Genomic DNA, 288,358 nt, shown 5'->3' on the forward strand with positions numbered 1-288,358 from the left:
AACCTAGAGGGGTAGGATGGAGAGGGAAGTGGGAGGGAGGTTTAAGACAGAGGGGACAGAAGTATACCTATAGTTGATTCATGGTGATGTTTGGCGAAACCAACAAAATAGTGTAGAATTATCCTTCAGTTAAAAATAAATAAAATAAAAAACTTGGGTTACAAAAAACCGTAGGTGGGATGGAAGCTCAATATTGGCAGAGATCATGAATTGAAGTATCCCAAGCACTTAGAGAGCTTCCCTGGTGGCTCAGTGGTAAAGAATCCACCTGCCAATGCAGGAGTCATGGGTTCAATCCCTGAGTTGGGAAGATTCTCTGGAGAAGGAAATGGCAGCCCTCTCCAGTATTCTCGCCTGGGAAATCCCATGGACAGAGAGCCTGGCGGGCTACAGTTGATGGGGTCGCAAGAGTCGGACATGACTTAGTGAATAAACAACAACAACAAGTACTTAGAAAAGTGTCAGGCACAGGATGAGTGTGCAAAATATTTGTTGAATAATATCAAAATGAATGAATAAAGATGCAAGTGCGTTGATCATTAAGCAAGTCCAGAGAGTACGAGGTGCTATTGGAAGTATGTAATTTCCTCTGTTCTTCCCCCTTGGGCTTAGAAGTTTGAAGCATGAAATGGGAGTGGAAGAATGGATCAGGAGAAGTTTGAGAAAACTTGGAACTTTTAGAGAACAAGGTGAAAGGAGAAGAAAAGGCTTAAAAATGAACAAACAGTAAATACCCTAAGGAATTGAAAGCAGGGACTTAAACAGATATTTGATCACCAATGTACATAGTAGCATTTTTACAATAGCCAAAAGATAGAAGCAACTCAAATGCCCATCAGTAGATGAGTGGATAAACAAAATGTGGTATGTACATAGAGTGGAAATGGAAAATTATTCAACCTTTAAAAATGAAATTCTGATACATGCCATAACATAGATGAAACTTAAAAACATTATGCTAAGTGAAATAAACTATAAACAAAAGAACTTAGTGTATGATTCCATTTATTTAAGATAGAGTCAACAAATTCATAGAGAAATAAAACAAAATTAGAGGCTACCAGAGGCTGGGGAAGGGGAAATGGGGAGTCATCATTTAATGAGTGCAAAATTTCTATTCAGGATGATAAAAGTTTCCAGAAATAGTGATAATGGTTGTACAACATTGTGAATGTACTTATTGCCACTTAGTTGTACACATATAATGGTGAAAATGGCAGATTTTATATTAGTATGTTTTCACAATTAAAAAATAAACTGACAGTTTTTAAAAATTATTTACTTATTGAAGTATACTTGATCTTTAGTATTATACTACTTTTTTGTTTTAATTTTTATTTTATATTGAAGTATAGTTGATGAACAATGTTGTGTTAGTTCCAGGTATACAGCAAAGTGATTCAGTTATACATATATATGTATCAATTTCAAATTCTTTTCCCAATTAGTAGTATTTAGTAGTATTGAGCCAAATTGTTATACAGTAAGTCCTTGTTCATTATATATTTTAAATGTAGGAGTATGTATATGTCAGTTCCAAACTCCTGATCTATCCCTCCCCTCCTGGTAACCATAAGCTCACTCTATAAGTATGTGAATCTGAAAAACTTGACAGTCTGATATACACAGGAAGCAAAGGAAACTCCATCTTTTTTTCTCTGACTCTTCCTCTGATGTGGTACAGAGGACTTTAGCATCAGACAGAATTAGCTCAAATTCAAGCCCCACCACTCACTAATGGTGTGACCTTGGTCAAATTAGATAACCTCTCAGATTTCCAGCTTTCTTACTGGTAAAGTGGAGATAACAGAAATATTGCACTATGATGATGTGAGAATAAATGTTATCATGTATATAAAATGTTTTGTGAATGTTAGTCACTCAGTCATAGCTGACTCTTTTGCGACCTCATGGACTGTAGCCTGCCAGGGTTCTGTGGGGGCTTTTCCCAGGCAAGGATACTGGAGTGGGTTGCCATTTCCTTCTCCAGGGAATCTTCTTGACCCAGGGATCAAACCCATGTCTCCTGCATTGCAGGCAGATTCTTTTCCGCTTAAGATTTCGGCATCCAGTCCTGTCACTTCATGGCATATAGAAGGGGAAACAGTGACAGACTATTTTCTTGGGCTCCAAAATCACTGCAGTTGGTGACTGCAGAAATGAAATTAAAAGACCCTTGCTCCTTGGAAGAAAAGCTATGACAAACCTAGACAGCTTATTAAAAAGCAGAGATATTGCTTTGCCGACAAAGATCCGTCAAAGCTATGATTTTTCCAGTAGTTAAGTATGGATGTGAGAATTGGACCACAAAGAAGGCTGAGTGCTGAAGAATTGATGCTTTTGAACTGTGGTGTTGGAGAAGACTCATGAGAGTCCCTTAGACTGCAAGGAGCTCAAACCAGTCAATCCTAAAGGAAATCAATCCTGAATATTCACTGGGAGGACTGACGCTGAAGCTCAAGCTCAAGCTCTAGTACTTTGGCCACCTGATGCAAAGAGCTGACTTATTGGAAAAGACTCTGATCCTGGGGAAGATAGAAGGTAGGAGGAGAAGGGGATGACAGAGGACGAGATGTTTGGATGGCATCACTGACTCAAGGGACATGAGTTTGAGCAAGCTCTCGGAATGGTGAAGGACAGGGAAGCCTGGCATGCTGCAGCCGCAGAGTCAGACATGACTGAGTGACTGAACAACAGTAACCAGGAAAGCTATAGCACAGGCAATAAATGGTCAGTTCATATCTCTCTCACTTTCTCTCCACATGTGTATGCTCACTAACCTTCCCAGCATCCTCTTTTATGGCTTCCATTGTGCAAAATGTGGTTCTCTAATCCAGGGCCTAGATCTCTAACCCTGGCTGGGTTCAGGGAAGAGTTCCCATAGAGAAAGCAGTTCCTGATCCTGGTGTGTGTTTTGAAAACTTTCTGTGTAGCTATTTCAACTTGAGCTCCTGTTCCTTTTGTTGTGCCTCTGGCATTGCTGACTCAACCTGTACATCATTCCTCATTGCATCAGGGAATTCAGAGTCCAACCTGTTTCTTGGAACATCATCTTATCTTCCTTATACCAAAGCATAAAGGAACTTCCTCAATCCTGTGGGTTGATGCCATTGGAGCCCTTGCTTCATTCTCTCTTTTATAGTGATTTTTATTTATAAATTCTGTAGGTGTCGTTTTAAAAGTCAAAAAGTTCTGTAATGATTATGATGAAAAATAGTCGTCTCCCTCACCCCTGAGCCCAGCCACTCAGAAGCAGGTGTTGTTGTTACTGCTGTTATTGTTAATCTTTCACTCTGCTTTCTAAATGATAAGACTTTATTGCTATACCCTGTTTTTCCCCCCTTGAGTTATATATTATCAATTGACTTAGAATAAACCATGAAGATTTTACTCACTTTCCCAATTTTCTACCTCCACATTCTGTCTCCTTACATCTTTCCATTATACAACTTTGCCTTGTATTAACAATTAAAGTTTAGATTTTTAGAATGTAAATCTTATTCCCAGCAGTAGTATTTTTATTATTTTTCTTGTACAACTTACAGTATTTTTATTATTCTTGTGAAACTACTTTTTATTTCCTTGGAAATAATAATCACTTAACTTTTTATTTATTTGATAGATCTTTTTAAGACTTTGCATATCTGAAAATATGTTAACTTCACACCCACATTTGACTAGTAGCTTGCATATAGAATTCTAGATTAACGTTTCTTCAGCATATTAAAGCCTTTACTACATTTTCTTTTAGTGTTAGCATTGTTGTTGAGAGGTTCAATGATACTGTGATGTCTGATCTTTTATATGTGACCTATTTTATTTTTCTGGAAATATTTATAAACTTCACTTCATCCTTGGTTTTCTGAAGTGTCGTGGTGCTGTCATGGTGTGTGTGTGTGTGTGTGTGTGTGTGTGTGTGTGTGTGTGTGTGTACACTGGCTGGACCTTTAAGTGAGCCCTTTCAACCTGGTACCTCATGTCTTTTTCTTAGTACTTATATATTATTTTTTTGATGATATTCTTTAGTTCATTTTTCCAAATCTTCTATCTGAAACTCTCTCTGAGTGTTGGATCTCCTAAACTCATCCTCTAGTTCTCATATATTTTGTCTCCTATTTTCTCCTTTGTCTTTTGTTCTACTTTTTGGAATTTTTTCTTCAACTTTGAGTCCTCTTTGAGCCGTTTAATTTTGGCTACAGTGTTTAACTTCCAAGAGCTTTTTCATATTCTCTCAAAATTGTTTTTTTTTTTTTATATAGCATCCTGCCTTTGGTTTATGCCTGCAGTATCTTTTGTCTTAAAGCTATTAATTATAGAAATACTTTTGGACAGTTTCATCTGTTTTCTCCATTGAAACTCTTTCTCCTGAAGTTCCTTTTTTCCCCCTCTTTATAAGTTTTTTATTGTGGGAGATTTTTCTAAAATTTTTGTGACCCTTGGCTGTTTATTTAAACGTAAGAGTATGGGGATAAAATGCTGAAAAATGCTGATTAAAGCACTAGGTGAGCTGGCTGACTGGTGGCTTTCCCCATCCATCATCCATGACTCAGTCCAGGACCTGGCCATTTTTAGAGGGAATTCTAACCATTAGCAACTAAAGATCCTTTTCTTGGTCAAATTAAAACCACCACATTTCTATGATGCCTGTGTGTGTGCGTGCCCATGTGTGTGCATGGATACAGGTGTATAAATATGGCTGAGTCATTTTGGGAACAAACACCATTGGGATTCTTAAAAAGGACAATGTTGACTCTCACCTTGATTACCCTGTTTTCATCCAAAGTCTTTCTGGTTTATTCGTTCCAGAGTGTAAACTTGTAGATTTCTATCAGGATTAGTCATCTGGGCTATGAGAAAAATCAAAGAGGTTTCTTGTTTACTATATGGGTGGGAAGAAATGGAAGTACTCTTTAAAATGCCAAATTTAGAAAAAATTTGATGCAAAATGCCGATCAAGAGGGAAAAAGTTAAATAAATTGTGGCACAGTTGTATAACCTATAAAATTAAGTTTTAGACAAAACAGATGACACAGGAAAGTTATCATTATTTATAGCTAAATGAAAAAAATGCAGGTTGTAAGAGATGTGTAATGTGATTATGTTTTTATTAAAACAAAACTAAAAACTTTCTTACTGTATGCTTTCTCTCTCTCTAAATATTTCAGTAGTAAGACAAGGGACGTGTTCATAAAATAATCCAGAGGATAGAGCCCTTTCAAAATAAGACCAGAAAGCTGCTTTTCCAAAAAACAATTTGTCCCATCTGATAAATACTCTCAGGAAATAGTTTTTATATTATTCTGGCTATTTGTTTTCTACTTCTAATCTTTTCATCTCTGTGGCTCCCAGATGCTTCTGCATGACTATATGGCCAAATTAGGAAGAGGGCTGCAAACTCTTTGACATAAGTTACTGAAGCACTCATCTCTGGCATGAACTTAGGAAACTAAAAAAACAAAAAACACCCTGAGGTCAGGAGACATATGAAATGAAGAAAGTGAGTAAGTTGCAAACATCTTTGGGAGCAGCATTTAGGGGGAAAACATTGTTTTTTATTATTAAAATGTTAGCTACTGTAAGCATTTCGGCAATGCTGTTTGTGAGGTTGAGGAGGTTTTACTCCTAGTTTGCTTAAAGTCTTTTTAAATTAGGAGTTGATGTTATATTTTGTCAAATCATATTTTTGCATCTATTGAGACAACTATATTTTAGAAAAAAATCTGTGAAAATTATAAAGTAAATTGATTTATTTTCAAATTATAAAGCAGCTCTGCATCCTTGAATATGAAAAAATCCCATTTGGTTATGCTATATTAACCTTTTCATTTTATTGTTGGTGTGATTTGCTAATATTTTGCCAAGAATTTTTACATCAGTGTGAAATCATGCAACTCAGATGGGATTCAAACCCAGGACTCAAACCTACGAGCTGGACTCGAACCCAAAATAAACCCAGACTGGGACTTGAACCTACATCTTTGAATGTCTTTTATCTGAGCTCACACACCTGGTCTCAGGCCTTAATGAAGCTCAGGTTCATGATGTCTTGTGGCAAAAAGAATTTAGCGAGAGACTAAGTGATAGGTGAGAAGTGGATTTATTTAGAGATACACATTCCATAGACAGAATGCAGCTGGTCTCAAAAGACAAGAATGGCCTTGGGAGAACCATATTCCATAGACAGTGTGTGGGCCATCTCAGAAGGCAAGAGGCCTTGAAACATGATGTGGTTAGATTTTATGGGCTGGGCAATTTCATAGGCTAATAAGTGGTAGGATTATTCTAGCTATTTTGGGGGAAGGAGTGGGGATTTCTAGGAATTGGGCCATCACTCAAACTGGGCCATCACCCAAATGGATTTCCAGGAATTGGGCCATCACCTCGCTGGTAGGTGTGTCATTTAGAATATGAAAGCATTACAATGAGCATACAATGAGGCTCAAGGTCTACTGGAATCTTCCCCCATCAGGACCTAGTTGGTTCTAACCAGTTTTTGTCATGTCCTATGACTATGTCATTCTTTTAAAGATTGTGCCCTGCCCCCTTCCCTTCTGTTTAGAATGTTCATGAGGGTTATTGATGTTTTCTCGTAATATTTGCCTGGTTTTGGTATCGGAATCTTTTGAAATGGCTTGGGAAATACATCTTCCTCTTTAATTTTCTGGAAGAGATTGGGCAAAAATAGTACTATTTCCTTCTTGAACATTTGGTTGAATTTAGTAGAAAAGCCATTTAGAGAACCTTAAATACTAGGCTCAAGGGCTTGGCCTTCACTCTGAAACCTTCAGTGGTTCCCATGGTAAAAAGGATGATGTCTGAAAAGTGTGTTTTGGGAAGATGAATCTGGCAGCTGTGGGCAGGAGATACATTGGCAGTGAAAGCCTAGAGAAAAGCAGCAGGAAAAACATTTTAATTTCCAAAATTCCTGCAGATAAAGCTTTGCTCGATTTTTCACAGGCTTGAGGGAATTCCTCACATAAAAATGGAAGTGACTCCATTTGATGGAAACTGTGCATAGACTAGCAGGTGCCTTTCCTTACAGAGAGGCTCTGTGCATGGGTGCTCAGCTGGAATCCGTGGACTATAGCCTGTCAAGCTCCTCCGTCTATGGGATTTCCCAGGCAAGAATGCTGGAGTGGGTTGCCATTTCCTTCTCCAGGGGATCTTCTCGACCCAGGGATCGAACCCACGTCTCCTGCATTGCAGGTAGATTCTTTACCACTGAGCCACTTGGAAAGCCTGGAGATGCTCTGAAGTGAAATGAAGTCACTTAGTTGTGTCCAACTCTTTGCAACCTGGTGGACTGGGGTGGTACAAATACAATCACTGAAAAATTACTCTTGGTGTCCAAGGTTTCTCATTCAACTAAATAAGTCCAGTCTGGCTTTAAAAAATGCCCAAACCAGAGTTACAGTGCAACATTTTAAAAATTACTGGAGTTGTTTTTTTTAAGTGATTATTTCAGATTTTATTTATGGTTTAAGGGCTCATAAAAGAAATACACATCTTAAGGACTTGTTCATAACACAGCTCCATAAATTTGCTGTAAATTTGTTGTCATTTTGAACAAGCACCATCTTCTGGGCATGATATTCTACTTATTTCCTTCTACACTGTTAACTAATTTTTTTTTAAGAACAGTATTGCAACTTGATCATCTGATTGCAGCAGCCACTCTCAATGAATTTCACTTTATTGCATCAGCTCTTGGGATAGGAGAGGCCAGTGCCAACCAAGGAGCTTAGTAACACAAACTGCAAAAATAACAAGAGGAATTTGTTTTGAGATTGAAGCAATATTTTATAAGCTATTTTCAATTCATGAGTGAAAAATACTTCCTCAAATATAAGTTTATGAGAAAATCATTCAGCATGTTCTTCTACATTGCAACTCAAACAATGCCTATGAATTAGTAAAGCAGGTACACCTTTCTAATATAATACAATGCTTTTGGGAGGGAGACACAACTGACATCAATGGAAGATTCAGTGAATTAGGGAATGCCTTTCATTTGTCATCAGTGAATGACTTGGCATTGTCAATATGGGTGGTGTTATTTTAAACACCAAACATCGTGTATAGTGATTTTCATTGTAAATTAAAAGTCTGTGATGTCAAGCTTCAATAAAATTTCCTTCTGGCAAGTGAATCTACGAAATGTACATAAGGCAATTTTTTTTTTTCCAAACAGCCCTGGGGAAAACAAAACAAAACAACTCACATTGAGATAGTACCCATTTGTTATCTCTTCTGATCCTTAAGACAATTATGTGAAGTGACTTAGTCAAATTTTATCATTGACTCATTTTACAGGTAAAAAAAAAAAAAAAATGGAGGCTTGGAGATGAAAGGGAATTTACTAGGATTACAAAGCAAGTGAGTGGCAAAACTAAAATCAGAACTGAAATCTCTTAACTTTGGCTCCCCACTTTTACTATTAATGGCACACTTCCTCTCTTGAGTGAAACACAGATATGGTGACAAAGCAATTCCTCGTTTGCAGAACTCAAAATACACACACCTGATATGTAACACAGGGCAAGCTAACATTATATTCCTGGTGATGAGTATTTTGTAAATCAACTCCCTAATATTATAGCTCCACAGATAGAAAAATCTGTTAGGTTTTGTTATTAAATAAGGTATTAATTACTTCTATCCATTAATACACTATTTTTCAGAAATCTATTTTTAATTGAAGGATAATTGCTTTACACAATTGTGTTGGTTTCTGCCATATATCCACATGAATCAGCTATAGGTATGCATATGTCCCTCTCTCTTGAACCTCCCTCCCACCTCCCACCCCATCACATCCCACCCCATCACATCCCATCCCATCCCATCCCATCCCATCCCATCCCATCCCAGAAGACCTAATAGACATTTCACCAAAGAAGACATGCCGATGGTTAATAAACACATGAAAAGATGCTCAACACCGCTCATTATTAGATAAATGCAAAGCAAAACTACAGTGAAGTATCACCTCACACTACTGGGCATATACCCTGAGAAAGTCATAATTGATGATATCTCAGAGTACATATGTGTAGAATCTTAGGGAAAAGGAGATAGTCATGGAAAATGTGCATTTATTTAAATGTATAAACCAGAGACTCATGCCCTGGGGTATGGACATTTTTAGAATCCATAGATAGGCACAAGGAGATACAAGGATCCCTGAAATGAAATGTAGGTTTTCTTTCTTTTTATTCTGGGCAGATCCTTTGGTTTTATCAGACTTAACAAGGGGTGTGATTCTTAAAAAAACTGTACCCTAATGCAGCGGTCCCCTATCATTTTGGCACCAGGGACCAGTTTTGTGGAAGACAGTGTTTTCAAGGACTGGGGATGGGTGGGGGGCGTTCAGGATGATTCAAGCATATTACATTTATTGTGCACTTTATTCTAAACTAATGCCGCCACTGATCTGACAGGAGGTATTGGTCCATGTTCCAGAGATTGGAGAGGTTGGCCCTGCTCTAATGGACACAAAAACAATCCCTCCTTTTTCACATCAAGGCAGCCCCCCAAATTTCTCCATCTGCTAGCAATCAGAGAGCTTATTGTCTGTTTGCAACATCTGAGCACAGTTTTGCCTTGTTACTTAACTATAAGTGAGAAAGGCTTCATTCCAATCATCTGTGTTTCAGAGTACCCAGAATCCTCTGTGTGTGCGGTAGTGCTTAGTAAGTCACAGGCTTTGTGAGTGTTGACTTTCAACTCTCTGATAATTAAGTCGGATTTTATCATTGACTCATTTTACAGATGAAGAAATGGAGTCTTGGAGCTGGAAGAGAAGTTACCAAGGTTGTGAAGCAAGTAAGTGGCAACACTAAGATTGGAACTCCAATTTCATAACACTTTCCCAAGAATACATGCAGGCTTGTGGGACTGAGCTTTTTTGTAGACATGCTATTTAAGTTGTGTGTTGGCAAATTAATTCTAAATGCTAAAATGAAGTAACAGTTGTGATTGTCAAGTTACAGAATAACTTTTAAAATAGTTTCAGCAGTATATAGTAACCTAGATGTAATTCCCTGGGCTGGTTATGTGTTTATTTCAAAGATGGTGCTGTTGGCTTGAAGTATGTTCTGTATGAGTTCCTTGCTAGGATGGCCGGGAGGGGGTCTCAAAATGTTTTTAACCAACATGACAAATTGCTGTGGTCCCTAGCAGAACACTCAATGATTTTGTTTATTTACTTGGCTGCTCCGGGTCTTAGTTGTGGCACACGGGACCGTCAATCTTTGCCGTGGCATGCAGAATCTAAAGTTGCAGCATGTGAACTCTTGGTCGTAGCATATGGGATCTGATTCCCTGACCAGGGATCAATTCCAGGCCTCCTGCATTGAGAGTGAGGAGTCCTAGCCACTGGACCTGCAGCAAAGTCCCTTCTCAATGATTTTTGCTGTTTCAAAATATTCAGTCTACACTCAAAGATGTAAGATTTATTATGTGAGCAAAATACGTGACTAAAAGCCTTGTACTCCCTGAACTTAAGTTCATAAAAGGACCTCCAATTTGTGTGCAGTGTATATGTTGGCAAAGGTAAATGACCTCTAAAGGGTATTTCTTTGAGATTATGCTCACCTGAAGGCTGGTATGCTATTTTACAAAATCTTGCCTGCATTTGTGGGATTAAGTTTAATGAATGGTATTCGTGTTAAAAAGTGCCCCACTCCATGCTATACACCCTGGTGTGGATGAGGGTAGGGGGACAAAGATTACCAAGACTAAATTCTTACATTAGAGAAGATTTTATTTCATTCAATCAGGAAGTTATACACATAAAAGTAGATAATCTCTACATAAGAATTGTACATGCTCTTGTGGAATTATATGTGGGTTGATAAGAGACACGTGAGCCAAATTGGGGCAGCAGGAAAGGTTTCCTGGAGAAGGTGATGTGTGAACTAAGTCTTAGAAGAGGAAGAAGAGCCAAGTGAGGAGAGATAAGAGAACACAAAGCAGAGGGAAGAGCTTGAGCGAGACTCAGCTTTGCTTGGGAAGCAGCCATTTGTGGAGCAGGGCAGGGGTCACAAACAGTTCAGTGCTACTGGGGCATGAAGTTTAGCCTGGGGGATCACAGGATAGAGGAGAACTGAGTAGCAGAGGTCAGGTCATGGTGGTCTCGAGCCTGAGCCAGAGGACTCCAGCTTTCATTCTGTCGACAGCAAGTGGTCATCTGAGATAGGGAGTGCCAGTCATATCAGCAGTTTGAAAAAGTGACTCCATGATTTAAAACACTCCAAGCCTCTTACGGCTTGTTGCTATGATAAGTTCTGTACACTGACTAGCAAGTGCTGAGCTCACATCATCTAAAATCCACCAGACCCCACCTATTACATGGTATCATTTGTAGCATCACTTGGAGTGACTCTGCCCCTTAAGCTCCAGATACTATGGGCTTGAACTTCCATCCCACATTGTGTAGAAAGTCCGTGGTTCCCACTAAAGAGTTCTAAGGGTCCCAGGGGGCTTCTCCTTTCTAAATTCTGGCAGCTACTGAGTTCAGTTCGGTTACTGGATTGTTCTGTAGGTCCCTGTTCTGCTGTCAAGTCAATCTGCATCTGAGACTGACTTTCCAAGACTTTCATCAAAAGCCACTCACACAAGGTGTGAAGCATGTGCCACACACTTTCCTGAAGCGCTGGAGAGACTGAAGGGTTCACAGGACAGAAACTGTCAGCTGTCTCCAATTGCCTGTTAGGTGTTCCTGGTGTCCGGCAACGGAGCCCCATAGGTCCGTGCACGCACCCGGTAGCCCCCCCTTCTTCTCCGCCTCCCTGATTCCCAGCACTTCCCCACCCCCTCCTGAGGCCTCTATTTCTAGAAGGCAGAGCAATTCATCGATCTATCCCTCACTCCCCAAACCCAGCCCAGGACCTCCTTCGGCCTCTCCAAAGATTTCCCTTCTCTCACAGCAGTATAAAAATTTCATTTCCCAAGACATTTCCAGCCCTCCTGCCAAGGCAAAGGAAACAACAGTTACTTCGGGTTTTAACTTGTCCTTTTTTTGCACCTTCATGTCACTGATTTCTGAGAGAACTAGAGAGTCCATGCCAACCGGCATGCCACGTTTGGCGAGTTGGCACGATTCATTAGGCCCGTGGAAATCTTATCTGCCTCCTAATGGAGACAGTGCACAGAGAGCTGGGAACACAGTGCCCGCTGCAGAGGAGGGAGAAGCCAGGGAGAATGGCACGTAGCCTCTAGCCCAGCCTCATCCTGTCCTGAGGTGACTGGATCCTCAGATGGGAAAGGTTGGTTCTCTTTCTGAATGAAAACAGGTGCTGGTGCTGACGTCTGCCAAGAGCTTGTTTTCTGTTTCTAAGCTGTTTGTTAATATTTGGCTTCTATTCTGTGACATGCGTGGGTGCCCTTCAGAGAATCACCTTACTTAAAAAAAAACAAAACAACTTTTCCTCTGAAAGAGGAAAGATCTTACACTATTAAAAAAAAATATATATACTTTTTCTCAGATTTGGGGTCTTAGGGGGCTCTTGTCTTCCAAAACAGAATATCCTTCTTACTCTTTATTATTATTTTTTTAATATTAAGACTCAAACTCTTGTTGAATTTCTAGGCTTATTAGGTGAGTAACTGTGACTCTGTGGGTGACTTACATAGGACATTGTCTGAAGAATGGGTTCTCCTTGCTGGGTAAATATAGGCAGACATTTGAGACATGGGTTCAGTCCCTGGGTGGGGAAGATCCCCTCGAGGAGGAAATGGCTACCCACTCCATTATTTTTGCCTGGAGAATCCCAGTTAGAAAGGAGCCTGGAGGGCTGCAGTCTCTGGGGTCGCAAAGAGTCCAATGTGACTGAGACACACACACACTTTTCCCCTATGCGGACTTGTTACCAATTGTATCAGGCAAGTATCCAACTCAGTGACACTGGGATCCCTCTCAACTGACAAATACCTGGATCCTGAAATTTCCTGGGGGAAGGAAGTAGTTTTGATAATCCAATGCCTTTAGAGACCAGATGGGTAACAGGGAACATACATGGTGGTTGGATAGATGGGAAATGCTGGATCCTATCTAGACCCTTTACATTGAAAAATTGTGTCACTATAGAACACATATCTGTACAGGAAGTTGCTCAAGAGCCAGCACAGAACTCTGTACAGAAAAGGACCCTAGCAGATAGGAGAACTCCCTTTGAATGGGTGAATCATGTGTATTGGTACAGACTGGAATTTATGCTCCAGGCTCTCCTGTTCTTCTCGCTTGTCAGGGAGGAGAGGCATGGCATTCCCCTTAGCTTCCATGCAGCCTCGTTGAGTGTTTCCACTGATGCTGTGGTCATGCCTGTCATCCCTGCCCAGTCAGGGTGCAGCCAGGCTGATACCCAGCAGGCAAGAGAGTGCGGTTGAGATAGCAACCAGTGAGCTTTTCCTGAAAGTGGGGACCAAATATAACACATTCTCCCCTCCAGGGAGGCGGCCTGTGCACATACCCTTCCCCCTTCCCTGCCTTGACCGGCTGCAATGTGGACTAGAGCTTTCTTCCATCCCCACCAGACTTGCCCAAGCCATGGCCATCTACCGGTCTACTGCCATAGTCTCCTAACTTATCTCCCTTCTTCCACCCCTGCCTCCCTGACGCCTGTTCTCAGCAAAGCAGCCAGAATGATCCTTTTAAAATGGGATGTACCTCCACTACCCCCAAACCCTCTCAGGTTGTCCCATCACTTGAAATCCCAAATCTCCACCGCAGCCTGTGAAGTGTATATCACTTGGCTTTTGCTGCTCCCTTCTGCCCTCCCTGTCTGTCTTGGTCACCTCTACCTCCACGGCCATCTGGCTTGTTCATAGATGAAACAAGAAGGCTCCTGCCTCAGGACTTCTGCAGTGTCCTCAGTGGACTACTCCCTTGCTTCCACCAGGTTCTCTCCCCAAGTGACCTTCTTGGAGGGCTTCTTTGACTGCTGTCTCTAAAACAGCTCATTCTTTCATTCTCTAATACCCTGCTCTGTTTTGTTTTTCTCTGGCGTTCACTACCTGACTTTTTAATGTCTGTCCTATTCCTGGCTTCTAGTTAGAATGCACCATGAACAACGGGGCTTTTGCTTGTCTTATTCTCCACTGGTTCCCCAGAATCCAGAACAAAGCTTGGCACATAGGCAGCATTGAACAAATAAATGAAATAAGGACAAATGAAGTGTGTGTGTGTGTGTGTATGTATGTGTGTGTGTGTATGTAGAGGTATCTTTTAAAAAATTTGGTTCACATACATCCTTCCTCATTTTCATTAAAAGTTCAAGAACTTGTATTTCCCCCAAACTGATGATCAATTTATTTTTGTTCAGTCATTCAGTCACATCCAACTCTTTGCGACCCCATGAACTGCAGCATGCCAAGTTTCCCTGTCCTTCACTATCTCCTGGAGTTTGCTCAAATTCATGTCCAATGAGTCAGTGATGGTATCTAACCATCTCATCCTCTGACACCCCCTTCTCCCTTTGCCTTTGGTCTTTCTGAGTGTGAGGGTCTTTTCCAGTGAGTTGGATGTTCACATTAGATGCCAAAGTATGAAAGCTTCAGCATCAGTCCTTCTAATGAACATTCAGGGTTGATTTTCTTCAAGAATGACTGGTTTGATCTTGGTGTCCAAGGAACTTTCAAGAGTCTTCTATAGCACCACAGTTCAAAAGTATCAGTTCTTTGGTTTCAGCCTTCTCTCTGGTCCAGCTCTAATATCTGTACATGACTACTGGAAAAACCATAGCTTTGACTAAACAGACCTTTGTTGGTCAAGTGATGGCTCTCCTTTTTTATATGCTGTCTAGGTTTGTCATAGCTTTTTTTTTTTAATTTTTATTTTTACTTTATTTTACCTTACAATACTGTATTGGTTTTGCCATACATTGACATGAATCTGCCATGGGTGTACATGAGTTCCCAATCCTGAACCCCCCTCCCACCCCATATCATCTCTCCAGATCATCCCCATGTACCAGCCCCAAGCATCCTGTATCCTGTATCGAACATAGACTGGTGATTCGTTTCTTACATGATAGTATACATGTTTCAGTGCCATTCTCCCAAATCATCCCCCCCTCTCCCTCTCCCTCAGAGTCCAAAAGTCCGTTCTATACATCTGTGTCTCTTTTGCTATCTCGCATACAGGGTTATCATTACCATCTTTCTAAATTCCATATATATGTGTTAGTATACTGTATTGGTGTTTTTCTTTCTGGCTTACTTCACTCTGTATAATAGGCTCCAGTTTCATCCATCTCATTAGAACTGATTCAAATGTATTCTTTTTAATGCCTGAGTAATACTCCATTGTGTATATGTACCACAGCTTTCTTATCCATTCATCTGCTGATGGACATCTAGGTTGTTTCCATGTCCTGGCTATTATAAACAGTGCTGCAATGAACATTGGGGTATTTGTGTTTCTTTCAATTCTGGTTTCCTCAGTGTGTATGCCCAGCAGTGGGATTGCTGGGTCATAAGGCAGTTCTAGTTGCAATTTTTTGAGGAATCTCCACACTGTTCTCCATAGTGGCTGTAGTAGTTTGCATTCCCAGCAACAGTGTAAGAGGGCTCCCTTTGCTCCACACCCTCTCCAGCATTTATTGCTTGTAGACTTTTGGATCGCAGCCATTCTGACTGGTGTGAAATGGTACCTCATTGTGGTTTTGATTTGCATTTCTCTGATAATGAGTGATGTTGAGCATCTTTTCATGTGTTTGTTAGTCATCTGTATGTCTTCTTTGGAGAAATGTCTATTTAGTTCTTTGGCCCATTTTTTTATTGGATCATTTATTTTTCTGGAATTGAGCTGCAGGAGTTGCTTGTATATTTTTGAGATTAGTTGTTTGTCAGTTGCTTCATTTGCTATTATTTTCTCCCATTCAGAAGGCTGTCTTTTCACCTTGCTTATAGCTTCCTTTGTTGTGCAGAAGCTTTTAATTTTAATTAGATCCCATTTGTTTATTTTTGCTTTTATTTCCAGTATTCTGGGAGGTGGATCGTAGAGGATCCTGCTGTGATTTATGTTGGAGAGTGTTTTGCCTATGTTCTCCTCTAGGAGTTTTATAGTTTCTGGTCTTACGTTTAGATCTTTAATCCATTTTGAGTTTATTTTTGTGTGTGGTGTTAGAAAGTGTTATAGTTTCCTTCTTTTACAAGTGGTTGACCAGTTTTGCCAGCACCACTTGTTAAAGAGGTTGTCTTTACTCCATTGTATAGTCTTGCCTCCTTTGTCAAAGATAAGGTGTCCATATGTGTGTGGATTTATCTCTGGGCTTTCTGTTTTGTTCCATTGATCTATATTTCTATCTTTGTGCCGGTACCATACTGTCTTGATGACTGTGGCTTTGTAGTAGAGCCTGAAGTCAGGCAAGTTGATTCCTCCAGTTCCATTCTTCTTTCTCAAGATTGCTTTGGCTATTCGAGGTTTTTTGTATTTCCATACAAATCTTGAAATTATTTGTTCTAGTTCTGTGAAAAATATCGCTGGTAGCTTGATAGGGATTGCATTGAATCTGTAGAATGCTTTGGGTAGTATACTCCTTTTCACTATATTGATTCTTCCAATCCATGAACATGGAATATTTCTCCATCTATTAGTGTCCTCTTTGATTTCTTTCACCAGTGTTTTATAGTTTTCTATATATAGGTCTTTAGTTTCTTTAGGTAGAAATATTCCTAAGTATTTTATTCTTTTCGTTGCAATGGTGAATGGAATTGTTTCCTTAATTTCTTTTTCTACTTTCTCATTATTAGTGTATAGGAATGCAAGGGATTTCTGTGTGTTGATTTTATATCCTGCAACTTTACTATATTCATTGATTAGCTCTAGTAATTTTCTGGTGGAGTCTTTAGGGTTTTCTATGTAGAGGATCATGTCATCTGCAAACAGTGAGAGTTTTACTTCTTCTTTTCCAATTTGGATTCCTTTTATTTCTTTTTCTGCTCTGATAGCTGTGGCCCAAACTTCCAGAACTATGATGAATAGTAGTGGTGAAAGTGGGCACCCTTGTCTTGTTCCTGACTTTAGGGGAAATGCTTTCAATTTTTCACCATTGAGGATAATGTTTGCTGTGGGTTTGTCATATATAGCTTTTATTATGTTGAGGTACGTTCCTTCTATTCCTGCTTTCTGGAGAGTTTTTATCATAAATGGATGTTGAATTTTGTCAAAGGCCTTCTCTGCATCTATTGAGATAATCATATGGCTTTTATTTTTCAATTTGTTAATGTGGTGAATTACATTGATTGATTTGTGGATATTGAAGAATCCTTGCATCCCTGGGATAAAGCCCACTTGGTCATGGTGTATGATCTTTTTAATGTGTTGTTGGATTCTGATTGCTAGAATTTTGTTAAGGATTTTTGCATCTATGTTCATTAGTGATATTGACCTGTAGTTTTCTTTTTTTGTGGCATCTTTGTCAGGTTTTGGTATTAGGGTGATGGTGGCCTCATAGAATGAGTTTGGAAGTTTACCTTCCTCTGCAAAATTCTGGAAGAGTTTGAGTAGGATACTGGTGTTAGCTCTTCTCTAAATTTTTGGTAGAATTCAGTTGTGAAGCCATCTCAATGTCACACCTTTTCTTCCAAGGATCAAGTGTCTTTCAATTTTGTGGCTGCAATATGTCATGATCAATTTAGGATATGCCAATTATAAAGTTCTAGAACCTTTCTGAAACTGTCCTGTAGGTCCCCTGAAGCCAGTGAAGGAATGTCTGTTCTTATCTAATTATCTAAAATCATCCTCCAGCATTTATAAGCCCTTTTTGGGAAATCACAGTACTCATTGTTTGGGATCAGGTAAAAAGGCAAATTTGCTTTTAGTTTTAAAGAATTATTCTCAGCCTAACTTTCACTTGTAAATGGGTGAATTTAAGAAAACATAAATGACAATGGGTTTAAACCATACTCTGCCCTCAATCAACCAGAAGGCAAGAAATTCCTCTAAATAAGAGCCTAGAGCATTAATTAAATATTCAAACCTGCAATTTAGTGTTCTTCCACATTTCTCAGATTATTGGCCCATCACATTAGCTTAGCATGATAAATCCAAAGATCAAGCTAATCTCACCTTCTGGAGAGGTGCAAAGTTTAATATCTTCTTCCCCCACTGGTTAAACAGACTTCTGTGTATAACCAGTGAACTTGAATTAGTCATTCTGGCTCTTTAATCAGCAGAAGGTCACACATATGAGGGTTTCTGCAGAGCTCATAGGTACAGCACCATTAATCTTGATTTCCTGGAATGAAAAAGATTTCCAAAGGCTAGAATTTCAAGGGGAGACCTCAGAGGGAACACTTGCATATAGGATTAGTATGAGTGCTGACCAAAATCACATCTCCAAAACAGACACAAGTGAAGAATTTTAACTTTACTTTTTTAAAAACTGAATTATGATAGTTTTTGGAGAAATAAATTACATTTTTTTGGCACTGGAAAGGAAATAGCAGCTGTTATTTGAGTATAGCATTTTATAAATGTTGCCTTTTTGCCTTAGGAAGACTCTATGCAAGTAGAGGTTAGGATTTTAAGAGAAGGACAAAAGTTTGGGTGGTAAGCAGCTTACACATGACTGTAGCTAGTCTAGTAGAGTAGGAAACACACAAATTTACATTTCTCTCACTGCAAAGCTGGTACTCACTCAACACTTTATTCATTAAGTGAATCTTAATTTCATTAAGGACTCTCTGTTGAGCTTTAAAAAAAAATTTTTTTTTTTTTTTTTCTGGCTGTACTGCACAGCATGTGGGGCTTGCCTGGTGGCTCAGATGGTAAAGCATCTCCCTGCAATGCAGGAGACCTGGGTTCAATCCATGGGTCAGGAAAATACCCTGGAGAAGGGAATGGCTACCCATTCCAGTACTCTTGCCTGGAAAATTCCATGGACAGAGAAGCCTGGTAGTCTACAGTCCATGGGATCACAAAGAGTTGGACACGACTGCGCAACTTCACTGCACTTACAGCATGTGGGATCTTAGTTTCCTAACCAGAGATCACCCCCCTGCATTGCATTGCCTGCACCAGGGAAGTCCCTTAGAGACTTTTTTTTTTTTTAACAGTTTCCCTTCCCCTCAATTTCCTCATTTTCTTCTCACTATTCCCCATCCCAGTTTCAAGGTATAGCACCCAAACATTTAGGAGCCATTGCTTGGAAAGTTTCAGGTGGATTATTTATCTCTAAGGCTCACAAAAATTTAGCCTTATCATAAATGAGTTTCAATACAGACTTCTTAACAGCTGATGAGCAGAAAGTATCAAAATGATTTTTCTTGCTTGTCAAGGCCTGCCTTGTCCTGTCACCCTGGGGCTTCCTCCCTTCAGGGCCTGTTCTCTGTCATCCTCAGGGATGAAGCTCTGGCCCAACATTCCTTGGTAATAGTGGCTTTTTCCTTTCTCTCATGAGAGGTGGAGAGGCAAGGTTTGAGAGGGTGAAATATTGGCTGCCTGTGGTGAGATACTAAATTGACCTCTAAAAATGGCAGAAATGGGGCGTCTCTTATTCTTTCAACTTGATGTATCCATATCTGTTTCCCAGAAAGCGGTAACTGAGCCATCTTCAGTTGAGGAAAGGAGAAAGATTTGGGTGAAAACTTTTGGAAAAGTTCTTTAGAAAAAGGAAAGGCTATTATTAACAATTTGGGCTTCCCTTGTGGCTCAGTGGGAAAGAATCCACCTGCCAATGCAGGAGATGTGGGCTCCATCCCTGATCCAGGATGATCCCTTGGAGAAGGAAATAACAACCCAACCCAGTATTTCAGCCTGAGAAATCTCATGGACAGAGGAGCCTGGTGGGCTATAGTCCAGGGGTTCACAAAGACTTGGATATGACTTAGTGACTAAAAAACAATGACACAATAATCCTCTCAAAAATAAACTTTATTTAAGTTACATGTACAGTTTATTAATAAAAGAAATATTTATCTACAGGTCAGCAGGATGGGATGTGTTCCAACATGTGCCTCTAGAATTCTGAAGATCCTGAGCATGATAACTGGTTGTACGCTCTGGACTTCTGAGGCCTTATATACTCTTAAGTCATATTTTGGTATCAAGTGACATTTTTAAAAAACAAGAGTTTTGTCAAAGCCAGTCATTTCATTCCAAGAGTTCTTTCCCCTCTGTGCATGTGTGAAATGTGAGCAATGCCCAGGTCTCATGGGTAGATTCCAGAATACCTAAGACCCAGGGTTAGGTATTGCATCATCAACCCATGGACTCAAGTCACAGTTCTTTCTGTCGTCTTGGGCAGGTATGTCCTTATGAGAACCTTAATATTTAAGATATGTTGTGTTATAGTTTGTTTTCCCCAATGTCTTCATACACAGGAATGATGTTGCATGTTTATAAATTCCTTTGGGGACTCTCTATCTTTCACCTTGTAATCCAGTGATCTACTCTACTTCCCATGGCCAAGGAAAATAATTCTGGAACTTTTAGCATCTTGTAGGCCTGGCACTGAACAAACATTTATTCTGTGCCAACCTGACATGGAGGTGCTAGCGTTATACCCTCCTCGTGCTGCCATATTGGAAGCCAGTTACTATGGGTGTCTGAGAAACTGCAGAAACATCCAAGGTCATTAGTAAAGGAAACTCAGCAAACACATAATGTGACATTCAACTTAACCTTTACACAGCACTGCCTCTTTGTCTGAGAGGAGTGCCAGTATGCACACAGGGTTTGGAATCACCCATTATTTGCTGCCTCAGTTTTCATATCTACGAATTGGAGATAATACTTACCTATTCAGATTGTTGTGAAGATCAACTTTTATGTTTCCCAGAACTTCCACACTTTAGGTCCATTTAAGCTGAGGACCCCAAATGAGTGATAAAGACCAACAGGTTGTATTCCTCATTCTTGGATGTAAGTTGTTACAGCAAAAGTGTAGATGTTTTAGGAGCTTCCCCACCATTAAAAGCAAGAATTCCAACTTCTGTTGGGTTCAAAATAATAAACTGCTTCCCAAGGTAAGAATTCTAGGAAATTACTCCAGTTAGACTGCATGATACAGGCACATACCCCCTCAGAATCTTCTGCTTGGGCGTGAGCATAGGTAAAAGGTAGTCTTCAATTTAGGTCTTCTGTTTCTAAGTGTTAACTGAAGAGGCAGTTCTTCCAATGCCCTATATCTTTGCTATTTAAAGCCTGTCTTCTCATTTTTTGAGAAGGGTTATCAGATTTCCAAAGATATAAGGAACAGAAGCAAGTGTCCGAGTTGAAGTCTCCAGTTTTTTGCCTTGTGTTCATCAAGAATAGAACACCAGAGGCTTGGAAATGATACCAAGGCTTTAAAATAGCTGTAAGAATGTTTTAAGAGCTGACTGAACAACTAGGAATATTTCTTACCAAACAGATAGCTTGCAAAGGCCATTTAAAAATTTGGACTCAAAACCTTGACTGAATTTCTTTACCGGAGGCCACAGATCTGTTTATCATCAGTCTTCATAGCAGTTGGTAAAGTCTCTAGAGGGCTTCCTTTCTGTGACTTGCATGACAGGCTCATTTAACTTCAAACATCCTTCTTTAGTGTCTGCCAAGCTTCATACTTTACCTCTTAATTAATTCTCATTTCCCATATTAAACTCTAGAGACATAGCAAACTTATGCCAATAGGTTTTACATTGGAGTCTTAAAGTTCTCTTGTAGCTCCCCATGCACAAGGCTCTAGTCTCCCATGAACTATTACTTCATGCTGAATTGACTAGCCATGCAACTGTTCTAATTTCCATAGAAATATCTAGTTACCACATTTCTTCAAATGAGTATGCACCTCTTAAGGTAGTGTTTCTGTCCTTGGTTACTTCTGTAGAGAGCAAGGTGAAAGAATGAGATGCTGTAGACTCTTTGAAAGGTTGGAAATTGGGACCTAAAGCCTGGAAGTCCTACCAGGGACTGGGATCCAGGAGATGATGGAGGATCTGCTTGGGTTTATTCTTAAAATCTATGGCTTTGGGCTTTATAGTGGACTAACATTGTATAATCCTTATATTGGGAAACACTGGTGTCTTTAAGCTTCCAAGGAAGGCATTCTGTTTTGCTCTAAATGAATAAACCTATCAATGGGTTTTATACAAGAACAAGGTCAAAGTCCCAGTCAACCAAATGGCCTTTAGAATTTATATAGGATGAATGCTCACCTACTTATAGAACAGACGCTCCAGACACCTCACAGGAGCAGGCCGCATCCTGTTTAGTGTAATGACTATTTGCAGATGAAGCAACAGGTGGCAGGCACAGATGCCTACCTTTACAACTTCATCCTTTTCCTCTGTGTGCTTGACCTTCACACCCCCACAAAAAAGGTCCACACCAGAATTCACTCTCATCCATTTGACTGGAATCAAAAGAGGGTATCTATTAAACAAGATGACAGAAGCACCTTCTCATCTAGGATTATTGATCTCTGCACCTAAGCCACAAGCCAAAGGACAACTGTCTTATTTACATTCCATATGCAAGTAGACTCTGACTCATCCACTGATCCATTTAGCTGTTCAAAAATATCTTCTCTTCTCCTTTGGCTACTGCACTGATCAATCTGCAAAGATTGCAGCTCCTTCTGCAGTGGACCGTCACCTTGCTTTGGGCTTGGAGCATCTTTCCAGGGTTAAAGCTTTGTTTCTTCCCTTGCTTGCTGGCTTCCTGAGGTTTAAGAGAAAGAAATGGCCCATCTGATGGAAATCTTACACAAGTTGTCTGCTACTTTTTCTTCTACCCAGTGTCCTTTTCTACTCTTCATATTAAACATTTGGAAAATTGTCCATGGAAGGTATTCATTCTATGCCAGCAAGCCCGACAGATTAGATCACCTTATAGATTCTCCATGAAGTCACTTTAAAATAGTGGTTTTCAAATATTAGCTTACATCAGAATCACCTGAAGGGCTTCTGAAAACACATATTCCTGGACCTTGCTCTCAGAGCTTTTGATGCAGGTCCAGAGTAGGGCCTAAGAATGTGCGTGTTTAACAAGTTCCTAGATGATGCGGATGCTGACCTTAACCCCACTGAGAACCACTGCTTTAGACTGTTCAAGAATGGCATTGACCTCCCTAGCTGTCTTCAGGGTCGATGGTGTAGATGTGTAAAAGAAGAAAGTTCTTACCCATGCATTGGAAGGCACTTTTCCTTGAATGATACATAATTTTAGGACATGGAAATCTGAGACAAGTACAGAAAGAATGGATAGAAATCTTTAGCATATGTTACTGAATCAGGAAACTAATTGGAGTAGAAAATTTCCTCAAAGGGTTCTAGGTACCAGCTAAACTAGCTGTTTTTTTTACCAAACAAATATTTGGGGAGGCAAGTATTAAGTGGTACCTCATTCTTTTAGTACCTAATTGTAAGAGAAGCCATATTATAGGCTTCATTATACAACATCAAGATCTAGAGCTCATATATTTAGTTAGAACACCTGATACTACTCAGGCTGTTTACAGAAGTTCATCCTAGAGGAATAGGCACAAACCATGGTTAAGCTGCTTGGTTTAATTGTTTTTTAGCACTTGGAAAAAAAAATGTACAGTAGTTTGAACACTTAGTCTTTGCAAACCTCCACTGAGGTCAAAGATTTCATTCATACGTACAAAATTAGTTTACAAATTTTTTTTTTGGCAATTTCACCTTAGTAACCCGTTTTATCCTATTGCCATTGTCCCAACCATTGAAAAAGTTTACAATAATTTACATAGAAATATTTTCAAAGTGCTTAAGAATAGTGATTGTTCTCTGGGATATTTACAGATGGCCTATACAACGTATGTACAGGTGGTATACACTATAGCACAAGTTTCATTGCTGGAATATGGCTTTCGAGGGAAAGTGCATATTTGGCCAGAGGTGGCAATACTGTCTAGAGATTCAGGGGTTACAGATGCTTTTGGTAACCACATCCAAAACTGAAGGAGCATGTGGATGGGAGTATTTACAAAAGTAATATAAAAATGATTAAGTATACAAGCTTGATCCACGCCGGTATCTTGATGTTCTTCCAGATGGGAGGAAGAAAGAGGCTTCAGCTGCTGGCTTGGTTACCATTCCAAAGTGGGGGGTTTCACTGGTTCAGACCTCAAAGGTCATGACTTGTCTCAGAAGTCAGGCTAGATCATCGTCTGTGCTTACAACTGATATCTGTGGAACAGAAAAAGCATGGCATGAGTTTGGTGATTCCTTTATTGGTAGCAACTTCATTTTCTAAAGCAAACCTTGTTTTTGAGTTGTTCATTCAGAGACCAAAGGTGCCCAGAAGGGAAGCCAGACCCCAAACTGTACTGAGTTGCATCACTAATGCATTTTAACTTGAATTCAACTATATTTACTGGGTAGAGAGAGAAAATAGTGTGACTGATTCTGCCTATTCTCCTGAATGATCTTAGATTGTGGATAAAAATGTGAAGACACACATGTGGCATGAACTGACCACCACTCTTGCTTCACCAGAGCTCTGCACTTGTTTTGTTCAGACTGTTCCAAAAGTGAAGGCTAAACAATCCATGTTGGTTTCAGTTGAAGATCAAGTGACTGACTCCAGTGCTGAAAGGAAGAATAGCTCTATGAAGTGGGATAGGTGATTTTCAAGCATTTGGTCATCTTGGCTAAATGAACCTTGCTCAATACACTGACTTTAAGTCATCCACCCTATAGGCACCTGCTTTAAGTTCCAAAAGGAGATCTTTGGTTCATGCTAATATTTACACGTAGCTTCCATAACCCAAAATATCTTAAATTGTACAATGACGTCCTTAAGTTGATTTGTCATTCTGTTCAGGGTAGACAGTTGTCAATTGACTTAAATTCTAACAGGCTAGACAGTCTAATCTTCATGGAGTAGATGAAGTACCAGCTTGACCAAAAAGTTTGTTTGAGTTTTTTCATAATAGCTTAGGAAAAACCCAAACAAACTTTTTGACCAACCCAATATTTGGTGACTCCATGGTCCTAATGGCTCTTTCCAGCCCAGGCAATCACAGCTTGTGTTGTAGCCTCCTTTCTAAAATGTCTGACTGCAAGTCATGTACATAAAGACACAGAGCTGACTTACTGCTGGGTACGTGTGTCCAACAGAAGCACTGTGTCTACCAATGTCTATTGATAGGTCCTCTTCAGTGGTCTTCAAGTACACAGGATTGTCAAAGTTCATGCTTTTCATGTTCTTATGTTGCCAATTCCGCCACATCAAGTAGCCACCTACTGCTGCCATTGCTAAGAGCACTGAAAAAAAGTTAGAAGGTGACTAACCAAGGTCTAGTCTCAAAACATACAAAAAAAAAAAGGAGGATGCTAAAGAATCCATGATTGTTAACTAATAAACTCTTCATGTTTTAGGAAGCTGAGATGACTAGAAATTAGAATATAAATGGGGTAGGAGCTTAAAAGAAGTTCAGACCAGAGGTTGTATTGTTCTATAGCCTCTGATGCATAGCTAGACACCTCTGTCCTGGGCAGTTGTGGAGTCCTTGGCTCCTCCCCAGGCTGATCGAGTTCAAATTTCAGAAGCTTCTGGAGAGTTCGTCAGATGGTCCTCCTGATGAGTTAGCTAAGCTTGGAATCCCATAATTTAGGATAAAGAGACCACTGTAGCATAGTGCCTCACACTTCACATGCCCTAGTACAGTGTTAGAGGTTCTTCTCGCTGGGCTTGGAAAGGCTTAACTATTTTTAATGTACCTTCTATAACTCCTCAACAAATCATTTAAGAACTCATGTATCTCCTCTGTATGAAGCATTATACATATTTCGAAGGGGAAGAGGAAAGTGCTCTTCACTGGAAGGGACTTATTATGAAACGGGATAAAGCCAGACAAACAACTCTGAAGTAGAAAGCAATGAGAACCTTGTACATAACAACTGAACCTTCATGACTACCAGTTGCCGTGCTAAGGACACCACTGTAGAGAAGGTTATGGACTCTTAAATGAGCAGGCCAGCTTGGGGAGGGGGTAAAGGTGATTCAGTGTCCAGAGTGCTGTGACAATACAAGGAGCTACGGGAAGGGCCTCTCTAGATGGACTAGAAACAGCCATCCAGTATCTATGAAGTTCCTTGGATCCAGATGTGTGGGGAATGTACTTACAGAGGGGAAGGATGGCCCAGGCAGCAGAAGTCCCTTTAGGGGGAACATTGACCTCCGATACTGCTGTGGTCAAATTGATCCCTACAGGGGAATAAAGGGAATCCATTTAGGAGGATCTGAATTCAGACTTAGACATTCACCCACCTGGTAGAGAGCCTCATGCCCTTTTGCATCCACCACTGCTGCTCAGTATCTACTCCAACTGTATACCAAGAACAACTGGTCTAGAAGTATTTGAGAGTCTCATGTTATAATAGCCATTTCACGAATAGCTCCCTCACAGATGTCTTACTAAGTCAGGTCAGGCTAAGAGCTGCAGGTTCTAAGTCTTTGGAGTTTAAATACAGGTTACCAATTAGGGGCAGAACAAGGAGGGAAAGGCTGCACTAATGATGTAAGGGACAGGTACAAAGAGTGTGGCTGTTAGTTGAGATTAACCGTTTGCAGTACTGAACCCAATACCTCCAGGAGAAATTGGAGAAGTTGGAGAAATTTCTGCTGTGTTGGTATCTTTTGTCTCATTGTAATTCACAGTAGTTGCAGTACCTGAATTATAAAACCAAGAACCTGGTTAATGACAAGGTTCCAGAGTGGCTAGCTCTTTAGTCCAGACAAGCCATGTGGTGGGTTATTTTAACATTGGGAAATTGACAAACCACTGCTGAACCAAGTTGCATGGTGGATGTGTCAAAACTAAGGGAAACCTCAGCAAAACCACAGATACACATGTCTTTGGGCAGAACTGTAAGCACTGGGAATTTGACAATTTGAAAAGATATACAGCCACACTTAATGACCTCTCTAGGCAAAGTCCCAGGTTCCTGGAAGTTGCAAGAAATGCTCTCAAAACCATATTACCAGGCATACTAGTTTCATTGTCAAATTGTTTTGTAATTGCTTTCTCAGTAAACTGAGCTTGTCCCTGCAGGGACTCAGTATCATGCTAATAAAAACCTCACATTATGAGATCCTAATTCACAACATGTAAGTTTTAATTTGCCACTTAGTCAAAAGCTAAGGACAGGAGACCAAGATGCAAGCTTCATTTAAGTATGCGTTTAAGATAATGTCACCCACTGGGGCCAGAAGTTTTCTTGGAACCCTGGCATTCTTTAAGCCTCATTTCAGACCCTTTCTCTGGAGGACAATGTTAAGACTTTAAGAATCTGCAAGTTGGCTGGGTCAGTGCTGTTATGGGACTAATTGGTACAAATCAGTATGTGAAGTCACGTCGCTCAGTCATGTCCGACTCTTTGTAGCCCCATGGACTGTAGCCTATCAGGCTCCTCCGTCCACGGGATTTTCCAGGCAAGAGTGCTGGAGTGAATAGTGACCTATAAACTCATCTTATGTGAGTTAGAAGTCAGTCCTCAAGGAATGACACGAACTCTTGGTAGAGTTGGTAGCAGATATGTTCTCTAATTTATTCCAAGAGTGAGTTAAAACAGAATTCTTAAAGTCCAGGCTAGTTTTTATAGCTAGTGTTTTATCCTATTGCCTGTTGTAGGTCCTGCTTATGGTTGAAAAGGAAAAAAGCCTTACTTTGGCACTCTCGGCCATTCTCCTCTAGATTGTATCCATTGGGACAGGAACAGGTATATTTTGGAGAGTGGTCATTAATCTGTGGGGCTGGCAGGCAGAGGTATTCACATCCTCCATTCTCCACATCTTCTTCACACCAGTTTTTACCTATTCAGAAAGAAAAGTCTTTTCCAAATGGGCCTTCCAGTGCCTGCTACACATAAAGCTTGGTTCTAGATGCTGAAGACATGAGTCCTTGTCTTTAAGGATTGCTCTGTCAACCCCTAAAGTTAAGCCAATACTCATGAAGGATAAATAGTAGGAGTACAGGCAGCATGCTCTAAGGACACACAGAGCCAGAAAACTTCTTGGAAGTAGGAAAAGAGTTATGCTGTACACAGATGCATGGAGGGAGGAGGTGGGAAAAGAGGTGAGTGAGCAGACCTAGCTTCACTATCGGTCCAAAGCTTACAGCCAAGGCTCAGAGGAAGGAGAGAAGCATGCTCTTCTGGCTTTGTCTCACTCCCACAGAATGGGAGGAACCCAGCTACGGGGAGGCGTAGAGGTTTCATTTAGCTAGAACCAGTCATGTATTCTGAGCAGGAGACCACATGCCCAGATGTGCTTGAGCATCTATACAGTTCCATACAAGAGGTGTCATGGTGGAGAGAGAGGGAAAGGTGATGGCATAAAAGCTACTTTGGAGGCTTAGTGCAACAGTTGTAGCAAGAAGGAATGAATGCCAAGGGGGATGGAAGGGATTGATATAAAAGTCAGGAGGCTGACAGTGGGAGGGAAGCTAAAAGCTGAAGTTCTGAAGCTCTTTGACCTGTAAGTTAGACTATACTGAACACCAGGTCTGAAGGGTTGGAGGGAGGGTCCAGTGGGGGGAAATTTCCATCGTGGAGCAAGTTGAGTTGCTAGGGAGCTGCTGATACCCAGAGGGCTCTGTGTCAGGCTGCTGCCCTGAAAGTAGCCAGAGGGGCTCTGCTTCCCCACGATACCTGATGGTTGTACAAGTTCGTGATAGACAATGATGTCCTGGGCATCATTAAGGTTGTTAACTAGAGTGGCCAGCTCCGAGCCAGTGAATTTATTGGCACCATAGACTGCTTCATTTTCCCCATCTATCCAGTAGACACGATCCTAAAACAGAACCCCCAAATTAGTATGTACATGTAGGATCAACATGAGTCAGTCTCTAAGGTCATTATTATTTACTGCCAATTTAATGGATCAAGTTTATTTAAGGCTGGGTTGGGACGTCAGATGTAAAACTCTAAGAGAAGCAAGTTCAGGTTCTTAAAATGCTATGAGGGATCAGTATGTCAACTGGCCCAGGTTTCAGGTGATGGCCCAGGTTTAGCTTTAGGTTTCTCAAGTCATGCCCCTCCATCCTTCCCTCCTTCCCCTATTCTTTCTCTCCAATCTGCTACAGTAACTCAGAGGTATACGCTTAAATGTGAGACACACATCTTACCTCAAATATTGTGAGTGCCAGGGGATGAGCTAGGAATTCCAGAGACTTCAGGACTATCCTGCGATCTTGGCCGTTCAAGTCCACACTGGATAACATGTGCAATTTGGAATCCAGCCAATAGAGGCGGCCCTTTATAAGGTCTGGTAGGAAAAGAATGGTCAGAAGTCAGAACTGGTCTGCTTCCATTTAAAATATCTAAGGAATCCAGCACTCTGCTTTCACTGTTCCTCCTCTAGCTGGGGTTCTTAACAGGGTCCCCCAAATCTTGTGAAGCACCATGCAGAATCTGAACCCACATACACCTGGGGGAACTCAAGGGGTACCTGAGACTGTCAAAGTAACTGACTCAAGTATTAGTGACATCATAGACGTATTAAAAGAGGCCAGCATTTTGTTGTTCTCCCCTTAAGGAGCCAGAAGTACCCTGAAATTCAGGAAATGTAAGGCACCTAGGTCAGGAGTGTTTATGATGAGAGTTCACCTAATTCATGTCACAGATTAGCCCCAGATGGGTAGAAAAGCTAGTAATTATGGAGCAAGTGATTTGTTAAGTCCACCATTCCACTTGCACTGTTTGGTTCTTCTCATCACAAATCCCTGCTTAAGAAGGAACCTTAGAGTTGTCTGCTATAGTCCAGCATTCACTATAGAGATTAGTAACACTGTGCAGACAGTTGAACCGTGGTTGAGGAAGGAAGAAAGCACATACCAAGTGTTATTCCGTTAGGCCACTGGATGTCTGCTGTCACCAGCGCCCGTCTGTCAAACCCATTCATTCCTGCTTTTTCAATTTTAGCTGGTTCACCCCAGTCTGACCAGTAAACAAACCTGGGAAGAGTTAAATTAGAAATCAGCTTCAGTGGTTTAGAAGGAATAAAGTTGCAGCTTGAGATATACATGTTCAAAGAGTAAATGGGAAACTCTAGAGTATAAATTGTACCACTTAAGGGTCAAAGTTATGTTCTGGGTAAACAAAAGTTAACACTCTGGATCAACAAGCTCATTATTAACTATATTAAACTATGTAACTCTGACATTAAACTTCAGCCCAAAGTCACAGGTTATATATTTCCTTTTTGAAAGGCCAATGCTTTCAAGAGAGTAAAAGAGGAGTACCTGGTAAGTTTTACAGACACCCAGGGCTGGGCTGTGTTCTAGGGAGGCTTCATGGGAGTCAATTGTGATTACTACCGCCTTGGTCAAATTGCTAATAGCTGCTTTCCTGTATTATTTAGGGGCAGTTTGGAGGAAGTCCTCAGTGAAATGTTTCTAGAGAGGTTTATTTATTTTCATTGGACTTTCAGACAACTTGCACACTTAGATGAAAGCCTAGAGATAACGTGGTTACCAAAATCCTCACAACTCATGTGACTACTTAGGTTGGATCATTCAGAGCTAACCTGATAAAAGCGTTCAGACAAAAATTAAATCACTTGCATTTAGAAATGAGCCTATCTGTGAAGCAGAAACAGACTCACAGACAGACTATGGCTGCCAAGAGGGATGTGGGGGAGAGGGGAGGGGTGGACTGGGAGTTTGGGATTAGCAGATACAAACTATTATATATAGAATGGATAAACAACAAGGTCCCACTGTATAGCACAGGGAACTATATTTAATATCTTGTGATAAACCATAAGGGAAAAGAATATGAAAAAGAATGTGTGTATATATGTGTGTGTGTATATATATATCTCCATATATATATATATCCATATTTCCAGGCAAGAATACTGCAGTGGGTTGCCATTACTTCAGTGTAAAAAATGCACAGAAGCTGGGTGGGCATAAGGGTTAAATACAGCTTTTGATGTATCTCAAATCAGAATTGTTGTTTCATTCATGTGAACTAGCAGTCATCTGCTCAGGGAGGGCCTGTCATAGAGATGAGTCCATTCCCAGCTTGCTCAACTATGGCACCACTGACATCTTGTACTAGATAATTCTTTGTTGTAGGGAGCTGTTAAATCCTGGGATTTCAGTACTATTTTAGGCACAAGGAAAGCTCCTGACCTACACAGATAGCATCTGAAAGTCTATGTGATGAAAAACACAGAATACAAACCCAGACAACGGGTCCACAGCTATGGAGGCAGGCTCTCGCAAGTCAGAGTTAAACAGGAACTTCCTCTTGGTTCCGTCTAGGGTAGCTACTGAAATAGTCTTAGAAGCCGCGTCAGTCCAGTAGATGGTCTTGTACACCCAATCAACAGCAATGGCTGCAGGATTATAGACATTGTCGATCATTTTAACATGTCTACCAACTTTGTCATCAATTGAGGCACTGAAACAGAATAGGTCACAAGAAATTTAAGAGTTTGACACCATCGGAGCCTGGAGAATGGACTTTCTGCTCACAAAATGGTCAACTACTTTGTTCAGAATGAACTCTAGTAACCCCATAGTTCAACACTCAAATTATGTAACCACGCTGCTTACCGATTCCAAATTACTAACACTTTAGGTGATCTTGTTGTTGGTCTGCATTCTACTTGCAAGAACACCATACTCTTAAGTGAAGCTATCTGCTTCAGTAACTATCATCTGAGTTTCTACAGTTCCTAATAAGAAAAGCTACCACTACCATTCTAGTTGTAGCAACTATGAACTAACTCAACTGGAAAAAAAAGGGGAGAACATCAGAGAAACTAAGATGTTACCTGTTATAATCTTATAATTGTAGCCATCTTTTATTTTGCAGGTGATTGTTAGTTTCAAATGAGGAACGGATAATAATTTAATAATTAAAGAATCAGTGTTTAGATTTAATGTGTATGTGTGCTAAGTTGCTCCAGTCGTGTCTGACTCTTTGTGACCCTATGGACTGTAGCCCACCAGGTTCCTCTGTCCATGGGATTCTCCAGGCAAGAATACTGGAGTGGGTTGCCATGCCCTTCTCCAGGGGATCTTCCCAACTTAGGAACTGAACTCGCATCTCAAGTCTCCTGCATTGGCAGGTGGGTTCTTTACCACTAGCGTCACCTGGGAAGCCCCTTAGATTTAACATTTCTGACATTCAATGCTAGACTGGAACTAGAGATGAGGGAAATTCTCCAAAGCTTCAAAAGGCCAGTGACAATGACTTAGACCAAGACACCAAGAATGGAACTGTAAGTTACCTGAAGATGGCCTTTTGGCTTAGATCAGCCCAGAATAGTTTCTGAGCAGCGATGTCAGCATCGAGAGCCACAGTGTTTCGCAGCTGTTCAACTAGTTGGATATATTCTTTCCTCTCCAAGCCAATCTTCCTGATGTCTCGTCTATTGGTGAAGATCAGACTTGGCTCTTTGCCTGCAAGACAGGAGTCAGGTTAATTTAGTTTTGCTGAAAGAAGACAAAGTCCTTCCAAGTTACTTCCTCCCAACAGAGGAGCACTTAAAAAGTGAGGGCACTGCTGAACACTTCAGGAGTACTCTTGCTGAAGTCTATGCCCTTGGGCCTGCGAGCGCTTCCTACTGTTTAAGAAGGCCATCCTTGGGTCACAGCATTCAACAAAACAGGGCAGCTGATGAATAAGTTACTTATTTGAATTGCACTCAAGTTTTGGAAGCAGAGAATAAGCAGGTATTCATGATACATATGCAAAAGGAATTGACCAAGGCAGGCATCTGGGGCAATGGTTTGCTATCTAACATATGCAATTGCACTGTGAATTTACTAGCATTGCTCTCAAGTACTATTTTATTTTCATATTTCCTTTGGCTGTTGTAGTCACTGGCTGAGCACTTGCTCATAAAGGTACTAGAGCAACACCAGTCTAAGTCCATTTACCTACTGCCTTGCACACGCCTGTGGCAAGATCCATTTGATAGCCACGACTACATTCACACTTGTAACCGCCTTTTAAGTTGATACAAATTTGACTGCAGATTCCCGGATTTTGGCATTCATCAATATCTAGGAGGGAAATTAGAATTAGTCTTGCTATTCCTAGATGACCTCCAGAGATCTTCTGACCTTTCCCATCACCCCCTGTTCTCAGGCTCTGTTTTTCAACTCACCTCCACAGGTTTTCCTATCTATGAGTTCAAACCCAGCTGCACAGTCACATTCATAGCCTATAACTAGGTCTTTGCAGATATGGGAGCATCCGCCATTATTAACCAAGCACTCATTTACATCTGAAATAAAAAGGTAGTAGAGTTACTCAATACTCAAATTGATATTTGATCTATTAACATTTAAAATCCAGGCTATTCCTGATAACTGGTCTAGATAGTCTAGTCAAACCCATGATTTTTCAAGATCTAATAATGTGTCTTGCAGATATACATCTCAGCCTGTATTGGGGGAATAGTAAACCCAATCTCTTGGCAAGTTAACAGTTGGTTAAGCAGTATTTAGTCAAGGTTCTCTATTGCTGATTGGTTATCATTAAGGGGGTAAAACTATGAACTACTTTGTCAGCACTTTTAAGTCATAACATTTCACTTTTAAGCCCAGCAACTGAACCTAACTCATTAAAGTAGTTTACCCAGGCATTAGGCAGGCTCCAAACCGCATTAGCTCTGCTGGGTCTACTTAACCTGTCCAACTCTGTCCTCACGCAACCCCTTTACTTACGGCATTCTTTCAGGGGCTCGTCACTCCAGTCCCTGCAGTCCTGCTTCTGGTTGCACACTTGACTGATATCAATGCATTCCCCACTTCTGCACTTGAATTTCCCGGGACCCAAGCACTGATTGACTGCAAACCGAAACACGGAAGAGAGATTCCATCAGTGGGTCTGATCAGAGCAATCAGTGGACTAACAACCCACAACCAGGAGACACCTACCGTTCTTGCAGTTGACTTCATCAGAACCGTCCACGCAGTCTCGGATGCCATTACACTGCCTGCTGCCGTGGATGCAGCTGCCATCCTCACACTCAAACTGGTCAGGTCGGCAGGTTCGGGAAGCTACAGGCGGAGAGAATGGGATGGGGTGAAGTCAGCCGAAGTGTCCTTGGTGGATACCTGGGTGAGAGCTGAGCATGCCACACTGATAGGAAAGTGACTTACGACAGTTGACCTCATCGCTGCCATCCTTGCAGTCGGGATCCCCGTCACATCGCCACTTCTTGTGGATGCACTCGCCAGAGCCACACTGGATCTCGCTGGCCGGGCACCTGGTGTGGATCACTGGCTGGCGGCCGCACTGCTCCAGGGACTCATCCGACTGGTCCAAGCAGTCTGCGTCATTGTCACACACCCAGCTGATGGGGATGCAGGAGGAGGTGCTGCACTGGAACTCGTGGGGCCCGCAGGTTGGTGGGGCGCAGTCCAGCTCGTCGCTGCCATCACTGCAGTCATCCTGGCCATTGCACATGAAATTCCTGGAGATGCAGCGGCCACTGGAGCAGGTGAACTCATCAGAGCTACACGTTATGTTGCCTATTGAGAGAGAAGATGTCCCACTGAAGACTCATCAGGACTTGTCCTTTCAAGCCTCTTGTCCCCAAATCTAACATGCAGGTCATGGATCATGAACCCCCGCTTTTTCACCTAACTTAACAGTGAAAGTTGGATTACATCAATATTTCCCAGAACACTGGGAAACAGCCTTAACATGTAAAACAGGCAAGGACATTTGAAGAAGAACAGAAATGGAAGGAATGAGAAAATAGATGAAGACTAGAAATTCATTTGGGATGAGAAGCATTTTAAAGGGACAGCAATTAATAACTTAAACTGTCACAAGATACCTCATTGGGAAAGGTGGACATGAGTTCTCTTTAAATGGTTACACTGCTCATCAGGCCAGGCCATATCCTGAGCTGAGATGATCAGGCATCAGGTACATGAGCAAACATTCACTCCTAACAAGCATTGTGACACCATCACCAAAAAGAAGCCTCTGTGTATTATGCTACCATACACGGTTCCTTCTCTTTTGGTCCTTCCAATCAGGATCAGGAGTAACAGGTCTTAAATATTTTCAAGTTTTAGAAAGTAAATTTGGGGGCTAGAACTGCAATCCAGCAGCCAGGTGTGCTAATAATGATAAGCTAGTCAGTTCATACTTTGACTCAGATTCCTGCCAAATTAATTAAGGTCAAAATTTGGTGGTAATTGGGGTGGAGACCACGACTCTCTTGGGAAGCAAAGTCTAGATTGAAGAGGGAAACACTTGGCAGCTCCATGGCTTACCAGTACATAAAGCTCAGTTCTAGGATTCAGTGCCAAAACTCATTGGACTAGGTGCAGTGGTAATGACCTTGGGATGTGACTTCTACACACAAGACTGGTGTTTCAACCACAGGTGCCCTCAACTCATTGTACACTTACTGCATCAGGAGGCCTATGCATGCCAGGCTTGGCAGCTGTGGTTTTAAAGGCCCTATAAAAAGGTAGACACTTGAAAGAACATTCAACACAATGTCTGTTCAACCCTAAAGACTTTCCCAGGGCCTCGCCTTTAACATGGAGCATTTTATTACACGTTTTCCAAGAGCAGAAACATGAAAGGCTAGAAAACAGAGTTAGTTTTTACAGGTAGGAACTGTGATAGGAGACAAAGATACCAACGGTTGGCTAGAAATTTCTTTGGGTATCACCAGCAAGACGTTAATTTGTCCTTCTGTTTCAGTTTAGCTTTTGGAAAGGTTAAAAGAGAATCTAGTCTGGGGGCTGAGGAATGCTTGCGTGAGACTCAAGTAATTTATGCCACTAGGCAGATCCAGTTTCGACCTGGGGATGTGTTTGCTGGCTTTAGTCTCCTCGTTTGATGGAGCCCAAGTGAGGAAGGCCCACGAGCTGCTGTCCTAACCAAGACAAGAGTTCACACAATTGCTGCTTCACTGAGCCATCTAGACGTGGAAGTGCCTTGGAGGACTTACCTTCTTATTTCTATTTGCCTAGAAGAACCAGCCAAGCAAGCAATGGTCAGTTACCATGCACACTTCTCTGAGTTTGAGGGCAGTTAGGAAACACAAGGAGTTGAGCAGGTAGTGAAGTCACTAGAAAGCAAGTCAAGTCAACTGCACCTTCACGCCCACCCTTCTTGGAGCAAGAGGGTCTTTGGGTTAAGCCACTCAACACTGGTCTTCTTACCACAGTTTTCTTCATCTTCTCCACTGTCACAATCATTCTCACCATCACACCGCCAGGACACTGGGATGCACTGAGTGGAGCGGGCGCCACAGCTGATTTCATTTATGCGGCATGTTCTCATATCTGTTGATGACATACAGTCTCAAAAGAGCCTCCAAACTCATCAGCACAAAGCTGCTGCTCCTGTGCTGCCTGGAAGTGGTGACATCTGTGACTCAGTGGCTGGGCACACAGCTGAAATTCGACTGACTAGCTGGAGCCTGGACAGATCTTCTGTGGCCTCCATGGCTGGGGAGCCAGGCCAGCCTAGGCTACCTGGCAGTCCACCGAGAGCCTTGAGCGTGCTACACTGTCAAGGTTCTGTGGCGTGTGCACTCCTGGCGTTTGTTTTGTTTGACATGGTTGGGTTCCTTGGCTGGCCTGCTCCGTGACTATTATGTATTTGCTGGGTATCAAGTGACACCCCCAGATATTGGCAACGAATGCCAACTTCATTAAAAGCCAGATGGTCTAATACCTATGAAGTCTTCACAGGCCTCCTTCAGATTATCATCTTGTGAAGTAGGGGCACCTCTCTAATTCTTGACTTTACAGGGTTGTCCCCCACTAGAACTTGGAGCTGGATCTTTGTGGAACCCCTCTTCACCTATGCTAACTTACCTCCTTTGGCCAGTGCTCTTATTATTCACCTTACTTCTTGCCTGGAGAACTGCAATGAACACATGTCTCTTCCTTTTTGCTTAATTTTCCTTTGTAATCTTGTATTCCAGACCTAAACTTTGTTCATATTTGACTTCCACTTTCAGTGCTTTAGCAGGCCTCTACTGCCTTAGAAGGAACATGAGAACTTTCTTCACCAGGATACGCAAATGATTCTAATTTATCTATCCCACATCATCTTCCTCTATGATGTCATAGACCTTCTCCTGAATGTCAAGCCTAAGGACACGTGTATTTGCATACCTATGAAGTTTCTCTTATATAAGAACAAGCTGTAAGCTCCCTACTTAAATCACTTTAGGTTACATGTTTCTTAAAATCACTCTTATCACCCTGTTTCTAGTCACCTTACCCCTTCAGCAGTAGATTTTTTTTCTCATAATATGAGAAACTCTGTATCTAAAAGCTCATACCTGGTGTACAGGGGACCCTCACATCTTGACTTAGCTTCCAGGACCAGAGTACCATCTGCTCAGTGTCATTATCATTGAATATTTGAAATCTATGCACCTAGTCAAGGAGTTCTTAAATCTTCTGGCTTCAGTCTTAAATGTTCAATAGTGAAGCTACCCAAGAGAATGTCAGTCTTGTTAAGATTAGGGAGAACATTCTTTAATATTATTCAAGATTGACTGATAATGATCTGACTGACCTTGGAGTCAACTGGCCTAACTTTAAAGAAGGACAAGGAACACTAAGCAAGTTTTAGAGTATACAATACTTAGAGCTATGAGACATGGAACAGCTTGGGAAAGTTCAAGTCCAAAGCGAGTCACACTCACGGCACTGTTCTGGGCTTTCATCAGAACCATCTTCACAGTCAGGATCCCCGTCACACTGCCATCGATTAGGAACACACTGGCCATTGTTGCATACAAAGTCAGACTCAGCGCATGTCTTCTTCACTACAGAAGTGGATTTGCAGGGTTAAAGTTGAAGTCACTTACCCAAGAACCCTACATTCCCATTAGGGGTACAACTGCATTTGAGATACTTTATTCTAAAAATAAAGCTAAGTCAATTAGCAGTCAACTGCCAGTATCCAGCAGGACCTTAGAAAAATCTTTTTTTCCCTCCCTTTCCCCTGGTGGAGGAAGGTGATCATTTGAGAGGCTTGGAGGACACTGAAGTTAAGGGATCCCTTCCAATGAACTTCTTGCCCATTTTATAACATTGAGATTGAGTAATAAGTTCATTCTTTTCGTGCATTTCTTCCAAGTCATTTAAGTGCTTCAAAAGTTTAACAGTCAAACATTTCATCTTACGACTGGCTCACAGTTTAACTGTTTTAGGGGCACCTTGTAATAACACATGGGTTTAGCATAGAGACGGAAGGCCAAGCTCCAGTACCAAATACTATCACCCCTACAGGCCTATTGGGGCAGAGGAACCAATATTTCTTATTGGATAAGAAATATAGGAAGCTCAAATCTGAGTGGAAGAGAAATTGTATTTAGCAACCGAAGGGTGGGCTCACATCAACCAGCTAAAAGTCACTGAACTTACTATGGAAGCTGCCAGTCCTCATAACTGACTACTAGAGTTAAACAGCCTGAGACAAAGTATCAGTTCTGCTACTAATTCTTACCATGGCAGACTTTTCTCTTAATTAGGGTGACTATGTAATTTGTCCAAATTGACACAGTCTCCGTAGAAAGAGGGTACTCTTATTTTTACCAAGAAGATAAACATCCCAGGACTGTGCTAAGCAAAGCTGTGTAGGCAGCTTGGTCATCCTACCCATGAGGAACTCCCTACCCAGGGAGTAAGATGAATCTTGACAAGGAACCACATAGGGCATTCCAAGAGCATCCTTCTTAGGTTATATTCTTCTTTGCCCCTGTGCCTATACTTTCTACTTGAATTTCCAGTTTGTCATTCTTTAACAAATATTCTGAATGGAAAATCAGCTAAAAGTCAACAATTTATTGAAAATGCCACTTCAAGTCAGGGGTTTAAGCCAGGTACAACTCTCAATTCAGAGTGCACGAAACCAGAGGGCTGCTCTGGGTTGGCCTCAGATATTGTTAATGGGGTGACTTCCTAGATGGTGCAGTGGTAAAGGATCCGCCTGCTAGTGCAGGAGACACAGGAAATGCAGGTTTAATCCCTGGGTCAGGAAGATCCCCTGGAGAAGCCAATGGCAACCCACTTCAGTATTCTTGCCTGGAAAATTCCACACACAGAGAACTTGGCAGGCTACAGTCCACAGGGTGGCAAAGTTGGACACAATGAGCAATGAGCACTGTTAGTGGAGAGACAGGATTATAGTCAACTTCTAGAACTCAACATGGGATGATCAATTATGATGATCTGAAAAGGATTATTTATATCCTAAAACTGTGTAACCAAGGAAACAAGAAAGGCCATATTACTTTTCAGATTTACACCTGCTTCTAAAATCACTGAAATGCTCAAACCCCAGTGTTCATGGTTTAAGTGATATCCAAGGCCCATCTTCTCCTGAGCCTGTAGAAAGATGCCAGAGGATCTCGGTTATTGTAATTCACCCTGTGATACTCTTCAGAAGTTGTGAAAGAGAGAGTAGGGAATGGTTATAAAGAGACTTCATGAATTTACAAAGTATAAGATGTTACAGGGATAGAAAAGATTGGTTGTATTACAAAATGAAAAAAAGACAAATAGGGTCAGTAGGTTGCTAGGGTTTCTCTCTCTCCATTCTGAACACAGACTGGGAGGGTAAAGATGGGCTATTTGAACTGGGCCTTAAGAGATGGATAGAAATTTAGATGTGTCATGGGGAAACAGAACTACTAGTTCCATACTGAGGGTATCTGAGTTACTGATTTATCAGTTCAGCCTAACCCCTGTAGAAGAATGAGTTACTGGGACTCATAGAACATGGCTTGTAGAATCCAAGTTGAAGTTGACTAAATATGCTAGTTGACATGCTTGAAAGAAAAAGCCCTGCTGAAGTTGTAACCAAGTTCAACATCAAGAGGTTGGACAGGAAAAATAGGAAGTAGCTTTAGAAATGTTAAGTAATTGTGTAGCCTTTCATGGCAGAACATCTCCAAATAAGCATTCACAGCTTCCTGAGCAAAGCTCCCACTTTCCTTCTCTACTCTCATACCTGGAAGGCAGAGACAAATTATGGCCAAGTATATATTTCCTTTCTCCCATTTTGTGTGATCTAGATTGTATGTACATCTACCTCCTTATCTCTTCCAAGTCTTCTGTGATGTAGCTAGAACTGATTGATGTGGAGACTATTTTAGGAAAAGCCAGTGATGACCCCTACAATGACTCAAGTTAGTTTCTACTGAGGTAGTCAGATGGTAAAGTAAGACTTCAGAACTTCCAAACATGGAGATAATAATTACTCTCTAAGAACATAAAAGGGGTTTTGCCAAATACATAGTTTAGCATAGAAGAAGAATTACTACTTACAGCAAGAGCACGGTTGACAAGAGTGAGGTCCTTTAGTGAGAAAACTTTTAGTGAGAAAACTAGTGTTATCCAGGTAACACAGAAAGAGCATGGAGCTCAATATCTTGTAGAGTAGATTAAGATCTTAGCATTGGAATGCAAAGATGTAAACATGTCACATAGAACTATTCTTGGTCCTGAGACTGGAGATAAGCTTCTTGCCTGAGATTGCAGAATGGACTTACTCTGCTTCCAAATGAGCTACTAATTTACATATTGGCATGCAGGCATCCAAGATACTGCTCTGAGAGCTCAAGCACAGGACAGCCTGCCAGGATGTTTATACTACAGAATTTTAGTAATGATGCATGAAGAAGTAGGCAAGGGCCTAACAAGATAGCGGTTGATGAGAACTACACTTAGCTTCTATTTTTCTTCCGTATTTTTAATTTGTATAGCAGATATCTTTATGTAACGCCTTTTAAAAGGTAAAAGACGTTATCACCGACATTCATGAACAACCTTGTTTCAGCAATTTAATGACATGGAACAAAGGGATCATAAAGCAAACTTCAGCTTGTATCCAAGGTCCCTAAATGCCATCATGGCATGTAGTTCACAGCTGTCCTGGCTTAATGAGAGGTCACACCAATTGCAAAAGCAGTCATTTCTCACAATAATCTGTTAATAAATGCTGATCGATCAGTATAATGGTATATCCCTGTTTTCTTGGGGAAGAGAATGTCTCCCATCCTGTCTAGTGGTTTAAAGTTAGCATCTCTGGAGAAAAGAAATTGTAAAAGAATCTTGATTTGATCTTTGATCTAGGCTGGCTTATGAGTTACTGGGACTCACAGAACATGGCTTGTAGAATCCAAATTGAAGTTGACTAAATAGGCTAGTTGACTACACTTAGCAACTAAATATGCTAGATGAAGTTGACTAAATATGACAGGAATTAATTAATCTCTGAAGCTACAAGGGATTTCTTACTGTCCATGGCTTGCTTTTTGGGGGTCAAAACCATTTGAGAATTTAAAAAAAAGTCTTTTCTAAGCAGTCTTCTGTCTCTATTCCTGGTCCTCCCCTCCCTTTCCCTAGCTTCCTACAGCAGAAGTTTGCCTGATCTAAGATCAACCAGGTCCTTTCATTTGAAAGGAACTCCACTTTATCTTCACAATTTCATACTCAGGTCAATAACCTCACACACTCAGTTGTATTCCTCCCAGACCAGAAAGTATAGCATCTTTGGACTCTGGTTCAAAGCAGTTCTTAGGAGTGGATTCAGAATCTTGACACATCTGTAGAAGCAAAGATAACATCATCCTTTTTCAGTAAAATGCCCAAGTCCTAGTGAGGAGACAGGTGAGACTGTGCAGCTCTTTACTTACCACAGTTCTTCTCATCACTGCCATCCGTGCAGTCTTCGTCCCCATCGCATTTCCACAGCAGTGTGATACATCGGCCATTTGTGCACTGGAACTGGGAGGCTTCACATTTGGCTTTTCTTCCTAAAAGCAGGAGGGAACACTTAGCTAAGCTGGGACACCCGGATGGTAAGTTAGAGATGCTAGTAAACTGAAACCCACAGATAGGCGTCCTCTCAGAGGGACAGGTGCAGCCTCAGAGGCTGTAACACTGTAGGGGCTGGAGCTGCATGGGCCTTGGGGCAGTGGCTGACAGTAATGAGTTCTTAGCTGAGCACACACTATCTACATAAAACTAGATCTCCCAGTCTCTCTTGCAGGAGGCATAGCCATCGGATGTTCTGGCTGATGGATGTAAGGAGAAATGGTATATACAATTTCTGGGAAATATCCCTCAAAGGGACAGGGGATCCAGTTTCCTCAATTTTGTTCCTTTCTGGTTCCTGAAAACTAGGCGTGGAGGCTGGAATAGTGATCTTGGGTCAATGAAGCCAGACCAAGATATAAGGAACATAGATTGCCTATAAACTGCAGGTGGTGGGGCAGGGGTTCACCTGTGGACTCATTTCTCTCATTTGTTTAAGTCATTTTGTGTCACTATAATCATGCTGCCAAATCCTAATCCTTTAATGGCATTTCTTGCCCACATTCTATACTGTTACTCATCAATGATGTTTCTATTATGAGCAAAGTAAAGGAGATTTACAAGAGGTGGCAAGGATAGAGGTGAGGTTAATACATGGTTCCTTGTCTTAGAATTTGAGTCTAATTGGAAAAAGATATGTTTACAAAATGACTCCAAGATAAGATAAAAAGCATGAAGAAGATATAGTTAAGAGGTGAAGGGAGATAATTTTTTGGAATCTAATTTTTATATGAGAGTTGATTTACAATGCATTAGTTTCAGGTGTACAGCAAAGTGATTCAGTTACGCATATATCCATTCTTCTTCAGATTCTTTTCCCACATAGGTTATTACAGAATATTGAGTAGAGTTCCCTATGCTATACATTAGGTCCATGTTGATTATCTACTTTATATATAGTAGTGTATACATATTAATCCGATATTCCTAATTTATCCCTCCCCCATTTCCCCTGTGGTAACCATAAGTTTGTTTTTAAAGTCTGTGACTCAATTCTGTAAACAAGTTCATTTGTATCAGCTTTTTAGATTCCACATATAAGTGATATCATATGGTATTTGTTTTGTCTGACTTCACTTAGTATGATAATCTTAAGTTCTATCCGTGTTGCTGCAAATGGCATTATTTCATTTCTTTTTAATAGCTGAGTAATATTCCATTGTATTGGGCTGGCCAAAAAGTTCATTTGGGTTTTTAAAATGAACTTTTTGGCCAACCAAATATACACATATCACATCTTCTTTATACATTCCTCTGTCCAAGGACATTTAGATTGCTTCCATGTCTTGGCTGTTGTAAACAGCACTGCAATGAACACAGGGGTGCATGTAGTTTTTTGAATTATGACTTTCGCCATATATATGCCCAGGAGTGGGATTGCAGGATCATATGGTGGTTCTATTTTTCGTTTTTTAAGGCACCTCCATACTGTTTTCCATAGTGGCTGTACCAACTTACATTCCCAAGAACAGTGTAGGAGGGTTCCCTTTTCTGCACACCTAAATAAAGGGAAATCATTTTTAACTTAGTGATGCGAGAACAGCAAAACAGGGTGAAGCCACACACCTGTATTCTGTTTCTCTGAGCCTGTTTTCCTGTGCTCAGTGGACGAATATAGTTCGCATAACAGCAAGAATGAACACTTGGAAGTAGGGCACTTAGTTTTTTGCCGGGCGTGGGGCAGCTAACATTCAGGTGTTTCCTATCATTAGCAGGTTTGTCCTCCTGGCGGATGTAATTTCTTCGAGACAAAAGGCAAAGATCTGGTTGCTAAATGCTGATATACTGCAACTATTTGAGAAAACCAGCCAGTGGAGGCATGCAGTTCATGTAGAATCCTTAGGGAGGCCTTCCAAGCAGAAAGCCTTGAGCCTCCCTGCACCTTTCAGCATCTGCAGCTGTGGCATGCAGGAGTGAGAACAGACACCACAGTGACAAGCACAGACTGGGACTCTTGTGTTATGTACACAGTGCTCTAGCTGGCCTCCCTATTATCAGCTACTCCCTACTGTCTGGGAGCATTCTAGGCTTTGTGGCTAGTTCCCAGGAAGATTAAAAGTTGGTCCTAGTTTACTAGATGGGTGTGTGATTACTTAGGTACTGAATGTGCTCATTTCAAAACTATATGTATCATTCTGCCCTCAAGAGTCTAGTTAAGCTAGGACCCAGATTCAAAAGGGTGTGACTAAATGGCACTTCCTACCTATATTTCATTTTTCACTTTTTAAAACATTTTAATTTTTTGGCCCCACCACATGGCTTGCAAGATCTTAATTTCCTGACCAAGGACTGAATCCAGACCCCAACAGTAAAAGCACTAAGTCCTAACCATTGCACCACCAGGGAATTCTGCCCAGCCCCAGTTTTTTGGGTTTTTTAAAATTTACAATCTTAACCATTTTTTATTATTTATTCATTTGGATGTTCCCCGACCAGGGACTGAAGCCAAACGCGGGGGGGTATCTGAACCAGGGCCCACTGGCTATAGTGCTTTATCCGTACTACCTCCGAAGGCTGTGGGAGTGGTAAGAATCTACTTTGAGTACTTTATTTGAAAAGTTAAAAAAAAAAAAGAACAATTTATAGTCAGAGAACAGAAATATACATATATGACAGAAAAGTCAGGTTGCACTTAGAATACCTTTTCAAAAGGTTTTTGTTACCAAAAGCTGTTTGGTCAAAATGAGACGCAAAAAACATGGAAAAGATAACCATATAATCTGACTTGGACAGGACTTTAAAGTAGACAACAGATAATAGTTTTCCACTTCGGGGTTAGGTACCTGGCAGATCTCTTTAAAAATGAGTCTTGAAGCTACAGATTTTATAGACTCTCAAGCTGCTCTGAGATTAAAGATGGGCACACAATAGTCTAAGGCTGGTGTTTAGTCCACTGACACCTTAAGGAGGCTCTCTGAATTTAACTGTAACATACAAGTCATCAACAGTAACAAATACTGGGCTAAAACCCCAGCAATGCTGCCTCAAGAGTGGCTCTTGAGTGGACTTAGGACACATGCAGGCATTTTCTTAGTGTTTATTCCAATATCTTTAGACAAAAAAGGATTTTAATTTCTACCTTTTTTTTTAATCTCAGATGTTTCCACTTCGCCCAAGCTTCTGCCCAATGGTCGGTCATAAAGCTATGTTTCACCATAGCACACACAACTCTCCATCAAGAACAGTAAATAAGGGGGTTGGAGTGGAGTATGCTACTAACCAGACATCCCTGCTTGTTTAAAAGAGGAGCAGGGTTGGGGTGGCGCTGGGAAAAGCTAGCTGACTTTATAAGGGGTCCTTTCTTTAAAGAGAGGAGAAGAAAGATGCTAAGCTCCATGGCCATGCCTCAGTTTCTTATTTCCTAAGCACTTCATTTCGGGAGATTGCTCCTGGGCAGACAGGGTTCCCTGTGTTTGTGTTAGTGTGTTAGTTGCTCAGTGTCCAATGCTTCGTGACCCCATGGACTGTAGCCCATCAGGCTCCTCTGTCCATGGGATTTTCCAGGCAAGAATCCTGGAGTGGGTAGCCATTTCCTTCTCCAGGAGATCTTCCTGATCCAGAGATCAAACCCAGGTATCCTGCATTGCAGGCAGATTCTTTACTGTTTGAGCCACAGGGCTCCCTGCCGCTGCTGCTGCTGCTGCTAAGTCGCTTCAGTTGTGTCCGACTCTGAGCAACCCCATAGACGGCCTCCCACCAGGCTCCCCCGTCCCTGGGATTCTCCAGGCAAGAATACTGGAATGGGTTGCCATTTCCTTCTCCAATGTATGAAAGTGAAAAGTGAAAGTGAAGTCGCTCAGTTGTGTCCGACTCTTAGCGACCTCATGGACGGTAGCCTACCAGGCTCCTCCATCCATGGGATTTTCCAGGCAAGAGTACTGGAGTGGAGTGCCATTGCCTTCTCCAACAGGGCTTCCTAGTTCTGTTTAATTCCCTGTGTTGTGCAGGGATGGGGTGGTGTGGGGGGACAGTTCAGCCACCTGGTTGTAGCACAGTGGGTTTTCTGTCCAGGTTTCAAGAAGATTCTCCCTTTACACCTGTGGTGCCTACCTAGGAATGCTGCCATGCAGAGCTCCAGGAAGCACCAAATGAGTTAAGAAGCTTTTGGTTTGCAAAGCTCTGGGGGATTACAGGATTGTGGCCTTGTAGTCTATTTCCAGCCATGACAGTTAAGTCTCCAGTTCAGTATTATACTTTCATAAAGGGAACAGGGTGAGCTCAAAATCGTTGACACCCAAGGTCCTTTTAATGCTTAGGGAAGCTAAAGCCAATGATGCCTCAAAAAAAATAAGTTGTAAGTACAAGCGCGAGGCATTCTCTATTTCAGGGTCTATTGGCTCAGAAAGGTGAAAAGTCAGAGTAATGGGATTTTTAGTGGGTTCCTCAAAGTCATGGGGTTCACAGGAATGCTTCTGCAGCACTGAGGTGGTTGAAGTGAGGGGAAAGGCTATGACAGCAGGGAACCTGGGTGTTCTGTCTCTGTTTCAACCAGTATTTCTTTTCAACATTGAAATTTTGTGTAAGAATTTGGAAAGGGTCCTATAGCTTTAAGAGATCAAACAGTCGGACTAGATCTGGGTCTCCTTTCAGCTCTAATACTTAGGATGAATACCCCTGCCTCTGGGCCAGGGGGTTGGAAGTCACTTGGACCTAGTCCTCCACATGGTTGTTTACACTTGTAATGACTGAATGCCCAGAAACACTGAAGATTCCTTGCTTATTGTCACACAATTGAAACCAGACTCAACAAATGGAAGCCTTGCTTATTACCTAAATAGGTAACGTTGTTACCCAGATATGCTGGCATTTCACTGGTTCCAAGAAACTCAGGGGTTTTCATGTATTTAACAGGCAGCCTGCTGTTGTTGTCTAATTGTCCCTGTAAGGGTTAATATGGAAGAACAGTACGTAAGCTTTGGGGAAAAAAAACTGTATAGATCTTACAGTAAATGCCAAGCCTTCCAAATGGGCCAGAGTTTTCTGTAGGGCTCCGAGTGGCACCTTTGCAGGAGTGGTCCAAAAGAAACGCCCACAACAAAGAGATGTTCCTGTGTCAAGCTCAGACATGAACTTCACTCTGTACAGAGGGGCTGTGGCTGCCGCACTGCTGGAACTAGCAAGGCCACATGTTCCCATCTCTCACAGGCCTCCTGTTGCTGAGCACATGGGTATTATCATCTCCTGGGGTTTCTTCAGTCCATTTGTTTTGGCACTTCTGGGGCCGCCAAGGGCATTTATTTTTAGTTGAGCTCACTTCTACTGCTTGCCACTTGAACGCCAATCTTTCTATTCTTAGGCTAAAACTCGTTTTAGGACAAGCAGCTTTCCAAGTCAGCACAGAAGTTTTCCTCCAAGGGAAGGGGGTTAGTAAGAGGAAATGGGAAAGAGGGTCTGAGCTGTGTTCTGGCCTTTAAGTCAGTCTCTGAGAATCAGGAGGGGTCAACTAAACACTGTGAAATAATTAGGTTAATCCTTCTGATTCACTCAGTCCTACAGTTCAATTGTCAGTTTCCCTATTTACAGTGGATTGAGATTATCTTGAGAATCATGGATAAATAACTTAATTTTTTTTTTTTTTTTTTTTACTGTTAGCCAAACACTACTCTTACTGTTAGCCAAACCTCACTCTTTCAGTTGATATAGCTCTCCAATACTACACTGTCAAAACTACCATTCCGCTTTTACACATCAGGGAAGCTGTTTGGAAAAGGGAAGGACAGCACTTGCCAAGATCACGTTGGGCAGAACTAGAATTTGAACCTGGGTAGTCTGGCTCCAGACACCATGTGACTGAGCATGCATACCAAAGAGCGCACCTGACCGGGACCACTTCCTTCCAGAATATTCTGCTGACTTGTGATCTGGGTAGTAGCGTCAGTTTAAATTAATCCAGAATGAGGTAGTATCACTTGTCAGGCTGACCCTATCCTAACACAGCCTTATAGTTGAGACAGAGCCCTCGCTTCCTTCCCTATCCCTATTTTGATTTTTAAAAGAATGCTGCCTCAGTATCTCCTGCAGGTCTTTTCCTAGAGAACCACAGTGCTTGGATTTCTGGTCTAGAGTGAGCAAAGGCCCTCCTGATACATTTGGGAGGTTATTCATTTTGTGGGTGGGAAAAGTCAGTGTTTCTCAAGGTCAAGTTGGTATCAGAAGCCCACAAGTTCAGTTCAGTTCAGTCGCTCAGTCGTGTCCAACTCTTTGCGACCCCATGAATCACAGCACAGCAGGCCTCCCTGTCCATCACCAGCTCCCGGAGTTCACCCAAACTCGTGTCCATCGAGTCGGTGATGCCATCCAGCCATCTCATCCTCTGTCGTCCCCTTCTCCTCTTGCCCCCAGTCCCTCCCAGCATCAGAGTCTTTTCCAATGAGTCAACTCTTCGCATGAGGTGGCCAAAGTACTGGAGTTTCAGCTTCAGCATTATTCCCTCCAAAGAAATCCCAGGGTTAATCTCCTTCAGAATGGACTGTTGGATCTCCCTGCTGTCTGAGGGACTCTCAAGAGTCTTCTCTAACACCACAGTTCAAAAGCATCAATTCTTCGGCGCTCAGCCTTCACAGTCCAACTCTCACATCCATACATGACCACAGGAAAAACCATAGCCTTGACTAGACCGCAAAATACTTGTTAAAACACCATGTGCCCCCACACCAGAGATTCTGGTTTAGGAGGTCTAGTGTGGGGCCTGAGTTTGCATTTCTGTTGAGTTCCCAGAGGATGTCGACGCTGCTGATTCCTGACCATACTTTGAAACCACCGTGGGAAGGTTAGGAGGCTAAGATTCTGCCGACGAGCCAGTGACTACTTTGACCACTTCATTCTCAGTGTTGCTCTCTGCAGTACCCGCCCCATAAGCCCTTACGCACATCACTCGGTGGACATAGGTGACAGCAGTCAGTCTAACAGCAGATATTATGATGACATCCCTGGCGTAAAGCCTTTATGCTATTAGATAAAATCTACCTCGATACCATGAAGGCATGTGCAGTGAAGAGGTTCTTCTAAAAATCTGTCTTCCCCTCCCCGTGCCTCATCTTTGATTGACCCACTGCTTACTCTAAATCAGTAGTTCAATAACGAGCCTAGATCCTTCTCCCCTATTTTGCCATCAAGCCCTGGGTGTGTCCAAACTCTCACCTAATCTAAATTGAGCTCCTGTTCCTCTGCCTCCAGGCTGCCACACTCTCTCTTCACATCAAAATGGTGGATCAGGCAGCCAAGGAAGGCCCGGAATGCCAGGGATGGGATCACTGGGAGGCTTCTCCATGGCTCTATGATTGAGTCTGGTTCCCTATCCATTTTCCCCAGCTTTTCCGTCTTGCTTACCCCCCCCCCCCAAATGTCATCCTTGAAAGATATCTTCAAGTCCTTTCTTGACCAACTTGGGGGTGGTTTGGCTGCTTTCTCATCATCTCCTGTGCCTGTCACATAGCTCTCACATACTGGGATGTACTCACCTACCTGTTTCCGTCTCTACAGATGGAGATCCCTCAAGGCAGGGCCTGCAAGGTGTCTTTCTTTCTTGGGACCTGGTGCCTGACATCGAAAGATTCTTTAGGCACTAGTGGGTATTCTCTGACACATCTGCTGATTTATTAGTTCACTAATGAAACTGGTCTACAGACTTCTCCCCTGACCCCCACAGCATTCTTTCCAGGTTTTCTGAGCTTGAAACCAAGTGTGAGCAGTTGTTTTACTAGTTAGAATACTCTGAAAGACTTTTAGGTTTCAAAGGCCACAGTTCCCTATGCCTACAAGAACACTTTCACCTCATCTTCATGATGCTTTATCATGCAGCGTCAGCAGAATGAATGTGTCAGGGTAGGTACACCAGCCTCATTTCCACGTGAGCAGAGAGGTTCCAACACAGCGTGCAGGGAAAGTTAGCAGCGGCACACTGTTAGAAGTTTCAGGGACTTTTATCTCTGACAGATTTTAGCATTCTTTGGTAATGCTGGCAGGCATACATTGTCATCGGAGTCCTAGCACCTTTGTAGGATCATCTGCAGGGATGAATGAGAGTCTAAGTTTTTGGTAGTTTCTGAGAAACTTCATAAGCTGTGGCCCACGTGACGTGTGGGACCTCCAGCAATTCTCAGCTGTTACCTGCCTCTTTTTTTTTTTTTACCTGCCTCTTTTATGAGTAAGTCTTAACCACTGGGTCTGCTTGCTCCCATCCAGAGCTTCTATCTAGGCTGTCTTTGGATCATAGATTTCCTGGTTTGACTTCCCCACTAGACTAATGAAAGAGGAGCCCAGCTCCCTGGTCATTGTGTCCCCTATGTCTGGTGCTATATGGCATATAGTGGGCACTCAGTAAATGGAGGGCACACGGTTTTGAGCAACTGGACAAAGAAGGCTGGCATCAATCTACGCCCTACTTAGTGAATCTACAGATCAGTTAATAACTCAGACCTAGGGAAGGTGTCTTAAGAAAACTAAAGATGAGAGGTGGTCTATAAAACAGAAACCTTATTTACTCATGGTATCTAGGGGAAGAATTATAACATGAAGTATTTAATTTCCAAATGTCTGTCACCAAGGTTTTTATCATCTCCCTTGCTTGGCAAATTGCAGGCCCCACCAGACAACCCACCCCACTCCCTACCACAGTCACCACATCGAAATATATAAAGGCAACCAGGTAGTAATGCCAACTCAGATGACCCAAGGTAGGGTGGCAAGGTCAACAACTCTAGCCAGTGGTCCTGTCTTACAGTTCTGTCCCCAAAGTTATCTCTTTAAATACAGGGCCATGAATACCCTTTCCCTGCTCCACCTACAGCATTATTAAAGTACAAAGTGGGGGCTCTCTAAGCAAAGAGTACGCCATTTCTAGCCACATCTCTGTATTCACTCTCACAGCATCCAGCAGGCATTCTCTTATTAATTTAGAGTCCACAAATAGCCAACGGGCGCAGACTTTTTCAGGAAGCTTCACATGGAGAGGAAGTGTGCTAACTTTATGGTGTCACCTGCCATTTCATTTAGCCCCTGCAGTGCGTGTCATCCATCCAAGCATTATAATGTGTCTAATGGTATCTAAGACCATCAGTGAAAGTGAAGTCACTGGTCATGTCCAACTCTTGAAACCCCATGTCCATGGGATTCTCTTGGCAAGAATACTGAAGTGGGTTGCCATTGCCTTCTCCAGAGGATCTTCCCGACACAGGGATCGAACCCAGGTCTCCTGCACTGTAGGCAGACTCTTTACTGTCTGATCCACCAGGGGCTCAATACCATCATTAAGTGGTATTAATGACGTTTAGAATTTCTTTTGCAAACCAACAGAACTTAGCAAAGAGACACCAATTTAGGCTGAAATAATGCACAGAGTGAAACTGAGATAATTTTCAGTTACAAAGCCAGATTTTCCCAGAACTAAGTCATTCTCTGCCTTTTGTTGTTTGTTTAGTGACTAAGTCATGTCTGACTCTGCAACCCCGTGGACTGTAGCCTGCCAGGCTCTTCTGTCCATGGGATTTCCCAGATAAGAATATGGGAGTGGATTGCAGTTTCCTTCTCCAGGGGTTCTCTGCCTTTAAGCCTTATGAAAAGCTATCAATTTCCAGATTTCCTAGCCAGACAACTCTTTAGATGGGCCACACAACTACCCTGGACCACTTACTTCTGCTCATCATGTACATCTCATCCATCACCTCTGCCCAACATATTCCTGGACTCTTTGTCATGAAAGCAGTCTCTGTGCTGTGACCTAAGCACAGACAGGAACAAACTAAGCAATACAGAGTCTAACCACTTGGACAGCAGCTGTATTAGCCCATGCTGAGAAATGTTTCTAAGGCAGGAAGTTTGATCATAAGCTTATGGTCCTTCTCATAGTCCTTTAAGGGATTTAATTTGCACAGGCTAGTATGTGAAGGTGGTTTTCCAAAGAAAGGTCAGTATCCAAAGTAAATTTAATTATGACTTGAAATTGTACAGGTGACTGCCTAAATTTGATCATTATTCCCTCTACTGAGAGGGACGACTTTATCCACATTCTGTAAGCACTAGAAAATGGTCTAAATAGTTAATCTCCATTATTTCTAGGCTGTGCTCCACGTCTTCTGGTGTCAAGATCAAAACCTGAAGCTATACAGCTGGAGGGCTATGTGTTCCCTTAATCTTATGGCCGTGTTCTGCTCTAAGAGTTCTTGCTCTTGATGAGTTTGACACTCCTCCTGGAACAGAAGGGGCTTGTGACTATTTTTCACCTCTTCTAGAATTGTAACAAAAGTACTCAAGTGAAATGGAGTTTATGGTTATCTGATTTTTAAAAAGGCAGAAGCACTTCTTTTGAGCATGTAGGTGGCTATAATTAAAATATGCAGGATGGTTATACTGATGTCCTGATATTTGGCAGCTGTACTGAACTTGGCCTTTTATATACACGCTTTAGGAACCTAGGGACTCAAACAGTTTGAGCAAAGAATCAGAATGACTCGGGGCAGGTAGGCAGGTACATAGCTAGATGTCACGTGAAGTGGGCAGTGGGATGATGTGGGGTTCAATGCTGCTCCAGACCGCTGGTAGCTGTCACTGCCAAGGAAAGCTTGACTGATGACACTCCTTCAAAGAGTCCCTGCTCACATGCTTACTCTAATCTAGCTGAGGACTGTGGTCATCGTCACATCTTCTCTTGGTGCTATCTGGGTAAGTCAGATTTATTTTCCCCCAGCCCTCTGTTCTCCTATCTTTTCAGGCACTACCAATTTCACCAACCCACTCCCCACAACAGAAGTTCTGTCTACTCTTTTGTTGGTAGCTAGCCATATCTGAATAGCTCTCACGAAATCTTGGTTCTCCTAGGCACTGGCCTTAATGAATATATGGTACTCCAGACCCTAATCTTGATTATCTAAGCTGTAGAAAAATGTCCTACAGCTCCCAGGGTTGGTTGGTTGGTTGGTTTTTTCCCCATATCAGGAATACTCCATTATTTAGCCTAACTTAAGTTTTTTTGCCAAAGTCTTTGAGCACACCTCCCCTGTCCTAGAGTATTTTAAACCAGCATCATGAGTATGTTTGGGGCAGATTGTATAAGACCAGGGTCAAAAAGTCAGCCCACTTGCCTTGGGGCTTTGAACTTCAGACAGGAGCCAATCTGGGTTAGTTCAGGTCAATATCTACCTCAGCCAACCCTAAATTTCCTCCAGTTCACAAAAGATGTGTCTCCTTTCCTTTGAAGAATTTAAGTTTTGCATGGGCTTCTATTCTCCACTGTTCATGGCTTGTCACGTAATTCACACGTGACCTAGGGGAGCAAAAGGGATGCTCACCTACCTGATACAAGGTGAATATATGGCTTCAACTAACTTACTTTGACAATTTAGGTGAATTCCTAGCATTCTGTAAGATAAAGTTAAACTCCAATGAAAACTTATTGTATCTTAAAAGAATATGAACAGAACATACAGCAAAAATGAATCATCTCCCCCACCTTCCTGGAGCACCATCAGTAGATTCTGGTGTATCTTAATCTTTTGAAAGGATATGAAAGGTGTAATGCAAGTCATGGCACTACTCTGAGAAATCATTTAGTAAGTTAGTATTGCTCATCCATTAATGATTAATGTTAGAGTCTGAAAACTTTCATAAGCAGTGCTTTTCCAAGCTCCGTCTGGTTACACATCAGAGGCCATCTTCACTACACACATGCCTTTTTCAAGGAGTCCAGGCAAGGGAAAGAGTTTGAGAGGGCAGTCCATTGAAACTTGTCCATTTTTCACGTTCCCTTAAAGATAACATTTCTCAAGCTGCTAAATTACCAGTCCGTGGAGTCACGTGACCAATCTAAACGTGATCGGGCTGCCAGCCAATCGCAGAGTGCAGAAAAGCCCGTCCCAGCTTCTCACGCTCGGGACAGTCAGAACCTAAGGGCAGGGGGGCATTTGGAGACTCAGCCTACCCACCCTCCTCCAACCCCCGCCCCAAGTACTGCTTGAGGGGCTGCTTGACCACACACTTTAAAGTTCGCTCTCACTTTAGGAGACTCGTGACTGCAGGCTGGCAGGCCTCCCCAGCCACCGGGCGACAGGAGCTAGGGACTCTGGAGTGGGTACTTAGGGCGCGGGCCGTTTTCCGTCCCGACGCCCCAGAGCTGGCGAGCCAGCCCGTTGGTGTCAGGCCGAGATCACTTCGGGGACCCGCCAGGATTTTCACCGAATCCTCTCAGAAGGGCTTGCTGTCGCCTGCCTGGGAAAGTTGCGCGGCCCCAAGTGGGAGCGTGGTTGAGGACAGGGCTCCAGGCCCAGTGAGGTAGACCCTGGGGACCCGAGAGCAGTACCCCCACCCCCTTCAAACCACAGTCGTACACCAGCTCTCCCAGCTCCCGCGCTACTCCCTCTGATCTATTGTTTAGAATGAGGACTAATTACAGTCACCAGATTAGGACTCGATTCCTCTCGAGGAAATCTCACCGGGAACGAGGCTCAGCAAACTAACCTGATTAAGTCTCCGTTTCACTCCCCTCCCCCGTTCAGCTCTCCTGGAGACCCAAGAGGTTTACGATCGCGGCCCGAAGAGTGGAAAGGGGAAGAGGGGAAAAATCTCTAGAGGGGAGTCCTATGTCAAGCCTCACTCGTCCTCTAACCCTCACTCCAGAGGCGGCCGGGTTGCCCGGGGAGTCGCAGTCCGGGTGCGCAAGCTGTGCACTTCTCGCCGCTCGCCGGAGACTCTCGGCCGCAGCCCACCGAACGTACGCCCCCTCACCGCCGCTGGGGACTCCAGCGCGGGTCGGCACCCGGCGCCCCGCATCCCCAGAGGCGCCCTCCCTCATCCGCCGCCCACTCCCAACCTCCCTGGAAGTCGGAGGACCGTTCCCGGGGCTGCAGAGCACGTCTCGGCCCACCCGGCCCTCTGCCTCCTTCCTAACACTCCGCCTGGCAGAGGAGATACAACCATTGTTCAATGGCTTAGAAGCCCACATCACCCATCCCCGGCCCAGCAGAGTGAAAAACGAGACAGAGCAGAGGCTTGAGCAGAAGGAGCGGAAGGGAATGAAGACTAGTTCGGGAAAGGCGTTAGGACACCCCAAACCCCACTGTCCGCCCCCCCACCCCGACCAGCCCGGCACCAAAGAGCCGCGGTGCTGACAGCTCAGAGGCGCCACCAGGGTGGGGAGGGAGAGAGAGGCGACAAGAGCGGAGAGGCGCCTCCTAGGAGGGGGTGGGGGGGAGGTGGGCAAAAGGAGACCCGCGCCTTGGGGCCCCCTGGCGCCCCGGCTGGGTCCCGGCAGCCCGCTGAGGGGCGCGTCCTCACTCACCGGCTCCGGTGGCGCCGCTCTCCCGGGGCGCCCAGCACAGCGCGAGCAGCAGCCAGAGCGCCCAGCGCGCGGACGTGCCCATGGTGCCCGCCTGGATGGTGCCGCCGCCGCCGCCGCCGCCCGCTCCGCACAACAAGTTACCAGCCCTTCGGAAAGGAGGAAGGAGGTGGGGGCAGGGAGGGAGGAGGGGAAGGGGGAGGAGGGGAAGGAGTTCGAAAGGGGGGGAAAGGGAGCAGGGAAGAAGAGGGCACCCCCTCCTCTACAACTTGCACGATCTCCGCCCCCCCTCACCAGCTAACCCACCCGCCTACCCACCTCCCCGGGCTGCAGCGGCAGTGCGAGCCGAGCCCGCGGGCAGAAAATAATGCAGGCGCTGCAGAAGAGCCGAGGGAAGAGGAGGGGAGAAAGGGGGAGGGGGTGGGGAGCCGAGAGCGGAGAAGACAGAAGAGAACGGAGAGGGTCGCGGAGAACCCACACTGGCGGCGGCTGGAGCGCGGGGTGAGGAGCGAGGAGGGGGCAGGAGGGGGAGTGGTCAGCGGGAGCGGGGGGCGGGCGCGGCGGCTTCAGCCCTCCTACCCCTCGACGCGCTCCTCTTATAACCTCCCGGCCGGCAGGTGCCTGCGCCGAGGGTGTGTGTGAGTTTGCGTGCGGGTGTGAGCGTAAGTGGCCGTGGCCGTGGCCGCCGCTGCCACCCGGACTGCTCCCGGGGCCCGGCTGCTCCGCGCGTCCGCCGGGAGCTCACGGGGGCCCGGGGCGGCCGCTGGTTGGCTCGCGCACCGCCCTCGCCTCCAATCCCCGGTGCCTGCCCTAATTTCCTGATCCAGGGAACCTGCCGCCGCAGCTGTGCGCTCCCTACAGTCGTTACTGTACCTTCCCGGCAGCCGCCAACAGTAAATGCAGCAGCAGCAGTTAGCACTGATGCAACTACTGAGGCTGTTGCACCGCCTTCTCACTAACGGGGCTTACAGTCCGGGGAAGGGGACTTGCAGCTTCCAGGGGCAACAAGCATCTCTCTATACCACCCTCTCCTGTTCCCCAAAGAGAGGCTGGTATTAGGAGGCTGGTAGGTAGCTTCTTCTTGGGTCTCCTCTCCATTTCAAAGTGATGAAGAGGAGTGGATCTAAACGTTTGGGTTACTCTGATGTGGGGTTGGGGCTGCTTGTCTCAGTTGAACGCTGAGATGCCATTTTTTGCTTGGAAAAAAAAAATTCAATGTGTCTTTAAGTGGGAGCGTGTGTGTAAGGAGAGTGCTTGTGGTTGTGGTTTGTCCTCTGTAATAGAGTGGGACTAAAATAACCCAGCCTGGGATGAGGAGGAGAGCTGCACGCCAGTACAGCTCTCCATTCTCCCATCAACGACTATAGTTAATTGCTAATTGCACAAATGATAGTTGGAGGGCCTGTAATTAAACGCTTAACCTTTTCTTGTTTGGGGGAGGGGAAACCCGTAGGTTTATTCCTCTTGATATAGTTTGCAACATTCAATTACAAGGCTTACGGAAAGAAAAAAGGAAGCAAAGGCAAGACTTCTGTAAAGGATTGAATCCTGTTTTGTGTCTGGCAATACTGGCTTTTTTTGTGTACTTTGGTTTTCTTACTCAGTTTCCCCTGCTTGTCCCTATCTAACCAGACCGGGAGGACACACGGAGCTATTTCACCTTCTTAAATAAAGGGTATGTATACATACATATATGTGTGAGTGTGTGTGTGTGTGTACATGTATACATACATACATATATATATATATTCAAATTTATTTGGGGCTGTGCTGGGTCGTCTTTGCTGCACAGTGGTTTCTTCTCTAGTTGTGGTCATGTGCTTCTCGTTGCGCTGCCTTCTGTTGTGGAGCACAGACTCTACGGCACACAGGCGTCAGTAGTTGTGGCACACCAGTTTAGTTGTCCCCCACCCCGCCCTGCCCCGACCAAGTGGAATCTTCCCAGACCAGGGATTCAACTGGTGTCTTCTGCATTGGCAGGTGGATTCTTTACCTCTGGACCACCAGGAAAGCCCTGAGTTTATATACATTTTAAAAAGTTTTGATCTCCAGTGACTCAAACTCTGCCCATTTCAATAGGACCAGCTCTGACTATTCTATTGATGATATGAGAAGTAGAGGGGTCCTGCCTAGCTGCAATCCTCTTGTCTTGGTGTTCCAGGGCATTTGTCAAGGTTAACATTAGATGAGATGTTTATTAGAAACTTACTGTATCCTGGAGATGGAGAGGAAAATTCCAGGTCAGAGTACACTTTGCTGGGACTAGAGGATACCCAGATTGTGACTGGTCAGCATGAAGGGGTTTAACTCTATGTATTAGAAGAGACTTACACACAGTTCATTTTGAACTCTATTTTGCTCACCCTTGGTTATACATTTGATACAAACTGCAGCAGCCACACTTGTGTTGCCTGTGAAATTGAGCTGAACTCTGCTTTATGCCATTAGTAGTAAAGATGCATGCAAGGCATTAAGGGATGATGGTAAAAGAGGCGTGTGGCAATTTCAATGATCTCAGGGTTCTGAAAGACCATGTGATAGTGAGCTATGTCACTGACAGGAGAGAAAAGGTGGTAGAGGGGATGCATGGAAGAAATATGAAAAGGTACGTTAACATAGTTATGCAGCTTTTAATATTTTATTAATACTCAGAGCTAAATATATATACTATAAGATGAACACTTTTATGGTATAATAAGATTTACCTTTGACAAACACATTATACTTTCTATATCTCCAAAGGATATAAACAAACTGTTGGTGAACTTAGCTGCAGCTCTATGTGCAATCCTGCAGCTCTCTTGTTGAATCCAAAGGAAGCATAACTTTCACTGGCTGTGTCACTTCAGCAAATCTCAGTACCTCTCTGTGCCTGCCTTCTGACCTACAAACAGAACACAAAACCAGCTCACATAAAGTCAGAGTGCTCTGTGGCCTCAAGGGCCAGCTCTCTGCAAAGTGCTAATTACTGGAAGGAAGAGTGAATTTGATGAACATAGAAAGTAACCAATGAATTTATCATGAGTGGAGACAGGTAGAGTTGAGCTAGATAGGCTCAAGGAGGTTAATGCTGCTGGATTCAGAGCCTTCAGGCAAATGCTCAGGCAACCCCATTCCCACAATCCACCACATTCATTCATTTGTTGAAGCAACAAATGTTGAAGCAACACACACTGAGCATCCCTGGGTAGCAGGTACTGTGCTAGGCAGTGGGTATGCAGAGATGCTTCTTGGGTGAAGCTCGGGATATGGTGGGGAGGCAAAGAAACTGCCATGCTTGTAATACCCTATGCATAGCACATGCTTAGGCTTCAAGGTGTTGTAAGGTTAAAAGGAAAGAGTAGCTAGTATGACTGGCATAGAAGGGAATCAGAAAAGGCTTTCCAGAGCACTTGTTTCTGAGCTGAGATCATATTTTTACCAAACAATTCCAGTTCTCTTTACTGCTGGTCACATGATAGGACTGCACTTTCTGGCTCCCATAGAGTTAGGTGGGGCTGAAAGACCAATTTTGGCCAGTTATTTGGGAGCAGAAGTTTTAAGACTCCACTTCTGGCCTGGAGCATTTGATGGGACTTGCATGAGACCTTCTCTTTTGATCTGCATGCTGGCCAGAAGTGCTCAAGAAGTGGCTGCTCTGTGAGCCTGGTCTCTGAATGACTAGAATGACGAGTTCTCTGCTGTCTGCATGTCTCTGCCATGGTCATATAGAGTAGAGGTCAGTAGATGGCCAGGGACCTGTTTTTGGATGACCTTTGAATAAGGATGGTTTTTATATTTTAAAAAAGAGTTATACAAAAAAATGTAGAAGAAAATGCAACAGAGATTGTTAAATATTTACCATCTGAGTCTTTTGAGAAAAAACTGGCTACCTCCTGACACTGAGTGAGAAGTAAACCTTTGTTGTCTTTATTTAGTGAGCTTTTCTTACCTCAGCATGACCTCTTGTTAGCTTGAGTGATACTCTGGGTGAAGGAAGACCCTGGTGCATGGAGGGAACAAAGGCAAAGAACATGAGTGCTGAAGGAAATTCAGGGGCTTCTGAATAGTTCCATGTTGGGGTTCCAGTCGGCTAACAGAGGGAAGTAAGGCTAAGGAAGAGAGGCAAAGACTGGATTATGAAAATGTGTATGTAATGCCAACACTTTTTTTTTTGTATTAAAAGTATCTTTTATTTTTAAAAATGTGTTTGTGTAGGCTGTACCGGGTCTTAGTTGTGGTGTGTGGAATCTTTAGTATGTGGCATGTAGGATCTAGTTCCCTGACCAGGGATTGAACCCTGATCTCTACATTGGGAGCACAGAGTCTTAACCACTGGACCACCAGGGTAGTTCCCCCAAAATCTTTTTTTTTCTTTCAGTTAAAGTGTAGTTGATTTTGGAGAAGGAAATGGCAGCCCAATCCAGTATTCTTGCCTAGGAAATCCTATGGACAGAGGAGTGTGGTGGGCTACAGTCCGTGGGGTCACAAAGAGTTGGACACAACTGAGTGACTGAGCATCCACACATAGGTGATTTGTAACGCTGCTTTAGCTTTAGGTGTGCAGCAAAGTGATTCAGTTATACATGAGAATACATGGATATTCTTCTTCAGATTCTTTGCCATTATAAGTTGTTATAAGATATTAATTAAATATAGTTCTCTGTGCTGTATTGTAGGTCCTTGCACATCTATTTTTTTATATAGCAGTGCATAGCTATTCATTCCACACTCCTGATTTATTTATGCCCTGCCCAACCCCTTTCACGCCAATATTTTTGACTTGACTCTGTAGGCCATGGTGAGGACTTGCGATGGATTTTTTTTCCCCCATTAAAAAAAATTTTTTTTAAGTTATACAATTTACTGTGGAGCAATTATAAACTGCAGAGAAAAACTACTTTTAAAATATACTTTCAGTACCCAGAGATACTGTTAACATGTCTATTTCTTTTCTTTTAAGAACATTTTTAGTTATATCCTCAGGTCACAAGATTGTATTGACATTATTATAACTGGTTCAGTTATGCCTGTTTTTACTTGTTGATTTTACTTTTGCAAAACCAAAGACCAGTATTCATGAGCCCAGTACTGCCTCCAAGAAATAGAATATTGACAGTAACAGACCTCTATCCAGGCATGTCCCCATCTCATAAGCCTTCTCCCTGGAGGGAAACCACTACCGTGATAGATTGTGATGAGATTCTGGGCATTCATTGTGTTTTAGAAAGTTCACTCTGGTGTGAAGTGGTCTGTTGAGTGACTCCTTTGGGAAACAGTGTAGAATAAGACTAGAGGAAGAACAGTTAGAGGTCCTGGTAGTAAGGGAAGACACTGAGAAAAGACAAGAAGCTATTACTTGCAGTCAGAAATACTTGCATAATTCTTTCATGCGATTCCCACCCCCCTGCCCCCAGTTCTCTGAATGTAGCTTTTAGAACAGTATTTTCCAGCCGTGATCAATCCATAAGAATCCCTGGCAATGTGTGTTAAATGTGTGGATTATTAGGCCCCTCTCTTGGAGACCCTGACTCCATAGATCCAGCGTGGAGCCCAAGAAGCTGTAGGTGTAACCTTTGCTCCAGGCGACTCAGGATCAGCAATGATTAAGAAACCTTCCTAGAGAGTGTCTTCTTCAATGCAAGTCTTAACTGCCAAGCAGTTTTACCTCTCTCATACCTGCATGTATAGATTTGACCAATTTTCCCATGGAGGGTGAGTTAGGGCCCACAGGCAATGGGAAGGTTAGTGTTGGGTTTTTCTTTTACTTCAAACACTGGAAACTAATAAATACAGGAGTCATCTTCAAGCCCTCTTGCTAGACTGAAGCCCTGATTACTGTTTTCTACTTCATAGCCTCACCATAGGAAGTAAGAAGAGAAATGAACTGTCCCTTGTGGAGCATTCTCCTTCTAAAGTATTCTGATGGTAACTTTGCAGACCTCCACCTCACCATTTTCCAACTGTGTGGAGGCCAGTGAATTAAATGGGACTCATCCCTCTTTAGGCTTCCAGGTAGGATCTGCTGGTTTTAAACCCGTGGCTTATAAATTTTAGCTTTCATGAGAGTCACCTGGAGGACTGGTTAAAACATGAATTGCTAGGCTCCATCCCAGAATTTGTGATTCAGCCTGTCTGGGGTAGAGCCAGAGCATTAGCCTTTCTAACAAGTTCCCTAGTACTATGGCACTGGTCAGAACCATCACTCTAAATCCATCAGCATAACTGCCCTCTTCAGCTGCTGCTAAGTCACTTCAGTTGTGTCCAACTCTGTGCGACCCCATAGACGGCAGCCCACCAGGCTCCCCCGTCCCTGGGATTCTCCAGGCAAGAACACTGGAGTGGGTTGCCATTGCCTTCTCAGCCCTCTTCAGCTACTGTTATCCATTCAAGGGCCTCAGGGAGTCATCCTCTAGCCTTCTGGCCACTCTGATTGGATGCTTCAGCCCTAAGCACATTACTCTAGGCAATCCAGTTATAATGAAGCTTAGGATTTTTGCTTGATTAGAGAGGCACTCTTTTTTTTTCCTTTTCACCAACTTATTTTCTTAAACCTTTCCCCAATATTGTTATTTCTGTTATTTTTAAGTTTTATTTTATATTACAACATAGTTTATTATCAATGTTGTGTTAGTTTCAGGTATATAGCAAAGTGATTTAGTTATTCATGTACATGTATCTATTCTCTTTCAAATTCTTTTCCCATTTAGGTTATTACAGAATATTAAGCAGAGTTCCTTGTGCTGTGCAGTAGGTTCTTGTTGGTTATCTATTCTAAATATAGCAATGTGTACATGTCAATCCTAAACTCCCAATCTATCCATTCCCCTCACCCTTCCCTCTAGTAACCACAAGTTCATTCTCTAAGTCTGTGAGTCTGTTTCTGTCTTGTAAATAAGTTCATTTGTATCATTTTTTAAAGATTCTCTGTGTAAGTGATATCATATTATATTTGTCTTTTTCTGTCTACTTATTTCACTTAGTACGATAATCTCTAGGTCTGTCCCTGTTGCTGCAAATGGAAGTATTTCATTTTTAATGGCTGGGTAATATTCCATTGGATATACATGTTCCATGTTTTCTTCATCCATTTATTTGTTGATGCACATTTAAGTTGCTTCCATGTCTCAGCTATTGTAAATACTGCTGTAATGAACACTAGGGTGCATGTAATCTTTTTCAGATATATGCCCAGGAAGTAGGATTGCAGGGTCATACAGTAGCTCTGCTGCTGCTGCTGCTAAGTCGCTTCAGTCGTGTCCAAGTCTGTGTGACCTCGTAGATGGCAGCCCACCAGGCTCCTCTGTCCCTGGGATTCTCCAGGCAAGAATAAAGGAGTGGGTTACCATTTCCTTCTCATGGTAGCTCTATTGTTAGTTTTTTAAGGATCCTCTACACTGTTCCATATTGGGTGTACCAATTTACATTCCCACCAACAGTGTAGGATGGTTCCCTTTTCTCCACACACTCTCCAGTACTTACTGTTTGTAGAGTTTTTGATGATGGTCATTCTATTGGTGTGCAGAGATATTTCACTGTAGTTTTGATTTGCACTTGTCTGATAATTAGTGATATTGAGAATCTTTTCATGTGCCTCTTGGCCACCTATGTGTCTTCTTTGGAGAAATGTGTTTGTAGGCCTTCTGCACATTTTTTAATTGGGTTATTTGGTTTTTTTTGACACAGCCACATGAACTGTTTGTAAATTTAGGGTACTAATCCCTTGTTGATTGCATCTTTGCAAATATTTTCTCCCATTCTGTGGGTTGTCTTTTCATTTTTTTTTTATGGTTTCCTTTGCTGTACCAAAGCTTCTGTGTGTAATTAAGTCCCACTGGTTTATTTTTGTTTCTATTTCCATTACTCTAGAAATGGCTCAAAAAAATGTTGCTATGATTTATGTCAGAGTGTCCTGCCTATGTTTTCCTCTAGGAGTTTTATAGTATTCGATCTAACATTAATGTCTTTAACCCATTTTGAGTTTATTTTTGTGTATGGTGTTAAAGAATTTTTAATCTCATTTTTTACATGTAGCTTTCTAGTTTTTCCAGCACCATTTATTGAAGAGACTGTCTTTTCTCCATTGTTGTATAGTTTTGCCTCATTGTTGTAGATAAATTGACCATAGGTGTGTGGGTTTATTTCTGGGCTTTCTATCCTATTCCATTGATCTATATTTCTGTTTTTGTGTCAGTACCTTACTGTTTTGATAACTGTAACTTTGTAGTATAGTCTGAAGTCAGTGAACCTGATTCCTCCACCTCCATTTTTCTTTCTTAAGACTGCTTTGGATATTTGGGCTCTTTTCTGTTTTTCATACAAATTTTAAGATTTTTTTCTTTTTTTTTGTTCTAGATCTGCAAAAATGCCATTGGTAACTTGATAGGGGTTGCATTTAATCTGTAGATTGCGTTGGGTAGTATAGTCATTTTGACATTATTGACTCTTTCAGTTAAGAACATGGTGTATCTTTCCATCTGTTTTTGTCATCTTCGATTTCTTTCATAACCATCTTATTGTTTTCAGAGTACTGATCTTTTGCTTCCTTAGGTAGGTTTATTCCTAGACATTTTATTCTTTTTGATGCAACAGTAAATGGGGTTTTTCCTTAATTTTTCTTTCTGATACCTAATTTTTAGTGTATAGAAATGCGACAGAGTTCTGTGTGTTAATTTTGTATTCTGCAGCTTTACCAAATTCATTGATGAACTTCAGTAGGTTTCTAGAAGCATCTTTAAGATTTTGATGTGAGAGTTGGACCATAAAGAAGGCTGAGTGCCAAAGAACTGATGCTTTAAAATTGTGGAGCTGAAGATGATGTTTGAGAGTCCCTTGGACTGCAAGGAGATCAAACCAGTCAATCCTAAAGGAAATTAACCCTGAGTACTCTTTGGAAGGATTGATGCTAAAACTGAAGCTCCAATACTTTGGCCATCTGATGCAAACAGCTGACTCATTGGAAAAGACCTTGATGCTGGGAAAGACTGAAGGCAAAAGGAGAAGGGGGCAGCAGAGGATGAGATAGTTAGATGGCATCACTGACTCAGTGGACATGAATTTGAGCTACTCTGGAAGACAGCAAAGGCCAGGGAGGCCTGGCATGCTCAATCCATGGCATTGCCAAAAGTTGGTCATGATTTGGCAACTAAACAACAACAGCAGCAATATATAGTATCATGTCATCTGCAAACAGTGACAGTTTTACTTCTTTTCCAATTTGGATAACTTTTATATTTTTTCTTCTCTGATTGCTGAGGCTGGGGCTTCCAAAACTATGTTGAATAAAAGTGGCAAGAGTGGACATCCTTGTCTTGTTCTTGATCTTAGAGGAAATGCTTTCAACTTTTCACCATTGACTATGATGTTAGCTGTAGGTTTGTTATGTATTGTCTTTGTTAAGGTACGGTAAGGTGTATGTTAAGGCATGTTTCCTCTATCGAAAGGCACTCTCTTATAAGCAATGGACATTAAACCAGAACTTCTGTAGCCATTGTGCCACTGTGAAGAAGCCAGTTTGAAGAACAACTGACTCATGGAGAAGAGGAAGCTGAGAGCATCAGGGGAACAGCACCCAAGCTGGAGCTGGAGCCCAGGTGTGATTCTCTTGAAAGCTTTCGTTCTGTAGGGCTTTCACTTACCTTAGCCCATAAATTCCTTTTGTTGCCTAAGCCAGTTTGGATTGAGTTTTGTGTTGTTAACAAGTAACTAGTTGATAGAGGTGCCTTCTTGAAGGAAGTAGCATGCATATGATGTACATACTGGGCAAAACTATGCCTGTGGACATATTTCCAGTGGAAATAACATGTTCATCTCTCTTGATGGGTTTTGGGAGAGGAATGCAGGTGTCAGTAAGGACTAATCTTAAACAACTGCTCTCTTGGACATCCTGACCAAGTCACCTCCCACCCCACCTCAGCCTGAAATAAAGCACTCGATGTCAGTTAATCACAAATGACTCTTTATTGAGGGTTACAATCTCATAAGAACCTTTTTTTTTTTTTTACATTCCAAAGTCAAAGACTTTTGCAGATAGTTTTTGAAGAATTTTTGAAAGTAAAAATGTGGCCAAATGTGGTAAAAACAGTTATGGTTTGAGAGAAACTCCAAAATGGATTGAGTATGATGATAGGCCAGTGGTTCTCACTTGGGAATAGTTTTGCCCCCGGTGAACATTTTTAAGTTGTTCTGCCTCAAGGAGAGGTACTACTGTAGTGGTTTATGGGGCTGAGCCCAGGGCTGCTGCTGCTCACCCTACAGTGCACAGGACAGCCCTCACAACAAAGAATTATCTGATCCAAGATGTCAATGGTGCCACAGTTGAGACATCCTGGGCTAGACGTAGGTACAGTCTGGTGATTCTGAAATGTATGAGATTATTTTTTGCCTCAAACAGGGTAGGGGAACATTATTTGGAACTTGGATGACCCACAAAAAACATGTTCTCTCTTTGAACAACAAAAACAAAACTGGGTTTTGACCAGTTGATAGCGACAGTGAATGCAGGATCAGAGGGCACTGTGTAGATTTACAGACCTAGGAAAAAAGCAAACAACAGTAGAGTGCATTCAAATTGAGATAGATAGTTCAGGCCATCCGCATTCTGGCAGTGTTGTGAGCTCATAGCTTCCTCCTTATAAGGAAAGTTAGGACCAACCTAGACAGCATATTAAGAAGCAGAGACATTACTTTGTCAACAAAGGTCCATCTAGTCAAGGCTGCGGTTTTTCCAGTGGTCATGTATGGATGTGAGAGTTGGACTATAAAGAAAGCTGAGCACCAAAGAATCGATGCTTTTGAACTGTGGTGTTGGAGAAGACTCTTGAGAGTCCCTTGGACTGCAAGGAGATCCAGCTAGTCCATCCTAAAGGAGATTGGTCCTGGGTATTCATTGGAAGGGCTGATGTTGAAGCTGAAGCTCCAATATTTTGGCCACCTGATGCAAAGAGCTGACTCATTTGAAAAGACCCTGATGCTGGGAAAGATTGAGGGCAGGAGGAGAAGGGGATGACAGAGGATAAGATGGTTGGATGGCATCACCGACTCAATGGACATGGGTTTGGGTGGACTCTGGAAGTTGATGATGGACAGGGAGGCCTGGCGTGCTGTGATTCATGGGGTCGCAAAGAGTTGGACATGACTGAGCAACTGAACTGAACTGAACTGAGGTGCGCTTTACTTTGAAAAGTTTTTATTTTGCTTGGGTTTTCATTTCAGGAATGATATACTTGACCATTTCTTCAGTGATAATTAATTCCTGTGATCTTGGTCCCAGATTTGATTGTTTTTATTTGTCATCAGTGCGATTTACAAGAGGTTTTAGAATGTATGGTTGTAGTTTAACACTCTTACAGTTGGAGTGTTTTGGAAAACAGGCACTATGTGGTCCCTACTGTGCTAGTTAAGTAGAGATGCTTATTAGAACATAAGAATTTTAACCTGCAAGTTACAACTAATCAGTGAGTTGTAAAGTATGTACCGTTTCACCATGATTAATTCCATTTTCAAACTTTTAGGGGTTTTGTGGAAGTGGATAGTTGATATATCTGATGTTTTTTACTTGGCTATGTGCGTAGTTTAAATTTGTATTATATTGCTGCTTGCATTTCTTGAAGGACTGAGTTTCTAAATGGGTATGCAACCTGGCTCTTTGAGAAGGTTTTGTCCCAGTGTCTCTAAATCGTTTTAGAAAGATGTTTGTGAGGAGTTTGAATGCTGACGGCTGCATCTGGAGTATGGAGGGAATCCTTGGTTTTCAAGCCCACTTTTAGGGTTCTGTGGTGGTTTGGAGGAGGTACAAGTAATTCTGGACTCTTGAAGGATGAGGTGGCTTAAGGTGGGAGTAGATACCAGAGGGGTAGCCAGGCACAATTGAAGAAGGTATTTGTGTATCATTTGAATTTGTATCCCATAAGCAGTTAGGGATACTAACCCAAACCATTTAGGGCTTTGGATTAAGAAATGATTAGATCAGATATTTGCCTTCAGAAATATGATTATTTGAGATGGTGACCATGTCTGTATAGTATCTAGAGATCACCTATGTGGTCCCTGTAAGCCTTTGCGCATTGAATGGGTGCAGGGAGCCAGTGTAGGTTAACAGTCATGAGAGAAGATGCTGGAGCCAGTCCTCCTGGATTCAAATCCCGGCTCAGGCACTTACTAGCTGTGAAATTTTGGGTAAGTCATTTAACCTCTCTCTGTGCCCCAGTTTTTTTCACCTGAAAAATGGGGATAACAAGTACACTCATAAGAATTCAGTGCACTCATACAAGTAAAACAGAAATGTGCCTGGCATATAATAAATGCTCAGGAATTATTAGCCATCATTGTTAATAGTAATAACATTTATTGCTGTTGTTATCAGTAGCTCCTGTGTAAAAGAGAGCAAAGGGATTAAGGGTGCAGGCCCAGGATTGGGACATTGGAAGGCAGTGGTTCTGGACCCTGTCTGCACACTAAAAATCCCCTGGAGAACTTTTAAGAATATCAACCCTGGAGTTCTACTTGAGATCAATTCAACAACAGTGTCTGGAAACAGGGCCTGGGCGTGAGCATTTTTAAAGCTTCCCAAGTGATTTGCATTCTAATTATAACTCACTTGGTGTCCTGCCCATGGGAGACAGAGGGAAAGCTGGGTGGGGAAGTCTGAGGGGAATGCACTGCGAGGGAGACAGGGATGTCCTGGTGGCTGCTGCAGAGGAAACGCAAGCAAATCCCCTGCCAGCACTCCAGAACAGCCTCCCTGTCCTCATGCTGTGTGTGCTGCCCCTGGCCTGGCCTCCCACGTTCAGCCAGATTTGTCCGCTGTAAGAGAGCCAAGGACTATGGAGGTCAGAAGCACTGTGCAGCCAGACTGCTAGGACCCCAGCTGGCATCTACCTATCAGTGATGGATTATGGATTATCTCCAGCCTTGTGCCTTTACGCATCAGCCTCCCAACAAGGACTTGCTGAGCACCTTCTGGAGCCCAGTTTGCATGCCAGGTGACTGGAGGGCAGCAACCAGATAGTGATGTGGCTGCCACTGGGGAGTGAGTTGCTATTGTGTTGTTTGCCTTTTCTACAGGAGCCAAAATTCAGGCTTGTTAAGTGGTAATTGACAGTCCTTTCTTCTAAGGAAGTTTCTCTTGGGTTTGCTGCCAATAGGAAGTGTATTATTCCTCTGAGCACTACAGCATTCATTTATTGAGTGCCCACTCAATTATGAGGCACGACAGAGTTTGCCATCTAAGAGAGGAAAGACCACTTAATGATTCCTAGAGTCAGAAGTCTGGAATAAATGAATAGACAGATCAAAGAGTTAAGGGGAATCCATTGTAATTGGGCAGGCACTTTAAGCAAGAGCTGGGTCTTCCATGAAATCTTAAAGGAGCCTTTGAATAAGTTGTGTGGCAGAGAAGGTATCTTTTTGAATATTAAGCTACAGTGATTTCAACTGACCATCTCATAGGATAAAATGTGAGGGTCGTGGTTGTTTTGCTAAACCATGGTGGGAACACACACAAGCTCTAGTAGAAACTGGAATTCCATTTTGAGATCTTAAGCATTATTTCCCCCACCCCAAGAGAAATGGAATTCTCTCAGGAAGTATGTTTACCATAATCATTTTCTGGGGGCTGATTGTTTTACTGGATGGACAGTTCTTACTTGTGAGGGGAACAGAAAATCTTTACCCTTTGGGAGAGGTTTCCTTCTAGAGTTGAAGAAAAGTTCATGGTTACTGATCCAAACTGAAGGACGAGTAATGGTTAATGACCCAAATCAGACCTTGTTCCTGGGATTTGTTTTGGGAAGAAGAAAACGGAAGGCCGCTTGGAAGCACAGATCAGCGGTCTGCTGGGGATGAAGTTGGGAAGGATACCAGCACTGGATGAGGGAGCTTGGGAAATGAGACCTGACTAAGAGCTCTGTTGACTCTAATACTTCCCTTTCATCATTTTTTTCTTCTGCTTTTTTGCTACACAGGTGGCATGTGGTATCTTGGTTCCCTGACCAGGGGTCAAACCCATGCGCCCTGCAGGGGAAACACTGAGTCAACTGCTGGACCTCCAGGGAAGTCCTTGCCTTTCACCTTCTTAACCATAACATCCCGATGTCACCCATATCCTTCTTTGCAATAAAAACTTATTCCTTTCCTGATATAAATACTAAACAAAAATTACTGTGTAAACAGTTGCCATGTTTGTGAAATGAAATTGAAATGTAGGAACAGGTGTTTTAATCAGGTTCTTTCGGTGAAGTCCAGAAAGGTATCTGTGAATAAGTGACAGAAAGGTCGATGAGTCATTGTTGAGGTTTCTGTCTTGAGTTTCCTTCACTCCCCTATTCTGTTAGTCAGAGATTCCCACAAAGAACAAAGAGATGAGGGGAGAAAGGGCAGGCTGACTGAGCATAAAGACTGTGCAAAACACTCCATAGAAAATCACGAACTCCTGGAAGATCTTCTCTTCCTTTTATAGTGATTCCATAGCACTTGCCTGGCTAGTGGAACAGTTTTCTGAACATGAGACAATAACAAATAATGATGGTTATGTCTTACATAGCATGAGAAGAGTGTCTTGAAATTGTGCACTGTCTTTCTCCTGAGAAGTTTCAAAGTACTCTACAAATACAACATCCGTTCTCCCTGGGAGGAGACTGTGGACAGACTTTCAGGAGAATAACCTCTCTGCATCAGTTTGGACAGAGCTCAAGCAGAGCTCAGTGTCCTGACTCAGCTTAAGCAAGTGTCCCAGCCTGGTTGAGTTCTAAATCTCACACAGAGAAAGATTGGTATTAATACTAAACATGGCCAGTTGAAGTCTACCTTGTGGTCCCTTGGTGAGCTCTGTGTCTCATGCTTTAAGAAGGCACACTGTAAGTTTTTCCTGTTTCTTATTCTTTTTTTTTTGCAAGTCAGTCAGTACAGTTGCTGAGTTGTGTCTGACTCTTTACGACCGCATGGACTGGAGCACTCCAGGCCTCCCTGTCCATCACCAACCCCCAGAGTTTACTCAAACTCATGTCTATTGAGTCAGTGATGCCATCCAACCATCTCATCCTCTGTCGTCCCCTTCTCTTCCCATCTTCAGTCTTTCCCAGCGTCAGGGTCTTTTCCAATGAGTCAGCTCTTCACATCAGGTGACCAAAGTATTAGAGTTTCAGCTTCAGCATCAGTCCTTCCAATGAATATTCATGACTGATCTCCTTTAGGATGGACTGGTTGGATTTCCTCGCAGTCCAAGGGACTTTCAGGAGTCTTCCCCAACACCACAGTTCAAAAGCATCAATTCTTTGGTGCTCAGCTTTCTTTATAATCCAAATCTCACATCCATACATGACCACTGGTAAAACCACAGCCTTGACTAGATGGACCTTTGTTGGCAAAGTAATGTTTCTGCTTCACTTCAGTTGTGTCTGACTCTATGCGACCCCATAGATGGCAGCCCACCAGGCTCCCCTGTCCTTGGGATTCTCCAGGCAAGAATACTGGAGTGGGTTGCCATTTCCTTCTCCAATGCATGAAAGTGAAAAGTGAAAGCGAAGTCACTCAGTCGTGTCCAGCTCTTAGCGACCCCATGGACTACAACCTACCAGACTCTTCTGTCCATGGGATTTTCCAGGCAAGAGTACTGGAGTGGGGTGCCATTGCTTTCTCCAATATGCTGTCTAGGTTGGTCATAACTTTTCTTCCAAGGAGCAAGCATCTTTTAATTTCATGGCTGCAGTCACCATCTGCAGTGATTTTGGAGCCCCCCAAAATAAAATCTGTCACTGTTTCTATTGTTTCCCCATCTATTTGCCATGAAGTGATGGGACCAGATGTCATGATCTTCGTTTTCTAAATGCTGAATTTTAAGCCAACTTTTTCACTCTCCTCTTTCACATCAAGAGGCCCTTTAGTTTTTCTTCGCTTTCTGCCATAAAGGTGGTGTCATCTGCATAGCTGAGGTTATTGATATTTCTCCTGGTAATCTTGATTCCAGCTTGTGCTTCCTCCAGCCCAGCGTTTCTCATGATGTACTCTGCATATAAATTAAATAAGCAGGGTGATGATATACAGCCTTGACGTACTCCTTTTCCTATTTGGAACCAATCTGTTGTTCCATGTCCAGTTCCAACTGTTGCTTCCTGAAATACATACAGATTTCTCAAGAGGCAGGTCAAGTGGTCTGGTATTCTCATCTCTTGAAGAATTTTCCACAGTTTGTTGTGATCCACGTAAAGGCTTTGGCATAGTCAATAAACCAGAAGTAGATGTTTTTGTGGAGCTCTCTTGCTTTTTCCATGATCCAGCAGATGTTGGCAATTTGATCTCTGGTTCCTTTGCCTTCTCTAAATCCAACTTGAACATCTGGAAGTTCACGGTTCACGTATTGCTGAAGCCTGGCTTGGAGAATTTTGAGCATTACTTTACTAGCGTGTGAGATGAGTGCAACTGTACAGTAGTTTGAGCATTCTTTGGCATTGCCTTTCTGTGGGATTGGAATGAAAACTGACCTTTTCCAGTCCTGTGGCCACTGCTGAGTTTTCCAAATTTCCTGGCGTATTGAGTGCAGCACTTTCACAGCATCATCTTTCAGGATTTGAAATAGCTCAACTGGAATTCCATCACCTCCACTAGCTTTGTTCATAGTGATGCTTCCTAAGGCCCACTTGACTTCACATTCCAGGATTTCTGGCTCTAGGTGAGCAATCACACCATCATGATTATCTGGATCATGAAGATCTTTTTTGTACAGTTCTTCTGTGTATTCTTGCCACCTCTTCTTAATATCTTCTGCTTCTGTTAGGTCCATACCATTTCTGTCCTTTATTGTGCCCATCTTTGCATGAAATGTTCCCTAGGTATCTCTAATTTTCTTGAAGAGATCTCTAGTCTTTCCCATTCTATTGTTTTCCTCTATTTCTTTGCACTGATCACTGAGGAAGGCTTTCTTATCTCTCCTTGCTATTCTTTGGAACTCCGCATTCAAAAGAGTACATCTTTTGTTTTCTCCTTTGCCTTTAGCTTCTCTTCTTTTCACAGCTATTTGTAAGTCTTCCTCAGACAACCATTTTGCCTTTCTGCATTTCTTTTTCTTGGGGATGGTCTTGATCTCTGCCCCTTGTACAATGTCACGAACCTCCATCCATAGTTCTTCAGGCACTCTGTGAGATCTAATCCCTTGAATCTATTTGTATGTTCCACTGTATAATTTTAAAGGATTTGATTTAGGTCATACTTGAATGATCTAGTGGTTTTCCCTCCTTTGTTCATTTTAAGTCTGAATTTGGCAATTAGGAATTCATGATCTGAGCCACAGTCAGCTCCCAGTCTTGTTTTTGCTGACTGTATAGAGCTTCTCCATCTTTGGGTGCAAAGAATATAATCAATCTGATTTTGGACATCAGCATCTGGTGATGTCCAAGTGTAGAGTCTTCTCTTGTGTTGTTGGAAGAGGGTGTTTGCTATGACCAGTGTGTTCTCTTGGCAAAACTCTATTAATCTTTGCCCTGCTTCATTCTGTACTCCAAGGCCAAATTTGCCTGTTACTCCAGGTATTTTTACATTCCAGTCCCCTATAATGAAAAGGATATCTTTTTTGGGTGTTACTTCTAGAAGATCTCGTAGGTCTTCATAGAATCATTCAACTTCAGCTTCTTCAGTGTTACTGGTCAGGGCATAGACTTGTATTACTGTGATATTGAATGGTTTGCCTTGGAAATGAACAGAGATCATTCTGTCATTTTTGAGACTGCATCCAAGTACTGCATTTTGTACTCTTTTGTTGACTATGATGGCTACTCCATTTCTTCTAAGGGATTCTTGCCCACAGTAATAGATATAATGGTCATCTGAGTTAAAATAACCCATTCCAGTCCATCTTAGTTCGCTGATTCATAAAATGTCAATGTTTACTTTTGCCATCTCCTGTTTGACCACTTTCAATTTTCCTTGATTTGTGGACCTAACATTCTAGGTTCCTATGCAATATTGCTCTTTACAGCATTGGACTTTACTTCCATCACTAGTCACATCTATAATTGGGTGTTGTTTTTGCCTTGGCTCTTTCTCGTCATTCTTTCTGGAGTTATTTCACCACTGATCTCCAGAAGCATATTGGGCACCTACAGACCTGGGCTTCCCTGGTGGCTCAGATGGTAAAGCATCTGCCTGCAATGTGGGAGACCCGGGTTCAATTCCTGGGTTGGGAAGATCCCATGGAGAAGGAAATGGCAATCCACTCCAGCACTCTTGCCTGGAAAATCCCATGGACAGAGGAGCCTGACAGGCTACAGTCTATGGGGTCGCAAAGAGTCGGACACGACTGAGCGACTTCACTTCACAGACCTGGGGAGTTCATCTTTCAGTGTCCTATCTTTTTGCCTTTGTATACTGTTCATGGGGTTCTCTAGGCAAGAATACTGAAGTGGGTTTGCCATTCCTGTCTCCAGTGGACCACATTTTTTCAGAACTCTCCACCACGATCTGTCTGTCTTGGGTGGCCCTACATGGCCTGGCTCTTAGTTCCCCTGAGTTAGATAAGGCTGTGGTCCATGTGATCAAATAGGTTAGTTTTCTGTGATTGTGGTTTTCAGTCTGTCTGCCCTCTGTTGGAGAAGGATAAGAGGCTTATGGAAACTTCCTGATGGGAGAGAGTGACTGAGGGGGAAACTGGGTCTTGTACTGATGGGTGGAGCCATACTCAATAAATCTTTAGTTCAATTTTCTGTCAAGGGTGGGCTGTGTTCCCTCCCTGTTATTTACCTGGGGCCAAACTATGGTGATTTTCCAGTAGTCATGTATGGTTGTGAGAGTTGGACTGTGAGGAAAGCTGAGCGCCAAAGAATTGATGCTTTTGAACTGTGGTGTTGGAGAAGACTCTTGAGAGTCCCTTGGACTCCAAGGAGATCCAACCAATCCATTCTAAAGGAGATCAGTCCTAGGTGTTCTTTGGAAGGAGTGATGCTAAAGCTGAAACTCCAGTACTTTGGCCACCTCATGCAAAGAGTTGACTCATTGGAAAAGACTCTGATGCTGGGAGGGATTGGGGGCAGGAGGAGAGGGAACGACAGAGGATGAGATGGCTGGGTGGCATCACCAACTCAATGGACGTGAGTCTGAGTGAACTCCGGGAGTTGGTGATGGACAGGGAAGCCTGGCGTGCTGCGACTCATGGGGTCGCAAAGAGTCAGACACGACTGAGCGACTGAACTGAAACTATGGTGGAGGTGATGAAAATAACGGCGACCTCCTTCAAAAGGTCCCATGCAGGGACTGCCTCACTCAGTGCCCCTAACCCTACAGCAAGCCACCACTGACCCATGCCTTTCTCAGAGACTCCTGGACACTCATGGGCAAGTCTGGGTGAGTCTCTTGTGGGGTCACTGCTCCTTTCTCCTGGGTCCTGATGCACACAGGGTTCTGTTTGTGCCCTCCAAAGTCTGTTCCCCAGTCCTGTGTAAGTTCTGGGGGCTCTGTGGTGGGGTCAGTGGCCACCTCCTCCAAGAGGGCTTATGCCACGCCCAGGTCTGCTGCCCCCAGAGCCGCTGCCCCCAGGGCAGTCCCCTGCTGACCTGGACCTCCCCAGGAGATACTCAAACACAGTTCTGTCTCAGTCTTTGTGGGGCCCCTGGGTCCTGGTGCACACAAGGTTTGTCTCAGCCCTATGAGCATCTCTGGCAGGTACGGGGTTTGATTCTAAATGTGATTTCACCCCTCCTACCATCCTACCCCAGGAGAAGCCCTTGGATGTGGGGTATCTCCTCAAAGTCACTCTAACACCATGCAGCCACCACTTCAGCACCTACGGTCTTGCTGGGGCTTCTCTGCCCTTGGATGTGGGGTATCTCCTCACAGTCACTCCAGCACTGCACAGCTGCTGCTCCAGCACCTACCATCTTGCTGGGGCTTTTTCCAAGTGGCCATGCTTAAATCTGGCTTCCATCCATTTTGGGGGAGCAAGGCAAAAGTAAAATGATAGAACAAAGCAAGAGACACCAAGAAAAATTTGTGTTATCATGGCAACACCAAATTGTCTCACCTCAGCAAAACCTGGAGTCTTAGAGATTCCTTGGAGAGAGAAATGGAAACATACTTCCCTCTGTTATTCTGATTAGGATCTATAGCAAAGGGTGGTCATTAGAAATTCCATTAACTTGAAGGAAAAAAACCAAACACAGTTGTTACTATTTTTCTTTCTGTCTTTACAAGGGAAATTTAATCCAATAAATTTACTAATTCTTGTTTTCTTCATTCCACTTCTCAGTCCCTGCCCTGCCTTCTGCCTGGCTCTCTTAAGAAACTTGGAAGGTCCTGCGTATGGCAGAAAATTCACAGGATAGAAAGAGGAATGGAAAGGTGCCTTGTAGATCTAATGTTTCCTCAAATCAAGGTCCACTTCAGGGGAAGATTCAGTGGAAGAATTACTAGAAATGTTGCAGCAAGGATTATTTAGAAACTGAAGGTGAAAACAGGAACTGTTTATCAGTAGGTCAAATTCTCTTCCCATTTCCTTTGACTCTGATATGAATTGGCTTCAGTTTGTCTTTTTCCACTGACAGTTGTGATACCTTGTCAGATAAAGTAGCTATTACATTAGAATCTTTATTTTCTTAATCACTGAAATATCTCTGGAAGGAAAAGGTGCTGGCCATTTAAATCATTCTATAAATACCTGTCCTATATCTAGACCTGGCAGTGTACTTAGGTTTACAATCACAGCAGCAAACTCTGTGCCTTTTTGTGTGGTTATCAAGATTTTTGGTGGGCTGTGTTTCTCTTTCCAAATACCTCCTTGTTAATTAAAAAAAAAAAAAAGGAAAACAACTTCCTGGAGGTATTGTGGAAGTGTTTGATTGATTGAATTGGACTGAGTAAGAGACTGTGAAGGTTTGTGGCATGACCCTTGAACAACTCAGGGGTTCAGGGTGCCAATGCTCCAACCCTGTACAGTCAAAAATCTGCATATAACTATTGATTCCATGAAAACTTGGCTACTAATAGCCTGCTGTTGAGTGGAAGACTTACTGATAACTTAAATAGTCAAGTAGCACATACTTTGCATGTTAAGTGTATTATATACTTATTCACAAAATAAAGTAAATCAGGAAAAAGAAAATGTTATTAAGGAAACTGTAAGGGAGAGAAAATACATTTACAGCACTATACTGTTTTTATCCATACTGTATATTTATATTGTCTATTTATAAGATGAATGGTCTATTCATAACCTATGTCAATACTGTCTTATATGATAGAAAACACTGTAGATGTTATACATATTATTAACACTATCGTGACCCCATGGACTGTAGAGTTCATGGAATTCTCCAGGCCAGAATACTGAAATGGGTGACCTTTCCCTTCTCCACGGGATCTTCCCAACCCAGGGATTGAACCCAGGTCTCCTGCATCACAGGCAAATTCTTTACCAGTTAAGCCACAAGGGAAGCCCAAGAATACTGAAGTGGGTAGCCTATTCCTTCTTCAGTGGATCTTCCGGGGTCTCCTATATTGCAGGCAGATTCTTTACCAACTGAGCTATCAGGGAAATGCCTTTCATATGATTGGAAACATTGTAGATGGTATATGTATTACTAACACTAGCATCAAAAGTAAGAAGATAATGTACAAAGAAATATATGTGTATTTATAAGTGTAATAATTCACGCATTGATAATGAAGAAATGGCAGTATGATTGCTCTGTGGTAGCCTAGTATAATCAATGCAATTGCTTCACAGTAGCCCAGTGTATACACTAGTGAATGAATCGTTATAAAACCTTTATGGCATACAGTGTTAGCCATATTCATACTGGATATTGTATTGTATTAGAAACATTGTTACATTTAAAAACAACACTTACCTGTGATGATAGGCTGATATGCAGTTTCTCCAGTTACTAGAGAGAGGGGCATAGCGTATGGTAATGCAATTCTTTGAAAGCAAAGTTATAATAGTAAGGAAACTAACACATGATTGATTTTCTATTAAATATCACCCACTTTTATGCTAGTATACTATAGACTAGTATCTACATATGTTTATACTATAGACCAGTATCTACATATGTGTCATGCATTCATGACATACATTTTTCTTAATTTTTTGTATATCTAGGCTTTGCAGTTTGCCTGCGTGTTTTTCAAGTTGTCACAAGTGTCCAAAACTTTTTCCAATGTATTTATTGAAAAAACCTGTATGTAAGTAGATTTGTGCATTTCCTACCAATATGTTCAAGGATCACACATAGGTGGACTGCCAAATTCCATGTTCTCAGCTTTCTCTGTTGTACACATTACTCTTGTTGAGAAACTTCTGGTATCTTTCCTTCCAAAGGCTAACCCCCTTAGAAGGCACACTTGGGCTTCTTCCCCTACCTGTCCCTGTGAGATCATCACCCCCTCTTCCCCAGAAGCCCCTGCTATGGTCATGGGTTTTCTCAGGGCTTATTTTTGTCTTTGGTTGCTAGTGTCATGGGAGACAGAGTCTATGAAATATTAGCCATTATATGCATGTTGTCATATTCAATAAGGTTGAGGATCACAAAACATTACTCTTTATTTGCTGTATAATTTTTCCCTTCTGTAGTGATTTTAACCTTCTAAGGTTCTGTCTAGTCTGTTCAACCGTGTTGACATTCCGGTAATGTTTGGGATCCCAGCCATGGAGCCCACACTGGGAGGCTTCTATGCATACACACGTGAGAATGATCTGTCCCCAGCCTGTACTGACTGTACCTTCTGTAACCTACTGAAATTCCTACTGGAATTAGAACTGAGATGCCAAACGCTTGAAGCCTTCTATAAGTTCTGTCCTTTGAAGCATGGACCTCTCACAGATGTGAAGCTTTGTACCAGAATCCTTGTATAACTTGGCAATGTAAAGTCTGGGACCAGACACAAACACTTATCTTGTGCTAAAGTTGCTTCGTGGAAAGAAGTTAACAGTGGGGTTCCACTGAGTGTAATTTAACCACTGAAAGTGATCTGTGGTACTTGTTCATTGATAGAAATTATGCAAAACAATCGCCATTCTTAAGGGATGAACCCTGATGGGTGGGTTCTAGGGGTCCACAGCCCTCCCATGCATGCAGCCTGGAGGTGCTCCTGTTGCGGGTAGCAAACACTGGTTTCCGGGTCCCAGGAGCCCATAGCCCTCCTCACTCACAGAACTGCATGCTGCTCACAGGTCTCCGTTAGTACTGAGAAGTGAGTTGCAGGGGCTGTTCCACCAGCATCTTGCATGCTTTCCTGGAGTTCAGGGGTGCCCAGCAACAAGAAATATTGAGGTGCCCATGTTCAGGAAGGGAACAAAGAATAGCCTGTGTTAAGGTGACGTGGAATTTCAGAGCAGGAAGAGACCTTCCTGTCCTGCTGTAATGAGGGACAGACACAAAAAAGTGGCATTCTCAAAAATTCTTGCTCTTTCCCAAGCTCTGCAGGACCTTTGAGTTCAGGAATGCTGGATGTTCGATAATTCCAGTATGAAGCCTGCAGCCCCTCCATAAAATTCTAAATTGCTTGGGTATGTTCCATTAATAAGTAGCTGAGTCAGTAACAGGTGGGAGTCTGTGCATGTGCGTGTATGTGTATGTGTTAGAAGGATTTCTGGCCACTATTGGTGATACTGTCCAAACGCAGGTACTAAAGCAAAATGGCTGTCTGAGGAGGCCTTATAAATAGCCGTGAAAAGAAGAGAAGTGAAAAGCAAAGGAGAAAAGGAAAGATATAAGCATCTGAATTCAGAGTTCCAAAGAATAGCAAGAAGAGATAAGAAAGCCTTCTTCAGTGATCAATGCAAAGAAATAGAGGAAAACAATAGAATGGGAAAGACTAGAGATCTCTTCAAGAAAATTAGAGATACCAAGGGAACATTTCATGCAAAGGTGGGCTCGATAAAGGACAGAAACAGTATGGACCTAACAGAAGCAGAAGATATTAAGAAGAGGTGGCAAGAATACACAGAAGAACTGTACAAAAAAGATCTTTATGACCCAGATAATCACAATGGTGTGATCACTCACCTAGAGCCAGACATCCTGGAATGTGAAGTCAAGTGGGCCTTAGGAAGCACCACTATGAACAGAGCTGGTAGAGGTGATGGAATTCCAGTTGAGCTATTTCAAATCCTAAAAGATATGCTGTGAAAGTGCTGCACTTAATATGCCAGCAAATTTGGAAAACTCAGCAGTGGCCACAGGACTGGAAAAGTTCAGTTTTCATTCCAATCCCAAAGAAAGGCAATGCCAAAGAATGCTCAAACTACCGCACAGTTGCACTCATCTCACACACTAGTAAAGTAATGCTCAAAATTCTCCAAGCCAGGCTTCAGCAATATGTGAACCATGAACTTCCAGATGTTCAAGCTGGATTTAGAAAAGGCAGAGGAACCAGAGATCAAATTGCCAGCATCTGCTGGATCATGGAAAAAGCAAGAGAGTTCCAAAAAAACATCTATTTCTGCTTTACTGACTATGCCAAAGCCTTTGACTGTGTGGATCACAATAAACTGTGGAAAATTCTGAAAGAGATGGGAATACCAGACCACCTGACCTGCCTGTTGAGAAACCTACATGCAGGTCAGGAAGCAACAGTTAGAACTGGACATGGAACAACAGACTGGTTCCAAATCGGAAAAGGAGTATGTCAAGGCTGTATATTGTCACCCTGCTTATTTAACTTCTATGCAGAGTACATCATGAGAAACGCTGGGCTGGAAGAAACACAAGCTGGAATCAAGATTGCCGGGAGAAAGATCAATAACCTCAGATATGCAGATGATACCACCCTTATGGCAGAAAGTGAAGAGGAACTAAAAAGCCTCTTGATGAAAGTGAAAGTGGAGAGTGGAAAATGTTGGCTCAAAGCTCACCATTCAGAAAACAAAGATCATGGTATCTGGTCCCATCACTTCATGGGAAATAGATGGGGAAAAGTGTAAACAGTGTCAGACTTTATTTTTGGGGGCTCCAAAATCACTGCAGATGGTGATTGCAGCCATGAAATTAAAAGACACTTATTCCTTGGAAGAAAAGTTATGACCAACCTAGATAGCATGTTGAAAAACAGAGACATTACTTTGCCAACAAAGGTCCGTCTAGTCAAGGCTATAGTTTTTCCTGTGGTCATGTATGGATGTGAGAGTTGGACTGTGAAGAAAGCTGAGCACCAAAGAATTAATGCTTTTGAACTGTGGTGTTGGAGAAGACTCTTGAGAGTCCCTTGGACTGCAAGGAGATCCAACCAGTCCATTCTGAAGGAGATCAGCCCTGGGATTTCTTTGGAAGGAATGATGCTAAAGCTGAAACTCCAGTACTTTGGTCACCTCATGCAAAGACGTGACTCATTGGAAAGGACTCTGATGCTGGGAGGGATTGGGGGCAGGAGGAGAAGGGGACGACAGAGGATGAGATGGCTGGATGGCATCAGTGACTCGCTGGACCTGAGTTTGAGTGAACTGTGGGAGTTGGTGATGGACAGGGAGGCCTGGTGTGCTGCGATTCGTGGGGTCACAAAGAGTTGGACACGACTGAGTAACTGAACTGAACCTCTTTGCTTATGGAGAGCAGGGAGTGACTCTGGTTACTTTGTTTAAGAAAGAATGAATATATTTTACAGCCTGTTGTAAAAATATATTTTGTTTGGCTTGGGGCTTGTTTGACTCAGGGAAGCTTTGTAACTGTTTCCATTTTCATCGCTTTGATATGACCCGACCTGTGCTGGCATTTGGATTCAAAACCTGGAGTTGGATTCTAGGCTCTGCTGCTCAGGAGCTCTGTGTCCTTGAATAAACTCCTGAACTCCTTCTGGGCTTCACTTATTCAGTTGGGGGAAGGAGACAGTTCCTGCCCTCCCTATCTCTTAGAGCATTTCATCTGGCTCCAAAAACAGAAAGTGCTTATGAAGGAGGGGAAGGGAGAAGTACTAATAAATTTGCCTAAGGACTTTTGGGATTTTCCTTGGAAGGAAGGAACCAAAATCTCAACCCTTTCCTACTCATTTCAGGCTATAGAAACCTTTAGGGTGGGCTGAGTGATCTATAGGAGTATAAAAAGTCCTCTGTAAAAGCACTCAGGGTAGAAAGAGGTGTTGGATGTGAGCCAAGGTGCTGGATGTTGCCTTGTTCCAAAAGCAAAGGGTTTGACCTGGAGCAAATGGCCCAGCTGGGTGAATCTAGAAAGATGGCAGTTGCGAGCCCAAGTCACATTTGGCATGTGGAGCCCTTAGCCAAGAGAACTCTGAGTAGGGAACCCTCCTTTTTATCTGAAGGTCCATATTGCTCTGCTTGGTAGAAGAGGAGTGTTCGTTAAAACTGAGTGCTATCAGTTTTCCTCTCTAATAAGAAATATCTTAAAACATTCCTTCTCTATCTTGCAATGAAAGTCATAGGTGATAGCATCAGTTCAGTTCAGTTCAGTCACTCAGTCATGTCCGGCTCTTTGCGACCCCATGAATCGCAGCACCCCAGGCCTCCCTGTCCATCACCAACTCCCGCAGTTCACTCAGACTCAGGTCCAGCGAGTCAGTGTTGCCATCCAGCCATCTCATCCTCTGTCGTCCCCTTCTTCTCCTGCCCCTAATCCATCCCAGCATCGGAGTCTTTTCCAATGAGTCACGTCTTCGCATGAGGTGGCCAAAGTACTGGAGTTTCAGCTTTAGCATCATTCCTTCCAAAGAAATCCCAGGGCTGATCTCCTTCAGAGTGGACTGGTTGGATCTCCTTGTAGTCCAAGGGATTCTCAAGAGTCTTCTCCAACACCACAGTTCAAAAGCATTAATTCTTTGGTGCTCAGCTTTCTTCACAGTCCAACTCTCACATCCATACATGACCACAGGAAAAACTATAGCCTTGACTAGACAGACCTTAGTTGGCATATACACACTTATAATCTGCAAAAAATAATCATCATAATATCCTAAGTATAATATAAAGAAAAAATGGACACCAATTTGTAATAAGGCAGTATGGCCCAACTATACCAGAAGATGCAATACAAAGTCAGATATTATATGTGTAGAATCTTTGTGAGCAAAGTGGCCACATATACCAACTGGTACAGGTACAGTGGGTTAAAGACTGCTGTATTACAAGTGGCTTTGCTGTCAGTGATATGATTTTCTGAAATAGTGATGCACAACTGGTGATGTTCCAAACACACCCAATAATTTTCTGTTTACTGGACATGATAGCTGCATTCCTGGAGATTTCAGTATAAGTTAAAACCTTTCCAAGACCTTGTGTGCTTATACATAAAACAGAATCTAAGCTCCGATAATTATAAACAAGGGAGAAAACTTTTATGCTTGGTGGAGTATTTTGGGGTGTTTGAGTCATATAGGTCATAGTTCTTGATGAGTAAGAGGTATTACCTGCTTTGCAGGATGTCTAGAATCCCTGGCCCTGCCCACTAAAAGCTGGGAACATACCTTCAGTCATTGTGACAACCAAAATGTGCCCTTCTAATTTTAAGATACCCTCTGGAGGTCATGCCATTCTTATTGAGAAGCACTAGGGTAGAGGTCAAGCTTACCTTCACTGTTCTAGAGACAATTGGAAGTGACCAGGCTTTCCAGTGAAGGCATTGATAGCCAATGGAAGACTTTACTGAACTTCATGGGACCCCAGGTCTATTAGCTTAAGCTGCCATAACAAAATACCCCAAACTGGGTGGCCTAAATACCAGAAATTTGTTTCTCAAAGTTCTAGGAGCTGGGAAAGCCGAGATAAAGGTGCCTGCTGATTTAGTGCCTCTCTTCCTGGCTTACCTTCTCTGTGTCCTCACATGGCAGAGGGAGAGCTCATTTGGCCATGTCAGTCTTAGTTGCAGCACATAGGCTCTCTAGTTGTGCACACAGGCTTAGTTGCTCCATGGCATGTGGGATCTTAGCTCCCTTACCGGGATTGAACCCACATCCCTTGCAAGGTGGGTTCTTAATTACTGGACCACCAGGAAAGTCCTTCCCTTTCTCTTCTTACAAGGACTTTAATGCCATGGTGGCAGCTCCACCCTCATGACCTCATTTAAACTTGATTATCTGCAAAGATCTTACCTCCTGGGCTTCAGTGTATGAAGTTTGAGGTGATGCGAACAATAGGTCCATAGCACCAGGTTTCCAGCCTTTGTTTTATAAAACGACCATCTTCTGTTGGAAGCTGTTATGGTCTTCTGGGGTCAAAGGAGACATTGGAGTTCTGGTTCTAGGGGTTACCTAGGAGCAAGCAGGATGAACAGACCCCTTGTTTATGAGGAAATGCCTGGGAAGTTCTTAGATCCACTGGAGTGGGCAGGTACTGGAAAGAGAAAGTAGACGTTCTGCTCTTCTGGACAACTGGAGTCCCAGTCAACGCATGTTTAAGAGCCTGTACTCAGGAGTTAGATCTGGGTTTAATCCTGCTTCAGTCATCTGGTAACTGTGTGACCCTGGACAAAGTACTTAGCAGCCTGAGTCTCAGCATGAAAATGGGCATAGACCTGTCTTGAAGGTTGGTGGTGAAGAATAATGAGATCTTCTAGTAAAAAGCTTTGCAGGATTGTAGGCACATAGCATCCATTAATCTGTATTGCTGCTTATGGTCATGCAGTCATCCTTTGAGGACTTATTTTTGTGTGGAAAAGCATTCATCACAGCTGAGGTTGCATAGAACAGGATGAGGTAGAGCTCCATTTCTATAGAAAAAGTGATGGGAATCTTTCTAGAAAGTGATTTAGGTGGTAAACAAGGCAACTCTGGTTCATATTGCATGGAATGTTTTAAATATGAAAGCAAGCATCTTCCCTCTTACCCTTAATACATAAGGAAATTTCTGCTTAATTCTTCATGCTGAATCCCAAGGGACTACCCAGAACATTATGTTCATTTATACAATAATCTTTATACAGTTGGAGGTATTTGCAGTGGCTGCCTTGGAATTACAGGTTTGCCGTCTCATGTTGACTTGTCCCTAGCTAAGCAGAGTTAGAACCTATTACTTCTCTGTTTGGAAAAGGCCTAGGACAGAAATTCACGGGATTCTTCCTTATCTATACTATTTCCCTTCAAAGTGAATATTAATGTGTGCTTGTGTTGTTGCAAAACAAACAACCAGGTCCTCTCATGCACACACATTTCCCTGGGACAAATCACTGAGAAAAACTGTTGGGATGTATTTAATGAAAACATTTTGCTAGCTCAGAAATTCTTAAAGAGATCCAGCTTTCTTATGGAAAACAGCCCAGGATTCTTAGAGAAAACACTGAAGGTTGGAGAAGTGTTCTTTTCCTTTATCAGTGTTGTTTCGCCAAAGAAGAGGCTATGACTGTCTTCTTCACTGAAGAGTGAAAGGAAGTTTTGATCGTATTCTTCCATCAGGCCACAAACACTTTTTCAAATTTGCTTTTCTTCATAACATTGTCAAGTCCTTTTCTTATAACTCTCTTGTTTCATAAAGACTTTAAGACAGTTAAAAAATGAGAATAGGTTTTCCCTGGTGGTCCAGTGGTTAAGAGTCTACCTGCCATTGGAGGAGATGTGGGTTTGATCCTTGGTCTGAGAAAGATCCCACGTGCAGCGGAGCAACTGAGCCCACGCACGGCAGCTACTAAGCCCCTGCGCTGCATACTGAAGCCCATGTGCCTAGAGCCTGTGCCCTGCAGCAAGCGAAGCCACCACGATGAGAAGCCCGTGCACTGCAGCAAAGAACAGCCTCCAACTGCTGCAACTAGAGAAAGCCCACACACAGCAACAAAGACCCAGTAGAGCCAAAATAATCTAAAAAAGGCAAGAATATAAAATATAATGAGGACTAAGGACAACGAGAAAGAAAGCAAAGTTGAGTGTAGAACATGTGTGCCTGTGGGGTGAAAATTTGGCTCTGGGCATCCCAGCAACCAGAGCAAAGAGGAAAGTCTATTTGGTTACGTGATTTTTAAAAAAAGTTTCTTAGAAGCTCAATTATCCCTGGCACTGAGAACAGAATTAAGTGTTCTCAGAGGTACAAATAAAGAGGATATTTTGAGCTCCGGTGATCAATTTCCTCAAATGCCCCCAGTGACTGCCACTGAATTATATAGGACTGCTTTATAGAACATCCCTCATGGCTGGCATTTTGCCACAGTATAACTCTAGAAAGGAAAAGAAAGAGTCTTCAGGCAATTCTCCATTTATACTATGTATTTTCAAATGAACTTCTGCAAAATATTGAGCAGCAAAGAGTTGGAGGTCATCTTGGATGAGTAACTGAAAGGCAGTTTTTTGCAGATAGGAAAGTGCAGAAACACAGACTTCAGAGAGTTGGGCCAGAGATGACATTCTTTTATAAATATAAAAAGGGAACCCAAAGGTATGGGAGCTAGAAGAGAAGACTGTCTACTTCTGCCTGTTGAAGGGCAACTACATCAGAGAAGATGTAGATAATTTGGGGGAAGGAAAAAAAAATGAGTGATAATTTTATTACCTTAAGATAACTGCTATTAAGCAGTTCTGCATGGCCCCCTTCCCCATCCACCCCATCCACCATGGTTAATGTTAACAAAATCAGAATTTGCATATAGTTTTATATCATTTTTTTTTTAATTTGAGCAGCATAAAATAAGTGATTGTATTTTATATTACTGGAGCATGTTGGGGGCTCTGATATGATTCCTACCATGGTTCCAGGCCTTCCATAAACTGTCATATACCCACATGCTGTGAGAAAATACCACTTTGGGAAAATTAGGAAAAGAGGCTATTTAAATGGGTTGGTGGTCAGTAAAGAGACCAGAGTGATTCTATTCGGGAGATTTTTTTCCTCTTTTAAAGTAGCTTTCCCGAGAGTCCCGTTTTTCATGGTCAAGAATTTTTCTATATTTTTGAAGAAGGGGCAAAAATTCAGTTTTGATTATAGAGTTAGTGGTGTTTACATTTAAACTAGTCCCCATATACAAACACTTCCCAGTAATGTATTGCTCATTTTGTTCAATTTTGTGTTTCTCCATCCCAGAAACACATCGTTTCTGATGCCTGAAAACAACCGCAAATACCCTGGACTCATGTCTTGAATGACCTCTAGGTTCAGATATTTCTTTGTTGACCTTGTATAGATTTCCTTATCCCTTTATGGTAAGGCTTTGAAATGTGCCACTTTTTTCCTCTGCAACTCTGAATCGCCTTCTGTTCCAGGAAGGGATACATAAGTGCATTTTCTTACATTGAGGTTTTCTGCTAGCCAGATGCTGTGGTTGGATTTTACCTTCTCCCCGAACCAGAGTGTGACTGTCAAGTGAGGAGGCTAAGCTTTTTTCTTCCTATCAAATGTGGCTTATAGAAATCAGACCCAGTGTAGGGTGGTTGCTTTGTTCTCTGACAGCCTTAAAAAGTCAGAGCAGGAATCTATCAGTCGATTGTCTCAGACAATCCCTTTTGTACTAAAAGATGATTTCTTCTGAGGAAATTTAACCAAATGTGACTCGAACCTTCTAAATTCTTCCTTTCCCAATAAATGAATTTAAGTATCTGAAAAGACATAATAAAATTAGAACCTTTCAATTGACATAATTAAGCGGCAGGAGTTAATGAGAGGATGTATTTGGCCGGCAGTTAGTTATGAATTCTCTGCCATTACCAGGATTCAGTTAATGAGAGGAAACAATCAATACGTGTTTGAAATTTTTTCTTCTCTCCAACACTGAAAATTTGATAAGCTGCTAGTTTTGAATATTTAAAGTCTTATGAGAGAAAAAAACCCTCCAGTTTTCTTTCTTAACACAAGAGGGAATGGATTTTTGTGCTTCTAGCATAGGAGGTAGACGGTCCCCAGGTGGTATGTTTACTGCTCATATTTCTGTTTCAGAAATGTAAATGTGGTCCAGGGGCTCCATCATAGAAAAGGTCCATTTCCTGACAGATTGGTTCGGAATTTAACTGCAAAGTGAATTCTGTTTTCTCCTGAGCTTCTGTTCTAAACCAGAAAAACACTGCCTTGCTAGACTTGACAAATGAATTGAAAGCGTTTGATGGGAGGTTCACATTGTTACCAGGTCCCTGGAATTCTGAGAACATTGATGAAATTTACCTGATGACCATAATTCTCTTCTTTCCTTTGGAGCCTCAGGTTATACTGTTTCTGAGAGGACTTCTCTGGGTCCTTCTTTGGATTCTAAGAATGTCTGTGTGTTCATGGCTTCTAAAACTTTCATTCTTCCTTTTGTTTGGATATCTGTAAGGACCTCAGTGGAGCTTGGCTTCAATGTCAGCTGACCCCTCTGTTCACTCAGCTTCACAGAGCCTTTCCACAGGACTGTGTCTTTTTTCCCTCTCACTCCCATCCAGCTCTCCACCTTTCCTCTCCTTCCCCTCCAGCCCTGCCCCTCCCCCGTCTATCCTGCAATCCGCCCTTCCTCTCTCATAATTTTTTGTTTCTTTTTATTTTGATTCATTTAAAAAAATATTGAAAAGCACTGAACATCGTATGACAACTTATTTCCCATGTAAAACTTCTAATTAACATTTCAAACTCCAAATGAAACAAAATTAAAGTCCTTTTTGATGCCTTGGTGTCATATTCTTCCTTGCCCTTCCTAGGGATAACTTATCAAGTGTGTATCTCATGAGGCCACAGGCTCATCTGATGGCCCTGCTTTGTCTGCATGGCCATGTCAACTGGAGCTTCACAGAAGGTCATCCTGTTGGTTTGTGGGTTATTCGTTTATTATATGGAGATGGGGGTGGTGGGTAGCCCAGAAGCAAATTTAAGAAACATCCATTCTCATCCAAAAAGTATGGGAAAGCAAGCAGATTGAGGGGCCCCTGGGGATACATTCATGAGGAAGAATCAACTGTAAGAGACTTGAACAGGTGTAGCAGGTCCTTTGAAGGCATAGGAGACGCTCTTGCTGGAGTTCTGTGTGTCTCTTCTCCCATCTGTACAAGCACCTAGATCCTTGGTGACTGTCCACCTTTTTCCTTTTCTTCCTAGGAAGCCTGACTTGGGTCTTCATCATGCCTGATCTCATTCTTCATTACTCTCTTGGCTTTTTATGGATTCTGATGTCCACGTTTCTAACACTGACCTTGTGGGTGTTTCCTGATTCTGTGGTTGTGTGATGGTTTGGCCTTGATACTCTTAAATCTGTCCCCAAGCTCTGCTTAATTTAGTTGGAGAAACTTAGCAATGGGCTCTGATACAGTTCCTCATCCTAGCCCACCAGAGCATGCTAGGAGACAGGTATTTGCTGGTAAAAAATCACCTAAGACTTGACTTTATCCTGAGATCTTCGCACCTTTCTTCCATTACTGACAACTTTCAAGTCTTTAGGGAAAGTGGGGATCCAGTAAGCAAGGCACCCAAACCCAGCAGTGTCAGGGAGCCTGGAGACCAAGCTAGGGCTTGGCCTAGTGAGATAGATCTTGGATGTTGAAACTGACTAGAGTTTCAAAGTTCCCTTCTGGGTCTCCTCTTCGTGGTGTGTCTGGGGCCTGAAACTTCTGCGGTTGGTAACAGTCATGTGGAGACACACTGACAAGGCTAGGCTGGTGTGGGGTGGATCAGTTCAGTCAGTTCAGCCACTCAGTCATGTCCAATTTTTTGCAGCCCCGTGGACTGCAGCACACCGGCTTCCTTGTCCATCCCCATCTCCCAGAGCCTGCTCAAACTCATGCCCATCGAGTCGGTGATGCCGTCCAACCGTCTCATCCTGTTGCCCCCTTCTCCTCCTGCCCTTAATCTTCCCCCGCATCAGCGTCTTTTCCCATGAGTCAGCCCTTTGCATCAGATGGCCAGAATGCCGGTGCTTCAGCTTCAGCGTCAGGACGGACTCCCTTTAAGGTGCTTTCTCACTCGCTCCGCCACCTTCATTATACGTGTACTGGTCACTTCAGAAGCTATTTTGTGAGCTTGTTGTGTTTCTCTAACCCTCTCTTCTTCCTCCAGCTTCTTTCCATTAATTTTTCCCTTCTCTTTTTGCCTTGACTTATGGGTCTGCTTCGGAGAAGGCGATGGCACCCCACTCCAGTACTCTTGCCTGGAAAATCCCATGGACGGAGGAGCCTGGAAGCCTGCAGTCCATGGGGTCGCTGAGGGTCGGACACGACTGAGCGACTTCACTTCCACTTTTCACTTTCATGCATTGGAGAAGGAAATGGCAACCCACTCCAGTGTTCTTGCCTGGAGAATCCCAGGGATGGGGGAGCCTGGTAGGCTGCCGTCTATGGGGTCACACAGAGTCGGACACGACTGACGTGACTTAGCAGCAGCAGTATGGGTCTGTTTGACCTTTTCTCTCCTGCCATATCCGGTTAACTTGTCCTCTCGCCTGGTGAGTTGTAGGAGCATATAAATGGGGAAATGGAAAATATTGATCAGCCCAGTATAAAGCCTGCCAAAATGTTCATCATCCCTTCTCACTTTCATCAAATACCAGGGAAATAATACAGTGTGTAATAGACTCCAACAGGCATCTGAATTCAGGTCTCACGCTGTAGTTTGTATTTACTGGGAGGAAATTTTTTTTTTATGTAGCATCTATGAAAAAGATAATGGTACTCAAGAACAACTCTCTTTAATTTACATGTACTATTTTTAGTGGTCTTTGGTCTTACATCCCCTGCGTGATTAAACTTGTGGTCCATGAGGAAGAATGATCGATTGACTTTTTCTCTGTGCTGTTCTACCATCTCTATTTAAGGTGGAGTTACAGTGTTGGAAGACCCTCATAACTGTCCCTTTTTCATGCTTTTTAAGAAAAATCAAATAACAGAAAACCTCAGCCAACACAAAATGAAACTTTCCTTATCCTTCTAGAGATTAGAATATGCTCAAGATTCAAATTACCAGCCAGACCTCTCAGTGAGCTTTTCTTCCTGGTAGCTGCAAAAATATTGGGTCCAAAAACACTGGGGAATCTGGCTGTCTGGATTCTAATGCTAGTTCCAGCATTTATTTCTCTGGGAGGACCAGAGAGAGATCATCTAACCCCTTTGAACTTCAGTTTTCTTATGTGTAAGATAGGAGTTGATGAAACAAGCCTATCTTTAAGATGTTGTAATAGCAGAAGTGGGTGAAAGGTGCTTAGCAAAGAGGCTGGCATAGTGTCAGCACTCAGGTGTCGCTGACTCATCTCTGCTACTGCTTCTTTACCTGCCCCCACCCCCACCTCCTACAGTGAGTGGTTCAAATCTCATTCTGTCATGGGGCTGCCTGGGATTAATCTTGGATCCCCATTCTTTCTGTGTCACCAGGGTTAAAACCTTCCACTTTCTATGGTTGTTTCTGTATCTGGGAATCATTGATAGTAGAGACAATGAGGATGACATACTCAACTTCAAGTTTTAATACAGTACCTGGAACATAATAAATGTTCACTCATTGTGATAATAACATGGTTATGAGTATTCTTTCAAGGATTGCAGTCTTAGATCCCTATGAAGTTCTAGGGTTCTGGCAGAGTTGAGATAGGGGTAAAGTATTTATGAAGGTTAAAAGAATCACCAGTGACTTTTCAGAGAAGACATGCTGTCTTGATTTGTTCATTGAAATTTAAGTGAGTCTCATGTGACCTCTAAGGTCCCTTTAGTTCTATTACAGTTTCTGTCTGCATTACCTTCACCCCCTAGAAGATGACAGAGAAATGGAGCTGCCTTAGGTCCCTTCATAGAAGCTGCTGTTGGGGTCTTGGGGATGAAGGATCTGCTTGTCCTGCCAGGCACAACCAGCGTTTTTTCCTGAATTTCCCCATACCCTCTCTCCTCTCCATCCAAAATGTAAGACAGACCCAAGGAGGGTCAACACTTGGGATGTTGTCAGCCAGCCTTGCCTTTACTATTTTGGAGCTAGTAGAAATTAACTCACAATGTGTGTGAAAGCAAAGATAGGACCTGGGTGGGCCCTGAAGAGCAGCTCAGCATGTAGTATACAGCAGGTGAAAAGTATCCATATCCAACCACCTATTTTATTTTATTTTTTTTCCAATCACCTATTTTATAGGTTTTTCTGAGTTCATTTATACTCAACTCCTTTGCTGGGCCTGCCTAGGTTGCAGTCTACAGCCCATTTTCTTTGGCCTTAACAAATGGAGACTGTAACCATACTGGCTTTTAGTTTGTCTCCTTTCGTGCACTATTGGCTGAACCTAATCCCAATAATATTCCTCTGTGTGTCTAGAGGTAACCATCCATGTGTTCCTTCCTCTAGCAAATTCAAGCCTCATTGCCTGAACAGTAGTCACATTGGACTCTCCCAAACTACTGGGAAAGAGCCCTCTTCCTTACCTATGGCTGCTAAACAAATAGCCAGTGGTCCTCACCCCTGAGTGCTAACAGCATGGCTAGATTCTCTTCCTCCCTCCCCAGCCAGTGTGGCAGCAGCCATCTTTCTCTGTAGCTTGGTGACTCAGACTGGACTCTTGTCTATACCCAACAGAGCTTGTGCACATTTTCTGAAGGTTTAAATTAGGGGCTTATGCAAGTCATTACCCTAAGTCATCAAAACAGCAATTAACTCAATAACCATGACATTGAGCCAGCTGTTTTTTTCTGGGGAATGTGAAATTGGAAACCAATGCTGCAGTGTGCTTGGCCCAGCCGTGAGTTTCCATGAAGCAAAACTAAATAAAGGAAGTGTAAATATTGTAAATATTTGAGTTCAGAGGGGCAGGGAACTACCTTTCTTTTCGGAGGAAAGGATCATGGGGACAAAATGAGAAGTACAGAATAAGAAGAGAAAGCGGAGTGTCCAGTTCTGCAGGAAGAAACACCTTTATAAATGAATATCCACAGCTTTCCTGTGTTGCTTAATCTATTATGGATTATCCTGTATATTTAACATATTCAAAAACATTTCTGGTTAAGTTTCTCCTAGGAGAATAACATCTTTGGCAACAATGTTTTAGAAAATTTGGGCTAATTTCATTATACCTACTGACTGCATGTAGTTATAGTCCTTTAAAATTATATTTTTGAAGATTAAATTATACTTTTCATGAAATAGAGCTAATTTTATGAAGAAGCTATGAAAGTTTTCTCTAAAAGGTATTTTGAATATTTCTCTACAGCTTATTTGATCTGATCGTTTAATGATGGAAACCTAAGTTTTACTTCAAACTAAAAGCCCTGTATGCAGTGAATATGGCAGTAATCAGATTTTTCCAGCCAGATGAAGGTCCCACAAATACTAAAACCAAAGACTTTGGAAAGAAATGTTTTTCATTTTTTTCTTGATTTTAAAATTAACATGTGTATATAGATTTGAGAAAATACATAAAACTATTAAAAATGATTATTATTGATATAATCCCATTATGAGACCATTGTTAACACTTTGGAAGTTTTTTCTTTGAAAACATTTTAACAAATGAGTCAGGTAATTCAATTGTATTCATTGTTGGAGACAGTTGATAATAACTAATGTTGCAGTGAACATTTTAGTATATTAATCTTTGATTCTTTGCCCATTTCTTTAGGATATATTCTTATAAAGGGAATCAATTTGTTTAGGCATCTAACTTATTGTTAAATTGCATGTCAGACAGATGATACTAATTTTCACTCATTAGTGTTTTTATATGTTCTGACTGTACCCTCAATGCCATTGAGTATTATTTTTAATCCAATTTTTCTCAACTCTGGCTTTTACTTTGGAATCAATGCAAGAGTTTTAAATAACAAACAAACATAAAACAGGCTGCACCTGAGCTCTACCCTAAGCCAATGAAATCAGAATTTCTGGGGAGTTGGAGGACCAGTGCGAATATAAGTTTAAAACCTCCTCAATGCATCTAGTTGATAGAAAGGGTTCATAACCACTTTGCTAATGAGCAAATGAAAAATGCTTCAAAGCTCTCTGCTATCACAGCACATTAGGATCTAAGTGGTATATGTTTGCCTCATTAGTTTGAAAAACATACTGTGAAATTGGAGTCTGGCCAAAATATTCTGCCCCAAGTGGACCTGCACATACTTGGGGGAAAAAATGAGGTCATCTCTGCACCAAAATAGTTCCCCCTATTCCTTCCATCTTACCAATTAGTTTTTAGAAAACTTTTGCAGGGCTTTTTCTCCTTTTTCCTATTTCATCTCTAAACTTTATCTCTGAGGCTGCTTCAGAAGTAGTGCATGTTAATTGTTCTGCCTTTCTAACCACTATTAATTTGTTTGCCAACTATGTCATTTATTTTGGCATTTTCTGCACCAGGTCACACATTGTCCTTATCTTGGGGTAACCATCATTTCCCCATCTTATTTGTGATTTGGTAGATAAAAATACGGAAGAAGACTATATGTGATAGAAATACTCCAGAAGGCCTGAACTAAAGAAGACTGTACATAACTTGGTAGAATTACTGCAGAAGGCCTGTGCGTAGTTTGACCTGTTAGGTTTTATGATGCTCCAGGCATGTCTGGGCCCTTTCAGTTGTTAGTCTAGGGAAACTATTGACGCTCATCCTGTTAGGGTAAGCTGGTGTGAGAGAGTCTGCTCTTTGGTGAAATGTTTTCCCGTGTGTGAGAAGTACAGAAGGGAATATTTCCTCCTCGCTTCTAATGATGTTACCTGAAAATCTGATGCCAGATGATTACCTTATGTCCTTAAAGGCTTTTATTTCCTCATTTCTGTCTTGCCTCTGGCCCCACAACTTGCTCTTTCTCTGGAAGAAGGAGAAGTCCCTCCCCCACATCCCAATACTTACTTTTTCATACTCTTTCACAGCCAAGAGTGACCGTAGGACATAGTTTTGTCTGATGACACATAAACAAGATTCTGCTGGCAGCTTTGGAGAAGAGTTGCACTTTCCAAATAAAAGTGTAGTGATCCTGAAACCCCTTTCCCTTACTTCTAGCCTTGAATTCAGATATGATGCCTAGATTTTGAAGGCCATTTTGCAACCATGAGGTAAGAGACCCAAGAGAAAGACTAAGAGAATAGCCAACATGGCCCTGCTATCTTTTAGCTGGTGTACTGACACTAACCATTGCCTGCATCCAGACTTTTGCTGAGGGTTAAACATGCTCTTAGTTGAGTCGATGTTAGATGGATTTTCTGTTACTCTCAGATGAGAGCTTTCCTGATTCACCCAAATGATACTTTCCTAGTATCACATTTAGCCATTGATTGTAGCTTGTTATTTCCTATTTTTTTCTCTATAAGAGCTGAATTTTCAAGTCCAAGACCATTCCTAAACAGAGCAAGGCCGAGCTAGCTTGTTATCTCCCTTTTATTCTCTTCTTCCTTGAGCAGTGGTCAGGTTGGGGTCAGTTCTTGGGCCAAGAACTGGGGAAAGTCACTGCTTCTTATTATCTGTCTCTGATTATGTTCCTGCCTGTACTGGTATGTCAGTTTACTTTAGTCTAAAGCTATTTAGGCTGAATTCAAATAGAAAAAAAAAGAGAAGTTATTGTCTATACCAACTTCTCCACACTTTTGCCTTTGATTTTGGGCCCACAGACATATATTAATAATAATGGTTATTTGCTTCCTTTTTTATTTTCTTTCTTGTGAATTTCTGGGGTTTTTGATTTTGGTTTTACAATTCTGGTAAGGTGGGGAGGCTGATCTCTAAGCAGCCTATTGGTACCTCTTGGTCTAAATATCATCTATAATATTCTAATTCAACACAATTTTTCTCATCCTTAACAATGGAAACAGTTTTGGTAATGAATGTAATTTGAGGTTACATCTATTTGTTCTCTGCCGCCAAATGTTATGCCAGTGCCTTAATTGGTTTTGTTAGAGTGAGCTTGAAGCCGTGGATATATAAAGCAATTAAAATGTTTTGGCATTTTTCATCAGTCACTGAAGCATCATAAATTTTTGATTGCCTGTGTGATGAACATATTTACTAAGCGCAAGTAGCTATGATTTATGTGTTCAGCTAGAGGATGGCAAAGAAAATGCAAATATGTTTGAGGTTAAAGAGAAATGTATCAACTGTCCAATCATTGCTACAATAGCTAAGTGTTGAATCAAGAGGGAAAATAAAGGTAAATTTTACCTTTTCCTCTATATAATCATCACTAGCATTACTTATTCAAATTTTTAGCTAAGCAACTTTTAGAATGGTTTTGCATTGTTTTCTAGCGTTCACTATTTGTTTCTATTAAATATGTAGGAATTTATGGAACTGGTCAGTATTTTGCCACTATACTTGTCATCTGCAGTCTGTGGAAGTATCATACAAAAACATGTATCTACAATCCTGTGCTTGAACTAAAATGCTGAAACAGTGACCTGGTTTATTTGTAACCAAGAATCAAGTTCATCTTCTTTTTTCAGATGTGACATGTACCAAAGCGTGAAAACAGCTGTGACAAAGATCTCTCTTTGGAGCCTAAATCATATCACTTGCTCACTGGAGCGTCCTCTTTACATAGACTGTCACTGTGATTCTAGCTCCATCTCACTGGAACAGAGTAGATCATGGGAAGAATCGAGCCTATGTAGGATGTTACTTCCTAGCAGAGTGCCCAGGAAAAGGGTGCCAAGGAAAACCCAGGCAGGTCCTCTGTGGATGGACTCGTGACATCATGTAGTGACCTTTCTCAGACTTTGACCAATAAGAATCTTTACTCTTTACTCATTCACTTTCAGCTTCCTTTGTGGTGCAAACTTCACCCTGACATCTTGATTTTAAGTATAGAAAAGGAATTTCTGTGATATACCCTGTAGCTCAGGCTCATTGGCACATTCTATGCATGTTTCAGGTGAGAGCTAAGTCAGTTTGCCGTGAGACCAGAATGTGAGCAGATGAGAATATGTCCTTTTCTTGATTCTTCACATCCTTCTAGAAATGTGCTGAATCCTTCTTATCCCTCCAACATGGAACCAGAGAAATCAGATTTTATTCTAGGAACCAGCTGCCAAACTTTGAAGTCCTCCAGCCTCAGGCTGGATGGTAGTGAGAGTGAAGGGCAAAGGGGCAACTGACAATACTGAAGTCGTCCCTGACTCTGCGCCATATTCTTAGGAAGTGGACAGACAAGTGCCAGTTACCCTCCTTCTTTTCAGACAGAGGAACTGATAAGAGAATGAAACCCCTCAGCTTCTGGGCCTCTTATTTAGACACCACCTTGTGTTCTCATTCAGGCTCCCGACCTTTGCCCTACTCTTTTGGCTCATCCCGAGGGAAACTGGCCATACTCCATCACCTGGTTGGCCTGTGAGTTGTCCCCTCTGTTTCCCACCTCTTGCCAAGTCTCTCCTTTTTAATTATCAGCACAGACAACCCCCATGTAGTAAGACTCCATACAATCCTCACAGGCCTCAAGCGATGAGGGTGAAAACTAAAAAAATATCTCTGCTGTGGAAGCTAATTGTGTATTTTTAATTAATTGCTCCAATTAGTCCCACTTTTTTCAGTTATGTTAATCTATAACAATGTCAGCTGGGATGCTTCTGGAAGTGCAAATTGCTGTAATGGTCAGGTGCCCGTCAATTAAAACTCTTACTATGTGCAATTAGCTTCTCTTGGCATTTTTATGGCAACCCTGAGGAGTATGAGAGGCAGCATGGATGCAGCTTACCACGCCTAGAGCGAATGGCATCAATATATTTCCATCCTATAATTTTGATGGCTTACATATTTTATTGTAGAGAAAAGTCAGTGATCAAAGATGGCATGATTAATGATGAAATAATTATAAAGACTTAGTCTGGCCCCTTTGTTTATTAAATTCTGGAATGCAAAACTTGACAAATAATAAAAGCAGTGGATGGTGTATGGTTAAGGTTTGGAGGCAAATGGCTTTCAAAGGTTTCCACTAAGCACTTTGAAAGTGTATTTAACATATTATTGATATGACTGTTTGTGATTAGCATATGTATTTGGTCTTTACAGTCAGGCTTCTTCAGGATCACAAACAAGAAAGAAGAGGATAGACTGGTTTCAATTACACACTTTGGCTTCATAGAACTTTTTTATCTCAAATATTTGGGATTCTCCTTCTGTAGCCTAAAATTTTACTGTACAATATAGTTTGCTCTCCAATAGAGCTAAGCACAGCCTGACAGTTATTACATGATTATTTAATAATTAGAGTTCTTTCAACCATAACCTGCTTTTTAAACATATTATGAACTATGATAAACATACAGAAAACTATACTAACCATAAAAATATATAGTTCAGTGATTAATCATGGAGTAAATATCTGTGTAAGCACATCAAAGTCAAGAAGTAAACTATCAACAGCAGCCCTTAGGGCCTCCTCTTGTCTCTTCCCAGTCATTCCTTTTTCCTCTCAAAAGGCGCCTATACTACATGTGTGCTCTGTCATGTCTGACTCTTTGCAACCCCATGGACTGTGGCCCTCCAGGCTCCTCTGCCCATGGGATTTTCCAGACAAGAATCCTGGAGTGGGTTGCCATTTCCTTCTCCAGGGGCTCTTCCTAACCTGGGGATTGAACATGTCTTCTGCATGGTGGATTCTTTACCAAATGCGCCACCTGGGAAGCACCAAAAGGCACCTACCTTGAAGAAATTTCAGTTGGTATTCATTTTCATGTTTGGAGAAGATGGTTGTTGGTCTCACTGCTTCTTTAAAAGCAGTTTTCTTTGTACCCTGAAAGTGGACGTGTTAGTTGCTCAGCCCTGTCCAACTCTTTGCAACCCCATGCACTACAACCGACCAGGCTCCTCTGTTCATAGAATTCTCCAGGCAAGAATACTGGAGTGGGTTGCCATTCCCTTCTCCAGTGGATCTTCCTGATCCATGGATTGAACTGGGTCTCCTACATGAGCCACCTACACTAACTGCATTTAAAATATCTCTTTGTTTTTGGTTTTCAGCAGTTTTACTGTGGTTTGGCTAGTAAAGCCTACGTGAGGACTTCTATACCCTATTTGGAGTTTGTAGGACTTCTTGAATCCTCAATTTATTGTTTTTCATCATTTGGGAAAATTCTTAGCCACTGTTTCTTAATATGTTTTTTTTTGACTCATTTATTGCTTTCCTTTCTCTCTAGGATTCCAGAAGTATATTAGAGAGTCTCAATATTTTCCTACCCTATTTGAAAAATATTTTCCAACTTTTTGCCTCTTTATGTTAAGTATTTTTCTTATGTCACTAGTTTTAGTTCATTAAGTCTGATTTCAGTTATGTATAAATTGCTCTAAACTGAGCCATTGAGGTCTTCACTTTATTGTATTTTTCATTTCTAGAATTTCTACTTAATTGTTCTTCAGTTTGAAATGTCCTTTAAAAGTAAATGCTATTCTCTGCTGAATTCACAATCTGGCCTTTTATTTCCTTGAAAGAGTAAATATAGTTTTGTCTTTCTGCTTTCAGTATTTCATTGCTGTTCATGACTTACCAAACTTTGATGAATGTCAGAAAGATAATGTGATGTTTCCCTTGACAGTGGTGTTCAGTGTGTTCCTGATGTGGTGATGACAAAAGAGCCAACTAGGATTCTCTTTGGATTGATTCATAGACTTTTTTCTTTTCATCATGGAAAAAAAAATCACAATATATACTGTAAAGTGGAGGAAAATATATGAGAACCCACAAAAATCCATCACCCAATTTCAACAGTTATCATCACTTAGCAACTATAGTTATCTTAAAATTCATGCCTGATAAGTCTAATATCTGGATCTACTGTGAGTCTCTTTCCATCATCTGTTGGCTCTATGTTTCTTATTCTTATTTTCTTGCTGTTATTTTATTGGGTTTCAGAAGCTGTATTGAAAAATTATGTGTAGAAATAACTTGATGTGTAAGATAAGTTCTTTCTTTGGGGAAGACTTATGTTTTCTTCTACTACATGCCTGGCAGCTCTTAAATTTGAAATCATCTTAATCCAATTTTGGGGATGAAGATGATTCAAAGCTCAGCTGAAATGGCTGTAAGAGCCAGGCTCCTTCTGGTTTACTCTGTTAGGGTGACTTAGACTCTCTTGGGCTTGCTTGGTGGCTCAGATGGTAAAGAATCCACCTGCAGTGCAGGAGACCTGGGTTCAACCTCTGGGTCAGGAAGATCCCCTGGAATAGGAAATGGCTATCCACGTCAGTATTTTTGCCTGGAGAATTCCATAGACAGAGGAGCCTGGCAGGCTACAGTCTATGAGGTGAAAAGTGTTGGACATGACTGAGCAACTAACACTTTTGTTTTAGACTCTCTTACCAAGCCTAAGACTACAACATTTGTGATTTTATCTCCATGAAGCTGCGGAACAGTACTGCATAGCCCTTTGGCTGCCTCTTCCTGAGTCAGTAAATTCTATCAGAGGGAAAATCCAAACACTGGATCGTTACTATCTTGCTCAGTATCCAGTGCTTTCAAGCAGAATATGTATATGTATTGTGTGTATGTACATTAGTTATCCTCAGAAAGAAGACTGGTCCAAATCTCCTGATCTCCCATTGCTAAAAGCAAGACTACTCTATACACATCTTAACCTTTCATCCTGTAGTCTTTATGCTAATCATTTTAAAAGGGAAACTCAAGTTGTAATAAATGATGATTGCTTATGGATTGATTTCTGTATCTACCATAAGAATTTGTTAATCATTGTTTCTTTAAGCTGTTTGTTTACTCTCTGATTCTTTTCTCATTCTGGTTTGTGTCACAGATACACTCTCTTTTACTCTTTGGCTCCTAAGTAGGTGCACCCAAAGAAGGCATGGTAGAAAATTGGGGGGTGAGAGTAAGACAGAGAAGTCAGTTTTCTTACCTCTCTTTTTGCTTCCTTTGGTGTCTCTGGCAGTAGCTGGGTCTCCTGCATGGTTCCAGCTCTTACTGAAAGGCTCTGGCTTCTGGGCTGTGTAACACCTCCTCCCATCATTTGCACCTCCCCCGCCTCTTCCCCTCTCACCCCCTCCCCCTGGCCCCAACAGTGATAGGACTTCCAACTGTTGCTGACTTGTGGGCTGCCTTACAGTTTTTTGGCTTTTCAACCCTTCTACCACTGTGTAATCAGTGATACCACTAAATTTACCTCTAAATTCCATATAGTAATACCTGCTACTTTTAAGACCTAGTGCTGTTACTTTATCTGTCTATAGGGTTTTGTTACAGTATGAAATATGTAATATGCAGTCCTTATCCTCAGGGAAGGAACAAAAGACAGGGAACAATGACATACATATGAAGAAATGACAGATGAACATGGATTAAATACCAACCTTGATGATTTACACAAGGCCAAAGCAACTCAAGGAAAAGTGAGACCCCTGAAATCTTTCATGGAGGTAAGTCAGATTGACCAGCTCTCCAGGTGGAGCTGAAATAAGAAATCTCTGGGAAACAAAATTCTTGTTCAAAATCTGCATGGAAAAGAAGCATTTGAAATTATTTTCCATTCAAATTAATGACATATATGAGTAGCTTGGTGATTCTTCTTTATGCTTTGAAGAATCTTTAAACTCTGAAAAGCTGATGCGATGGTGTTTTCAATCTCACTTTACACATTTGCTGTAACTTCAAGTTCATAAACTTGAGCTTCACTGAAAATTACCCTGTCATTCATTGCAAACAAGCTCTGTCATTTCAGATGCTACCAACAGACAGCTGATTGAAAACTGAGGGATGAATGACAGTCAAAGAACTTTTGAGTAAATGCTACATAGTTTTCCAGTGAATAAGGGTTCATGATGGGTGCGTGATGAAATGCTCTTTCTAAGCCAGAATGTCATTGTAATTGTGGGTGGATTGAGGCATTGAAAATAAGCTGGGATCTAGACGGTGTAGTGTGAAACCAATTCTTTGGATTTGGATTGTTACTCTGGAGCTAATTTTTATTGTGTTGCCAGGCTGTGGTCAAGCCCAGTGCTGGGGGATGCACATGCCTCTTGTTTGGTTTATATGGTTGCTGTATAGTCTGGGAAAAGAGCTTTGAAGCTTTGAATTTGGAGTCAGATCTAAGTTGGGGACCCATCTTTGATCCTGCTTGACTATTTGATCTTGGGAAAGCATTTAACTTCTTGAGTTCTGCCTTCCTTATCTACAAATTATTAAGAGTAATGAAATCTCACAGGAGACTGCTATAATAATTTAGGTGACACTGCTTAGGAAACTTACAAATGTAGCTGTTTCTTGCACAGACATTTAAGCTGCCCCACTGTGTCTAAGCTACTGTGCTTGGCCAAGTTAGAAAATTTGCTGGAGGAGAGATGGTAGGCACTTAATGGCACTTCCACATAGGGCCCTGTGCTTATAACACAGGCAAGGGAGAATCACCTAATTTTCTTTCTTGCTTTTTCATTTTTAATTTTTCAATTGCCACTCCTAAAATCCTAGCCCCTGGCTTAGAAAATATTTGCATTCATGGTACATAGTACCCACTTGACGCACCTGGCTCTGCATCCAAGGTAGAAGTTGAAATAAGTCAATGTTCTTCTTTATTTACTGTGTAACTAAGCTCTATTTCCTTTCCTCTCTTATATCCAGGAGTCATCATAATATATACACAGCATAAAATGTACATGAAATAACAAGTCATTACTTGCAAAGTACATTTTTTTCTTCTCCAGGGCCTTATTAGCAACTGATAATCTTAAAATCTTATCTCCTAAGAAGGTTCCTCATCAAGTATTCCTTGTCCCCATTGTGTTAAGCATGTTCACCACTCGTTATTAAATTACTAAAAAACAGAAAAAACCAACTCGAGGGAGTCCCAACTCCTACTGCAAACTAGTAGCTTTCCCTACCTAGGACAAATGCTAAAATTGGTCAGAAATTACATTATTTACTCTCAGAATAATAGTCTTTTGCAGTTTATGCTTACCTTGTCACCCAACCACAGTAATAATATGTTTGACGTGAACTGCATACTAATTACTTTTATTATTCCAAAAGTTTCATTGGCAATAGTCCTCCCTTACCCTCAATTCTCCCAAACTCCCAAATGTCTAAAAATACCATCTTAACTATATCCCTAAAGACAATATAAATTCTCCATATACAGTTTCTATTTGCTTCTCCATCTCACTCCCACCCTTGCCAAATCTTTCATCCATTCACACCAAAAATGCTAAAAGTCAGAAAAAAAAAATCATCATGATTTCTCGAAGAGAATGTCTCTGAACTTAGAGGGGCTTTGAGAGTCTTTTCTTAACTCAGATTTGAGACAATTAAACATTTTCCCCCCTTCCTTAAAAAAATAATAAATTACTATCAGTACAGATTTTTAATTTTATTAACCAGTGTTCAGCTATTAGTAGCCTAGAAAAGAAATGTAAACACTGAACTTCTGAATGCCAAAATTTAACTTGGAATTTGAGAGTAGATAATGAAGACAGTTGAGCAGTCAAAACAAATGAAATAGCCTCCATGGATCACATTCAAACTTTTGCTTTAAGCAAACTTTGGTCAAGTGGTTCATAGTAGATCAGAAATGTTGTTGTTATTGTTTTGTTGCTTTGTTATGTTTGACCCTTTTGTGATCCTAGGGACTGTAGGCTGTCAGGCTCCTCTGTCCATGGGATTTCCCAAGCAAGAATACTGGAGTGAGTTGCCATTTCCTTCTCCAGGGGATCTTCCCCACCCAGGGATCAAACCTGCATCTCCTGCACTGGCAGGTGGGTTCTTTGCCACTGCACCACCAAGGAAGTCCAGATTAGAAGTAGTGACTCAGAAGTGGAAATGTGGTTGCATTGTGTTTTAGTCAGTTTGTGCTGCCATAACAAAATACAATAGATGGGGTGACCTAAGCAAGACATTTATTCCTCTCATTTCTGGAAGCTTGGAAGAAAAAGATCAAGGTACAGTCCAGTTTGGTTCCTAGCCCTCTTACTGGCTTGCAGAGAGTTAGCTTTTCAGTGGCCTTTTCTCAGAGCATGCATGCGAGGAGAGAGAGAAAGTAAAGTCTCTGGTGTGTTTTCTTATGGGGCTTCTCTGGTGGATCAGACAGTAAAGAATCCACCTGCAATGCAGGGGACCCAGGTTTGATCCCTGGGTCGGGAGGATCCCCTGGAAAAGGAAATAGCTACCCATTCTTGTATTCTTGCCTGGAGAATTCTTGCCTGAAGAATTCCCCAGGAGCCTAGCAGGTTATAGTCCATGGGGTTGCAGAGAGTCGGACACGACTGAGTGAAGTGTTTTCTTATAAGGACACTAATCCCATTATGAAGGGCCCATCCTTATGACCTCCTCTAAACCTATTATCCTTCCAAAGGCCCCATGTTCAAATGCCATCACACTGGGTGTTAGGATTTCAGAATAACAATTTTAGGGGGACAAAATTCAGTGCATAGCTTTCTGGAAAAGTCAGACATACTGGCAGTAGCCAAAACAGAAAGTAATTCTTTGATACAGAGGGGCCAAAGAAAAACTATTGTAATAGTTCATTTTTCAGAGGGACCATTTAGTTCAAGAATGTGTCACTCTTTGGAGGTCAGTGGTTTCTGAGGCCTTCATGATTGCTCATGTTCATAGTAATGAATCTGATTCATTAAGAAAAGGATGAAATATTTTCAATGTCCTCTATTTAAGAGGGCACTGAACAGAGTGTAATCTATTTTAGAGTTATTTTTTTGTCAACATACTTAAAATATTGGTGGGTCTGTGGGTTGTAATCAATCCTGTGAAATATCCATTTACATGGAATGGTAGAGTTTCCAAAACCTGATAAATCTCATGCAGCAATAAACACTAAGTATTTTTTAGGGTCAATCAGTAGGATACCATTTCCAAAGAACAATTTTCTTTTAAACTGAATTATGCAAGAGCTAACAAAATTTAGTGTTGATATTTTAGCCGTTGAAAATAATCCATCAAGTTCTTCACTACTTAGCACCAAGGGTGAAAAAATTTATCATGGTGCTTTTTTATCCAAGCATGTCTACACATGGCAAATATTACTGCCCTTTAATTTAAAGGTGGTAATACAGATTGGGGGTTCTATAGAAGAGAGAACTTTATGTTTGACCACAATTCTGCACCTGGGCCAAGGAACAGTGATTTTCTGACTTGTCTGCCTTTGTCTTAGAGCCTTCTATCCTGTTAATAGTCATTTTCTGGACTCTATTGTGATTGTGATAGCCAGATTTCCCTTGTTACTGCCTGCCTTCCTTACCAAGCAATCAGCATCCATCTCCGCAATGAGACGTATCTTGCCAAAAGTTGAGGATACTCGAAGTCAGTTGGCTGCAATTCCCTATATCAATCCTGCAATAGAAGTGGCCTTGCCAGTGGGACCATAATAACTGACATCGCTTGGCAAGGCTTCCCATACTCTGGATGGTGTTTGGAAAGGTACAGTCAGCTTCTGCCTCTGTAATTCCCTTTTTATGTATGTTTTCATGTATAAAACCCCCATTTGGCTGATATATCCCTTCTTTAGCTATATTAAAACCTTTGAGGTCTGGTCTTATCTTGCTGGCAGTAGTACTGGGCTGTCTTGTTAAGGTGACACTGTGGATCTCAGTTTTGAGCCATTATGTCCTGATTGTAGAGCTGATGCTTGGATGTAGTCTTACTCTTCTAGATCTGTGTTTTGAGGATGCCTCCACTGTAGCCCCCCCAGATCAAAAGGTTCTGAATAATACTATATACCGGGGGCTTTATCTGCTGTCCACATCTAATCTGGAGAAAGAAATAGCAACCCACTCCAGGTTTCTTGCCTGGAAGATCTCATGGACAGAGGAGCCTGGCAGGCTATAGTCCATGGGGTCACAAAGAGCTGGACATGACTGAGCGAATAAACGACAACAGCAACCAAGCGCTTTATCTGCTATCCACATCTAATCTATTAGCAAAGCCTAGTAGGTCCACCTAAAAAGACACCCCGATATTACTTCTCTTGCTTGCATTGCTGTCAGTCTAGCCCAAGCCTTGATTCTTATTCACCTAGACACTTCCATGGTCTCCTAACCAGTCTGCCTTCTTCCAGCCTTGTCTATTGGGCTTTTTTAACACAGCAGCCACAGTGGTCCTTTAGAACACAGGTAGACTCATATCATTCTTCTGCTCAGATCATCCAGCTGCTTCCTATGAGAGAATACAATCCAAATGTTGATTCACTGGGTACAAGGCTCTACCTGGTACAAGGCAACATTCTTGACCTCATCTTCTACCATCTTGTCCTTGCTCACCCGTTTCACCTATGCTAGCCTCCAGATGCCCCCTTCAACATGTCAAGTGCAGTCCTGCCTCAGGCCTTCTGCTCTTGCTGTATCCTTGGGGAGAGGGGTTGAAGGGAGGCCTGTTCTTTCCCCAAGTGTGTGCGTGTCTCCGTCTCTCACTTCATTCTGAGGGCTGTGCGTATGTCCTCTTTTCAAATGAGAGCCTTTTACTCTATACTGTATTACCCCTTGTCTCTCCTTGTCCTACTCATTTATTTGCTCTTTGATTTTTTTGTCCAGTTCTCTCCGCTAAAAGATAGGCTGCACTAGGGCTGGTTCACAGCTGACCCCTAGTTCCTAGAGCAGTGTCTAGCCACTACAGTGCCTTCAGTAAATATTTGTTGGCTAATTGACAGAATGATTCCTGATCTTATTGAATCCTTACAGCACTTCGTTTAGGGGTTAGGTGCCTATATTCTGATTTGGTAAATAAACTGGAAAGGGAGGCTTAGTAACTTGTTTAGAGAATGTAGATACTGCAGAGCTGAGTTTTCTCTTTCTTTTGAACTTTTTATATTGTATTGAGGTATAGCTGATTAATAATTAATTATTAAGGATTAATTAATACTAGCTGACCTATTAGATGAACCACAAAGGGACTCAGCCATACATATACATGTATCGATTACAGAGCTGAGTTTTGAATTTTGGTCCTCATGATGTGGAATTCAGTGTCAAACCCCATCTAGTGATGTCCTGGAAGTTACACTGCAGTGTCAGAGAGCACTGGAAGGTGGCCTTTCAGGACTTGGCTACTGGTTTTCAGTGGCAGGATAGAATCATTAGGTTATAACTGATTTGACAACTGATGATGAAATTTCTCAAGAAGCTAAATTGTGGCCCATCCATATATCTATCAGTCAGGACTCCTCAACCTCAACATAGAGGATGTGGATTTTATTTTCTGTTTTCTTGATATTCTGTTTTGAATTGACAGGTCAGAAACTTGATGACTGGTCACTGTGTTGTAGTAGTTATTATTTATTTCCTCATCCTTACCGCAACAGATAACCTCATCCTTTTCCCAACAGATAGCCGTAACAGGAACTAGAGTATATGCAGACTTGAAGCCAGGAGACAGGAAGTTAACCAGATCAGAATCATTCATTCAAGGATCAGAGTCAAATAACCAGCTACAGGCCCAAGATACAGAAGGTTAGAAGTGATGTTTCCAAGACTTTCAACAGTAAGGTCTACAGATTGATGGATTTCTTCCCTGTCATATGAATGTCTAGACATTGATATGTGTTAGACAAGGAGGACTCTAGAAATAACCAAGTGCCCATGGTTGCCTCTTGATGCTGCCTTTTAAACCAGGGCAAAGGCAAGGTCAGGAGCCAGACTGACCTGACAGGTGTGTGCCTATTGACCAAACTGCCCCAGCAGTTGGGAGTTGTGTGCTCCATGGCTGGTTGCCGGTCAGTAAATCAGTGGGGCTCATCTATGAATGGACCATACTGTCTCATAAGTTGATGCCATTTGGTTTTTGTTTTTTTGTAAATAAATCCTAAAGTTTTCTAGCCCCTGTTTTACTTTAAACAGCTGCAAACACAAGTCTGCTGAAACTCCAGGAAATAAATGACTCTACATAAGTATGTTTTTAAAAAAGTAAGGTACAATGGACTCAGCATGACTCAGCATGTGGGAATATCGCTTAGGGGGCAAATGTAACTCTGGAACTTGAAAACAGGAACCTAGCAAGAAATCTGTTTTCCTACATACATCATTTTAACCATATATTTTTAGACACCTATTATTAGCCAGGTAATGTGCTATATGCTGTGATACACAGACACAAGGCCAGTCCTCAGGAAGGATCTAGTGACTTCACTGTGGGTCACTTCGAGACTCTTATGAAGTTCCTATTTCTGTCAGATTTCAAGAATTATTAAAGGAGACATGAAAAATTGAGATCAATTAAAAAGAAATTGATTAATCTGAAAGTGATTTAATGAGCAATTAGAGAAAAGACACAGACAATATACCTTGCAGTTCATCTCCCTTCATGCTTAGTGAGGGCTTGATGCAGTGTGAGAGAAGATACTGAGGTAGAATGGATGGAAAGAGCCTCTCTTCCTGACCCTAAAGCAATGAAAATGTTTACATATGTATATATATAACGTATATATTGTGTGTTTGTGTACGTGTGTACACATACATACAGGTATACCTTGCTTTATTGCACTTTGTAGATATTTTTGCAAGTTGAAGGTTTCATTGCAACCCTGTGATGATTAAGTTTGTCAGACACATTTTTTTTTAACATTTGTTCACTTCACATCTCCGTGTCACATTTTGGTAATTCTTGCCATATTTCAAACTGTTTCATTATTGTTATATTTGTTATGATCAGTGATCTTTCATGTTACAATGTTGTACCATGAACCATGTTCGTACAAGACAGGGAATGAAATTGATAAATGTTGTGAGTGTTCTGACTATACCACTGACCAGTGTTCCCCCATCTCTCTCACTCTCCTTGGACCTCCCTAGTCCCTGAGACTCCACAGAATTGAAACTAGGTCAATTAATAACCTTACAATGGCCTATAAGTGTTAAGGAATAGCTTCACATCTCCCACTTTAAATCAAATGCTAAAGATGATTAAACTTAGTGAGAAAAGCATGTGGAAAGCTGAGACAGGTTAGAGGCTAGACCTCTTGTGCCAAGCAGTTAGCCAAGTTGTGAATGGAGAGGAAAAGTTCTTGGGAGAAATTGAAAATGCTATTCCAGTGAAGACATAAATGCTTAAAAAGGTGAAATGGCCGTATTGCTGGAATGGAGGCAATTTCAGTGACCTGGATAGATCAAACCAGCCACAACATTCCCTTAAGCCAGAACCTAATTTGCAGCAAGGACCCAACTCTCTTCTATGAAGGCTGATTCAGGTGAGGAAGCTGTGGAAGAAAAGTTGGAAGCTGGCAGAAGTCAGTTCATAAAGTTTAAGGAAAGGAGTCATCTCTATAATATTAAAGTGCCAGGCAAAGCAGCAAGTACTGATATAGAAGCTGCAGGAAGTTATCAAGAAAATCTAGCTAAGATAATTCACAAAGGTAGCTACAGTAAACAACAGATTTGCTAGATGAAACAGGCGTACACTGGCAGGAGATGCCACCTAGGACTTTCATAGCTAGAGAGGAGAGTCAATTCCTGGCTTCAAAGTTTCAAGGACAGACTGACTCTTGTTAGGGGCTAATGCAGCTGAGGCCTTGAAGTTGAAGCCAGTGCTCATTTATCATTCAAAAAAGCCTATGACCCTTAAAAATTATGCTGAATCTACTGTGCCTTTGCCCTGTAAATGGAACAACAAAGCCTGGTAGATAGCACATCTGTTTACAACATGGTTTAAACCCACTTTTGAGACCTACTACTTAGAAAAAATTATTCCTTTCAAAATATTATTGCTTGTTGATAGCACCACTGCTCACCCAAGAGATCCAGTGGAGATATACAATGAGATTAGTGTTGTCTTCATGCTTGCTAAGACATTCCTTCTGCCCAATAAACAAGGAGTCATTTAGATTTTCAAGTCTTCTTATTTAAGAAATACAGTATTTCATAAGGCTATGACTGCCATAAATACTGATCCCTTTGGTGGATCTGGGCAAAGTCAATTGAAAATCTTCTGGAAAAGATTCACCATTCTAGATGCCATTATGAACATTTATGATTCATGCTGCTGCTGCTGCTAAGTCGCTTCAGTCGAGTCCGACTTTGTGCGACCCCATAGACGGCAGCCCACCAGGCTCCTCCATCCATGGGATTTTCCAGGCAAGAACGCTGGAGTGGGGTGCCAGTGCCTTCTTCTTATGATTCATGGGAAGAAGTCAAAATATCAGCATTAACAGGAGTTTGAGACTTGATTTGAACCTTCATGGATGACTTGGAGAAGTTCTAGACTTTAATGGAGGAAGTAGCTGCAGATAGTGTGGAAACATCAAGAGAACTCAAAGCAGAGCCTGAAGATGTGGCTGAATTGCTGCAATCTCATAGTGCTGCAAACTCATAATAAAACTTTGGGGCTTCCCAGATGGCGCTAGTGGTAAAGAACCCATTTGCCAGTGCAGGAGATGTAAGAGATGCAGGTTCGATCCCCGAATCTGAAAGATCCAATGAAAGAAACAGTGCCCCACTCCAGTATTCTTGCCTAGGAAATCTCATGGATGGGGGAGCCTGGCGGGCTACAGTCCATTGGGTTGCAAAACAGTCAGACAGGACTGAAGCAGTGCGTGCAAGCATAGTAAAACTTTAATGGATGAAGAGCTGCTTCTTAAGGATGAAAGAAAATGTAGTTGCTTGAAACAGAATCTGCTCCTGGTGAAGATGCTGTGAAGATGTTGTAATGATAGCAAAGGATTTTAGAATAGTGCATAACCATAGTTGATTAAGCAGTGGCAAGTTTTGAGAAGATTGTCTCCATTTTGAAAGAAGTTCTACTGTGTGTAAAATGCCATCAGTCTTCCATGCCACAGAGTAACCCTTCATAAAAAGACAAGTCAATCAGTGAGGCAGTCTTCATTGCTGTCCTACTTTGAGAAATTGGCACCATCACAGCAACTTTTTGCAACCTCCACTCTGATCAGTGAGCAACCATTGGCATGGAAGCAAAACCCCCCACTAGCAAAAAGATGAGGGCTCCCTGAAGGCTCATATGATGGTTAGCATTTTTTAGCAATAAAGTATTTTTAAATTAAGGTGTGTACTTTACATTTTTAGACATAATGCTATTATTGCACCCTGAATAGACTATAGTATAGTATCAACATAACTTTTATATGCACTGGGAAACCAAAAAATATCATGTGACTCACTTTGTTGGGATATACGCTTTATAGCTATGGTCTGGAACCAAACCTGCAAGATCTCTGAGCTAAGCCTGTATTTGTGTGTCCCTTCACTACTCAAATTCATATGCTGAAACCCTAACCCCTAGTGCCTCAGAATGTGACTATATTTGGAGATAGGGCCTTTAAAGTAATTAAATTTGGTCATTGGGTTGGGCCCTAAATCATTAAGACTGGTATTCTTATAAGAAGAGACGATTAGGATGCAGATAGGCAGAGAGGAAAAACCACGTGAAGACAAAGAGAGAAGACAGCCATTTCTCTTGTAAGTCTAAGGGAGAGGCCTCAGAAGAAATCAGCCCTATTAATACCTTGATCTCAGACTTAGCCTCTAAGACTGTGAGCAAATACATTTCTGTTGGTGAAGTTATCTGGTCTGTGGTCCTTTGTTATGCCAGCCCCAGAAAAACAACACAATGCACCAATTAAAAGGGCTCCAGCCCTAGAGACTGTAAGAACTCAAAAACTGCATATATGTACTAGGGCAAGCTTAGAAAGACATAGTATCAGGTGCAGGATCATGCCAGGCTTCTAAGAGCATTCATGGAATGGGAAATAATCCTGGCTGGATTCTCTAGCTCTGTGGATGTGAAGTGCTTTATGTCTTTACTAGCTCATTCACTCAGTGAGTCTTTTTTAAGTTCCTGCTATGTACCAGGCATTGAACTAGGCGCAGGAAATACAGGATGGATGGGCACGAGAATCTGTCCGCAAGGAGTAGTTATGGCCAGTGCTACAGTGTGGCAAGTCTTCTGATGAATATTTGAACCTGGCGCCTAACCTTGCAGGGTGGTTGTTCCTGTGACTGTGTCTTCACAGTCACAGGACTACACTTAGTCTTTTCCCTACTGATTCCTCCTATTTTAAAATCCTCTTTAAAAAAAAATTGATCTCTGGTTCTCTTCTTTCTTTTTCTAAATAGGTAAGTCTTAGATATCAGCTCAGGATTTGCAGTAGTTCAGTTAGGCTCCCAGGAAGTCATTCAGAGAACATGATGCAGTAAATCAGACTTGGTATTAACTCTGACCTGGAGTGTTATCATCTGTCTGACTCAGTTCCAGAAGAGAGAACCACCTCCGGTGACTTCCTCCCCTGTATTTCAGGCCATAAATAGGTGCTAGGGCCCTGCCAAGTTGGGTCCCTGTGGCTCATGAGGGACTGTCAGTTCCTCACAAACATTACACAGCTGTGAAATGACTATACCACCCAAGGTGACTCATAAAATCTGCCCCCCTTAAAAAGGGAATATTAGAAATGTCACCTCCTGGCTATCACTGTAATACAATTATGAGCTCTAGTTCTCAGCTAGACTATCCAGAAGAGTCCTCACAGGAACCAAATAATAAATCTGGGAAACCGAACACTTTGATTTGCCCAGGGCAGGTACTAGGAAGCAGTCAGGGTAGAAGTTTTAGAGGCTGACTCTAATCTAGGATTGTAATAAAATATAAATGATGTTTGATATCTGACTGTATTTAGTCTGAGTTCTCCAGAGAAACAGAAGTACAGAGAGAAAGAGAGAAGAGCAGAGCAGATAGAAGAGAAAGAAAAGAGATTAATCAATCAACTGATTCTAAGGAACTGGCTTATATGATTATGGGGCTCACAAATCCACGAGGCAGACCAGCAGGCTGTAAACTCAGGCAGCGTTTTTATGTTACAGTCTTAAGTAGAATTTCTCTTTTATAGGAAGCTTCAGTCTTTGCTCTTAAGGCCCTCCACTGATTAAGTGGGACCCACCCACAGGATGGAGAGTAATCTGCTTATTTAAATATTGCTTATTATGAATGTTAACCACATCTGCAAAATATCTTCTCAGTAACACCTAGGCCAGTGTTTGATCAAGTTGACATATAAAAGTGACTATCTTACTACTTTTAACTGATAGAAGTAATCTGAATTTTTGAGCATGTTACTGAATTAGAACCTTAAGGTAACTAGTAATCACAAAAATTTACTGAACCTCATTTGTTTCTCTTTGAATGCTTTCAGTTTTGAGCCACTGTTTCACAAGGCAGGCAAGTCCATCTTTGGATCACTGTCACTGTTGACGAGCCCTTGCTTGAATTTATTTACTCCCCATCCTGCTCCATGTAGCTGTCGTGCCTTAAGTGCAGTTGTACCTTCTGAAACAACACTGAAACAAGACAAAGACCCATTCATCTTATATCGTATCTGAAGTGTGCTTTATATGGGATATTCATTTTGTGTGATGCTCAGCATGGGGATGGGGGTATAGGGAAAGGTCTGTGGTCAAGTAAGTTTGGGAAACATTGCTTAAAAGCTCTTTCTTTGGAAGATTTGTCATGACTCATTTGAAAGGCTTTGAAATTCTGCAGGAAGGAAACCAGCTAAATGTAACAGCATTTCTCAGAAACCTGACCTTGGAAAACCCCCTTTCTTCTTTTTAGCAACATTCTACAGAATATTCATGGAAAAGTTCTGCAAGATTCTCTGGCACTATCAGTGCCCAGCCTTTAATTTAGATGCTCTGTCCCCCGATTATTCTGCACCACCATTGTGTATCAGGGACAGGTTGTGGAACACACCACTCCAGTCCTTAGTGGCTTAATGTAATAGCCATTTATTATTTCCCCCATGTTTATAGCTCACTGGATGATTTTGCTGACCTGGGCTGCCCATGATTGATCTTAGCTGGACTTATGCATCTGCACTGATGAGTAGAGGGTAATGGCTGGCCTAGCCTAGCCTTGGCTGAAATGACTCAGCTTTATTCCACAGGCCCCTCCTATCCTTCCAGCAGGCTAGCCTAGGATATTCATTGTGGTGACAGTTGAAGAGAAGAAACGTGCAAGCATACGGTTATCCATGCATCAGGTTGCTAAAAACACTTGTTTGCATCAAGTTTGTGAAAATCCTGTTGGTCAAGTGATTTAGGCAAGCTCAAAGTGGCAGTGTGTTGCAGAGTTATAGGGCAAAGACAAGGATGTGTGTGGCCGTTAACTGGGGCTATTGGTTATATTCATTAATGCAGCTCTCAGATGCAAATCTGAGGAATGGTACCAAGACTGCTGAAGCAGAATTGCCAGGGTGAGCGTAGTGAAAATTCATGTCTTCAATCCCTATCCCTCAGAGATGATCAAGATGGGGCTGTTGTTCAGGCACTTAGGTGTGTCTGACTCTTTGTGACCCCATGGACTGCAACATGCCAGGCTTCCCTGTCCTTCACTATCTCCCAGAGTTTGCTCAGATTCATGTTCATTAAGTCGACGATGCCATCCAACCATCTCATTCTCTGTCACCGCCTCTCCTCCTACCCCCAGTCTTTCCCAGTGAGTCAGCTGTTCACATCAGGTGCCTGAAGTATTGGAGCTTCAGCTTTAGCATTATTTCTTCCAGTGAATATTCAGGGTTGAGTTCCTTTAGGATTGACTGGTTTGATTTCCCTCTTGTCCAAGAGACTCTCAAGAGTCTTCTCCAGCACCACAGTTTGAAAGCATCAGTTCTTTGGCACTCAGCCTTCTTTATGGTTCAACTCTCACACCCATACCTGACTATTGGAAAAACCATTGCTTTGATTAGATGGACCTTTTTGGGCAAAGTGATGTCTCTGCTTTTTAATATGCTGTCTAGATTTGTCATAGCTTTTCTTCCAAGGAGCAAGTGCTTTTTAGTTTCATGGCTGCAGTCATGGTCTGCAGTGATTTTGGAGCCCAAGAAAATAAAGTCTGTCACTGTTTCAATCATTCCCCCATCTATTTGCCATGAAGTGATGGGACAAGATGCCATGATCAGTTTTTTGAATGTTGAGTTTTAAGCCACTTTTTAAAAAAATTTTGTTTACTGCATCTTAGTTTATTTATTAGTTTTAACAGATTTTTGGGGGGGGGGGATCTTTAGGGTTTTCTGCATAAAAGATCATGCTATCTGCAAAAATAGATAGTTTACTTCTCCTTTTGCCATTTGGATGCATTTTATTTCCTTCTCTTGCTTAATTGCTCTGACTATAACTTCTAGTACTAGTTTGAATGAATATGAAAAGAATGTGCAGACTTGCTTGCCCTTTCCTGATCTTAGAGGAAAACATTTCATCTTCAACCACTGAGTATGATGTAAGGTGTGAACTTTTCACATATGGACTTTATTATGTTGAAAGGATTTCCTCTGTACCTAGTTTGGTGAACATTTTTTTTTTTTCTTTAATCACAAAAGGGTATTAAATTTTGTTAAGTACGTTATTTTAATCAGTTGAGATGACCATGAGATTTTTATCTTTCATTCCATTTGTGTGGTGTATTACACTGATTGCATCCCATGGAAAAATCCCACATGTTCTGTTGTATAATTCTCTTAATGCGCTATTGAATTTGGTTTGCTAGTGTTTTCTTTAGGACTTTTGCATCACTATTCACCAGAGATATGGGTTTGTAGCTTTTTTTTTTTTCTTGTTGTATCATTGACTTTGATACCAGAGTAATTGTGACCTCATATAATGAGTTTGGAAGTGTTTCCTCCTTTTCTATTTTTCTGAAGAGTTTGAGAAGGATTGTTGTAAATTCTTCTTTCAATATTTGGCAGAATTCTCCAGTGAACCACCTGTTTCTGGGCTTTACTTTTTGAGAGGCTTCTGACTACTGATTCAATCTCTTTACTAGTCTTTTTTTTTTTTTTGAGGTTAATTACTTTACAATATTGTATTGGTTTTGCCATACATCAACATGAGTCAGCCAAAGGTATACACGTGTTCCCCATCCTGAACCCCCCTCCCTCCTCCTTCCCTGTACCATCCCTCTGGGTCGTCCCAGTGTACCAGCCCCAAGCATCCAGTATCATGCATCAAACCTGGACTGGTGATTCATTTCATATATGATATTATACATGTTTCAATGCCATTCTCCCGAATCACTTTTTCACACTCCTCTTTCACCTTCATCAAGAGCCTCTTTAGTTCCTCTTTGCTTTCTGCTATTAGGGTGGTGTCATCTGCATATCTGAGGTTATTGATATTTCTCTCAGCAGTCTTGATTCCAGCTTGTGCTTCATCCAGCCTGGCATTTCACATGATGTATCATGTGAAGTAATAAATTATTATAAGTTAAATAAGCAGGTGACAACATACAGCCTTGACATACTTCCTTCCCAGTTTTGAACCAGTCTGTTGTCGTGTCCCCTTCTAACTGTTGATATGCATATAGGTTTCTCAGGAGGCAGGTAAGGTGGTCTGATAGTCCCATCTATTTCAGAATTTTCTACACTTTGTTGTGATCCACACAGTCAAAAGCTTTAGCGTAGTCCATGAAGCAGAAGTAAATGTTTTTCTGGAATTCCCTTGCTTTTTCTATGATCCCACAGATGCTGGCAATTTGATCTCTGGTTCCTCTGCGTTTTCTAAATCCAACTTGTACGTCTGGCAGTTCTGGGTTCACATACTGTTGAAGCCTAGGTTTTAGAATTTTGAGCATTGCCTTGCTAGCATGTGAAATGAGTGCAATTGTGCCGTAGTTTGAACATTCTTTAGCACTGCTCTTCTTTGGGATTGGGATGAAAACTGACCTCTTCCAGTCCTGTGGCCACTGCTGAGTTTTCCAAATTTGCTGGCATACTGACTTCACACTCCAGAATGTCTGGCTCTAGGTGAGTGACCACACCATCATGGTTATCTGGGTCATTAGATCTTTTTTTGTTTGGTTATTCTGTGTATTCTTGCCACCTCTTCTTAATATCTTCTGCTTCTGTTAGGTCCTTAGTGTTTCTGTCCTTTATTGTGCCCATCTTTGCCTGAAGTATTCCCTTCGTATCTCCAGTTTTCTTGAAGAGATCTCAAGTCTTTCCCATTCTACTGTTTTCCTCTATTTCTTTGCATTGTTCAGTTAAAAATGTTTTCTTATCTCTCCTTGCTATTCTTTGGAACTATGCATTCAGATGGGTTTATCTTTTCTTTTCTCTTATTTCTAACATTTTACTGGAGACGGTGACCAATACCATCCCCAAGAAAAAGAAATGCAACAAGGCAAAATGGTTGTCTGAAGAGATCTTACAAATAACTGAGAAAAGGAAAGAACCAAAAGGCAAATGAGAAAAGGATGGGGTTGAGTACCCACAGTTTTAGAAGCTCCTTAGGTAATACTGATGATGAATCAGGTTTGGAAACCCTTGGTCTAGACCCTTCTTCTGTTTACCAATATTGATTAAGGTGTTATAATGATAAATGCCACAAGGGGTAGAGAAAGAGTTGTAAGATGGAGATGTTGTTGCTTCTCATTGAATTTCTAATCTTAGGCAAATAACATTGATGGTTTAAGTTACATAGCAACAGGTCAGCTTTCAATCCCATTGCTGTCATGGTTGTTCCTTGGCCTAAAATCTGACCTTCTCTTGGGAGGCCTACAATTAGGCCATTTTCTCAGACTGTAACTGACACATGTCATTCTGTGTGTGCGCCATGGCCTCAGTCAGGAGGCAGCTGAGAGAGAGAGAGAATCGGAGCCAAGGGTAGTGCAAATTTAGCCAGACTTAAAGTTTTTTTTAGCTGGTTTCTTTGCTGCAGAATTTCAAGGCCTTTTGTATGAGTCATAATAAATTTTCCAAAGGAAGAGTTTGTAAGCAGTGTTTCTCAAACTTAATTAAAAGGGTCTGGGAATAGATGATTCCTACCCAAAAGAACAAAGATGCCAGGAGGTCAATGTTACTACTCCACTAACATTGAGTTACTATTGTAGGGAGTTGACTGTGAAAACATGTCAGTGCTGAACATTATCTGTAGCCTAACTAAAAGAATATCTCCTAAATGTGTATACAACTTTTTCTCCAAAGACTTTTATATACTATTATGATGAGTTCAGTAGTGCTTGTTACTAGTAGCATCAAATTATTTGTGTGCAAAGAACTAAAGCATCTCTTGATGAAATTGAAAGAGGAGAGTGAAGAAGTTGGCTTAAAACCCAACGTTCAGAAAACTAAGATCATGGCATCCAGTCCCATCACTTCATGGCAAATAGGTGGAGAAACAATGGAAACAGTGACAGATTTTATTTTGGGGGGTTCAAAAAGTCACTGCAGACGGTGACTGCAGCCATGAAATTGAAAGACTCTTGCTCCTTGGAAGAAAAGTTATGACCAAGAGCTAGACAACATATTAAAAAGCAGAGACATTACTTTGTCAACAAAGGTCTGTCTAGTCAAAGCTATGGTTTTTCCAGTAGTCAGGTATGGATGTGAGAGTTGGACCATAAAGACAGCTGAGTGCTGAAGGATTGGTGCTTTTGAACTGTGGTGTTGGAGAAGACTCTTGAGAGTCCCTTGGACTGCAAGGAGATTTAACCAGTCCATCCTAAAGGAAATCAGTCCTGAATATTCATTGGCAGGACTGATGCTGAAGCTGAAACTCCAATCCTTTGGCCACCTGATGTGAAGAACTGACTCATTGCAAAAAGACCCTGATGCTGGGAAAGATTGAAGGATGGAGGAGAAGTGGATGACAGAGGATGAGATGGTTAGATGGCATCACCGACTCGATGGACATGAGTTTGAGTGAACTCCAGGAGTTGGTGATGGACAGGGAAGCCTAGAATGCTGCAGTTCATGGGGTCACAAAGAGTCAGACACGATTGAGTGACTGAATTGAACTGAACTGATATATGTATTTATATATAATCTCAGTCAACAGATAGTGAGCATTCAGCCAATTAATACTTTGTGGAAATTAGTGTAATTTTTTTACATTATAAATTAGGAACTTTGTTAGTCTGCTGGGGCCACTATAATGAAAACCACAGACCAGGTGGCTTAAACAGTGAACACTTTTCTCAGAGTTCTGGAGGCTCAAAGGCCATGCTCAAGGTGCCAGCAGGATTGGTTTCTAATGAGAGTCCTTTCCTCACTTGCAGATGGCTGTCTTCTCGTAGTGTGTGGCCTTTTCTCTGCCACATGAAGAGAACACAAACTATGATGACTCTTCTTATAAGGACCTCAGGCCTACCAGACTAGGGCCCTACCCTATGACTTTATTTAACTTCGATTACTTCATTAAAGGCTCTGTTTCCAGATGTAGTCACATTGGAGTGTAGGGATTTGGGGCAGGAGGTGGGGGCACAATTCATAATAGGAACCATTGAGTTAAACTGGTGCTGACTGTAATAAAATGCCCTCATTCCTGACGGTAACCATTTGGGATCTCCTCCCACATATAGTTGAGTCTCAGAAGCTTCCCTTGCTCAGTTCTTTAGAGTGATGACTCTCAAACACTTTTGGACTGTAGCCATTCTAGGGTGCTTAGAAGATCCTTTGGCCTCTCTACTTCATGTGTTCCACCTATATTATGTAAAGTCATTGGCTCCAAAATATGTGGATCATAAGTTTACTTTAAAACCAAATGATAAGCTTATGTATAGATTTTTACATCACCATTACAACCTAGACCATGGACTTAATCAAATAGTCTTATTATGCTCATCTTGATCACATGTGCAGTTCAAGAAAAGACAAAAAATTTTCTATCTCCAATGAATGTAGAAACACATATTTTATATCTTTATTAATAAAGGCATAAATGATTGTAAATGCCTTTGTGCAACCTAGATAGCATATTCAAAAGCAGAGACATTACTTTGCCAACAAAGGTCCATCTAGTCCAGGCTATGGTTTTTCCAGTGATCATGTATGAATGTGAGAGTTGGACTGTGAAGAAAGCTGAGCGCCGAAGAATTGATGCTTTTGAACTGTGGTGTTGGAGAAGACTCTTGAGAGTCCCTTGGACTGCAAGGGGATCCAACCAGTCCATTCTGAAGGAGATCAGTCCTGGGATTTCTTTGGAAGGACTGATGCTAAAGCTGAAACTCCAATACTTTGGCCACCTCATGCAAAGAGTTGACTCAAGAGTTGACTCTTTCCAATGATGGAAAAGACTCTGAAGCTGGCAGGAATTGGGGGCAGGAGGAGAAGGGGACGACAGAGGATGAGATGGCTGGATGGCATCACCGACTCGATGGACATGAGTTTGGGTGAACTCTGGGAGTTGGTGATGGACAGGGAGGCCTGGCGTGCTGCAATTCGTGGAGTCGCAAAGAGTCAGACACGAATGAGCAACTGAACTGAACTGTGTGTCTCAGTATAGCTATTAGAATATTTTAGTCTCCTGAACTCATACGTACTTCAGTGGAAGCCAAGAAAGCATATGGTAATGGTATAGCGGTTAACAGTGAGGGCTCTAAAGGAAACAAACAAACTATGGCCCATAGGCCAAATTCTGCATGCTGCCTGTTATTATACATAAAGTTTTATTGGATCACAGCCATGCCCATTTGTTTACATAGTATCTCTGGCTGCTTTGGAGCTATAGTAGCACAGATGAGAAGAGACCATATGACCTATGAACCCTAAGACACTTACCATCTGGCCCTTTCCTGAAAAAGTTTTCTGACCTCCCCCAATCTAGAGTAGAAATCCTTGATTTCAAATTATATCTCTGTAGTTTCCAGCTCTGTGATGCCATGCAATATATTTAGCCTCTCTGTGCTTTAGTTTAATATTTGTAAAATGAGTACAGTACTATTACCTGTCTCAAAGGGGTCTTAAGAGCAATAAATGAGATGTAAAGATTCCAGCGTAGGGCCTGGACTGAAAACACTTTCAAATGGTAGATGTTATTAGCCAAACCACCCACAACAAACTAAATTTGTAATGAAGATACTAAACTAAGAGCATTTGTAGTTAAAGAGGAAAATTAACAATAATTAAAAACCTGACCAGCTCAAATCTACAGTGGTGTGTCTTCCTGAAATATCCTTTCTAAAAGTGTACGGGGATTTTATTTCTTTGTGGAGCATCCCTGGTGGGAGTTTTTGAATACTGGCCAGGGTTGCCTGGCACAAAGCCATCTTAGCTGAATGTAGAATAAATCCGTAGTGAATTCTGGCAATATACTAAGTTTAGTTTATTAATAACACATTTAGCAACTCTTAATAATATACTTAATAATTTACCAATAAATAGCCTCTAGTCATTCATAAAAATAAAAGTTGCTGGAATTATTCTTTGCAACTGACTCACCCTAATCTGTACCCTTTCCAACAGATGGGCAGCTATCTAGTTCACAGAGTTAATGAAACCAAGTCATGGACTCAATCCCTAGTTTTATTGTCATTCTTGATTCTCTCCTGTGGTTACAGGGTGAAACTTTCATCAGGGGCAGATTGTTTCCTGGGGAAGATTGAGTAGTCATGGGTATGGCTGAGTAAGCATAAATAACTTACTCACTGGAAAATACATCTCAGTGATGAGCAGTAGATCAGTAGCATCATGTTTTGTTAAAGGAAATTCATAATCCAAGATAAGAGCAGTGGAGGTTACTCTTTAGTCTACCTTGCTACCCTAGTCATACCTAGTTATGTGAGGCCATTGGCAGTTCCACAAGGGGTGAGTTTTATGGTTGTATAGGTAATACACTGGGAACCCTAGTCATGAAGAATAAACTGGACATTTAATTAGGACTGAGCAACTTCACTTTCACTTTTCACTTTCATGCATTGGAGAAGGAAATGGCAACCCACTCCAGTGTTCTTGCCTGGAGAATCCCAGGGACGGGGGAGCCTGGTGGGCTGCCGTCTATGGGGTCACAGAGTCGGACACGACTGAAGCAACTTAGCAGCAGCAGCAGCAGCAGCAGCAGCAGCAGAAAGGGTGAATAGAAAGCTTCTTGTCTAACCTGTTGGTTGTTTGAATCCTTATCACTGTCAGAAGTGTCTTCACAAAATTTTTTATACATTTCTAGTTGTATTTTATTTAGAAATATTCATTTATAAAAAAATATTCTTAACTTGCATAATCTGGTATATTCTGGAAATTTCTTCAGGAAAAAAGTCAACAAAAGGGAAATAGACTCACAAGAAAGATTTTTGCTAACCATACATTTGTAAAGCTGTTCATCTTAAGTGATTTTAGTAGACTTTAAGAAAGTTGGAAAGCTGGTAAAATAAGAATATTGGCTTCCTTAATTCACAAATGTGGTAACTGAATAATCCTTGAAAATCTAATTCCAGACACTTCTTCACTGACTGTTGAGAACCTTGGTGGTCACAGATAGTCAACCCAGGTTGAAACAGTCTGAATCCTTGTTTCTCCATTTTACCCCCCTCCATTTGCATCCTTAGGCAGTTTATACCATTAACATTGCCATAACTCATCACAAAATTTTGAAATGAAATACAAATAACCATTAACCTGTGATCATGATTGGAAAAGAGCCATTGAGAATGGTTACTCCGTGGCGTGGCATGGCAAGAGTCATTTGCCACAGTAGGCTCTCCTTTTCCTTTTAAGATATCCAATAGGTTAAAAACAATTCCGATGGATAACTGTTGCATAGACACTCTGCACTAAATAGCTAGTCTTTTCTTTCTTCTGATGCTCTGTTGGCAGCCTCTCTGGTCTGTGAGAATTTTGGCAGTGATCCTTCTCTTAGTTCATCCTCTCCTGTTTCTGTTTCTTCAAGATCTGATGCTCCCTGGATCTCTCCACCTTCTCCCATCGATTTTTATCATTTCATTCCTATCCTTGAAGACTCCTTATATCCCAGCTTAATTATGATCAAGTGGAAGTGAGCTGTCCATACCCAACTTTGTTCCTGGTTCAGAAATGACTAGATAATATATTATTGAAAAGGAAGAAGGACATAAAGGAATGTATATGTAAATTTACAGGTCTTGTTCACTGTATTTGGTTTTTAAGACAACATGAGTTTCCTGAGTATAGAAGAAATACTAGGAAATTTGGCAGAATAACACTAATAAAGGAAAATATAATCACCCATAACCCTACCATGCAGGAAAACCACTGTTAATACTTTGCTGTATTTCTTTCCTGTCTTCTTCATCTATATGTTAATTATATATATATACCTGCATCTAATTTCTCTATAAAAAGTTGCATTATAATAGCTTATATTTACACTATGTACTGGATCTATGCCAAGCATTTTATGCACATAATTTCACTTAATCTTCATTACAATCCTATGAAGTATGACCCATTGTTCTCGTGTTAAATGAGGAAATAAGGCTCAGAGAATGAAATTACTTGACCAAAGTAAGGAAGGATGAAAATGCAAGCAGAGAGGAACCCACGATATTAATGATATATTATTCTGGCTACTGTTCTACTTCATTAGATTTCATTATTTTAATTAAATTTATTAGCAATTAGAGGATTAATTTTTTAAAAGCTAGGTTATCTTTGAGAAAAATAATTTAATGTGTATTAATAATAGTTCAAACACATAAATTTTAATTTCTCAACAGTACCTTTTTTGCTTTCTATAAGATGGATCAGGGAATTATAACCCATACAAAATGCCATAGACTGAACTCCATTCTAGTCATTTTCCTCATTTCTCATTCCTTCTTTAACTGTCTAAGTGAGCTGATGAATTTTCAGGTGGAAAGGGAAGAGGAGAAATCTTCTCATTAACTCACAAAGGAGTCATGTTCAACTTCTCTTTCCACTCACTCCTATTGCCCTGTAAAAGTGGCCATTACGCACTCATGAATATCAAATCCATTGTTTTCTATCTCATTTCTGTCTCCTAATATTTCCCCAGTGGTATTAACTATGACATGACCAGAAGTCAAAGTTCTCAGCCAACTTGGCAACATCTGACAAAACTATTTCCTTTATAATAGAAAGTAGATTCAAGGTGTATAAATATTTAATTGTTTGTTCTGAATGTTATATTTTATCAGTATATAATGTGTATTTCTTTCTGTTAGTGACTCATGTCTTCTAAAATAATATTCTTCTGGACTATAATTAGAAGGTCTACCTTATGTCCATCTAAAAATATTTATGTTGGAAAATGTTACCTGAAATCATTATCACATTTATAATTTGCTTTTCTATATAATAGTTTAGTGACTTACACATTTTAGAAGGCTGCATAATTCTTGATTCTTTAGATATATTTACATTGTTTGTGAACATGTAAACTATATCTGTTTTCTAAATGGGCTTTGGGGAGCACTGCTGCAGAATTTCTTCAAACTGTTGCCATTTAATTCCTGTATTTCTTCTGAGATGTCACCACTGCTATTTATTACTAAGAAGGCAGAATAAATAGGCATTCTTAAAGGATATTCTTACAGTATATGATTTGAAATGCTGAATAACAAGATTAATTTAGAATAATAAGACTTTATTATACAACAGACATAAGGTAAGATTATTCATTTTAGCCCTTTCATTAATGGAAGAAGAAACTATGTTTGTGGCTTGGCCAAGGTTAACAGCTGAGAATGAAGTCTCCTGTCTTGGAAGCACCAAATCTTGTTACTATTGTAAAGCAGGAAGGTATTTATTGTCTCCACCATTCCCCAAAGGATTTTCAATCTAGAAAGACTCTGAAAAATTGAACACTTTCCTATATATAGTCTCTGAAATGCCGTTTCTCCCAACTCTCCAACTTGCTCACCCAATGGGTATGCAAGACCACCCAATGGGTATGCAAGACCATCCAATGGTCAACTTTTGAATTACTTTTAGATTTACAGAAAAATTACAAGAATAGTACAGAGAATTCCTGTATGTCCCTGTCTTAGCATACTCCAATGTTAGCATCTTACATGCTGTATAATTATAATTATACAGTATAATTATCATGACCAGGAAATTAACAGCAGGATAGTATCAGGAACTAAAGACTGCATTTGGACTTCACATTGAAGTGTCCAGCTAATGTCTTTTTGATGTTGTCCTTGTTCCCAAGATCCAATTTAAGATTCCACACCTTCATTTAGTTATTTCCCTCTGGTCTCCTATAGTTTGCAATAGTTCCTCAGTCTTTCCTTGTCTTTTATGACCTTGACACCTCCAAAGAGTATTGATCATTTTGTGGCATGACACTTGATTCAGGCCTGTCTGGAATCTTATGACTAGACTGAGGTCCCCATCAAGAATACCACAGAAATGGTCCCTTATCCCTCTCAGTACATCAGATTGCACCATTCATTCAATATCACAACAACTGCGATGTTGATTGATGATTGATCATCACCAATCAAGATCAAGGCGATGTTGATCTTGAGTGCCTGGCCAAGAGAGTCACTAGTAGACTTTTCCATTTTAAAGTTACTCTCCCAATAGCTAAGGATGGAACAGTTTGAGCAATAAATTAATGATAGTGTTAGATTGTAACCCATAATATAAATATCCGTGGGTACATAGTGATATATTAAATAAATAACTGGTAAAATAGATGGATTCACGTCTTGTTATTCACAGTAGTTATGCTCTATAAAATCCCTGTGAATATTGAACTGTTGCTCCCTGGGGAAATACAGGGTTAGTTTCCTGTAGTTCTCTGGTCAAAACCTTTTTATCAATTGGTCAATACATAATCTGTTTTTATTTGTGTTTCTGCTTAAAAACACCATATTTAATGTATTTTGTTGATTCGTTAACAGTAAGTTCATAGACAATAGCACTATGTTGTTGTTCAGTTGCTAAGTTGTTTCCAACTCTTTGTGACCCCATGGATACTGAAGCACGCCAGGCTTCCCTGTTCTTCACTATCTCCGGAGTTTACTTAGACTCCATGTCCATTGAGTCGCTGATGCTATCCAACCATCTCATCCTCTGTTGCCCACTTCTTCTCCTGCCTTCAATCTTTCCCAGCACCAGGTTCTTTTCCAATGAGTCTGCTCTTCACGTCAAGTGCCCAAAGTATCGGAGCTTGAGCCTCAGCTTCAGCATCAGTCCTTCCAATGAATATTCAGGGTTGATCTCCTTTAGGATTAACTGGTTTGATCTCCTTGCTGTCCAAGAGACTCTCAAGAGTCTTCTCCAGCACCACAATTCGAGAGCATCAATTCTTTGGTGCTCAGCCTTCTTTATGGTCCAACTTTCACATCTGCACATGACTACTGGCAAAACCATAATGTTGGCAAAGTGATGTCTCTGCTTTTTAATATGCTGTCTAGGTTTGTCATAGTTGTTTTTTTTTTTTTTCCCCCAAGAAGCAAGCATCTTTTAATTTTGTGGCTTCAGTCACTGGGCACAGTGTTTCTGGAGCCCAAGAAAGCAAACTGTGTCACTGTTTCCACCTTTTCCCCATCTTATTGCCATGAAATGATTGGACTTGATGCCATCAACTTTGTTTTTTGAAAGTTGAATTTTAAGCCAGTTTTTTCACTCTCCTCCTTCAATCTCATCAAGAGGCTCTTTAGTTCCTCTTCACTTTCTGCCATTAAGGTGGTGTCATTTGCATATTGTATTTTCATATCTGGATAATTAACTAGTGTTCAGTCAAGGCTGTTAATTTATATATAACTGGAGTCAAGTCAAAGAAGCTTCCACTTCAAGGGAGGGGTGTTAAGGACACTTAAGGAGCATTGCCTGTGGGAAGTCACCCCAGGTAGTGGTAAGCACTGATTTTTGGTTATCACTATAGACTCCGATGCTGGGAGGGATTGAGGGCAGGAGAAGAAGGGGACGACCGAGGATGAGATGGCTTGATGGCATCACGGACTTGATGAACGTGAGTCTGAGTGAACTCCGGGAGATGGTGATGAACATGGAGGCCTGGCGTGCTGCGATTCATGGGATTGCAAAGAATCGGACATGACTGAGCGACTGAACTGAACTAAATACCCTATTTGGATAGACTAGAAATGTCTATTTCACACTGTAGAACTGATTATGTACACAGTTGTCTCCTGAACAGAGTATCTCCTGAGTACAGCAGCTGCCTCCTCCATCTTCATGTCCTTGGTGACAGGCACAGTGACTCACACACAGTATGTGCTCAATAAGCCTTAATTGGAAATGGGATGGCATGGGATAGGACAGGGTGGCATCTAGGTTAAATGCTCTGGGTCTGGTGGGCAACCGTGATTCATATTTTCTCACAGACAAGTTTTTGTTCTTGCTGTATTTCCAGATGTTAATGTTTATCTCCTACCCATTGTGAAAACAAGCATGCTCTTTGTCATATTTAAAGATACATGGATGTGAAGACAGGTGTTTTTTTTTTTTGGTAAAGTGTTTCATTCCCTTCAACCAAAATTCCCTTGAACAGTTGGTTCAAAGGAATTTTCTTATCCCACAATCTTATTTCAGGTGTGACCTTTGTATTTTATTCATATACTTCAGTTCAGTTCAGTCGCTCAGTCACGTCCAACTCTTTTCAACCCCATGAATCACAGCATGCCAGGCCTCCCTGTCCATCGCCATCTCCCGGAGTTCACTCAGACTCACGTCCATCGAGTCCGTGATGCCATCCAGCCATCTCATCCTCTGTCGTCCCCTTCTCCTCCTGCCCCCAATCCCTCCCAGCATCAGGGTCTTTTCCAATGAGTCAACTCTTTGCATGAGGTGGTCAAAGTACTGGAGTTTCAGCTTTAGCATCATTCCTTCCAAAGAACACCCAGGGTTGATCTCCTTTAGAATGGACTGGTTGGATCTCCTTGCAGACCAAGGGACTCTCAAGAGTCGTCTCAACACCACAGTTCAAAAGCATCAATTCTTCAGCGCTCAGCTTTCTTCAACTGTATCCTAATAACAGTGGTACTGTTGTCTCTAGAGGCAGAACAGAGGCAATATTAGTTAGAAATTTTATGAAGCAGCTTATCTGAAAAAGATTTTAGTGTCATGGTTTGTTTTGAGCACTGGGGTGGCTTCATGTTGAACCAAATGTATTAGTCAGGGTAGCTAACGAAAACAACAAAGAACTCCCAAATTCCAGTGACCTAATATAACACATATTTTTCTTCCCATGAACTGTCCACAGCACTGTTGCTGATTGGGCAGTTTTCCTCCAGGTAATATTTCAGGGAGCCTGGCTGCTTGTAGCTAGTGGCTCCACCTACACAAGTTTCAAATCCTCTCCTCTCAGTCAGTTTGTTTTATGGACCAAGTTGAGTAATGGTCCTACCTTCTGACCACATTTTCTTGAATGTAAAGCAATCATATGTCTACTCCTAGGTGCAAGGCGTGCTGGGAAATCTCCAACTTTATGTGACCTGGAGAAAAAAAAGAGAAATTTTTTAGTGAACAATTAGCCAGTCCATCTCATCAACTCACCCTGGAGTCTCTCCTCTGAATTCTCATATCATTTGTTTTCTTATTCTTTTCAAGATTCTTTCTTCATTGTACTCATTAACTATTAATAAACCCGTTAATACCATAAAGGGTTTGTATACCATGCCAGTTTCTGAGGGCTATAAAGGAAAATGAGAGGCAGAGCCCACTCTGGAAATCAATCTAGTTTAATCTTATTTAGTATTTGGAAGTCATGAATTACTCATATTTAATTCTATCATATAAACAGGAAATAATATAATTGCATGACTAGTTTGTCCACAAAATACTTTAAGTACATTAAGCTACTCAGTCTCCGAATTTTGATCCAAATGTTTATTTCCTATCCATTCATTTGTTCATATTTTTTCTTTTTGTAGTTTTATTAGAAACAAAAGAGGCAGATATCCAACACTTAAGGACAATGTAAAAGCAAAAATACTTTAAATTCTCTCTCTAAATTTAATTATCCTTGAAAATTTGGAAATGGTTATTCAGTCTTATTAGAGAATTAGAGTTTTGAGAACCACCAGTCTAATCTCCAATTAACCATGGACATGGTATTTCTCTTCTGCTAATGTGTAAGCAGTTTGAATTTAGGGACCTTGTTGAACAACACTGTTGAATGTAAATTCATACAGTCACTATGAAAAACAGTATGGAGGTTCCTCAGAAACTAAAAATAGAACTGCTGTATCACCCAGCAATGCCATTCATGGATATATATCAGAAAAAAAAAAAGATAGCACTGATTCAAAAAGATATATGTACCCCAATGTTTATAGCAGCATTACTTACGATACCCAGGATATGAAAGCAACCCATGTGTCCATCAGCAGATGAATGGATAAAGAAGATGTGGTGTGTGTATATACATAAAATGGAGACTGCCATTTGTAGCAACTTCTGGGTTTAAATTCAAAGTCAACATTATAATCATAATGTAGATTATTTTCCATGAACCAAATAGTTATACTTGGGTCAATAGTTTAAGCACTTCTTTGTGGAGCCTGGTGAGCTGCAGTCCCTGAGGTCACTAAGAGCTGGACACGACTGAGTGACTTCACTTTCACTTTTCACTTTCATGCACTGGAGAAGGAAATGGCACCCCACTCCAGTGTTCTTGCCTGGAAAATCCCATGGATGGAAGAGCCTGGTGGGCTGTAGTCCATGGGGTCGGTAAGAGTCAGGCACGACTGAGCTTTCACTTTTCACTTTCATGCACTGGAGAAGGAAATGGCAACCCACTCCAGTGTTCTTGCCTGGAGAATCCAGGGACGGGGGAGCCTGGTGGGCTGCCGTCTATGGGGTCGCACAGAGTCGGACATGACTGAAGTGACTTAGCAGCAGCGGCAGCAGCAGTGATATAAGTGCAATTCCAGCATCTACATATCCTAGTTTCACAGTTTACTGACTACAGTTCCTCCAAGCTGTTTTCCTTATTGTAAAACAGGCATGGTGGATGCTACTCTCCACTCCATAGCATTGATGGAGGAATAAAGGAGTCAGTACATATGAAATGACTGGTATTTTGGTAAAGCTCCATAACTCTTAGCTCTCATGACAATAAAAACAGTAGATGGTAGTCTCTTTTTATCAGTAGGCTTTAAATAAGTGATTCTCAGCCAGGAGTGATTTCCCCACCCGGTTCCCCAGGGGACATTTGGTAGTAGTATCTGGAGACATTTGGGTTGTCCCCACTGGTGGATGTGGTGGTGGAGGGGATATTACTGAGTTGAAGCCAGGGATTTCTTCAACAGCCTACATTGCAGAGGAAAGTCTTCTGCAACAAAGAATTATCCTGCCCCAAACGTCAGTAGTGCTGAGGTTGAGGAGCCCTGCTCTAAAGAAATATATGAGCTGTACTGTCATAGATGGAGTGGGAACTGGCCACCACACTTGCACAATTAGGAAGGAAGCTCCCTGATCATCAATTTACATATCTGAAAAAGAGGTTACTTGTATCCAGTTCACTTGGATTTGTGGAGATTAAATGAAAGACTGTGTTTAATGCTTTAGTAAACTAATCTATACAGGTATAGATTAGTTATAAATTGTTTTCCTCAACCTTTAAAATTTTTTAAAGAATTATTTCCCCACTGAGGTGCCTTTGCAGTCACTTTTTTCCTTAACTGCTTTCTCCCACCATGAAATTTTAATGCTACAGGTGTGCTGTATATCTGTTTATGTAGTTAAAGAGGGTCAGGGTTGGGAGGGCCACAAACCACTGTGATATCTAAGCTGATTTTTTGCCACATGAGTCAGTTTTCATCCTCTTGGGGTAATATCATCATTGAGAAGGCATGTTCTAAATAGTAGAGGAATGAATTCTAAAAGTAAAAAATGTTTTTATGATGTTTTCATTACTTATTAAACTAAAAGTAGCTTAATATCACTTGTTGTCCATTTTGGATTGTACTGAGATAGCAATAGAAAACTCAAAAACAGACAACTTTCCTGTAGTGCTTTGAAGTGGTCGCCTTCAATACAGCGGGTTCAGGTTGGATCCCTAGTTGGGGAATTAAGATCCCACATGCCTTGGGGCCAAAAAAAACAGAACATAAAACAGAAACAATATTGTAACAAATTCAATAAAGACTTTAAACACAGTCCACATCAAAAAAGATCTTTTAAAAAAGGAACTGAAAAACAACACCGAAAAGTGAAAGTGAAAGTCGCTCAGTGCTGTCCGACTCTTTGTGACCCCATGGACTGTATAGTCCATGGAATTCTCCAGGCCAGAATACTGGAGTGGGTAGCCCTTCCCTTCTCCTGGGGGTCTTCCCAACCCAGGGATCAAACCCAGGTCTCCCGCATTACAGACAGATTCTTTACCAGCTGAGCCATAAGGGAGGTCCTGATAGCCCGTATAAGGCTCAAATATCTATAGCCCTTTAAAGGGACAGCAATGCTCATGCAAATGAATGGAGGTTTAGTGAAGTCTGAAAAGGCAAAAATAAAATCTAATAGAGGACCATAATTCAAGAAACTGAAGAGAAGATGAAAGCTTTCCAGAGAGGGAGCTAATTTGAATTTAAGCTTTTCATGAAAAGAAGACATAAAAGAAAGGTTTGAGAGGCAATAGGAAGGAAGGGAAAATTGGGCTGGATAAGGAAGCCACAGGAAATAATATTAACATTTCTTTTCATAGGTGAAAGTTACTACAGTAACTAGGTTGCTTTTTTTCCTTTTTGTTTGAAAAAGAAGGACTGAGCACAACTCAGTCTGCAAAGAGAGAGCCACGTTACGCATGGAGAAATTGGAAGCTCATGGCCTATGGGTTAGCTGTCTGGAAGGAATGTTTATGTGGCCTGGACCACTTTTCTCTCTTCCCTTTGTTCCTTATTCCTATCTGGACTGCCTTCTCAGTGCTTCATTTTCTACCTTCTTACTTTTCCTTTTAATTCCTAATTCCCTATGTTGACAGTGTTAGGGAGGTAAGAGCCTCACTTTACAGGTAAAGCTCCTCAGGGTGTGTGGCCCCCTGAGGTCACAGAGCTGGTATGATGAGACCATGGCTCTTCCAGCTCAGAATCTGATGTACTGTTTACTCTTGTGGTCTGGGCCTGTCTAGCAGCTTGACTTCCATGACGTAGATCTTCAATTAACACTTTTTTCTTCTACCGGTACATACATAGATAGATACCTTTATCCCTTGAAGATAGATGAATGTTGGTAAATAGAAATGCCAAAGTTATCTGCATTAATAATTTTTTTATTTTATCCTGCTTAGTAGCATCTGATAACAACTGGAAATGAAACGTTAACTCTTTGGTTTTTTGTCTGCAAATGTTTTGCTTTTGTCCAAGATGAGAGCTAAATGCTGATTCCAGAGAATGAAATCTTGCATGTGGCTTCCATATAGTACACTGAGCTTTTAGATATGTGGTATAGATTAGTGACTATGTATGGAGACCAGGGTATTCATAGGCAGTGTGGGGTGTTAGACTCCCTGAAGGTGGAATTTGCTGCACTTAGTTTTGCGTCCATGAGCCTAGCCTGCCTCTGGTATGTGATTGGTGCTTAGCACATATTTATTGAAGTAAAGGAGCTATTGTTTCCCTCTTTCTCCACATGGAGTGTCTGCCAAATTCACAACAATTCTCCCTTCTCTGGGAACTCAGAATTGGCATTGGCTATTTCTTCCCTGAATTCTTATACCCGCCCACACCCAGTCATAGTTAACTGACAATGGTTGATCGCCTGACTCTATCAGGGCCAAGTTCCCCTCCTTGAAATTTGGAATTGGGACACCGAGGGACTGAGGGTCAGTCTCTGTGGCTAAACCCAGAATATAAAAATATAAGAACTGTAATAGAGCTGTCTTATAGACTGAATGTTGGAGAAAGCTGGACTTTCAAAGTAAGAAGCTGAAGCCAGCATATAGAGAGGAGCAAACAGAATATTGAGTAAAATTTCCAAGGGATTCCAGCCCTTTCTGGAATGGGCAGTCTTGGTTGCACTTCTGCATTTGATCTGTGAGACACCCTCATGTGTTTATAAACCATTCTCTTTTGTATTTGAGTTGATTCAAGTTTGGCTTCCATGTAACTAAAAGTCTTCTACCACTATATCAAAATTCAAATTTATCATTTCAGTGAAGGAAGTTTTACTGAACAGAAAAATATTTAAGGGGGAGAGACCAAACTTAGTTTAAGAATTATAACATAAATCAAATGGGAATTATATTTTTATTAAAAATAGATTTGGGGGGCTTGGTAGAATAACGCTGAAGGGCTCTGTACATTGTTAGTTTTGAAGTAAGAGGAATTTTCCATTCAAGATGAAGTGAGAATGTGCAGAAAGAAAAATAATAAGTGTCTAAAGACCATAGACAATTGTCAAGGATTAAGTTAAGGACCGGATAGTTCAAATGGGATATGTGAGAAACCTGATGCTTTCTGAACATCAACCCTCATATCCAACCCATCCCCCAACATCCTGTCACTTTTCCCACCCAAAAACCTCTTGAGTATGTCTCTATCCATCATTTCCTGTGAAGACTCGTATGGTGACCTTCTGTAAGTAGACTACTGACCACCGGTGTTTTGCCACACTGGGACTAGAGTCATCTTCTAAAAATGCCCAGGTGATCGTGTTACTCCTTCCACCTTAAAGTGACTTCCTTTTGCTCTTCCCCGTAAAGCCGTACAGGGAAGAGCCCCTGAAGAAGGAAGTGGCAACCCACTCTAGTATTCTTGCCTAGAAAATCTCAAGGACAGAGGAGCCTGGTGGGCTACAGTCCATAGGGTTGCAAAGAGTCGCACGACTAAGCACAGACACACACACTTAAAGCTGTGTAACATGCAGCTGCTGTGTGCCCATCTGCCTCATCTGTGCCCACCCGCCACCCTGTCTATGCTCCCACCTAGACATCCTTTCACCTCCTTGGTGTGCCAGGCTTCCTCCACCATGGGACTTGTGCACAGTTGTTCCCTTTCTTGGAACATTCTTTTCTGCCACCTTTACCCAGCTTTCCTTGGTTTCTCTGACTAGATCAATTATTCCCAGTGGAGCACTGTGCATCTACTTTCTTCCTTTTGTCATAGAAGCTATTTAACTTTTTTTAAACTTTTTTTCATTATTTGGTCATCTCTCTATTCTACTAGACTGTAAGCTTCACAAGAGCAAGAACAATAAGCTTTAGCCTATTGTTTTAGTCCTAGCCATTAATATGTAGGATGACCAACAGGAGACTAAGAAACATTTGTAGAAGGAATAATATGTAGAAAGGTAAAAGAAATAAAAAACAAGCAAAAAAAAAAAAAAAACACCCAAAACAAAACAGCCTCCAATTTTCCAACCCTTTTCCAAAGATTCAGTTCAGTCCCTCAGTCATGTCCATCTCTTAGGGACCCTATGACCAGGTTTCCCTGTCCATCAACAACTCCTGGAGCTTGCTCACGCTCATGTCCATTGAGTCGGTGATGCCATCCAACCATCTCATCCTCTGACATCCCTTTCTCCTCCAGCCTTCAATCTTTCCCAGCATCAGGGTCTTTTCAAATGAGTCAGCTATTTGCACCAGGTGGCCAAAGTATTGGAGTTTCAGCTTCAGCATCAGTCTTTCCAGTGAATATTCAGGACTGATTTCCATTAGATTTGACTGGTTTGAAGTCCTTGCAGTCCAAGGGACTCTCAGGAGTCTTCTCCAACACCACAGTTAAAAGCATCAATTCTTTGGTGCCCAGCTTTCTTTATAATCCAACTCTTAAATCCATGCATGACTACTGGAAAAACCATAGCTTTGACTAGATGGACCTTTGTCCACAAAGTAATGTATCTGCCTTTTAATATGCTGTCTAGGTTGGTCATAGCTTTTCTTCCAAGGAGCTAGCATCTTTTAATTTCATGGCTGCTGTCACCCTGAAGTGATTTTGGAGCCCAAGAAAATAAAATCTGTTACTATTTCCATTGTTTTCCTGTCTATTTGCCATGAAGTGATGGGGTTGGATGCCATGATCTTTGTTTCTTGAATGTTGAGTTTTAAGCCAGCTTTTTCACTCTCCTCTTTTGCTTTCATCAAGAGGCTCTTTAGTTCCTCTTTGTATCCTGCTGTTAGGGTGGTGTCATCTGCATATCTGAGGGTATTGATATTTCTCCCAGCAATCTTGATTCAAGTTTGTGGTTCATCCAGTCTGGCATTTCACATGATATACTCTGTATATAAGTTAAATAAGCAGGGTGACAATATACAACCTTGACGTATACAGCCTTTCTCAATTTGGAACTAGTTTGTTGTTCCATGTCCGGTTCTAACTGTTGCTTCTTGACCTGCATACAGATGTCTCAGAAGGCAGGTAAGGTGATCTGGTATTCCCATCTCTTTAAGAATTTCCCACAATTTGTCGTGATCTGCACAGTCAAAGGCTTTAGCGTAGTCAATGAAGCAGAAGTAGATGTTTTTCTGGAATTCTCTTGCTTTTTCTATAATCCAGCGAATATTGGCAACTTGATCCCTTATTCCTGTGCCTTTTCTAAATCCACCTTGAACATCTGGAAGTTCTTGGTTCACATCCTGTATAAAATTTAGTTGTTTTAATTTCAAAGTTTCTCTTCAGTACTAGGCTACTCATGAATAGTATTAATAATAACACTAAAATCCTTTTTACAAGTAGGTGTATGTTTATCAGTAGCTAAAATATAATTAATGTTAGTAGGATGCTTAGGATAGCTCACAAAGGCCTGTTGACTCTAGAAACTACTGTCTCTAAAACAGTAGTTCAAATTTTTAAAATTATTGTTTTGATTATACCATAAGTTTCGTGTATATGATTTTGACTTCTGTATACACTACAGTGTCCTCACTGCCAAAAGTTTAGGTTTCATTTGTCATCATGCTGTTGACCCCCTTTACCCATTTGCCCTCCCACTAACTCTCTTCCCTGCTGGTAGCCACTACTGTGTTCTCTGTATCTATGTGTCTGTTTAGTTATTTATATTTTGAATATCCACAAAATCACAAAGTTTGTCTTTTTCCATCAGGCTTGTTTCACTTGGCATAATACCCTCAAGTTCCATCCATGTGTAACAAATGGCAAGATTTCACCTTTTTTAATGACTAAGTTGTTTTCCATTGTGTGGAAAACACATCTTCTTTCTCTTTTAATCTGTCAGTGGTCACCTAGGTGGTTTCTATGTTGTGGCTATTGTAATAATGCTGGGTGAACATAGCGGTGGGTATTTTATTTGTTTGATTAGTGTTTTCCCGTTCTTTGGGTGAATACCTGAAAGTGAAGTAGCTGTATTATATGGTAGATGCCATATACCCATTTGAAACAACGCAATTACAAAGTGAGCAAAGGAACAGAAGAGACATTTTTCCAAAGAAGAAATGAAGATAGCCAATGGACACATGAAAACTGTTCAACATCACTAAATATTAGAGAAATGCAAATCAGAACCACAATGAGATATCACTTCATGCCTGTTAGAGTGGATATTATCAAAATGTCCAGAAATAACAACGGTTGGAGAGAATATAGAGAAGTGGGAACCCCCACACACCATTGTTTGGAATGTAAATTGGTACAGCCACTGTGGAAATTTTTTTGAGATGCCTCAAAAAATTAATAACAGAACTAAAACAGTAGTTTCAAACCTTGAAATATACCAAGACCCTGTAGCCCTTGAGAGAGACTTAGGGATATAGAAGGAAAAAGGACTCCAGTTACTGGCAACTTCCAGAACTTTGTATAAGATGCTCTGACAGGTATGTCCTGAGGTCTGCCATTCTAATAGTGAGCATGGGACTGGGAAGATGGGAACGGAAGGGAGCCTTGGGGACCATTTAGGGGAATAAGAGCCTCACAAGCCGGCTGTTAGGACTGCCTAGCATAAGTCCCTTTCCTTTCTTCTGTGTATGTTCCCTTTGAAAGTGTATGCATTTAAGTAGAAGATACAGCTTACTCCACTGGAAGAAGACGTTTTTGCATCTAGACTATGGAAGTAGCCGTAGAATTTCTGCATAAACATTCCACCCTAAGAGGAAGAAGAGGAGATCCAAAGGTAGAAAGATTAGAATGAGCAGGGAAGTGAAGTCAGCTTATGCAGATGATGTTAGACACTGCTGGAGAGAAGGGTGAAAGGCACTCAGGGAATGAAAAGAGAAAAAAAAAAACACAGGCTGACTGACTAAGGATGAGGGACATGAACTTTGTCCTAGTTCACTGACCAGATTTTCTGACAAATATTCCCAGAGCCCATAGCTCAGTAGAAGAGCCAATTACTTTAGCTAAACTTTTCTAGAAAATGTGTTTTATTTTGGGAAAGATAATCTGGTTGCAAAGTTAAGGAAAACCTGAAATCCCAAAGTTATCAAATTATATAAGCAATTACATGGCAGTAAGTTGTTTTCATGAAATGAGGTAGTACACAGTGCTCCGAGAAAAGCTTTTTAAATTAAAATTCCAACAAAGAGGATTGCCTGAAATTAAGTCCCAATATACTTTCCAAGGTGGCTCAGTGGTGAAGAATCCAGCTGCCAAAACAGGAGATTCAGGAGACACAGGTTTGATCCCTGGGTCAGGAGAAGGAAATGGCAAATCAGTCCAGTATTCTTGCCTGGGAAATCCCATGGATAGGGGAGCCTGATGGCCTACAGTCCATGAGGTCAGAATCAGACATGACTTAGCAACTAAACGGCCAAAAAAAAAAAAAAAAAAACTTTTCAAAGAGTTTTACAGACACCATCCATGCTGTATGAAACACAGGAATTCTGATGAGAACACATTTTTTTCAAGAATTCTTTGCCCCTTTTTCTTTCACTTGGGAGGTAGCCTTTTATTCACGTCTGTTGGATGTAACCAGTGAACCAAACACTTGAAACCAATTTGCTAGTTTGAGAAGAGTTTATTGATTCTCACAGCTTGTATATACTTGGGGAATTTCATTGTTTAACTTTACATGTGGATAATTCTAGCCTCATGCTACTACTTTAAGTCAGGCAGACAGGGTAAAGAATGTAGATTCTCTTTCTTCAGTGGAGTTTTCAGGGGTGTTGAAAAATGTTTAACAGATCTGAGTTCTGCGTTGAGTTTAAAATACTCTATGTGCTTCTCAGAAAATGTCTGGTTAGGTGAGAGAGTTTTTTTTGGTAAACATATGGTTTTATTTTGGGGATAGTTGGGAGGATGTTGGGAGAGAAATTGCCTGTGCATTTTTGCCCAGTGCCAAGAGGACAGTAGAAGTGATTGATAATACACCAAATTAAATAAATGTATTTCAGGATCTTGTTTAAGTGATCATTGCTTGAGCTGTTGGCAATTTACTGCTTTCAGAATTGCAAAACCCAATCAATGTTTTATTCATATTGTATAGCATATATGGGCATGTGAGATCTTAGTTCCCTGACCAGTGATTGATTCAAACCTGCACCCCATGCAGAGTAAGCATGGAGTTTTAACCACTGGACCACCAGGAAAGTCTCTTAAATTTGTATTTTTGAAGTAAAGATCTTCCTCCATTCCTGCTAGAAAGGAGGAACAGAAGGAGTATAGTATCAGCACACACAGGCTCCCTGGACGATCTTAGGCTTGTTTTTCACTAATAAAAGTTTGGTTGAATATCAATAGTTAATGTTCAGCTCTGAGTGGGTGAAAAAACTCAGCCTATTTGAGGTCAACACCTCTTCTGGGTGTTGTTGAGGAATAGATGTAAGGTGGTGAAGCCACAAGCTGCTGAATGTTTCCCTTCAGATCCTGGAAGTGTGTGTCTTACCCTGCTACAACCGCTGCTCCCCTCCACTTTTTCCCTAGAAGGATTTTTATTGGTCCAGAGAAGGTTCATTCTAGCAGGGATTCTGCCATTTTGAACCATATCAAGCAGCCTTTGTCACAAGCAATGATTTGTTGTTCCCAGCTATCATTCATAAGTTGACCATTATAAGCAAGTCTGCTGATAAGTACATGGCCATAAGGGAGGGTTTTAATTTATGACAAGGAAAATCTGTTTCTGCTTTGTGGGAAGAGGCACATCTAACTTTATCTGTGTGGGTTTATGGTGGAAAAAGGCCCTGTGGGTATTTATTGACTTGAACTGAGGGGTCTCTCTAATATGTAGTTAAGTTTCAGAAGTAGAACTTCCTAGGTCCTTACTTAGGGTGAGCAGTTGGGGAAGGAAAGCATCAAGTTGATATTTTTCTCAGACATCTGAATTTTTGACTGATTTAACTGACAAGTTGTTTCTCTTTCAGGCCCCATGATTGATACAGAGGACTATCATATGAACCAGAGAGGGTAATTGAAACCAAAGAAAGGACTCCAGTGTGCAGCCAAAGGCGTGTCACCAGGGGTGAGAAGGAGCAGATGTCTTCACAAACAGGGCATGAGACCAACTGTGTGTGGTCAGGTGGGACCATGAGAAATATTTAATTCTCTGTGGTGATGACCCGCACAGAAAACTCACAAAGTATATTGCCCCAACTCAAGGATCTTGTGTCAGAATTTTTCAAAGACTGTATGGCAGGCGTACCAGCCATACAACTCACATAAACAAATGGTTCTATTTCAAAACTATTATACACTTTGGTGATGAGCAGTTTAGGAATCCATCTACTGAATTTCTTGAGAAAACCTCCAGAGAGTCACAAGTAACTCTAAGACAGAAGCCGCTTATAAGGTGTGAGATGCATCATTTTTAGGGATTGGGCTTCCCTTAGGATTCCGTCTGCAGCCCGGTCTAGATCAGGTCACCTGGAACTGAAATTCTTCAGAGACTCAACAGGGAGGAGTTATGATTATGAAGGAGGATGCAGAGTGCACTGTGCCCTTTGCTCAAGGGATGAACCAGCTTTAAAGGGTGGTGAGAACACTGGCAGTGTGATATTTTTAACATAGGAACCGACTTACCCCTCTGCACCCTTCTGGCGGCTCCTGTTGCCTTGACCTTTCCCATCAACCTTATTTGGGCATCTTTATTGTATCAGGGAAAAAAGGAGATTCACCAAAGAACTGGGAGGAAAAAAACTTTTGATTTTCAAAAGTCAAGACTCTAATGGCACTTGGCCTAGAAATTATAAGATAATTTGGACCACAGCGTCTTGCTTCAGAGAGAACATGCAGTTTTCCAGGTGTGCTGGTAGGAGGTGAGGAGAGGGCTAGATTTAGCAGAGGGGGAAGAGCTCTTAGATGTTGGTGGGAGGTGAGGAGGAGGGAAGTGGGTGGGAGGGGAGATGGGAGCAGAGAAGGGTCTTAGAAGCTGCTGGCCCCTCTCTCTTCTGAGAAAGAGGCTTTGACCCTGCTCCTCAGAGGGAAAGGTGGTAAGTACAGAAGCCCCAGATAGCTTGGGTTGTCATGACTTTCTAAGGAGACTGCAAAACCCCAGGAGAGAAATGGCTAAGCAGTGTCTAACTTGCAGAGAGCCTGAGGCTGCCTCAAGGAGTGAAGTGCACACTGCATACAGCTGTTACATGGAGTCCTCTGCGCTCAAAAGTGCCCCAGAGTATAACAAAAGACTCACAGCCTTCTGTTGGCATCTAAACTGGGGACATTCTTGGAGGGACTGAGCCCTTACCTTATGCGATCTGACTCTACCTCCAGGAGATAGTGTCAGAATTGAATCCGTTGTAGGACACCCCAGTGGTATCAGAGAACTGGCTGGTGTCAGGGGAAAAATCCCATGTGTTTGGGGTTGAAAGTGTTGTGAGTAAAAATAGTTCAGACCTTTTGACATCTTCCTTGTTTTCCAAGACACAATTCACATTTAATCTGTTCCCAGGCATCTTTCCCAGACCTCTCAGTTATTATTTTATCTATCTTTGTGTTCTTATAGCACTTCCCCTATTCATTACCCCTCTTTATCAAAGTCAGCCTTGTACGGTGGGTTAAGTTAGGGTCAGCTGCTGGCTATGAACCCCAGAATTGTTCTGTCTTCTGTCCTAATAGCACCTCCCATGAATTCAGCATCCTAGACTGGCAGGTGTTTTGGTGCCTGATACATAGTAAAGCCTCAATACTTATTTGTTAAGCTAAACTGAGTTTAAGATTCTAGAACAAATGGTGAGACATGAGACAGATCCTTGAAGGAAGATTTCATTGGTTGTGTCTTTGATTCCCTTATTCTCTTTCTTCTTTTTCCCCAACACTTGATTTCAGATTTTTTTTTTCCAACATACAAAACATTTTAAAGAATCGTTTGGAGTATACCCATTTAACACAACCTATTTTCTATAATATGTGTTCCATTATATGTATATATCTATATACGTTTACGGAGTATTACTTTTTTATCTAGCCATCTAGCCATCCTTCCTTCCCTCCATCAATCTATGTTTTCCTCACTGCCTTTCACATACAAACAATGTGTGAGAGACCTTCAACTCTGGAATCAGATCTGAGATTGACTCCTGGATTTGGCCCTTACTCATCCCCTGGCCCTATGGGTGATGCTTACCGTGCATCTTCTCCCCAATGTGTAGTCAGCCAGGAGCCACTGAACCCTGTTTCACAGGTTGTGGTGAGGAGTAAATGAGATGATGTCGATAAAGGGCCAGGCACAGGGTATGTGTTCAGTACAAAGAAGTAAGAGAAAAAGTACAGTGTCAATATTTATTGCAGCCATCAACACTGACTTGCAATGATTTATTTCTCTGTGTTCTTGCTTGTAGCCTCTGATTTGGGCCCAAAAGGAAAAGAAATTCAGAGGAGACAGTGACTCTCAGACTCTTGTTAATGAGCAAGAGTTCCCTGGATCCAAGAGGTAAGTGAGAGGCGATCTGGGTTTTAGTATGGAAACCGTATTCTGAGTTCTCTGGGCCAAAAAGGCCATGGAGTCAACTGTAGAATCACTGCTTACCTACTTTTATCCACACAAGATGGGGGATCTTGACACTCCTCTAAAATTCAGTAGAACCTTTGCTAAAAATGGAGACGATTGGGAGAGAATGTCTCCCAATGGGACTCCCCTGAAGCCCTAAAAACCATTCCCTGTGCCCTTTGGTGCAGGGATTTGTGTATTTCCTGAATGTAGGCCCATGCAAGTTCAGTCTGCCACTCTCAGATGACAGATTGTCCTCAAAGCAGGGAACGAGAATTACACCCGGATCCTCTTGCTCCTGAAATGGCCCTGGAAAGCTGTAGCTAAAGAGTGGAGGACAAGATCTCCTTCCCTGTGGCATCAGTCAGCACTGGAGATTGTTGCAAGACTGGAAAGAGGAAATCTCATCCTCTGTTTCCAGCATGTGCTCCCACCATGCACTTCCCCAGTCATCACAAAGCCCTTCATACCCCTTAGTTCAAACATGTTGAATATAGGCTGGTACGAATACTATGGTTCAAATGAATAAAACTAGCCTGCCCATATGAATTGGTTTTTACTGAACACTTAGAGTGGGAGCTCTTGGTTTCAAATTTGTGTTGGTGTTTGCTGAAAGAATTACCCTTGTATAAATGAGAAAGTGAAAATGCCTAATGTCCTCTTCATAATTTCCAACCTAGATGATGTACCACATTACTCTGGAGCTCTGTTAAAACTACAAGTGCCTCCTTCCCCTCCCCCCACCCCCGGATTCCACTCCCAACCCCAAGAATCAGTGGTAGGTCTTGGGATACCCCACTGGAATCTACATTCTAAAAATCTCTACAAAGTATTTTACTTCACAGCAAGACCTAAGAGCTATGTCTTTAAAGCTTTATAGTTTTGCTCAATAAAAACAGGGAGAGATGAAGTGTGTCTTCTTTTGAGATGCAAAATCTTGCCTGACCTTTTCATTTTTGCTTTGTGTTCTATCAGTTGATGGGCATATAATGGAAAACTAACTAAAACGAGAAGATGGGGAATACTTCCAAAGTAGATGAAGTTGGGCATAAAATAGAAATAAGGACAACCCAGGAGAGTACTTGAAGAGACTCTCAGCTACAGGAGCAAGAGCTGGCAGAGGTTATCATGGCCAATAATGAAAGCAGGCAGGGGATTAGTGGGCAAAGGGCATAACCTAGGACCAAAAAGTAGACAGGGAGGTGGAATTACTGTGTTTTATCCCAGGCCTCCATATGTCACATTTTAACATCCCAGGCATCTGTTGGCTGGGTTCCAGCTGGGATGGAGCTGTCACTGCCTACGCAGAGCAAATTTTGTTGTTATTCTTGGTGGCATAACTAAACAGCACTTCCTCATTGTTTCAGTCAGCAAATAAGGACTATTTGAACAAAGAATAAAATCCTAGTTGTTTTAAAACTTACTCTTGTTGTTTGCTGGTTAGGTCAAAAAAGCAGAAACATCAAAACCTTCAGATCAAGTGTTAGTTGCTTGGGAGAAAATTCCAGAGATAATAGTGGAATGCTTTTAAAAGAAATACTGCATTCTCAATGTTCTTGATGACAAAGATACTAATAGCACGTGAAAATGGGAACAAATTGACAATTTTGAGTTGACCTAGGAAAGTGGGAATTGAAATGTGAAAAAGTTTGGGGTATAGTTAATTGGTAGCACTTTTTTCTCTCTCTAATGCTATATAATAGTGATGCATTTTATAATCAATGGTGTCTTTTCATCAGAACTTACTTTATTCAAGTATAGTTGATTTACAATGTTGTATTATTTTCTGCTGTACAGTGAAGTTACTTTGTTATACATATATATACATACACACGTTCTTTTTCATATTTTTTTCATTATGGTTTATCATGTGATATTGAATATAGTTCCCTGTGCTATGCAGTAGATCCTTGTGTTTATCCATCCTATATATAATAGTTTGCATCTGCTAATCTCAAACTCCCTATTCATCCTTTCCTCACTCACCCTTACCTTTGGCAACCACAAGCCTCTTCTCTATGTCTGTGAGTCTGTTTTATAGATAAGTTTGTGTCCTGTTTTAAATTCTACATGTAAGTAAGATCATATGGCATTTATCTTTCTAAATTACTTCACTTAGCGTCATATCTCTAGGCCCATCCATGTTGTTGCAAATGGCATTATTTAATTATTTTTAAGGGGCTTCCCAGGGGACTTAGTGGTAAAAGAATCCATCTGCCTGATCCCTGGGTCAAGAAGATGCCCTGGAGCAGAAAATGGCAACTCACTCCAGTATTCTTGCCTGGGAAATCCCATGGACAAAGGAGCCTGGAGATCCCCAGTCCATAGGGTCACAAAGAGTCAGACATGACTGAGCGTGCATGCATGCATTATTTTTTATGGCTGAATAGTACCCTGTTGTAGACATGAACCACATCTTCTTTATCCACTCATCTCTTGATGCACATTTAGGTTGTTTCCAAGTCCTTGCTATTGTAAATAGTGCTGCTATGGACATAGGCATGTATGTATCTTTTTGAATTATATTAAATAGTTTTGTCTAGTTATATACTCAGGAGTGGGATTTTTAGATCATAGGGAAGCTCTGTTTTTAGTTTTTTGAGGAATCTCCATACTGTTGTCCATAGTGGCTGCTCCAATTTATATCCTCACCAACATTGTAGAAGGGTTCCCTTTTCTCTATACCCTCTCCAACATTTATTATTTATAGATTTTTTTGATGATGACCATTCTGACTGGTATGAGGTGATACCTCATTGTAGTTTTGACTTGCATTTCTCTATCAGTGATGTTGATCATCTTTTTATGTGCATGTTGGTCATCTGTATGTCTTCTTTGGAGAAATGTCTACTTAGGTCTTCAGCCCACTTTTTTGATTGGATTTTTTTTGTTTGTTTGTTATTGAGTTGTGTGAGCTATTTGTGTATTTTCAAAATTAAACCACGCCGGTTGCATCATTTTCAAATATTTTCTCCCAGGCTGTAGGTTTTCTTTTCTTTTTATTTATGCTTTCCTTTGCTGTTCAAAGGCTTGTGCATTTGATTAATACCCATTTGCTTGTTTTTGCTTTTGTTTATTTTTGCCTTGAGACTGACATAAGAAAACATTGCTATGATTTTTGTCAGAATGTCTTGCCTGTATTCTCTCCTAGGAGTTTTACAGCACCATGTCTTATATTTAAGTCTTTAAGCCATTTTGAGTTTATTTTTGTGTATGATGTGCAGGTGTGTTCTAACTTCATTGATTTACATGTTGCTGTCCAACTTTCCCAACACCACTTGTTGAAGAGATTGTCTTTTTTCCATGGTATATTCTTACCTCCTTTGTTAAAGATTAATTGATCATAGGAGTGTGGATTTATTTCTGGCCTCTCTGTTCCGTTCTGTTGATTCGTATGTCTGTTTTTGTGTCAGTATCATGCTGTTTTGATTACTGCAGCTTTGTAGTATTATCTGAAGTCTAAGAGAGTTAGGCCTCCTGTTTCTTTCTTCCCCCTCAGGAGCGGCAATTTGGGGGTCTTTTATGATTACATATGCATTTTAGGATTACTTGTAGTTCTGTGAAAAATGTCATGGGTAGTTTGATAGGGATCACATTAAATCTGTAGATTGCCTTGGGTAGTATAGCCATTTTAACAATGTGAAATCTTCCAATCCAAGAGCATGGGATATCTTTCCATTTCTTTGCATCATCTTCTTGTTCCTTTATTAATGTTCTATACTTCTCAGCATATAAGTCTTTCACTTCCTTTTCAGGTTTTCCTAAATATTTTATTTTTTGAAATGCAATTTTAAAAGGTATCGTGTTTTTCACATTCCCTTTCTGATATTTCATTGTTAGTATAAAGAAATGCAGCCAATTTCTGTATGTTAACCTTGTATCCTACTACTTGCTGAATTCATTTATCGGTTCTAGTAGTTTTTGTGTGGAGTCTTTAGGTTTTTCTGTATATAGTACCATGTCATCTGCATATAATGACAATTTTACCTCTTCCCTTCCTATTTGGATACTTTTTTTTTTGTTGATTGCTATTGCTAGGACTTCCAGTTCAGTTCAGTTCAGTCCTTCAGTTGTGTCCAACTTTGTGACCCCATGAATTGCAGCACACCAGGCCTCCCTGTCCATCACCAACTCCCAGAGTTCACTCAGACTCACATCCATCGAGTCAGTGATGCCATCCAGCCATCTCATCCTCTGTCGTTCCCTTCTCCTCCTGCCCCCAATCCCTCCCAGCATCAGGGTCTTTTCCAGTGAATCAACTCTTCGCATGAGGTGGCCAAAGTGTTGGAGTTTCAGCTTTAGCATCATTCCCTCCAAAGAAATCCCAGGGCTGATCTCCTTCAGAATGGACTGGTTGGATCTCCTTGAAGTCCAAGGGACTTCCAATACCATGTTTAATAGAAATGGTGAGCATGAGTGTCCTTGTCTTGTTTCAGATTTTAATGGGAAGGCTTTCAGCTTTTTACTGTTGAGTGTTACATTGGCTGTGGGTTTGTCATAAATAGCTTTTGTTATGTTGCGGTATGTTCCCTCTAAATCCTCAGTAATGTCTTAGATTCAGTGTAATATGGTGTTTGTGTTGGTCTTTACAAAGAAGAATATTTAAGAAAATTCTTTAAATAATATTTTGAAAAAAGCATATATAAAATTATAGAGAGGAGTCCAGGGAATCACAGACCTTGTATGTCTAATTTCCTTAAAAGAAGCTTTCTTTGAAAAAAGAGAGAAAAGCCACCATATATTTAAACTATACCCATATTTTGAAAGAAAAGAAGCTGGATTTCATTAAAAAGAAATGCTTCCTATTTCACTGCAATTTATCTGGAGAACTAACTAGGCACATGAACAGGAACTGATGGATGGACACAGGTAGGCTTCCAAAATGTTTTGTAATAAGGCAGTTGTTCATTCCCTCCTCTTGGGTTCAAATACCCCTGGGAAGCAATCATTTCTCTATAGTTGATGCCTCACAGTAGAATCCCTCAAGACCATAATCCACAAGTCCCACACCTCTTTCATTTGCTGCCCCTTTGAATATCTCAGAGTAGCTTACATATAAACCTCACTTGGCTCTTCCTCAGGCTAAACATTTCTCTTCAAAGATATACCATAATCTCTTCTCTTGAGACCTTCCTCTCCTCCAGTTTCTCCTCTGAATCCCCTCCTATCTGTCCATATCCCTTATAACTAGGTGGGTCCCAGTTTGCCCAAGAGTCACTTTCCAGACCCATTTATCACCTGCAAACCCTTTTTTCCAGACCCGTTTATCACCTACAAACCCTTTTATTCTGAAAACTGTCCTGACTAGGATATTATCTTATGTGGTCAACCTACTTACAGCTGAATGCACTACCTAAGGGTGGGCTGGGGAGTAAAAATGAGAGCAGAGCTTTCATTGTCCTCCATCTTGGTGCCTGACACCTGCAGTCAAGCAGATGCATTAGTGACACGTGAGTCATACATTACACTGTTGCCTCCTGTGAAGCTTGTGGTTGATGGTGCCTCTCAAAGCCATGCTTTCCTTATACAGTGCTGATTCTGGTAATTCCATGGCATTTGTTTCTGCAAAATTTCATGGTGTTAGAAGTCAACCCATTGTCCAGTTTGTTAAGAACTTTGTCATCCAAAATGATGTCTTATTCCTTCCAACATTCAACTATCGGAAGATATAATCTTGCTTTTCTATATCATTATCTAGTTTCTTGATTAAAATTATTCATAGGATAATCTTGTGGCATATCACCCCTTTCCAATTTTACCTCTGTTTGCATCCTGGAGTCATTTAACATCACAAACTCACTTAATCGTAATGTCAATTAGGCCATGTGTTTCTTCCTTTTGAATGATAGTATTCTGGGAGAACTTAGTGAATGCCTCTGAAACTTCATGTCTTTTCCTAATCTAAGCATCTAGGTCTTGGAACAGAAAAAAGGAAAGCAAAAACAGAATTAAACCTAATGTGACTTCTTAGTGCACTTCTTGTTAGCCCCCATGGGGCCCTGCAAATGTTGACTGACACATAGACCAGGTCAGTGCTCCATGAATATTTGTTGATCTAGACACAATTTTTCATTGGGAAACAAGCAAAAGATCTTGTTCATGGTTTTTGCTGTTAGGAAAAAAAAAAAGATTTCTTTACACCTGTCAAGGACATCTGCTTTGGGAAGTCCCACACACAGCTTAGGTCCACACCAGAGTATGAATTGACTATTTGCTAATCATGTAAATATTATTGCTGAAATGAAAACATGATTGAGGCTGGAAGTGTGAACCAAATGCAGAAAGTGCCAGCTCTTTAATGTAAGCAATTAATTAAGCATCATCTTTAAGTCTGGTGATAGGTCCCAGGGTGTTAATCAAATCAAATATCACCAGCTGCAGAGAGAACAGGCTTTCAGGAAGCATTTCCTATACCAAGGGGGAGGGGGAGGTGGCACTGAAATGGATTTCCTGAGGCTCCAATAGCTAAGGACACCTATAGAGGGATGGTTGTAAACTGCTTTGTGGGCACATCTGTAACAGATCAGATAAGCAGTATGTGCAGTCAGCTGAAATGGTGGAAACAGCCCATATTTGGAAGCCAGACAGGGCTGGGTTCACCTCTTGGTTCTGCTTGTGTTTTAACCCTGGACAATCACATGATCTGTCTGAGCCTTAGTTTCGTCAGCTTTAAAATGGAGATGACAGCACCTATCTTGTAGGGCTTTTGTACAGGTAAGAAAGATGGCAACGCCCTGGCCGCAAAGAGGGTTCTGTATGGTGACCGCTAATGACAGAGTGACTTCTGGTACCTACTCTGCTGCTGAAATCTCTTGTTTGACCTTGGACATAGCCTCAGCTTTTTAGAACTTGTACTTCTCCAGCTCTGAAGAGGTAGAAGTGTACGAGATGGTGTTCCAAGGATAAAAACCCATCATTCTGTGACAGGGATGGGAATTAGGGCAATTTTATGATAAGCAGAGTGAGGCAAGGCATAAATGACTGGTACATGAGAGGGTGGTCTGGTCACCAAGGGTGATAGCCCACAGGGCCTTCATTTCCCCACTCTGATCACCTCCTTACCCCCAGAGCAGGCTGGAGGCCACTGGACATGAGCTATCATCTCACCTAGGGCCCTCACCACCACACCTGCCTGGCTGTCATCACAGGCAGGGGTTCATGGTGGAGCATGTTTGTGCAGGGCGGGGAGATGCTCACCTCCACGACAAGGGCACCTTGAAGCGATTTTGTAAAGTGGAGAAGGTCTGTCTTAAACTATCAGGGTATTTAAAGTAACAGTTAATTTTTCCTTTTTTCCCTTTATTGCAAATTAGTACATGGTCACTGGTAAAAACTATGAACACACAATAGTTTAAAGCAATTACTGTTAATTAACCTTCTATGTAAGTTCCTTCTAGTCATTTATATACAAAACAAAAACAACCTCACGGTGTTACCCTGTCTTGTAATACACTTCTCTGGGTATCTTTCCTCCTTCCTCATGACTGCTGTTTTAACTTTTACTGATTTCTGTTAATATAATGGGCTTCCCGAGTGGCTCATATGGTAAAGAATCTGCCTGTAATGCAGGAGACCCGGGTTTGATCCCTGGGTCAGGAAGTTCCGCTGGAGAAGGAAATGATTACCCACTCCAGTATTCTTGCCTGGAGAATTTCATAGACAGAGGAGCCTGGTGGGCTACAGTCCATGGGTTTGCAAAGAGTCAGATAAGACTAATTCTTTCTTTCTTTCATTACTGCTGTTTTAAGTTTTACTGATTTCTGTTAATATAGTAGTGCCTTGGTTATTTAGCAGAGGTCTCCAATATAGGATGCTTGCCTCTCAGGCACATGCAAGATAATCTATCATGAAGAAAATTTCAGAATTCCTATTTATGCTTCTATCTCTCCTTTTAAAAATTGTATGTGTGTGTATAATTCATAACATATGTGAGTCTGGAGGAGACAATTCAGAGCTGGGATGATGGCTCAAGGATGCCATCAGGGACTAAAATGCTGTCCAACTTTCTACCCTTCTGTCTTCCATGCAGGCCATTGCCTTCTGGCTTGCAGCCTCACATTTGCAAGATGGCTGCTGCACATCTAACCTTTACATCCACATTCCAGGCCGGAATAATGGGAAAGAACAAGGGTAAGTGACTTTCTCCTAGTGAGGCTTTGCTGTTTGTTCAGAAAGGCATGTTTTCCTTCTTGGTCAAATGAGAAAGTTGAGAAATTGAAAATTTGAGCTTTTTAGCCTCTTTGACAAAGGAGGTCAAGGGCATGGGGAATTGTGGATTGTGTAGTAGTCCATAGGGTCTGCCACAGTGTGTCTCCCCAGAAAAACACACACATACACATAAACAACTTTGCCAGGTAATTCCAGGGAGTTTCTCTAAGTGGGGAGTGCAAGGGGAGCCACTCAGTAGGGCCAAACTGAAAGAGAGCAGCTCCAGTGGATTCTCAGCTCGGCCCAAAGCCAGGGAGCATGAGAGAAGCAACTTGTGGGGAGAAGATAGAAGTCAAAAGATAAAGTGAAACTCTATGAGTGGGAGGGTAGAGAAAGCAGAGTGGCATTGAAGGTTATAAGCACCAGACATGGTACTAACAGTGAAAAGACATACAGTGGTGAAGAGATGGGGAGAGATGATAAAGCAATAGCTCAGTGGAGAAAAGAGAAACTCTTGTAAGCTCTGAAGTTTAAGGGAGTATGCTGCTCTAGAGGACCAGAAGTCAGCTCTCCAGTGGTGGTGGTGATGGAGGACATCATTCATTGAAAAGTTAGACCAGTTCTATGAGCTGTGGAGTCACAAGGCATTCATTAGAAATTCAGGGGTGTTCTCCAGAAGGTCTGGTGACTTGGAGATTTGAAGTCTGATAGGGAACAGTCCAGCCAGATAGAAGTCAGCTCTGCAGAAGGCTGAAACATGGTGTTAAATTAGAGTTTATAAATAATTTCTAGTGGAGTTTATGATGGCAGCTTGCCTACAGATTTGTAGTCAATTCCCTACAGATTTGGAGGATCTGACCACGATGTTTGAGATTGTACACATTGCCAATAAGATACACACAAGCAGCAAAATAATTAGCTTGTCCCTGAAATCATCCTATAGGACCCATGACAGACTTTCCTCAGTTGGGTAAAGTATAGATCCTTCTAGTATCTTTGGGCCTCTGTAAATTAAGGAAGCAAAAGATTTTAAGAATAACACAAATGTTGAGCACCTTGGTGAATCAGAGGATATCATACATACTGGAAAATAAGTTGTTGTTTTTTTTTTTTTAAAGGAAACTATGTAGCTGAAAAAGAATTCATTGACTTTTCTGGGGGGGAGAAATACCTGATTTCTGAACACAGTCTATATCCTGAACAGTTTCCTAGAGATGACGTGCTTATTAATTTTTATAAAACGCTCCAAGTGTCACACGGTAAGTCTTGGTATTTCCAAGTGCCCAAAGAGTAAGAAATTTAAATGAGCTTAAGATTTTTACCTGTATCTAACCTGGAGGCCCACCTAGGAAAACTGTAAATTTGGGATTCTGGGTAAAAAGTGGTTTTGAGGATGAGCTCCTGAAGTCAGACAACATAGACTGGGATCCCAGCTTCATCATTTGTCAGCTGTGTGATTTGGAAGCAAGTCATTTCACGCCTTTGCCTTCATTTCCTTGTCCGTAAAGTGGGGATAACCACTTCATAGGATGGCTTAGAGGATTAAATGGGATGATCTGTATAAAGCTCACCATAGGACATGGCACATCACAAACACTCTAGGCACACATGGGTGGATAAACAACATTTTTTTTCCTAATTAGTTCCATACTTTTTAATTTTTGCATTAGTACCATGAGTTCATCTAGAGATAAGAAGCCTTGTTTATTGTCAGCTCATTGTGAAAAATAGCATTAATTCCTATTAAGGTGTTCACCATCTTTTGTGAGGGATTGAAATTACCTAATATTTAAAAGTGATCAGACTTCTGGGTTTGAATCCCCACTTAATAGCTCCACCTGTTTGAAAAGTTGCTTCACCTGTTTGGGCCTCAATGGCCTTAGTTGTAAAATGGGGATTCTATGTAGTTTAATTGAGTTAATAGATATGAAGTGCTGAAGGCTGCCATTGTCATTGACTCTGCTATTAACCAAATATTTTCCAGAAAAGAACATGAGTTGAGAGATGATATCCCAAAGTGGTTTTCTTCATTGTTTAAACATGTATTTGTTTATTTAGTTGGTTGTGTTGAATCTTAGTTGTGGCATGTGGGCTGTGGAGTGTGTGGGCTTCAGTAGTTGTGACACACGGGCTTAGTTTCTCTGCAGCATGGAGGATCTTAGTTCCCAACCAGGGATTGAACCCACATCCCCTGCATTGCAAGGGAGATTCTGAACAACTGGGCCATCCAGAGAAGTCCCCGGTTTTCTTCATCTTGTAAATAATATACTGAATTATCAGATTCATAATATTCAAGATGAAATTTTGAAGGATGTCTTCATCAGAAATCTTTTTTTTTTTTTTTCATAGCCAAGCATTTAAAGGGCTTCCCTGGTGACTCAGATGGTAAAGAATCTGCCTGCAATGCAGGAGACCTGGGTTCCATCCCTGGGTTGGGGAGATCACCTGGAGGAGGGCATGGCAGCCCACTCCAGTACTCTTGCCTGGAGAATCCCCACGGATGGAGGAGCCTGCTGGGCTACAGTTCATGGGCTCACAAAGAGCTGGACACAACTGAGCAACTAAGCACACAAACATTGAAAATGCAGTGAAGGTCTTCACAGACAGAGATGACAAACCTACGGCCTACCCGACCTGACACCCGGGGCTACGGCAGACCCTGCTTATCCATTCATCCTGGCACTTTTATCTGCTGAGTTTATACTTACCTTTGCATTTTTCTCAACATGATACTCTATACAACCATTGCCAATTTGATTGGTGTTATGTGGAACCCATCCTTTTTCTGGTACTATGTCTTCAGAAGGGTTATTTTCCTTGGAGGATAAAGAATTGATAGGTTTTTAAGCAAACCCCTTCTACTGAAATTCTATTTGTACTCTTAAATGATGAAATAATCCTCCCTCAAACCCTTGAGTAAGCAAGGTGAGTTATATAAGAGAGTAGACAGTCAGCTGGCAGGATCCACAATCTATTGTTTGTGCTGCTTTGGAAGATGCTGCTAAGACAGATGACATTGATACCTGCAAGTAGGAAAAATTTTTCTAGAGTCTGAAGAAATCATCTGGAATATGACTACTTTTTCAGTTGACTCAATAAATGTTCTGGACAGACAGCCAGGTTACACTGTCTGGTATATCACACAGCTGGGCATCATAAGAGAAAGTCATTAGATGCAAATGACTCAATCTAAAGATGTTTCCTACATGTTGATTGGTATGTTTGTCTGTGAGGGCTGCCATAACAAAATACCACAGACAGGGTAGCTTAGATAACAGAAATTTATTCTATTGCAGTTCTGAAAGCTAGAAGTCTGAGATCAAGGTGTTGTCAGGTTTGATTTCTCCTGCAGCCTCTTGCCTTGGTGTGCAAATGACTACCTTCTTGCTGTATCATCACCTGACCTTTTTCTGTGTGTACCCTTCCTGCTTGGTGTCTCTTTCTAGTCTTATAGGGTCACAAGCCACATTGGAGTAGGACCCCCACATTTATGACCTCATTTATCTTGGAGATCCAACCAGTCCATACTAAAGGAAATCAGTCTTGAATATTCATTGGAAGGACTGATGCTAAAGCTGAAACTCCAATACTTTGGCCACTTGCTGCAAAGAACTGACTCACTGGAAAAGACTCTGATTCTGGGAATGATTGAAGGTGAGAGGAGAAGGAGACAACAGAGGATGAGATGGTTGGATGGCATCACCAACTCAATGGACATGAGTTTGAGCAAGCTACGGGGAGTTGGTGATGGACAGAGAAGCCTGGCGTGCTGCAGTCCATGGGGTCACAAAGAGTCAGACATGACTGAGCAACTGAACTGAACTGAACCTTCTTAAAGGCTACCTCTCCAAATACAGTCACACTGGAGGTTAGGGGCTTCAGCATATGCATTTGAGGGACTTGATTCAGTCCATAACAATTGGTTTGTACCCATATAACTAGATTCTATAGCATCTTATGATCCCTGCACTGTTACTTATCCTTGTCATTGTTTGACTCTAGTTCTGCCAAAAAGGATAGCAGTGCTAGTTATGTGCTACAGACAAAGAAATGTGTGCTCACTTTAGAAAAGTTTCTATCTATTGCAAATCAACAAAAAAGATACATCACTGGAAAATGGGCAAACATGTGAGAGTCAAAATTCACAGAAAGAAAAAAATTACAAAAAGCTAAGAATATTAAGAAATGCTCAAACTCATTGTTTAGTTGCTCAGTTGTGTCTGACTCTTTGAGACCCCACAGATTGTAGTCTGCCAGGTTTCTCTGTCCATGGGATTGTCCCAGCAAGAATCCTGGTGTGGGTTGCCATTTTCTCTTCCAGGGGATCCTTCTGACCCAGGGATTGTACCCACATCTCTTGCGTCTTGTGCATTGCAGGTGGGTTCTTTACTGCTGAGCCACCAAGGAAGCCCATTCAAACTCGTTAGTTGACATAAAAATGAAAGATAAATGGAGACATCAGTTTTCTTGTACTAGACTGGCAAATTTAGGATAATGCCAAGCATTGGCAGGGATGTGGGACCATAAGAACCCTTATGCACTGCTAATGGGACTATCAACTGGTGTAGAAATTCTGCAGAGGACTCTGATGGTGATAGCAAATTAGGTCGAGGTATACTTCTTGACCCAGAAAATCCGCTCCTGGGTACATATCAAGGACAACTTCTTACAGAGTTTATGAAGGTCCTGTAGGAGTAAGGTGGCAAGGCGTGTTAGCTTGTTTGGGACAGTTATAGTGTGTACATGTGCTGTCCTGGTGGACTTATGACCAGCACACTTTTGTTTCTGAAAAGCATTCACCCCATGTGTAAGCACTGTCTTCACAGTGTTTTTGTGGCAGTAGGGGATCGGAGGCAGTTTGGGGGAATAAGAGGTAGGAAGTGTTTGGTTTGTGTTATTCAGCAGAGATAAGTAACAGACTAGATGTACCCAGAGTAAAATATATGAACCTTAAAAACATAGTGCTGGATGAAAAAAGAAGGAGATTGACTTTTACAACAATATTTATACACCATTAAGATCCACATATACAAAACTGTGTTTTATAAGGACACATACTAACAAAAGGACATGCATAGAGCACACTGAAATGGTTGCCTTGGGACAGGTAAGGAATAGCAGTAGGATATAGGGAGAAAAAGAAAAATATGAGCAATCTTTTGAAGCCAAAGATAATAATGAACCTTGGAGAAGTATGATTAACTTAACCAGAGTGTCTGAAATGGAAAAAGAAGAGTTCTAGCAAAATAGATACAATTGAATTGTTAAAAGTGTCTAAAACCATATACATTTCTTGAGAAACTGGCACCTACTTATTTTCTTATTTATTCTCTGAAGCTCTGAACAGCATTTAATCTGCTTATGTAAGTATCCCAAATAGGACAAAAAAAAAAAAACATAAAAATAATTCAATGAGGGAAGTGGAATGGCAAGTATATAGAAAAGATAAGGCAAATTCAGGTGTGGGGTTAATACCCAAAATTCACCCCTGAAGTCCTATAGATTTAGTAGAGATGGGTCTCAGATTCGGCACCACACTAAGGAGATGCCCTCACAATCCGCATTATCTGTAGTAACAGCCACCACAAAACCACTCAAGTACTAAGAAGCAGCCCAACTCTTTCCCATCCTGAGATCAGAGAGAAATTTCTCCCTTGGGCTCTCCTAAGAAGGGCACTGTGTAATGGAATAGCGGCTGAGAAAATGGATTTGTATGGAAAGACTCATTCCAAAGCATGTCAGATACCTAAACGCTAATTTACTCTAACAGGGTTTGGGCTCCTTGAATTTCTGCACGATATCTAGGTTTCAGTTCTGAAAGAACTGAGGAATCATTCCTGCTGTTACAGGAAACCTGTGGTCCACAGACATTTGGGCTCTTACACTGAATTATGAACCAACAGGGCCAGAAATTCCCAATTATTATAGCAATAAATAATGAAAGCAAAAAGTAAATGATTCTTCTTGCAGATTTCAGAGTGCTGTTGTATTGATACCCCTGAGGAAGAGGTGGGAGATGAAGAGAGAATGTTTTCCTCTATCTTTCCCTGGTTCAACTTTAGCACATTTAAATTTTTATTGACTAAACACCTAACATAGTAATTATTATAGAGACTATAGAAAATAAGTCCATTATGTGGAAGCAGGTGTCACCAGAAGAGTGAAACCAGTGAGAATCAGTGCAGAATGGGAGGGCTTAATGGCAGGCATCCGCAGAAAGAGTCCGGTCTGCGAGGTAATCTCCAGATAGATGTTTGAGGGGTGTGGGTGGGGCAGGAGAGGGAAAAGGGCAGTCTGGTGTTCTGATACATTCTGGGTTTGGAGCAGCTGATCAAGTTCTTTTGAGCTTGATTGAAATAACCCCTGAACACTATCCAGTCAGATTTAATTATGTATTTATCAAGTGACCTCTGCTTGTTAATTCAGGTTTTAAGAGCCTGAAAAAGGGAGGTATGGAAGATAAAGGGAGGTGTGGAAGATTGATGCCAAAATAGCTGTAGTGATTTCCTCTCCTATATCATGTATGTGACTTTGTGATTCATTCCATTAGTAGCTGGAGACTTATTTCTCCACACCTTGAATCTAGGCTTGTGCCTTGTTTGGGCCACTAAAATGTGGTAGAATTGAAAGTGTACCAGTTTTAAGCATAGATCAAATGTGTGCATGTATGCTCAGCTGTGTCCTACTCTTTGTGACTCCCATGGGCTGTAGCCCACCAGGCTCTTCTGTCCATGGGATTTCCCAGGCAAGAGCACTGGAATGGGTTGCCATTTTCCACTCCAGGGGATCTTCCTGACCCAGGGATTAAACCTGCTCAGCAGGCAAATTCTTTACCACTGTGCCACATGGGGAAGTCTTAGAATACATTTCAGTTCAGTTCAGTTCAGTTGCTCAATCGTGTCTGACTCTGCGACCCCATGAATCGCAGCACGCCAGGCCTCCCTGTCCATCACCAACTCCTGGAGGTCACTCAAACTCATGTCCATCAAGTCGGTGATGCCATCCAGCCATCTCATCCTCTGTTGTCCCCTTCTCCTCCTGCCCCCAATCCCTCCCAGCATCAGAGTCTTTTCCTATGAGTCAACTCTTCGCACGAGGTGGCCAAAGTACTGGAGATTCAGCTTTAGCATCATTCCTTCCAAAGATATCCCAGGGCTGATCTCCTTCAGAATGGACTGGTTGGATCTTCTTGCAGTCCAAAGGACTCTCAAGAGTCTTCTCCAACACCACAGTTCAAAAGCATCAATTCTTCGGTGCTCAGCTTTCTTCACAGTCCAACTCTCACATCCATACATGACCACTGGAAAAACCATAGCCTTGACTAGATGGACATTTGTTGGCAAAGTAATGTCTCTGCTTTTGAATATGCTATCTAGGTTGGTCATAACTTTTCTTCCAAGGAGTAAGCATCTTTTAATTTCATGGCTGCAGTCACATCTGCAGTGATTTTGGAACCCCAAAAAACAAAGTCAGCCACTGTTTCCACTGTTTCCCCATCTATTTCCCATGAAGTGATGGGACCAGATACCATGATCTTAGTTTTCTGAATGTTGAGCTTTAAGCCAACTTTTTCACTCTCCACTTTCATTTTCATCAAGAGGCTTTTTAGTTCCTCTTCACTTTCTGCCATAAGGGTGGTGTCATCTGCATATCTGAGGTGATTGATATTTCTCCCAGCAATCTTGATTCCAGCTTGTGCTTCTTCCAGTCCAGCGTTTCTCATGATGTACTCTGCATAGAAGTTAAATAAGCAGGGTGACAATATACAGCTTTTGATGTACTCCTTTTCCTATTTGGAACCAGTCTGTTGTTCCATGTCCAGTTCTAACTGTTGCTTCCTGACCTGCGTATAGGTTTCTCAAGAGGCAGGTCAGGTGGTCTGGTATTCCCATCTCTTTCAGAATTTTCCACAGTTTATTGTGATCCACTCAGTCAAAGGTTTTGGCATAGTCAATAAAGGAGAAATAGATGTTTTTCTGGAACTCTCTTACATTTAATTACTCCTAAACTGCTTTGCACCCACTACTGTAAATTCTATAGGCTCCTTTCCTGTAGCAGAGTTTCCTACTCTTGGTTTATATTGGGTTGGTGCAAAAGTAAATGTGTTTTTGCATTGTTGAGCTGTGCCATTTGATATTGGAATACATTCTTAAATAAATGTGTTGTACATTATGTTATACATCATTTAATGTGCATTTCTCACTTTGTTTTTTTACTGACTTATTACTTGCTGTTTATATTTATTTTAGACTATAAGAATGTTAGACAAGCAAATTTGAGAGATTAAAAACATTTTTTAATCTATTTTTTATTGAATGATAATTGCTTTACAGAATTTTGTTGTTTTCTGTCAAACTTCAACATGATCAGCATAAGTATACATATATCCCCTCCCTTTTGAAACTCCCTCTCATCTCCTGCCCAATCCCACCCCTCTAGATTGATACAGAGTCCCTGTTTGAGTTTCCTGATCCATACAGCAAATTCCCATTGGCTATCTATTTCACATATGGTAATATGAGTTTCCATGTTACTTTTCCCATACATCTCACCCTCTCCTCCCCTCTCCTCATGTCCAGAATCCAATTCTTTATGTCTGTTTCTCCACTGCTATCCTGTAAATAAGTTCTTAAGTACCATTTTTCTAGATTTCTTATATATGCATTAGAATATGATATTTATCTTCCTCTTTCTCTTTCTGACTGATTTCACTGTGTATAATAGGTTCTAGGTTCATCCACCTCATCAGAACTCACATGTGTTCCTTTTTATGGCCGAGTAATAATATTCCATTGTGTATATACGCCACAACTTCTTTATCCATTCATCTGTCGATGGACATCTAGGTTGCTTCCATGCTCTAGCTATTGTAAATAGTGCTGCAATGAACAATGGGATACACGTGTCTTTTTCAATTTTGGTTTCCTCAGGGTATATGCCTAGAAGTAGGATTGCTGGATCATATGGTGGTTTTAGTCCTCGTTTTTTAGGAACTCTTCATACCGTCTTCCATAGTGGCTGTATCAATTTACACTCCCACCAAAAGAGCGTCCCCTTTTCTCTACACCCTCTCCAGTATTTATGGTTTGTAGACTTTTTGATGATGGCCATTCTGACCAGTGTGAGGTGATATCTCATTGTAGTTTTGATTTGCATTTCTCTAATAATGAGTGATGTTGAGCATCTTTTCATGTGTTTATTAGCCATCTGTATGTCTTCTTTGGAGAAATATCTGTTTAAGTCTTTTCCCCACTTTTTGAGTGGATTGTTTTTCTGGTATTGAGTTGTATGAGCTGCTTGTATATTTTGGAAATTAATCCTTTGTCAGTTGTTTCATTTGCTAGTATTTTCTCCATCCTGAGAGTTGTCTTTTCACCTTGGTTATAGTTTCCTTTGCTGTGCAAAAGCTTTTAAGTTTAATCAGGTCCCACTTGTTTATTTTTGTTTTTATTTCTGTTACTCTATGAGGTAGGTCATAGAGGATCTTGCTTTGACTTATGTCATCAAGTATTCTGCCTATGCTTTCCTCTAAGAGTTTTATAGTTTCTGGTCTTATATTTATGTCTTTAATCCATATTGAGTTAATCTTTGTGTATGGTGTTAGGAAGTGTTCTAATTTCATTCTCTTACATGTAGCTGTCCAGTTTTCCCAGCACCATTTATTGAAGAGGCTGTCTTTGCTGCATTGTATATTCTTGCCTCCTTTGCCAAAAATAAGGTACCCATAGGTGCATGGGTTTATTTCTGGGCTTTCTATCTTGTTCCATTGGTCTATATTTCTGTTTTTGTGCCAGTACCATACTGTCTTGATGATTGCAGCTTTGTAGTATAACCTGAAGTCAGGAAGGTTTATTCCTCCAGCTCCATTCTTCTTTCTCAGGACTGCTTTGGCTATTCAGGGTCTTTGTGTTTCCATGCAAATTGTGATTTTTTTTGTTCTAGTTCTATGAAAAATGCCATTGGTAATTTGATAGGGATCACATTGAATCTGTAGATTGTGTTTTGTAGTATAGTCATTTTCACAATATTGATTCTTCCTACCCAGGAACGTGGAATCTCTCTCCATCTGTTTATGTCATCTTTGGTTTCTTTCATCAGCATCTTATAATTTTCTGTATATAGTTCCTTTGTTTCCTTAGGTAAGTTTATTCCTTGTTATTTAATTCTTTTTGTTGCAGTGGTGAATGGGATTGATTCCTTAATTTCTCCTTCTGCTTTTTCATTGTTAGTATATAGAAATGCAAGTGATTTTTCTGTATTGATTTTATATCCTGCAACTTTGCTAAATTCACTGATTAACTCTAGTAATTTTCTGATACTATCTTTAGGGTTTTCTATGTAGAGTACCATGTCATCTGCAAACAGCTTTACTACTTCTTTTCTGATCTGGATTCCTTTTATTTCATTTTCTTCTCTGATTGCTGTAGCTAGGACTTCCAGCACTATGTTGAATAATAGTGGTGAGAGTGGACACTCTTGTCTTGTTCCTGATCTTAGGGGGAATGTTTTCAGTTTCTCACCATTGAGAGTAATGTTTTCTGTAGGCTTATTGTATATGGCCTTTACTATGTTGATGTAGGTTCCTTCTATGCCCATTTTTTGCAGAGTTTTAATCATAAATGAGTGCTGAATTTTGTCAAAGGCTTTTTCTGCATCTATTGAGATTATCATATGGTTTTTATCTTTTAATTTGTTAATACAGTATATCACATTGATTGATTTCATATACTGAAGAACCCTCACATTCCTGGAATAAATTGAACTTAATCATGGTGTATGAGCTTTTTGATGTGTTGCTGAATTCTATTTGCTAAAATTTTTTGAGGATTTTGCAACTATGTTCATCAGTGATTTTGGTCTGTAGTTTTCCTTCTTTGTGTTGTCTTTGTCTGGTTTTGGTACCAGAGTGATCAGTTTAGTCACTCAGTTGTGTCCAACTCTTCGCAACCCCATGGACTGCAGCACTCTAGGCCTCCCTGTCCATCACCAATTCCCAGAGTTTACTCAAACTCATGTCCATTGAGTCAGTGATGCCATCCAACCATCTTATCCTCCATCATCCCCTTCTCCTCCCACCTTCAATCTTTCCCAGCATCAGGGTCTTTTCAAATGAGTCAGTTCTTCACATCAGGTGGCCAAAATATTGGAGTTTCAGCTTCAACATCAATCCTTCCAATGAATATTTAGGACTGATCTCCTTTAGGATGGACTGGTTGGAATGCCTGGCAGTCCAAGGGACTCTCAAGAGTCTTCTCCAAAACCACAGTTTAAAAGCATCTATTCTTTGGTGCTCAGCTTTCTTTATAGTCCAACTCTCACATCCATACATGACTACTGGAAAAACCATAGCCTTGACTAGACAGACCTTTGTTGGCAAAGTAATGTCTCTGCTTTTTAATATATTGTCTAGGTTGGTCATAACTTTTCTTCCAAGGAGTAAGAGTCTTTTAATTTCATGGCTGTAGTCACCATCTGTAGTGATTTTGGAGCCCCCAAAAGTAAAGTCTGACACTGTTTCCACTGTTTCCCCATCTATTTCCCATGAAGTGATGGGACTGAATGCCATGATCTTCGTTTTCTGAATGTTGAGCTTTAAGCCAGCTTTTTCACTCTCTTTTTTCACTTTCATCAAGAGGCTCTTCAGTTCTTCTTTACTTTCTGCCATAAGGGTGGTGTCATCTGCATATCTGAGGTTATTGATATTTCTCCTGGCAATCTTGATTCCAGCTTGTGCTTCATCCAGCCCAGCATTTCTCATGATGTACTCTGCCTATAAGTTAAATAAGCAGGGTGACAATATACAGCCTTGACATACTCTCCCTATTTGAAACCAGTCTGTTCCAGGTGATGATGGTCTCAGAGAATGAGTTTGAAGTGTTCCTTCCTCTGCAGTTTTTTGAAAGAGTTTTAGAAGGATAGACATTAGCTCTTCTTTAAATGTTTGATAGAATTCTCCTGTGAAGCTGTCTGGTCCTGGTCTTTTGTTTTTTGGGAGATTTTTTAAATCACAGCTTCAATTTCAGTGCTTCTAATTGGGTTGTTTATAATTTCTATTTCTTCCTGGTTCAATCTTGGAAGATTGAACTTTTGTAAGGATCTGTCCATTTCTTCCAGGTTATGCATTTTACTTCCATATAGTTGTTCATAATAGTCTCTTATAGTCCTTTGTATTTCTTCATTGTCTGTTGTAACCTCTCCTTTTTCATTTCTAATTTTGTTGATTTGATTCTTCTCTCTTTTTTTCTTGAGTCTGGCTAAAAGTTTGTCAATTTTGTTTATCTTCTCAAAGAACCAACTTTTAGTTTTATTAATCTTTACTAATGTTTCTTTCATTTCTTTTTCATTTATTTCTGCTCAAATCTTTGTGATTTCTTTCCTTCTATTAATTTTGGGGTGTTTTTGTTCTTCTTTTTCCAGTTGTTTTAGTTGTAAAGTTAGGTTGTATATTCTATGTTTTTCTTGTTTCCTAAGGTAGGATTGTATTACTGTAAGCTTCCCTCTTAGAACTGCTTTTGCAGCATCCCATAGGTTTTGAGATGTCATGTTTTCATTGTCATTTGTTTCTAGAAATTTTTTGATTTCTTTAGTAACCTGTTGGTTATTTAGAAATGTGTTGTTTAATTTCCATGTGTTTGTGTTTCTTAGACTTTTTTTTCTTATAATTCATATCTAGTCTCATAGACTTGTGGTTGGAGAAGATGCTTGATACAATTTCAATTTTCTTAAGTTTACTGAGGTTTGATTTGTGACCCAAGATGTGGTCTATCCTGGAGAATGTTCCATGTGCATTTGAGAAGAAGGTGTATTCTTCTGCATTTGGATGGAATGTCCTGAAGATATCAATGAGATCCATTTCATCTAATGTATCATTTAAGACTTGTGTTTCCTTAATAATTTTCTGTTTTGATGACCTGTCCATTGGTGTGAGTGAGGTGTTAAAGTTTCCTATTATTATTGTGTTACTGTCAATTTCTCCTTTATTGTTTGTCAGTGTTTGTCTTATGTATTGAGGTGCTTCTATGTTGGGTGCATAGATACTTACAATTGTTATGTCTTCCTCTTGGATTGATCCCTTAATCATTATGTAGTATCCTTCCTTAGCTCTTGTAATCTTTATTTAAAGGTCTATTTTGTCTGATATGAGAATTGCTACTCCAGCTTTCTTTTGCTTTCCATTTGCAAGGAATATATTTTTCCATCCTCTCACTTTCAGTCTATACGTGTCTTTAGGTCTGAAGTGGGTTTCTTGTAGACAGCGTATATATGGGTCCTGTTTTTGCATCCATCCATCCAGTCTGTGTCTTTTGGTTGCAGCATTTAATCCATTTACATTTGAAGTAATTATTAATATGTATGTTCCTATTGCCATTTTCTCAATTGTTTGTGGTTGATTTTGTAGATCCTTTTTTCTTCTCTTGTATTTCTTGACTATATAAATCTGTTTAACATTTGTTGTAAGGCTGGTTTGGTGGTACTGAATTCTCTTAACTTTTGCTTGTCTGAAAAGCTTTTTATTTCTCCATCAATTTTGAATGAGATCCTTGCTGGGTACTATAATCTTGGTTGTAGATTTTCCCCTTTCAATACTTTAAATATATCCTGCCATTCTCTTCTGGCCTGCAGAGTTTCTGCTGAAAGGTCAGCTGTTAAGTGTATGGGATTTCCCTTGTATGTTACTTGTTGCTTCTCCCTTGCTGCTTTTAGTATTCTTTCTTTGTGTTTAGTCTTTGTTAGTTTGATTAGTATATGTCTTGGTGTGTTTCTCCTTGTGTTTATCCTGTATGGGACTCTTTGTGACTCTTGGACTTGATAGACCATTTCCTTTTCCATGTTGTTAAGTAAGCATATAAGTTAAACAAGCAGAGTGACAATATACAGCCTTGACGTGCTCCTTTTCCTGTTTGGAACCAGTCTGTTCCAGGTGATGGTGGTCTCATAGAATGAGTTTGGAAGTATTCCTTCCTCTGCATTTTTACTTTAATTTTTAAAAAGAGTTTTCAGTTCAGTTCAATTGCTCAGTTGTATTAGACTCTTTGTGACCCCATGAGCTGCAGCATGCCAGGCCTCCCTGTCCAACACCAACCCCTGGAGCCCACCCAAACTCATGTCCATTGAGTCAGTGATGCCATCGCTCTTTGCATCAGGTGGCCAAAGAATTGGAGTTTCAGCTTCAACATCAGACCTCCAGTGAACACCCAGGACTGATCTCCTTTAGAATGGACTAGTTGGATCTCCTTGCAGTCCAAGGCACTCTCAAGAGTCTTCTCCAGCACCACAGTTCAAAAGCATCAATTCTTTGGTGCTCAGCTTTCTTTATAGTCCAACTCCCACATGCATACATGACCACTGGAAAAACCATAGCCTTGACTAGACGGACTTTTGTTGGCAAAGTAATGTCTCTGCTTTTGAATATGCTGTCTAGGTTGGTCATAACTTTCTTTCCAAGGAGTAAGTGTCTTTTAATTTCTTGGCTCCAATCAGCATCTGCAGTAATTTTGGAGCCCCCAAAATAAAGTTTCTCACTGTTTCCACTGTTTCCCCATCTATTTGCCATGAGGTGATGGAACCAGATGCCATGATCTTAGTTTTCTGAATGTTGAGCTTTAAGCCAACTTTTTCACTCTCCTCTTTCATTTTCATCAAGAATCTCTTTAGTTCCTCTTCACTTTCTGCCATAAGGGTGGTGTCATCTGCATATCTGCTGCTGCTGCTGCTAAGTCGCTTCAGTCATGTTGACTCTGTGCAACCCCTAAACTATGATACTTAATTTAGAACTGGTGACACTATATTTTTGGACTTACTTGATTTACTAAAAATCATAACAAGCCAGGAAATTGCTTCATATACATTAAGTTATGAAGAAAGATGTATTTTTCCCATCATTTTCCTTCCTCAAAAGTAGTCATTCATAGAAATTGCTACTTTTTTAAACCTTTAAGAAATTAATAAGTCAGAAAATACTTGTTGATTGAGTCTTCTAGGCACTGAGGGAGATATTTACAAAGCTAAAAAATAACATTGGCTTTTTATTCATGCATCCAACCAATACTTGAGTGTTTATCACAGTATCAGGCATCTGCCAGGTACTAGAGATTTTAAAAACTGAACAGAAAACTAAAGTTCCTCTTCTTTATTAAGTAGCCCATAGTTTAAGAACTTACTGCCTAGACTGGTGACTCTCAACCAGGGGAGATTTTTGCCTTCCAGGGATATTTGACAGTGTCTGTAGAAATATTGGGTGGGCACTACTGGGAAGGTTGGGGGGACACTCCTGGCATCTAGTGGGTAGAGACCAGGGATGCTCCTAAACATCTTCAGACACACAGGACAGTCCCCATAACACAGAAGCACAGGGCTCAAAATGTCACTTTACTGAGGTTGAGAGACCCTGCAAACCCTTTGGACCTTTCATCAGAAAGAGAACACACTCTCCAGGTGTAAATTAAGAAAGCCTCAAGGCCAAACTCCTGCCTTCTCTTTACAGTGTGAGGTTAGAACAGTGGAGGGGTCTGAACTGAGGGGAGAGTAAATGTCCACTGTCCATTCAGAGGGATTACAGTGGTTCCACTCAGAGGAAGGTCTGCTCTTCTGCCATCGGGTCCCAGCAGTCTAATAATAAGAACCCAGGCATGAAGGCACTTACAGTTTGATCAGGCTGCATCAGGCATATGACCCGACCTTGCTTTCTGTTGAGAGCAAGCAAGTTCCTATAGTCAACCCTGGAAATCCTTTTGAATAATATTACTAAAAGCTGAGGATGCTTACAGTTAGTTAACACATAGCATTTGTACCAAAGTTGAAACTACTATAAGATTTTTGAGTCATCTTCAGTTCAGTTCAGTCATTCAGTCATGTCCAACTCTTTGTGACCCTGTCCGTGGACTGCAGCACACCAGGCTTCCCTTCACCAACTCCCAGGGCATGCTCAAACTCATGTCAATTGAGCCAGTGATGCCATCTGACCATCTCATCCTCTGTTGTCCCCTTCTCCGCCTGCCCTCAGTCTTTCCCAGCATCAGGGTCTTTTCCAATGAGTCAGCGCATCAGGTGGCCAAAGTATTGGAGCTTCAGCTTCAGCATCAGTCCTTCTAATGAATATTCAGGACTGATTTCCTTTGGGATTGACTGGTTTGATCTCCTTGCAGTCCAAGGGACTCTCAAGAGTCTTCTACAACACTACGGTTCAAAAGCATCAATTCTGGGTGCCACCGAGACGCTGGCTTGTTTGACTCACCTTTCATGTTCTTTCCAGTTTCTGAGCTGCGTTGGGACATCACCCATCAGTCACTCAGCTCCTTGTTGTCCCCCACACCAGTCAGGCCACTCAACCCGAGAGCAAATTCATCTCCAGTGAACCTCTCTGGCTGACCCTCAATGTGGAGAAACTTTTCATCTTTAACCTAGATGTTTTATCATCAGTGCTGTATAGATGGAGAAGTCTTGGGGCTGCTGTAAAAATAAAACTGTAAACCAGAAGCAGGTGGCTTAAGTCCAAATCCTGAGAACATCAGAGAACTCCTGAATCCAGGGAACATTAATCGATAGGAGCTCATCAAATGCCTCCATACCTACACTGAAACCAAGCACCACCCAAGGGCCAACAAGTTCCAGAGCAAGACATACCACGCAAATTCTCCAGCAACACAGGAACACACCCCTGAGCTTCAATATACAGGCAGCTCAAAGTTACCCCAAAACCGCTGACATCTCATAATTCATTACTGGACACTTCATTGCACTCCAGAGAGAAGAAATCCAGCTCCACCCACCAGAACTCCGACACAAGCTTCCCTAACCATGAAACCTTGACAAGCCACTGATACAACCCCACCCACAGCGAAGAAACTCTATAATAAAGAGAACTCCACAAATTCCCAGATTACAGAAAGGCCACCCCAAATGCAGCAATATAACCAAGATGAAGAGACAGAGGAATACCTAGCAGGTAAAGAAACAGGAGAAATGCCCACCAAACCAAACAAAAGAGGAAGAGATAGGGAATCTACCTGAGAAAGATTTCCAAATAATGATAGTGAAAATGATCCAAAATCTTGAAATCAAAATGGAATCACAGATAAATAGCCTGGAGACAAGGATTGAGAAGATGCAAGAAAGGTTTAACAAGGACCTAGAAGAAATAAAAAAGAGTCAGTATATAATGAATAATGCAATGAATGAGATCAGAAACACTCTGGAGGCAACAAATAGTAGAATAATGGAGGCAGAAGATACGATTAGTGAAATAGAAGATAGAATGGTAGAAATAAATGAATCAGAAAGGAAAAAAGAAACGAATTAAAAGAAATGAGGACAATCTCAGAGACCTCCAGGACAATATGAAATGCTCCAACATTTGAATTATAGGAATCCCAGAAGAAGAAGACAAAAAGACAGACCATGAGAAAATACTTGAGGAGATAATAGTTGAAAACTTCCCTAAAATGGGGAAGGAAATAATCACCCAAGCCCAAGAAACTCAGAGAGTTCCAAACAGGATAAACCCAAGACGAAACACCCCAAGACTCATATTAATCAAATTAACAAAGATCAAACACAAAAACAAATATTAAAAGCAGCAAGGGAAAAGCAACAAATAACACACAAGGGGATTCCCATAAGGATAACTGCAGATCTTTCAATAGAAACTCTTCAGGCCAGGAGAGAATGGCAAGACATACTTAAAGTGATGAAAGAAAATAACCTACAGCCCAGATTACTGTACCCAGCAAGGATCTCATTCAAATATGAAGGAGAAATCAGAAGCTTTACAGACAAGCAAAAGCTGAGAGAATTCAGCACCACCAAACCAGCTCTCCAACAAGTGCTAAAGGATACTCTCTAGACAGGAAACACAAAAAGGGTGTATAAACCCGAACCCAAAACAATAAAGTAAATGGCAACGGAATCATACTTATCAATAATTATGTTAAACATAAATGGGTTGAATGCCTCAACCAAAAGGCAAAGACTAGCTGAATGGATACAAAAACAAGACCCCTATATATGCTGCCTACAAGACACCCACCTCAAAACAAGGGACACATATGACTGAAAGTGAAGGGCAGGAAAAAGATATTCCACGCCAATAGAGACCAAAAGAAAGCAGGAGTAGCAATACTCATATCCGATAAAATAGACTTTAAAACAAAGGCTGTGAAAAGAGACAAAGAAGGCCACTACATAATGATCAAAGGATCAATCCAAGAAGAAGATACAATTATAAATATATATGCACCCAATATAGGAGCACCACAATATGTAAGACAAATGCTAACAAGTATGAAAGGGGAAATTAACAATAACACAATAATAGTGGGAGACTTTAATACCCCACTCACACCTATGGACAGATTAACTAAACAGAAAATTAACAAAGAAATGCAAACTTTAAATGATACAATAGACCAGTTAGACCTAATTGATATCTAAAGGACATTTCACCCCAAAACAATGAATTTCACCTTTTTCTCAAGTGCTCATGGAACCTTCTCCAGGATAGATCACATCCTGGGCCATAAATCTAACCTTGATAAATTCAAAAAATTTGAAATCATTCCAAGCATCTTTTCTGACCATAATGCATTAAGATTAGATCTCAATTACAGGAGAAAAACTATTAGGAATTCCAACATATGGAGGCTGAACAACACGCTTCTGAATATACAACAAATCACATAAGAAGTCAAAAAAGAAATCAAAATATGCATAGAAATGTATGAAAGTGAAAACACAACAACCCAAAACCTGTGGGACACTATAAAAGCAGTGCTAAGAGGAAAGTTCATAACAATACAGGCATACCTCAAGAAACAAGAAAAAAAGTCAAATAACCTAACTCTACACCTAAAGCAACTAGAAAAGGAAGAAATGGAGAACCCCAGAGTTAGTAGAAAGAAAGAAATCTTAAAAATTAGGGCAGAAATAAATGCAAAAGAAACAAAAGAGATCATAGCAAAAATCAACAAAACCAAAAGCTGGTTCTTTGAAAGGATAAGTAAAATTGACAAACCATTAACCAGACTCATCAAGAAACAAAGGGAGAAAAATCAAATCAATAAAATTAGAAATGAAAATGGAGAGATCACAAGAGACAACACAGAAATACAAAGGATCATAAGAGACTACTATCAGCAATTATATGCCAATAAAATGGACAACGTGGAAGAAATGGACAAATTCTTAGAAAAGTACAACTTTCCAAAACTGAACCAGGAAGAAATAGAAAATCTTAACAGACCCATCACAAGCACAGAAATTGAAACTGTGATCAGAAATCTTCCAGCAAACAAGCCCAGGTCCAGACGGCTTCACAGCTGAATTCTACCAAAAATTTTGAGAAGAGCTAACACCTATCCTACTCAAACTCTTCCAGAAAATTTCAGAGGAAGGTAAACTTCCAAACTCATTCTATGAGGCCACCATCACCCTAATACCAAAAAGAAATCTATAGGCCACAAAAAAAGATGCCACAAAAAAGGAAATCTATAGGCCAACATCACTGATGAACATAGATGCAAAAATCCTTAACAAAATTCTAGCAACCAGAATCCAACAACACATTAAAAAGATCATACACCATGACCAAGTGGGCTTTATCTCAGGGATGCAAGGATTCTTCAATATCTGCAAATCAATCAATGTAATTCACCACATTAACAAATTGAAAAATAAAAGCCATATGATTATCTCAATAGATGCAGAGAAGGCCTTTGACAAAATTCAACATCCATTAATGACAAAAACTCTCCAGAAAGCAGGAATAGAAGAAACATACCTCAACATAATAAAAGCTGTGTATGACAAACACACAGCAAACATTATCCTCAATGGTGAAAAATTGAAAGCATTTCTCCTAAACTCAGAACAATACAAGGGTGCCCACTTTCACTGCTACTATCCAACATAGTTCTGGCCACAGCAATCAGAGCAGAAAAAGAAATAAAAGGAATCCAAATTGGAAAAGAAGAAGTAAAACTCTCACTGTTTGCAGATGACATGATCCTCTACATAAAACACTAAAGACTCCACCAGAAAATTACTAGAGCTAATCAGTGAATATAGTAAAGTTGCAGGATATAAAATCAACACACAGAAATCCCTTGCATTCCTATACACTAATAATGAGAAAGCAGAAAAAGAAATTAAGGAAACAATTCCATTCACCATTGCAACGAAAAGAATAAAATACTTAGGAATATATCTTCCTAAAGAAACTAAAGACCTATATATAGAAAACTATAAAACACTGATGGAAGAAATCAAAGAGGACACTAATAGATGGAGAAATATACCATGTTCATGGATCGGAAGAATCAATATAGTGAAAATGAGTATACTACCCAAAGCAATCTACAGATTCAGTGCAAGCCCTATCAAGCTACCAGCGGTATTTTTCTCAGAACTAGAACAAATAATTTCACAATTTGTATGGAAATACAAAAAACCTCGAATAGCCAAAGCAATCTCGAGAAGAATGGAACTGGAGGGATCAACCTGCCTGACTTCAGGCTCTACTACAAAGCCACAGTCATCAAGAGAGTATGGTACTGGCACAAAGACAGAAATATAGATCAATGGTACAAAATAGAAAGCCCAGAGATAAATCCACACACCCATGGACACCTTATCTTTGACAAAGGAGGCAAGAATATACAATGGAGTAAAGACAATCTCTTTAACAAGTGGTGCTGGGAAAACTGGTCAACCACTTGTAAAAGAATGAAACTAGATCACTTTCCAACACCATACACAAAAATAAAATGGATTAAAGATCTAAACGTAAGACCAGAAACTATAAAACTCCTAGAGGAGAACATAGGCAAAACACTCTCCAACATAAATCACAGCAGGATCCTCTATGATCCACCTCCCAGAATACTGGAAATAAAAGCAAAAATAAACAAATGGGATCTAATTAAAATTAAAAGCTTCTGCACAACAAAGGAAACTATAAGCAAGGTGAAAAGACAGACTTCTGAATGGGAGAAAATAATAGCAAATGAAGCAACTGACAAACAACTAATCTCAAAAATATACAAGCAACTTATGAAGCTCAATTCCAGAAAAATAAATGACCCAATCAAAAAATAGGCCAAAGAACTAAATAGACATTTCCCCAAAGAAGACATACGGATGGCTAACAAACACATGAAAAGATGCTCAACATCACTCATTATCAGAGAAATGCAAATCAAGACCACAATGAGGTACCATTTCACACCAGTCAGAATGGCTGCAATCCAAAAGTCTACAAGCAATAAATGCTGGAGAAGGTGTGGAGCAAAGGGAACCCCCTTACACTGTTGGTGGGAATGCAAACTAGTACAGCCACTATGGAGAACAGTGTGGATTCCTTAAAAAACTGGAAATAGAACTGCCTTATGACCCAGCAATCCCACTGCTGGGCATACACACTGAGGAAACCAGAATTGAAAGAGACATGTGTACCCCAATGTTCATTGCAGCACGGTTTATAATAGCCAGGACATGGAAGCAACCTAGATGTCCATCAGCAGATGAATGGATAAGAAAGCTGTGGTACATATGCACAATGGAGTATTACTCAGCCATTAAAAATAATACATTTGAATCAGTTCTAATGAGGTGGATGAAACTGGAGCCTATTATACAGAGTGAAGTAAGTCAGAAAGAAAAACACCAATACAGCATACTAACACATATATATGGAATTTAGAAAGATGGCAATGATGACCCTGTATGCGAGACAGCAAAAGAGACACAGATGTATAGAACAGACTTTTGGACCCTGTGGGAGAGGGAGAGGGTGGGATGATTTGGGAGAATGGCATTGAAACATGTATACTATCATGTAAGAAACGAATCACCAGTCTAGGTTCGATACAGGATACAGGATGCTTGGGGCTGGTGCACTGGGATGACCCAGAGAGATGGTATGGGAAGGGAGGTGGGGTGGGGGCAGGATTGGGAACTCATGTACACCTGTGGCGGATTCATGTTGATGTATGGCAAAACCAATACAGTATTGTAAAGCAAAATAAAGTAAAAATAAAAAAAAATTTTTTTTAAAGCATCAGTTCTTTGGTGTTCAGCTTTCTTTATGGTCCAACTATTACATCCATACATGACTACTGGAAAAATCATAGCTTTGACTAGGTGGACCTTTATCAACAAAGTAATGTTTCTGCTTTTTAATATGCTGTCTAGGTTTGTCTTAGCATTTCTTCCAAAGGAGCAAGCATCTTTTAATTCCATGGCTGCAGTCACCATCTGCAGTGATTTTGGAGCCCAAGAAAATAAAGTCTGTCACTGTTTCCATTGTTTCCCATCTATATGCCATGAAGTGATGTGACTAGATACCATGATCTTTGTTTTTTGAATGTTGAGTTTTAAGCCAACTTTTTCACTCTCCTCTTTCATTTTCATCAAGAGGTTCTTTAGTTCCTCTTTGCTTTCTGCCATAAGAGTGGTGTCATCTGCATATCTGAGGTTATTTATATTTTTTCCTGCAGTCTTGATTCCAGCTTGTGCTTCATCCAGCCTGGCATTTCACAAGATATATTCTGCATAAAAGTTAAATAAATAGGGTGACAATACACAGCCTTGACATACTTCTTTCCCAATGTGGAACCAGTCCATTGTTCCATGTCTGGTTCTAACTGTTGCTTCTTGACCTGCATACAGATTTCTCAGGAGGCAGGTAAGGTGATGGAATTACCATATTTTTCAGCATTTTCCAGTTTGTTGTGATCCATGCAGTCAAAGTCTTTGGCGTAGGCAATAAAGCAGTAGATATTTTTCTGGAACTCTTTTGCTTTTTCTATGATCCAACAGATGTTGGCAGTTTGATCTCTGGTTCCTCTGCCTTTTCTGAAACCAGTTTGTACATCTGAAAGTTCTTGGTTCACATACAGTTGAAGCCTCGCTTGGAGAAATTTGAGCATTACTTTGCTACCATGTGAGATAAGTGCAATTGTGTGGTCGTTTGGACATTCTTTGGCATTGCCTTTCTTTGGGATTGAAATGAAAACTGACCTTTTACAGTCCTGTGACCACTGCTGAGTTTTCCAAATTTGCTGGCATATTGAGTGCAGCACTTTAACTGCAGCATCTTTTAGGATTTGAACTAGCTCAGCTGGAATTCCATCACCTCCACTAGATTTGTTTATAGTAATGATTCCTAAGGCCCTAGACTTTGCATTCCAGGATGTCTGGCTCTAGATGAGTCATCACATCATTGTGGTTATCTGGGTCATTAAGATATTTTTGTATAGTTCTTCTGTGTATTTTGCTACTTCTTCTTAATATCTTCTGCTTCTGTTAGGTCCATACCATTTCTGTCCCTTTATTGTGCCGATCTTTGCATGAAACGTTCCTTTGGTATCCCTAATTTTCTTGAAGAGATCTCAAGTCTTTCCCATTCTATGGTTTTCCTTTATTCTTTGCATTGATCACTTAGGAAGGCTTTCTTATCTCTCCTTGCTTTTCTTTGGAACTCTGCATTCAATGGGTATATCTTTCCTTTTCTGCTTTGCCTTTAGATTCTTTTCTTTTCTCAGCTATTTGTAAAGCCTCCTCAGACACCGTTTTGCCTTTTTGTATTTTTTTTTCTTGTGTCATCCTACTTAAATATAAAAAAGTGGTCTTGGAACCATGTGGTTCTGTATAGGCAGTGAAAGTGAAGTCGCTCAGTCATGTCTGACTCTTTGCGACCCGTGGACTGTAGCCCACCAAGCTCCTCCGTCCATGGGATTCTCCAAGCAAGAATACTGGAATGGGTTGCCATTTCCTTCTCCAATAGCCACATGCAGTTATTTAAATGTATATTGTTGTTGTTCGCTTGCTCAGTTAGTTGTGTCCAACTCTTTGTGACCCCCATGGACTGCAGCATGCCACACTTCCCTATCCTTCTTTGTCTTCTGGATCTTGCTTAAACTCATATCCTTTGAGTCAGTGATGCCATCCAACCATTCATCCTCTGCCATCCTCTTCTTCTCTTGCCTTGAATTTTTCCCAGCATCATGGTCTTTTACAGTGAGTTGGCTCTTTGCATCAGATTAATTGAAATTAAATAATATTTAAAATTCACTCCTCAGTCACACTAGTCACAATTTAAAGTGCTCACAAGTCATGTGTACCTATTAACTGTAGAATTGGACAGGGTAGATGTAGCACACTTATCACAGAAAATTCTATCAATAACATTGTCTTACAAGCATTTCTAACGATCCTCCCCAGTATTAGTTACTAATTAATAAAAAAAAAAAAAAAAAAAAGGCTTGTTTTCTAGCAGCTGAGGCACCAGGGCAGATGCTTTGCAATACCTCATTATCCCTGTTTGTTAGAAAGACATAGACATGTTCTGCTAGGGAGACTATCTCTTGTCAGACATGGTATTTTGTGAAGGTTTATGTAATGGATGTTGAGTAAGGTTATTAGATGATTGAAACTGATTTTCCAGAAGGTATAACAATGTAAAATTCAAGTAGATAACCCTTATCAGGCATTTTTGATCTAAGTCAAGTGTGTATTCTTAAATATTAATGCCATTAAGGTATGTTAGCAGGAAGTTAAGATATGTGACCCAAATATATTTCTTTCTGGTAACTGAGTGTAATAGGGAACTAGTGTTTAGTGGATTTTTAACTGGGGTTGGGGCAGGATGAAGAGAAGAGAAGAGGGTCAAAATAACCTAGGGAGCTCTTGCAAAATTTATTGGGTGCCAGCACGTAAGGTTCCTCAGAACAGTGGGGTGAGTAGGTAAGCAGACTCTTAATCATGTAACTCATTTTGAAAAAGTTCCCTGTGTAATTCCAGTCTACCTAATCCAGTGTATTGTTTAGAGACAGGAAAAGGAAAATTAGTCTGTCTCTTCCATTGTATGATGGAGTGTGTGGGGGGGTGTAAATTAATGTGTCTTAAAAAGGACACCTCCAGATATGATTCCATGTACTTGGGTGGGCCTAGATACCCACTCAGTTCTCTCTCACTCTCTTCCTTTCCAAGGGCCTCTGGCCATTCTTGTCTTCCCTTCTCCCTAGGTCATTTAGAACAATCAACTGGGTTTAGAAAAACTGCCTTCGGCATATCAGGTGTGTCTAGCAAGCTCCTGCATGCGCATGCAAAATCACTTGAGTCACGTCTGAGTCTTTGTGATCCCATGGACTGTAGCCTGCTAGGCTCCTCTGTCCATGGAATTCTCCAGGCAGGAATACTGCAGTGGGTTGCCATGCTCTCCTCCAGGGGATCTTCACGACCCAGGGATGGAACTAGTGTCTCTTATGTCTCCAGCATTGGCAGGCAGGATCTTTACTGCTAGAGACACCTGGGAAGCCCAGTCTGTTCTTAGATGCATTTTCTTATCAGTGCCTGAAATGATGATTTTGTGTGCTGTTGATCAAAGGGGGCATCACATGTGCAGAAGATGCAGTGGCTAGAGACCACACTCAGCTGAAGAAATTTAGGAGCCCCTTTCCACAGAAAGATGGGCCAGGAATGTGTGAGCAGGTTAAAAATATTCTTGATCAGGACCTGATCAAGGCTTTGGATAACTGTTTAGGTTGAGACTTCAAAGTCTGGTCATAGAGCTTGGCTCATTTATGTTATCATTTAAAAGGCTATTGCTATAGAGAAAACTTACAGTCCATCAGTTTAATAGCTAGATCTGCTGATGGATGGAAAATGTCCTTCCATCCGATGGAAATGCGCTTCCCCCAAACCTCATTTAAACTGAAATTTTGTACCGTATTTTCAAGTCATATCAGCTTTGAATAGATCTGTTTGTTTTTCAGTGATTTTTTTTCTATTAATGGATTTAGACTATCCCTACTCCATTCTGCATTTTCTTCATCCCTAATTTCAGATTTTCTCCTGATAGAGATCCAGTTTCCCCTGACATGTAAAATGTTGGTCACCTTGGGATTTTTTAAAAGCACAAGGTGGGACTCATATCATTCGGAAACTATCCAGAACAAAATAAAGTTCTTTTGGTGACATGTTGTATGATACCTTATATCAACAAAAATAGCTTACCACCCCACAAAGGTCTAGCCCTAGCTTCCTACGTCTGTTTAGTGCCACAGAATCTGTTGGTAGTGAAGGTGATAAAAAGGCATACAACCCTGAAGAGACTAGAGCAGATTGTTTGTCAACAGTTTAGATTCCATCTCTAAAAAATACCTGTGTCTCCTTTGAGTCTCCCTATGCTTTGGGTATCAGAGGTGTGACGTGCCCTGGGGTTCTAGAAGCCACTCAGGGTTTGTCTTCTCTAGATTATCTGACTAGAGGGGAAGGAGAAGCTTAAAGACATGTATAGTTTGGGCTTAAACATTTTAGTAATCTTTCAAAAACCCAGAAGGAAAAGAGAAAGAACTTTAGACTAACACAGTGGAGACTGCATCATTCAGTAACAAATACAGTGTTTGTTACGTGCCAGACATGGTAATGCAACATGTTGGTGTGGCATGATTAAGAAAAAAATAGATTTGGCCTTTTTCCTGGTTCCTGGTATGCTAAATTCCTTGGAATTTCCACTGATAGGAGTGTCTTCTGTATTCTAATGAGGTGACTAAAGATGGGGTATTTAGACAGCTTCAGGATGGGGGCTGGTTCCCAGAGGAAAAATCTATGTGATTTTAGGGATAGAACCCTTCAGTCCCACCTCTGACCTCTGGGGAGGAGAGAGGGAATGGAGACTGAGTTCAAGTACCAGTGGCCTAAAATTTAGTAAATCATGCCTATGCCATGACGCTTCCAGATTGGGAGCACATTGATGTGCTAGGAGGGTGGTACACTCAAAAAGAGCATGGAAGCCCTGTGCCCTCCTTACCCCCATACCTTCCCTATGCATCTCTTCCATTTGGCTGTTCCTGAGTTGTATTCTTTACAATAAACCTGTAATAGAAAGTAGAGAGCTTCCCTGAGCTGGGAGTTACTCTGGCAAATTACTGAACCTGAGTGGTGTTGTGGGAACCTCCATATTTATAGTTGGCTAGGCTTGCCTGGAAAATCCCATGGATGGAGCAGCCTGGTAGGCTGCAGTCCATGGGGTCGCTGGGAGTTGGACACGACTGAGCGGCTTCACTTTCACTTTTTACTTTCATGCATTGGAAAAGGAAATGGCAACCCACTCCAGTGTTCTTGCCTGGAGAATCCCAGGGACAGGGGAGCCTGGTGGGCTGCCATCTATGGGGTCACACAGAGTCGGACATGACTGAAGTGACTTAGCAGCAGCAGCAGCAGCAGGCAGAAATGAAAGTTGTCTGGGGACCCCATTTGTGGCTGGTGTCTAAAATGGGACTGAGCCCTTAACTGGTGGGGTCTGTGCTAACTCTGGGTAATTAATGTCACATTGAATTTAATTATTAGACACCCAGTTGCTGTCAGAGAATTGAAAAAGAGGAGTTGGAATGATACACCGTGCTTAGTCGATTCAGTCACGTCTGTTTGCAACCTCATGGACCACAGCCAGCCAGGCTCCTCTGTCCATGGGGTTTTTCATGCAGGAATACTGGAGTGATATAGTTGGGGATAAAATGGTAAACAAGAAGAGACATTTTCTGCTCTTACAAAAGTTATAAGTATTTCTGTGAGTGCGTTGGGATAGGTAACACCCTGCTGTGTATCACCCAATTGCCCCTCCAGATCTCCTCACCCTGATCATCAGAGGCTGACTCTTAATGGACCTCTTCAGTGGGCCCCCTGTTCTGTCTCTGGTTGGATTTGATCAGTCGGGACCCTGGCAGAACACTGAAAGGGGGAGGAGGAGGAGGTCAGGGTATTTATCCTCCTTACTCCTGTCTTGTCGGGGACACCTTGGACAATGTCCCTAGATGGAAAACCACTGCTCTCTTCATGACAATGTTCTCTACATGACTTTCTTTCTCCAGGTTCTGCCAACCCAACCCCTCCTCCTTGTCCCCTTGTGCTTAGAGCTGGCAACAGTGGCTCAGCCCCCAACCCTGATTATTGCCCAAAGTTCCTTGTGGTTTTACTTTACCCTGAGTACACTTTTGTAAAAGTTCCTTAGTACAGACGCCTTTGAATTATTCTGATTTGAGTATTCCATCTTATCGGAATCCCAACTAATTACAAGCACTGTCCATTTAATTGTGAGATTGATGTTGGCTAAGTGTGTTGATTTTTGTTTTGATATTGTTGATGCTACTATTTCGTGTAATTTAGCCTGTTGCTTCTTAAGAAGGTCACCCTACGATTGCTTCTTAGCAATGATAAGATCATCTCATAGAACAGAACGCTTATCTTCATAGTTTCTTTGGCAGGAGAGTGTACATTCAGTGAGGTAAAGTGAAGGGTAACTAGGACATCAGTTCTGTTTTATAGCACTTAGAATAGCAATTTCAGTTGCCAAAATGCTCTTCTTACCAACTGTGATTCTGGCATTAAACTGTATTCTAGGCTTTGAAGGTGCATTAATAGCCTGGGATTTATACCAAGATGATACACACTGATGAGAGGTTGATAAAGGTTGCACAAATTCATTATTATTAACTGTTTTTTTTTTGCTGAGATGGAACAGGATAGTAGCACCCAGAAGTTCAACAGTTATGCCTGAAACACCTTTTCTTTCATAATAAACACTGGAGTGAGAGGTGGGGGAAATAAAGAAAGAACACCAGAAATGAGTTGTAAAAACAGCACAAAATGTGTGCGTTTTTGTTTACTCTACAGAGGTTCTAACATAGGGAGCCATGTCATGAGATTTACATTTATTATTGATCTTTTCATCTGAACCCACCACAGCACCTTCTTTGAATCTGTTGTAAGCCAGTTTTTTCAAATGATGAATTTCTTTTACTAATCTGTTTTCAGTTGGAGGATAATTGCTTCACAGTGTTCTGTTGGTTTCTTCTGATGTAAATCAGCCATTGTTGTTGTTGTTCAGTCCCCCAGTCATGACCGACTCTGCGACCCCATGGACTGCAGCACACCAGTCTTCTCTGTCCTTCACTATCTCCCGGAGCTGGCTCAAACTCATGTCCATTGAGTTGTTGATGCCATCCAACCACCTCATCCTCTGCTGTCCCCTTCTCCTCTTGTCGTCAGTCTTTCCCAACATCAGAGTCTTTTCCAGTGAGTCTGCTCTTCACATCAGGTGGCCAAAGTATTGGAGCTTTAGCTCCAGCATCAGTCCTTCCAGTGAATATTCAGGGTTGATATCCTTTAGGATGGACTGGTTTGATCTCCTTGCAGTCCAAAGGACTCTCAAGAGTCTTCTCCAACACCATAGTTCAAAAACATCAATTTTTTTGTGCTCAGCCTTCTTTATGGTCCAACTCTCATATCCATACATGACTACTGGAAAAACCATAGCATTGACTTGACAGACAAATTGTTGGCAAAGTAACATCTCTGCCTTTTATTACGCTGTCTAGGTTTGTCATAGCTTTTTTCAGGGAGCAAGCATCTTTTAATTTCATGGCTGCAATCACTGTCCGCAGTGATTTTCAAGCCCAAGAAAATAAAATCTTTCACTGTTTCCATTGTTTCCCCATCTGTATGCCATGAAGTGATGGGACCAGATGCCATGATCTCAGTTTTTTGAATGTTGAGTTTTAAGCCAACTTTTTCACTCTCCTCTTTCACCTTCATCAAAAGGCTCTTTTGTTCCTCTTCACTTTCTGCCATAAGGGCAGAATCAGCCATAAGTATACATAAATCTGCTGTTTCTTGAACCTCCCTCCCACTCCCCATCCCATCCATCTAGGTTATCACAGAGCACTGAGTTGAGCTCCCTTCATTATACAGCAGCTTTCTGCTAATTAACAAATGATGAATTTCTTGAAGAAAGATATAAGCTTATAAGTTTGCTGCTGCTGCTGCTGCTAAGTCGCTTCAGTCGTGTCCGACTCTGTGCGACCCCATAGATGGCAGCCCACCAGGCTCCCCTGTCCCTGGGATTCTCCAGGCAAGAACACTGGAGTGGGTTGCCATTTCCTTCTCCAATGCATGAAAGTGAAAAGTGAAAGTGAAGTCGCTCAGTCGTGCCCGACTCAGCGACCCCATGGACTGCAGCCTTCCAGGCTCCTCCGTCCATGGGATTTTCCAGGCAAGAGTACTGGAGTGGGGTGCCATTGCCTTCTCCAGCTTAACCTTTCAAAATCAGAGTTATTTTGATCCTCCTTTTTTCCTTATTTTGCTTCCTAGTGTCATTACCTAAATATGACTTAGGATGACCAGACAGGATTATCAAAGATGATGTCAGTTTGCCTGTAATCCACTGATCTATAGACAAGAGGGAGAGCTTTTCTCAGAAGATGGTGCATGTTTACATCTCAGAAGAACTGATGAGAGTCTATGTCCATTTTTGAAAGTGAAAGTGTTAGTCACTCAGTCGTGTCCAACTCTGCGACCCCATGGACTATAGCCTGCCAGACTCCTCTGTCCATGGGATTTCCTAGGCAAGAATATCAGAGTGGGTTGCCATTTTCTTCATCCTTGATCATTAGCTATTGGAGATACAGCAATTTCAAAGCTCATCTACCTCCTAATGCTATAGATGAGGCAACTGAGACAGAAATATTAGAAGACTTGGCCAAGAGCACAGCTGTATTCATTTGCCAGGGCTCTGTCACACCATACCCACAATTGACTGGACTAAACAACAGACATGTATTTTCTGTATTCTCCCAGTGCTGGAGGCTAGAAATCCAAAGCCAAGGTGTTGGCAGGGGTGGTTTCTTCTGATGACAGTGAGGGAAGGACCTATTCCAGGCTTCCTCTCTCCTTGGCTTATCAGTGGCCATCTTCTCCTGTTCTCACCACATTCCCACTTACGTGTGTCTGTGTCCAAATTTCCTCCTCTTAGAAGTCCACCATTCATACTGGATGAGGGCCCACCTTCATGACCTCATTTTAATTTGATTATCTCTATAAAGACCCTATCTCCGAAAGAAAGTCCAATTTTAAGGTACGAGGGCTTAGGATTCCAAGTTATGAATTTGGTGGAGAGATATAGTTCAACTTATTACAATAGCTGTCTAAAGACAGACTTGAATCTTGATCTTTTGATGTCTTTGTTAGATATTTTTCACCCACCTAATGTAGCCATGGTAATGGCTACACCATGTGCCATTTAATATTCTTGTTCCCATGGATACAAAGAAAACCATTTTATTTTTCACAGAGGTAGGGTACAGAGATGTGATTTAAACCTTGTATTTTCTCAGACATTTCAAATCATTCAATTTAGATGAAATATAAGGTCAAAGTAAATTTCAAATAGCAAGGATCCTTATTAATAAAGCCTGAAAATAGTCATCTGGGGATAAAGATAAGTAATGAGACTTGTATTACATCACTGAAATTATTCAACCTTAGAATTAGAGTGTTAGGTTCTCCCATACTTATTCTATAAATTGCAGTTTATAAAATGACATTGTGTTGATAAATGCATTTGTGCAGTTATTTTACTCTTTATTTGGATCTCTCTGTCCCTGCAAAAGGCTTCCAGGGAAGTAAGTTTTCCTTCTAGATGTCCTATGGATAAAGCTTTGGCAGAACAATTGCCAATCCTGCCATTTAATTCTCCTAAAATCATTTTGTCAGTGTAGGGATGCTTAAAGCCTATGATGGTTATAAAGCAGCCTAAGTGGCACCAGATATCTTAGCAAAATATTTGCACATTGGTAGACGGGTTATTTTTGTTAGATTATACCAAGTGGTCTTTTTAAAAAGGTGGATTTAAATAAGACAAATTTGTTTTAGAAGTTTTTAGTTCATGTATCATATCATCAAGGTCAGTGTGGTTTACTTATCCTTGCATTAATGAAAACTGCTTTGATTAAAGATCGGAATAGGAAAATAAATAATGGGGTGTTGGACTCTTTGGTGACAACCACATTCTCCCTGTTCTCACATCCTCATTTTGAAGGAGGAAAACCTGATGATCCTCTGATCATAACATTAACATGTTCAGCCCAAGAAGACAAGTACATGCTCTCTCAGACTTTCCGCCCAGGATGGCTGCTGTGATGTAGAACTTGGGAACAGCAGATGACATGGCATTTCTAACTATCTACTGACATCCAATAGGGCTACATGTAAACCTACGCATGGCCTACTTCGCCAGCTCTTAAACTATGCCTCTTGGTATTTAAAAGAGGTACTGCAGTGAAAGTGTTAGTTGCTTAGTTGTGTCCGACTGTTTGCGACCCCATGGACTGTAGCCCGCCAGGCTCCTCTGTCCATGGAATTCTCCAGGTAATTATACTGGAGTAGGTAGCCATTCCTTTCTCCAGAGGATCTTCCCAACCCAGGGATTGAACCCAGGTCTCCCGCATTACGGGTGACTTCTTTACCATCTGAGCCAAAGAGTTATTCGTTTCTAGGATTTGCCCTCGGTACTCCTCCCTTCTAGCAGTTTACCAAAGCATATCTATTGTATCACCAGCCTTTCGGTATACACCAAGGAAGAAATTTTAGTGGTTAAAGAAATCTGGAAGATGCTGCACACTGCATCCCTCTTTTAGCTATTCATGATGTATATTGGAATATTGAAGGCTTGGCAGCATCTTGCAAGAAGCAGCACTGAACTTCCTTTAGTCAGGTGTTTCCAAAGTCTTCTGAGCAGGGAACCATTTGTTCATGTAAACCTGTAAGTTGTAAGCGGCACATTTTGAGAAATCTTGTACAAAACTTACTTACGTCAAAGAAATATATACACTGGAAAAGAATTTGGTGGGACTTCCCTGGTGGTTCAGTGGTTAAGACTCTGTGCTTCCAATGTAGGGGACAGGAGTTCGATCCCTGGTTGGTGAACTAAGATCCCACATGCTGTGTGGTGTGGCAGAAAATAAAAAAACTTAGATCAAGTTTATAGGTAATATAGCCAGAGAGCTGCAGAGATCTCTCTCTCTCTCTGGATACTTGAGTGACTCACAGTGCTTGTAATCTCTGCAAAATATTCCTTGTGGCTGATTAGCAGAGATGGAGTACTAAAATAGCCTAGCCAGGTTTTTTACTCATGAAGATCTTTCTTAACTGTGGGGGGTGGATGACTATTTTGTGTCTGTATATACGGCTTCCCTGATAGCTCAGATGGTAATGCAGGAGACTTGGGTTTAAGTCTTGGGTTGGGAAATACCCCTAGAGAAGAGAATGGCTACTTGCTCCAGTATTCTTGCCTGAAGAATCCTATGGACAGAGGAGCCTGGCAGGCTATAGCCCATGGGGTTGCAAAGAGTCGGACACAACTGAGTGACTAACACAACCACATGTGAGAGAAAGGGAAAGAGTATGTGTGTGTGTGTGTGCGTGTCCTGGATAATCAGATAGCTTTAGAAAAAGTACTGGGCTCATAATCAGAAGGTCTGATACGATAGATGTGAGATGTGACATCTCCACTAGTTAGCATGGGTGTTATTGCACAAACCCCATCCCTCTGTCACGAGGCAGGCCTTTAGTACCCAGCAAGCCTCCCTGTCTACTGGGGACCTTAACAAATATAGTCTGAAGGTGAAGAGGAGGAAGTTGTCAGGCTGATGACATAATGTCTAAGCATGTGGATCACCTTGAGGGGAGCAGAGTGTTTGGTCCAAAGGGCTGCCTTTCCTGAGGGGGATAGGAGTGGAATGTCTGACACCCTGAAGCAACATTCCTCCTGATTGGCCTTGCTGGATGCTGGGGGTTTAGATGCTCCTGTAACAAAGACCCTTTGGTGTTGAATAACAGAAACAATATTTGAGCCAGGTTAAGGAAAAAAGAGAATATAGGGGGTAGATATCTGAGCATATGATGGAATTGAAATACTTGGAAGAGTCAAATCTTCAGAAAGTTCAGAAGCATGATGGCCAAGGGGTCTGCTTTCCACTCTCAGTTCCCCAGACTCTCAGCTCCAATTTTGGGTGAAATGTCCACTCCAAGGCCATTTAGTTATGATGCATCTGTTGGTTCAGGAGCATGTGGCAACATCTTGATCTCATAGAAAATGGGTCCCTTCTCCAGCCCCAGGAGATATGGTGTGACAGTCTAAACCAGTCACTGTGATCTCACTGCCCTGTGTCAGGAACTGGTCTGAAGATGGCCTTGAGACCCAAAACTAGGGCAGGAGATGTAAATAGAAAAGGGCTGGATATGGATTCTGAGAGAGCTTTTGTTTTCCCAGTAAGAAGGAACAACAAATTCACATGGCATTGTTTTTTCTCCCTTTGTTTTTCCCCTTCTTTGGAGTTCAGACATGATGCCTAGTGCACCAGATGAAAGGGGTATACTAGGAGTAGGGGGTTTAAAGGAGAGAAAGCCAAGGTGTCTATATAATAGAGCTGTCACACTGACACCAGACTCAATAACTCTTGATTGGTTCTTGAGAAAGTGATTCGTTTGTTGTCATTGCAGTGCACTATAATAGATTGTTGTTATTGTTGTTACTTGGAACCTAAATCATTCCTAAGTGAAAAAGTTATATAGGATAAATATAGATGTTGGGTGCCAGTTTCTACAGGTCAAAGAGTGATTCTCAGAGCTTTAATGGGGGAGAAGACAGAGATAGCTCAGGAAACGGGGACTACTTAGAGGTGTCTACAAAATCTCCCCTGGAGCCTTAAAATCTTACTACCATGGCAGAGCACAGTGAGGGGAGCCCTCTTGGCACCAGGACACACCTGTCCTAGAGAGAATTAACTCATTAACTCATACATTAGTTTTACTAATTTTTTATCAATCCCTTATTATCTGCTAGATATTTTTCTACATGTTGGGAATAGATTGGAGAAGACTGAGGAGATTTCGGTTCTCATTAAATTAACATTCTAAAGGGGAAATAGATAATAAACCAGAAAGGTAAATGAACAGAATCATTCCAAGTACTGAGAAGTGCTATATGAAATATAAAACAGAGTGTTGTGATAGAGAGTCTGGGAGGGTGTGAGTGTGGAAGACTTAAGAAAGTAACGCTGGAAATAAAACTTGCATTGCATAAAGGTGCCAGCTGTGTGAGACCTGGGGACTAAGCTTTTCTGAAGGGAATGGCCAGTGCAGAGGCCCTTGGCAGGGTGAGCATAGTGGGCTGGACACACAGACTGAATTATTAATGGGTGTGATTAGTGCACGGTGATTCGGGAGGCCACCCATGCTTATCTCATTGTGACCGTTCCCGCCACTCAGCTCACGGGCATTGTGATGGATCTCAAGGCTGCTGATTGGGATGACTGTTCCCAGCATCTGCTTCAGGCGGGATGGGATGGCTGGGGGCGGGGAGCCTGGGTAACAGACTGTGATCCGAGTGACTGATCATGCCCTTGCCCTTGGTGAGTGGACCATTGTTCTCAGCGCAGCACATAGGCTCCCTGGGGACCTTGCTTCTTCTGGAATGGATTGGCCCTCTACTGGAGGGGCTGGCAGACCATTCAGCTGGCATGCAGCTGCTTCAAGACCACGTTCCCGTCACTTCCTCGAGTTATACTGGCCACATTTGATGTGTCTCTCTGTGGAAAGACCTGGCTCTGGGTCCCAGCTTGCTACAGCTGGTCATACGCAACATCATTTTCAAGTGATACGTATCAGTGAAGCAGTCACATGAGATCGCAGGGCTTGAAGCACCCTCCAAGGTCATCCTATCTGGCATTTCTTACATGTCTGGCATGACCCAGAACGAAAGTGTTGGAATACTACCACTCCTACTTCTGGCTGGTTGCCAGCTAAACCAGATAGCCACCTAGTTCTGGTGTAGAATTCAACTCTCCTTAACACTTGAACTTGGGCGCAGTTAATTATTAGAGCTGTCAGATTTTCTCATGGATCCTATATGACTGGTTAGATGTTAGGCATGTGTTCACTTTAGGAGGTAAGGTGGACTACAAGTAGCCAAATTACCATTGAAAAGCCCTGGCTCATTATTTTCTAGTAACAACGTGTGAGATAAAAAATTTTATATATATTTGTGTAGGATATAGTTATATAAATTAAATATAAATCTATTATATTTAAATTGTTAATGACATCATTTACGATGCTCCTATTCTTATTTTTTCTGCACTTGATAAAATATTCTCAGAGAAATGTTAGTATGTCTATGGTTGTATATTTTTTCTTCTGCCTTATATTTCTTCTGATTTTTGTTTCATGTATCTTTGTTTCTTTGCTGTTAAGGTGTCTAATGGTGTAAGATGTCTGTATTCTTTCTGAAATTATGCCTTTTATAATTAAAAATATTCATCATTGTTTCATTGAAAATAAATTAATTTTAAAAATAAGTAAAAACCTGGCTTGCTTCTCCTAGATCTAGGATGAAATGGATTACAAAATATCAATGTTGGAAGAGACTTCAGTGATCGATATCCCTCTTCTTAAGAAATGAAAAATAAAAAGGAAAAATGACTTAACCAAAGTTAACATTAATTTTACAATGGAAAGTTTTTGGGTATCCACATGGGTCTTTCACAGATGTTTACATCATTTTGTTGTTTTGCTTTGACTTATGGAACAAAGGGAAAAAAATTCCTGGGTCAACAATGTGAAAGTGTACGATCACAGTTCTCCTTGCCTCTGTCTGGTTCCACTCTCACTACCCTATATAGCAAGCCTTCTTTTTCTCATTTCACAGATGAGGAAAATGCATCCATTTAGTTAGTAAGTGGCAATACTGTACTCAAGCTTAAGCCTTCTGACTTTTATCTAATATCATTTCCAAATCCATCACTACCTTCATCCTCTGGGGATTGAGGAACATAACAGAAATTAGCCATAACTTATGGAGTAGAATACACAGGAGCCCCAAAGCCAATGTTTTAGGTTGCTACAAGCCGTAATGAAAGGATTCTGATGTCACCTTCACTAGTGTGTAAACACTTCCCTCTTAAAGTTCCTATATCTGAAGCAGAGGCTCCTGGCTGTAACAGAACCTGGTGCTGTCACTTCAATAACCACCTTCATTTATTTTAAATACTACCTCCTGGACAGAGTGGTGCATAGAAGCCCCGGCTATTAGAACCAACTGGCTGGGTTCAAATCCCGGCCCTACCACTTCTTCTGGGTGACCTGAAGGATATTATTATACTTAACCTTCCAGTATCTCAGTTTTCTTATCTACAAAATGGGGTAGCAGTAGTGTCTTCCTGAGAAGGTGATGATGACTAAATGAGGTCAAGTATTTAGAAGAGTAAATGTTGAGTAAATGTTAGCTGTTACATTTGCTCTCAGGACAACAGAAGGAATTCTGTCACAGGTCTGAGTTTTCTCCAGCAGTATGAAAAGAGTAATTTCTCTCTCTCTCTTTTTTTTAAAAATTTATTTAGCTGTTTGGCTGCTCAAAATTTTAAATGTGCCATGGGGGACCTTTAGTTGTGTACAGGGATCAAACCCAGACCCCCTGCATTGGGAGTGTGGAATCTTAGCCGCTGGACTGCCAGGGAAGGCTTGAAAAGAATACTTTCATAGCTCATGACAATGGATAGGCATTCCAGGGTGAGAAGCGTCTAAAAACATATTCCCATACACTTTAATGCTTGACTCCAGAGTAAGATGTATTCCTGGCACTCTACTGCAAGAGTTATCTTCTTTTTGAACAGCAGAAAGCTCTGGCTTATGCACTCGAAAAGCTAAAGCTGACCCAGAAGTTATGTTTAGAGAAGAAAAAGAAGAAAGAGCCTCTTATGTAACTTGAAGAGCATAAAGGACCCAATGATAAAAACCACTGCCGTGAACTTTTCTGAAGCATAATAAATCTCTGCCAGCCATTGCTAAGGTATCATTTGTTGTGTTATTTTTGTCTTAAAACAGACTAGAAAAAATGTTAATAAACCCCCTCCCATGAGATTGTGTATTAGATTGTGAAAGGTATGAGATGCTATTATTTCAAGTTCTTTCCATCTTCTAAAATAACCCTCTCTGTGTGTTTCATGACTCTTCAGCAGTATTCTGACTTTAGTTTGATGGTGACCCCTGACTTTGTCTAGATCTCCCATGCAGCTGAGTCTTCCCTCTACTCTGCTTTTCTTTCTCTTTTTGCTTATACTTTCTGCATGTTTAGATCATCTTTCTACCGACCTTTCAGTGGCTCCGTGTTTTGTTTCAATGCATGAACGAAGTTGGAAAACAGAGCCAAGTGACAAGCTGTGAAGCAACAGCTCAGCCTCACAGAGCAAGTGTGCTTTGTGCTATTTCTAGTCAGAGCAAATGTGGCCTTGGTGGACTGTAGGGAACAGTATCTCCCAGGTAAAAATAAGTTGCTAAGATTCACACCAAAATGATGCAAATCTTTCATTTGCAAACAGATCCTGAATTGGGAGCCATGGGATAGAGGACTGACTCGGAAATCAGATTCAGGGTCCTGCCTAGCTTTCTTCCAGATGATCCCACCAGTCAGCCATCTGGTCTCAGGTAAGTATCTGTAACTTACAAAATATTTTTTTAATCAACAACAAAAAATAAGGAGAATACAATAACAAAACTGTGTGTGCTGTCGAGTTCTAAGCAACCCCAACGTTGGGATGAATTCATTTCAGACCTGTGGATTTCTCCTTTACCCCTGATTCCCTTCCTCCCACCCCAGAGATTAACACTGTCCTGAATTTGCATCTTTTGTACTTCTTCTGTATCTTTCAACAGTGGGTACTCTTTGTTTTGCATGTTTTAAAACTTAAAACTTTATCTACATATCATTCTTCAACTTGCTTTTTTAATGAATTTAGCATTAGCTTTCAGCAGCAAATCTCTGGTCCATTCATTTTAACTAGTATATATTCTAATGACTGGTGAATAGACATCAGTCTACCTATTTATCTATCTATCTCCATTCTCCTGTTGATGAGTAATTAGATTGTTTCTAATTTTGCACTATGGTGAGCAATGCTTTGACCAGTGTTCTTGTTCATTTTCTGTACTAACATACAAAAGCTTCTCAAAAATGTTTTGTCTATATTAACAGTAAAACATACACTTTACATGGAAACCCAGAACATACAACTGTACATTTCTGTGTATCTCTGTACACATTGTATGTGGAAAAAAGTTCCTCAAAATAACACTCTTGTTGTCTATTCAGCTATGATCCAGTTTGATTTAGTCTATTTCACATACCAAAAAAATAGGCCATTTGCAATTTACTAAAGTGATTCCATGACCCAGTAGTGCATCTCCACACTATTCTGGGGCACATACTTGGCCATGAAATTGCTGGGTCACAGGTTATACCCATTTTCAAATTGAGGAGTTTATGCCTTTGTGAGTTCATTCGATGGTTTAAAGGGATATTTGCATGTACCCAACATTCTAGGGGTTTCTAAGAGGCAGCTTTTTGAGTTATTTAGTGGCTGGAGATGGAAATTCCATTTTAGCTTTCCGGGTTTCAATTTTTTCATCTGTCACAAGAAGTCGAAATAAAACAAAAATACCAGATTCTTCAGTGTTTTGCAGACTACTTTCCCTTCAGTCCCAAAGTCCAGAGGAGGGCTTCAGGTTCTGTTCTAATGTGTGTAAGCTGTGGGGAGACAGGGGTTTAGGGGAGCAAAAGGAGGAGAATGAGGAGGTGGAATTTGGGGGCCCATTTCAATATTTAACCATTGTATTTCCATTGTGTGCAGCTCAAAAATATTCTGAAACTTTGGGTTTAGATGTTCTCAAGTCTCTTTCCAGATCTAAACTTGAATGAAAAGAACGTTTGCGTCTCTGGACCCTTTAAAATTGCAGCCAGTATTAGAGCACATGATGACTTAGGGCATAGGGCATTGGCAAAAATTGTTGGTTAACCCAAGTTCTTTATGGATTTCTAACACTGTGGAATATGACTTGGAAAGGATGCTTTCAGCGTACTGTAGGGCAATAAGTTTGGTGCATTCTTGGCTGGGACTGCCCCTGTGGGACAGCCAAGTGTACTCTGTTCTATGGGCTACATCCAGAAAAGGCTGCTTTAAAAGGATTTTTCTATTGCAGTATTGTTTATTTACAGCGTTGTATTAGTTTCAGGTATATGGCAAAGTGATTCAGTTTTATATATAAAAATATATATTATTGTTCAGTCACTAAGTCGTGTCCAACTCTTTGTGACTCCATGGACTGCAACACACCAGGGTTCCCTGTCCTTCGCTATCTCCCACAGTTTGCTCAAATTCATATGCCTTGAGTCAGTGCTATCTAACCATCTCACCCTCTGCTGCCTGCTTCTCCTTTTGCCTTTACTCTTTCCCAGCATCAGGATCTTTTCCAATGTGTCTACTCTTTGCATCAGGTGGCCAAAGTATTAGCATCAGTCCTTCCAATGAATATTCAGAATTGATTTCCTTTAGGATTGACTAATTTGGTCTCCTTGCTGTCCAAGGGACTTTTAAGAGTCTTCTCCAGCTCCGAAATTCAAAAGCATTGTATATTATATATATTCTTTTTCAGATTCTTTCTATTATAGTTTATCACAAGATATCAAATATAGCTTCCTGTGCTATGTAGTAGGACTTTGTTATTTATCTGTTTTATATATAGTTGTGTGCATCTCTTATTCCCAAACTCCTCTTTATCCCTCCTGCTCCTGCCCCCTTCCCTCTTTGGTAATCATAAATTTGTTTCCTGTGTCTCAGTCTGTTTCTGGTTTGTAAATAATTTTATTTGTATTATATTTTTTTAGATTCCACATATAAGTGATATCATATGATGTTTATCTTTCTCCGTAAAAAACTGCTTTGTTTTCACCATATTTGTTTATTCTGTGAATGGAGCCCTAAATATCAATTTCTCTGAGCTCCATTTCTGCCTGCTAACTGTTCCGCTGGCTCACGGTGAAGCCCATTTACTCAGCAGGACGCACATACATTTAAACCATTACGTTCACAGAGATGAAATTTTATTATCATTTTAATGAAAACACTCAGCTCCTCGTGGATTTATTTTTGCCTTTCCAGATAGGGTAAGAGCATAAAGAGCTGGTGGTAACTTGGTAGTAAAGTGACTTCAGGATGGTGTCTGTTCATTCATGGAGAATCATGGTTGCCTTTCCTAATCCCCTGGCTTTCTCTCTCACTGTCTGTCTCCCAGCCCCCCGGGTGACTGCCTCCTGTCAGATCCTAGTCCCGCCCTTTAATTTGTCCCGCTTGCATTTCATCTTCCTTAATCACTGTTTTCATCACATCACTCCCTTGCTCAGAAACCCCCGAGGGCTCTTTATTTCCCACCACATCAAATCTAAATGCAGCGGCCTGCTTTCAAGGCTTCTCCTAATCTATTCTTTCCTTGCGTCTCCAGCTTTATTTCCTTTGCCAGATGTGGTTCTGGTTCCTGTGGTTTAGAGATAATGGAATTTTTGTACACACTGACACACAAAACTGGAAGTCTATCATTTTTCTTAAGCACAGTTCAGCCTAGTTTCTGTACGCAAAGCACACATCAGCAGTGATGGCTCACCTCCCTCCCAAACCTCCTCACCCCAGGCCATGTGAGTGAAATGGAGGGGTCCTCTGGGGAAGTGTGTGAAGGAAAACAGTTTATACCCCACTCTCTCTCCATCCCTGGGACAGGCTTAGGCACTGAGAAAGATGACTGTTCACTGGAGTGGTTTGTGAAAAGCACTGCCATGTTGACAAGACAGGCAGAATGCAAGCAGCTAAGAAGGCAGTCTTGAAAGATATGCAGGACCCTCTATGATCCACCTCCCAGAATTCTGGAAATAAAAGCAAAAATAAACAAATGGGATCTAATTAAAATTAGAAGCTTCTGCACAACAAAGGAACTATAAGCAAGGTCAAAAGACAGCCTTCTGAATGGGAGAAAATAATAGCAAATGAAGCAACTGACAAACAACTAATCTCAAAAATATACAAGCAACTTATGCAGCTCAATTCCAGAATAATAAATGACCCAATCAAAAAATGGGCCAAAGAACTAAGTAGACATTTCTCCAAAGAAGACAAACAGATGGCTAACAAACACATGAAAAGATGTTTAACATCACTCATTATCAGAGAAATGCAAATCAAGACCACAATGAGGTACCATTTCACACCAGTCAGAATGGTGGTGATCCAAAAGTCTACAAGCAATAAATGCTGGAGAGAGTGTGGAGAAAAGGGAACCCCCTTACACTGTTGGTGGGAATGCAAACTAGTACAGCCACTATGGAGAACAGTGTGGAGATTCCTTAAGAAACTGGAAATAGAACTGCCTTATGACCCAGCAATCCCACTGCTGGGCATACACACTGAGGAAACCAGAATTGAAAGAGACATGTGTACCCCAATGTTCATCGCAGCACTGTTTATAATAGCCAGGACATGGAAGCAACCTAGATGTCCATCTGCAGATGAATGGATAAGAAAGCTATGGTACATATACACAATGGAGTATTACTCAGCCATTAAAAAGAATACACTTGAATCCGTTCTAATGAGGTGGATGAAACTGGAGCCTATTATACAGAGTGAAGTAAGCCAGAAAGAAAAACACCAATACAGTATACTAACACATATATATGGAATTTAGAAAGATGGTAATGATAACCTTGTATGCAAGACAGCAAAAGAGACACAGATGTATAGAACAGACTTTTGGACTCTGTGAGAGAGGGAGAGGGTGGGATGATTTGGGAGAATGGCATTGAAACATGTATACTATCATGTAAGAAATGAATCGCCAGTCTATGTTCGATATAGGATACAGGATGCTTGGGGCTGGTGCACTGGGATGACCCAGAGAGATGGTATGGGGAGGGAGGTGGGAGGGAGGATTCAGGATTGGGAACTCATGTACACCTGTGGTGGATTCATGTCAATGTATGGCAAAACCAATACAGTATTGTAAAGTAAAAATAAATATATAAATAAAAAATAAAGAGCAAAAAAAAGAGAAAGATATGTAATTTCAAATCAGAAAGATCTGGTTCAAGAACTTGGAAAGAGGTACACCTGGATAAGGTAAAACTCAGCAGATCATGAAACCTCAAAAAGATGGTGGTGAAGTTGGTAAAGGAGATTCAAGAGTAGGTTTACCTATTGTACTGGGTTTATCACATCTGTGCATATCATTTATTTTCTTTCAACTTTGTATTTATTATGGGGTGTGTGTTTGTTGTTTGCTTTGTTTTTCTGTAACTATTTCAGGAAGTCCTGGCTCTTCCACTTAATAGCAGTATGATTTGGGGCAATTTTCTTTAGCCATAAAGTGGAAGTAATAATGCTACCTAGTACATGGGGTTGTTGTGAGGACTAAATAATAGAGTTAAAAAGCATAGAACATGAGGTCCTAGACCAAAATAGCAGCCATTATTCCTATCACCATTATTATTATAAGTACACATAAGCTGCTCTTCATTTGAGCAGCTGCTAAAATTCCACCTTCTCTCAAAATACTTTCAGGTCAGTTTAGTTTAGCAAACATTAGCTGAACACTCAGTGTATGTCAGGCACTGATGCAACACTGATGAAACCACAGGCAAGAAACTGACCTTGTCCTTGAGTGGCTTGTCTTCCAGTAGCGAAGGCAAACCCATGAGCAGGTTATTTCAGTTTAAGGTTTGGCTGTCTAGCACAGTCGTTACTAGCCATGAGTGACTATTCAGCTCTTAAAATGTGGCTGGTCTGAAATGAGATGTTCTCTACATGTAAAAAACACAGTGGAGTTTGAAGACTTGAAATGGTAAAAGAATGTGAAATAGCTAATAGATAATTTTTAGTATGATATTACCTGTTGAAATGATAACATTCTGGATTGTGTGTGTGTTAGTCGCTCAGTCATGTCAGACTCTTTGCAACCCTGTGGACTGTAGCCCGCAAGCCTCCTCTGTCCATGGGATTTCCCAGGCAAGAATACTGGGATGGGTTGCCATTTCCTTCTCCAGGGGAATCTTCCCGACCACAGGGATTGAATCTGGGTCTCCTGCATTGCAGGCAGATTCTATACCATCTAAGCCACACCAGGGAAGCCCTGGATATGCTGGGCTAAATAAAATACTTAAAATTAATTTCACTTGTTTCTTTTTAATTTTTAAAAACTGTGCTATTAAATATACGTGGCCCCTGTTAGGTTTCTCTTGGACAGCGCTTGGTCTAAGATGATACAGTGGAGATTCAAATGGGATGCAGCAGGGAGGCATGCCATGGAGCCTGGAATTGAAGGAAGGCTGCCTGGAGGAGCAGATGCATCCTGAGTTGAGTCAAGGATGGGCAGAGTTTATCCAGGCAATAACAAATCTAAAGGGCATTCCAGATGGAGGTAACAGGAAGGTGTGGAAAGGCTTGTGTTTATGGAGTGCTGGAGGCAGTTGGGTATTCCACAGGATAAAGGATTGTGAGTTGGAAGAAAAAGCTACCAGGGAAGTGAAGTCTAATTTTCCCATCATTTAAGATCCAGTTTTCATCAGATGCTCTGGTTCTTGTCTTACGCTTGAGGTCTGATTATGTCTCCACTATTGTTAGGAGTTTTGGACTATCAGCAATGGAGAGTTGGAAGGTCATGTCTCTAACAGGGCTGTCCCAGAGGACAGGACTAATAATGTGAAGGTGCTGCTTGGAAGGCAGGATGCCATTTTTCCCTTGGCAGTAGTCTGAAAGATGGGAAGGCAGCCTAAGATTGCCATCTCGAGTGTAGGACTGAGGAATGAGAATCAGATAGGAAAGTCAGAGCTTTTGATCTGTTCTCATTCATTGGGTTCAAGGAGAGTATACATGGTTGCATTCACGCTCATTTACCTGTCAATGAATTTCAGGAGGATTCCTCCTCCAATAAATTCCCACCAATATGGAATATAATCATTCATCAGATTATATTAATTTGTAAGCATATTATACCGCTCTGTCACAAATCACCCTTAGGTCTTCTGCCATTAGGAACAAATTATTAACATGGATATTCAGTAGGTCGTGGAAGAGGAGTAGCAAAAGACTTTGGAAGCCTAAGTGGATGGAGAAGATGGAGAGTTAGAGAGCATGTTCCATCTTACAGTTTTCCCTTGTCCCCAGATACTATCTGGGAAATTTCTGTGCATTGGTTCTTATGCTGTTTTTGGAACCACTAGGATAATGAATCAAATCTCTCTTTCTCATGACAGCCACTTGGAAAATTTGAAGAGCATTTTATATCTTCCCCTTAATTCTTCTTTTCAATGGATTAAAGCTCTTCATCTCCTTTTGCTGTTAATAATAGAACCCTCTGGTTCTCTCCCAGAGGGAGAAAACCAGACTCTCCAGAAAACTGTGTACCTTTGTGTACCTCTCCTAGCTGAACACAACATTCCAAGCTTCGTCCAAATATCAAAATGTAAAGTGGGCTTATTACCTACCTCCACTTCTTCCAGAGAGTCCTCAGTTGTGGTTGGTTGGCAGTCACTTGAGACTTCAGATCCAGACCAGAACTTGGTTGATAAGAAAAAGCACTGTTATTCTCACAGACGCACAGACTTGGAAAATAAGCTTATGGTTGGCAGGGAAAAGGATGCAGGGAAGGGATAGCTGAGGATTTGGGGATGGACATGTACATACTGCTATGTTTAAGATGGATAAGCGACAAGGACCTACTGTATAGCACATGGAACTCTGCTCAGTGTTATGTGGCAGCCTGGATGGGAGGGGAGTTTGGGGGAGAATGGACAACTTATGTATGCATGGCTGTGTCCCTTCGCTGTTCACCTGAAACTGTCACAACAGTTTGTTAATTGTCTATACCTCAATACAAAATAAAAAGTTTTTTAAAAGAAAAAGCTCTGTTTTTTCTCACTGGGTGTTATTGACTTATCTAACACTTCTGGACCATTTTTTTTTTCTTTTTTAAAGAAGATGTGATGACTTCTCTGGTTATAGAAATAAATTTTGGGAAAAGTGGAAAATGTGAACAAGCAAAATCACCATTATTAACAGGTTGATATGTATAAACCAATTGTTTTTAGCATAGGGATGGATATGTATTGTGGATGGCATTTTGCAATAGTGCTGAACTGTCCTCTGTGAACATGTTTCATATAACATGTTTATAGTCATATCAAAATTTTATAGACTAATCAACTAGTCCTCTGCTGTTGGACATTTAGGTTGTGTTTTTTTGTCATTATGATTAATGCTTTAATAAACATCCATGAACCTTAATTTTAAAAAAATTGTATGGAATTATAGTTGATTTACAGTATTGTTAATTTGTACAACAAAGTGATTCAGTTATATATAGATCTCTCTCTCTACATATATATTCTTCTTCAGATTCTTTTCAATTATAGGTTATTATAAGATGTTGAATATAGTTCCTTATGTATTTGCTGTATACTCAGTCACATCAAACTCTTTGCCACCCCATGGACTCTAGCACATCAGGCTTGTCTGTCCATGGGATTCTCCAGGTAAGAATATTGGATTGGGTTGCCATGCCCTTCTCCAGGGGATCTTCCCAACCCAGGGATTGAACCCGGTTCTCCTGCACTGCAGGTGGATTCTTTACCGTCTGAGGCTATACAGTAAATCCTTGTTGCTTATCTATTTTATATAAGGTAGTGTAAATCTGTTCATTGCAAGCTCCTAATCCATCCCTCTTCTGCACTCTTTCCCTTTTGGTAACCATAAGTTTGTTTTCTATGTCTGTGAGTCAAGAACGTAAATATATTTACATTTTTTGTTAAGGTGAATTCCTAGAAGTGAAATTACTGGACTAAAAGATAGAATATTTAAAGTTTAGTTTATATAAGTGATATTGTCTTCTAGAAATACTGTACTAATGTGGATGTGTTATCAGCAACAGCAAGAATACTGATTTCTCTACACACTTGCACTCATAAAAATTTTTAACAGTTTGAAGAACAAAAACAAGTAATATTTTGTTGTTTTAATTTGCATTTTAATAACTAGTGAGAGTGAACATTTTTTTCACTTGTCTATTGCCATCTTCTTTTGGAGAATTAACTTTTCATACCAGTTTCCATTTTTCTACTAGGGCATTTTTATTTTTTCTTAATGGCTTTATGGCTTGGAGTAGTTATTTTAGTGCAAAGAATATTTATCTCCCCCAATTTTCTCAGTTTATTTGCTTTTTGGCTTTTTATTTCATTATAAGTAGATGCATTCTGGATTAAGTCTTCTATCAGATTATTCTTGATTTATTGAAAAATTATGTTTTTGTGTATATGTGTTATTTAACTGGTGAGCTTACTTACTAAACATTCATATTCATTTGAAATGTTTTTTAACTTATATTTGAATTTCATATCTATTTTTGTCTTATTGTGCTAGCTAGAAATTCAAGGACAATGGTATATAATAGTGGTGATAATGGACACCCTTGTTTGTGACTTTAATAGGAATACCTTAATGTTTAATTATTAAGCATGATACTGGCTTTTTGTTTGAGATATGTATCAAAACAAATATGCATTTGCTAAGTAAATGTCAATTTATTCAGCTATTTTTACAATTTAAAAGAATACTTTCTGAATTTTATCAAATATATTTTAGCATCTGTTTATATGATTGTGGTCTCTCCCTCGTGAGCTCTCTCTTTCTCTAGAAACAATTGCAAATTTAGAGAAGAGTTGTGACTATAATACAAATAACTATTTTTCTGGAACCATTTGAGAGTTTGTGGCTGACATAATATTCACAGACCCTAAGTACCTTGTGTATATTTCCTACAAACCAGAAATATTCTCTTTCATTATCAAAATACAACCACCAAAACTAAACACTGAAACATTACTAACATCTAATATGTAGATTCTCTTCAAGTTCTGTCATATGTTCCAACCACATCCCGATAATATCCAGTTCAGAATCACATGCTACCCATACAAAAAAGTATACACACGTTTATAGCAGCATTATTCATAACAGCCCCCAAATGGAAACAACCCCAGATGTCTATCAGTTGATGAATAGATAAACAAAATGTGTTAGTTCCATGTAATGGAATTTTATTCAGCCAAAAGAAAGAATGAAGTGCAATCATATGCTCTACCTCTGAGTGACATTATGCTAAATTAAAGAAGCCAGTTATTATATTAATACAAAAGATCACATATTATGTGATTCCCTTTATATGAAAGGCCAAGAATGGGAAAATCCATAGACTGAAAGTAGATTAGTGTTCCTAGGGATTGGGGGATATTGGGAGAGGGAATAGGGGTGACTACTACTGAGTACAAGGCTGCTTTTTGGGGTGATAAAGGTGTTTTTAAGTGATGGTGATGGTTGCACATCTCTGTGAACATAGTAAAAAGAACATCAAAGTGTGTACTTTACAAGGGTGAAATGTATGTGTTATGAATTTTATCTTCATGAAGCTGTTATTAAAGAAAATACTGGTATTTGCACTTACTTATCGTGTCCCCTTGGTCTCCTCAATGTGGAATAGTGGTTTGGTCTTTTTCTAGGCTTTATTGACCTTGACAGTTTTGAAAATTATGGGCCAGTTCTTTTATAGGTTATTCTCAATTTTATTGTCTGATATTTCCCCATGATTACATTCAGCTTATGCATCAGAGCTGGAAATCTCACGGAAGGAATACTGTGTTCTTTGCATTGTATCTTATCAGGTGATACATGATTTTGATTTGTCCCATTACCGATGATGTTCAATTTGATCCATTGATTAAGGATTTCTCTGTCAGGTTTCTCTCCTATAAACTTATTATTCGTTTCCCTTCTGAATAATTTTATTTTATGGAAAGTTACTTTGGAAGGGTATAAAAATCCATTCATCATCAAAGTTGTATTCATTTATTAGTATGAACCCATGTTTTAACATTTAATTTGCCATGTTATGATTTGTTACTAAAATTACCTTTTTGATGTCAGTTTACCCCAGATTTGACCCATGGATCTTCTCAAATTGGCATCCATGTCCTTTTAGTATATCCCCTTCATGCTGTGAGTGATTCCAAATGATTCTCTGGTGTCACAAAATGCTCCAGTTCATTTTGTGTTCTGCTTTCTCCAGCCCTAGAATCAGCCATTTCCCCAAGAAGCTCTGGTTCCTTGTAGAAGAAAATGCTACTTAGAAACCAAGAGTTGATCTCTAAGGAATTCTCTCTGATTTGAAGGGTTTCAGTGCTTCACATCTCTCTCAGTGGACTGAGCTAAAGAATATATGTAGATTCCTATATATGTACACTCTCTTATGTCTGTGTGGTTCTCTATGTTATTAATATCTGTATCTATCAATGGCAACCCACTCCAGTACTCTTGCCTGGAACATTCCATGGACAGAGGAGCCTTGTAGGCTACAGTCCATGGCGTCGCAAAGAGTTGGACACGACTGAGTGACTTCACTCACTCACTCACTCATCCATCCATCCATCCATCTGTATATTGAAAGCCATGACTTTATAGTGATCAGTCAGTTCAGTTCAGTCACTCAGTTGTGTCCGACTCTTTGCAACCCCGTGAATCACAGCATGCCAGGCCTCCCTGTCCATCACCAACTCTCAGAGTTCACTCAAACTCATGTCCATCGAGTCAGTGATGCCATCCAGCCATCTCATCTTCTGTCGTCTCCTTCTCCTCCTGCCCCGAATCCCTCCCAGCATCAGGGTCTTTTCCAATGAGTCAACTCTTCGCATGAGGTGGCCAAAGTACTGGAGTTTCAGCTTTAGCATCAGTCCTTCCAAAGAACACCCAGGACTGATCTCCTTTAGAATGGATTAGTTGGATCTCCTTGCAGTCCAAGGAACTCTCTCAAGAGTCTTCTCCAACACCACAGTTCAACAGCATCAATTCTTTGGTGCTCAGCTTTCTTCACAGTCCAACTCTCACATCCATACATGACTACTGGAAAAACCATAGCCTTGACTAGACCAGACATTTGTTGGCAAAGTAATGTCTCTGCTTTTGAATATGCTATCTAGGTTGGTCATAACTTTCCTTCCAAGGAGTAAACGTCTTTTAATTTCATGGCTGCGGTCACCATCTGCAGTGATTTTGGAGCCCAGAAAAATAAAGTCAGCCACTGTTTCCACTGTTTCCCCATCTATTTCCCATGAAGTGATGGGACCAGATGCCATGATCTTCGTTTTCTGAATGTTGAGCCTTAAGCCAACTTTTTCACTCTCCTCTTTCACTTTCATCAAGAGGCTTTTTAGTTCCTCTTCACTTTCTGCCATAAGGGTGGTCTGCACCCTCATCTGCATACTGAGGTTATTGATATTTCTCCTGGCAATCTTGATTCCAGCTTGTGCTTCTTTATAGTGATACTTTTACTTCAATACAACTCAGTAGTTTGAGGTTTCTGCCTTTCCACATTTGCATATCCATCCTCTGAGAGTAAGAAATCTGACCTTTATTATCCTTAAGAGCGTTACATATGTGATAAAATTCTTGTGTAAAAACAATCTTCTGTTTAGCACCGCTGCTGCCTACCCTGTGTTTGCCCTTCTCACAGCACTCAAGATCTAATCTACACCCATTTATTCCTGGCTCTAGATGCTGGCTTTGGGGCTGAATAAGTCAGAAAGGGAAGAGGGGTACGATGAGAATGAGAAGAAAGTAATTTTTCTTTTTTGGCTTATAACAGTGAATTATATTAATAGATTTTTACTAATATTGACTCACTCTTGCACTTTTGCAATGTGCCTTGCTTTGATTTTTTTCCACTCTTAAGATTTCTTAATGATTTGTTTTGCTGATCTGCAAAAGCCATGGCATGCTAAAAATTTTCTTAGGCATTCCTTTAATTTTATTTTTTTTTATTTCTACAGGGGAATACATGGCTTCCTCCTGACTTCTTTGCATTTTCCCAGTACCTTTGATTTTGGAAATACTATAAGAATGATGGCTGCATTTTTTCAGTGTTGGAAATTCCTGGTATGTCTCAGAAGGAAGCAATCACAGGATATCTACTTTTCAGTGGTGAATATGCCTCTCACAAAAGCCACACCATTATTTATAATACCCTAATTTTTTTCATAGAAACAGAACAGGGATTCTCAACATTTCCTGAAATTTCAAAAACTCAGAAAAAGCTTTCAAAAAAAAAAAAAAGAATATTCAACTAAATATTCATCTGTTAGCCCAGCACTGGAAGGGACCAGCCCTAAAGAATAACTGGTAAGTAAATCAATACCAATACCACTATCATTCATCTCCTTCATACCAGCCTAACCCAAAAGAATTTCTTGGCAGCCACAAGAAGGTTAATTGAAAAGATAAATCTACTCTGGGAAGCATTTGTATTTTAAGGAGAGATGGAATTGGGGAAGTGCCATGCTGACATCTATCATTCTACAAATCATAATTATTGTCAGTGACCTGAAACCTGGCGCATGTTATGATGGTTAAATAATGTCCGTAGTTTTGCTCTCCAGGAATGCTTTTGTCCCCGACCTGATCATTATCATGCTTCTTGGGTCTTTAAGGCCTAAAATACATAAGCTGCTTATATTTATCTGGGTAGCTGGTTAATTTTGGTGGCAGCCACCTCGCAGGTAAGATTTTTCTTCCACTGACAGAAAACAAAGCCTGGAATCCTACCTTTTTTTTCTCTAAAGCATAGTTTTATTTTTTAATTGGAGTATAATTGCATTATAATGTTGTTTCTGCTGTACAATGAAGTGATTCAGCTATATGTATACATGGATCACCCCCCTCTTGGAACTCCCTCCCACCCACCTGAATCCTACCCATCATCACAGAGCACGAAGCTAAGAATCCTGTGCTTTAAAGCACGTGTATCTATCTTATACATGGTTTCATTATTTACACTTTTTTCCTCATCTCCTGCTAACCCTCCCACCCACCAGTCCTATTTAAAGGAAATATTTATTATGTATGTAGTTGCCATTGTTTAGTTGCTAAGTTGTGTTCAACTCTTCTGTGTCCCTATAGACTAAAGCTCACCAGGCTCCTCTGTCCGTGGGATTCTTCAGGCAAGAATACTGCCATGGGTTGCCATTTCCTTCTCTAGGGCATCTTCCTGACACAGGGATAGAATCCCTGTCTCCTGCACTGGCAGGTGGGTTCCTTATCACTAAGCCACCAGGCAAGCCCATTATGTATGAAGATTCCTCAGTGAAGATCTATATATGCCCATGTGTCTCTGTGCACATACATATATTTCCACAGTACATGTGTTTAGTTCTGTTTAATCACTCAGTCGTGTCTGATTCTTTGCGACCCCATGGACTGTAGCACACCAGGCCTTTCTGTCCATCACCAGCTCCCAGAGTTAGTAAACTCATGTCCCTTGAGTCGGTGATGCAATCCAACCATCTCATCCTCTGTCGTCCCCTTCTCCTCCTGCCCTCAGTCTTTCCCAGCATCAGGGTCTTTTCCAATCAGTCACTTCTTCACATCAGGTGGCCAAAGTATTGGTATTTCAGTTGCAACATCAGTCCTTCCAATGAGTATTCAGGACTGATTTCCTTTAGGATAGACTGGTTGGATCTCCTTGCAGTCCAAGGGACTCTCAAGAGTCTTCTCCAACACCACAGTTCAAAAGCATCAATATTCGGCACTCGGCTTTCTTTATAGTCCAACTCTCACATCCATACATGACTACTGGAAAAACCATACCCTTGATTAGATGGACCTTCAATGGCAGAGTAATGTCTCTGCTTTTTAATATACTGTTTAGGTTGGTCATAACTTTTCTTCTAAAGAGCAAGCGTCTTTTAATTTTGTGGCTGCAGTCACCATCTGTGGTGATTTTGGAGCCCCCCCAAATAAAGTCTGACACTGTTTTCACTGTTTCCTCAACTATATACCATGAAGTGATGGGACCCAGATGCCATGACCTTAGTTTTCTGAATGTTGAGCTTTAAGCCAACTTTTTCACTCTCCTCTTTCACTTTCATTAAGAGGCCCTTTAGTTCTTCACTTTCTGCCATAAGGGTGGTGTCATCTGCATATCTGACGTTATTGACATTTCTCTTGGAAATCTTGATTCCAATTTGTGCTTACTCCAGCCCAGTGTTTCTCATGATGTACTTTGCATGTAAGTTAAATCAACACCCTCTTCCAACAACACAAAAGAAGACTCTATACATGGACATCACCAGATGGTCAATACTGAAATCAGATTGATTATATTCTTTGCAACCAAAGATAGAGAAGCTCTATACAGCCAGCAAAAACAAGACTGGGAGCTGACTGTGGCTCAGATCATGAACTCCTGTTTGCAAAATTCAGACTTAAATTGAAGAAAGTGGAGAAAACCACTAGACCATTCAGGTATGACCTAAATCAAATCCCTTATGATCATACAGTGGATGTGAGCAATAGATTCAAGGCATTAGATCTGATAGAGTGCCTGATAAACTATGGATGGAGGTTTGTGACATTGTACAGGAGACAGGGATCAAGACCACCCCCAAGAAAAATGCAAAAAAACAAAATGGCTGTCCTAGGAGGCCTTACAAATAGCTGAGAAAAGAAGAGAAGCTAAATGCAAGTGAGAAAAGGAAAGATATACCCATTTGAACGCAGAGTTCCAAAGAATAGCAAGGAGACATAAGAAAGCCTTCCTCAGTGATCAATGCAAAGAAATACAGGAAAACAACGGAATGGGAAAGACTAGAGATCTCTTCAAGAAAATTAGAGATACTAAGGGAACATTTCATGCAAAGATGGGCTCAATAAAGAACAGAAATGGTATGGACCTAACAGAAGCAGAAGACATTAAGAAGAGATGGCAAGAATACACATAAGAACTATACAAAAAAGATCTTTACAACTCATATAATCATGATGGTATGATCACTCCCCTAGAACCAGGCATCCTGGAATGCGAAGTCAAGTGGGCCTTAGGAAGCATCACTACAAAAAAAGCTAGTGGAGGTGATGAAATTCCAGTTGAGCATTTCAAATCCTAAAAGATGATGCTGTGAAAGTGCTGCACTCAATATGCCAGCAAATTTGGAAAACTCAGCAGTGGCCACAGGACTGGAAAAGGTCAGTTTTCATTTCTAATCCCAAAGGCAATGCCAAAGAATACTCAAACTACCACACAACTGCACTCATCTCACACGCTAGTAAAGTAATGCCAAAAATCCCCCAAGCCAGGCTTCAACAGTATGTGAACCGTGAACTTCCAGATGTTCAAGCTGGTTTTAGAAAGGCAGATGAACCAGAGATCAAATTGCCAACAGTTGTTGGATTATCGAAAAAGCAAGAGTTTCACAAAAACATCTATTTCTGCTTTATTGATGATGCCAAAGCCTTTGACTGTGTGGATCACCACAAACTCTGGAAAATTGTTAAAGATATGGGAATACCGGACCACTTGACCTGCCTCTTGAGAAATCTGGCGCGGGTCAGGAAGCAACAGTTAGAACTGGACATGGAACAACAGACTGGTTCCAAATAGGGAAAGGAGTACGTCAAGGCTGTATATTGTTACCCTGCTTATTTAACTTATATGCAGAGTACATTATGAGAAAAGCTGGGCTGGTTGAAGCACAAGCTGGAATCAAGGTTGCCAGGAGCTTGTGGTGAAAACATTAATTAATTTGGTCATACAACAAATATTCATAGAGAGTCTTCCATGTGCTAGACACTTTCCTAAGTGCTGGAGGAGAATCAATTGAAAAGACAAACATGGTTTTTGCTGGTTTAAGAACAAGATTTAGTTTTCTAGAAACAAAAGCCCTGCTTTTTAATATTTGCCAATTTCAATCTCTCCATGTTCTATATTACCTGGCACATAAGAACTCAAGTGTGGCAATTATTATTCTTATCTTTATGTCCTGATCATAATTATCATCAGTATTATGTATGATAGTGCTTTAACAACATACTAAAAAGAAACCATCATCTCTGGGTGGCACCGGAGGATGTCCAAGATACATATTTATGAGTGAGTGAGTGTGTATGTGTAAAGGTAAAGAAAAGCAGAGAAGGGTCTGCAGGGATACACACTGGATTTGGTATGGTTACCTCAAAAAGATGTGATTGAGAAGAAGTTAACAAAATGGGACTTTTTCTTTACTAAAAATCTGTACAGTTGGAATTTTGAATCATGAGTATGAATTAATGTTATAATTTTTAAATAAATTTGCACTGTCCAAGTTGCACATGCAGGGCTGTCTCATATGATGTCAGTCCAACAGTGACCAAATACATAGTAGATAGACAAATAGCAGCTACCAGAATATATGACTCATTGTAGACAGAATCACTGTTAAATAGTTATTGTTTTCCCGATGAAAGTGACTTCAGCTGTTGATAGAAGATGAAATAGAATCAAGATACTTGATAAGTATTCCAGTTACTGCAAAACAAACCACTCCTGTGGCTTAATGATAGTGTTTATTTTGCTCAAAGATTTGCAGTTTGGGTGGGGTGGAGTCAGGGTGTGATAGGGACATTTTGTCTCTTTTCTACTGGACATTAGGTGGGGTGACTGGAAGGCGGAAGGCAGAATCATCTGAAGGGCACTCAGGTGTCTGGTAGCTGATGCTGTTGTCTGGGATGTGGCTGGGAAACCTCCATGTGGCCCTTCCTACGGCTGCTCATCTTTGCCTCAATATGGTGGCCAGGTTCCAAAGGTGAGTGTCCCAAGAGAGAGTTGGGTGGAAGCTGTGCCAATTTTTTTAACTTAACCTCCAAAGTCACAGAGATCACTTTCTCCACATTCTGTTCATCAAGGGAAAAAAGGAAAAATGAACTCTATCTCTTCATGGGCAAGTAGCAAGTTCTACAAGAGCACATGGGACTGAAAATACTAACGTAGCCATTTTTGGAAGATACAGCCTGGCCCAGTAAGTCGTCTCTTCACTGATGTGATCTGTACTACACAGCTGCAGAGCAAAGATGGAAAACAGCCCAGAGCTGCTTGGCTGCCCAGCTGAATGTGAGTATCACAACTTTACCTTTACTCTGAAAACCATATTCATGCATTGTGAGAGCTGTGAATTCTTATGTAAGGAACCAAAAGAATTTCAGTATTGTAGAAGGCAATGGCAACCCACTCCAGTACTCTTGCCTGGAAAATCCCATGGATGGAGGAGCCCAGTAGGCTGCAGTCCATGGAGTCACTAGGAGTCGGACACGACTGAGCGACTTCACTTACACTTTCATGCATTGGAGAAGGAAATGGCAACCCACTCCAGTATTCTTGCCTGGAGAATCCCAGGGACAGGGGAGCCTGGTGGGAGGCCGTCTATGGGCTCACACAGAGTCGGACACAACTGAAGCGACTTAGCAGCAGTAGCAGTATTATTCATGCTTAGCACATCCATGGTTTTTAAATCAGCTTTCCTGAGTACTGTCAAATTTATCATAGCCTAAAAGGCAGATTGACCCATTATAGGGACAGTTAAAGTCTGTTTTTATTGATTGGACTCAGGAAACTGGTGTATTATTTTTGCCTCTGAGCTTACTTCTCAAATACAACAAAAGAGCACAGAAAAGAGATTCATGAAAATGTATGGTTTGCAACACAATTTCAGATATTCTCCTTAAATGCACATCGGTGTTCTTATAACCTACCAGCCACACTTTATTCAAGGCTATGTTAAGTTTAATATGTGAAAAGTCAGATGCATTTATCATTTTTTATTACAGTTCATTAAGGATTCACTTGTATCCGTAGTGTCCTTGCTTCCCATTGTGGCATGCATGCAAGAAAACATATTAACAGTGGACTAATCACCAGGTATGTATAGATTACCCATAGAGTAACACTTAGAGAATTGTCAGAAAACAACCAATTAATGGAGCCTACTAGGTTCACATTTCCCTTTATTTTACGATATGAATTATTAGCCCCAAATCAGCAGTAAATTAGATCTTCAGGGATTTTAATTTTTAGGAACTCTATTACTATTAATTTTTATTTCTTTGAACATAACGACGTTCTTCTCTCATTTAAGAAGATGTAGTCATCATGTAACCAAAGTCTTTTAAACTAAGCTCTTTTGGTGATTGACATGTGAAAAATAAAAGAAAAACAGACTTTCACACTGCCTTTTAAAGTGTGAAAAAACAGTCTTTATTCACGGTTGGATAAATTAGTCAAAGTGAATTTTAACAAAGTTTTGCCCCCAAATATTTTCTTGTTTAGACTGAAGACAGCCATGAAACATTTCTGTTAAGCTCAGTCAACATTTCATTCTTTAGGAATTTGCTAGAGACTTAAACCTCTTTCCAGTCGTTTTTCTCCCATCACAATGCCAAAGTAGCAAAGAAAGTGAACTTGGTGCCTGTGCCTTCCCTGAAACTGACATCATAAATGGAATTCAGATATTGTGACCCCCAAATACTGATGTCTGTTGATGTGTCCTTGTAATGAACTGATATGCCCAGCACAGACAATTATTAAAACCATCAGTTAAGTCAGTAAACCTGATTGTCTTCAGTTCACCTAGGGGAGCCTTTGTAAAATACTGATTCTTGGACCCACTCTCCCAAAATGCTGGCTCACAGGCCATGAATGAAGCCAAGAAATCCATACTCTTCAAAAGTTCCTCTTATACTTCTGGGTGTTGGCCCAGGGTGGGATTGACTGAATGGGAATATTTGCTAACTTTTGAAGTAACTTTTGTAAGGTAAGATGTTCTGCCTTGATAGACTTTATATAGCTCAAAGTGATATTATGCTTGAATTTCTATCCTTATTACATTTTACAATAGGAATCCAGGCTTACCCTAAACTTTTATATATTTATAGTAGAAGCTACAGCTTTTAAGCAAAATGGGGAAAGAAATTCTGGTTCATAAATCTCATCATTATTTTCCTCTTCAGCTTTGTGTTTGAGCTGAAATGTATTATATATATAAATGTTATATATAATGATTACTTTCATTATTTGGTAAACTTTTTCTTCTAGATCCTTCAGGCCCCTCTAGTTGGAACTCTTGAAACAAAGGAACACCTATTAACAGTTAATTATGGTTAGAGGATATGAATGGGGTTGCCTCATAAAAGTGGAATTTTTTGGAGTGTAGAGCCACATAGGATACAAAAATATCCACAGATAGAGGAAACAGAAGAAACAGGCACAGATGCTTGAAGCTGCCTGGCACACTTCAGAATGGTGAGTAGCTCAGTGTAGCCCGGATACAAGATAAATGGAGATATCAGCAGCAGGGGTGGGGGCAAAGAATTCTATCTTGGTTCTATTTCCCATTGTCTGGAGTGGTTTTTTGAGGAAATACGTTAAGATGGGTTCTGAGCGTGCTTCTGGCCCTGAGGTTGATTTAATTGACTTCAGTCACTCAGTCATGTCCGATTCTTTGCAACCCCATGAATCACAGCACGCCAGGCCTCCCTGTCCATCACCAACTCCTGGAGGTCAATCAGACTCACGTCCATCAAGCCCGTGATGCCATCCAGCCATCTCATCCTCTGTCGTCCCCTTCTCCTCCTGCCCCCAATCCCTCCCAGCATCAGAGTCTTTTCCAATGAGTCAACTCTTTGCATGAGGTGGCCAAAGTACTGGAGTTTCAGCTTCAGCATGATTCCTTCCAAAGAAATCCCAGGTCTGGTCTCCTTCAGAATGGACTGGTTGGATCTCCTTGCAGTCCAAGGGACTCTCAAGAGTCTTCTCCAACACCAGTTCAAAAGCATCAAATCTTTGGTGCTCAGCCTTCTTCACAGTCCAACTCTCACATCCATACATGACCACTGGAAAAACCATAGCCTTGACTAGACGGACCTTTGTTGGCAAAGTAACGTCTCTGCTTTTGAATATGCTATCTAGGTTGGTCATAACTTTTCTTCCAAGGAGTAAGCATCTTTTAATTTCATGGCTGCAGTCACCATCTGCAGTGATTTTGGAGCCCAGAAAAATAAAGTCTGACACTGTTTCCACTGTTTCCCCATCTATTTCCCATGAAGTGATGGGACCAGATGCCATGATCTTCGTTTTCTGAATGTTGAGCTTTAAGCCAACTTTTTCACTCTCCTCTTTCATTTTCATCAAGAGGCTTTTTAGCTCCTCTTCACTTTCTGCCATAAGGGTGGTGTCATCTGCATATCTGAGGTTATTGATATTTCTCCCAGCAATCTTGATTCCAGCTTGTGTTTCTTCCAGCCCAGTGTTTCTCATGATGTACTCTGCATAGAAGTTAAATAAGCAGGGTGACAATATACAGCCTTGACATACTCCTTTTCCTATTTGGAACCAGTCTGTTGTTCCAAGTCCAGTTCTAACTGTTGCTTCCTGACCTGCATACAGATTTCTCAAGAGGCAGGTCAGGTGGTCTGGTATTCCCATCTCTCTCAGAATTTTCCACAGTTTATTGTGATCCACACAGTCAAAGGCTTTGGCATAGTCAATAAAGCAGAAATAGATGTTTTTCTGGAACTGTCTTGCTTTTTCCATGATCCAGCAGATGTTGGCAATTTGATCTCTGGTTCCTCTGCCTTTTCTAAAACCAGTTTGAACATCAGGAAGTTCACGGTTCACGTATTGCTAAAGCCTGGCTTGGAGAATTTTGAGCATTACTTTACTAGCGTGTGAGATGAGTGCAATTGTGCAGTAGTTTGAGCATTCTTTGGCATTGCCGTTCTTTGGGACTGGAATGAAAACTGACCTTTTCCAGTCCCGTGGTCACTGCTGAGTTTTCCAAATTTGTTGGCATATTGAGTGCAGCACTTTAACAGCATCATCTTTCAGGATTTGAAATAGCTCAACTGGAATTCCATCACCTCCACTAGCTTTGTTCATAGTGATTCTTTCTAAGGCCCACTTGACTTCACATTCCAGGATGTCTGGCTCTAGATGAGTGATCACACCATCGTGATTATCTTGGTCTTAAAGATGTTTTTTGTACAGTTCTTCTGTGTATTCTTGCCACCTCTTCTTAATAACTTTTGCTTCTGTTAGGTCCATACCATTTCTGTCATTTATTGAGCCCATCTTTGCATGAAATATTCCCTTGGTATCTCTAATTTTCTTGAAGAGATCTCTGGTCTTTCCCATTCTGTTGTTTTCTTCTGTTTTTTTTTTGCATTGATCGCTGAAGAAGGCTTTCTTATCTCTTCTTGCTATTCTCTGGAACTCTGCATTCAGATGCTTATATCTGTCCTTTTCTCCTTTGCTTTTTGCTTCTCTTCTTTTCACAGCTATTTTGTAAGGCCTCCCCAGACAGCCATTTTGCATTTTTGCATTTCTTTTCCATGGGGATGGTCTTGATCCCTGTCTCCTGTACAATGTCATGAACTTCCTTCCATAGTTCATCAGGCACTCTATCAGATCTAGTACCTTAAATCTATTTCTCACTTCCACTGTATAATCATAAGGGATTTGATTTAGGTCATACCTGAATGGTCTAGCGGTTTTCCCTACTTTCTTCAATTTAAGTCTGAATTTGGTAATAAGGAGTTGATGATCTGAGCCACAGTCAGCTCCTGGTCTTGTTTTTGTTGACTGTATAGAGCTTCTCCATCTTTGGCTGCAAAGAATATAATCAATCTGATTTCGATGTTGACCATCTGGTGATGTCCATGTGTAGAGTCTTCTCTTGTGTTGTTGGAAGAGGGTGTTTGCTATGACCAGTGCATTTTCTTGGCAAAACTCTATTAGTCTTTGCCCTGCTTCATTCCGTATTCCAAGGCCAAATTTGCCTGTTACTCCAGGTGTTTCTTGACTTCCTACTTTTGCATTCCAGTCCCCTATAATGAAAAGGACATCTTTTGGGGGTGTTAGTTCTAAAAGGTATTGTAGGTCTTCATAGAACCGTTCAAATTCAGCTTCTTCAGCATTACTGGTTGGGGCATAGGCTTGGATTACTGTGATATGAATGGTTTGCCTTGGAAACGAACAAAGATCATTCTATCGTTTTTGAGATTGCATCCAAGTACTGCATTTTGGACTCTCTTGTTGACCATGATGGCTTCTCTATTTCTTCTAAGGGATTCCTCCCCACAGTGGTAGATATAATGGTCATCTGAGTTAAATTCACCCATTCTAGTCCATTTTAGTTTGCTGATTCCTAGAATGCCGACGTTCACCCTTGCCATCTCGTTTGACCACTTCCAATTTGCCTTGATTCATGGACCTGATATTCCAGGTTCCTATGCAATATTGCTCTTTACAGCATCGGACCTTGCTTCTATCACCAGTCACATCCACAGCTGGGTATTGTTTTTGCTTTGGCTCCATCCCTTCATTCTTTCTGGAGTTATTTCTCCACTGATCTTCAGTAACTTATTGGGCACCTACTAACCTGGGGAGTTCCTCTTTCAGTATCCTATCATTTTGCCTTTTCATACTGTTCATGGGGTTCCAAGGCAAGAATACTGAAGTAGTTTGCCATTCCCTTCTCCAGTGGACCACATTCTGTCAGACCTCTCCACCATGACCCACACGTCTTGGGTTGCCCCACAGGCATGGCTTAGTTTCATTGAGTTAGACAAGGCTGCAGAATATCAGGGTATTTTCTAGTCTTAGTCTCCATGATGTAAAGTTTGGGTGTGTGTTCCTTTTTGCCTGTTTATCCTTTTATAAAATATTTTTAATTGGAGGATAATTCCTTTCCAGTTTTGTGTTCAGTTCAGTTCAGTCGCTCAGTCGTGTCCCACTCTTTGTGACCCCATGAATTGCAGCACGCCAGGCCTCCCTGTCCATCACCAACTCCCGGAGATCACTCAAACTCACGTCCATCAAGTCAGTGATGCCATCCAACCATCTCATCCCCTGTCGTCCCCTTCTCCTCCTGCCCCCAATCCCTCTCAGCATCAGAGTCTTTCCAATGAGTCAACTCTTCGCATGAGGTGGCCAAAGTACTGGGGTTTCAGCTTTAGCATCATTCCCTCCAAAGAAATTCCAGGGTTGATCTCCTTCAGAATGGACTGGTTGGATCTCCTTGCAGTCCAAGGGACTCTCAAGAGTCTTCTCCAACACCACAGTTCAAAAGCATCAATTCTTCGGTGTTCAGCCTTCTTCACAGTCCAACTCTCACATCCATACATGACTACTGGAAAAACCATAGCCTTGACTAGACGGACCTTTGTCGGCAAAGTAATATCTCTGCTTTTGAATATGCTATCTAGGTTGGTCATAACTTTTCTTCCAAGGAGTAAGCATCTTTTAATTTCATGGCTGCAGTCACCGTCTGCAGTGAATTTTGTGTTAGTTTCTGCCATATATCTCTGCTAGCCCCCGACCCCCGCTGTATTCTTGATCTTAGTGTTTTTCTTCCACAGTTCAGTTCAGTTCAGTTGCTTAGTTGTGTCCGACTTTGTGACCCCATGGGCTGCAGCACATCAGTCCTCCCTGTCCATCACTAGCTCCCAGAGTTAGTAAACTCATGTCCATTGAGTCGGTGATGCCATCCAACTATCTCATCCTCTGTTGTCCCCTTCTCCTCTGCCTTCAGTCTTTCCCAACATCAGGGTCTTTTCAAATGAGTCAGTTTTTTGCATCAGGTGGCCAAAGTATTGGAGTTTAAGCTGCAACATCAGTCCTTCCAATGAATATTCAGGACTAATTTCCTTTAGGATTGACTGGTTGGTTCTCCTTGCAGTCCAAGGGACTCTCAAGACTCTTCGCCAACATCACAGTTCAAAAGCATCCATTCTGTGGCACTCAGCTTGCTTTATTTTTTAACTCTCACATCCATACATGATTACTGGAAAAACCATAGCCTTGACTAGACAGATCTTTGTTGGCAAAGTAATGTCTCTGCTTTTTAATATACTGTCTAGGTTGGTCAGAGCTTTCCTTCCAAGGAGTAAGCATCTTTTAATTTCATGGCTGCAGTCACCATCTGTAGTGATTTTGGAGCCCCCAGAAATAAAGTCTGTCACTGTTTCCACTGTTTCCCCATCTACATGCCATGAAGTGATGGCAGCCATATGCCATGACCTTAGTTTTCTGAATGTTGAGCTTTAAGCCAAATTTTCCCACTCCCCTCTGTCACTTTCATCAAGAGGCTCTTTAGTTCTTTGCTTTCTGCCATAAGGGTGGTGTCATCTGCATATCTGAGGTTATTGATATTTCTCCTGACAACCTTGATTCCAGCTTGTGCTTCATCCAGCCCAGCATTTCTCACGATGTACTCTCCATATAAGTGAAATAAGCAGGGTGACAATATACAGCCTTGACGTACTCCTTTTCCTATTTGGAACCAGTCTATTGTTCCAAGTCCAGTTCTAACTGTTTCTTCCTGACCTGCATACAGATTTCTCAAGAGGCAGGTCAGGTGGTCCGATATTCCCATCTCTTTAACAGTTTTCCAGAGTTTGTGGTGATCCACACAGTCAAAGGCTTAGGCATAGTCAATAAAGCAGAAGTATTTATTTTTCTTCCACACCTTCTCTTAATTTGGCATATACATTCAATGTCTTTGTCCTGGTTTTAATTCTCCCTGTGGTATCTCATACTATGGAGTGAAATCCTTGAGGGGTTCATGAGGTGCTGATCCTTTGAGAAAGGTGTTTTCCTTTGACTGCCTGTCTAGCTCTGTTGGTGGGCTTTGTGGGTGGGCTTGGCTGGACCGTTATAATGAAGCAGCGAGAACTAGATGACTACAACCCAGTGTTCCACTTCTGAATTTCTGAATCAGCGATCAAGTCAAAAGGTGACTAATGAACAGTTAATCTGATGTTTTGCATTTATGGATTTCCATTTAAAAGGTGATGGCGCACAGACATTTTTTTCCTCCAGAAGTCAAAGAGTTAACACAGAAATTAGATCTAGTTCAGTTTTTACCAAGAAAGTTTACACTGATGGTCAAAGCACCTGTTTTATTATACATTTAAATATTGACTAGTCTATTAATTTTTCAATTTATCAGTTTTCAGAAACAAATCCAAATAGTTTACATGCTTCAAGAAAATTTTTAAATGCATGTTTACTTCTTCAAAACTGTAATTACTGTGAAAACTCTTTTTGTTGTTTCCACTATTTTGTAGTTATATCTAGCAGTCACATTTGGACAGAATATATAGGCTCCTCATTAATACTACTTGAAGATTTTATATTTAATTACATGTGTTGTCTGTTACTTCCAAGACTTTCTTGGGGCCACATTTTAGCACTCTAAAAATGACCTGTGTACGTTGTAATCTCTGGACATTTGATGGAGCACTTTCCCTCCCACCCCCCACAAACCAAAAGCTGTTATTAAATTTACACTGCTGCTTGGCCATTTTAGAATCAAGAAAGTGTGGGAAGTGCCTACATGGAGGATGCAAGACTTTGATTCTGACAAAAGGAAAGAATGAGAACATGATAAATAAGGCTGAAGAATTGCTCTGACTGAAGATTTCAAAACTATACCTCCCTCTTCCTCTGATTTGAACGTGGTTCTGTGTACATCTGACACCCAGAAGTTGGTGATGACTTTTTCTGCAGTGCCTAAAGGAGCAACAAAAGATGGATCGGGTGCCTTACAATCACTTTATTTCCAATATTTTAAAATCAGTGTAGTAAGCTAACGATGTCAATTGTTACTGATGTTAGTGGGGGCATTTTTACCTAGAGATTAAGTATAAAACCTTGGAATGGTAAAATCTTTTAAAAATTTTTAAATTTTATATTGGAGCTATAGTTGGTTAACAATGCCTTAGTTTCAGGTGTACAGTCAGCAATACATGTGTATATTTGTTTTCAAATTCTTTTCCCACTTAGGATTTTACAGACTATTGAGCAGAGTTCCCTGTGCTGTAGAGTAGATCCTTGTTGGATTTCTATTTTATATATAGCAATGTGTATATGCTCTAATACTGTTTCTTCCATATCTGCTGCCACTATCCAGACTTCCTGCCTCCTTCAAGTATCTCAGTATCCTGCAGAGAATGTTCTGCCCCTCCTTCCTCCAATATTCTCCCTTCCAATAAGATCACCAATTTTATTTTTTTAAAGGGATAATATTAAAAATTTTTAAATTTTTATTTCAATATTGTTGATTTATAATGTTTGTTTCAGGTATACAGAAAAGTGATTCAGTTATATATATGTATATGTATACATATTCTTTTTTAGATTTTTTCCATTATAGGTTATTACAAGATATTGAGTATAGTTCTCTGTGCCATGCAGTTTATCTACTTTGTGCTTGTTTATTTTACATATAAATGTTTATATATTTTAATCCCAAACTCCCAATTTATCCCTCTGCCCTACCTTGTCTTTTTGCTAACCAAGAATTTGTTTTCAAAATCTGTGAGTCTGTTTCTGTTCTATAAGTAAATTCATTTGTATCATTTATTTAGATTCTGTGTGTAAGCAATATCATACGATATTTGTCTCTTCCTTCACTTAGTATGATAATCTGTAGGTCCATCCACGTTGCTGCAAATTGTATTACTTCATTTTTTTATGGCCAAGTAATAGTATGTTGTATATGTGTGCCACACCTTCTCTATCCATTCATCTGTTGATGCGCATTTAGACTGCTTCCATGTCTTGGCTGTTGTAAATAGTGCTGCAATGAACACTGGGGGCATGTATCTTTTCAAATTATGGTTTTCTTCACCTATATGCCCCAGAATGGCATCGTTGGGTCGTATGGTAGTTCTACTACTTTTTTTTTTTTTAACTTGAAAAAAATTTGTCTGATGATGGCCATTCTGATTAGTGTGAGGTGATATCTCATTGTAGTTTTGATTTGCATTCTCTAAATTAATTTGTGATGTTGAGCATCTTTTCAAGTGCCTCTTAGCAAGCTGTATGGCATCTTTGGGGAAATGTCTATTTAGGTCTTCTGCTCATTTTGGGGTTGGGTTTTTTGATATTGAGCTGCAAAAGCTGTTTGTATATTTTGGACATTAATCCCTTGGTCACATCATTTGCAAATATTTTCTCCATTCTGTATATTTTCTTGTTTTTCTTATTATTTCCTTTGCTGTGCAAAATCTTACAAGCTTAGTTAGGTCCTGTTTATTTTTGGTTTTATTCCATTACTCTAGGAGACAGATAGATCCAAAGGGATATTGCTGCAACTTATGTCAGAGTGTTCTGCCTATGTTTTCCTCAAAGAGTCTCATAGTATCAGGTCTTACATTTAGGGTTTTAATCTGTTTTATTTTCATGTATGGTGTTAAAGAGTGTTCTCATTTCTGGGAATTTTAAAGATTTTCCAGTCCTGTCAAATCCTCTAAGAACCTTCTTCCAACTTTGGGTCCAGAATTTTGCTTGATAATCCCTCAGCCTGATGCTTATAGTAAGTTCTTACATACTTCCTATCCTATTGCTTTTGACCTCAGAATGGTAACCTTTAAGCCAAGTTAAATTTTCTAGTTGCCATGGACCGGTAAGTTGCTTAATGTGCAGCAGAATATAGGAGATATTTGGGGGTCAGACAGACTGCAGTTCAAGTCTCACTTCTGCCATGTCTTAGATGTGCAGCTGGTCATTACTCAACATCTATAACCTTTATTCATTTATTCAAGTCATCCAAGAAATCATTAGTGTAAATGAAGCTTGTACATACAGAATGTGCCAGCACTAGCCTGGACATGGAGTGTACATTGTGAAACACAACTGATATGTTTCCTGCTCTCCAAGAGCTTAGTTTCTAAAGATACATAAGAATGAGTTGCCAGTGACCATCCAGAGGTTAAGTTCTCTAATAGGGATAGCCTAGGCTTGGAAATGAGGCACACTGTGTAGGCAAAACTTTTGGAGAAATTACATCAAGAAGGAAATGGCAACCCACTCCAGTACTCTTGCCTGGAAAATTCCATGGATGGAGGAGGCTGGTGCAGGCTACAGTCCATGGGGTCGCCAAGAGTCGGACGCGACTGAGCAACTTCACTTTCACTTTGATATATGAAGAATGACTGGTGGTAGTCAGATGGTTAGGAATAATTATGAGTACCTTGACACTCCTAGGTTGTTCGGTTATGGCGTGAAACAGACAATGAGTATAACACACCAAGAGCGCATCTGACAGGTCAGTACTGAGTCAGAAAGCATATACAGACTAGGTAACATCTCAGACAACGGAGATGCAGAAATGAGTAGGAGACTGTCTTTGTCCTCTAGGGTCTCAGCGGCCTGAGGTCCACCTCTAGCTGTGTAGGCGGCCTCTATTACTGCTCTCGTCCCCACTGTATCGTGCTTGCCTGTTCCCATGTCTTGAGACCACCAGTACTGCGAAGTCAGGAATGCTTCCATCATAGATACTGTGGTATCTTTAATGCTGAGCAGTGCCTAGTGGACCTTTATATTCATCTTACCCCCAGAGCAGATAGGGTCGGTTCCCTGTTACATCATTTCTCCCTTACCTTTTCAGCTTACACCTGCCCAACTTTGAACTCCTCTCCCTGGAAGCTTTTATTTGCCTGAAGCTTTTCTCTGTCTGATTAGATCCACTCAGTTCACATATGAGTACAGGAAAATTTAAGCACCACCCTCCATCCATGGGATATTCCAGTACTCTTGCCTGGAAAATCCCATGGATGGAGGAGCCTGGAAGGCTGCAGTCCATGGGGTCACTAAGAGTCGGACACGACTGAGCGACTTCACTTTCACTTTTCACTTTCAAGCATTGGAGAAGGAAATGGCACCCCACTCCAGTGTTCTCGCCTGGAGAATCCCAGGGACGGGGGAGCCTGGTGGGCTGCCGTCTGTGGGGTTGCACAGAGTCGGACACAACTGAAGTGACTTAGCAGCAGCAGCAGCAGCGACTCTCAGTGGCATGGGGTATATAGTTGGTATAAAAAACCTCAGCTCCCAGCGCCTGCGATGACTCCGAGGCATGTCTTCTACACTGGCTCCATGTTCTCCCTAGAGGATTTAGATCTGGTTACCCCAGAGCAATAACTCAATGGATAATTTACACTCCCTTCTTTATCTTTGGAGACGGAAATGGCAACCCACTCCAGAAATCTTGCCTGGAGAATTCCTTGGACAGAGGAGCCTGGCAGGCTACATGGGGTTGCAAAGAGTCAGGCATGACTGAGCAACTGTCACTCACTCACTTCTTATCTTTCTTTTTCTACTTCCTTACCAGTGATTTCAGGGATTTCCATAGCTCCCAAAGAAACTACTTACATTTGAATCCGCCCAGTCTGCATCTCTTGGAGAGAGATAAGCTTCATGTAAATTATTTCATCTGATTGATGATTGTCATTTATAACTTCATTGTTACTTTTGTCTTGGGTATTCCTTTGGAAAAGGTGTATGGATTCATTATATATTCTAATGTATTATCTATAGATTATAAGATTAAGTAAACCATCTGTCTGTGGATACTTTTTAAGTTGATCTGTCTTTATACTTAGGAATGTCTCTTAATAGTAAACATCCCTGGTGACCCGGATGGTAAAGAGTCTGTCTGCAATGCAGGAGACCCGTGTTCGATCCCTGGGTTGGGGAGATCCCCTGGAGAAGGGAGTGGCTACCCACTCCAGTGTTCTTGCCTGGAGAATTCCATGGATGAAAGAACCTGGCAGGCTACAGTCCATGGAGTCGCAAAGAGTCAGACACAACTGACCAACTGTCACTCATTCCCTCAGGGTCTCTCCGGCTGCCAAGTCTTTCTCCCATATTTAGGGAATTCTGCCTAAAAAGAGCCCATCTCGCATGATAGGAATGGAAAATGTCAGATACTTTTGTGGCCACAAGTGGGCATATGACCTGGGCATTGGCCATCAGATGTATCCATCTCTACTCTCTCTAAATTGGAAGCAAATGTCATAGAGAAGTAGGAAGAGCCTAGAGTTGATTCTGTTGAGAGATGGGAGCAGAGACAATTCAAATGGCACCTTCCAACATCCAGTGTTGGTGGTGGCACATGGCAGGACCCAAGACCTCAAGCATGCCTATACCCACACAATGTCACTTGAAGATTTGCAAGCATTGCTCCTTCCCTTGCAGTTTCCGAGCCTGGCTCTCCAGTCCTCCCAGAGATCCTTTGATCTCTCCAGTATCTTTCATAGCAAAACTCTTTCTTGCCAACATGTCAAGGTTGCTTTCTATAGCTTGTAACTAAGAATGTTGTCTGTCAGGATAGAGCCAGGAAAATAGTCTTCTGCATCTTTCACGTAGATGGGATTTAATATAGATAATTGGTTAAAAGGGTAATGGAAAATTGGCAAGAAATGGAGAAACAAAGGAAGCTGCAAGTCAGTAATAGCTGGAAGCTGCCATCTCCACCAGGGTTGGAGGGGCAGGGGAGGACGGGAGCCCATTGTCTGACAGGAGCTAGAACCACACAGGGGTTCCTGGAGGGGGGACCAGTGGGATCCAGGATCTGGAAACTGATAGAAAGGATGGGTGAGAAAGAGAGAAAGAAAGATCTGATCTTCCTTTTTTTTTTCCTCTCTCTCTCCAACTTTATACCGTACCTATTATTAACTATAAGTAACTACCAGAAGCTAGAGGGCAAGGGAGCCTGTAGTACACAGCAGAATAGAGGAAGAGTCAGAAATATTTCTGAAAGCCAACAGGCAGTTGAAATGCCCATGTCCTAGAAGTCCAAATACTTCAATTAAAAAAAAATTTTTTTTATAAAGAGTATAATTGCTTTGCCATGCTGTGTTAGTTTATGCTGTACAGAGAGGAGAATCAGCTATATGATGTATAGATATATCCCCTCCCTCTTGAATCTCCCTCCCACCCCCATCCCATCCATCTAGGTCACCATGGAGCAACAAGCTGACCTCCCTGTTCTATACAGCAGCTTCCCACTAGCTATCTATTTTGCACATGGTAGTGTGTATATGTTACCCACTCCAGTGTTCTTGCCTGGAGAATCCCAGAGATGGGGGAGCCTGGTAGGCTGCCGTCTGTGGGGTCGCACAGAGTCAGACATGACTGAGGCGACTTAGAAGCAGCAGCAGCAGCAGCAGCAGTGTGTATATATTAATCCTAATCTCCCACTTCGTCCTCCCTCCCCTTCCCCCCCACCCTTTGTCCAAATCTCCATTCTCCACATCTGCGTCTCTCTTCCTGCCCTGGAAATAGGTTTACCCGTACCATTTTTCTGGATTCCACATGTATGCATTAATATACAATATTTGTTTTTCTCTTTCTGACTTCCCTCACCCTATGTGAGAGATTCTGGGTTCATCTACATCTCTGCAAATGACCCACTTTCATTCCTTTTTTGATTGAATGCGTGAAGAGAACAACCAAGCAGAGGGCTGGGATCTGAATCTTGTGCTTTCCTAACTCTTAAAAAATAGGGAAAGAAGAGATTTCCCTTAAGCTGAAGCATCAGAGAGAGAGAAGGAAAATGAGGCAAGAGTAGGGTCCTGGATGTCACGGCTCTGAAGCAATCAACTCTGCCAGACTCCTGACTGGACTTCCACCAACTAGACCCGTGAATTATTCATCAAGTCTAGACAGGAGACTCAGAGCACTTATCCAGGAGCTTTGGGTATCATAGCTTCTAAGCCAGGCTATTCCCTGGGTAACATGGGTTATTAAGTGAGGATAACAGTGCTTGCCAACTTTCACTGGGCAAGGTGAGGAGCAGCGAATAATGAGGATTTTTAAATACTTGGCAAAATAGAGAAATGAGTTGCAGCACGAATCTTAATTGATAACTTAGAGACAAGCACATTCGCTCTCACAGTTTGAACTGATGGTGTTGTCCTAGATGAATTCCGTGAATAAATGGAATGTAATCTCTTTGTTACTGGCAGTGCATACGAGGAAAGAAAGGTCTGGGTTTGGATTTGTGAGAAGGAACTTGGTATATAGGCAAAACTTCTGAGCCCATGCCAACACAAAATGAGCACATTACAAATATTTGTTCTTCTCCCTTCTTTTTTATCATAGCTCTAACCTAGAGGGCAAAAAAGGGAGAAAGTGGAAATACTTTCTAGAAAATGCTTTTTTAAAGAAATCATTTTATAGGAAAATGCTTAAAGGAATTAAAACCCCAAACTCAATATTCCTGCTTATTATTGGAAAAAAAAAAAAAAAAAACCAAACTCAGTATTCCTGTTGAAAACACCAAAAATCCACAGGCATTGTAAATCAAAGGCCATTTACTTTAGATTTCAGACATTCTTTAAAAAAAAAAAAAATCTGCACTTACTTTGTTTCTTAAAAAATCCTCATTTACCATGGCTGCTGAAAAATGCCTCTGGATTTCTATTTTGTGTGGGGTTTTATTCTCAGCTGGTGTCTAGTGTTTCTGTGACCCAAGCAAGGAGTGAGTCCCTGTGACTTTACCACACTCTTTCTTCTGGACACAGATGGAAATGTGATCACTTCAAGGCCTGTTGCAAAGGAGCTGGGTCTCTGCCACGGGTCAGCAGCAGTCAGGAGGGTTGCCAAGAGACGGTACAAAACATAAGACCCCTACATCTCCCTCCAGGCTTCTGGAGCAGCCTCCTCCAGCTCAGCTGCTGGGATTTTAGTTCCTTCACTAAAATCCAAACACATCTGTCCCCAGGACAGGAAAGTGCTTATTAAGTGACTTCCTCCATGCTGGCTAGCCTTGTTTTATTCAGCCCTTGAAGACAGTGTGGGGCCTGGGTGAAAAGGGGGCCATTTCAGGAATGGAGGCAAACCCCAGGGATGGGTCACTGGAGTGGAAGCGTGCCAGCCAGCATTGATACCTGTGGGGCAGCCGTCAGAGTACTCACTGCTTGGCTTGTCTTTGAAACATCAGCTGCAGCTCAGACAATATCAGATCTCCCTTACGCTTCACCCTTGCATGGGCAACCTGTACGCCTTCTCTCTCGTTCTGGTTGTTCGTGGGCACAATCCTTTTAATCTGTTTAATATCATAGCACAACAAGAATATTTATCACTTCATTTATGTGTCAGTTAGGTGTCTTCAAATATCGATTTTGTCATGACTTTCTGTTTTAGAAAGTATGATTTCAACCCAAAATGTAATCTTTTTTTGTGTGAATATATAGGAAGCATGGTAGTGTCAAGCCAAGGTGGTGGAGGTCAAAAAGGTAAGTCTTCCCCATCAAGTTTTAGAATTAGGTTGCCCTGCAGGGCCCTATTCCAGACAGGCCAAGAACCTTCCCGGAATGGGGAAGATCCATGTTCAGGGTCTCTGGGTTAGAATGCTCAGGGGGCAGCTCTTCTCTTCCTCCCATTGTTTCCAGTGGTGCTGACCTCACGGTGGACCCCTAACCCTGAGGCTCCTCGTGGAAGCTGGTGCTCTGGGGCCCCAGCAGGAGCCCCTGCTCCCCTTGAGTCTATCTCACCCTCTCAGTCATTTACCATGGTACCCGAATGGCCATCGCTGCAATGTTCTATTCTTTCAGGGCTATTTTAAACATATTTCCTCATTCTTTTTGGTATTTAATTCCTCATTCCAAATAGAATGCTACCTCTATTCACTTCCTATTGTGGTAAAGAGTTATCTCACATCCTTTATCCTTCCTCTGACCTTCCAGTTTGTTACACTACAGTTTTCACTCTTTTGCAGTTTCTGACTTTGGAATAGTCACTGTTGAGCCGAGAAGCCTACTATTATTATGTTTCCTTTCTTATTCACTTATTATTTTTCCCCGCTGCTACTGCTAAGTCACTTCAGTCATGTCCGACTCTGTGCGACCCCATAGACGGCAGCCCACCAGGCTCCCCCGTCCCTGGGATTCTCCAGGCAAGAACACTGGAGTGGGTTGCCATTTCCTTCTCCAATGCATGAAAGTGAAAAGTGAAAGTGAAGTCGCTCAGTCGTAGAGCTGATAAATTACTTATGTTTAAAAAACTGTACTTAGTTTTCTCTGTGTGTGATTTACAGTTTCCCAACCCTCACTCCGGTACTCTTGCCTGGAAAATTCCATGGACAGAGGAGACAGGTGGCTACAGTCCATGGGATTGCACAGAGTCAGACATGACTTCACTTTCACTTTCAGTACCTCTATAAGCCCATAAGATTCAAGGTACGAATTTTTTATTGGACTGTAATTGCTTTATAATGCTGTTAATCTATGTTGTACAATGAAGTGAATCAGCTATACATATAATATGCCCCCTCCCTCTTAGATCTCCCTCCCACTCCCCATCACACCCATCTAGGTCACCACAGAGCACTGAGCTGAGCTCCCTGTGCTGTGAAGCAGGTTCCCATTAGCTGTGTGTTTCACACATTGCAGCACATTTATGTCAATCCCTGTTTCCCAGTTCATCCCAACCCCATGTCCACACATCCGTTCTCTACGTGTGCGTCTCTATTCCTGCCTTAAGTGACTAAGCACACCAGGACAGTACCATTTTTCTAGATTCCACATAAATGCATTAGTATACAGTATTTGTTTTTCTCTTTCTGACTTACTCCACTCTGTATAACAGGCTCCAGGTCCATCCATATCTCTACAAATTACCCAATTTTGTTCCTTTTCATGGCTGAATAGTATTCCATTGCATATGTGTACCACCTCTTCCCCATCCACATGTGTTGATGGATATTTAGGTTGTTTCCATGTCTGGGCTATTGTAAATAATGCTGTAATGAACATTGGAGTGCATATGTCTTTTTTAATTTATTTTTTTATTGAAGAATAATTGCTTTACAGAATTTCGTTGTTTTCTGTCAAACCTCAACATAAATCAGCTGTAGGTATACATATACCCCTCCCTTTGGACCTCCTTACCATCTCCTTCCCCATCTCACCTCTAGGTTGATACAGAGCCCCTATTTGAGTTTCCTGAGCCACACAGAAAATTCCTGCCGCTATCTATTTTACATATGGTAATACAAGTCTCCACATTACTCTTTCCATTCATCTCACCCTCTCCTCCCCTCTCCCCATGTCCATAAGTCTATTCTCTATGTCTGTTTCTCCACTGCTGCCCTATAAATAAATTCTTCAGTACCGTTTTTCTAGATTCTGTATATGTACATTAGAATGTGATATTTATTTTTCTCTTTCTAACTCACTTCACTCTGTATAATAAGTTCTAGGTTCACCCACCTCATCAGAGCTGACTCAAATTCATTCCTTTTTGTGGCTGAGTAATATTCCATTCTGTATATGTACCACAACCTCTTTATCCATTCATTTGTCGATGGACATCTAGGTTGCCATTGTTCTAGGTTCTAGGACATCTATATAGCATCTAGGACATGCTATTGTTCTAGGACATCTAGGTTCCATGTTCTAGCTATTGTAAATAGTGCTGCAATGAACAATGGGATACATGTGTCTTTTTCAATTTTGGTCTCTTCAGGGTATATGCCTAGGAGTGGGGATGCTGGGTCATATGGTGGTTTTATTCCTAGTTCTTTAAGGAACCCCCATACCGTCTTTCATAGTGACTGTATCAATTTACACTCCCACCAACAGTGTGAGAGCATCCCCTTTTCTCCATACCCTCTCCAGTATTTGTTTGCAGATTTTTTGATGATGGCCATTCTGACCACTGTGAGGTGATATCTCATTGTAGTTTTGATTTGCATTTCTCTAATAATGAGTGATACTGAGCATCTTTTCATGTGCTCTTTAGCCATGTGTATGTCTTCTTTGCAGAAATGTCTGTTTAGGTCTTTTTCCCACTTTTTGAGTGGGTTGTTTGTTTTTCTGGTATTGAGTTGTATGAGCTGCTTGTATATTTTAGAAATTAATCCTTTGTCAATTGTTTCATTTACTATTATTTTCTCCCATTCTGAGAGTTGTCTTTTCACCTTGCTTATAGTTTCCTTTGCTGTGCAAAAGCTTTTAAGTTTAATCAGGTCCCACTTGTTTACTTTTGTTTTTATTTCCATTACTCTAGGAGGTGGGTCATACAGGATCTTGCTTTGATTTATGTCATCGAGTAGTCTGCCTATGTTTTCCTCTAAGAGTTTTATAGTTTCCGGTCTTACATTTAGGTGTTTAATCCATTTTGAGTTTATCTTTGTGTATGGTGCTAGGAAGTGTTCTAATTTCAATCTTTTACATGTAGCTGTCCAGTTTTCCCAGCACCATTTACTGAAGAGGCTGTCTTTGCTCCATTGTATATTCTTGCCTCCTTTGTCAAAAACAAGGTACCTGTAGATGCATGGGTTTATTTCTGGGCTTTCTATCTTGTTCCATTGATCTATATTTCTGTTTCTGTGCCAGTACCATACTGTCTTGATGACTGTAGCTTTGTAGTATAACCTGAAGTCAGGAAGGTTTATTCCTCCAGCTCCATTCTTCTTTCTCAAGACTGCTTTGGGTATTTGGGGTCTTTTGTGTTTCCACATGAATTATGAAATTTTTTGTTCTAGTTCTGTGAAAAATGCCATTGGATAGGGGTTGCATTTTATCTGTAGATTGTGTTTGGTAATATAGTCATTTTCACAATATTGATTCTTCCTATCCAGGAACATGGACTATCCATCTGTTTACATCATCTTTGATTTCTTTCATCAGTGTCTTATAATTTTCTGTGTACAGTTCTTTTGTCTCCTTAGGTAAGTTTATTCCTCATTATTTAATTCTTTTTGTTGCAGTGGTGAATGGGATTGATTCCTTAATTTCTCTTTTTTCCATTGTTAGTATATAGAAATGTAAGTGATTTTTGTGTATTGATTTTGTATCCTGCAACTTTGCTAAATTCACTGATTAGCTGTAGTAATTTTCTGATACTAGCATATGTCTTTTTGAATTAGAGTCTTCTCAGGGTATGTGACCAGTAGGGTCATAAGGTAGCTCCATTTTTAGTTCTTAAAGAAACCCCCATGCTGTTCTCCATAGTGGCTATATCAATTTACATCCCCATCAACCATGCAGGAGGGTTCCCTTTTCTCTATACCCTCTCCAGCATTTTTTGTTTGTAGATGTTTTTAATGATGGTCGTTTTAACTGGGTGTGAGGGGATATTGAAAGGTTGTTGCTGAACCACAAAAGACTCCAGGATTTTTGGCCTCTGGAAGAGAAGAATTCAATCTGGGGCCAGAGATGAGGCTTGATCGCTCAGAGCTTTTGTGTAATAAAGTTTTATTAGAGTATAAAAGAGATAGAGAAAGCTTCTGACATAGATATCAGAAGGGGGCAGAAAGAGTGCCCCCCTGCTAGTCTTTAGCTGAATGTTACATAGCTACTAGCAGTCTGCTAATTAAAGGAAGGAAATGTCTCAAAATTCAGAGAACGGCACCAGGCCCCTCACCCACAACAGGCATTTTGAGAATGTTGTGGCCATGCGTTCTGGGAAACAAACTTACTCAGAAGGACAATGCAGATAGTGGAGTGCAGTTTATTATACTGGCGGACCCAAGGCAAAGTCTCCTCTTAGCTAAGGACCCTGACCAGTTTTTGTGAAAACCTTATATACCTAAGTGTATGTGCTCAATTCCACCTCCCCAGATTCTCTGCAACTAGTCTGAACAAAGGAAAAGAAAGATACAAAGTTAACCCATGATTTGTATGCCTTAAACCCATGATTCATATGCCTTAAGCCTAGGTAGTTAACAGTGGACAATTATCAACAGGCCTATGGTCATACCCCAATAAGCAAAATAGAATTTTTCTATTTGGTTACACAGATAATTAGGGTATTCTTTTAAGTGACGGAGAGTCTAGGTACAAGCCCTGGGGCTCTTCCATCTGGGGGGGGGGGGTGGATCTGGTTTTCCAGTTGGTATGTTGTTTCTATAGATACAGGGCATATAGTTCAAAGTCCACAGTCTGGCCCAAGATGGAGTCCTGCTTTCAAAATGGAGCCTGTTCTGTCTGTTTCCTCCTTCATTACCCCCTCTTGATGCTCTTAACTCATAGTATGAGCATTACTCATAGGGATATATTGCACCCCGGCTCTCTGAGCACCAATTTGGGAGAATGACACCAACCTTTGGGTTACAAAGTTCATAATACTTTGTAAAATGCAGGGTCCACAAAGCAGAACTATCAAAGCAACTATAACAATGGTAAGTATAGTTTTCCACCAATCACCCTTCACCAGATAGGACTGAAGTCCAAAAAGGAATGTTTTCATTTGATGTTGCTTTTACCTGGTTTTTCATGTCATCTAAAGCAGCTGATACATTGCCAGATAAATCAGGAATATATACACAACATTCAAACTTAATTATAGCACAAGTCCCTCCTTGAGCAGCTGTGAGCATGTCCAAAACCATTCTATTTTTTTTTTTTTTGAAATTGGTTATTTTTCATTTCCTGAGAAACTCAAGCATTTTGTTGAATTTTAGTGTTGAGCAAAGATTTAAATTTCTCCTTAAGGAGTTTAGAGAAATGACTGTATGTATGAACTTAAGATGTTTGTATTCTTTATGTGATGCTGTGCAGATTTTTATATAGAAGGATGTCACCTACAGCCATATTCAATAAAATAACAACTGTCGAGGCATGCATCTTTCAGCACATCTTTTATACATAAAGAAACTAAAACACAATTTAGTATTGCTATGGTGAGGAGAAGGGGACGACCGAGGATGAGATGGCTGGATGGCATCACGGACTCGATGGACGTGAGTCTGAGTGAACTCCAGGAGATGGTGATGGACAGGGAGGCCTGGCGTGCTGCGATTCATGGGGTCGCAAAGAGTCGGACACGACTGAGCGACTGAACTGAACTGATGGCGTTGAAACTCTTGATAAAAAGATGTCCCATATCTATGTGTACAATATTCTTTAATAAATTGTACTTTATTCTTTTTTAATTTTACTTTACTTTATAATACTGTATTGGTTTTGCTGTACATCAACATGAATCCGCCACGGGTGTACATGAGTTCCCAATCCTGAACCCCCCTCCCACCTCCCTCCCCATACCATCTCTCTGGGTCATCCCAGTGCACCAGCCCATTCTATTTTGAATTACTGCTTTTCTCATTTAGATTTGTTCTTCATTTAAGGCTTGGATGGCTTTAGCACTATCTAGGAGGGCCTGTTTTGTGAAATTAGTCAAGGCTTCTACTTTAATCATAATATCTGTTGTCCCTATAGAAGGTACGAATAAGGCAGCAATATGCTTATACCACTGAAACACAGACTTTGTCCACCTAGCATGTAAATAAGGTAGATTTACTGGGGCTTTTTGTAGGTTAGGTTTTATGCTGCCATGGGCAAAAGTGAATCCCAGTGTGCAGCGGCCTACCCAGCTGATTGGTAACCAGGGCCAAAGGTTAGGCCCACAAAGCCATTGTGATCCGTTGGGCACCACCCAGCGGATTCCAGGGTTATATTTCCAATCAGAGCCTGGCCAATGGATGGACTGGTTGGGGTGGTATGTGACTTCGAATGTTTGTTTACATTGTTCAGGGGATAGATACCCCATATATTTTAGTTCTTTTGGGTCTAATGGATGGTCACCAAACCCTACCCTTTGTTCTTTTTGTTCCAGAATATAGTGGTGGGAGTAATTAATTGACCCTTTTCTGGGGTCATCCAGAAATATTCATCCCAGACTTGGTAGAATTGTTCAACATACCTAGAGGCCTGTCCTTCCTTGCTGGTCAGGGAGCTTTTTTTCCTTTTTGTTCTTTAAATATGACGTATAGGCTTTTGTTACTTCTATGAAACTGATGTTTACATCAAATGTAACCCCATGAGCCAAATCTATTGACTATAGGTCTGGCTTACACCAAGAGAGCAAGGAGAGATTATGATTGACAGGAGGAAGGAAAGTCTCTTTTTGTTGTCCTAGAAAAGAGCATAGTGGTTTAGAATCTCCTTGGTGGAGCAGTGACACCCACCTAGGAAGTCCATCCATCACAGACAGAGACATAGCCCCACATACCCAGCAGTTGGAGGTGTTGTGGAAGTCCGCATAGGAATGTGTCCATGAAATGAAAACATTGTCCTGAATTGAAACAGAAGTTACATTCAAAATCACGTTGATGAGGCCAAGCAGCAGGAGTTGATTATGCGGCTTCATCCTGAAGGGGCTCATCCAGGATCTTCTTTTCCTTTTTCTTCTTAAGGATGATCTTACTCTCTCAAGGGTCAGTGGGGTCCCTCTGCTCAGTCCACTCAGCATTTTCTGGGTCTGCGTGGTATGTTCTCTTCATCCTCATGTGGTGGATCCAGGGAGTGACACCTGCAACTTTAACTGCTGTAGGGGTGGTTAGAACAACAGTATATGGACCCTTCCAATGTGGGACCAAGGAGTTGTGTTTCCAGCCCTTGACCCACACCTGATCCCCAGGCACAAATTCGTGAATCTGTTCCCCAAGGGGGAAATGGCACCCTTTCTTATACAAACTTAGTTACCTGATTTATTACCTTACCTAGTTGTTCCAACGGCTGTGAAATCTCATCTCCCCTTACCTGAGGCAAATTTGTTGACATCTGTTTTATTATGGGAGGGGGCCTCCTATACACAATGTCATACAAAGAATAGCCATGGGACCATGGGGTCATCCTGAATCTGAGCAGAGCCGTCAGACACAAGTCCACCCATGAGCAGTCAGTCTCTATGATCCACTTGGAGAGTGTCTCTAAGTGTCCAGTTGGTTCCTTCCACCATCCCAGAACTCTGGGGCCTATATGCTGTGTGTAATTTCCACTTGATGTTTAAAGTTTTGCTTACTTGTACTAAATCAGCTACGAAAGCTGGGCCATTGTCCAATCCAATGCTGATAGGAAATCCAAATCTGGGAACTATCTCCCTAAGCAGGCACTGGGTTACTTCTGATGCTCTTTCAGTCCGGGTAGGAAAAGCTTCTACCCATCCTGAGAATGTACATACCATGACCAGCAGGTAACAGTAGTGTCGATGAGGTGTCATTTCAGTGAAGTCCACTTCTGGGTGTTCAAAGGGCAGCGTGCCTTTTAGCTGAATCCCCAGAAGTTTCTGTGTCGAGAGGCAGCATTGACATGTGAGCAGGCAGTGCAGTTCTGAGATTCTGTCCTGCATAGGGAAGAGAGGTGGGGAACCAAGAAATATTTTCAAATTATCTCTTCCAGTTTATCAGGCCTAGATGGGTCGCTTGGTGTGTTTGGCTTTGAGTGGGTGCCAGCTCCTCTGGTACCAATAATTTGCCACTTGGCAATTCCTACCATCGCTTTTCAGTCTTGATGGCCCCTTCTACTTTGGCTAGTTGGTTTGGGGCTTCAGTGTATTTTGGAGAGTCTAGTGTTAGCTCAGGCAGCTCTGCCAATACGAGAGCTTTAATAGGGGCTTCACTTGTCACCCCCCAGCCCTCGGCTGCTTGTTTAATGGTCTTATCTGCCAGTCTGTTTCCCCAAGCCCGGAGGGTATCCTCCTTTTTATGTCCTTGGCAGTGTATGACTGCAACCCTTTCTGGTTCCCAGGCAGCATCTAATAGGGTCTTAATTTCTTCCTTATTTGTAATATCTTCTTCACTAGCTGTCAAAAGGCCTCTCTCCTTATATAGATCCCTGTGTACATGTAGTGTGGCAAAAGCATACCTGGAGTCTGTGTAAATGTGTGTCTTCCCACCTTTTGCCAGCTGGAGGGCCCGGATTAGAGCATATGGTTCAGCCCATTGAGCGGACCAGCGTGATAGGAGAGAGCTAACCTCAACGATGGTTTCTTCCATGACTACTGCATATCCTGACAGTCGTTGTCCTTGTTTCACCAGGCTCATCCCATTGGTGTACAGGACCAAATCTGGGTCCAGGATTGGCTGGTCTCTCAAGTCAGGGCTGCTGGCATATTTCCTTGCAATCATGTGAGGGCCCACCTTCTCCCACAAGAAAGAGAGCAGCCAGATTCAGGGCCTGACAAGGCTCAATAGTAACATGGGGGTTCTCACACAACAGTCCCTGGTATTGAGTAATCTGGGATGTCAACAGCCATTTATGGGGATCCCCTTGCAGAAGAGTGTTGACCTCATGCGGGACTTTTACAATCAAATCTTGGCCCAAAGTCAGCTTGGTTGCCTCCCAGACCAGTAAGGCAACTGCAGCAACTTCCCATAAGCATCCCAGCCACCCAGTGGCAACATTGTCCAGCCATTTTGGGAGATAAGCCATGGGTCTGTCCCGTGTCCCATAGCCACCTTGTCCTTTTCAGTCACGTAAAGAGTAAATGGTTTAGCAAGGTCTGGCAGGCCCAAAGCAGGTGCTGACGTAATTGTACTGGGTTTGAGTTCTATTACCAGTGGGACTTGTTTTGCAAGCCTGGGGGGGTTGTCTTCCACCCAGACTTGAGTTAACTCTCTCCCTCTCTCCCTTTCCCTCTCTCCCTCTCTCTCTCTCTCCCCCTCTCTACCTCTCTCTCTCTCTCTCGACTATTTAGCCCATCCAGTTTCCCTTCCGGGAGATCGTGCAACCTCCATTTATCCTGAGGGGTTACCAAGAGGAAGAGTAAACAGATGGTTGAGCCCATTTGAAGAGTGGGTCTTTTGTGGGGCTGGGGGGAGGTCACTTGTGCCCCTAATTTAGACAGCAAGTCTCTTCCTGACAAAGGGATTGGGCATTCATGTATAAAAATTCATGAGTGACTTGGTGTCCCCTCCATCTGACATTTTTGGGGCAGGCTTGAGACACAAAGGCTGCATTTATCACCACCTGAGACCCAGCAGCCTCTGGATCTATTGGTGTATAAAGTCTACAGGCCTCGCACAGTCTTTCGTAGAATTCAGAGGGTGATTCGCTTTCCCTTTGAATCACTTCAGAGGGTTTTGCCCTGCTTATAGGTTTTCGGGCCCCCCTCTCGAGACCTTGTAAAATAGCCACCCAATATCTCTCCAGGGGGCCCCTCCCTTTCTCTGTGTCACAGTCCCAATTGGGCCTCTCACCAGGGGTGGCTAGTTCTGCCCATGGCTGCAGGTTTGCAGTACACTTGGGTGCTATTTCTCTTAACCATTTTCTGGCCTCAGTTAGGATCCTGTGTCTTTCCTTAGTGCTGAAAAAGGAGACTAGTAGTTGGATTATGTCATCCCATGTAGGGCGGTGGGTTTGAAAAATAATCTCCATTAGCCTAATCATGGCTTGTGGCTCCTCCGAGTATGGTGGAGTGTGCTTCTGCCAGTTTAATATATCCGTAGAGGCAAATGGCTGGTAATACTAGGCTACAGGGGGCAGATGGTAGTGCCCACATGCTTCCTGAACCGGAGGCTGTTGTAGCTCTCTGAGGGGCATCTGTAGTGGGGTTCTTTCCCCCTGTTCCTTGGCAGAGCACAGCCTCTGTCTAATTCCTGTGTTTTCTTCCCCCTTTCCATCAATACTCACTAGGAGAGGTGGATACAATCTAGGAGATCCAGCTGACGTAGAATCCTGGGGGCATTGACCAGAGGTCTCCATTGCTGGGATCAGAGCCTGCCGAAATGGTGGCTCTACGATCTCTGGGAGAGCCGGTGGAGGAGCAGCGGCTGCTGCAGAAACTTCACCTGGCCCTGGATTGGGCATTAAGGTGGCCTCCAGTCCTGGTGGAGCACTGGGAGGCAGGCATGTCTTTATCCAGTATGGCAGAGGAGTCAGGTCATCCCTGTCCAAATCCTGTAGAATTTGTTTTTTATTTATTCAGTCAATTTTTGTGCCATTAATATTTTCCCCTTTCCCTTCTAGATACAGAACCTCATCCAAGGAGGAGGGTCTTGTGCTAACCCTAGCCATGAGTCTATTTATCCGGGTGTCCCAGCTCTCCTGAGACTTACTGTAGACTGCTTCCACTATTTTTAAGTTCATGGTGTCCTCTGGTGGCCATCTTACTCCCATAGGGGCCATCACACAGAGTATGTGGAGGCGGTTAGGTGTCATCTTCATCCCATCAGTTCAGTTCAGTTCAGTCGCTCAGTCGTGTCCGACTCTTTGCAACCCCATGAATTGTAGCACGCCAGGCCTCCCTGTCCATCACCAACTCCCGGAGGTCACTCAGATTCACGTCTATCGAGTCAGTGATGCCATCCAGCCATCTCATCCTCTGTCATACCCTTCTCCTCCTGCCCTCAATCCCTCCCAGCATCAAAGTCTTTGCCAGTGAGTCAACTCTTCGCATGAAGTGGCCAAAGTACTGGAGTTTCAGCTTCAGCATCATTCCTTCCAAAGAAATCCCAGGGCTGATCTCCTTCAGAATGGACTGGTTGGATCTCCTTGCAGTCCAAGGAACTCTCAAGAATCTTCTCCAACACCACAGTTCAAAAGCATCAATTCTTTGTTGCTCAGCTTTCTTCACAGTCCAACTCTCACATCCATACATGACTACTGGAAAAACCATAGCCTTGACTGGATGGACCTTAGTCAGCAAAGTAATGTCTCTGTTTTTGAATATGCTATCTAGGTTAGTCATAACTTTCCTTCCAAGAAGTAAGCGTCTTTTAATTTCATGGCTGCAATCACCATCTGCAGTGATTTTGGAGCCCCAAAAAATAAAGTCTGACACTGTTTCCACTGTTTCCCCATCTATTTCCCATGAAGTGATGGGACCAGATGCCATGATCTTCGTTTTCTGAATGTTGAGCTTTAAGCCAACTTTTTCACTCTCCTCTTTCACTTTCATCAAGTGGCTTTTTAGTTCCTCTTCACTTTCTGCCATAAGGGCGGTGTCATCTGCATATCTGAGGTTATTGAGATTTCTCCCGGCAATCTTGATTCCAGCTTGTAGTCTCCTCCAAATCCCTTCTTTAAATTTTTAATCATGCACTCCAATAAAGTTTCCTTAGATTCACTTCCCCCATCTCTGCTTACCTTCTCAGACCTTCTTCTACTTTTCCTTTTCATTCTATGAAGTTCTTGGTACCCTATGTTCTTCTGATATTTCCACTCAATGACACTTAAATTGCCATTCTGCCTCCTTCCTAATTGGGATGAGAAGAGCCTTACCTGCCAGATCCCAGAGGGAGAAGGGAGATTGGCATGTCTTTACCTGCTGGTCAGCACAGCTGAACCAGAACACCACATGGTCCAAGACTGTTTCTCCCTTAACTTTTTAAAGTCCGTTCTGCATTGGTGGGCTTGATCAGGTGTGGATGAAAACACAGATGGGTTAAATATCCCACGTCCCAGGCCATCTCCAGAAAAGCCCATTCGTACTCCTTCTTCTAGCCTGACAATTCCGAGGGGTCAAGAATTTCACAGCAGATGGGACACCTCCTTGGGGAGGGCAGAATATGAGCACACAAAGGCCAAGTTTCTTCTAATAATCCCCTGGCAATTGCTTGGTAATAATTTTCCCCAAGATGGCGTGGACACCACCTCCTAAATGACCTTCACAGATTTCCTTCCTAAGCCCTAACACGCTCGTCAACCTGTGTGCCAAGCAATCGCTGCTGCCTGCCTATTCCAGGCTCCCGTGGGTCCGTGCTCCTTCTAGTCCCCCCGGGGGGGTGATCAGGCCCTGTCTGCCATCCTGCCAGGTGGATTCCTCCTCACCTGAGCGCTCAGTTTCCCTGCTGCCATCCACTACTTGCTCACGTGAAAGGTCCAGGTGCTGAGAAGCAGAATCCTTCCAGAAGGGCGAGGCGCCTTCCCCCTCTAGAAGATTCAAGCCGCAAGGCCTCGGAGTAGTCCCAAATGGGACTTGTCTCCTCAAAGTGAGGAGTTTCTGGCCAGCTCACCAAATGTTGTAGCCACGCGTTCCAGGAAACAAACTCACTTAGAAGGACAATGCAGATAGTGGAGTACAGTTTATTACACCGGTGGACCCAAGGCAGAGTCTCCTCTTAGCCAAGAACCCTGACCAGTTTTTGTGAAAACCTTTTATACCCTAAGGGTACATGCTCAAATCCACCTCCCCAAATTCTCTGAAACTAGTCTGAACAAAGGAAAAGAGAGATACAATCAAAGTTAATCTGTGTTTCGTATACCTTAAGCCTAAGTAGTTAACATTGCACAGTTATCAATAGGCCTGTGGTCATATCCCAATAAGCATAATAAAATTTATGATTCTATTTTGTTACACAGATAATTAGGGTATTCTTTTAGGTGACAGAGAGTCTAGGTGCGAGCTCTGGAGCAGGGATCTGGTTTTCCAGTTGGTATGTCGTTTTCATAGGTACAGGGCATATAGCTCAAAGTCCACAGTCTGGCCCAAGATGGAGTCCTGCTTTCAAGATAGAGCCTGTTCTGGCTGTTTCCTCCTTCAAGATAACCTTGGCACCAGGTGAGACATCCCGGGCCATAAAATGATTGACATGAATCTTGAAGAAAGGCAGATTTCCATACAAATATATAGTTTCATTAACATAGATTAGGAGAACAATGTATGAGTATAACAGACTGGTTTGTCAAGTCTTCTGCCCATTTCTTTTTTTTTTTTTTTTTTGAGATTAATCTCTTGTCTCTTCATTTGAAAATATTTCTCCCATTCTGAAATAACTATGAGGTAAGTACATTGTGACCCAATTTTATAGATAGAAAACATGAAGCACAGGGAGGCTATCTGTCTGGCCACAGTGGCAGAGAAAGGATTTGAGCCCAGCCAGTCCGGCTTCTGCATCCACATTCCCAACCCCAGCAAGATAGCCTTTGAAAAAACTATACAAGCGAACCAACCAGATAAGCAGTTGGTAAATGTGTTTTTTAATAGAGCTCTTTCTCCTGTATGTCCCTGTCCTCTCATATTCATCTGGATTGCTTACTACAGCTGTCTCTGCTATCATAGTAGGGTTTATTTTTACTGTTTTCTGGGGAATTTCCTATATCTCCTTTCTGTATTGATTCTTTGCTTTCTGGATATCATTTCTTCTTTCTTGGTGTATCTTATTGCTTTAGTGGGAAGTAAGGAGATCAAACTAGTCAACCCTAAAGGAAATCAACCCAGAATAGTCACTGGAAGGAAAGTTGCTGTAGCTCCCCAATACTTTGGCCACCCAATGGAAAAGACCTTGATGCTGGGAAAGATTGAAAGAAGGGGGTGGAAGAGGATGAGATGGCTAGATAGCATCACCAATTTGATGGACTTGAATTTGAGCAAACTCCTGGACATAGTGGAGGACAGAGGAGCCTTGCATGCTGCAGTCCATGAGATTGCAAAGAGTTGGATACAACTTAGCTGCTGAATAACAACAAGACCCTTAGAAGACTTCTTGAGAAAAGGTACATGGGAGAGAAATACTTTCTGATCTTAAATGTCCGAAAATGTCTGTATTCTAGTTTGATAGCACTGGATATGGTGGTCACTGCCCTCTTATTCTAGGTATATCTGTGACTTGTTTTCTTCCCTTTCTTGAAACTTTTACTATCTTCCTGATAGTCTAAAACTTACAACTTGGTGGGTCTTTTCTCATGTATTGTGCTGGGTGCTCAATAGGACTTTTCTGCACGTCCATAAAATGTTCTTGTAATATTCCTTTTGTCATTTTTCCCTTCTGGATCCTTACGTAGGATGTTGGGCCTCTTGATTTAAACCTTCTAGTTTAACCTTGTTTACTCTTCTATTTTTTAAAGATTTTGAGATATTTTCTTATTTTCCATATATATATAAACATATAAATATATTTTTATCCATATAATTTTAAATTTAAATTAAAATTTTATATTTTAAAAACTTTATTATGCTAATAAAAGTGTCTGCTTATTCCTTTTTCTTCATAGTGTTGTAACAAAGGACCCCAACCAGTTTTTGTGAAAACCTCATATACCCTAAGTATATGTGCTCAAACCCACCTCCCCCAATTCTCTGCAACTAGTCTGAACAAAGGAAAAGAAAGATACAATCAAAGTTAACCCATGATAATGATACATATGCCTTAAACCCGTGATTCATATGCCTTAAGCCTAGGTAGTTAACAATGGACAATCATCAATAGGCCTGTGGTCATACCCCAATAAGCATTATAGAATTTATGATTCTGTTTGGTTACACAGATAATTAGGGTATTCTTTTAGGTGACAGAGAGTCTAAGTATGAGTCCTGGGGCTCTTCCATCCGGGGGAGGGGGGGGGTCTGGTTTTCCAGTTAGTATATCATTTCCATAGATATAGGGCATATAGCTCAAAGTCCACAGTCTGGCCCAAGATGGAATCCTGCTTTCAAGATGGAGCCTGTTCTGTCTGTTTCCTCCCTCAATAGTATCCTGACCTTGTTTTAACAATGACCTCTCTTTCTGAGGTCATTTAATATAATTATATTAAAATTTTCTTTTTAGTGTGCTATGTCTTTTGAGTTTTCTTTCTTCCTTGCTTCCATTTTGATGTCTCTGTCTTTTACATCAGAGTTTTTCTTCAACTGTCAAGTAATCATTGGTTTTCTGTACTTATTTTTTTTAAGGTTAGGTTAAAATAAATTTTGGATGCTCCGGGTGCTTAGACTTGTTTTGTTGACTGTACAGTGCACGGTAGAATAGCTGGGTGATGAGTTGGCTTTTTAATTGAGAGATTTCTAAATGTCAGGACCTACAGGATTTTCTCTAAGCTTATAATGTATTTATTTATGTAAAATTGAAGTCTTGAGAAGACTGAGACAATTTCTATTATGGCAGCACAAACAACTAAAAATTCAGTGTGAGGTATGTGGTTCCTAAAACGTCTCCTGCTGTCTGCAACTTCAACTCTGTCTCCCCACTATATTGCTTATCAAATTCTTCCCCACTACTAAATTCGTACTCATCTTAAGGTAGAGCTGTTTGGTTCTTGCTGACCTACATCCTCAGAATTCTCTTTCTACCCCTATTCAGCTTTATAAATTATTTTCCTACAGGAAGGCAGTCTAACCAATAGAAGAATCATTCTTCAGTTTCTGCCACATACAGAAACATCAACTGTTGAGGTTAAAAAATCTAATAGTTACATGATAGTTATTATAAACTTGACTTCTGGATTGATGCCAACTTATATAACATCCTTACTTCTGTATAACATGTAATTACTGCATTCTGATTAGATCCATTCTAATCATTAAGATAATTACATACTATCTTGATGTACATTCGTCTCCTTTTTCAGTGATTCTGCTGAAACCACATGTTTGTTTATCCTCCTGATGATTGAGATTTTCTACATATTGGAACAGGTGACTAGCCTAGCCTAGCCTAGGTGACTAGGCTGTCCTGGATAGGACTTTCAATTCAACGCTTTAGACCTCTCAACAATACATTTGCCAGGAATTCCTTCCCCCAGTCCTCAAGATCTAGAAACACAGTAGTGATAGACATAGCTGGATCCTTAAACATGATTTCCTTCGTGTGGAATCAAATACTTGATTTTCTGGTGTTGTTATAACTAGACCTCCTAGCAGAATTTAATACACTGGATTGCTTTCTGCTTCTTAAAGTTTCCCTTGGTACCACATTTTTCCTGGTTGTGTTTCTATCTCCTATCACACTAGCCACTCTTTCCTCTCCTCCTTTATTAGGTTGACCTCCTCAAGGTCAAGAGTACTCCAGGATCCTGTTTACTCACCCCGTCTCTACTGTCTATCAGGTCTCTTTAGGTGATTCCATCTAGTTCATATTTTTACACTAATGACTCCTGCACATTTATCTTCAACTCTATTGTATCTCCAGACTTCCCTGGTGGCTCAATGGTAAAGCATCATCCTGCCAATGCAGGAGACTCGGGTTCAATCTCTGGGTTGGGAAGATCCCCTGGAGAAGGAAATGGCAGCCCACTCCAGTATGCTTGCCTGGAAAATCCCATGGACAGAGGAGCCTAGCAGACTATAGTTCATGGGGTCACAAAAGCCACACACAATTAAACAACAACACATTGTATTTTCATGACTCCTAACTCTAGTTGCCTACTCTCACATCTTTATACAGATGTTCAATAGACATCCAGTGCTTAGCATGACCACTATCGAACTCCAGAGTCACTGCTATCTGTACACATCCTAACTAGCCTTTATATGTTTCTTCCCATTTTGGAAAATGGCACCAACATCCAGCCACTTGCTCAAGCTCCAAATCTGACAATTACCCTTGAAATTCTTCTTTCACTTAACCCACAAAAGCCATTTATCTATAAATATTATTGATTCTACTCCCATAAATGTCTTAAATCTGTCCAATTTTCTGCATTTTCTTGACTCTTACCTTAAAGAGATCATAGTATTTCTTCTAGACTACTGCGGTAGCTTCTTACCTGGGATACCTGCTTCCAGGCTTGTACATAGCAATCCTGGTAAGCTTTTAGAGTCATAAATCAGACTGTGCTGCTGCTTGAAATCCTCCAAACTCTTTATGATTTACAGAACCATACATGTTCTCACTTGTCCATCAATCTTTCATTTGGCTCCTCACAACACAAGCTCATTCCTTCCTTAGAGTCATTGAACCAGCTCTTCTTCTGCCTAGGAGCTTCTCTCATTCTTACAGGGCACATTCAATAATCTCATGTAAAAAGTCGCCTCCTCAGAGAATCCTTCATAGGGGACCCACATAGACTACTAATTCAATCACTTTCTTTACCATCAGCCTATTTTTAATTCTTTGGGTAACACTTATCACTGTCTGATATTTTTCTTTCTTGTCCAGCCCCCACCACTCCTTGAGAAAAGTGACCTCATCAGTCTCATTCAACTTGTATCATCAGTACCTGGATCTACAAACAAACAAACAAAAACAGATCACTCAATGCCTATTTGTTGAATGGATGAATAGATGGATGAAAGGCATCTTAGAGGTCAGCTAGTCCAACCTCTTCACTTTTAGAGGTAAGAAACCAGAGAGAAAAGCAACTTGCTAAAGGTGCTTATAGTTATCTTGCTATTTGGCTTACTTTTTAAAATTTGTTCATTGTTTTAGTGACCTCAGCCACATCCCAAAGCAGCTATCTGTAATTACACTCTTGGCTCTACCAATTTCATCTGTTTATCATCTCACCATAGGATCATATCTTATTAGCATTATCCCACCTGAGGGTGCTTTGGACAGGAGCCAACTATATGTTCTATTGTCAGCTGCCATTCACACAGGTCGTAATTTCCTGGGGCAGTCATAAGCTTTGTTTATAAACTTGGAGAACTGACTTTTTAGATGTTTTCTCCTGCTGATCCACTAAAATCCCACCTTCTTACCAAACTAAATACTTGATAGTTTCTGTATATAGGGTAGAATTGTAAATCTAGCATGTTTACAGGGTAATTATGGTTTGGTAGAGCTTTGCCTTGGGAAACCTGGATTTTCTCCATTTCTGTTACTCAGAAGTTGTCTGAGTTTAAGCAAGCCCTTAATACTCTAAGCTTCAATCTCGTAGCCTGTCCAGCTTTGCTGTGAGCAGGGAAACAACAAAAATGACAACAAAACCCAAACAACCAACAGCCATTTGTCTCACTTCCTCTCACTTTACAAGGATTAAGTGAATTCATTAATAATTCAGTTAGTTGGATTGAATCAACTCATGAACGTGAAAACATTTTGCTAAGTGTACAATGCAATGCAGCCACAAGGGATTCAGTGTAAGGAATTGCTTACATTAATCAGTTTCTAATGTTTTAAAAATACAGCCCTCAGTAATTGTGATTTTGGTTAAGTCCCTGTTTGTTACATATCAGACTTTCAAAACAGCAGTCTTCTTATCCAATATACTTCTGAATACTTTTAATTACTTTTTAATATAAGTATTATGTTCACTGTAACTAATCCAAATGGTCTAAAATGAAAATGGAAAGTGCTACTCTTTCACTTCAAGCCCCACAAGTATAAGCCCCAGACATAAGCAGTTAGCATTAGCTTATTATTTTTAGTTACTACCACTACTACTCATAATAGCTCATATATAACGTAATAGCTCACATAATTAGTAGTTTAGTATTATTATGTGAATCCAAGATTGTTATAAGCACTTTTCATAGGAGTTCATTTTGATGCTCACAATGACTCTACTGCTTACATATTACTGTTACCCTCACTTTATACATGAACAAGCTGAGGCACAGAGTTGGGAAGCTAATTGCCCAGTGTCACACAGGCATTTGAGCTCAGGCAGACTGGCTCCAAAGTTCATGCTCCCAGTCACTATGAAGAGTATGTCTCAGAAACCTTCTATTTGTGTGTATAGAGATCTGTATAATTTGAGTACTTACAGAACACTCCATTGTATGATGTAGCTTATCAACTCCTATCTTATGAGAATTTTTATTCTCTTCCAGATTTTTCATTACTAGAAATAAACTGCAAAAAATTAAACCATCATGGACAACCTAGTGCTTTTTTGTGAGTGGGTGTCTATGGCATATGCAGCTGAAACAAAGGAGGTATACACTAACCTTTTTTGAGCAACACCACCACGTTGCCTCGCATAATGAGCACTTATTTTCACCTGGAGTCTACCAGTCACCAGAATCACTGTGAGAACCAGTTATTTTTATGTGCTTCTGTTTTTTCCTCTGTGTTTTACATCTGATTGCTCTGCTGTTTGACAAGGAATTTTACCACCCGGTAGATACAGCATGTGGGGGAAAACTCCTGTTCCTGTGGGGTGACATCTCTGCTGCTGGGTATAAGGTGATGAGGCATCTGGTGACCTCCCTGCTTGTGCTGTCTGGTACCCTGAGGCTCTGGAGAAATTACTGTGCGATTGTTCACCTTGGCTCAGTCTGAGAGCTACTGTGACAGATTTATTGGCTCTGAAACATTTATCCAAGCAGAACCTCTAAACCAATATACATTTTCACTCACACACACTCTAGGGAGAGGGGGAGGGGAGGTCTAAGGCATGGAGCTCTGCAGAGATGTAAGTCCACCCCTCACTTCACTCTTGCAAATTTGAGAAATGAAATGCATCATTTCTTCCAACCTCAGGTGTGTCTCTTTTTTTTTTAAAGTACATTAATAAAAGGAAATTAATGAGGTCACTCAACCAACTACTATTTCATTATTTGTTTTGTTAGAGAAAATATTAAATAGTCTATGGTTCTTGCCTCTAAAGAAACTTTCCGTCTGCTTCAACTCTTGTAGGAATGGGTGGAGAAAATGGCTTGAATTTATAAAGGAAGGAATTTAGAGCATTAAGGAAGATCATATAAGGAAAAATCAGTTATAATATTATTGCTATTTTCTTGATGAGAAAAATAAAAGCTTAGAGCGAATATGTGACTTAGTAGAGCTTACTCGAAAATAAATAATAAACGGTTCAAACTCTGGTTCCAGTATCAAAGGTCACGTATTCTCTACTGCACTTGCTGGTAGTCTTCAGACCTGACTAATGCAGGTTTCTAGTTCCAACTAGACATCCTGTAGTACACAGCAGGATGTCTGCGTTGGATAGGACCCAACAGCTAGGGGTTGTGGTTTTTAAACACACGACTAGAATAACTTTCCCTTGGGTCTGTGAAAGGTGAGGAGGTAGAACTGTGAAATTCATGCATAAAGCTAGGACTGAGAAAGAACTGCTCTCACTACAGAAGGTGACTATGATGCTTCATTCACTCACGACAAAAGCAACTGGCAAAGTTCTCACTGATTAGATATCTGGATGGGAAAAATTTCCCCATGATAAATGGCAATTTAAAGATCTAAGTTATGCACAGAGGTAGAATCCACATTTTAGACTATTTTCATAACATAGGAACCCCAAATGGGGATATTTATGTCGATACTGGAAATATTTCATACCAGTGAAACTCCTGGAATTCTCAGAAGAATCAAATGTAAAACTTCTCTGAATAGTTACTACCAAATAGTATAGTACACACAGGGGTTCCACAAGGAAATACAACCTGGCTGAAAATATGCTCACAATTAAGAAGTACAGTCTAACCAAGGAAGTGGTTCACCACAAGAAAGAATCAGCAGATACATGTGGGAGGAATAAGCACAAGAACCTGAGATGTAATGATCTAAAGCTATCTATAAATTAAGTATATTTATAATCATTGAAGAGATAAAAAAAATTTAAAACCCTCATGAAAAAAAACAGGGAATTTAAAAAGAACAGGCAGATATGAACAACAACCAAATAGAACAATTCAAAATGAAAAGCTGTGAATAAAATATAATGGCCATGAAACTTCAGACTGAAGAACCACACTGAGTCTTGCACAATATAGAAATCCACTGCTAATCCTGTGAAGAGTGGAACACTAAAGAAAAGCAAACTCTAACTGAAGAGCAAATAGGGAAAAAAGATAACATACAAAGGAACAATGATTAGAATAATAGAGGATATCAATAAAATAGAGACTAGAAGACAATTCTCACTTATCATCAGAATCACCTGAGAAGCACATTAAGCTACAGTATTTTGGTTTTACCCCAGATGCTTTGGATGGTGTTCAGGAATATGCATATTTTAAATCATCTTCTCAGGTCAAGTATGTTTAAAACCCTCTTTCCTTAGCACCAAATACGTAAACACATTGTACATTTTTATGCTCACACACATTGTTCTCTGTGTATTTTAGTGAGATTTCCCCTAAAAAAAAAAAATGGAGAGGCTGGATCCATCACCAAGGATAATTTCTAAAGTTTCATTATTTTTTAATCTCCAGGTATCCATGCTAAATGGGGTCAGATGATTTCCTTCCCCCGCCCCAAATAAAGGCAAAATATCTCTGACCTCTGAAATCTTTTCCCATTTGTCTTCTCCAGTAAACATATGACTAGAATCAGAGGGCATGTCAGACTTCCTCATACTTTCAGAATCTTAGGTGTGTGTTTGATGAGACTCGTGAATGTTTCAAATTTTCAGTGTTTGGTAAGACATGCCTTCTGTCTTACTTGGTATTTCATGTTAAATACAAAAGGATACCAAAACCACCAGCATAAGAAATTTAGTCTACCTTTATGGACATCTGTTTTCAGATTAGTGGCTGCGTAACTCTTATAAGGGGCTTCCCAGATAACTCAGTGCTAAAGAATCCACCTGCCAATGCAGGAGATGCAAGAGATGTGGCTTCGATCCCTGGGTCGGGAAGATCCCCTGGAGAAGAAAAGGGCACCCCACTCCAGTATTCTTGCCTGGAAAATCCCATGGACAGAGGAGCCTGGTGGGCTACAGTCCCTGGGGTCACAAGAATCCAACATGACTTATTGACAAAATAACACCACCACAATCAAGTGGGATTTCTCTCAGGGATGCAAGGATTTTTCTATATCTCCAATCAGTGTGATACACCACATCACAAATTAAAGAATTAAAATCAAATGATCATCTGAATAGATGCAGAAAAAGCTTTTGATAAAATTCAACACCTATTTATGATGAACACTCTCCAGAAAGTAGGCATAAAGGGAAACTACCTCTCAACATAACAAAGGCCATATGTGACAAACCATATTTCTCAATGGTGAAAAGCTGAAAGCATTTCCTCTAAGATCAGGAAAGAGACAAGATGTCCACTCTTGCTACTTTTATTCAACATAATTTTGGAAGTCCTAGCCACAGTAATCAGAGAAGAAAAAGAAAAGTAATCCAAATTGGAAAAAGAAGAAGCAAAACTGTCACTGTTTGCAGATGACATGATATGATACATGTCATATCCTAAATCTTTAGGATTTAGAAAATCCTAAAGATGCTACCACAAAAGTACAAGTCATCAATGAATTTGGTAAAGTTGCAGGATACAAAGTTTGCACACAGTTATCAGTTGGATTTCTATACACTAACAACCAAAGATCAGAAAGAGAAATTAAGGAAACAGTCTAGTTTACTGTGGCATTAAAAGTATAAAATACCTAAGAATAACCCTACCTAAGAAGGCAAATTCTTTATGATTACATAGAAAATATATATAAAATACATAAAAATATAAAACATATATAAAAATCAAATCCCTTATGATTATACAGTGGGGGTGCCAAATAGATTCAAGGGACTATATCTGGTAAAGTACCTGAAGAAATACTGATGGAAGTTTGTAACATTGTACAGGAGGTGGTGACCAAAACGATCCCCAAGAAAAGGAAATGCAAGAAGGCAAAGTGGTTGTCTGAGGAGGCCTTCCAAATAGCTGAGAAAAGAGAAGTACAAAGGAGAAAGGGAAAGATATACCTAATTGAATCAGAGTTCCAGAGCAAGGAGAGATAAGAAAGCCTTAAGTGAACAATGCAAAGAAATAGAGGAAAATAACAGAATGGGAAAGACTGGACATCTCTTCAAGAAAATTAGAGATACCAAGGGAACATTTCAGACAAAGGTAGGCACATAAAGGACAGAAACGGCAAGGACCTAACAGGAGCAGAAGAGATTAAGAAGAGGTGGCAAAAATACATAGAAGAACTGTACAAAAAAAGATCTTAATGACCTAGATAGCCATGATGGTGTGGTCACTCACTCAGAGCCAGACATTCTGAAGTATGAAGTCAAGTGGGCCTTAGGAAGGATTGCTATGAACAAAGCTAGCAGACATGGTATCATTCTAGCTGAGCTATTCCAAATCCTAAAAGATGATGCTGTGAAAGTGCTGCACTCAACATGTCAGCAAATTTGGAGAACTCAGCAGTGGCCACAGGACTGGAAAATGTCAGTTTTCATTCCAATCCCAAAGAAAGGCAATGCCAAATAATGTTCAAATTACCACACAATTCACATTTCACATGTTAGCAAGATTATGTTCAAAATCCTTCAAGCTAGGCTTCAACAGTATGTGAACTGAGAACTTCCAGAAGTACAAGCTGGATTTAGAGAAGAGAGAGGAACCAGAGATCAAATTGCCAACATCTGCTGGATCATAGAAAAAGCAAGGCAATTCCAAAATCATCTATTTTGCTTCATTGACTACACTAAAGCTTTTGACTGTGTGGATCAACAAACTGGAAAATTCTTAAAGAGATGGGAATACCAGATCACCTCACCTGTCTCCTGAGAAACCTGAATGCATGTCAAGAAGGAACAGTTCGAACCATAGAACAATGGACTGGTTCAAAACTGGGAAAGTTTAGGTCAGTCTCTCAGTTGTGTCTGACTCTTTGCCACCCCATGGACTGTAGCATGCCAGGCTTCCCAGTCCATCACCAACTCCTGGAGCTGGGGAAAGAGTATATCAAAGCTGTATACTGTCACCCTGCTTATCTAACTTATATGCAGATTACATCATGTGAAATGCTGGGTTGAATGACTCACAAGCTGGAATCAAGATTGCTGGGAGAAATATCAACAACCTCAGATATGCAGATGATACCATTTTAATGCCAGAAAATGAAGAGGAACTAAAGAGCCTCTTGGTGAATGTGAAAGAGGAGAGTTTAAAAACCTGGCTTAAAACTCAACATTCAAAAAACAAAGACCATGGCATCCAGTCTCATCATTTCATGACAAATAGATGTGGAGAAAGTGGACACAGTAACAAATTTTATTTTCTTGGGCTCCAAATCACTGTGAACAGTGACTGCAGCCATGAAATTAAAAGACGCTCCTTGAAAGAAAAGCTATGACAAACCTAGACAGCATATTAGGAAGCAGAGATAGCACTTTGCTGACAAAGGTCTGTCTAGTCAAAGCTATGGTTTTTCCAATAGTCATGTACAGATATGAGAGTTGGACCATAAAGAAGGCTGGATGCCAAAGAATTGATGCTTTCTAACGGTGATGTTAGAGAAGACTCTTGAGAGTCCCTTGGACAGCAAGGAGATCAAACTAGTCAATCCAAAAAGAAATCAACCTTGAATGTTCATTAGAAAGACTGATGCTGAAGCTGAAGCTCCAATATGTTGGCCGACTGATGTGAAGAGCCAACTCACTGGAAAAGATCCTAATGCTGGGTACGACTGAGGGCAAGAGAAGAAGGGGGAGACGGGATGAGATAGTTGGAAGGCATCAGTGATTCAATGGACATGAATTTGAGCAAACTCTGGGAGATGGTGAAGGACAGGGAAGCCTGGTGTGCTGCAGTCCATGGGGTTGCAAAGATTCAGACACAACTTAGCAACTGAACAACAACAAAGAGGCCAGAGGCCTGTACTCTGAAAATTATATGAAAGAAATAAAAAATGACACAAACAGATAGAAAGATATACTATGCTCTTGGATTGGAAGAATCAATATTGCCAAAATGATGATACTACCCTAGGTAATCTACAGGTTCACTGCAATCCCTATCAAATTACCAATGGCATTATTCATAGAACTAGAACAAAAAAATTTTAAATTCATATGGAAACACAAAAGACCTCAAATTGCCAAAGCAATACTGATTCAGAAAAATGGAACTAGATGAATCAGACTCCTTGATTTTAGACTATAATACAAGGCTGCAGCCATCAAAACATTATAGTACTGGCATGAAAATAGAAGTATAGATCAATGAAACAGAATAGAAAGCCCAGAAATGAACTTACTCACCTATGGTCAATTAATCTATGGCAAAGAAGGCAAGACTATACAACAGAGAAAAGACAGTCTTTAATAAGCCGTGCTGGGAAAACTAGAAAGCTAGATGTTAAAAAAAAAAAAAATGAAATTAGAACATCTCTAACACCATATACAAAAATAAGTTCAAAATGAATAAGAGACCTAAAAAGGCCAGATATTATAAAACTCTTGTAGAAAAACAGGCAGAACACTCTGACATCAATTCCAGCAGTATTCAAGCCATCTCCTAGCGTAATAGAAATAAAAACAAAAATAAACAAATAGGACTTAATTAAATTTAAAAACTTTTAAGCCATAAGCAAAATAAAAAGACTACCCCCTGAATGGGAGAAAATATTTGCAAAGATACTGGCAAGGGATTAAACTCCAAAATATAAAAGCAGTTTCTGGACCTCTATATGACAAAAACAATTCAATCAAAAAAAAATAGGCATATAGTCTAAATAGACATTTATCCAAGGAAAACATACAGATGGCCAAAAAGCACAGGTAAAGGGTGCTCAGCATCATTAATTATCAGAGAAATGCAAAATCAAAACTGCAGTGAGATATTACCTCGCACTGGTCAGAATGGCCAATATCAAAAATATCTACAAACAATAAATGTCAGATAAAGTGTGGATAAGAGGGGACCCTCCTACGTTGTTGGTGAGAATGTAAACTGGTACAACCACTATGGAGAAGAGTATGAAGGTTACTTAAAATGCTAAAAATAAAACTACCATATGATCCAGCAATCCCCCTCCTGGGCATATATGTGGAGGAAACCATAACTCAAAAAGTTACATGCACCCCAGTGTTCATTGCAGCACTATGTATAATAGCCAAGACATGGAAGCAACCTAAATGTTCATTGACAGAGGAATGAATAAAAAAGGTGTGGCACATATAAACAGGGAATATTAATCAGCCCATAAAAAGGAAAGAAATAATGCCATTGCAGCAACATGTATGCACTGAGAGATTACCATACTAAGTCGGTCAGACAGAAAGACAAATATCATATGATATCACTTATATCTGAAATCTAAAAAAATTGATACAAATGAACTTGTTTATAAAACAGAAACACTCACAGACTCCAGAAACAAACTTATTACCAGAGGGAAGACATGGGTGGGAGGGATAAATTAGCAGTTTGGGATTAACATATACACACTGCTAGATATAAAATAATCAACAAGGATATACTTTATGGCACAGGGAACTCTACTCAGTATTCTGTAACAACCTATATTGGAAAAGAATCTTAAAAAGAACAGATATATGTATATGTATAACCGAATTACCGTGCTCTACACCTGAAATGCAACATTGTAAATCAACTCTATACCAACATAAAATAAAAATTAAATGTAAAGAGCCTATATATTCAAGGGTATTCATTCCAGCATTATATACTTACATATGGAAACCTACAAGTCTCCAGAAGGGACAGAGATCACTAAGATCGTGACATGTTTTTTTCAGACACATGTAAAAATACATTTGCTTTTTGCCTTGAACTCCTTACACATATATTTGTTTTCTCTTTTTGACAGAAAATGCTTAGATAAATAATGCTATATCCACAGGATAGAATTATGCCAGTTTAAAAATTATTTTGAACAGATGGTTTATAGAAGAAATAAAAATGTACTACAGACACATAAACAGTTAACCTTATTAGTATTAAAGAAATAATAAAATTTCCTTTCACTTATTTGATAAAAATTAGTTAAAAAAAAAAGACTGATAATACCCAGTGTTGGTGAAGTTGTAGAGAAATGGGCATAACTTTGCTGTTGGCGGTATAAGTTGGTACATGGTTTCTAGACAGAAAATTAGTAATATGTAATCAAATCTTAAAAATTATTTTCTTGGTTCAGCAAATCCATATAAAGAATATATTTTTAATAAAATCAAACAAGTATAACATTGTTTATATTATCAAAAACTTGAGAACAACTTAAATATCCCCAAAAAGGAACTATTTAGCCAGACACAACTGAGCAACTGAACAACAACAAATAAAATATGGTGCTATATAATGGAATACAGTTAGAAAACATGTTAATAATATATAACTAATAACAAAAATGAAAAACAGGTGAAATAATATGTTTGTTAAATTATAGATCATAACACTAAAATGTCAAGAAAGAGATGTATTAAGAATTGTTAATGATTATTTCTGGGTGGTTGGAACTTATGGATAATTTTTGTCTTTTGCATAGTATTGCTTATATATTTTGCAATGAAAGTTTATTTTTAATATAAATAAGAAAGTTTTGTTCATGACACTTTTTAATAAGAAATAATACCTATTATGGCAAAAAGGTTACAACTATGTATAAATTAGAAGAATAAAGGATGTAAATAAAGGAAAAAAGGAAGAAGGGATGAAAAATCTCCCCTTACAGTGGTTTTCTTTGGCCAGTGGAAAATGGGGCAAATACTTTCTACTTTTATGAAGTTTTCATACTTTCTAATATATTACCAATTTTATTCTCAGAAATTTATTTTTAAATATAAAATTGAATTTAATAAAGTAAGCATCTTTCCACCCTCTTTTATACATGTCTCTCATGTCAAAAGTCTACACTGAGTCTTAATGCCAAGTTTCTAGGCTCCAGCCAGGCCACTACATTAGGTTACATTTATAGACAAATATTTCTGAATTTATGATGTGAATCATGAAAAGAGGCTTGGAAACTTTTCTAGAATCCTTTTAGGAGTCTAGCAGGGAGCTGGGTGGGATGAGAACTGGCTGCTTTCCACTCAGCATTCCATCTCAGTGTCTGGAGAGAAGGGGGAGTGATGAGATCTTGGCACCACTGTTCCAGACCCAAGTTTTTGGCTGGAACTCCTCACACATATGTTTGCCTTTCTGCCATCAAGCAGAAGGCTCCTTGCCTGCACCAGTCTGGATGTCAGCAGGAGGCCTGCTGGTCCCCAAAGCTTTCTGCATGAATTACTCTGGGGTTTCTGCACATCAAACATGGCACCCACACGCATCCACCCCTCCCCTGACATACACTCAGTATTCCATTAGAAGCTGGTTCCATTTGGCCACGATATTAGACCAATGCCAGACTTTATTCAAAAATCACATAGTTTCCATCTGCTAAAATACTGTTTCTTCCTCCCTTTCCAGATGAAGCATGCTTTCTGGTCCATTTCCAGCTTCTTAGTTCTCCCTCCTCGGGCCTGCCTCTGTGGAGCTGCCTGAATGAACTGATCTTGTCACTTTGTGGTCCCCACATCTTCTGTGACTCCCCAACACATTCAGGATAATATACGTATTCCTTAGATGTTTAGCCGAGTCCTCCATGATATGCCCCCAACTTACCCAGTCACTGTCACTGCAGACTTCTCATCTGACTCTATTGCTCTAAACACTGTCACTGGACTTGACCTGCCTTCTCACTTGCCTCTGCTTTTCCACAGGCTGTTCTCCTGCCTTTTCCACTTGGTACCCAATCAATGCCTCATCTTTCAAAACGTAATTTGAGTGTCATCTCACTGAGAAGTTTTTCTTGCCCCTGCTTTCCTTTTTCCTCCCTTGTCTGTTCATTCAGTCCAAGGCAGTATCACCCATGGCCCTTACAGCTAAGAGTATTTGCCAGCCCACTGCTGTCCTTCATGGGGTCTTGAGGTCTTTGCAAGCAGGGGTTGGGTTTTTCCATGACTTTATCCCAGTGCCAAGCCTACTTTCATAGTTTCTAGACAATAGTAAGCACTCAAAAATAATATCCAACAAAAAATTCGCTCTTGGATATAATCCCAATATTTGCAAGACATGTACAAGAATGTTCAAAGCAGCATTTTCTGGATTAATCCCAAACTGTAAATAACCCAAATGTCTCGTAACTATAGAATAGGTAAGTAAATCATGGCATTTTAAATAAGTAAATCCCATACAAAAGTCAGATTGAATGAATGAATACTGTGAATGAATTTCACAAACATAATGTTGAGTGAAAGAAGCCATAAATAAGAGTAAACAATGTATAATTTCTTTTATATGAGCTCAAAAAGCAGGTAAAAGTTGTCTATGGTGCTAGAAATCATGGGAATAGTTACTCTCAAATGAACAGAGTAACTGATAGAGGGGCATCTGGGGCCCCAGTAGTGTTCTATTTCTTGATCTGGGTGCTGACTGTGGAATTTTCATCCAGTTGTGTATTTATGATTTGTGCATGTATCTCCTATTTAATAAAAATTTTAATTTAGCAAAATTCCCTTTGTGAAACATGTTTCTCTGTGGCGTTAAGGACAATGACAGAAATAACGATAGGTTTGACTCAGATGAATTGCCAGCTTGACTGATGCTCTTTTCCTTACTCAGAACAGTGTTTCAGGGCAGGAAGGAAAATTTCTTTGAAAAAGAGAAAAAAAAAAAAAGAGAGGGAAAGAAAGCTCTCCCATACAGAGTTCAGCATTTGCTTAGGTATCAGCAGGTGTTAATGTGGATAGTTTGACTTCTCTACTTGAATTTCAGCATGCTTCAGTGATTTTAGAATGAGTCGGGGTATAATTGGAATTTCACTCTTTGCTTGCGATCTTCATCCTTCTGCTTTTAAGGCCTCTCTTACTAATAGGCACAAGCTTACTGGCCTGTGCACATCTATCAAACATCCCCTATACTAGATCACATTTCCCAGCTGCAGTTTAAAATTGGTTTTCTTCCTCTTGATAAAAGGATTGTGCTTATTTATCGAAATTAACATATGTGAACTGATAGGGTTTCCCCCCCCCCAAATTCTAAGAGCTCTAGAAATTCCAGACTCTGGGGCATCTTTAAAAATTCTTTTACTTCTCTTTAAGCAGATCAGTGTGGGGAAGGAGCCTGGGAACCCTGTCTCTGAAATCTCGCAGTCATTTTGGCTACAGCCTTCTGCAGCCTCCTTGCTGGAGCCCATCCAGCCATCACTGCAGGAACTCACCAAGTTTCTCTCTCACATTCAGTGACAGAGGCCTTTCAGTGTCTGCACAGATGGGAATTCTGCTGCCACCGTCTCTTTTCGCATTTCCTGCACTTTTCTTCCGAAGCACTCCACTGCCCAAAATAGAACCACAGTTTTTGAGTCCATGTGTAGGAATTTACTGGGAGAAAGGATGGGGTTTCTGTAGCTCCCTGTGATCATCACACCCTGAGGTAATTTTCCTACTGGCTACCAGGTAGGTAAAGGAGTCAGAAGGGTGCTCAGTGTGTCTCTCAAAGAACAGCGTGGGTTTTCTTCCAGGGGATTGGTGGGGAGGAGCCCACTGTGAGGCAGGATGTTAGTGCTGACCTGTGGAGAATGAGGATGCAAGGGGACAGGAGCCTATGTCAGCCCTGCCACCCATCAACCCTCTCACAGTCCTCCACGCTCCCGAGGTCTCTTCCTGATGGAATACACCCTGCCTTTCTACGTGTGTGAGTGTGCACGCGTGCACTCAGTCATGTCCAGCTCCTTGCAGCCCCATGGACTATAGCCTACTAGGCTCCTCTATCCATGAAATTTTCCAGGCAAGAATATGGGAGTGGGATGTCATTTCCTCCTCAAAGGGACCTTCCCAACCCAGGGACTGAACCTGTGACTCCTGTGTCTACTGCATTGGCAGGTGGATTCTTTATCATTGTACCACAATGAGAAATCCTTTTTTTTTTTAGTTTCCATTCATTGGAAGGACTGATGCTGAAGGTGAAACTAGAATTCTTTGGCCACCTGATGCAAAGAACTGACTCATTTGAAAAGACCCTAAAGCTGGGAAAGATTGAAGGCGGGAAGAGAGGGGACAACAGAGGATGAGATGGTTGGATGGCATCACTGACTCAATGGACATGAGTTTGAGTAAACTCCAGGAGTTGGTGATGGACAGGGAAGCCTGGTGTGCTGCAGTCCATGGGGTTGCAAAGTCAGACACGACTGAGTGACTGAACTGAACTCTCCCTGATCCTCTCTACCTAGTTGAATTATCTCTCCATCCTTTAAAGTCTTATTCAAATCCCACCTCCTCCAGGAAGCCTTCCTGGATGACTTCAGCTGGAATTAATTTTCCTCTACTCTGAATTTTTAGAGCCCTTGATGACTATACATTCTGGGGGTACCCACATAAAAAATAATTTATAGCACTAATAAAAGTATTAATTTTAATATTACTGTTAAGTTTTTATTAATTTAAAATTTATTATGCTAATAATATTAATTAAAGCATTAATGTTTGAATTAATTATCGATTTTAACTAAGTTAACTATTAATTATAGTGCTTGGTATGAGTATCTCCATACAGGCACAATTTTTTGCACTTTACTGATATAAAGTCAGAATCTTGACAATGACTCTTTAAGTTAGGTTGTATTATTATTTGCAATTTATGAATCCTAGGGCCCATAATGATGTCATAACTCTCTCATCAGATTAGAAGCTCCATTTACCATCTCTTTGACTTACTGACTTGTCTCTTTCTCAATACAAGGCTCAGGGACTTGCAGTTGGTAACTGTTCACCTCATTTTCATCCATTTAATTCTGTTTTGCTTAAGGGACTTAAGATCAGGAAAATAACATCTGAAAACCATTTCCATCAATCATGTAGGCTACCTTTATATTTCTGTCAACAAGGAGGATGGTGTAGTGGAGTAGGTAGGATTGATACAAAATCAAAAGAAAAAAAACACCTCATTTCATATGTATTGTATGCCAGGCACTGTGGTAATTGACATATATTCACTCTTTCTTAATCTCAGCTTTTTTCTCCAAAAGATCAGAGAGAGGTTGCAAAATGGTCAAATAAGTAGATGAAGGTGTTCTACCAAAAGGAATATGAATGTAGAAAGTCAAAGAGAATCCTGGGTTCAGTTGTTACCCAAGAATGCATGCCTTGAGGACCCTTCTTTGGTGGTGAGCCACAGATTTAGCTCTAGGCTACCTAGTGTTTATGACAACAAAAGGACACACAATCAATTACAACACTCACATTGCCTCTAAGATAACAACAAACCAGCTATTCAGGTGAAGCACACATAAACTTCACATCAAATAGTTTCCTGTTACAATTCTCAGGGCAAGCCAGTCTCATTTTGCTGAAGGGCAAATGTTAAAATCTATTCGAGAAGGAGATAGAACTATAGGATCTAGTTATGCAGTCTAATTTGATTCAAGACATTCACAGACTGTACACATTTCAGGAAATTCTCAAGTGGGCTCCATACTATCTTCTCCAGATAATCACCTTTCCACCTTCAGCTAAAAGCTGGATAGGAGTTTTACTTTAACATCTATTAACATTCTATAAAACTAGCATGTCCAGGAACAGCTTTTGGAAAACCCAGTCTTCCAGGTAACATGGAGCTTTAAAAATGGAGGTTTTCAGTGGGGAAAATGAAATGCAAACTCCCTTGCATGATTTATGATGCTTTTCACAACCCAACCTCAAGCTGCTGCTCCAGACCTAATTTTATGTCATCCCCACCAGCAGCATCCTCATGTTTTGTCCGAACTAAACTACATAGAGTTTCATGAATATTCTCCATGCTCTCACACACTGTGAGCTAACAGATGCTTCCTAAGACACCTTCTCTTCTCTCCCTTCTCCCCTGACTTCTCCGCCTACTGGGTCTTGAAGGATGCTATCTTTTCTGATCCCACCTAACAATTAATCTTACCCCTTATTAGGCTCCCATAGCACTTTGCTTATATCACATTTTATTATCCCCTTTTGTTAGCTTCTTTGATTTTTCTGCCAAACTGTGAACTCTTTCAGGGTGGAATGTGTCTTTTTTTTTTTTTTTTAATCCCAGCATTGGGGACCCAATCTGACCCTGATTTATTTCACCAAATATTTATTGAGGGTTTCCTATACTAACAAAGCAAGCTGGGACAATTTCCATCCTGCAATGCTAAGTGAAAAAACAAGAGTTACCTCATATGTTTCCACCATTCTCTGAAGCCATCCAGTATTGTGTAGATGGACTTCTCAACATGGCTTCATTTAGAAAAGGATGACCCAGTAAATAGATTGAATCACAAACTGATTCTACTGGACTCTTTTTATCCTGACTCAGTATTGCCCAGATTTGAAAGCTCCAAAGGAAGCTGCACTTGTACTCTGCAATTTACTCCAAGTTTGTGTAACAACTGATGCCAAAGAACTTTGGAAAATTACATTCAGCATCTGGATACATCACTTCATTTACCAATAAAACATATGCCCCTTACAAGTAAAACAGAGCAACCATCCCAGGACACCTTAATAATTTTACAACAGAGCTAAGAGGAGGGTCAGAAATTTTAAAAAGCTGTCTACTCCTCCATGATTTCCTAATAGGAATAGGAAATTTAAGAACTAAGTTACCAAATTTCATTGTCAGTGAAACAGACTACTGAATGAAGGCTGTAGTAAGTATTGTGCAAATCTGACCTTATTTCTGGACTTCCAGAGCTTTCCATCAGTTGTCCATTACAAAAAGCCATGCTGTGAATGTTCATAGATACATAAACTCTGTGCAAACATGAGAACATTTCCATAAATGGGGTTCTGAAAATGTGTTGAGCAAGCAGTTTGGAAGCATTTTAGATACAACTTAGAACCAGTATTAGAAGTTACTTTACATCAAATTGTTTACATTTATACACTAACTAGCCTAACAAAGTTTCTTTTGCTTTGTAAATACATATGCAAAAGAGAATAACACTACTAATATTTGTTAGAAATTTGTTAATTTGCTTTCTAGAAGATGTTCACATAACAGAAAATAGCTCTTTCAGCAGAAGGTAGATTTAGTGGACAAAGAAAGATTAAGCCCAGGACATTATAAATTCACCATTATTTTTCTATTTTTAGATTAAAAAACTCACCAAATTTATGTTGAGATTTACTTGTGTGTCAGCTTCTGTAGTTGGTACCAAAGAAAGAAAGATGGCTAAAATATTGTACCCAAGTGGAACTTATAATACAATAGAGAAGACCAGTAAAACTATAATAAAATTTTAACACTCTATTATGTAAATTCTAAGAAAGAGATACTCAACTGCTATGGAAACTCAGAGAAAAGGCACTGAAGTGGTCAAAGAACGGTTTCCTGAAGATACTGAGTCTTAGAACGATGAACAAAGCACAATTTATGAGATGGAGAAAAACTATCAATGGAATCAGAGCAGAAGGCACCAATGACAAGATTTGGAATACCTCACAGATTAATGGATAGGGGATGACTAGGAGGTTTTGAAGGAAATCAAGACGTGATGAGAGAGGTGCCAATGGAATCATGGGAAAACAGTGCCAAGTGTTGTGGAAAGCACGAAATTATAGACAGCAACTCAAGGAGAAGGTAACACTCAACAGTAAAGCACAGAGAAAAAGAGAAAAAGATATCATCACTTAGAATATTGTTGTTGTCTAGTCACTAAGTCATATCCAACTCTTTTGTGACCAGATGAACTGTAGCCCACCAGGCTCCTCTATCCATGGGATTTCCCAGGCAAGAACATGGGAGTGGGTTGCCATTTCCTTCTCCAGAGGATATTCCTGACCCAGGGACCAAACCTGCATCTCCTGCACTGGCAGGCGGATTCTTTATCACTTATCCACCAGGGAAGCCCCACTAATTATTAGAGAAAAACCATAATTCAAAAAGATACACCCCAAAGTTCACTGCAGCACTATTTACAATAGCTGAGACAGGGAAGCAAGCTAAATGTCTATCAAAAGAGGAATGGATAAGGAAGATGTGGTACATATATACAATGGAATATTACTCAGCCATAAAGAGAAACAGAACTGCACCATTTGCAGAGATGTAAATGGACCTAGAGACTGTCATACAGTGAAACAAATCAGAAAAACAAATATTGTACATTAATATGTATATGTGGAATCTAGAAAAATGGTAGAGATACCTTACTTGCCAAGCAGCAAGAGAGACACATGTAGAGAACAAATGCCTGGATAACAAGGGGGTAATTCAATGGGATGAATTAGGAGATTGGGATGGACATATATACACTATTGATACTATGTATAAAATAGGTAGCTAATAAGAATCTACTGTACAGCACAGGAACTCTACTTGGTGCTCTGTGGTGACCTAAATGGGAGGAGAATTCAAAAAACGGGACATATGTAAGCATATTCCTGATTCACTTTGCTGTACAGTAGAAACACAACATTGTAAAGCAACCATACTCCAGGAAAAATTAATAAAAGTAAACAAATGGAACCTAATTAAGTTCAAAGCCTTTTGCACAGCAAAGGAAACAATGAACAAAATGAAAAGACAACCTACAGGATGGGAGAAATTTGCAGATGATGTGACCAACAAAGGATTAAGTTCCCAAATTTATGAAGAACACATGCAACTCAGTATCAAAAACAACCCAATCAAAAAATAAGCACAGAACCTAAATAGACATTTCCCCACAGAAAACACCTAATTGCCAAGAGGCACATGAAAAGATGCTCGACATCATTATTTATTAGAGAGATGAAAAACAAAACTACAATGAGATATCACCTCAAGCCAGTCAGAATGGCAATCATCAAAAAGTCAACAACAATAAATGATGGAGAGGGTGTGGAAAAAAGGGAACCCTCTTGGTGCAGCTATTATGGAAAACAGAACAGAGGTTCCTCCGAAAACTAAAAATAGAGTTGCCATATGACCCAGCAATCTCATTCCTGGATTTTGTCTGGCATATACCCAGACAAAACTATGATTCAAAAAGATACCTGTACCCTATGTTCATGGCAGCGCTATATACAATAGCCAAGACATGGAAGCAACCTTAATGTCCACTGACAGATGAATGGAGAGAGAAGATATGGGAATGTGATGGGATATTATTCAGCCATTAAAAAGAATGAAATAATGCCATTTTCAGCAACATGGATGGACCCAGAGATTATAATATTAAGTGAAGTCAGAATGACAAATATCATATAATATCATTTATATGTGGAATCTAAAATACAACACAAATCAACATATCTACAAAACAAAAATTGACTCACAGATACAGAGAACAGACCTGTAGTTGCTGAGGTGGGAGGTGGAGGAGAGAAGGATTGTGAGTTTCTAATTAGCAGATGCAAATTAGTATACATAGAATGGATGAACAACAAGGTCCTCTTATAGCACAGAGAACTATATTCAATATCCTGTGATAAATTTTAATAACAAAGTATATATGTGTATAACTAAGTCACTTTGCTATACAACAGGAATTAATACAACATTGTAAATCAACTACACTTCAATAAAAATTTTTTTAAAGTAGAGAGAAGAGATGATGAAGCAATGTCCTTGAGCTGATGCGAGGCCAAGTATATGGGTTGGAAGAGTTGGCCATAAGGAAGAGACCTTTAACCCTAACCCTAGAGGAAGACCTCTAACCCTCCAAGACACTGGGGGAAGATCCAAGAAGTGAAGCTGTGGTGCGTAAACTTGGAGGGAGAAACACCACAGGATGATACCGTTCAAGCCAGATGGCTTCAGTTTTGTGTTGAAGTAGGCTGCAAAGTCCCCTACTAATAGTGAGGACAGAGACTAGCGAAAAGGCTGGAGGAAAAGGGTAGCTTGGGGACATCAGGGAAGTAAGTAGAAAGGAGGAAATAAATCTCTGATGGCAGGGGAGAGCCTTGGGTTTGAGATGCCTCTGATTCACACAGCTGTGATTTTTCTCCACCTGCAAGCAGAAGCCCAGGAAGAGAAGCAGAAAATAATAGCAAACATTTACTGACCATTTACAATGTCCCCAAACTGATCTTAGCATCTCTACATATTGTAGTAGGCAGAATAATGACCTCCTAATAATGTCCACATCATAAACTCTGGGATCTATACATTTGCTGTATTATGTGGCAAAGGGAAATTAAGGTTGCAGATGGAATTAAGGTTGCTGATCAGCTAACTGTAAACTAGGGAGATTATTCTAGATTATATAGGTTATGTGGGCCCAACATAATAAGGGTCCTATAAGTAGATGAGGAGAATACAAGAGAAGAGCAGAGAGATGTGAAGTGAGGACTCAATCTGCCTTTGCTGGCTTTGAAGTAGGAGGAAGGGGACCTAAGTCAAGGAATGAGGGTGGCCTCTAGAAGCTAGAAAAGACAAGAAGTGGATCCTACCCTAGAGCCTCTAGAAAGGAAGGCAGTCCTGCTGACAACTTGATTTTAGCCCCTTGAGACTCTGCCAGACTTCTGGCCTATAGAAATGTAAAACTGTAAATTGCATTATTTAGTTTTTCAAATGTGTGATAACTGGTTACTGCAGAAATGTGAAAAAAAAAAAAGAGATATATATATATATATATATCACTTTCTTTTAACCGTCACAACATTATTTTACTAGTTGGGAAATTTGGGGAGTTGATCCTGGTTATTGACCTGGATTATCATGAAGGAAGTGGGGATAAACCTTGAGGAAATGTTTCTATAAAGCAAGGCATCTGCCTCAAGGGGAAGCATTTGTAGAATTTTTAAGCAAGGAATTATTCCATTATGGACCACTTCCAAAGAGCCAGAGGGATCAAGGGATTCTGACAGCATTTAGTTCTTCCATCTAGATGTCCCCATTCTAGGCCCCAGTAGCTCATTCTTTCCTTATCAAACCCTGAGTAGCATATGAGATTTGGTGGGGCTGCATAGTAGGGCTTCTCTGTAATTTATGTTCACATTCAGGTCCTGGGCCTGATTTTCAGCCCAGTCTGCCTTCTGCCTGTGGTGGTGGAGGATCTCTTTAAATCTATGAGAGAGACCTTTTGAATTGCATATTATGTCCTGAATAAGCAGTTGGTTTGGTTGAGCCAGCCAACTCCACAGCCTTTATAGTTACCATTGGACCAGATCCCTCATGAACTTGTGAGTTTGCAAATACCAATATCCCATCCCACCTGACCTTAGGTGAGATGCTTAGTAATTGTGATGTTACATAATGTACTTTACTTAAATCCTTGGGAGTCCTTTTATGATTGTTCAATCTAAAACCTCATAAAATCCACTGTCCCTACAGTTTCCTTTATAATACATAACACTCTGTAATTATTTTATGTATGTGTCTAAAATTTACTATTTGTACATCAGATATAATGAGACCTTTTAAAATGTAATGCTAGTTCAAGGCTTGGCACAAAATGGACTCAATAAATATTTTCAAAACAAATATCTGAATTTACTTCACTGAGCTTGAATGAATTAACAGTGTAATATATGTGAAAAGCATTTTAATTGTAAAGTATTTCATCTGTACCAAATACTAGATGAAAATATTTCAAAATGTTCAAAACTGTGTCTTGGTGGATCAATGATTTGAGGCTACACCAAAAATAGCAGTACTTGTATGAACTTTATGGATTTTATTATATATAACAATGTTTCAAATGCTCATATCTACAATTTTTATAGTATTTTTTGAAATGTGTCATTTTATCTTTAGTAAATGAATTATATGCAAAACTCTAATTATGGAAAAATGGCACATTTGGGGGGTTCTGAATGTGTAAATGATTATATATATATATATATAGTGAGGAATTACTTTCCCCTTTCCCCACCAGCCAGATTATTTAAATTCCTCTGAGGCTGGAGTTAAGAGAGAAAGACAATATAGCACTGAAATTAATACACCTCTGAAATACCAGCCACAGAGGTGCCCATCAGCTTTGAGTCCTAACTTAATTGAGCATTGGATATGTATGAAAACGAGTTACTTGCCGCTGTCACATAGTTTGTATCTATAATCAGAAAAAATATCAGTCTTAAAGTTCAGGTGCATATTGACATTCTCCAGCCTGCTGAAGGAAGAAGATTATGACCTTTCAAAGCCATGAGCAATCACTTAATGTCCATTTCTTCAGCCACCTGGAACCATCAAATCAAGAAGCATTTTTGGAAAGCTCAGATTTTGAATTGCAAAGTGATACCCAAATCATCTAGCTATTACACAGCTGGGGCAAAGGGAAATTAATCAAGCAGTGGATTTTTAAGAGAGAAATTTGGCTTGCATCTTTTATAGATGAGGTGAAGGAGACACGCTAAAAACGTTTTCCAGAAACAAAATCCTTTGTGACTATAATTCTTTCAACAGTTTAATGATAATGTGTCCTGGAGTCATTGTTAGAAATGCATAGGATGGGATTGCTGACTTCTAATATGAAATGTCTAGGATCAATCCCAAACCCATATAATAGAGTGCTGGCTCTCACAGGCACAGGACCTGCTTCTCACACTTTGTTTTAACAAATTTCCCAAACACCATCCTCCTAAATTATTTCCATAGGGATACAAGAAGCAAGTTCAATAATTGGTTGAGGCCTTAAAGTTTCATGCTTTCCATTTCACACAGGGTTCAGATAGGAAAGAACACTGCTGGCTATCACAATCTGGGTACCTAATAGACCAGTACCTAGTACTAGTACTCACAATCTGAGTACCTCGTATACCAGTACTCCTGCCTGTATTATCTCATTCAGCCCACTCTCTAATATCCTGACATCATTTTTTTTAATGTCAGTGACAAGGAAACAGACAAATCATACACGGGCACAAACACTAAGTACCAGAGCATGGATACAAACCCATTTCTAATAGGCTTCAAGACTGATGCTCTTTCAACTACATTATCTGCTCTTCCCACCAGTGTTAAGGCCAGTGCTTGCCACTGGCCTCCAAAGAATGCTCCCTATTTCTGAATCTAAATTCAGCTCCCTAGAGAGTTTTCTCTCAGTGGCTCATAGCACCTGGCAAATTAGTGATGTCTTTAGGAAAAGCCCAATCGAGGCTGGGTTCCCATCAGTGATGACTGCCAGGAACTGAGGCTGGTTCTCACTCAACAGTCTACCCTGGAGCCTTCTATAGCAGGAACTCTTAGCAGCAGCAGTTGCTGTTTAGAAGTAATGGCTCCCAACTGCAGCTCACTTAAGCTGCCTCCTAGCCATCTCTTGGCAATGAGACCTCTTGGCAGTACAAATTATCAGCAGGGTCCTCTATGGGCTTTCCAGTTTCAGGTAGCTATGGCTACCCAATAAATGATTATGAATAAAGTCACATAAGCTCTTTGAAGAAAATTATTGCAATTTCAATGCACATTTCCATTCAGTGTTATACTTTTGGTTGTCCTCCAGCCCTGTTCTGTTTTGCTGCAGGCCAAGAAGCACTCAGACTTCTCTTTTTTTAAAATTTATATTTATTGAAGGATAACTGCTTTACAGAATTTTGTTGTTTTCTGTCAAACCTCAACATGAATCAGCCATAGGTATATGTATATCCCCTACCTGTCGATCCTCCATCCCCATCTCCCTCCCCATCCCATCTCTCTAGATTGATACAGAGCCCCTGTTTGGGTTTTCTGAGCCATACAGTATAACCAATGGAATTTGCTGTATGGCTCAGTCTTTTCTTAATCTCCAGAGGGAACAATTCTCTAAGGAGAGAGGAATCAAGAACCACTTATTCTCTTCTGGAAGTACTGGATTCAGGTTATATCAAGATGGAATGCTGTAAAAACCTCAGACCCTCTTTTCTCAGTGGTGCAGAAGCATCTAAACAAGTCAAGAGTCCAAAAGAGTCCCAGAAATTCTTGAGAAATTCCAGGTAGTAATCAAATGCAATACTATTAGAAACCTCATCTAATTCAGGCCACATACTGAATGTTTTTCTTTCTCCTCAACTTTCTATTATAACTGATTTCTCTTAGCTTGAAAGAAAGCCTTTATTTGATTGAACTGTCTCTTGCCACCAATCAATTCCTCTCCTGCCTTTTAGTGCTTACATTCTGCACTAGAGATGAACCTGCTTTGATTCTCCTATTTACTCATCTTTTGCAATTTGATTCCTTCCCCACAAACTTTAATATTCTTGGATGCTAATGTACATAATTCCAGTGACCTCTAAGTCATCATTTTCCTTTCTCCTTCTCTAGAACCTTCCAGGAGAGAAACCAAGATCTCTGGCTCTCAGCTCCAGCGGAGCTCCTCAAAAAGCCAGCATCATCTTATTAGTCACATGAAGGTGCCATCTTGGAAGCAAATCCTCCAGCCCTCAGCTAATCATCATTACCCACCAGATACTCCCCAGATATCACTGCATGGAGCAGAGACAAGTCTTCCCCTTGAGTCTTGCCCAAACTAAAGATTTATGGGAAAGAGGGGGAGATGCTATTACTTTAAGCCACTGTTTTAACTAAACTACATGACTTCAATCATAAAGGGTCTGACCTCTGAATTCCTCAGCACCACTCATCTGTCACCGAACTCTGCTATCTTAAGTTTTCTTCCCCTTGTACTTAGAAAATACATTACCAGCTCAGTAATTAGTTCCTTGGGGACAGGTATCTCATACTACATTTGTGGAGTTTTCTGTATCTTCTAGTACAGTAACTTTTGAGGCAGAGGATAAGTATTTCTTGGTTAATTAAATCAGAGACTATGTGTTCTATAAGATAAAATAATTTCTTACTGTGCCAGTTCTGCAAACATGAGATATGGTGTAGAGCAGACATATTAAAACCCACCCAGACTCTGGGTAAATAAGCACACTGACATTTAAGACACCAAAGTATTTGCATTATAGAAAATGTGTATAATCACCAATTCTTCAAACCTCAACATGCTTATTTAATGCTCCACTGAAATTTGATATCCAAATCTGGGAATTTATTTTAAAAGTCAAACCACATCAGCATCTCATCACTCAATATATTTTTTTGATTAAAGAGTTACAACACAAATGAAGCAAGTTCACAGTTAATGAGCTACAAATAATCTATTTGTAAATAATAATTACCCAACAGTCAAATTAATTAGACTGCAGGTTTATTCTAACTCTTTGTATTTATACCAATTTCTTTCCTTTACCCTAATTACTTAAAAAATTTCATCTAAAGATAATTGGAGAGAGATGACTTCTGGAATGACAATATAAGGAGCTCTACAAACTCACCGCCCAACAAAATAACCTAATTGGTCGAAATTATTTTAAAAAATAGTAAATTTAAAAAACAAAATTATTTTTAAAAAATCTCTGTAAATTGCCTAAGGGAATATAGAAATTGAAGAAATTTTTAAGAAAATCTGCTAAATCTTGGAAAGAACAGTGAGAACCTGTGTCACTTGAGTCAGGACCTATTCCCCTCTTTGTGCTTCCCCCACAGCTCAGCACAATGGACACCCCACTTCAGAGGGGGCTCCCTCTCTACCAAGCTACCACTCAAGCACTAGAGTATCTCTCTGGGATTGAAAGGTTGCCAGCGTTTCTCACCCTCCCCTAGTCAGCTGCTGCAAAGGCTAATTTTTAGACAAGGATGGTCATGAGGTTAGGGTCCCCCTTCCTCCATCCAGCTCCTTTTGTAGCCCCACTGATTCTATCCCAGGCAAACAGGGCTGACACTACTGAGACCAATCACCCTCACCACAGTTCGCACACAGAGGGAATATTTCACACTGGTCCTACTGCCTCTGCCCATGGCCCTCCTCATTAGAGCAGGAATGGTATTCTAAGAGAAGTAGGTCATTGTCTCTGCTCTCAAATCCACAGCAGTGGCTCTGATATTTGGCTTAGAGGGAGAGGCATGCCAAAAGAATATGAGATGTAAAAGCTTTTCCCAAAGAAACTCAATTTGTCTGGAACAAAATGTGGAGAAATTCAATCCTAAAGTTATTCTCAAGGAACAATGAAGGTTCTGGGGGTAAGCAATTCACAGGAAAAAAGAAATCTGAGCACCAAAGAATTGATGCTTTTGAACTGTTGGATAAGACTCTTGAGAGTTCCTTGTACTGCAAGATCAAACTGGTCAATCCTTAAGGAAATCAGTCCTGAATATTCATTGGAAGGACTGATGCTAAAGCTAAAGCTCCAATACTCTGGCCACCTGATGCGAAGAACTGACTCATTGGAAAAGACCCTCATGCTGGGAAAGGCAGAAGGCAGGAGGAGAAGGGGACAACAGAGGATGAGATGGTTGGATGGCATCACTGACTCAACGGACATAAGTTTGAGCAAGCTCCGGGAGTTGGTGAAGGATAGGGAAGCCTGGCGTGCTGCAGTCCATGGGGTCGCAAAGAGTCAGACATGACTAAACAACTGAACTGAATTCATAGGAGGTTGGCAGCCCCACAAAAGCAAGAAGAAAAACTATAGGCTGGCTACATTATCAGAGAAAACCAGGTAAAGAGAGAACTGCTAAGATGAGCCCTCCTGGAGTCAAAAAACACCTGAAATACTGGCTCTATCAGTTCAGTTCAGTTCAGTCGCCCAGTCATTTCTGACTCTTTGTGACCCCATGAATCGCAGCACGCCAGGCCTCCCTGTCCATCACCATCTCCCAGAGTTCACTCAGACTCACGTCCATTGAGTCAGTGATGCCATCCAGTCATCTCATCCTCGGTCGTCCCCTTCTCCTCCTGCCCCTAATCCATCCCAGCATCAGAGTCTTTTCCAATGAGTCAACTCTTCTCATGAGGTGGCCAAAGTCCTGGAGTTTCAGCTTTAGCATCATTCCTTCCAAAGAAATCCCAGGGCTGATCTCCTTCGAATGGACTGGTTGGATCTCCTTGCAGTCCAAGGGACTCTCAAGAGTCTTCTTCAACATCACAGCTCAAAAGCATCCATTTTTCAGCGCTCAGCCTTCTTCACAGTCCAACTCTCACATTCATACATGACTACTGGAAAAACCATAGCCTTGACTAGATGGACCTTAGTCAGCAAAGTAATGTCTCTGCTTTTGAATATAATATCTAGGTTGGTCATAACTTTTCTTCCAAGGAGTAAGCGTCTTTTAATTTCATGGCTGCAGTCACCATCTGCAGTGATTTTGGAGCCCAGAAAAATTAAGTCTGACACTGTTTCCACTGTTTCCCCATCTATTTCCCATGAAGTGATGGGACCGGATGCCATGATCTTCGTTTTCTGAATGTTGAGGTTTAAGCCAACTTTTTCACTCTCTTCTTTCACTTTCATCAAGAGGCTTTTTAGCTCCTCTTCACTTTCTGCCATAAGGGTGGTGTCATCTGCATATCTGAGGTTATTGAGATTTCTCCCGGCAATCTTGATTCCAGCTTGTGTTTCTTCCAGTCCAGCGTTTCTCATGATGTACTCTGCATAGAAGTTAAATAAGCAGGGTGACAATATACAGCCTTGACGTACTCTTTTTCCTATTTGGAACCAGTCTGTTGTTCCATGTCCAGTTCTAACTGTTGCTTCCTGACCTGCATACAGATTTTTCAAGAGGCAGGTTAGGTGGTCTGGTATTCCCATCTCTTTCAGAATTTTCCACAGTTTATTGTGATCCACACGGTCAAAGGCTTTGGCATAGCCAATAAGGCAGAAATAAATGGCTCTATAAGGAGGTCCAAATTTAATTGTATCAGACTGTGGAGCAACATATGTATTAGGACATTATAAACAACAAAAATCAGCTAGCAATTAGTGGTACCTAACAGCTGGGTGTGGATATCAACAGAGAGGAAACAGCTTAACAAAGAGATCAGAAAAACAGACTAAGAGAGCCCTATTAAAACTAATCATCTCAGGACAACTGTGCCCATGCCTAAGCCTGCATCCTCTTAAGAATGACATCAAAGGTTTCACAATACATGAAAAACAGGAATTACTAAAATACTTCAAAAATATTGTAGCCATGTTACTAAGCAAATAAGCAAACCAATAACAAGAAGCCTGAGGGAAGAGGAATCAGATCCAGAGTTCCTACAATATATTATTTTAAAATGTTCAATTTTTAGCAAAAAAAAAAAAAAAAAGGAGAAATATAAAATAAATAAGCAGGAGAGTATGACCAATATGTGGCAGATGGGGGAGTGGAGGAGGCAGAAATCACTTCTATATGCCCAGATGTCTGACTTAATAGATTTCACAACATCCATCATAGTATAGGAAACTATGCATTAAAAAGTAAAGAAATGTGTGATGATGACAAAGTCTCACCAAAAAAAAAAAGAAGAAGAAGAAGAAGAATAACAGAGACAGAAACTATACAAATGAATGAAATGGAAATTCTAGAGTTGAAAATACAATAACCAAAATGAAAAGTCCACTAAAGAGACTCAACAGTGGTTTTGAACTTGCAGAAGAATCAATGATCTTGAAGATAGGTTGATACAGGTTGCTCAATACAAATAACAGAGAGATAAAAGAAGGATGAAAAATTAATATAAAATAGTAGCTGAAAATTCTAAAAATCTGATGAGAAACAGTAATCTATACAACCAAGAAGCTCAACATATTCCAAGCAGGATACAGGCAATGAGATCCACAGCCAGGCACTTCATAATTGAAATGCTGAAAAACAGAAAGAAAATCTTAAAAGCAGATAAGACAATGAATTCATCATGTACAAAGGAGACCCCAAAAGATTAATAGCTAACTTCTCCCTAGAAACAATGAGACTAGAAGGCAGTGGAATGACATATTTAAAATGCTGAACTTAAAAAAAAAAAGGACAATTAAAACACTTATATCCAGCAAAACAAATTTTAAATAAAGACAAAAATCAAGACATTCCCAGATAAATAAAACTGAGAGAATTTATTGCTAGCAGAAAATACTAAAGAAAGTTCTTCAAGCTAAAAGGAAGTAGCTGCAAACAGTAATTTAAATCTGTTTAAAAAAGAGTACTGATAGAGGTAAGTCTGTAGTTACAGAAGACAGTATTGGGGCATATTTTCCCTCCTTTCTCTTATTTAAAAGGCAATTGTGCAAAGCAATATGTATATAACTGTATTTGGGGGACTATATAATGGAAATGTAATATACTTGATTGTAACAGCAAAAAATAGTGGTATACTGTAATAAGGAAAGAACCTCATATGCTAACTAAAACACAGGAACAAATGAAGAGAACAAGAAATGGCAAATAAGAGTTAATACAGCAAACTCTGTAAGTATATGTTTGCTCTTCTTGCTTTTCTTACCTACTTGAAACACATAAAATTATATAAATAATTACAACTATGGGTTGTTAGATTTTTGACATTATACAAATACAATAATACAGCAAAAGAGGAGAAGAGATTATAAAACTTAAAGGAGCAACTTTTCTATATTTCACTGAAATAAAGTTGGCAAATCTGAAGCAGAGTTTGAAAATTAAGATGTGTATGTTATTCATAGAGTAATCACTATACAATTAAGAGAATAAAACAAAAATATACAATTGACCCTTTAACAATACAGGGTAACCCTGTAGTCCAACCCTCTGCAGTTGAAAATCTGCATTTAACTTACAGTTGTCCCTGTGTATCTTCAGTTCTGAGTCTGTACATTCATCCAACTATGGATTGTGCAGTACTGTAATACTCACTCTTGGGAAAATCTGTGTCTAAGTGGATCTGTGCAGTTCAAACTTGTGTTAAGGGTCTACTGTATAGTGAAATATTATACTAGAAAATATTCATTAATGCAAAAACAAGTAGTAAAAGAAGAATAGAAGAACAAAATATTGTTATGGGTTGAGTTGTGTCTTTCCAAAATTTAGATGTTGAAGTCCTAGCCTCCAGAATGTGACTTTATTTGGAGATACTGTCTTTACCCGGGTAATCAATTTAAAATGAGGTATTAGGGTGAATCCTAATCTAATATGATTAAAATCCTTTTTAAGAATGGGAAACTTAGACACAAACAGAGGGGCAACGACATGAAGAGACACAGGGAGAAGATGGCTATCTTCAAGCAAAGAAGAGGGGTGAAAGAATAGTATGGAAACATATACATTACTATATGTAAAATAGATAGCAAGTGAGAATTTTCTCTGTAAAACAGGGAGCTCAACACAGTGTTCTGTGACAACCTAGAGGAGTGGGATGGGGTGGGAAATGGGAGGGGGTTTCAGGAGGAATGGGACATATGTATACCTGCGGCTAATTTGTGTTAATGTGCGTCAGAGGCCAACACAATACTGTAGAGCAATTGTCTTCCAATAACTGCATTTTGTTCTATACTACTCAGTATTGTACAATTACAATCTTTGATAATTATTAGTTACTCAAGAACAGTTTTAAGAATATTGTTCAGTTGTAATCACCAATAGAATGATACTCAGATGTACTCTTATATAAAACTTCATAAGAAAAAAAAATTTACATCCAAAAAAATAAAATCTACATCCAAAATAAATGAATAAAATCTATATCCAACTCTAAAAAAAAAAAAAAAAAGAAGAAGATAGATCTAGAGCAGACCCTTCTCTCACAGTCCTGAGAAGGAACTAACCCTGCTAACAACTTGGTCTTAGACTTCTAGCCTCCAAAACTGTGTAACAACAAATTTCTGTTGTTTAAGCACCAGTTATGTTGTACTTTGTTATAGCAGCCCTAGAAATACGCATATAGAAAACAAAGAAACATGGCAGATGTAAAACTAACCACTTCAATAATAATGTTAAGTGTGAATGGAGTAAACATTTCAATTAAAAGACAGCAATTGTCAGACAATAAAAAGACTACACTCAACTATATCTGTCTATAAGGAAACCTAGTTTAGATTCAAAAACACAATAATTTTGAGAAAAATAATAAACTATATCTTGCAAACAGTAAACATAAGAAAACTGGATTGACTATACTTACATCAGGCAAAATAGACTTTAGTACAAAAATGTTAATAAAAATAAAGAGAGACATTTTCTTATGACAAAAGTATCCATCCATCAGGAGGATACAGCAATTATAAACATTCCACCTAAAAATAGTCTAAAATACATGAAACAAAAATTCACAGAAATAAAGCAAGAAACAGGCAATTCAACAAGAGTTGGAGGCTTTCATGCTTCAGTTTCAATAATGGATAGAGCAATAAGGCAGAAGATTAACAAATAGAAGTATAGAACAATATTATAAACCAACAGTACCCAACAGAAGCCTTTGCCTACAATTGTAGAATAGGCATTCTTCACAAGTGCCGGACTGGATGAGTTACAAGATAGAATTAAGATTGCCAGGAGAAATATCAACAACCTTATATATATGCATAAGATACCACTTTAATGGCATTAAGAAAGGATTAACTAAAGAGCCTCTTGATAAGGATGAAAGATGAGAGTGAAAAAGTCACCTTAAAACTCAATATTAAAAAAAAACTAAGATCATGGCATCTGGTCCCATCACTTCATGGCAAAAAGAAGGGGAAAAGATGGAAGCAGAGACAAGTTCCCTCTTCTTGGGCTCTAAAAATCACTGAAGATGGTGATTGCAGCCATATTAGAAGACAATTGCTTCTTGGCAGGAAGGCTGTGAGAAATGTAGACAACGTGTTAAAAAGCAAAGGAATCACTTTGTCAACAAAGGTCTATATAATCAAGGCCATGGGTCTTTCCAGTAGTCATGTATGGATTTGAGAGCTGTATCATAAAGGCAGAATGCCACAGAATTTATGCTTTCAAACTGTGGTGTTGGAGAAGATTCTTGAGAGTCCCTTGGACAGCAAGAAAACCAGTCCATCCTAAAGGAGATCAGTCCTGAATATTCACTGGAAGGACTGATGCTGATGCTGAACCTCCAATACTTTGGCCACCTGATGAGAATAGCCAATTCACTGGAAAAAACACTGATGCTGGGAAAAATTGAAGGATGAAGGAGAAAAGGGCAACAGAGAATGAGATGGTTGGGTGGCATCACTGATTCATGGACATGAATTTGGGCAAACTCCGGGAGATGGTGAAGGACAGGAAAGCCTGGCATACTGAAGTCCAGGGAATTACAGAGCTGGACATGACTTGGTGAATGAACAACAACAAAAAGTGCACAGATTCTCCATGATCTACCATATGATAGGCAGTAAAACAAGCCTCAGTAAATTTAAAAGGATTTAAATCAGACAAATGATGATCTCCACAACAGAATGAACTTAGAAATCAATAACAGAAAGAAATTTAGAAAATTTATAAGTATGTTCATATTAAAAAACACTCCTAAATATCCAGCAGGTCAAAGAAGAAATTCCAAAGGAACTGGAAAATATCTTGAAATGAAAATAAAATTAAAATACAACATAGCAAAACTTATGGGATGCAAACAAAGCTTTTGGGGAAATTTATAGCCTGTATTAAAAAAGAAAAATCTCATATAGTAACCTAATATTCCATGTTAAGAAACTAGAAAAGGAAGAGCACACTAATTCTAAAACAAGCAAAATGAAATAAATAATAAAGATTCTTTACCAACTGAACTATCAGGGAAGCCCAAAGATTACAGTAGAAATTAACAAAAGGAGAAGAGAAAAACAATGGAGAAAAACAAAACCAAAGCGTTCTTCGAAAAAAATAATTGACAAAACCTTGAGCTAAACTAACAAAAAGAGATGAGACATGTTTCTAAAATCAGGATGAAAGAGGGACAGAACTACCAATAGAACTACCAGCTCTACAGAAATGAAAACATTATAAGGATACACTATGAACAACTGTATGCCAACAAATTAAATAATATAGATGAAACAAATGCCTAGATAGAGACAAACTACTAAAAGGAGTTCAGCAGCAAAAGACAATCTGAACAGATATAGATTATTAGTAATAATATAAAAAGAAATTATACACAAAGAAAAACCCAGAACCAGATGGTTTCACTGGTCAATATTACCAGATATTTAAAGAATGAATACCAATACTTCATAAACTCTTTCAAAAAACAGAAGGGGAAGAAACAGTTCCTCTTATGAAGTTAAATATTACCCCAATACCGAAACCACATGAAGATATCACAAGAATAAAGAAACTATAGACCATTATCTCTTATGAATATAGATAAAAACCAACAAAATATTAGCAAACCAAATTAAGCAACATTTTAAAAGATTGTAAATCATCATCAAGATATAAAAAGACTATACATCAAGACCAAGTGGAATTTATTGCAGGAATGAAATATTGGGTCAACATTCAAACATTGAAGTTATACTAATAAAAATGATGAATCACATAATCATCTCAATAGTTGCTGAAAAGGCATTGAACACAGTAGAACATCCTTTCATAATAAAAACACTCAACTGATTAGGAATAGAAAGGAACATTCTCAATCTGAAAAAGGACACCTACGAGAAACCTACAGCAAAAAGGAACTAGTGTGAAGGTTCTGCCAGCTGCAATGTATGTCTATTCCAATTATGCATTCTCAGACTGGGTTCAGGAACCCCTGGGAACCACTGTAGGATAGACCAATGCTAAAACTCCATTGATCACCAACCACCATAACCCCCTCCTCTGGTGCTCCACCGCTGACTCTGGGTCACCTGGAATGAGAGTCAGTTTGGAGCTAGTGTTCAGATTAATTCCTTTTCCCCAGTATGCAGTTACCCTCATAAAAGGCCATAGGTTCCCTTAGAAGAAGTCTGAGAGAAAGATTAACAGTAGAGTTGACCCCTGAACAACAGGAGATTCAACTGCATGGGTTCCACCTATATGTGCATTTCTTACAATAAATACATACTGTGGTACTACTCAGTCCAGAGGTTGTTGAATCCATGGGTGTAGAACTGTGAATATGGAAGACTAACTATAAAGTTAAACTTGGATTTTTTGATTGCATGGAGGGTCAGCACCCATAACCTCCATACTGTTTAGGGGTTAGCTCTATAAATTTTGGTAGATGCAAGATACACGTGCTTTATAGTAATGAGATTTTTCTTCAAGGAGATTTGGCTTTCCCTTCACTCAAGGACCTCTGGGCCTGAAAACTGACTCAAGTCTCAGAATTGACCGAAGGACCATGACTCTATTTTATGATTCAAGTTAGACTTTTGCTCACTTGACTTAGAAATTTTCTGCTTATACAGATCAAGAATAAGTACTCTATCTCTTTTATATCTAAGAAAGTGAAAGTGTTAGTTGCTCAGTCGTATCTGACTGTTTGTGATCCCATGCTCTGTAGCTCTCCAGGCTTCTCTGTCCATGGAATTCTCCAGGCAAGAATACTGGAGTGGGTTGCCATTCCCTTCTCCAGGGGATCTTCTCAACCCAGGGACTGAACTACGTCTCCCTCATTGCAGGCAGATTCTTTACCACTGAGCCACCAGGGAAGCCTTCTAGAGACACCATGATTATTTAGCCAGCACCAAAGGCCTGTACAAGTCAGACTATTCCGATAGCTGCTTTGACTCTGCTGTTCATGACGGTAGCCACGCCATTGCCTTTGGTAGCTGAGTGTCTTCACTTGGCCCCTGCCATCCCTGGATCCAATTACTTCCACTGCATTTAGGTTTCCCAACTCAGTGACTGCAGTACCAACTGTAAGGTCTGACCTACAGAGAAGAGGGATCACTGAGCTCCCCTCACAAATATATTTTTCAAAGTACTAGTGAAAGGGCTATCTTTTGGATACTCACATTATGAATAAGTAAGTCTTAAATGAATACTCTAACATTCCAAGCTCCCTAAGTCTTTGAATTCTTTCTTCTCTACACTAAATCAAGGCATGTCTGGCATTTCCAGTTTACTCATGGTGAGCCACATTTTGGTCCATGTTTCATCATCCTAAAAGGGGAAAATCTCAATGTTTCCCTCAAAAATCAGAAGCAAGGGCTTCCATGAGGGCTCAGTGGTAGAGTCCACCTGCCACTACAGGAGACAGGGGTTCAATCCCTGATCCAGGAAGATCCCACATGCTGCAGAGCAGCTAAACTTCTGTGCTGCAACTACTGAGCCTGTGCTTTAGAGCCTGGGAGCTGCAACCACCAAAGCCCTTGCACCCTAGAGCCCATGCTCTGCAGCAAGAGAAGGTACCACAGTGAGAAGCCTGCAAACCGCAGCTACAGAGTAGCCCCCATCACCAGATGGCCAACACAGAGATCAGACTGATTAGACTCTTTGCAGCCAAAGATGGAGAAGCTCTATACAGTCAGCAAAAACAAGACCAGGAGCTGACTGTGGCTCAGATCATGAACTCCTGTTTGCAAAATTCAGACTTAAATTGAAGAAATTAGGGAAAACCACTAGGCCATTCAGGTATGACCTAAATCAAATCCCTTATGATTATACAGTGGAAGTGAGAAATAGATTTAAGGGACTAGATCTGATAGAGTGCCTGATGAACTATAGACAGAGGTTCGTGACATTGTACAGGAGACAGGGATCACGACCATCTCCAAGAAGAAAAACTGCAAAAAAGCAAAATGGCTGTCTGAGGAGGCCTTACAAATAGCTGTGAAAAGAAGAGAAGCAAAAAGCAAAGGAGTAATATATGAGTAATATACAGGAGTGTATATGCACTCATATACACTCATGTACAAAGGAGTGTATATGAGTAATACTTTATATACACAATGGAGTATTACTCAGCCATTAAAAAGAATACATTTGAATCAGTTCTAATGAGGTGGATGAAACTGGAGCTGATTATACAGAGTGAAGTAAGCTAGAAAGAAAAACACCAATACAGTATACTAACACATATATATGGAATTTAGAAAGATGGTAACAATAACCCTGTATGCGAGACAGCAAAAGAGACACAGATGTAAAGAACAGATGTCTGGACTCTGTGGGAGAGGGAGAGGGTGGGATGATTTGGGAGAATGGCATTGAAACATGTATACTATTATGTAAGAAATGAATCACTAGTCTAGGTTTGATATAGGATACAGGATGCTGGGGGCTGGTGCACTGGGATGACCCAGAGTGATGATATGGGGAGGGAGGTGGGAGGGGGGTTCAGGGTTGGGAAGTCATGTACACCTGTGGAGGATTCATGTCAATGTATGGCAAAACCAATACAGTATTGTAAAGTAAAAAATTTTTTTAATTTAAATTTAAAAAAAGCAAAGGAGAAAAGGAAAGATATCCACATTTGAATGCAGAGTTCCAAAGAATAGCAAGGAGAGATTTAAAAAAAAAAAGGCTTCCTCAGTGATCAGTGCAAAGAAATAGAAGAAAATAATAGAATGGGAAAGACTAGAGATCTCTTCAAGAAAATTAGAGATACCAAGGGAACATTTCATGCAAAGATGGGCTCAATAAAGGACAAAAATGGTATGGACCTAACAGAAGCAGAAGATACTAAGAAGAGGTGGTAAGACAATAATTTCATTTACAATAACTTCAAAAAGCATATAATATTGGAAATAGGCTTCACAAAAGAACTGTAAAACTTATACTCTGAAAACTACAAAATACTGCTGCATGAAATTAAAGACCTAATTAAAAGGAAAGCATCCTGTTCATGCATTGCAAGACTTAATACTGTTGAGATGGCAAACAGCTTCAAATTGATCTATAGATTCAACCCAATCCCTATTAAATCTAAGCTAACTTTTTTGCAGAAATTGACAAGATGACCTTAAAATTTATCTGGAAATTCAAGGGACCCAGAACAGGCAAAACAATCTTGGGGGAAAAAAAATAAAACAAAATTGGAGGATGTAACACTTCCCAATTTTAAAACTTGCTATAAAGTTACAACAATCAAGACTTGTGACATTGGCCTAAATCTAGATATACAGATCAAATAAACAGAAGTGAGTGTCCTGATTTTATTTTCACATTTGTGATCCAATGACAAGAAACAAGAATGATAAAAACACCCAATAAAGAAAAAAATAGTCTTTTCAACAAATAGCGCTAGGGCAGCTGGATTTCCACAAGTCAGAGAATGAAGTTGGACCACTATACCACAACACTATATATAAAAATTAACTCACACTAAATGCTATATAATACTATATAAAACCTAAATATAAAATCTAAGATTAGAAGATACTTTGAAAAAATCATAGGCATAAATTTTCATGTGTGTGCATGTGTGTGTTCAGTCATGTCTGACTCTGCAACCCCCATGGACTGTAGCTCATCAGGCTCCTCTGTCCATGGAATCTTCCAGGCAAGAATACTGGAACAGGTTGCCATTTCCTACTCCAGGGGATCTTCCCAACCCAGGGATCAAAACCGTGTCTCTTATGCCTCCTGCATTGGCAAGAGGATTCTTTACCACTAGCATCACCTGGGGAGCCCCCAAATTTTCATGACTTTGGATTACACAATGGTTTCTTAGGTGTAATACTAAAATCCAAGCATCAAATAGATAATTTGGACATCATCAAAATTAAAAGCTTTTTACAACAAAGAGTACCACTAAGAAAGTCCAAACACAGTTCATAAAATAGGAGAAAATATTTGCAAATCATGTATCTGATAAAGGATAAAGAGCTCATACAGTGCAATAATAAAAGGAAAACAACTCAATTAAAAAGTAGGCAAAGAATCTGAATAGACATTTTTCCTAAGAAGATATACAAATGGCCAATAAGCACATGAAAAGATATTTGACATCATTACTTATTAGGTAAATGGAAATCAAAACTACAATGAGATACCACTTTACATGCTAAAGCTGAAACTCCAGTACTTTGGCCACCTGACGCGAAAAGTTGACTCATTTGAAAAGACCCTGATGCTGGGAGGGATTGGGGGCAGTAGGAGAATGGGACGACAGAGGATGAGATGGTTGGATGGCATCACTGACTCGATGGACGTGAGTTTGAGTGAACTCCGGGAGTTGGTGATGGACAGGGAGGCCTGGCGTGCTGCGATTCATGAGGTTGCAAAGAGTCGGACATGACTGAGTGACTGAACTGAACTGAAAGATGGCTATAATAAAAAAGACAAATAAAAACAAATGTTGATGAAATTGGAGCCGTCATTCACTGTTCATAGTAATGTAACATGGTGCAGTCATTTTGAAAAACAGGCAGTTTCTAAAGAGGTTGAACTTAGGGTTATCCTACTGCCCAGCAATTCACCTTCTGGGTAATGTCCACACAATAACCTGTATGTGAATATTCATATAAACTCATTATTACGCATAATAGCTGAAAAACGGATGCAATCCAAATGCCCATCTGGATGAATAAATAAAATGTGGTGTATGTATATAACAGAATACTATTCAACTGTAAACAAGAATAAAATAGCCTGTATGATTCAACATAGATGAACTTTGCACACATTAGAACACATTATGCTAAGTAAAGCAAGCCAATCACAAAGGACCACATATCATATGATTCCATTTATATGAAATGTCCAGTTTAGGCAGATCTTTAGAGATATAAAGTAGTTTTGTGAATGCCTAGGGCTGAGTTTTTAGGCATGAAATGAGGAGATTGCTAATGAGTATGGGGCTTCTTTTGGAAGTAAAGTGAAAGTCACTGCAAGTGGTGTTTCTGCAATCCCATGGACCATAGCCAATCAGGGTCCTCTGTCCATGGGATTCTCCAGGCAAGAAAGCTGGAGTGGGTTGCCATTCCCTTCTCCAGGGGATTGTTCTGATCCAGAGATTGAACCTGGGTCTCCTGCATTGCAAGCAGATTCTTTACATCTGTATCACCAGGGAAGCCCTTGGAAGTAATAATATACTAAAAATCATGTAATTTTATACTGAGTAGGCCAAAAAATTTGTTTGGGATTTTCTGTAACATCTTATGGAAAAACTTGAAGGAACATTTGGCCAACTCAATACTTTGGGTGAATCATCTGGCATATGAATTACAAATCAATAAAGTTCTCTATAAGTAAAAGATAATTATAGCATGTTTAACTTGTATAAAGTATGTTCACTCCTGTTTTGAGGTTATAAAAATGTCCCAGACCAGTTTCAGTTCACAGTTTCCTACTGCTCTGGGCTTCTCTGGAAGAATCGTTGAAGGAAGTATCAGTTCAGTTCAGTTCAGTTCACTCGCTCAGTTGTGTCTGACTCTTTGCGACCCCATGAATCACAGCATGCCAGCCCTCCCTGTCCATCACCAACTCCCAGAGTTCACTCAAACTCATGTCCATCAAGTTGGTGATGACATCCAGCCATCTCATCCTCTGTCACCCGCTTCTTCTCCCTCCCAGCATCAGGGTCTTTTCTAATGAGTCAACTCTTCGCATGAGGTGGCCACAGTACTGGAGTTTCAGCTTCAGCATCAGTCCTTCCAATGAACACCTAGGACTGAGCTCCTTCAGAATGGACTGGTTGGATCTCCTTGCAGTCCAAGGCACTCTCAAGAGTCTTCTCCAACACCACAGTTCAAAAGCATCAATTCTTTGGTGCTCAGCTTTCTTCACAGTCCAATTCTCACATTCATACATGACCACAGGAAAAACCATAGCCTTGAATAGACGGACCTTTGTTGGCAAAGTAATGTCTCTGCTTTTGAATGTGTTGTCTAGGTTGATCATAACTTCCCTTTCAAGGAGCAAGCGTCTTTTAATTTCATGGCTGCCATCACCATCTGCAGTGATTTTGGAGCCCAAAAAAATAAAGTCTGACACTGTTTCCATTGTTTCCCCATCTATTTCCCATGAACTGATAGGACCAGATGCCATGATCTTCGTTTTCTGAATGTTGAGCTTTAAGCCAACTTTTTCACTCTCCTCTTTCGCTTTTATCAAGAGGCTTTTTAGTTCCTCTTCACTTTTTGCCATAAGGGTGGTGTCATCTGCATATCTGTGGTTATTGATATTTCTCCCGACAATCTTGATTCCAGCCTGTGCTTCTTCCAGCCCAGTGTTTCCCATGATGTACTCTTCATATAAGTTAAATAAGCAGGGTGACAATATACAGCCTTGATGTAATCCTTTTCCTATTTGGAACCAGTCTGTGTTCCATGTCCAGTTCTAACTGTTGCTTCCTGACCTGCATATAGGTTTCTCAAGAGGCAGGTCAGGTGGTCTGGTATTCCTATCTCTTTCAGAATTTTCCACAGTTTAGTGTGATCCACACAGTCAAAGGCTTTGGCATAGTCAATAAAGCAGAAATAGATGTTTTTCTGGAACTCTCTTGCTTTTCTGATGATCCAGCGGATGTTGGCAATTTGATCTCTGGTTCCTCTGCCTTTTCAAAAACCAGCTTGAATATCAGGAAGTTCATGGTTCACATATTGCTGAAGCCTGGCTTGGAGAATTTTGAGCATTACTTTACTAGCGTGTGAGATGAGTGCAATTGTGTGGTAGTTTGAGCATTCTTTGGCATTGTCTTTCTTTGGGATTGGAATGAAAACTGACCTTTTCCAGTCCTGTGGCAGTATAGACTTAAGTAATTAGAAGAAGAACTAAAGTCAGAATGTGGTCAAACCCCTCTCCACTCTCTCTGTTTCTAGGGAAATGAGAACTGGCTTGGGACTTGGCTACCTCAAGTAGCCAAATAAATGAGCACTGAATTTTATTAGAGCAAGAGGGGACTCTAGAGGTCCCCTGACACATATCACATGAGAAAGTGTTTGTCTTGGTGTGAATTCTCCCAAAACAAACTCTGACATAAGGACTTGGGTTCAGATAGTTTATTTAGGTGGCTATCCCAGGTAAGCAAGACGTGGAAGGAAGAAAAGCCAATAAAATGTATCATAAAACATGGGTCATTCATGTCATGTGGACCATTAGGGCACAAGGCCACTGGCCATGCTCTGGAAAGACAAAGTAGAATATGTCTCAAAATTGCCGCACAGGAGTGCAGGGAGACTGAGGCAGGTATCTACCAGATCATGTCTTCCCCCGGTCGGGGAGTGGTATGGAGGCTCTGTCTGCTTGCTATGAAACAAGTGTCTGTTGAAAAAGTAAAACATCCTTTGGGTTAGAAAAGGAGATGCAGATGCTTGAGGGGGAAGCTTTCAGCTTTCTGGGACTGGTCCTACCCCTGCAAATGAGCTTAGGTGGGTTGTGGGGCTTCAGGGTAGGAAAACAGCATCAACCACAGTCTCACGTGGTTAAAGAAACATATTGGGGATGGGATCTTCACCCCTCACCCTGATGTAAGAAGGGATTTCCAGATGGCCCTTCCTGACCCACTCTTAATCTGGAGGCAAATTTCCCTTAATTATCATCATCCCTCAAAGGGGCAAAGTCCTTTATTGATCTGTGGGGCTTATGAGCATCTAGTATTTTCACTAGTGGCTTGTCTACAGGAGATGGGTGCATATGGAACAGAGGAGTGGTCTAGGCAGAGTCTCCAGGGATAACCCCGGAATATTCAGATAATCCTGAATATTCATTGGAAGGACTGATGCTGAAGCTGAAGCCCCAATACTTTGGCCACCTGATGTGAAGAAATGACTCATCAGAAAAGACCCTGATGCTGGGAAAGATTGAAGGCAAAAGGAGAAAGGGGTGACAGAGGATGAGATGGTTAGATAGCATCACTGATTCAATGGACATCAATTTGAGCAAACTCCAACAGATAGTGGAGAACAGAGGAGCCTGGCATGCTGCAGTCCATGAGTCGCAAAGAGGTGGAATGACTTAGTGGCTGAACAACAGCAACAGGGATAACAACAAACCTCACCCCTGTGCAGATGCTCAGTTGTCCATGGACTGGTCCTTGGTAGTTTGTGGGGAAATCTCAATGATAGAAAAGAAACATTTTGGCATGGTGCAGTTACCATCCTCACAGTTCCTCAATGCCTCCTTACCATAGTTCCCAGCTTTTCCTTTTCACCTGCTTGAATCTTAGTTACTGAGAAAACTCATTCTGCTAACCTGAATCCAAGCCTCTCTGTATCATTGACCCACTGTTTAGTTGTAAAACATTAACCATGTATATTAGTACTTGGGTATGTAAATTCCACCTCTCAAGATTAGGAAATATCAATTTAAAGAAAACAATATTCCTTAGCATAGGGTTTCTCAGAAGCTTTCATATACCTATGACCCCCATCTATCCTTAAGGAAAGGTTTAAGATTCACAGAATTTCCCAAACTTCTTTGTCCAGAAAAGAGTTTTTCATAGACTGTTTCATAGAACTAATGTTCTTGAGTACACACTTAGAGAAACAGCTCAGTCCATTTCTTTTACTGATGAGAAAATTGGGGCCCAGAGAGACAAAGTGACTTAAGTGATGATGCAAATTATTGAGGGAGCCAGAACTTGAACCCAGATCTCCCATTTCTCAGGTGTGCTTTGCACAATGGCAGCACAACAGTCCTGGGTTTACCTGAGATGGGCAGCTTGGAAACTACCCTTTTCCTGTTTATTTTGTTTTGAGTGCATTAGAAGAGTATCATTCTCCTTCAATGTCTAAACCAGAGGAATGAAACGCATCATTCCTGTGATTAGAAACTGCCAACTAGTAGAAGAAGCAGGTAAATAAAAATAAGGAAAAAGTGAGTTAGGATCTAGACCTGCTGGTGTGACAGAGGAAAACTTTGTGATCCCCTCTTCATGTAGGTATGTTGATATAAAGTACACAACCAGGGACACCCATGCAACAAGTTCTCACTATTGGGTGTATAAATGAAGTTCTACACAGCAAGGTTACTTTCTTCACTCTGTCTTGCTCCTTCTGCTAAACCAGAACACAAAGGCCCTACAGAATGGCCAAGCTGTAAGATAGAAGGAAGCCTGCTTCCTGAACCTGCATATGGAGGAAAGCCACTGGCTCACCTGGGAAGATTCTTGCAGGAGCAAAAAGTAAACTTTTATTGTGCTAAGCCACTGAGAGTTCTGGGTCTCATGCTGCAGTTCACATTGCCTTTGTCATCATACTGAAGCATGAAAGAAAAAGTGGGGCCAAAGGAGAGATGAAATGTCAAAAAAGCATAGGATGATAGATTCAGAAATTTGGAGACACAGAGCCATTTCATCTTAACTGAAAAGAACCTGGAACAAAAGAGACCAGCCCTTATTTTCAGGGACTGAGGTGGAAGGTTGGGGGCTGGCACAAACACAGCACCCCTGTACCATGCCCTACCCCCCAACTTCATTCAATCACTAAATCATGTCACCTCACTAAACATTCTTCATAGTATCTGCTGCTCTCCATTCCCACTGCCAGTACCCCAGGCTGAGTCATCTTCCTCTCTGGTTGAATTACTCCAGGAGATAACTAGTTCTATCTTCTGTTAGCTGCCATCCTCCCCTGTGCTGTGCTTGATTGCTACTCGTGTCCAACTCTATGTGACCCCATGGTCTCTAGCCCACCAGGATCCTCTGTCCATGGGATTTCCCAGGCAAGACTACTGGAGTGGGTTGCCATGCCTTCCTTCAGGGGATCTTCCCAACCCACAGATCGAACCCAGGTCTCCCACGTTGCAGGTGTATTCCTTACCATCTGAGCCACCAGGGAAGCCCAAGAATACTGGAGTAGGTAACCTATCCCTTCTCCAGGGGATCTCCCTGACCCAGGAATTGAACTGGGGTCTCCTCCATTACAGGCGTATTCTTTACCAGTTGAGCTACCCGGGAAACTCTATCCTCCCCTACCCCTCATTAATCTATTTTCCATACTGGGGCCAGAATCTTCTTTCTAACACACATATCAGATTAGACCCACTTCCCTAACACCTGGTTTGAATGCTTTTAATTAATTCTCAATATCATTACAATAAAGTCCAATCTTCTTTGCATGATGTATGGCCCTGCATGATACACCCATCTTGGCAGCTCTCTCTCCCATCTTTGGACTCTTCTCCAGCCATTCTGAACTCCTTCTGGCTCCCTGAGTGGGTCACACCTCTCTTGCCTCTTAGCCATTGCACAGGACTATTCTGACATCCTGAATTGTCCTGCCCCTTTCCTTCCTCCCTGCCATCTTCTTGTCCCTTCCCTTCCAACAGCTTGACTCCCACTCAACTTATTTGTCACCTTTATTTTGAAGGCTTCCCTGGTGCACTCAGATTGGATTAGTTTCTCGGGTTCTGTTTGTCCTTAGTACCCTGGATATGCCCAATTCGCACCCCAAGAACTGTCCTGCTCTACTTGTATGCCTATCAGTGTCTCCACCAGAGTAATCCTTGAGGACAAAACCACCTCACTCATCATTGAATTCAAGCACTTCTTGGGAGTTTGGCACAGAGTAGGTGCTTGGAAAATAGGTCTTGAAAGGATGAATTTGGAGGTAGGGGTTGTATGGTTGGGATGTGTGCCACCCTGTACCAGCCTATGAAAAAGTCTGACATAAGGCAGTGGGCAGTGTTGCTTAACTATTAGTGAAAACACACATTAAAAACTACATGCATTTATTTAACCCTGCATCTTAAGTATCTTTTAACATATGACATTCCAAAGTTACTGTGTTTGGCCATTTTAAAGCATTTCACTAATTTACCTAGCTTATCAAGGTGAGTAGACAAGTCCACACATCTCACTCATTCTCTGCCAGCCAGGACCTGAATAAACCAGGCTGTCTGGCCATGAGGAAGGAAGCGAAGCATGCATTGGGTGAAATTAAGATCTTGGCTCTGGTGTCAGGGATGTCTGGGTTGAGTCCTGCCACAAGATTTACCAGCCATGTGACCTTGGCGAGTGAAATAATGTTTCTCTAGTCCTTAGCAGAGTGTCTGGTACATAATAAGAGCTCAATAGCTGGTAGCAATAATTGTTGTTCTATTTGCTACAAAAATTAATGTTAATTTTATCATCTCCTGTATCATTAGACTGTGATGAAGACATTACTGGTTGTGGCAGGGGTGGGGGGTGCTGTTGTACACTGTGTGCAGGAGAGTAACCAACAAAGATCAGCCCTATGAGGTCATCAGGGGAGACCTAATTCTCCTCATTGAACAGACACGAAAACCCACACTCAGCAGGGTGAGGAGACCTGCTCCTAGTCACGTAGCCAGCGAGGGCAGAGCTGAGACTCAGACCAGACCTTCTAATCGCCAGGCCAGTTCTCTTTCCACCACACTGCATGGCCCCTGGGTGTGAGCACTTCCAGGTCCTAAAGGCTTGCAAGTTTTTGAGATCAAATAGGACACAGGCACACCGGGACTGGCTGTTCCCCTGCCTCCATTCATGGGTGCCTGGGATCACAGGCCCCCGGGGCATTGTTCCCGGGCTGCAGCACACGGATGTGGCTCCTCTGCCAAGAAGACAGACTGGCTCCCGTGGAGACCAAAGTGTGCTTTAGCGGAGTAGCTGCTGCATTCCCCCCGTCCCTGGGACTGGGCTGGGCATGCCAGCTACCCCTGGCCCCTGCACAGCAGACGCCAGAGATGCCTGCGATGCATGTACCAGGGAAACTGAATTCACTTCCCACCAGAGTGAACATCAGGACATGCTATGTCTCTGAAGTCCAGTTCCTGCTACAAACTGCTAAAGCAGATCCAACAAGTACTCAGAAGTCATAGACTGTTCAAGTTCAATAGGACCTGAGGCCTCATCTTAGTCTGAACTGTTTATTTTGTAGAGGAGAAAATCTGGGCATAGAAATGAGTAGAAACAAATATCTAGGCTGTGGCAAGGGTGGGGTTCTTCCTGGAGCATTATCACAACTGGATTCCCCTTATGGACATGAACTGCCTCTGACACAGAATATTGCTTAGGACATTTGCCATCACTGTGGGGAGACATTTTTGATACAGGTCATCTTCAGTGATTTGGAATACCTCCTCAGAATGGCATGGCTGGGCTGAAATCCCAATCTTTGGGGGCCTTCTCTTAACAAGAAGCCTAAGAGGCCATATAGAACTGTGGATATTTCTAGAACTATTTCAGGATTGGTGCTCATCACTGTTTTTTTGGTGTACGAGAAAGGCACTGGAGAGGTGAGACTTTTGTTAGAATCTGTGGGTCAAGCTGAAAGGCCAGACCAGGGGATGGCGATCAGCTGGGGGCAGCTCTTGGGCGGAGTTGGAGAATGAAGACTGACAGGCACTGCTGTATTCCTGGCCTAGCCCCTCCACAGGTGGGAAGGAAATCTTAAAGGTACCAACACGGGTTGATCAGTTCATGAAAGCTTTGATATCTTCAAAATTCCATAGGATGTTGATGTCTCAGAACCTCACAGGAGGTCCCTAAACCAGGATTTGCTCCAATCAGGCAGATAAACAGAAGACACACCTAATGTCTTCCATTCTTCACAGTATGCTAGTTTTAAATTAGGGACAGGCAACACCTCCAAGACAGCAGTGCCATGCCAGAGAACTAAAGGAGGTCTGTCTTTAGCAGAGAACCATTCATAGACAATAAGGAGCAGAAAATAGATACAAAGGGGAAAACTGCCTTTTCTTTTGAACATATTTAAATTCCATTCCATTTAAGGCAGGAGACAGTACTTTTTTTTTCTTTTTCCTTTTTTCTTTAATTCTAAGCCTCCACTATCCTCCTTGGGGCCCAGTGCATGGAAGAGATGGAATAAATATCTGACAAATGACTAGGTAAATAAATGAACGAATGAAAGAAAGAAGTGAGTGTTTGAGTTAACGAGTAAATGAAGTATCTAGGTAGAGAATGATTGTGGAAACACAAGGGAACTGCAAAGCCTTGATAATGCATGCATAAATTTGCATAAATTCTATGCTGGAGAAAAAGGCTCATCTGTTTATATAGTTCCTATCAATAAGGCATTTCCTTTTCTGTTCTTATTCTCCTGAACTCTGTAGAAAAAGAAACATTTAACTTTGCTCTTTTGTTCTCTCAACGTTTGGGCAGGATTAGAATAACTTGTTGCTGCTATTTCTTTTATTTCGTTAACCAGTTGAACATTTGTTCCCAATCCAGAGTCCAAATGAGCTATTTTTTCATGTAAACCCTCTGTCTTATCTTTTGCTAACACCTGGCCTTCTCGCCACAGTATTCCTTCACATGCTAGTGAGGAAAAGGCAAACTGGAAGCAGAGAACAAAGTGGAGAATTGGAGGGTGGGATGGGGGTTCTTGAGGCAGATAGTCCTGAGTCCTGGCGTCTACTGTCTAATGGAGTAGCTTTGGGCAAGTAACCAATCTCTGGATAATAATGAAACTTCCACCATGAATGTGATTCTAAGTAATCATACAAAGAAAGTACTACATACCCTGTCCATCACAGTGAATGTTCAATAAATTTGAGTTACTCTGTTGGGTTATATTTTATTACATTCAGTTCAGCTCAGTCGCTCAGTCGTGTCCAACTCTTTGCAACCCCATGAATCGCAGCACGCCAGGCCTCCCTGTCCATCACCAACTCCCGGAGTTCACTCAGACTCACGTCCATCGAGTCCGTGATGCCATCCAGCCATCTCATCCTCTGTCGTCCTCTTCTCCTCCTGCCTCCAATCCCTCCCAGCATCAGAGTCTTTTCTAATGAGTCAACTCTTCACATGAGGTGACCAAAGTACTGGAGTTTCAGCTTCAGCATCATTCCCTCCAAAGAAATTCCAGGGCTGATCTCCTTCAGAATAGATTGGTTGAATCTCCTTGCAGTCCAAGGGACTCTCAAGAGTCTTCTCTAACACCACAGTTCAAAAGCATCAGTTCTTCGGTGCTCAGCTTTCTTCACAGTCCAACTCTCACATCCATACATGACCACTGGAAAAACCATAGCCTTGACTAGAGGGACCTTTGTTGGCAAAGTAATGTTTCTGCTTTTCAATATGCTATCTAGGTTGGTCATAACTTTTCTTCCAAGGAGTAAGTGTCTTTTAATTTCATGGCTGCAGTCACCATCTGCAGTGATTTTGGAGCCCCCCAAAATAAAGTCTGACACTGTTTCCACTCTTTCCCCATCTATTTCCCATAAAGTGATGGGACCAGATGCCATGATCTTCGTTTTCTGGATGTTGAACTTTAAGCCAACTCTTTCACTTTCCACTTTCACTTTCATCAAGAGGCTTTTTAGTTCCTCTTCACTTTCTGCCATAAGGGTGGTGTCATCTGCATATCTGAGGTTATTGATATTTCTCATACTATATACATGCAGTATTGTATCATATCACATTATATATAGCAGGAGTGTAGAATGTGACCTTGTAAAACCAGTGCCAGTGGGTGTGTTGACCAAAGTCACATTCCCCAAAGAGATCTCTTCCAACCACCTTCCCCACTCCACTCCATACTCAAATCACTTTGTATTTCTCTCTCACCTACATCCTAAAATCAATAACCAGTGTTGTTCAGGAAGAAAAGAAGAACTACTGGTTCTTCCTCTCAAATGACATTCAGTGACACCTGAAGCTGGGCCAGGCCACTTGGGAGAAGCCATTGGAGTTCAGGGTCCCGACAAGAGACCCCTGTATGAGGAAGGAAATCCACTTCCAGTGTCTTTTGTTGACCTGACTCTCACGCTCCCCTGCAGCATTCTTAGCTCTCACTCACATCAACAAGCTACAATTTGTGAAGTTGGTTAGAACTGTGAAAGCTTAAGATTATGGGAGCTCAAGATTAGGGCCCAGCTGAGCTCAGACTGGGACAGTCAAGGCCAGGGCAGGGTCACTGAAAGGCCAGGTTTTCTAGTAGCCTAGGGCTTTTGGCCTTATGCTAGGAAGGCATGTCATGCTGAACATGTCACCAATAAGAGAAGATAAGTACACAGATTGGCACAACTCTGTGCTTAACCAGGGGGCAAGCACAGTTGGTTGCCGTCTCCTTCCATCTTTTTCTTTGGATCATAGGATCCCCAATTCTGCATCTGGCAGTGTGCTCAAGGGAAACAAAAACCTTCCCCTAGCCTGAGAAACTAAGGCATAATTGGCGTACACCAAATGTGGCAATCCTCTTCCTCTCTCCATGATAGACTTGGGAGTGGCTTGTGACTCAGTTCTGAATGTTCAGACCAAAGTGGTAATTTGTTGAAGGGATCTTCTCAGAAGATTTTTGTTGCCTGTTGCAAAGAGAACGTTCCTTCCTGCCTGACTTGAATGCAATGATGTGAGAACATGGTGCTTGGGGTAACAGCAACCATTTTGTGACCATGAGGCGACAAGTCAATGGGCACAGGATAAAACAGTGAAAAGACAGAACAAGGGTTCTGAAAATATAATTGGAAAAAAACCTAGTCTGGAAACTTGTTCTTCTAGACTTTGATAATTTGTGAGATGATTAAAATTTTCTTTTGTTTTAACCATTATTTCATTTCTTTTTCTTGTAGCCAAAGATATATTATTGATACAAACACTATCCAATTCATGTTGTAATTTATGTTATGTCTGAATTGTTTATTAATTTTCATATTATTATCATTGAATATTATCCTGCTATTGCTAAGTCACTTCAGTTGTGTCCGACTTTGTTCGACCCCCATAGACGGCAGCCCACCAGGCTCCCCCGTCCCTGGGATTCTCCAGGTAAGAAGTGGGTTGCCATGTCCTTCTCCAGTGCATGAAAGTGAAAGGTGAAAGTGAAGTTGCTCAGTCATGTCCAACTCGCAGCAACCCCATGGACTGCAGCCTACCAGGCTCCTCCATCCATGGGATTTTCCAGGCAAGAATACTGGAGTGGGGTGCCATTGCCTTCTCCAGACTATTATCCTGGCATTTAGTAATATTTTTAAAAATGCCTTTGCAAAGGTATATAAGGGATAAAAAAAAACTCCAGTTGCTGAAGCATGAAGATTAGGATTCAATTTTAAGTTTTATAAAAGTCTTGATTTCCTCCCTGCCAGGAACTTTTTCATTTCTGTATTATCCTACCTTTTCTGGGGCCAAAGAATGATTAAGACTTTGAAAAATGATAGATATTGCAGCTACTGCTGAGAAATAGCTGCTGAGAATTCCTAGCAATTCCCATCAGCCACATTTAGACCTAACTCTCTGGTGATCAATGTTTCTAAACTTAAATTGGAGTACATAATCAACAGAACATTTAAATTGGTATTCTCCTGGAAAACCTAGGGTGTGTGTTTGATACATTTAGTAAGCATTCATTTAACATCTCTTATCTACCAGGCACTTTATGATGCATTGGAAATGTAGAGATGCACAACATGGCCCTTATCCTTGAAAAGCTTACAGCGACAGAACAGAAAGTTACAACATGAATAGAGGTATTGACAAGCAATCATATCTAGCCCTCTAAGCATAGTACTACCACTGAGTTAATTAAGAAAACCACATTCCCAGGCACGTATCATTGACAGATGGTGTCCATGAAAGCTTCCCAAGCTCAGTCCTCCCCAGCAGAGTTTATTTTGGGAGGGAACTTTCTGCAGTCATCACTCAAGATCCTCAGCATTACCCCCTATTCTCCAAAGTCATCCCTTGCCCAGTGTGCACCCTCTGTGTGGTTCACCCCCAGCAGTTATTTCAAGCAGTAAACACATTTGATAACTGGGTGATGATTTGGGGCACCATGTTTAAAGTGGGGGGATTATGAGTAGTGCCTTGCTTCCTTTTGAATCAGCAAATTCTAAAAAAAGAAATCAGATTTTTGTCCTCTTCCTGAGCTGACTGTGACTTCTGAAAAAGGACTGAGCTCTTGAGCTCAGCATCCCTGGATCAGCAGCCTCAAGGGCATCTTCAGTCCTACATGGAGTTCAGTTCAGTTCAGTTCAGTCACTCAGTCGTGTATGATTCTTTGTGACCCCATGGACTGCAGCACGCCAGGCCTCCCTGTCCATTGCCAACTCCCAGAGTTTACTCAAACTCATGCCCATTGAGTCGGTGATGCCATCCAGCCATCTCATCCTCTGTTGTCCCCTTCTCCTCCTGCCTTCAATCTTTCCCAGCATCAGGGTCTTTTCAAATGAGTTAGCTCTTCACATCAGGTGGCCAAAGTATTGGAGTTTCAGCTTCAACATCAATCCTTCCAATGAATATTCAGGGTTGACTTCCTTTAGGATGGACTGGTTTGATCACCTTGCTGTCCAAGGGACTCAAGAGTTTTCTCCAGCACCACAGTTCAAAAGCATCAATTCTTTGGCACTCAGCTTTCTTTATAGTCCAATTCTCACATTCATACATGACTACTAGAAAAACCATAGCCTTGACTAGACAGACCTTTGTTGGCAAAGTAATGTCTCTGTTTTTTAATATGCTATCTAGGTTGGTCATAACTTTTCCTCCAAGAAGTAAACGTCTTTTAATTTCATGGCTGCAGTCACCATCTGCAGTGATTTTGGAGCCCCAGAAAATAAAGTCTGACACTGTTTCCACTGTTTCCCCATCTATTTCCCATGAAGTGATGGGACTGGATGCCATGATTTTCGTTTTCTGAATGTTGAGTTTTAAGCCAACTTTTCCACTCTCCTCTTTCACTTTCATTAAGAGACTCTTTAGTTCTTCTTCCCTTTCTGCCATAAGGGTGGTGTCATCTGCATATCTGAGGTTATCGATATTTCTCCCAGAAATCTTGATTCCAGCTTGTGCTTCATCCAGCCCAGTGTTTCTCAAGTGCACAAAGCTAACAAACCAGGAGTTACTGCTTTCACCATTGGTCCACTTTTTGTAGAATTGCCAGGAACTGGCTTTTCTATCCCTCTTTCCAAACATAAGCCTTCCTGCCCTCTCGCACTCATTTTCTCCCCCTCCTCTGATGTCTGGTCATCAAGCCCTAGGGGATCGCCCTGGCCTTCTGCTGGTTGCTGCAGCTGTATTTCTCCTTCTTAGAGAAGCACTGATCCCAGAGCCTGACAGCTTGGGAAGGAATCTTCGCTTCCCTGTTGAGTAGCTGTGGGATTCCAGTTACTCTTACTCCCTTTGTTCTAGATACTACATCTATAAAATATTTACCACCTTTCTTTCCAGAGTTAGCACTGAGTGTGTGCAGTGCTTAGTCACTTCAGTCAGGG

General features: G+C 40.8%; 1 protein-coding gene and 2 long non-coding RNA genes across 10 annotated transcripts; 2 read left to right on the forward strand and 1 right to left on the reverse strand.

Moving 5' to 3' along the window:
* Nucleotides 1-19,864: 19,864 nt before the first annotated feature.
* On the reverse strand, nt 19,865-58,407 carry VLDLR (very low density lipoprotein receptor). Of its 2 annotated transcripts, XM_040245454.1 has the most exons (18): nt 55,066-58,407; nt 41,615-41,734; nt 37,616-37,738; nt 36,114-36,236; nt 34,083-34,454; nt 33,858-33,980; nt 33,645-33,767; nt 33,083-33,202; nt 32,853-32,978; nt 32,201-32,372; nt 31,147-31,365; nt 29,791-29,909; nt 29,082-29,221; nt 28,606-28,747; nt 27,623-27,769; nt 26,081-26,161; nt 25,049-25,218; nt 19,865-24,138 (listed from the first exon to the last, which is right to left on the reverse strand). In XM_040245454.1, exons 1-18 carry the CDS (start codon nt 55,145-55,147, stop codon nt 24,103-24,105), a joined length of 2,538 nt encoding a protein of 845 aa, XP_040101388.1. In that variant the 5' UTR covers nt 55,148-58,407; the 3' UTR covers nt 19,865-24,102. The 2 variants fall into 2 exon arrangements, with proteins under 2 accessions (XP_040101388.1, XP_040101474.1); XM_040245540.1 differs by lacking the exon at nt 25,049-25,218 and having other exon boundaries at nt 55,066-55,188.
* On the forward strand, nt 55,492-212,914 carry LOC120867297. 6 transcript variants are annotated; one of them, XR_005721856.1, is made up of 13 exons: nt 55,492-55,563; nt 100,007-100,145; nt 106,049-106,203; nt 137,580-137,734; nt 139,992-140,083; nt 185,791-185,966; nt 186,496-186,601; nt 198,867-199,017; nt 203,498-203,651; nt 203,752-203,956; nt 205,934-206,140; nt 212,383-212,437; nt 212,811-212,914. It is a non-coding gene; the product is annotated as an uncharacterized LOC120867297 (long non-coding RNA). The 6 variants fall into 6 exon arrangements; XR_005721863.1 differs by having other exon boundaries at nt 206,054-206,140; nt 212,215-212,437; XR_005721852.1 differs by lacking the exon at nt 55,492-55,563 and adding an exon at nt 96,039-96,113 and having other exon boundaries at nt 212,215-212,437.
* Nucleotides 212,915-220,767: 7,853 nt separating this feature from the next.
* On the forward strand, nt 220,768-239,486 carry LOC120867430. Of its 2 annotated transcripts, none has more exons than XR_005721892.1 (3): nt 220,768-220,863; nt 237,225-237,403; nt 238,841-239,486. It is a non-coding gene; the product is annotated as an uncharacterized LOC120867430 (long non-coding RNA). The 2 variants fall into 2 exon arrangements; XR_005721937.1 differs by lacking the exon at nt 220,768-220,863 and adding an exon at nt 233,728-233,847.
* Nucleotides 239,487-288,358: the final 48,872 nt, after the last annotated feature.

This window comes from Oryx dammah, unplaced genomic scaffold (assembly GCF_014754425.2).
Source record: "Oryx dammah isolate SB20612 unplaced genomic scaffold, SCBI_Odam_1.1 HiC_scaffold_1, whole genome shotgun sequence".
Classification (NCBI taxonomy): domain Eukaryota; kingdom Metazoa; phylum Chordata; class Mammalia; order Artiodactyla; family Bovidae; genus Oryx; species Oryx dammah.

Coding starts and splice junctions, on each gene's coding strand:
- VLDLR (XM_040245454.1), bottom strand. CDS start 55,147: ATGGGCACGTCCGCGCGCTGGGCGCTCTGGCTGCTGCTCGCGCTGTGC. Junction 28,748..29,081: donor TGGCACTCACAATATTTGAG/GTAAGATGTGTG, acceptor GTTCTGTTTTAG/GATCGTGTCTACTGGATAGA. Junction 24,139..25,048: donor TTGGACACACGTACCCAGCA/GTAAGTCAGCTC, acceptor TCTGTTCCACAG/ATATCAGTTGTAAGCACAGA.